Genomic DNA, 257507 nt, shown 5'->3' on the forward strand with positions numbered 1-257507 from the left:
AATTTATTCGACCACAGAACTCTTCTCTTTTTGGAACCCCTACTTTTTACAACATAATTTGGTAAGAGGGGATATATTTGTATTTTTGTCTTCATTTTTATAGATGAGATGTTGTGTAGTGCCACATGTTTTATTTCGTAACAATGTGCAGAGTGAGTGTACAATAGGATGCAAGGTATTTCTTTATGTTTAATATACTGTAAAACGTTAAAGATTTAAAATTTTCTAAATACCCTTTAAGTCGATGGAAAAACAATATATTCTCATCATAGAAGATTTGTAAAGTACAGGTAATTATCAAGATACTGAAAATCATATTATGATGAGAGTGAAATTCCATAATATTGTTATCATTCAGAGACAATCCTCTTAGCAACGCTGCAGAGCTTTCCCCTGTACGTGTGCATGAGCATGTGAATGTGTACACAGAGCTTTGCAGGAAAATTAGGGTCAACCTTGTATGAAACTCTGCATCTTACTTTCCTATTTATAATGTTTTGACTATGCTATTAAAATTTTTCAAAACTTTACTTTCAATGGCTATTCCTTCAGTTGTATGACTGGACCAAATTTTTTTAACTATTTCCACGTCACTGAACATCCAGGTTATTTCTAATTTTTCACTATTATAAATAACACCATGATGAGCATCTTGTATACAAACCTTTGTTTTCATCTCTGCTTATTTTCTTAGGGTAGATACCAAGAAGTGTAATTGCTCTATTAAGAATAAAAACTACTTAAAGATTTTGATTACATATTACCAAAGTGCTTTTGGTAAGGACTATTCCAACTCTGTGTCATCAATAGCATATACAACAGCCTGTCTCCCAACACATCAGTAAGTGCTTTTATGGCATTAAAGTTATTTATTTAATAAGAAATACTGTTCAAATGCAAAGCTAAAAAATTTTTAAACAGTGAAATTTCCCTCCCACCTCTATCCTCCAGACATCCTCCTTACCAGAGGCGACTGATACTTCTTGTGAACAGGACTTTGGTAGCAAATAAATGTTAACACATTCTCTTTTCTCTCTCAAAATCTTGCTTATTTCAGTTAACATTGCATGGATCTCATTCCATGTTAGGACATAAAGGATTTTCTCATCTATTTTAATAGCTGCATTGTATAAAATGCACTACATTTTAAAAAACCAATCCTCTATTGACAGACATATGTGCTAATACAAAACCAAAAAACAACATACAATTTCACATGTGCAAAAATAACTAGGCCACGTAGTTGGAAGTAGGACTGTCACTTTAAAAGGTATGTGCAATTAATAACTTTGCTGGACCTTAATAAAATGCTGTGCAGAGATTGTGCAATTTATATGCAAAACAACAGTCGTATGAGAGAGCCTGTTTCCCTACACTCTTACCTGGTGGTGTGTTGGCAAATGATTACCAACTGACTTTCAGGGAAGAAAAAAACCTGATTTGTAGATTAGGCCAATTTCCATGATATAAATAATACTTTTGTCAAGGCTGATTTTAAGCTATCAACGTGAAATCACTATATGAGGAGCTGGGCAGAGATGACCCTTATCAGGGCTTATCCTGCCCTCACCCACACGCATGTCAGCAAATACTTCAAGCTTCATCAGCTGACAGTGACGATTAATATTGTGCATGAGACTGAGTACACGTTCATACATTTAAGAACATTTCTGTTTCTAGGAGCTAGTTATGTCTTTTGTTTGTTTTTCTATTGGGTTAGGGTCCTTTTCTTATTTGTAGAAGCACTTTATATATAATGGTTATCAGTTTCTTGTATGGTTGGAGTAGCAAATATTTTCCTTGGTTTATATACAGTTTGAATTTACTTATGATGTTTTCACCATGAAGAAATTTTTACTTTCCTATAGTTATAATTATCATTCCTTTGTCTTAAGCTCCACGAGTTGCATGTTGTACTTAGGCTTTCTCTATCCTAAAATTAAAAACAGTAAAACTCATATGATTTCTTCTCACATTTTTATAATTTCATTTTTTACACATAAAATCATTGAAACTTTTTCTTTCCTCTCTGCTTCATTTTGGGTGGCACGTCATCTGCATGTCCATTAGGTCAAGTTGGCTGATAGTACTATTCAAGTCTCCTATACATTTACCGAATTTTTTTTTTCTCTGCTAGCTCTATTAATTGAAATCTTCAATTTCATCTGCGGATTTGTCTTTTTCTCTTTTTGGTTCTATCAATTTTTGCTTCTTTTTTTTTAAAGGTCTGTGATTAGGTACATATACATACAAGACTGTTACTTCTTGATGATATTTTGAAACCTTGATCATAATGTCCTGAAGCTCACTTTATCTTATATTAATATATCCACTCTAGCTTTCTCTTCACTCGTGTTTCTATGGGATATCTTTTCTTTTACTTTTAACCTATCTCTGTCTTTATATTGAAAGTGTGTTTCTTGTAAACTGTTACCAAGTTGGTTCTTATTTACTTTATAATCTGTTTTTTTAATTTCAATGCTTAGACCACTTATATTTAATGCAATTATCAGTACATCTGGGTTTATATCTACAATATTCCTGTTTATTTTCTATTTGTCACATTTGTTCTCTGTTTCTCTGTCCTTTTTTCCCCTGGCTTCTTTTGGATTAAGTATTTTTTAGTATTTGCTCTAAGGTTTACCATATATATCTCCAATTTATCACAGTCTATCTTCACATATTATACAAATGTGCATATGATTAAAGAATCTTACAACAGAATCTTCCATTCCTCTCGTCCTATCCTCTGTTCCCATATATTTTACTCCTACATATATTATAAGCCCCACAGCCCACTGCTGCTGTTTTTGTTTTAAACAATTATAAGACAGTAAAAATTAGAAAAAGTATTTTTTTTACATTTACTCACATATTTACCATTTTCAGTGCTCTTTGTTTGTGTGTGTGTGTGTGTGTGTGTGTGTGTGTGTGTGTGTGTGGTTTTCAAATTTCCATCAGAAACCATTTCACTTCCGTCTGAAAAGCTTTAACAGTGCTTTCTAGAGCAGATCGGGTAGCAATGAAGTGTCTTAGCTTTCACTTGTCTGAAATTCTTTATTTTACCTTCATCTTTTAATGATGTTTTCATTAGGTTTAGAATTCTAGGTTGACAGCTCTCTCCCTTACTTTAAAGATATCATTTGAACGTGTTTTCAAGAAGTCTGCTGTCATATTTTATTTCTATACATGTAAGCTGTATTTTTACTCTGGCTGCTTTTTACCTTCATTTATTTATTTATTCCTTTTCTAATGGAATTCCTTCTCTAATTATTTATTGCTTCTCTAATTCCTTCATTTATTTACCCTTCTCTAATGTTCTTCCTTTTTTATGTAAATTCAAGTTTCTGACCTATAAGTTCTTTTCTGAAGAACTTATTTTAATATTTCCTGTAAGGCAGGTCCACTGGCAGCAAATCCCGTCAATTTTTGTCCCTCTGAGACTTTACTTCTCCTTTTTGCAGATATTTTCATAGGACACAGAAATCTAGGTTGGTGCTTTACTTCTCTTAACACTTTAAATATTTCCCTCCACTTTCTTCTTGCTCTTATGTTTTCTGAGGAAAGTTGGATATAATTCTTATCTTTGCATCTCTATAAGTAAGGTGTTTCTTTTCCCTCTGCTTTCTTCCAAGATTTTTTCTTTATCTTTTAAATTCTGCCGTTTGAAGATGATTTGCCTAAGTATAGCCTTTTTGTTTGTTTTTTTTGAATATGTGGATTTTGGGGCACTGGTAGTTGTTTTGTTTTGCATTTCTCCTGCTTGGTGTTCTGTGAACTTTGGATCTGTGGCTTGGTGACTGACATTAATTCGGGAGAAATTCTCAATCATTATTACTTCAAATATTGCTTTTGCTCCTTTCTCTCTTTCTTTTCCTTTCGTAGTCATCCCATAGTTCTTGGATATTGTTTTATTTTTTCAGTCATTTTTATCTTTGCTTTTTAGTTTCACAAGTTTCTATTCATACATTCTTAAGCTCAGAGATTTCTTCTTCAGCTCTGCCAGGCTACTAATGAGCCCATGAAAGGGACTGTTCATTCTGTTACAGTGTCTTTGAATTCTATCATTTATTTCTGATTCTTACTGAGAATGTCTATATCTCTGCTTATATTACCCACCTGCTGTTGCATGTTGCCTCCTTTTTCCATGAGAGTCCTTAGCGTATTAATCACAGTCATTTTAAATTTCCAGTCTACTAATTCCAACATCCCTTCCATATCTGAATCTGGTTCTAACGTTGCTTTGTCTCTTCAAACTGTGTCTTTTGCCTTTCATATGTCTTGTAATTTTTTGTTGAAAGCCAGACATGCTGTACTGGGTAAAAAAAAAAAAAAAAAAAAAACTCTGGTAAACAGGCCTTTAATTATGCCATGGTAAGATACGAGGAAAGGGGAGGCATTCTATAGTTCTATGATTAGGTCTCAGTCTTTTCGTGAGCCTGTAACTGTGAACTTCACAAGGGCTTCTCAGTTGTTTTCCCCTCCTAGGTGGGACATGATGGCTAGAGGTGGCTGGAGTTGGGTATTTTTTCTTCCCAGGTTGGTTAAACTCTAATAAAACCCCAATAAGTTAGGTTCTGGTAAAATATTTATCTTAAGGGCACACTTTGCTAAGAAGAGAATGTTCTGGCATATCTCAAAATGGTTGCTTTTCTACCCCTCTTACCAGAAGCATGAGGGATTTTTCTCCAACATTCACCATGAGAACCTGGTAGGGCTCCTGGAGGTAAAACTCAACCAGTGCATGTTTCTTCTGCTCGAGGTTCATTGAGCTTCTTGGATCTGTGGATTCAACACTTTTGTCAAATTTGAAAAAAATTTGGCCATTTCTTCAAATATTTTTTCCTGGCAGGTAATTAAGTTACTCTTACATTAATTTGACCCTTTTGAAATTCTTTTTAAAAGTTTTTTTAAAGAAGGCTTAGAGGAGCCCTTGTTTAGAGCTCTTCTGCCCCACTTCTAAGACTTGGCCCTTCTGAGGTCTCTGCTAAAAGTCCTTTAATTCAACCATGTCTCTTTACTCTTGCTGGACATTAGTCAACACTCTTTAATCCCATGTGAGCTCTGGGAATTGCTTATTTTAATTTCCTTGTAATTATTTTACCTTGAACTTGTTCTTGTCCAATTTTGTGGGATGTTTTCCATTTCCCTCTTCTTACATTCATGTTTCCCTTTAATTCTCTGAACAGAGCATGCACAGATTGTTAATCAACCAAAGACTCAAGAAACCCCTACGTGTACTTGCAGAGCAGTTAATCCTTCAAGGACAGAAGCAGAAGCAGCTCTATGTTTAATGGGGACAGAAGGAGATGCAGAAATGTTGTACCATGTTCTTGCCCTCAACTTCACATTTCTCTAAGATTCAAGGGACCAAAGGTTATTTTTAATAATACTTATGTCTTGAAGATTTAGACCTTATTCCTAAAAATAAGCCATTCAGGGCCATATCTAAGTTGCTTTATATCCAACATCAGTTCTCTGGCTCTTGCTCTATATAAAGCAAGGATGACATGAAGGGGGTTAGTACTTGAGCACAATAAATGGCCCCGCTTTTTAAAGTTATGTAAAACCTATTGTGTACTCTATGCCTTTGTGAATAAGGCTTAGATTTTAACATCTCTAACACAGTTGGGTCAATTCCCAGCACTGCATGACCATCAAAATATTTAGGGATAACAAAGCCACAATGCCCATCCCCTCCCCTTGCCTCCTAACACTCAGAACAGAAACGCTCACAGGAATATATTATTACAAAGACCTCTGGGGACTTCCCTGGTGGCACAGTGGTTAAGAATCCACCTCCCAATGCAGGGGACATGGGTTTGAGCCCTGGTCCGGGAAGATCCCACATGCCTCGGAGCAATGAAGCCCATGTGCCACAACCACTGTGCCTGTGTGCCACAACAACTGAAGCCTGCCCGCCTAGAGCCTGTGCTTCACAACAAGAGAAACCACCACAGTGAGAAGCCTGTGCACCACAAAGAGTAGCCCCGACTCCCCGAAACTAGAGAAAGCCTGCACACAGCAACGAAGATCCAACACAGCCAATTAAAAAACAACAAAGAACTCTGACCATATCTCCAAATGTCTCTTGGTTATCCAGACACTCTTATGTCAACAACCTGGCAGCCTACTCTTCTCTGACCTGTGAACGGCTCTGCCAGGGCGTATCGGGATTTTGGAAAGAAAATCCACTGCCAGACAGACCTCAGCAGCAATTCTCAGAGCTATTTTGTCTAACAAATGGCACAGAGCCAAACCCCCATAGCATAGTCGGTCCTGATCTCCTTTCTGCTGAAGATAGAGAAATTGGGAAAATAGTATTTTATGAAATGAGATAGTGGGAAGGAAATAGATTATATATAATCACTTTAAATGTTGGTATCAGCAGAGCTGGAAAAATCCCCTGGCTAAATCCCATAGTGAAAATCTGCTAATTTTGAGGGGATTAAATCAACTGAATAATTTTGGATGGGCAGATAATGGAAGTATCCATTCTCACAGTTAAACTACTCCAGGGAAGGAAACTTAATTTTTAAGTCTCTGGCAATGAATTCAAGTAGAATTTGGTATTTTTTAAGCTACATGATTGGGACTGTGTCTTATGATATAGTTTACATTTCTGTAACCTCTGAATGCCAGTTGTGTTAACATTCTATTCAGATGCCAATTCATAATTTAACTATTACTATCTGGAAACCATTAGATAATAATCTCCCATTTACCTTATCAGAAAAGGACCCAGGCGTGACTGTATCTGGTTGATATAATAATCCCTATAAAAGATTTCCTTTCCCATTTTCAACACAGTGGCAAAACTCTGAGGATGATATTAATATTTAGCTGAGGATAGTGGCCTGTGGGGTCAGTTTCAGGCTATGAGAAGCACAAAACTTTCTCATTTATCTTGCTTACAACTTTATGCCTGTCTGGCTAGAGAGATAGAAAGTTGGCAGAAGACACCGGCAGGAAAGAGAAACAAAGGATATCTCACTGAGCATATTTACTAAACCTCCTCCCTTAGCAACTGCTAGCAAGGTCCTCAAAAATGCAGAAAAAGCTGTAATGAGGAGTTGGGGGCTCCTTTTGGGACAGAGAATTACGTTTCATTTTACTCTTATATCCTCAGTGCCTAGTGTACTGCTGGGCAGAGCAGAAGCACAACACGTGATACCTGATCAGTGGTAGAACCCTGGGGAGCCCCCTCTCTCTGAGAAAGAATATGCCTCTCCCTCTTTCCTTGCTGAAGTGCTGGACAAGAGAAGAAAATGGACCCAGATGGGGCTCACTCTTTCTCTTCCCAAAGACACGTTCTCCCTCATAGACTCACCCTTTACCTTTTATGGTCATAATGTGAAGTCTTAATTGTTTTTAACCCGTCCTCATGTCTTGTGTGAGAATTGGGATATTTCCTGAAGAGGGAACAGCATGGGAGACATGAGATTATGTAGACTGTTTGTGACACTATTGTGTCTCCCTGTCTTTCTCTTTTCTTTCCTGTTCCAGCTGTCTAGAGTGAGTGCAGAGGTTAGAATGACTCACAGCCTGTCTTCATGCCATATTATGATAATTAGTCTGTTCAGGTTTCTCTCTGGTTTCGTTTATACATCTATTACTTTTTCCCATAGACTGGCTTTTAGCATGTGACATACTAAGGCTCCCATTGATAACAGTTAACCCCTGTAACAAATGGCCACATAATTAAAAAAAAAAAAAAGACCCATTTGTATAAAGACATCTGAGGGGATTACAGGGGTTAAGATTCTGGAGAAAGACCGAAGAGAAATGAACTGACCTTCTGTAGCTTATTTTTCTCTGGAGGCACTTGTTGATTTTGGCTTAAGGGCAGCACCTGATTCAGGCTTTACCTGAGCACAGTGAGAGAAACCAGAAGAATTTTTTGGCGGTCTCACAGGGCTGAAAACCTGAGTGGCCTCAACTCCCCTCCAGTTTTTCCCAAAGACATTTGCCAGATTCTGAAGTTACACTGATTGAGAGTCAAAAAGGCTACACAGAAAGGTTTTGAAAAGCAGAATGGACTTTGGGGGTGACCTCACAGAGATGAAGAAACAAAGAATAGAGCCCAAGACTTACCAAGATGGAGGGATCAATGACTATACCAGAAAAGATTTAGAGGACCTAGGAGCAGGGATGAACCAGAGGTAGACTGAGACTGACAAAAATGGTGAGTAAGCACTTTCTTAGCTCCATCACTGATTGGATTAACACATCAATCCCCACTCTGTAAGCCTCACAAAGGAAAAGGTAAATTAATTCTGGTGAAAGATAACATCATTTGAAGCCTCCAAAACGTTTAAAATCTACAATGTCCAGTGTACAATAAAATAAAACTACAGTTGAGAAACAGGAAAGTGACTGATAACCAAGGGATATAATAGTCATTAGAAGCAGACTGAAAAATGAATCAGACATTGAAGTTTGTAAACAAGAATTTAAAAATAAACAAGATTAATATAAAGATAAAATGGGAAGAAGGATGGAAGTACTGAATGGAAAAAATGAAGCATTATAACATTGAATTTGAACCTCCATTTAAAAAGGGTCAAATTGGCATTCTAGAACTGCAAAAAAGTATCTTAGGCTCTGTTTTAGTTTAGAAGAACTGAGCTCCTAATAAACCCATCCTTCTTCAAATAATAGCTATAAGCCCTGAAAAAACAAACAAACAAAAAAACAAAACAAAGGGGAAAAAAAACTATCTGAAGTCTCTGAAGATTGAAAAACATAGGTCTGTTTTAAGGGAGTTGAAACTTAGAAAAGTGATTGTCTCAGAATGAATTCCATTTGTGTCATTTTACCCTGAGAGCAGACCACAGATGTGGTGGCAACAGTGCCAGGCCACTAAAACTCCAATAGGAAAAGCCAGCAACTTATTGTCAAGAGAAAGCAGGGCAAGGTGCATGGGACAACCACAGCCACTGAAGAATGAAGAGGGAACCTGAGAAAGGAGAAAGCCAGAGAGAATTACACCCTAATTCTGTGAGTTAACTTAGTCCCAGTCTATGACTGATCAACGTATCACGCGTGCCAGGGAGAACTGGTAGGAGCTTGCAGGTAAAACTTAGAGAACTAAACTGAGAACCAAGCCACCACCCACCACAGGCAAGGCAGTATGCAGTGAGTATGATCCCCTTTGTTCCAGCTCTTGAGGTCAGAATGAGTTCAAAATCATGCCTCAAGTGGGGCTGTCAGGGTCATCACAGGATCTGACCACTAAGAGGAGTCTGTTGGAACTCTCATGGCTTTAGCTACCACCAGATGTGGAAAGAGGGTTCAGAAAGACAGTTAGTAATTAACTCATCTGTCACTTCCCAAACCCCTACTGCTTTTCACAGAGATCTGGCTCTCTGTACTCACCAACATGCCCATTTCTTACCTTAGCAGGATACAAATACACAATAGAGGCCTGGCCTGGGCTCCTAGAAAACACTATTTCAGTTCCTGGCCTGTGGGAGGGAGATATCCTACAGAGTTTTGAGACAGGCACCAGGCTTTGTGTGCTGTCAGATCCCCAGTAGCTAGCCGAATGCCTAACCCAGGGTTTGCTTAATAAGTGACTGCTGAATTGAATTTATTTGAGGCCTTTGGAGTAAAGTTCAGTGACTTCACCCCAGTTCTCCAAGGACATATTTTTCCTGCTCTCTCTCACCTATAATTCCTGACTGTGAATCCCTCAGGCTGATGTATGTAGGTGAACAGTGGCTATATGGCTACCAGGGCCTTCAAATACTTCTTACATATGAAGTAGGAGTTCCAATTATCTTCAGTCCTTGTGCAAGATGCAAAATTCTTGCTGGAATCCACATAAATTGTGTTCCTGGGCTCAAGCCATATCTACTTTCCACCAAGTGGACAACAATTTGTATTAATCAAAGTTATGCCTACTGGGAGGATTTTCCTGCCATTTGTCTTTCAAGGTACCTTGAGTGGGACCATTATACTGTAGCTGACCTATCCAGTATTTGCAGCTGCCAACGTATCAAGCAAAACCATCTGCAATGGGGCCCGAATCTTAATTTTCCCTCTCAGGCAGCTGGTCACAGGGAACCTTCCATAAGGCTTCATGGATGTGGTGGGCTCTGGCCTCATAAGCATCACTTCCATCCGATACGGGAATGCTTCTCGGCCTGCTCACCATTACAGATACGGCAGATAGCATTCATGGAAGGGGATGATGTGGATCATACCGTCACTTAGTGCCCTATGTCCAAAACCCACCAAAGCCCAGTGAAGAGCCAGGAGTAATGTTTCAAAGGAGAACAGTTACATGTTAAAGCCTTTGCTCCAAAATCTTAATGGCCTCACCACAGACTCAAAACGATACTCCAAGTTGCGGCAGATATTGCACCACAAGCCCTTTTGGAATCCTCTGTGTCACGAGCACCCAGTGCCTGGACACACTGGAGAGCCCCTTTTTCCTTAAGATCTATTCAAACCTCACAACTCTTTTGCCATATGGGAAATGAAGGCTATATTATCCACTAAGTAGAATAAGAATGTGCTTAGGGGGAGAAAGAAAGAGACAGAGGAAGAGATTCACCTTTGATTCACCTCCAAATAATTTATCTTGATATTTTGAAATATGAAAATTTAGACGAAATTCTTAATTTTAACAAACATACTAATTGTGCCTTTTTATACACTGGAATTCTTTTTTTGGATTACTTAGTAGGGAAGCAAAATCTTCTCAGTATTTAGGTCATCTAAAGATCTTAATCAGGTAGCTACTGAATGGGCCAGAGCAGCCACCCTAATGAGAAATGTTTACTTACAGAATCCAAACAAGTCCATCAAGCATTAAGCCCCATCTTTGATGGATTGAGACACAAGATTCAGCAACTTATTTGGTAGATACCCGACAACTAATCAGATCCCACGTATTTAACTGTGTTGAAAACTCCCTATACTTTCATGGATGTAGCTCTTTCCTGCTGACATGTGCATCATTTCAATTTTTCAAGCAGTAAACAGCTTAGTTGAGGGTTCACAAATCCTCTACAGTTTATTCGAATGGACAAGTATTTTCTGTGTGTAGCATGATGTGAAAAAAAGTTTGGGAAGCACTGAGGTTAAGTCATGTATTATAACAGCAACGTTTGGTGAAAAGAGTTAACATTTTGTTAGGGGCAGGGAAAATTATGTATTTCTAAAAACACATTCTGATTAAATAGTTACACGTTTGTAGAGAATACTTTAATAATAGCTAATCTAGGGACTTCCCTGGTGCTCCAGTGGGTAAGACTCTGTGCTCCCAATGCAGGGGGTCTGGGTTCAATCCCTGGTTGGGGAACTAGATCCCACATGCATGCTACAACTAAGACTTTGCATGCCACAATTAAGAAGCCCACATGCCACAACTAAGATCTGCAGCAGCCTAAATACATAAATATTAAAAAAGAAAAAGCTAATCTAATTCCTAAGGCAAGCCTGAGCCCTGTGCCTATGTGGCCACCACAGTCATCACCATTAGGTGGGGACAGTCACCAATTCTAAAGCAAGGAACAGTTAATCAGGCTCTAGAAAGTTTGTCCCTGTAATTTAAAGCTTTTAATGTTGGAGAATGTCACTTACAGAGGAAGGGAATCTTAATTACACTCCTTAAGTCCTCGAGTCATGGAGCCTGGTATTTTGAGCCCAAAGTGTCTTGCCACTTGACTGAGAGGCCCGAGGGTGGGGAGAGTCATTTTACCTCTGAACTCCTAGAACAGTGTCTAGAACCAAGATGTTTACAGAATCTTTGATCAAACCATAAGCAGACATTTGGCCTTTTTGTCCTGGGATTCGCTTCCTGGATCTTTAAGACTCAGTTTTCACTTTCATCTTTTCAGTTATCTCACCGGCACTGACACATAAAAGGTGTTTTTTTTTTCTTTTTTCTTTTTGAGTGTTTTCTAACGCAAAGAATTATAGGGGGGTAAGATCACAGTGAGATTTACAGTGCTAAAGCAAAAGAGCCAAATAACAAGTGACTGCACACACTCTTGTTAGAAACGTGACCTCCAGGAGTCTGGAAGAAGACAGTTACACAGGCCCTTCCCATCCCTCTGTGAGATTCCTACCATGCAGGCAGAGTCTGGCGACATCATGATGGTCGGAGAAAGGAGTCACCACAGTGCTACCTTCAGTCTCATTTCTTCCTCCTGGTTCCCCTCACCAGAAGGAGCTGGGAAGGTATTATCCTGAGCACTTTCTTTCAAAGTGGTACCCTTTTAAGCCTCAGACACTGTCAAGTGGTCACAGAGTAGTGGCTTCTTTATGTGCTTATACTCTCAACTGTAGGACCTGGTCAGCCCTGGGTACCTTTTCATATGGGGAACAGGCCCCAGAATCCTTTTGACTATATTCAAATGAGAGCTAAAAGATAACCTTTAAAAACAATACACCGTACCTAACTTAGCCTTCATGAACAAATACTGGGAGACAGTGGAATAAACCTTGGGCCTTCTGTGAGAAGTCAGTGGGGCACACATTTCCTTGATCTAAGAGCTCGGTGGAGTGTGTGCTTTACTGCTTTTTGTCTAAAACAGAAATTTTCAGAATGTTTTTCACCCTAAAATCCCTCTGCATTGATATTAGGGTTACTTATTTCAATGTAAATTACTAAAATTTCAATATTTTCAGCTTCAAGATGTAGAGAGCAGAAGTCCTTGGACTGGGGTAGCTGAGTAAAGCACTTTCCTCAGGCACAAAATTTAAGGGGACTCTGCAATCAAATAATATTATAATGCATTATTTAAAAAAATCAAAATTAATGCTAAAACTTCACAATGAATAAAATATTAAAATTTAAAATAAAGACAAGATCAATAACAGTGCCATTCCGAGCTATACTGGAACCCGAAGCAAATGAAAAACTTAGCACTATTTTGTTCATCATGGAAATATGACGTCTCTTTACAGTGTACAAAGAGATAAAAGTAATGATCAGAACCAGACTCAAGTATGATACAGATGCTGGAACCATCAGACAAGAAATTTAAAACATCTATGACAAATACTGTTAAATGCTATAATAAAAAAGGTAGACAGTATAAAAGATCAGATAGATAACGTCAACAGAGAAATGGAAACTATAAGAAAGAATAAATGGAACTGTAAGAAACAAAAAACACAGTAAAAGAGATGAAGAATGCTTCCAATAAACTTATCAGTAGACTTTACACAACTGAGGGGGGAAAAAATATCAGTGAACTTAAAGATAAGTAAATAGAACTTATCCAAACTGAAACACAAAGACAAAAGAGAATGGAAGAGGAAGAAAAAACCAAAACTAAAAATCTAGAACAGACATCAAAGAGCTGTGGCACACTATTAAATGGTGCAAAATTAGAATCCCTCAAGAAGAAGAGAATAAAGTCAAATTAAATACATGAAGAATTTTCCAAAATTAATGACAGACATCAAACCCAGATCCAAGAAGCTTAGAGAACACTAAGCAGGATTAAAATAAAAACTAAAGTCCCAAACTCAGGCATATCATAGTCAAACTGCTGAAAACCAAAGACCAAAGAGAAAATCTTGAAGGCAGCCAGAGAGAAAGAGACATGTTGTCAATAAGGGAACAAGGATAAGAGTTAGGGTCAATGTCTCATCAGTAACCAGGCAAACAAGAAGACAATGGAATAAGATCTTAAATGGGCTGAAAGAGAAAATTGTCAACCTAAAATGTTCTATGAATTGAGCACTATATACTAATCCTATACAATATACAGTGACAAAGTTGGGGTTGTCCCAAAAATGCACATTAGGCTCAACATTAAAAAAATCAGTCAATGGAATTCATAATATCAATAGAATAAGGGAGAAATAAAAACATATTCTCAATGCAGTCTCAATCGAAATTCCACTGGCTTTTTTTTTTGTTTTTAGCAATTGACAAATTTTTTCCTAAACGGAGACAGAAATACAAAGGACCTAGAATATTCTAAGCAATCTTGAAAAATTATAATGAAGTTTATTTCACGACATTATATAGCTACAGTTATCAGGCAGTGTGGATTTGGTGTAAAGATAAACACATACATGGGACCAAAGTCTAGAATAGACCCTCATAATCAATGGTCAAATTTTGACAAAGGTGCCAATTCAATGAGGAAGAGATACGTATTCTTTTCAACAAATGAAGCTGGCAAAACTAGATATCTATTTAGAGAAGAAATGAACTTTGGCCCTTACCTAGCATCACTTATCAAAATTACCTTAAAATGAATTATAGATTTAAACACAAAAGCTAAAACTATAAAACTTTTAAAAGAAAGTACAGGAGAAAACGTTTGTGAATTTGAAGAAGGCAAAGATTTCTAAGGACACAGAAAGAACAAACCATAATAGAAAAAAAATTGGTAAAGGTAGACTTTTTCAAAATTAAGCCTTCTGCTTTTGGAAGGCAAGCCACTGACAGGGAGAAAATATTTGCAGTAAATATATCTGACAAAGGAACTGTTTCCAGAAAATACAAAGAACTCTTATCAAGAAGAGAACCTAACAAAAAAAAAATGAGCAAAATATTGGAAAGGATAATTCTCAAAAAAAGATACATGAATGGCTAACAAGCACACGAAAAATTGCTTCATATATTTAGTCATCATGGGAATGCGAATTAAAAGCACTACATACCTAGAAAAGTTAAAATGAGAAAGACTGACAACACCAAGTGTTGATGAGGATGTGAATCAATGACAATCCTCATAGATGGATGGTGGGAATGTAACGTGGTACAACTATGTTGGAAAATGACTTGGCGATTTCTTATAAGCAAACACTTTTCTCACAATTCATTAGTTTCCAGGCATTTCCATAAGAAAAATGAAAACATGTGCTCTCCCAAAGACAGACACAAATGTTCATAGCAGCTTTACTCATAATAGCCCCAAACGGGAATTAATCTAAATCTCATCAACAGATAAACATAAACATTTTGTGGCATATCCATACAATGGAATACTCTTCAGCAATAAAAAGGAATGATCTCTGGATACATACAAGAACATGGATAAATCTAAAAAATATGCTGAACAAAAGAAGCCAGCCACAAACAAGCACATACTGTAAGCTTTCCATTTACATGAAATTCTAGGATAGGCAAAACTAATCTATAATGACAGAAAAGGAATAGTGGTTGCCTGGGGCCTGGGGTGGAAAAGATTGACTGCAAAGGAGCACCTGGGATCTTTGGGGATGACAGAAATGTTCTATATCTTGACTGTCACAGTAGCTACATTTGTGTCTATATTTGTCAAAACATATTGAATTATACAATTAAAATGAGTATATTTTATTGTACATAAATCGAATTTCAACAACTTTGACTAAAAATAAAACCAAAAAGCTAGTTACTTTTATATTTAGTTTTCAGACAGACAGCTGGATCTCAACATCCAGACTGATGCATTGCAATGGAACAAGCTATGCCATTCTAAGGCCTGAGCTAGAGCTGGACCAGAGTCAGCGGCTGGACCAGAGGCCTGGGACTGCCTTCTCTCAAACACATTAACATCCCAGGTCTAGAAGTCCACTATCCTGAATGTCTCTGTTTATAGAATTGTGTCCTAGCTGTTAGGAGAGGGTGATGAGGTCTTGGCTAAAAAAGAAGCCCCATGAAGAGCTACTGTATTCCTAGAGCTCAGCACAGTGCCTCTTGATTGAATAGATAAGACAAAAGTAAAAGAAGAGTACAGACATGCCTCATTTTTTTGTGCTTTGCTTTATTATACTCCACAGATACCGTTTTTTGTTTGTTTTCTTACAAATAGAAGGTTTGTACCAACCCTGTGTTGAGCAAGTCTACTGGCACCATTTTAGCAACAGCATTATTGTAAAATTAAGGTATGTACATTGCTTTTTTAGACATAATGCTATTGCACACAATATACTACAACAGAATAGTGTGAACATAACTTTTATATGCACTGGGAAACGAAAAAAATGTGTGTGCTTCGCTTTATTGTGGTATCTACCTTACCGTGGTGATCTGGAGTGAACCCGCAAAACCTCTGAGGGATGCCCGTATTCCCAGAGGAAACCTTAGATCTCTACAGCAGTATAGAAGCAAGGACTGAGAGAGTCGGGGGTGGAGAGGAGGAGGCAAAAAAGTGGCCTTGAAGAAAAGCCATCAAGCCAGGAAGTGCCTCAATATTGGCTCCTGGAGCAAGCCCAGGTCATGAAGTGCACAACCAAGCATTTGTAAATCCTGGCAGTGTCCTTCCTCACTGATTTCACTGGGCCGGGTAAGTAGAGCCATCCTCACTGTATCAGAGTCCCTAGTGAGGAAAATTTTATTTCCTGTGTACCTGCAACTCCCAACAAGATGCATCTCCAGCCAGGGTCAACCTGCAAAGTGCAACTCGCATTTCACTGTTACTGCTTGCAGAGAATCTGGCCTCTCCCAGGATGCTCACAGGCAAGCCTATTTTCTTTGGACCCATGTATCTCTTGCTTCCCACCACAGAAGTGTACGCACATCTGAAATCAATTACTCAGCATGGCTCCTTCCCAATGACAGCCAACAAAGTCTAAATATGGCTTAACTCGCACACTCTTGTTATAGCCACATCCCCCCTTGGCTTATATGTGATCCATCTGTTGACTAAAAATTAATGACACAAGTGTGTCACATATGCCCACACATTCATTGTAGGATTCAAGCTAGAAGTCATGCTTTGGGGGAAGCTCCAGAGTAGTATGTCCAACAGGCTCTAATGGGACTCCCCCACTCAATGAAAGATTTCATACCTTGGCTCCCTGGACAAACATCTGATCAGAAATAACAAAATGTCCTGCTAAGTGAACCAACATGATAAAGGAAAACCATTAGGACAATTAAGCAGCAGATGCTGGAAAGGAGTGATGGAAAGGCTTTATGTGGGGATGTAGGACCACCTCAGAGAAACCAGTGATGCTTTGAGGGTAGAGCAAGGAACATTTTGCTTTGCCCCCAAGGCCTGGGATGCTCTGGATTAATGGGTGGGCAGTTACCTCGAGGGGAGTCAAACCCCAAATTCAACATATTTGACAGACTGCTAGTTGCTTTCTCAAAGGTAACAGCATTAGCAAGGAAATTTCTTGGATCCCCCAAATAGACTCTTTTGAACTACTAGGTAAGGGACAACAATTTTGGGGGTACTCACCCCCATTTCCTGAGATGGCAGTTTGTATCAGCACCCCTTCCCATCCCACTTGAAGAAGCAATGCAGTGTAATGGTAAGGGTTTGGACTCAGGACCATGAGATCTGCTTTCTGCTCCTGGCTCTACTAAGAAGGGGCCCATGACCTTAGGTAAGTCACCTACCTTCTCTGAGCCTCACAATTGGTTAGACCACTTGGTATTTCCCTAGTTCCTTCTCGGTCTTTTCATGTTGTTTTTGTTTATTCTTCTAGAATGTTCTTTAGCTTGTCCATTTACTCGGCCTCCCCGTTAAGGGTCTATGCTGCTGTCTGACCTGCCCTTGGAGCCAATGCTGCTGTTCCCAAATGACATTTGACCAACTTCATTGACCAAATGAGCGAATAACCACATGCATAATAAATCCAGGCTCCTTCTTGTATGCTAGCTCTCTCTGTGGGCTGCTATTACTTCTATCAAACAGGGGAATTAAAATTAACTTAAACTGTGCTCAGCTAATCAGTCCTTATTCAGGACCTTCTTTGTGTCAGGCATCAAAGTAGGCAGGTGCTTGCAGTGATAAAAGACAGATGACAAGATCCGGCCCATAAGACACTTCAGAAACTTTAACTATTTCCTGTACCTTGTCTGTGACCCCACACCAACAGCTGGTGAGTGTATCAGTCAGGGTATAATCAGGAGACAGAAACCACATAGTGATTTAAACAGGGGAAGTTTAAGATAAAGAATTATAAAGTTATGACACAACAATAATTCTAGGATATAAGAGAACTTTACAAGGTACCATAGGTTTGAGGGAGAGCCCAAGGAAGAATGAACTTGGAAGGGGATGCCCCCTCACCTCAAGGCTGGGGTTCATACCTGGTTGGCGAAGGTAGATGAAGTCCACTGGATGGAAAAGAAATCTGTTGGTTTTCCCAGCTCAGAGCTGATCTACAGTCACTGGGAGAGCTGGAAGCAACACTCTGGAAGTAAGTAAACTGCAGCCGGTGACCAGATGTGTACCGCCGCAGAGGGAATGCCACTGTTTGTAGAAGGCTTGGGACACCCAGTGTCAGAAGGGCAACCTTGAGGGGCACGGGTGAGTCATTGCCAGTGGGCAGGTGAGTGGGCACACAGAGGAGCTGGAGGTGATGCTCTGGGCAAGAGGTCTAGGGTATGCAGTGTTTATGCTGGGAGAGCCATGGGAGAGTGTTCAGCAGGCTAGGCCAGGGCTGCAAGGCCACCGAAGGACTGGGTGCTCTGGTGCCCTGGCTGGGGCAGACCAGCACCAGAGGCCCTCACACTCACGCCGCTGACCAGTGGGGCAGCTGGTGGAACCTGTAGAAGCCTCTTCCTCCTGCACTGTCCCCCAGTGCCCTCCACTGAGAAAGCTTAACATGAAGGGGACATTCAAAATTGAGAGGCAAAAACAGGTATCAAAAGAGCCCTAAACCCAGTGTCAGAGCTCTGCGCACAACTTGTGTCATCTTGGGCAAGTGACGCAGGTGTCTGTTTCAGTTTATTCATCTATACAATGGAAATAATATTTGTCCAATTTACTAAAGAAGAACACTGTAAGGATCAAGTAAGATGAGGAGCATGAATGGCTTTGTAAACTGTAAAGCACTGCACGTTTCCAATGGGCATGGCTGTTAGCTGTATTCAGTATTCCATGTGCTGCCCCTCCGAGCTGGGTGATGTTCACCTGGGATTAAGGCCAAAGACCTTGTCTCATTTCTTCTGAATGACTGGCACACAGCACACAAACCGGCACAAAGCAGGCTGTTAATTAGTCTTTGTTACCAGAACTATACTCCTTTACTTGCTTACAGTCACATCAAGCGAGGAGCTGAAGCTGAAGGTAACGACCGAGTGCAGACTGACCACAGCTCCTCAGAAGTGGCTCCCGCTGATACTCCCCCATGTTCCTTCCTCCTGCCAGAAAGCTGCGGGAGCAGTTAGTAGGGAGAGCCTCTTTCCCAGCTGATCCGCCCCTTCCTGAGGCCCCGGGGCAATGCCTTTATGGTCGTATCGACTCAAGGAGCTTCCAGGAGGACCTCACTTGCTGGCCTACTGAATAGTTGGTGAATAAATAAATGTATAGATGAACGAATGAATCAGGAGAGCTGCCCAGCTAAGGTCTTTCCCATATGAATATGATAACCATTGGGCTACCACAATCCATTTTTTGTTAAATATAATACCTTAAAACACACACATGCACACAAACCTTTGTCCATTCTTTCCTCCATTATTCCCTTTAAAAAAAAATTAATGAAGCAATTGGGTATATGTGCAAAGCAACTGCTAATTTACTCATCTACTGATTGTATTTTTGCAGCATAAACCGCACAACAGAATAGACGAGAGCTGTCTGGATACCGTGGGCACTGCTATCTGAGGTCTGAACCTGTCTGAGATCTTAGGAGTCTCTCTCTGTGTAAAGGGTGAGCTCCTGGTGGTCTGCAACTCACACTCTGCCTGCCCTGGGACTGCTAAAGATTCATGTGGGGAGAAGGCTGGGAACAGCTGGAAGGGATGAAAACTGAGGACATGGTGATCGGTCTGGGAGAGAAACTTCCTGCCATCTGCCTCTCCTCCCTCACAAAGGCAGTCCTGAAGAAGCAGGAAGAAGTGAGCAAGTTTAATTACTCTGAACATATCCTGGGACATTTCAGAGCACCCTGCAGGGGACTGAAATGTTGCACGCTCTTTAACGCTAAATGTCACTAATATAATTAGAAAATTTTTCAGTCCCGCCTATAACACATTTTGTGGATGAAGTTCTGCCAATAAGCACTTTCATAGATTTGAGTATGGTAGTGGTTAATTGTCTGAGGCAGAAACAACTTGGCACTACAAAATCAGTTTGCTCTGCTTTTGATATACACCGGTATATACCGGTTAAATATTTCAGGGTGAAACTAACATATGGAAGAAGTCTTTAGTTCAATCATTTCCCTGCCTGAAGCAAATCCTGTGGGTTTCATATGATGGGAATCAGCCTCACTTGCAGATAACTAAACACATTTAGAAAAGGAGGCACAAAGGTAGCCCTGAAGTGGCTTGGACATCTGTTACTGGAGCATGTAAGGGTAACTTGATCAGTCCATTAATATCGCATCCTTTATTCTTCTCAGTTTCCTATTTAGCTGTGCTGCTTTGTCAACGCTTAGTCTAGAAAGAGAGGAGTCTAGTTTTCATTGCTCTTTTCCTTCCACAAATTCAGCAAATGGTCAAATCATGCCAGTCTATCAAAGTACAATCCATACCTCTTTAACTTTCTAGGGAGCTGGAAAGAGAAGCTGAAGTTCAGGTTCTCAGAAACATAGAGGATGTCATGAGTGTGGGGTCAATTTCCATCCTCCGGGGAACTTGTCTCATTGGTCTGTTGTGGCCTTTGAAATTGACTTAGCAATATCTCTCCTTTGTTTTCACAGAAGTGGGTATTTTGTTTATTAAGAATGTCAAGCTGGTCTTCTTCATCACTGATTTTAAGGCCTTCTTCTGTTACTCAGTGCCTATTTGAGAGCTGAGGTATGAACGATGCCTTTGATATTTTGTCCACAGCTCTCTACACGTTTGCCACTGAAAAATAAGACAGATTTGCTGAGAAGAGTTATAAGGGATAGAGGAGAAATTGTGATTGCATTTAATGGCACTTGACTAGAGAATCTCCAAACACCCAAATCTTGTCCTGCCAATCACTCCTCAAGACTTGACATTCCCAAGGGAGCTGCATACAGGAAGACTAATAGCAAATGAGAAACAAAGTCACACTTTATTATTGCCTTTCAGAGCTGTGATCAAGCTGGGTTAGAGTGTAGGGTTCACTCTTAAAGCCTGAGAAGGATCCTCCTACCCCACACACCTCAGCTTCAGCTCAAATCCTGGACCATCACTAGTCCCTGCCAGACACATGACACAAAACTAAAGCAATGATACTTCCCTGAGGCAGAGAGAAATGGCTAGGCCCTCTTTCCCCTGGTGCTTTTGGCAAGTCCAACCCACGAAGTGAAAGCAGGAAGTGCAAGAGAGGATCACCACTGCACAAACGTGCTTTTTATAGCACTCTGCCCATCAGTAAACATCAACAAATATTTTATAATTAACCAAACAGAATGGCAAATCATTCTCCCTTAAAAGATGTGGGGGAGCTAGAAAGGGAGACAATAGGGAACTATGTAGAGGACCAGAAACATTCCTTTCTCTGTAAAACATTCACCCTCTCCCTATAAACATGTTCTATTTGAAATCCTATACAGAGCAGCTTATGAAATAGAGGCGGCTTCTTTCGGAAAGCCTAAAATACATGTACTTCAGTCTTAGAAAGCTGATGAAATAAAGAGTATTTAATTACAGGAGGATTTTTTACTTCTCAAAAAATATGAGTCTATAGAAAGAAAATCTGACTTTTTGAGGTCCCCCTTCTTCAAGTAGACATTTTTGCAACCCTGGATCCCGCAGCACAGACTACAAAGCTAAATATATAAGAAATAATAAAAACATTTGTGAGACTATACTGATTACAAATTTAACTGAGTGTGAAACCTAGAGTAAAGGGATCCAAAAGTAAAATGTACTCATGGGAATGGCATTAACCCAAGGAAAATAATCCAGGAAAAAGGGAAATGGGAGGAGGGGTCCCCAGAAGCCAGTAGAGAAGAACCATGGCACTGTAAAATCAGAACACGTGAGCAGATTCTCATTGAGTGCCGGAAGGAATACCCCTACAGATGGTGGTCACACTCTGCTGACCCACCAGCTCAGGGCACTTATCAACACATCTGAGTCTGCTCAGCAGAACTTTATAAGACTGCTGACCCAAACGTACAAGGGAGTTAATAGCACACCTAGCAGAGGAGGGCACTCCTAGAGTCTCCCAAGCCTGCGGAGTGGGGAATGCCTGTGTTGGATAATTTTCCCAAGTCCACAAAGCAGATGCACCCAAACCGGCCGACGATTTATTACTATTCTAGTTACTTTAGATCATACAGGTAAAGTGCGGAACATACTTTGCAGTAAGAAACACCGAAACTCTGACAGAGAGGGTCTTTTCTGCCATGAGGGAGAAAAGCTAGATGTCATAAATCATCACTCTATCAAGAAGAAACTGATCCTTCACATTGGGCTCTGTATCTAAATGCAGTGTCTTAGTAACAAAGGGAACATTTTAACTGAAGGGTTATTGAACAACTTTCTGCATGCATGGTTCTGCATCTTGCTTGCATTTTGTGTTATCCATGCGAATTTTTCAGATTTTTGTCTCGCCTGTATATGCATGATAACTTGGAACAATCTGTATCATCTAAGGGAAAACTTCTTTCTAAAACTTTGTCACTGAATTACCCACATCAGCGAGGAAAGCCTCTTTGTAGGCAGTGTGTATATGTGTTCTTTAGTTAAGACAACTTTTTCAATAGGAAATTAAAACCTGGGTAATGAGCTCACAAAATCTATCCATACTTAACAGGCATCTCACTATCAGAATGTTGCTGATGTCTTTCTAGAGCACTCCATTTGACCTTGTCACATAAATCTCCTCTGAATTTGGTAGGAATGTAATTGTTTTTCAGACTTTGCAGCATCAGTACCAGAAGCATGTCTAGGTCAACATGACCGCCATAAATCTCCTCACAGCAGTGGGAGAACTTGCTCTAGCATTCTGGATAGGAGAAATCTGGGTCTCTGGCAGGTTATCAGGCTTCTATTCTACTCACATATATCTTCTTTCATAGGTGAACTGAAAGGCTGAGTGACTTTAGGTGATCCTTCCCAGAAGAGAGGTGGCTATTTGCTAGAGGGATTACCAACACATTTAGCCAAAGCCATTTGAAAGTCAGGTTTATGATGGTTTGGTTTTTAAGAATTCACACGGCAGTGTGCAGATAATAGAAGTGGAGGGAGAAAAACTATTAATGTACTCCAGTAATTCATTTAGCCAATATTTCTTAATACCCTGATGCTCACAGGACTACTTACATGAGCATGTAATAGAGAGGCTGGCCTGCAAAGTAGAACACGTGGTCTGGGATGTATGAGTCACTACTTTCTCTGATCATTTGGAAAATTACTGTGCTCTGCTGCCAAAGCAAAACCGCATTCCTGGATGGAGAGAGACACTCAAGCTTCCAATGCTGAAGTGTGAGAGCAGCCTGTTTCTGGGGACAGCTTTTTGCTTTGTCCATAGGTAGCCTGGTTGACCCTGTAGGAAGAATCCGAACTGTGGACTAGAAACAGAGCACAAAGAAAATCTGGTTATCTCAGAAGCAAGGAGACATGGGAAAAGACCTTCAGACGTCACTGAGCTCCATGCTTCACAGCAACTCTACATTTACTAAAGATGAAAAAAACCTTAATGACTTTTCCTTAAACAATTCAGGAAGGATGAACTGTGTTCTTTAAAACTCAGTTTCAGAAATAAATGCAACTTAAATTTACTGTTAACTGCTTTCCCCTTCTTTCCCTTACCTAGATTGCTTTGAAGAAAAAAAAAATTTAAAAACCCAAGTCATTTATAGAATGAGAGTCTCATACTCTCATTAAAAGATGCTAAAAATGACTGAACTCTAGTTTTACTAAGGGAACGTTATTATATATTCATTATTTTTCATGCTTTGGAGACTAAAACAGTTTCTCTAGTTCTGTAGCATCCTTTTCCTTACAGATATATAGCCTGGACCTGCTTCAACTCTGTCTTTTGAAATAAAAACTAATAGCTTTCTATTTCAAATAAAACAAATAAAGTGAGCTATGAGAACTGCCATCACTTGGATTTGGATCACAGGTCTTCAATCAGCTAGTACAACCTTACACTTCAGACAAAAGCTAAAGACCTTTAATAAGATTCAAGAGTATGTATGACGGGGAAGGGGGGAGGGGGGGAAGGAAGCAATGATAAAATCCTTGAAATTCTCCAAAATTATACATGCCATTAAGCTTTACTATAAAATCCCTCAAATTAATGTGGTTCTAATTTTAGCATTAAATGAGGCTGGTGTATTGAGTAGAACTATTTGCATAATGATGACAAAAATCAGAGTTTTAGGGAAGCAAAATTGACTCATTTGAAACTTAAGTTCTAATTCCTGAGCAGCTTCTGACTAATGAGCCTGAACAAGTCAGAATTGTCCTGGCCCTCTTCTTCAGCAGTGGAAAGAGATTATGTAAAGACAGCGGGGGAAATTTACAACATACACCTATGGTTTCTTAAAGTTTCCCTTCCAAGTAGCCGCAATGGGGGAAGGGGTTCATATATCCTCTTAGTAGCTCTGACACTTTAGCCTGAAGGTCACAGGCTGCACACACAAAGTTTTTTTTTTTTTTTTGAAGTTTCCCATTTTCTCTTTAACATTAATATGTATTTCCCACTATATGCTGTAAAATATTAATCTCTCTTTAAAAAATACATGCTCTAAATTACTGGCTAATTAAAATCAAGTTACCCCCCATATTAGTTAGGCTATAGGCAACGCTGCTGTATTAAAAAGATACCAAATATAGTTGTTAAACAAGATGTTTTATCTCTCAAGTAAGGGTCTGGAGGCCGCAGCTTGTCAAGGGTGTATCAGCAGTACTGCTCCATGAGGATATTCTGGGATCCAGCTTCCTTCCATCTTGTTGCGCTCTACCCCTTAGGGCATTATCCTTATTTGCTCAAACCTGACTTAGCTTCAAGTCTATGTTTCGGTCGTAGAAAGGGCAAAGAAAAGTGAAGGTGAATATAATTTTCACTCGCATTTCATGGGTGAGACCTAGTAATGTGGCTAGAGTAGCTACAGAGCATGGAAAAATATAATTTGCAATTGGATGGCCATGTGCCTGGCAAAAATTAAAATAAAGGTGATGCTACAGAAATATATACCACACCTGTCTTATGGATGTGTGTATCCACCAACTGCTATATTCCTCTAGGGGTGCCCCAGAGGAGCACAGTAAAAGGAATGGCTCTGCAAACGTTTCCTGTAAAGAGCCAGGTAATAAGTATTTTAGGCTTCCTGGGTGTATGCGCTCTGTTGCAGCTACTTAACTCTGCTGCTGTGGTGCAAAAGCAGCCGTAGACCGAATGACTATATGTAAGCAAAAGAACGTGGCTGTTGTTTTACAACATAACAAATTATTATAACAGAAGTTTAAATCAACACACATTTAGTACCTCACAATTACCGTGGATCAGGGGTCTGGGTTCTTCACGTAGGACCTCACAAGGCTGCAATCACAGTCAGCTGGAGTATGTTCTCATCTGGAGGCTTGCCTGGGAAAGAATCCACTTTCAAACTTACACAGGCTGTCTGTAGATTTATTTCCTTGTGGCTGTAGGGCAGAGGGCTTCGAGCCTCAGCTTCCTGGTGGCTACTGGTTGCCCTCAGCAACTAGAGGTCACTTGCAGTTCCTAGTCTTGTGGTTCTGTCCACAGCCTCTCTTACAACATGGTAAGCTTGCTTCTTCAAATCCAAGAGGGGAGAAAGCCTCCAGAGTGAGTGTGGTAGTGTGACAGAACTGCACATAATGTAACAGTCACGGGAGTGACTTCCCATTACCTTTAATGGGTGATTGGGAGTCTGTCCACCGGAGCTGTGTTCCAATAAAACTTTATAGAAACAAGCAGTAGGCTGGATTAGGCCCACAGGCCATAGTTTACAGACCCCTGGCATAATAAATAAGGTGTAGAAGCCATTGTTTAAGGTAAGAAAAGATAAAAATTCATTTGAGTAGAGTTAGAGAAGAAAAATCCTCAGAGCCAGAGGAGCTATGCAGAAACACAGTCAGAAAAAAATGCACTTCTGATTCTCGTCCTATCCCATAATACACCTATTACCTTGTTAATGAAAAATTAAGAATGGGATAGACGAGCATTACGCGCAAATCTAGTTATCATAAGATAGAGTTGTTATTGGGACTCTAAATTAAAAGTGAAGGGAGAAAACTGGAGAAAGCTTCATAGTGAGCTTTCTCCAATTTTAGTTTAATTCAAATCTTAACTTGAATAATTTCAACACAAAGCCTGGTCATTTTCTTAGTGATTATGAAAATGACAGCTAACACTTATGTGATTATTGCAAATTAGGAGTTATGTTAAATGTTTAACATGAATTATCTCATTTAATCTTCATAACACTCCCAGGTAATTTAGATTATTATTATTCCCATCATGGAGATGAGGAAACTGAGCTTTAGCAAATTAAGTAACACAAAAAGCAGCAGAACTAGTATACGACTCTTAGTCTGTCCTGAGGGTCCAGACACTTAAATTTCACTTGAAGTGCAATGGGAAGTCTTTGAAGGGTTTAAAGCAGGGAGATAGTGTAATTAATATGATTAATGTTTTAAAAATATTAGCTCTGTGTGGAGATTGGACTGAAAGGGGCCTAGAGGAAGCAAGGTAGTGCAGGGCAAAGATGATGGGAGCTTGGAAAAGGCAGTATCCTAGAGATGTACAGTATTTGCAAGATATTTAGATGGTAGAAGTGACAGGCTACCTCTCTAATTGAAAAGCACTCCACTATTCCCTTGTTCACTACACTCTAGCCACACTGATCTTCTTTGGTTCCTGAAATGCGTTAAGACTTTTCCAATCTCTGGGATGCTGCATGGGCCATTCTCTCTATCTAGAATGCTTTTCACTCTATTCTGCTATTGCCTCATTCTAACTCATCCTACAGGACTCAGCCCAAATCTCACTTCCTCAGAGAGTCTTTCCCTGATGCCCCATCTAAGTTTGGCCCTATCTTTTATATTCTCCTAAGAAAATCCAATTATTTTTAATCCCATACTTGTTCACAATTTATTACATTTTGCTGGTATTTTTTTCTTTTGACTTTTCATTTTATATTGGAGTATAGGTGATTAACAATGTTGTATTAGTTTCAAGTATACAACATATACATGCAACTATTCTTTTTCAAATTCTTTTCTGAATTAGATTGTTACATTTTGCTTGTTTTTTAACTGAGTAACACATTATACTTCAAGAAGCCAGGAACTATGTTAGTTTTGCTCCTTACTGTTAACTTAATGTCTAGGGTACACACAATTTACACACAGTTCCTGGCACCACAGGCAGTCACTGAATATTTGTTGAGGAAGTATATGCCTGACTTCAGTGCTCTTACACAAAAATACTGTGCAACTATTTTTTTCACATTTGCTGATTCTGGAAGGAATTCTCCTCTTCTATCCCTCTGGAATTATCAACATAACATAGCCCAAGTAATCAGTGATGCTTCAATCTCCAACCCACTCTCAGCCCACACTCTTTAAAACCCCTCTAGACTAAAAAGAATGTTGAGAATAAAATGTACAGAAGTGGCTGATGAACTTCGCTTGAGGCACGTTAATTCTCACTTATTGTTGGTAAGAGCATAAACAGATATGAACTTTTGGGAAAACAATTTATCAATGTGCAAAAATGGCCTTAAAATAAATGTAAATAAATAAAAACATACACAAAGGGGGTGCGTGTGTTTGCATTTACATGAGATATATGAAAATATATAAACCACATGTTTCTAACTAGTTAGGTACATATTTCTAGGCAGTGAGAGCACAAAATAGAAAGACTTTAAAAAAACACTTTTTTAAAAAAAAGGCAATTTTATAATTATAGTAAAATCCCATTAAAAGTAAAAACAGAAACTAAATCTTCATACTTTTGGCATAATAATTCCACTTCTATGAATCTGTATTAATAAAATAATGAGAAATGTGGTCTAGGGTTTATTTATAATGATCTTTACCTGTGAGTTCTTTAGTATTTAAAAAAATTGGAAATAATCTAAATGTCCAACAATAGATTGAATAACTAAATAAACTGTAACTCATTCAAATGAAGGACTACTTAAAGATAATAGAGAAAGATATGCGAATAGAAAAAAAGAAAAACCTTCAATAAAATCTACCAAAATGTCATTAATGGCTGACTTCTGGATGATGAGATTTTACCATTTTAGGCTACTCCTTTATGATTTTTTGGTGCTTCCTAATTAAAAATAATCATATTTTATAACTGGAGAATTGCAAATATTATTTGTAGTACTCCTTTCTAACAAGTAATTTATATTTTTATTCAAACCTCATGACAAACACTCACACAAAACTTGGTTATTTGCTAAGATAGTAGGTTCAGTTCCCACTTATGGCTCCACCCACCTTATTTCTATGAAAAAGTAACACACACTTAATAATCTTTGGGAATGATATCTTCTTTTACTTGGGTACCGTAACAATGGTGGTGGCTTAAGAAATAAAATTATCTGCAATTAAATATATTTCAGGAATAATTATGTTCTTGGTTAGAATCAGACCTACTATTTACTTGTCCTTCTTTCAATGGCTTTGGTCAGACTTTCCTGAACTAGACTAACGGAGAGAAAACTATTTACCACTATTTTAAGCTACAAATAGGAGATTTCATTATGAAGTGTCACATTTAATTTAGATACCTACACTGCGAGTTGAGCTGGCATCAAACCAATGAAAACTTCTACCTAGTCATATGGTCACTGTCAGGAAGGCCTAACACATTCAACTAGAAATGATGTATGTTTATTTGCACATAGGAAGAAGTCTGAAAGAATATTTACCAAAATGTTTAAAGTAGTCAGGTACTTTCCTCTGGGGACCAGCATAACAGAGTATAAAAACATAAGACAGATCCCACAAACTAAATATAGAAACAAATCCCATTATATTATGAACATGTCTTCTAGATATCGTGTCAATGGAAGTTTGAGTTTAAAAACTTTTCAAATCAACCAACTATGGACAGCCACTATAATATTTACATTCTGAAATAATCCAAATGCCTAATCCTTCTAAGCAACAACATACAAGCACACACATAAATGAGTAAGGGCATAAATTCCATATACTGAACATTTACTTGGGAGACATTTAACATTCATATTACTCAGATACCTCATATAAGGAATGTGATTTAAATCCAATGGTTCTGTTTAACTATAGGATATTTCTGAAATCAAACTCTTTCATGTGAAGTCATATTTGAATCTCTCTCTGTCTCTCTCTCTTGTTTTCTCTCTCATTTTCTCCCTCCCTCCCCTCTCCCTTTCTCTCCTTTCCTCCCTCCCTTTCTGTCTGTCTTTCTCACTGGAAACAATAAACTACAGAGATTTCATTCATAAAAAATTTAACTGATATTATTTTCTGCATGCAACCATACTCACATTTATATATATCCACAGCACAAAATACTGTGCACTTTAGTCCAACTAATTCTATGACATAAAAATCTTATTGAGAAATTAACATATTTACAGAAAGAGAATGTAAAATTTGTTTTACATTCTGTTTTAAAATTTTAAGGATATTCATTTAGCACTCATTACAATTATTTTTATTCATGATCCGAATCTGTCTCCCACACTATGAAATGAATCATTAATCTGCAGTACAAAGAAAAGTACACAAAAACCTGAACTGTTATTAAATCATTAAACTCAGAGAAAAATTAAAGTGCACAGAGATGCTCATACTGGAATTGGCTGATATACTAGTACTAGCTCTATTTAAAATTTCTTTCCTGTATTATTTCCCAAGCAAAATATACTCATTATATTTTTTAAAAATGCCACATATTTAATTGAGTGTGGCTACTTTATTTTTATTAATGTAATTAATGAAGTCCTGTGTTCTAAGGTACACTCTGCATTTTGCATCCACAAATCCTTCTTGATACGTAAAAATGTCATCAACTATGTAAAAAATAAACAGGTCAGGCAATAAAGCAAAAATAGGACAGTAAAAACAATATGCTGTTCACTTTTGTTTACTTTAAAGCAAAAGTGTTCGTAATGATCTATTGGCTCATAGAACTAGATAATGTATATTAGAACATCAGTACTCAGAACAATGATCTTCCTTGGCTGTTATTTGTCTATGAAGCAATAAGCCGTATAATTTACAAGAAGAAAGCTACTGAATCCTTCAGAAAACACAACCTGGCAGTTTATCTTCAATGCAAAACAATGAGGTGGCAGGAGTGTGATAGAGAAACCAGTCTTCAAGAACATCATGTAAGGGAATCCAGCTGTGCTTGTATAGTCTCTAGCTGTTTACAAAGACACACACACAAGAAAAAAAAAAAAAAAGAGAGAGAAAGTTGGTGAAGGGAAAGAAATTCATATGAAGTGTTGTTTAGAAACATGCAAATAAAGGAAAAGAATGTAACTGGTAACTATGCACTTTAAATGCACTCACATAGCAATAAATATACAACAGAAAGTTTTTCTTTTTATGTGAAGATAATAGAATTCAAGCTTGCTAAGTTTTCAAATTTGTAAAAAAGGATTTCTAAACACTGCTGTTTAAAATGCACCCAGCTGTTTCATTTTAGGTTTTTAAGAGGGAGAGGGGCGGTAGAGGGGGACATTTTCCTGGATTACAAAATTACCATTTAAAAAGAAACATGAAATATCCTCAAATATAAATCTTTAAAGGTCTGGTATCTTCCTTTTCCCGTGGACCCAGAAATTAAAACATTTAACATTACCTATCTCTAAACTGCCAGTGTGGCTGGATACCACACAGTTTATTATTTAATGCTTTCCATTAAAACAGCAATCCTATTGCTTTAATTAAAACCATATCCATTTTCTTCCTGATTTAGTTTGTCAGATTTTCTTCATGTTGGCAAAGCTTCCTACTGTGAAACATAAGATGTTTAAAGAACTCAGCTCTGTAATGGGCATTTAAAAATAAAAATTCATAAAACGGAGGAAATATTGTGAAAAACCCCACCCATCAGAAATTATTTAAAAAATACAGACCTTGTTATAGAAGTCAAACAATTCCTTGTGACTGAATTCCACAAGAACTTTCTTCAGGCTCTATAAAGAAAAGAAAGAAAGAAAGAAAGAAATTTAGTTGTGTACAATTTACAATGCATTTTCCCCCTTCAGCTAGCCTCAGAATATGCCATATTATTCTCTGCGTGGTTTAAACACAAACAAAAAAAACCTACCTGCTCTACTCAACCCCACTGTTCCAAGAACTCAAAAATACATTTAATAACACTCCACTTTAGCAATAGGTTTCAGCTCTACAGGGGTATCTGTTCTTTACGTTGATCCCACAAAGGTTAATAAAATCTATGCCAACAAGAGAACAGTTTCATTACCTATTTTTTTCAAGACAGAGATAATACATGAGATTATATTTCATCTTTCTCAGCAGTCCATTGGAAATCTAGTAAATGCCATTACACAAAGCCACTGGAGGCAGCATATCTGACTGAACTCATCCAGCCATTAACGCCTCCCATCAGCACAGCTGCTGCCTCCAAGCATTAATCTAACAGTTACGATCTTAACATGCTGAGCCTGTTACCTTTTTTAATGTACACACTCAGCAAAAGTTAACAATTAATGCAACAGCTTCAAAGCTGGGACTTAAACCTGCTCCTTCCTTCCACCTCACATGCAACAGAGAAATCTTTATGGACGCTGCAGATGTGAAGTAATACTGTGTATGTACGCATGATGCTGTCGTAAAGTGCGACATTAACCCGACCCACCCCAACCCGCTTTTGGTTGATTTTGTAAACTGAGGAAACAAACCAGTTACTGAAAATTGTTCAAACATCTTTATTTTACTCCATGTACCTTTGGGAAGTGAAAGTTAATGAGGAGAGAATACCAAGAATGTGTTACCTGCTCTGACCATACTGCTGTGCTCACGTGACATACAACAGGCACCATGAATTAAAGAAGCGGAAAAGTGTTGCAAACAGACATTGATTCATGCACTTCATTGTCTATGGTCATTTCCAACAATGTATTAATTCCATTTCTCAGTTTCTATGCTCACTTTTTTTCTTTGTTTTAATGATTTCCACTTCTATTTACAAAGCCAACATTTTCAAAACAAGTTTTCTCCAGTTAACGTTAGGAGAGTCAATGGGGCTCTGCTCAGAAATGGCACCTCCCTTTTCATGAAGCCTAAGTACACAGGCTCAAATTCCTTTCTTCATTTGCTCTTATACACCCAGGTAAGTATTTACATTTTAAAATGAACAAAGAAGCTCACTGGTTTTAAAGCCTTATCCTTCACAAATGAGAAAAAACTATGACCTTTTCAAACCATATTAGAAAAATCAGTTAGTTAATTGGCCCGTATCATGAAACCTTCAAAGACTGAATCAGCATTATCTAGCAGTGCTATATTTCCTCCAGCAGTTAAAGGGAGATGATAAGCTTAGGTTTACCCTGGGGAAAAGCAAAGAAAGTTCATTTCTTTATGGCACCCCCCCCTCCCCAGCCAAAAGTTAGGAGAGATTGAAGACTGAATCAGTATGTGAACAACTGATCTGCTGTGCCCCGAGAGTAGCAGCCAAGCTACTAGGCTCTTGTTTCCTGTATTTCGCTTTGCTTTCTTTCAGAGTAGTGTTTTCTAAAACGTTACACTGAGGAAAGGGAAGGAAGGTAACTTTAAAAAAAATACTTCTTAAAATAACAGTAGCTAAAATAATGTGTGTGTGTGCATAAGTGTGTGTGTATATATACAGGTATGTTTATTTTATACGCACACACACACATCCATTCATAACAGTAATCTCTCGGTATCTGCGGGAGACTGGTTCCAGGACCTGATGTAGGTACTGAATTTTGTGGATGAAGTCCCATAACTGTCCCTCCAGATCTGTGGTTCCAAATCTGTAGATTCAAACAACTATGGATGATGTAGTGCCACAGTGTTTATTGAGAAAAATCCATGTGTAAGTGGACCTGCACAGTTCAAACCCATGTTGTTCAAAGGTCAACTAAATGTAGTGTCTTGCTTTTTACTGAAATACTTAGCCCCAAGAAGGAAAAAAACTGATACCAGATATAAAATTTCCTATGTTTTGCATAATAACGGGTAGCAATTATCATTATCATTTCCCATTCAACTCACAATGACTTAGAGAAGACCATGAGAATATGGAAGAGTATGGGAGTGGTTTTAAGTGTTTCGTGTCTACGTGTAGAGAGATTATTCTGGATTTTGAGAATCTATGTTTACCTAACAGGTGACCAGAGGCAGTTGCTTTTTAGCTTTAGAGAAGTAAGGATGGAGCTTAGATGTGTAGGATAAAAAGGAAACGGGGGGCTGGCCAGGAGCCACCTTTCCACATTGTCATATTCCGACATGGAACCCCACAGAGTCCAAAAGTTTTAAATTCAAATCTGTCCTTCCAGGACATTATAAAAGTACCTTATCAACAAAAAAGTATAGACCACATTTCACATGACGGTTTGGTAGCTTTATTTATGACTTTAAATTAAGAATGGACAATGGCCTCCATCTTTACTCTTCCTTCAGGTCCCACAAATATTAGGACTAGACCTGATCAAAATCTTTCCTGGGACTATACCATTTTTAGGAGGATAATATACTCTTAGCTTTCCTTGAGAATATAACCAGAAAGTCACAAATTTGCTTATCAAATGAGAATCAACTCTTTCACTTCATTGCTTATTCTTCAGAAAATGTATGGAAGGTTCAAATCACTATGTTGTACACCTAAAACTTAATACCACGTTATGTCAATTATATCTCAATTAAACAAAGACAAAAAAAGCCACCTGGGTATTTGGCTGAGGAAAAGGAGGAAACCATCAGGAGACTCTGAGATGCAAGATTCAGTTTTTAAAAGGGACTCCAGCCAGTGTGAATGATCTGGAAGCCTGGCTGGTGGTGGAATGCAAGGGCTGGGGGTGGGGGACAAATAAGTAGGAACAGCTCTTTTCTTGATAGGTTTCCTGGCAGTTCCCCCAGCTGAAGGGGGTGCAACCAGATTGCCCATGAGTACCCTGGACTGACAGGCGTGATCTGATTTTTAAAAGAAGAAAAAAAAAGACAAGAGACTTGAACAGGTACTTGCCAGAAGAGGATGTCCAAACAGACAAAAACATATGATAATAGATGCTGGAAGGGGTGAACTTTTGTATAACTATCCTGGACACTTGTCTGGCATTATTTACTAATGCTGAATATATACACACACCTAAGTATTAATATTGAACTCAAAAGAAATGTACACATTTGGGCACCACAAGATAGGTATAAGAATATTGATAGCATCATGAGTCAAAAGAACCAAAAGTGAAAGTAACCAAAATTTCTTTCAACAGAATAATATATAAGTAAATTATAGTACAGTAATACAATGAAATGTTATATAAACACAACAATAAACTACAGTCAAATACAGTATCATGCATGACTAACAAAAGAATGTTGAACATCAGGGGTGGACACAGAAGAACATGTATGATTAATTTCATGCATATGAAGATTTAAAAAAACAACAGAAAAGGTTTTAGAGACAAATGCTTAGGTGGTAAAACTATAAAGTAAAGCAACAAAAATATTACCAGAAACATCAGAATACTAATCACCTCTGGGTGACTGGAGAGAGGAGTCAATAATTGGCAGGAGGCATAAGAGAGACTTCTGATTTCTTCTTCTTCTTATTATTATAAATTAGGCAATAATTTATTTCTTGATCTTGGTGATGGATAAAAGGGTGTTTTTTTTTTTTTTGACAAATTACTGTGCTATTTTTCTATATGTGTGCTGTATTTCCCCAATTAAAAAAAATGGCAGTTATGTGTTATATTCACTTATTTTTATTCAATAAATTTTTATTAAAGGTCTACACGGTCTGTTCTAGGTGCCACGTAAATAAAAAAGAGCAACAGAAATCAAAATCCCCCACGTTCTAGTTGAAGAAAACAGACAAAATACAAGAAACGTAATAAAAACAATAATAATAAAATCATCATAATAATGCACAACATACATATGGAAATGTCTGTTGGTGGTAAGTGCCTGGAAGAAAAATAAAGCAGGGAGAGGGAATGTGTGTTTAGGTGTAGTTAGCTGGAGATTCAAGGTTAGGTGTTCAAAAAGGGTCTCAATGAAATGATAACATTTGAGTTAAGATTTAAAAGAAGTGAAGGAATAAAAAAAAAAAAAACCCACAGAATAGGAGAAAATATATGTGAATCATTATCTAATAAGACTATAGTACCCAGAAAATATAAAAAACTCCTATAATTCAACCACAAAAAGACAAACCCATGTGGGTGGGCCCTAATCCAGTATGACTACTGTCCTTATAAGAAGAGATTAGGACACAGACACACACAAAGGAATGACCATATGAGGACACTGGAGGAAGATGGCCATCTATAAACCAAGGAGAGAGGCCTTAGAAGAAACCAGTCCTGATAATATCTTGATCTCAAACTTCTAGCCTCCAGAACTGTCAGGAAATGAATTTCTGTTATTTAAGCCACCCAGTCTGTCGTACTGTGGTACTGGCAGTCCTAGCAAACTAATATAGGCGCCATCATCTCTTGAGATGGACAGAAGAGAAGATCTTCAAGAGCAATGGAAAGCCATTGGGGAATTTTAAGAATGATGTAACTGTATTTACATATTAGCAACTCACTTTGGCTTTTATTTGTAAATGGATTAGAGCTGGACAAACTAGGTGTGGAGAAACTAGTTAGAGGAGGCTATACTGCATTTGTCTAGGCAAAAGACAGCGACCTGATCTAACGTGATGGAAACACACATCACATGAGATGTGTGCTGTGATAGAGAAAAGTGAAAAAACTTGAAAAATGGTTTACAGGTGGAAGAGAGTGCATTTAGTGACAGATTCGAATTGGGGGAGGAGGTGAAGGAATAGGAGGAGTCAAGAATGACTCTCGGGTTTCCAGCAAGAGAAACAGATGGATGCAACTGAGACAGGAAACTCTAGATTTGAAGAATCAAAAGTGCAGTTTCAGACACAATTAGCTTGATATATCTATGATATTTCCCTGAAAATATGTGAAATAAGCCTGGAGAGCCAGAAAAGGAAATTCGATAAGAGATATACATTTGAGAGTTACTGATATACTGCTATTTAAAACTGAATGGGACTGCCCAGGAGAAGAACGCAGTATGAAAAGAAAGGGCAGCCTGGGACTGAACCCTTCGGAACTCCAATATTTAGGGTAAGTAGGTGTTCCATAAATGATGTGTATCACCAGATTCACAAATGTTTTCTGCATGGTATGTGGAAATGTATGGCATTTTATTACATGAGACAAAATATTTTAGTAAGTTGGCACACAGGCAATAACATTGGGTGGCTTGCCTTCAGTGTTCCATTTTCTAGTAAGACCCATTAAAGTCACTAATATTGTTAACTAAATATACACAGACTAGAAGATTTACTCTCTTTCTTCTGCCTTATAGCAACCAAGAACCCATTTAGGATAATTCATTACTTATGTTGTCGAAGCTGGTCTCATGCATTAATACAACACAGACTTTCTGTACCCTATCTGAAAACATTGCAAAGTGAAAATGAAAGTGCAAAGATTAACATTCTGCCAATCTCTTAAAAGAGAAGAAAGATGTATTTGTTCACCCATTTCTTTTGTTTTTAATTCGTAATCCTGTCTACGAGTACCTGGATAACGTTGCACATACCCATTAGCAAAATTCCCATGGAAATAGAATTTAGTAAGGTCTTCACAGGGGTCTAACTTGATGAAAGCTGACAGTAAAAATATCATTTGCTTTCCCATTGCTTAGAAACTAGGAACACATATACATTTTCCAAGAGAGAAATGCATTAGCCTTATCACAAATTATCTAAGCAGAAATAACCTCTAAATAACATAGTTACAAACTAGATAAGAATTAAACCAAATTTAATTGCTTAGCTTTTAAAATTAAGTAGGATATCAGAATTAGAAACCATACAATTATCTTTTCATCTAGAAAATCAGGAGTAGAGGATTCCAGTAAAAGAAAAACTACTAATCTCTTGTCCCAGTTAAATCCAAAAATAATTTGCTAAGGACTTAAAGAGGAAGTTTTCTCCTTTTCAGTCACAGAAATGAAGGATAGATATAAAATTTAAATAACATTTGAAGTTCTACTGAATGGGTTTATAAAACAAAAATCAAGCACCACTTATTAAATAAATACATCTCTGAATTATATTCTCTACAACTACAACTATATACATAGTTATAGATCGTTGTAAAAATATTCCAGTATTTCTATTATTATTTGTTGACTATCTTCACTATTATTGAATAGTCAGTGAAACTCTACTCATATATATGAGCATTAACCATTTCTGCCATCCTTAATATTCAGTTATTCAACAAACACTGAAACAGTACTGAAACAGAGATGAATAAGCCACAGGAAGGAGTATACCCTTGACGAAAGAAAGATCCTTTTCTAGTTAGGCAGGTTGCCTTTTACTGCTAAGCTTCCAACTATAAGAAGAATGTGCATGGAACAGTGAGAAAGGATTCTCTTGCCATTGTCAGATGAATGGAATTAATCCTAGCACTAAAAGGGGTAACAGATGTTACTACCAGCTCTGATTCGGAGGATGCCAGCTTAAGAAGGTGCAAGCAAAACATTCTAGGTAGAGGAAAAGAGCAACTTTCCATTTTTTTGCGAGGTGGTTGAACTGACTACACAATCTCCCAAGGTTCTTTTCAATTCTGTGACTCAAGGATGTTGAAAGGCGCATCTCTATAAGCAAAGTAAACTGGGGAACGGAAGTAGTTAAAGGACCACAAAATGCCAGTAAGAAAGAGCTTTAGCAATAATCTAGTTCAATTGTCTTATTTAATAGGTGAGAAAAATAGTCTCAAAGATGAACTAAATCATATAAAGTATACAGCAATGGAACTAGTCATTGTTCTTTCCAATGCATTATTATGGTAACTCAAAACAGCACTTTCACCTGAGTATCAAGCTAATTTATACAGAAAAGTTTCTCCCCATGAATTTGCACAATTACTTCCCTTCTCTAACTCATTATACACAGAAATACATAAAAGCTTTGCTGAGGGTAAATAGTTTGATAAATATGGCTGTTGAGGTGCCAAGTAAGAGACGTAAAATGTGAGGTTAAAGCATTAACTTTCTCAAAAATTTTCAGAAAAAAATATAAGTGACTCTCTTTGTCTCAGTTAATTTTTTTTAAAAAAAGCTACTGTGAAAATTTCACAAAAGTTAACATAATACAATTGCCATGCTTAAAATTCTAATTTCAAACATACAAACAAAACTATGTTAGCCCAATGAATATACTACATCACACAGAGAAACAGAGCAAGGAAATTACTACTTTCACCTGAATATGGAGCTGATTTCTGTTGCTCCCTCAAGCCCTGTGATTTCAAAAACTCTTCATGAAAATATTGTCCATCCTAGCAGGCTCCAAAACCTCACAGGCATTGCCCCTGCTATTTGGGGAGGACAGTGGGCAAACTGAGCTCATACAAAAGTTTGATAGACATTATAAAAGGACAACTGCAACAAACACATGGAATACAAGCCACAAAAGGCATTTCCCCAGGGTCAAATCAACCAAATTATAACTTGTCTTTTTTTCAATTTTTGAAAAGTACAGTTTGACAAAATGCTTATCTGTTTAAGAATACAGGCAGTATATAAACAGCAAAAGCAAATTTCAAGCTCATCAGCATGGCATTCAAGACTTCCAAAACCTGACCCATGACTCCACCTATGCCTTCATCTCCTAATGCCCTCCTAACGACTGCACGCATCAGCAGTACCAGTAGCATCCTGCAAACTTCAGGTCTTTGTTCCTGCTGTTCCCTGTCTTCTCCCAGTAATGCTTCCAACGGCTCCTGTGTGTGCATGGACACGCACACATGCACACATATCAGCTACTTCATTTGGCCGGAGCCTTCAATACGCAGCACCCTATGTATGTCTCTGTCCTTGCCTTTCCCTATTACACTGTATGGAATTACTTACATTTGTATCACTGATGGTAGGCTCTTCAAGGGAGGGGCTAGCCTTTGTTTTCTTTACTGTAATCTAATACCCTAGTACGGTACTTGATCATAGTACTTAATAACAATATATGGTCATTGAGCTTAATTTTAAGAATTTAAATATGTTCCCTCTCACCCCACCGGGGGGAAAATATTATATATGGAGAGCAACAGAATAAATGGATTATGTCTAACTGACGACAAGGTTTTCAAAGTATTCTATAGCATTCGTTCCAATGCTGACAGTAGCGTTACATGTCTTATAACTCTCGCTTACTCCGTAAATATGTGGGCTAAGTAGTACAATTAAACTCTAAGTATTGATTCTCTAGTTAGCTTGAAAAATGACTTCTCATACTTGAAGGTCCCTGCCTCAAACTGGTGAAAGCTGAAGATTTGAGGTTTTGTACATACTTAGCTTAAAACACAGTAGTTGTGGCTGTCAACATAACAATAAACTATTTTTGGCCAGAAACCTTTATTCAATATAAAAATTGTGTAAAAGTGTGTCTGCAATATTGTCACTAAATGTTTAATCAGGGATATATACTTCAGCTATTCAAACACTTACTCTGTATATGCTCTTCTCATTCTGGCTAAAACATTATTCTTTTGTAGACAAAACAATATGCTTGGCAGTCATATCATCACCATATTTTCTGTCCTTTTAAAAATTAACAGTGTGCTATGCATGAGCAGATCACAAACTTGGAGCCAATCAAAATGCACCTCCTATAGTATTCATTAACTATAATTTACTATGTGTATGCTGATATGTCATTATGATTTTCAGCTTTGGTACTGAAATATTTAGCTATGGTTGCTGAATATAATCAGCAAGATAAGAGGTTCTGAATATGATTACATGAAGCTCCTTAAATACAGTGAAAAATTATGTTAAGAAGAGCACTGACAGCAAAAAATGGAGCTTTTTTCCTGTAATAAATATTATAGGTGATGCTATCTTTTCCTGAAAATTATACTTTATTCTAATTATAAGTACTTATCTGATTACTGAAGCATTATCATTACAGATTTAGGAATAGCTGCATTACTTAACTTCTCAAAACATGTGTTAGTATCCTAGCTGAGGGATTCCGGGTAAACTACAGATACCAAATTGAAGTCATACTATGTTTTCAGTGTGTAGTTTCAAAGACTATGAGCTCAGAGTTCAAGTTTGGGTTTCTTCTTTGTTCATAAAATCAGTTTACTGTACTCATAGTAAACTCATAGAAATTTGGACAGTGTGTGTGTACTTTCAAGAGCTATTTTGCATCCTAAATTAAACTACCTAATGTAATTCGCAGTGTTAAGGAAAAAGCAATTAAAGACATGTTGGTTTAATTTTTTTCCATATTGTGCTGTCAGGTCAGTCTTCAAGGATAAGAGAACCAATATGTGCACTAAATGAGTATCAATTTCACAATTTAGTTACAATTTACACTTCTTATCAGCTAACTGGAAGCTCTGTTCCTATAAAAAAAAAAAAAAAAAGAGTAAGTTCAACATTTGCTCCACCTTATGGAGGGCACTGAACTTACCATGTAAAAAAATCCACCATTAACCTGTAGCATAATAATAGGAAACCCCCTATTTTACTCTCAACACATGTGGACCCAAAGTCCTAAAGACAGGCAGGTACAATTACTAATTTGATTATGGGCTGACTTAAGGCAGTAACCATCTAGAAGAAATTGTTAACTTGTAATCATGTTGTTCCATTACAAATTTTTAAATTGTAATGGTGACAGATGAAGCCTGCGCTCATTTCTCCCATCCACATTAGTTCCCTGCTAACCTAATTACCTGATTATAATTTGCAAATTCCTCTTGGAATCATCAAATGTACTAAAAATGCATATTCTAAAAAAGAAATGGTTCTAACAAGTTGATATTCTTCTATAATTCTGAATATAACTGGAGCTCATAAATAAGATTTTCATTTTACATTTAAAATGTAGTGTCTGGGGCATGCTACTATGAATTCAAAACAGATAGCACTGGGTGACAGTTCAGTCTGTACTATGGTACTTGAGTAAAAGGGTGGCATGTGGGTTTAATTTTTAATTTAGGAAAAATAATAACATTGGAGAATTTAACTTACAGTATTTTAACTGCCTTATGAGGATCATACACCCAACTCACCCATTTAAAGTGTATAATTCAATGGTTTTTAGTATATTCACAGAACTGTACAACTATCACCACAAATACTTTTAGAGCATTTTCATCACCCCAAAAAGAAACCATATGCCCTTTAGCTATCATCCACCAACCCTCCTAACTAACTCCTTGTCCCAACCAGCAATCTACTCTCCATGCCTATAAATTTGCCTATTCTGGACATAATATAAAATTTAAATAGATCCCTAATGCACACTAATACTTAAAGAATAGGTTATAAAAAATGTGGAGCTTTGCAAAAACAGAACCTAAAGAATGCTCTGAGAGGTCCAATTAAAAACTAGAAAACTGCTATCATGGACCCTAAAGAAAGACAAGAGTTTTAAGAAGGAAGGAGTGATTCAAGTGTCAAAGGCTCCCCAAAACCAACTGAGAAAAGGACGGTTAAGTTTTTATTTTAGATTCAATGACAAGGAGAATGCTACTGACATTGACAGAAGTATTTTTGGTGGATTGACGGAGAAGCCAACACTGGTGGGTTAAAGAGATGAGTGTAAATTGAGGAATTCAAATGAATGTAGACCAGGGTTGGTAAACTATAGACAACAGCCTAAATCTGGCTTGCCGTCAGTGTTTATAAAGGTTTATTGGAACACAGTTACACTCATTTGTTTAAGTATTATCTGTGGTTGCTTTTGTGTTACAATAGTGAGGTTGTACAGCCTGTATGCTTTTAAAAAATATTTACTACTTGGCCCTTCGCAAAAGAAAAGTTTGCCAACCCCTATTGTACACAGACGTTTCAAAATATTAGTTCTACTTAACGAAAGTGACCTAATCAGCATTCACATTCCACATTTATGTTCACTACTACCAGTTTAAAAGGACCTGTTGTTTATACGTAAGTGCAAGTAAGTAAAATCAGCTGTATTGATACGGCATAATTACTCATCTCAAGGTTGAAATTTCAGGCCCTTTTCACTATTGTTGGATGCACTGCTGTCTTATAGGAAAGTCTAGAGACAGCTGCAGAGGCTGTGAGATCATATCTTTGGAATAAAAAGAATAAATACATCACTCAGCAGCTCATATTTATATAAATTTTCAAATGACAGTAAGGTATTATATCATGAAAACTTCCTTAAAATAAGAAAAATGTGATTTTAAAATTGGTATTTTTTAAAAAGTAAATTGTGCCTCAAGCTTTATCTTTTTTCTAAAGTTTATTAATAAAAAATGCTTTTCTGAATTAGTTCCAAGCATTTTATTTTAATGAATTATATATTCATGTGAAGTCCATAAAAGATTTGTTTGCATGTCAATTTTAAAACTCTAGTTCATCTACAAAAAGAAATAAAAAGCCAAAGGTTTGAATCAGAAACATTAAAACTGGGCTGTTCAGCTCTTGCTGATTATATGTGGTCTTTGCCTGGAATGACTCATAATATAATAAAGCTACACAATTTGGTTTAACATTTTGTATCTGTTGATGATTAGAGAGGCTACATGCCTCTCTAGGCTAGTCATTAATATTAATAAGTTTTGTGACCTAGGCCAAGTTAATAAAACAAACCTTTAAATAACCTATTAAAAAGTTCTCAATAATAATTTTGAACTTGAGGTTGCTTTATATAATTTCTAGAATTTTATAGTGCTAGAAAATAAACAAGGGTTTCAAAGACATTTCCTAACCTGGATGGGAAAAAAAATGACGGAATGGTAAAAGTATCCATCAAACATCACTTTTTGATTACAGGTCACATAGGGCTGCTTCAAAATCACAGATTAATGGAAAAGGGAATTAAGACATATATTATTCCATAGATGACTGGAATGCAACTTAATTTAAGAACAGGTTAAATTTGTGTAACCCCAACGTGTTACAAGTAATTTTTATTTTCAAGTCAGATCTGCGTTAACAAATATAAAATTGATAAGGTCGGTGGGATTTACCCAAATAGTTGTGAAAAAAGTACTCAGTTATGTCACAGAGTTGGGAAAAGTCAATGATTTTGTAAAAATACAGACTGTTTGCATGGAGCAGTGTTATTTAAAGTGGACTGAAATAATGATTTAAGGGTTTTTCTTTTAGATGTTTATGAAGATACTGGCTTAAATAAACGTTTGCAGAAACTTGTAGAAGCAGCCAAGGACTATGTTGCATATCAAAACTCTTCCAAATAGACAAAGGCTCCTTCTAGATGGGCCAGACTAATTGGAAAACAGTATTATTGGAAACAGAGCTAACTGATGCCCCTCTTAAAAGACAATCTTCCACGTGGGTGGCTTAGGAGTAAGAACCATATTATTGGTCATGCTCTCAGTTTGGCCTTGGTTTGAAATGTTAGCCTAGTTCATGGAAAGCACTTGTATTTATTCAGCAGTAACTACATCTGAGATAGATTCTAAAGTATATGAAATGCATTAAGCGGTATTAGTAATACACCTACACTTTCATTTGGGGATGCTTACCAAAATTATTAAAGACAGTAACGTCCCTTCCCTTTCCTTCTCACTCCCCATGCCACTACCTAGTCTAAGCACTAATTTCTCAAAAATTAGAATGCTGAATCTGCTTAAATTCCTTTTCTTCAGTCTCATCATACTCTAGATCATTCTAAATACAGATGCCAAATTCAGTTTTTTAAAGTACCACTTTCATCACGTTGCTCTTCTACTAAAAATTGTCAATATCTCCCCCATTACCAACAGTTAAAGTTCTACCTCTTTTGGCTAGAAGTCAAAGCTTTCCATAAACTTCTCCCAGTCTACCTTTCCTTTTTAATTATGAAATATATTTAAAATATTAAAATTTTACAGGGACTAATGGAGCCGATATTCAAATAACCCAACACCAGATATAATTCAGGTTAACATTTTGCCCTTAAAAAGAATAAATGAAGAATACAGTTAAGTGTGCCAACACTCATCTCATTTCCTTCCCTTTAGTAGAAGGATAAAGACTTGCTAGAAATAAAAATACAAAGAAGGAAATGAGACACAACAAACAAAAGACTTAAAAATGTAAAAATATAATTCTTAACTACATCAAGATTAGAAGAATGATTTTTTAAATGCCCTCCATTTATTAACCTTAGATTAGGAAGTTGAAAATAAAGGGAAAAAAATGGCAACTGATATCTCTTTTACCTTCATTTCAAATTTGTAATAGAGGTAAAATTAGACTAAATGTTTGGAGATGGGATTTGAATATGCAGAAATAGGATAAAGAGTATTCACTATTTCTCCCATGTCCATCCTTATTCCTCTGACAAGAGGTAAAGAACTAAGACTGGCAAGGCACAGATCAGAAGGGGTGGAAGCCCACTATCTTCTATAATAACCTATATGTATGTACGTGAAGATGGCTTACAATCTAAGGAACCAAAATAATGGTTAAAAATCATTTTTCAGTACATAGCACATTCATGGAAAGTTGGGAGGGAGGTGCTTATTAGGAAGAGGCTAAAATAGCCAAAAAGAATCAATATCTTTAGAGGTGCTTTTAGAAAAAGATAAGGGACAAATCTAAAATTAAAAACATATCACTTAATTATATAAAAATCATAAATGTAACACAAAAATGCCTGAAAAAAAGATAGCGAACAAAAATATGGTTCAGAATAACTCAATTTTTTCTAACTTAAACTGAGTAAGATTTGTAATTTTATTTACTGCCTGAAATCCAAAGGTCAACATAACTTATGAAGTAAAATGTGAAAATTATTAAGGAGAAATCAGTCTGCATAATGACCTCAGTTTAACTTGGTTGACAAATTGGGCTAGGAAATCACAGGTTTGGTGGGTGGCCCAAAATTTCTCCAAGTGTATCAGCTTTTCCTTGACAGGCATGATAGGAAATCTTTCCTCTAGAATACTATGTTCAGAGAATACTATTTTAGTGCTTTGAAGTAAGGTATTCATGTGTAAACATTCTCATGACAAAAATGAAATTTTGTTTTGAGTGCAACTCTCTTTAATGTTGTACTTTATTGTCAGGTTATGGAAAGAGACCTAAATGAAAGAGAATAATAGGAGTAGTGCTTTAGAAAGCATCAATAGATTTATTTCTGTTGCATCAACTCACACCTATTACTTCAGCTTAAGAGAATATCTTCTAAGATTAGATATAAAACATTAAAATCTATAAAATATTTTACAACATCATTATAAGAAAGAGATGTTAAACCTTGTTCAGATTCCATTTTGGATAATCTGCTTCCATTGAAATAGTCTCCTATAGTTAAAAAAAGAAAATATAACAATTCCATTTTTAAATAATCTATAACTTGAATCTATAATTTAATAATACCAGAAAATTGAGTTCTCAAGTTTAAATGAAAACCTATGCATTATATTTAAAGGTCTGTGTAAACACAAAGATTTTTCTTTTCCATGTATTCAAATTAACTTTGGCCATCCTAGTTTTCATTTAGTTATAGAGTAAAATATACTTTAAATATTTGTTGCAATTACTAAATATGCTCTCTGCCCAAGTTTTAAAAAGTCTCATGGCCATTCTTCTCTTCCCCCTTCAATCCATCCAATTCTGATCATGAACTTCTTTTTCTAGAGTTGAGACTCTCCAAAGATTCCTCATTACTGGCAGAAATTCAAATTCCCCAGGTTGCCACTTTAACCCATCCACAATGCAAGCTGAATTATCTTCTCCCTGTTACCTCTACAAGGATGCTATACAATTTGCTAATTACTACACTTGAACATTTCTGTAGTTTCTCAAAACAATGCCTTTATTCCCACTTCTCCCTTCAATGAGCATGTACTCCTCTAACTTACACATGGCAAAACACTGCCATTCTTCAAGGCTCAGCTAAAGCACCTCTTCCATGAGGCCTTCCCCCATCTCCCAAAAGAAATGCATGTCTCCTTCTGAGCTCCAATATCTTCCACATTTCAGCTAGTAGCGTAGCATCTAACACATTCTACCTTGTACTGTATTTTCCCTGTGAATATACCATCACTTTTCTAGTAGGACAAAAGCTTCTTCAAGGTAGGCTCTTGAGTATCAAACCACCTGTGTTTTAAACCCATCTTCACAAGTCACTGTCTTGAACAAATTATGAAATGTTCTATGCCCCAGTTTCCTCATTTGTAACATGGGAATAATAATAGCACCTACCTGATAGGGATATGAGGATTAAACAGGCATTATCTGTAGAAGCACTAATCAATGATTCCAAGTGTTTACCATCCTTGTCACTGTTGACATCACCATCATTTTTTATGCTCCACATGCACCTAGCCCAGGGCCTTGAGTATAACAAATGTTTAATAAATGCTTACTAAATCGAATAGAATCTTTTCTGGCTTTTCAAATCTAGTGGAAGATAAAGCCACATGGAAAAGACTGAGCAGAGAAAACCAAAACCAAAAGCTCTATTAAATGTAACACTTAAATGAGTAAGTGTAGATTAATAATTAAATACACAGTTATATAAATGTTGTCCAAACAAATTACTTTTCAGAAAAGATGTAACATCCTTTAGATCTAACCTAAATGTGGGTTATAGTTCTGAAAGCTAAATACTTTCATACTTATGGGTTGTCAGAGAGGCCCTTTCTATATACATTTACGTTTATTAATACATTAGCTGAGCCTTTGACAACTACGGTTTGAACTGAGGGGTCCACTTACACACTGATTTTTTTCAATAAATATACAGCCAGCCCTCTGCATCAGAGGGTTTCATATCCACAGGTTCCCCATGTGCGGGTTCAAATGCAGATGCGGAAGCCGCAGATACTGAGGGAAGACTGGGATATGAGCACCCGTGGATTTTGTGGGCTGCAGGGAATCCTGGAACCAATCCTCTGCTGATACCAAGAGACAACTGTGCTATAATGAAGGTTAATTTCAACAGTACTATTAGAACTGCATGAAAAATCCTCACTTTCCAAGAGAGTGAAAAAAAACCAGTAAGTAGAGAATTATGTTTTAGGCAGAAAGCATGTGTGGAGGGTTGGTTTCCTTTCCCACATGACATTGCTTCACACTAAAACTATCTACCAGCTATTTTTGGATGCAATGTCTTTTGTGTGCAGACTACCAAATAATGCAAAAGTATGTTACTGTTTTGTGAAGTAGATAACATGTCTTTAATAGAATGAGTCTACTAGGTGCACTTTCACTGGTGACCTAATCCAGAGATTAAAACATAATATTAGTATCAGAAATATTTTCTCTACTCTTTTGCATGAATATTGGAAAACAAAATGAAATGCCAATTACTCTGAACATAGTATCTTAGATTTTCAGGACATGAACTCATGTATGATAAGCGCTACATGTCATTTACATAGTATAGACTTGCTTTAAAGAAGTTTTCAATGGCAAGGCAAAGAGTTCAACCAAGTCTCAGACCAAAAGGACTGACCATGTTTTGCATTTAGATGACACATCTTTCAAGGAGCTGAAGACATTTTGCAAAATGTAACAGAAACATTCTCTCTCTCCACCAAGCTCCTAACTAGGGGAAAAAAACATGCTAAGAAAGGCAAGTGAGAAATTAGCAATATGATGCAAGGCCCAGATCCAAAAGTCATAAAAGAGATCACAATGCTGTCTGCTATGTCAACAGGTGGACCTCAGAACTGCAGGCTTCTATTTTCAAATCAAACCTTGATTTGTCTTTTACATGGTACTGTAGCTAATGCCCTCGTATCTCCTGATAAGAGAGGAGAGTGAGAGCTGTAGAAAATCAAATCGTTGCATGCTAAGTGCTATGGTGGCGGTAACAGTGATGTGAGGTGCTGTGGAATGAACTGTAAAATGACAGAGCTAGATTTTAGTGAAGGAATATTCTGACTAGCTGAACTTTCAATAAGCAATAATTTTTTAAACTACTGAAGGGAATGAACTAGAACATTAAACAATATTACGGCTTCAAACATACCTTCAAAATTTGACCTGAATTACTGCTGAATACATTTGCAAAATAAAACCCTTCTTTCCCCCAGCACCACGTCCTGCATTGTAATCACTGGGACTCATCTAAGGAGAATGCACACCTGAGAAAGCAGAGCCAGATGGATCCTGAACAGCAGGAGGTGGCTGGGACCTGAAACAGTTTAACTTGATTCAGGGGCCACACTATTAGTTAAAGGCTGCGAAGCTGGCATTTTAAACACCAGGGTACAGGTTCACACTCTGGATAAAGTCCAGCTATCTCTAACTCTGAATCATCTCAGGAACTATGGTTTGCTGCAAGTCAAATACACCTTCGTGTTTAACACACGTTTTTAAGAAAAGTCCTCAAAGAGCAAAATAGGAACTACTGACTTTCTAAAATGTGTGCATATAAATAAAAACGCTTATATGTTACTAAACTTCTATAAAACCACAGAAATTTTTAGTCATGACAACCAAATATGAAACCTTATTTTAAGATTTTCTCCTTTGCTAGATTGACTGTTGCTATTACAGTCACTAAAGAAATAATTTCCAAAGCACTGTTTATTAATTTTATACTTATATTTAAAAAGGAAACAATGGTTCCTGATAATACACGGGACATTTTAAATGCAAGGTTGTAAAATATGTGACATAGAAATACTGCCAAATATTGTACAAATGGGCCTAACTTGTACCTCCAATTATTTTAGAAATGAGTAATGAAGTTATAAAAAATCAGTTTCATTCTGTTGGTACAAAATGTAAAGAACAAAATTTATAGGCATTTTATCTTTAGCTCAGTTAAAGACATGCGAATGCACACACTAAGACCTGACAACCAGTACTAGACAATAATCCACTTTATGAGTAAAGTTATACATTTTGAAATAATTAACATTGAAAAAACTGGCCCTAAATTCAGTCTTCAACTCTTAAGAAAATTGTATTGTAATTGCTAATGATGAAATCCAAGCATAATAGTGTCTTGTTACAGTATTGGCAATCAGGAAACTGAAGAATTTATGGATAAGATAAAAACTTATGTAGCTCACTTCTACATCCTTTTAGGTCTAACTTTGAACCTTGTAATGATTATTCTCCTTAAATTTAATTTCAAAGGGCAACAAAAAGAAATTTGTCCATAACATGTATTAAACTCCTAGTGGTTGAAAAATAGTTTAACTGATACTTGGACAGTTTTGAGGAATACAGAAATGTTTAACATAACAGGGAAGAGTGGGCCAAACGAAAGCATAACAACCTAGACTCAAGGAGAAAAAGATGAGAGGAAACACTGATTAGAAAAGCAATGTAGTACTACAAAAAGTACCAGCTGTTGAGTCAGATTGCCTGTGTTTCAATCCTGGTTCCAACACTCAGTAGTTGTGTGGCTTCTCACAAAGTAACTAATCTCTCAGTTCCTCACTTGCCTTGTCTGCGAAGGGGAATAATAATAGTACCTAACCTCAGGATTGTAGTAAAGATCATATGACATGAAAAGTGCTTGGCTTAGTGAATGATACAAATTCTGTGCTTGATAAATATTACCTAAAATTATTATAACACTAAGGAAAAAAGAATATTTCTGAAGTCAAAACACTAAGAATGGCTGGCCAGTAATACCAGAGGTTGATGAGATTGAGAAGATGCAGAACAGGAGCACTGAGTCTGCTGGTAAGCCAAAAACAGGAACAATTTAAGTTGATAAGTGAAGATAAAAGTCAGGCACCAAAAAAATTAGTGCTAGTTGACAGGAATGAAGAAGCCAGAGATATGGACATATACAAAAGGCTGCAAAATAAAAATGAGAAAAGGAAGAAGAGGCAAGAGTCAGGTGTTTTGGTCAATAATAACCAGAAAGATGTCAAATAAATGCAATGCAATGAAAACTTCTAGTCATGATAATGTATTTTTGGAAATACCCAGATACTGGCTGTACTGATCAATTGATAAAAGAGTTTCACTAACATATAATAAGAATATACTGTAACATCACTCTAACCTTACTAAAAAAAAAGAAATATAAAACAAAAGCATCACCATCTCCCCACCCCAACAAGAATATCCTCTTGATACTCGTGGAAGAACTACTTAGTATTACCCTAGAAAGATCAGTAAAAGCTTAAAAGGAAATAACAATTGTCGTATCAAGATTTTCAGAGTCAGTATCTCCATAGGTACACCTATGATTTCTGATTGCATCCAGGTTTTCTGTTCAATAAACAGTTTTGAACATTATAATCAACTTCTTTTTAATCAAAACTAGTCATACTGGCAAATTAGGTAGTACTGAGAAATATAATTCATTATGGCAGTTTTCTCTTTAAGTATGTTTTTAATCAGTTTTGGATGCAGATGCGCTTTTAAAAGAAAAGCAACAAACTTCTATGGGCTATTGATGTCTCTAAAGTAGGAATTGGTTTTGCTAGAAGAAAGCAAAAGACCAAAAAAAAAATCAAATTTTGTAAGTCTCCATGAAGCAGTTCATGTACAAAAGCAATCTTACTGATTTGTTAATAACTTCTAACTTTCACAGAGAACATGTTGTTCCATGTCTTCCTATTTTTGAAGTTTAATGAAAAAACATATAGTACTTATACCATAAATAAACCAGAACTATGTAAATGACAATATTTTCTTATTCTCTTCCAAACACTTATCAGCAAACTTTGTTTCAAAATACAATTATGAAAAATACAACATTAAAGCCTGGGGTCTAATTTAAAATTGCATTCATTTTCCAAAAATGTAATTAATTAAAATGAGGTTATAAAAAATCAATGTGTCCACTTTAGCAGACAGGTAATTTACTTGTACAGATTGGTCATTGCTTTGTATGACTATTAACATAATACCTAATTTTTGCTTTTTACTGAATCTTGCCTGGAACAAGACAGTGAAGTTCTTTTATAATCCCTGTTAAAGTACCTAAGGTTTACTTTTTCTAATATTGCTAAGTTAAAATTTACCAATCAAAATGCTGACATGCCATGCTACTTTTGAAAATAACATGCCTACTTGATAAAATGAGTCAATACTGGGTACTGACTATATCAAAATAATCCACTTTTCACCTTGAAATAAAATACCACTTAAGCAAGTTCTTCTTAAATAGGATGACTAACAATAAACATTGCCCAAGAACTTGCTCCTAAGTCAGTAGCTTCAATTTGTTTTCTTGGGGGGAAAAAAAAAGAACTCATGAAGGAGGTTAATGATAAATAAATGGCTTTTATAAACTCATTAACTACTATAAACATTCAGCACATTTTCCTTCTTTTAAAATGTTGATAAGTCTCCATTAGATAGTTTCATCATCTTTTCAGCTTCTCTTAATTTTGAATTTTGAACTTTTAAGAGAAAATGAATTATGATGGCAAATGAGGACATATTTACCTCTTTTTCTTCCCCTCAAATTCCACAAAAAATATATTTTTTAAAAGAAGAAAATAAGGAAGGAAAATAGTGCAGGAAAATAGGGAAGAATACCACTGAAGGCTAGAAAATCTGAGGAAGTTCTATAAACTAAAAATCAGAGGAGATTTGATTAAAAGAAAAAAAAATCAAAAAAGAGAAAAGTGAATCTAAAACAAGCAAAGAAGAAGCTACCGTAGAGGTCCAGATATACATAAAGCTCATAGTCAACAAAAGCACATGTATATTTTCTCAAATGTGATTTCTATCTATGGAGAGTCCCAGAGAGGACAGTGGGATGAGAGAAACAGAGCAAAATGGCAGGCAACTTATGGGAATGGACTCCCAAAACCAGAGGACAAACTCCTGCAACAAGGAACACCCTGCCCAGTGGTACTCTCTCCTTTTGCCATACAGTCATTGGATGAAGGCATAATAAGAATCTTATTACCCCTCAAGAGGAATGGAGTCTCATCTGAGCTGAGGAATAAATATTCTCCAGCCACAAAAACTCCTCCATCTGTGCTTTCAATCATATATACTGATAAGCAAGAATCACCAATCATTCGAAGAAAAATTAACAACAAAGCCACTGAATTTAAACTGAAGAAATACCATTCAGGCAGGGTAAAAGGAACAGAAGAAAACTTTAAATATAATCGACACTCTCAGTGAAATGAAAAGATAGTACATCAACAACAACAACAAAATAGGCTATTTTGAAAAACAGTTCTAAAAAATTAAAAACATGCCTGATAAAATAATGATAAAACAAAGCCTAAGAAATGGACTGATAATTTAAAGGGACCAGCTAAAGGAAAAATTATTGAACTAGATGAGGACAAGAGACTCTCCATAACCCAATGTAAAATGAGGAAAACATAAAGAAAGAGAAATGGAAGGTAGATTTAGAAGCTCTAATTGCTACCTAATAGAATGACAAAACAGAAAGAACTGGTGAAAAAGTAATCAGAGAAATGAAGAAAATTTCCTTCTTAGCTAAAGATAGATTCAGGGGCAGAGGTACCAGAAGAACACTAATAATTAAAAACAGACAATCACATCTTAGTGTAATATCAGAACTCTATGGATATACATTTCAAAATCTTCGGTTGGGGGGGCAGATGGAGGGAGGGAGAATATAGTTATTCACAAAGGTATGAAAATCATACTGATACCAGAATTCTTTTTAGCAAAATCAGATAACAGAAGTCAATAACGCACAGGGACTTCCCTGGTGGTCCAGTGATTAAGACTCTGCACTCCCAACGCAGGGGGCCTGGGTTTAATCCCTGGTCAGGGAACTAGATCCCGCATGCCGAAACTAAAAAGATCCCACATGCTGCAACTAAAGATCCCGCACACAGCAACAAAGATCCTGTGTGCCGCAACTAAGACCTGGTGCAGCCAAATAAATAAATAAATATTAAAAAAAAAAACAACACAGTCTTCAAAATTCCCAGGTGAAATTATTTATATGTAGAATTCTGTCAAGCCCAATTAGCAATCAAGTGAGAGATTAAATACACATTTTCAGTCATGTGAAGAGAGACTAGCTCAACATTTTCAGGTATAAGCTAAAAGAACTACTAAATGATCAATTGTAGTAAAACAAACAAAAACAATGAGGAAGATGTAAAATACAAGAAATTGTGATGTCCAAAAGCAGTAAAACTAAATTTACTAAATTACTAAATTAAATTCAGTAAAACTAAATTTGTATCATCATTGATGCATAATGTTTAAAATAATCTAAAAATTTTTAAAGAATTTTATTGAGATATAATTGACATACAATAAACTGCATATATTTAAAGTGTACAATTTAATTTTTTCTTATTAGTAATGTATATATGCAATCCCAATCTCCTAGTTCATCCCACCCCAACCCCCCTCCCACTTTCTCCCCTTGGTGTCCATATGTTTGTTCTCTACATCTGTGTCTCTATTTCTGCCTTGCAAACTGGTTGATCTGTACCATTTTTCTAGATTCTGCATATATGTGTTAATATACAATCTAAAATTAAAGTACAAAAGTATTTTAGAACAACTCTCAGGGAGGAAGAAATACATATATACTAAAAAACTTGACATTTTTAGAAAAGAATAAAAACATTCAGTAAGAGAAAAGGTTTTGAATGTCCTCAAAATATTCCTTTTATTCATTTACACAAAGAAATGCCTGAAAACAGAAAAAGGATCTAATTTCTGTGCCTTTAGATTTAATATGAATTTGCTTTTCTCCACATATACCCACACTTGTACATCAATAAACCCTTACCGGTGTGTAAACATTACCACTGTACTATTCCTAGAAGTTCTGAACCCTCCTTAAAACTAATTAGACAAAAATGGTTATATGTGGTTTTGAATGTCTTATATGGAATGGAACTAAATAATGAAATCAGGTATATGAATCTGTTACTCAGAAAGTTTCAGTACTAATTCTTGGAAAATTACTTCCCCCGAAGTTCAGATGACCACAGAAACTTTAAATTGGAGTTACATTATGTAAAAACAGTTCATATATGAGAATATTCAAACTATCTCTTACAATGTTCCGATTAGAATTGACCTGAATCCACCACAATAGTTTTCATTTTGTTCAATAAATAAGTCTGATGTCTTATTTTTCTTCGTGAGAAATTTACCTAATTTTGAAAAGAACTGGTATTTACAAAAAAGAACATGAAGTCCTAAACTAGCACCATGATTTCAGGCAGAGGGCCCGCTGCTAAGAATGCTCATGAAAGTTAATTTTGAAGGAAGGTCTAAGTGAGCCTTCAATTTACAATGTACTCATTACAGACAGACCAAATGTCAAGAGTTGTTTTGTTTTCGTTTTGCTAAAATACCCTCTTGTGCACTTTCCTTTCATAAATTCAGATAAAAATAAATGTTTCTATAGCACAAGGCATCTGGAAATGGGTTAATACAGAAGTTTAAAATATTAAATAGAAGAAAAAAGAAGTTGATCTTTCTACTCAGTAGATAATAACAAGCTATATATTTAAAATTTCTATAAAGGGTTTTTATAAGATCTAAAAAACTTGTTTGTATCTTGTCTATAATGCCAAAGTGAGACATAGCGGGGGGGGGGGGGGATGCCCATCCTTTGACTTCTTGAAACATAAAACCAAGTACCATTAATCATGACTTTTCAGATCTCAACCGTCATAAGGATGCATGGGAATGGTAGTTTCTACAGAACCCAAAGTACAAAATACAGAAGCCTATTATAGATTAACACCAATATCCAAAATATACTTCAGCATAATCATGTCCATGCTTACTGATCTTCAGGAACAGGTATAATATATTCTTCATACACTCAATAATTCCAAATTGAATAGAAGTTGGAAACTACCACTTGAAGTTTCCACTAGTCTCCAAGATCAGTCTCATTCAGTGATACAAGATCATTTTGGACTTTACAACAGTATTGTTAACTTTCATTACATTTTAGATTCTTTCTTCTGATCACATATCCATCCAGAAGCTAGGTACGGCATTTAAATCAAGTAAAATATTATAGACTTGCCACCCTTGGGATATTCTTCAAATGCTTTTGGAAATTTTTATGGAAGGTAATTTCAGTCATGCATATTTGGACTAATTTATTTATCTGAGAACGAATACAAAAATAGCTCTGTATGCATACCCATGAAAATTTAAGGAAATGAGAAAAATTAAGATTGGGTCTAACCGCAATGATTCTGAACACTGCAACTCAATTCACATTACTAAATGTTTTAAAGACAAGAAATATGTTCTTCTCTTCCACTTAATGAGATCAACATTTATCTTTGCTTTAATAAAGCATTTTGTGTCTCTTACAGGCAAAAAAGATACAACCCAAGAGGCTAAATAAATCTGAATGTGCAGTTAGCATATATGTACATTATTAAATATCAGTGTGAGCTCATGCTATCATTAAATTCAAACTAAGATTATGAAATACAAAGACTAATTGTTTCTAAATCATAGCCCACTAATATATTAGCAAGTGAAAACATCCTGGGAGGAAAAGGCAGTTTCTGGTAGATTCCTAAGATTGGGCTACCAAAAGTGAATTACTTTTGAAAACAGAATTTGCTTCCATTTGTAAAAAATCTGTCAAATAGGGGACAAATACTCAATGGACAATCAAAATGATGATAAGAACATAACAGAAATTTAAGCATTTGTAATAATATGAGAGCTTCAGAAAGAAGAGATAAGCACAATAATGAAAACAGGTTTCATCTGTCTTCTTGCCTACTTGGTAGCATTAACTAGAGCTCTGTGTACACCGGCATGTTTTGACATAAGCAAGCTTCATTTTAGGCAAGAGCTGTAGTGAGCATGCAGGAAGCCAGCTGTCAGGCTGCAACCCTTCAAAGGCCAGAATAATGTAGACTTATTTGTAGAGTGCCAAGATGCACAACAGAAACCTTACTCCTTCCCATATGGTTCATTCCCTATCTTCTGAGATGAGGCTCCGGTTTCTGGTCTGGGGATGGAGAAGTGGGGTAGGGGAGCCAACTGTTCTGGACAGACCTTTAATTAATTCTCCTGTTTCAGCTCTACATCGTCTTCCTACCCAACTTCATACTTGGCAGATTCTCAGTCCAGAGGCTCTTTTGGGTTCAGACAGGCTGATCAGTTTCCTCTCACCTCCCCTGTACCCTCCTTATAGCTTGATTCATCAGTCTTTTCACTCCCATCTTTTCTTCTCCCAGTAACTTCTTGAAAAGTTACAAGTACTAATGAGTCTCTGATTTTCTTTGCTGCATCAATCTATTCCTTTATGTGCTTCTATGCTTCTATTTTAGTGACGTCTCAGGAGGGACAAGAAATCAGCACGTATGCTCAGGCCTCTATCTTACACCAGGTGGAAATATTTTTAAACTTTCTAATCAGACTACTTCCATCTAGTGCATATAACTGTACACAAAAATCTTATCTGCTAATTTGTAGAACAGCTAACTTTTCTGAGATCTACACAAAATTTAAAACTCCACAGCACTTCAATTTAATATAAATTGTTTATGGATGGGAAATCAGTTATTTTCATACCTGAAGGATAACAAATTACTATTATATCCAATGCTTAAAAAAATCTATTTCATCTAGTGAATCTCAAAAAGACTCAGTTTCTGTTTCACGTTCAAAGGATATCTTACAGACTAAAAGATAAAATGTATTTTTTTCCAATTATCTCAGCAACTGAATAATTATCAATTAGCTAATAATTATCATTAGCAAGGTAATGAAAACTAGATGTCTGAAAGTAAGAATTTGTTTTCCCCCCACCCAAAGAAAGCATGAGTAAAAAGAATCACCTATAACAGTATATGGAAGTTTGGGGGAATATAAATGATCATTATTCATAAAATCAAATTTGAAAAAACAGCAACAATATAATCCTTAAAAACTGTGGAAACAGGTATTAATTTTATGACAAACATACCACTGAAAAACAAATATGACTGTTAAGTGACTTATATGAAGCACAATTAATTGAATCATTATGTTGATTTATTACTTTAGTGCCATTGTCTCATTGCTGGTTCATAAAATCAGATGTGGAACTGGTCTCAAGCCAAGAATCCGCAAAGAAACAGAAATACAATAGAAGCACAAGTCATCTAAAGGCGGCTTAAAATCTGTATTGTATTATACACTTTAAGATTTTAATTAACTATAGAAAGAGAGAACCATTTTAAAAATCACAGAATAGTACAGTTTACTTGATGTAAACCCACAGAACGTCGCAGCCATGCTGGTATTATTTTTTAATCTTTTAGAACTCAAACTGTATATAGCAGAGGAGGAGGGCCACGGTGGAGGCGGGGAGAGGGGATAAACTGACCTCAACTATCTTTTCTCATTTCAAAATTCTCTAGTCAGTTTCACATTCTCAGTTCTTTATTTACTAATACTTTATTACCATTACAAATAAAAGTTATTTTTTATTTATATCACAGTAACTTCAGAATTCTACATTAGACAAATGTGTTTAGAATTAAAACCCTACATGAAGACAAATGAACACTAGAATATCAGACTCAGTAGTTTGCCATGGCCAGTTCCTCGGATTTACCCAGATGTCTGACAGAGGAAAGATACCAATGCTGGTGCACAATAATCACTGAAATAGCGTTTAGAACCTACCTGTCGTCATGAAACAAAAAGTAAAGAATTTTTCAATAAAAAGTAAATACTTACTTGTAATCATTCGTGTATTTGAAATTGATATAGCACCTCATCAGAATTTTTCTGATAACCATGTAACCACCTTTAAAATCTAATGGCTACATAGTGGAGGTTATTGGGGAACCGGATGCTTAAATAATTCCAGGAAAACTATCTCATTCTTGATTGTTTTGAAAGTTAATTAATAGTAAGATATTTTTTAAATTGTTTTTCTTTAGACCTTACCCTCACATACAGATTAAAGAAAAAGTTACAAGATTTTATTTTTGACACAGAGGAAAACTCTAACATTAAAAGTATAATAATTTAAGAGCCAGAAATAACCCTTTATTTTCTTTTTTTTTTTTTTGGTAAATATTCCAAATTAAGTTGTTCAAGATACAAATAGATTAGAAGGTCAAATAAATAGGCAAATCTAACTTTGTTTTGAACTGAGAGAAGATTTATTTTAAAATATGTCAATTCTTACAGAAAATGGGTAATATGTGATCTTATTCCAAAACACCATTAAAATGGTCTAATTTGGGGACTGCTGATTCCATACATAAGAAGCTTTCTGAGAGGAAGAGAAAGAGTTGGAGGATATTTATTGGGCTTAGTGACTGAGGCCATCTTAAATCACAAACTTAACGTACTGAAAAACAGAACAATTCTTTAAAAAAAAAAAGTCTTTGTTTAGCTATTAAATAAAAAAGAAAGGAAAACTGTGCAATTTGCTTTCTTTAACTTTTCATGATTAGGTCAAGCCTTTTCTCTATCTGAGCAAATCTTATAAAAATAAGAAAATCTTTAGACAAATATATAATGCAAGGAGATGTTTGTTAAATTTGAGAATTTAAAGTAGGGAAATAAAACGATTAAATCTGCATTTTGGAAAAAAATCAAGTATTTGCTGAGTATTTGTCACATGCCTAACTAATTTAAGACTACAGTATTTCCTAAATTACAGTATGTGAAAATTGGGGGAATAACTTCTGGCTTATAGAAAACGTATTTTCTCAAATTGATATCAAGAGAAAATTTTCAAATAAAAGCTTTCTGACTGGCCTATCAATGAGTTAAGTTTCCTACTTGCCAAAGGCAGTCAAGATGGCAGAGTAGGAGGACATGCACTCACTCCCCTCTTGCAAGAGCACTGGAATTACAACTAACTGCTGAACAATCATCAACAGAAAGACACTGGAACTCACCAAAAAAGACACCCCACATCCAGAGACAAAGGAGAAGCTGCAGTGAGACAGTAGGAGGGGCGCAATCACGTTAAAATCAAATCCCATAAATGCTGGGTGGGTGACTCACAAACTGGAGAACAGTTATACTGCAGAAGTCCACCCACTAAAGTGAGGGTTCTGAGTCCCACGTCAGGCTTCCCAACCTGGGAGTCCAGCAACGGGAGGAGGAATCCCCAGAGAATCAGACTTTGAAAGCCAGCGGGATTTGATTGCAGGACCTCCACAGGACTGGGGGAAACAGAGACTCCACTCTTGGAAGGCACACAAAAAAGTGTGCTCACCAGGACCCAGGGGGAAGGAGCAGGGACCCCATAGGAGACTGAACCAGACCTACCTGCTGGTGTTGGAGGGTTGCCTGCAGAGGTGGGGGGCAGCTGTGGCTCACCATGGGGACAGGGACACTGGTGGCAGGGGTTCTGGGAAGTGCTCATTGGCGTGAGCCCTCCCAGAGTCCACCATCAGCCCCACCAAAGAGCCTGTAAGCTTCAGTGCGGGGTCGCCTCAGGCCAAACAGCCAACAAGGTGTGAACACAGCCCCATCCACTGGCAGACAAGCAGATTAAAGTTTTACTGAGCTCCACCCACCAAATCGGATTAAAGTCTTACTGAGCTCTGCCCACCCAGCCCTACCCACCATCAGTCCTTCCCATCAGGAAGCACACACAAGCCTCCTAGATAGCTTCCCCCACAGGAGGGCAGACAGCAGTATCAAGCAGTATCAGCAGTATTTTGTCTTGTGGAACTGAAAACCACAGCCACAGAAAGATAGAGAAAATGAAAAGCAGAGGACTTTGTACCAAATGAAGGGACAGGATAAAACCTCAGAAAAAAACAACTAAATGAAGAGGAGATAGGCACCCTTAAAGAGAAAGAATTCAGAATAATGATGGTGAAGATGATCCAGGACTTTGAAAAAAGACTGGATGCAAAGATTGAAAAGTTTACCAAAGACCTAGAAGAATTAAAGAGCAAACAGTGATATACAACACAAGAACTGAAATGAAAAATACACTAGAAGGAACCAATAGCAGATTAACTGAGGCAGAAGGACGAATAAGTGACCTGGAAGACAGAATGGTGATAATCTCTGATGTGGAAAAGAATAAAGAAAAAAGAATGAAAAGAACTGAAGACAGCCTAAGAGACCTCTGGGACAATGTTAAACGGACCAACATTAGCATTATAGGGGTCCCAGAAGGAGAAGAGAGAGAGAAAGGACCCGAGAAAATTTTGGAAGAGATTATAGTTGAAAATGTCCCTAACATGGGAAAGGAAATAGCTACCCAAGTGCAGGAAGCACAGAGAGTCCCAGGCAGGATAAACCCAAGGAGAAACACGCCAAGACATATAGTAGTCAAACTGACAAAAATTAAAGACAGAGAAAAGTTATTAAAAGCAACAAGGGAAAAACGACAAATAACATACAAGGGAACTCCCATAAGGGTAACAGCTGACTTCTCAGCAGAAACTCTGCAAGCCAGGAGTGGCACAATATATTTCAAGTGATGAAAGGGAAGAACCTACAACCAAGAATACTCTACCCAGCAAGGATCTCATTCAGATTCAATAGAGAAATCAAAAGCTTTACAGACAAGCAACAGCTAAGAGAATTCAGCACCACCAAAACAGCCCTACAACAAATACTAAAGGAACTTCTCTAAGCGGGAAACATAAGAGAAGAAAAGGACCTACAAAAACAAAAACAAAACAATTAAGAACATAGTAATAGGAACATACATATCGATAATTACCTTGAATGTAAATGGACTAAATGCCCCAACCAAAAGACACAGACTGGCTGAATGGATACAAAAACAAGACCCATATATATACTGTCTACAAGAGACCCACTTCAGACCTAGGGACACATACAGACTGAAAGTGAGGGGATGGAAAAAGATATTCCATGCACATGGAAGTCAAAAGAAAGCTGGAGTAGCAATACTCATATCAGATAAAATAGACTTTAAAATAAAAAATGTTACAAGAGACAAGAAAGGACACTACATAAAGATCAAGGGATCAATCCAAGAAGAGGAGATAACAACTATAAATATATATGCACCCAATACTGGAGCACCTCAATACATAAGGCAAATGCTAACAACTATGAAAGAGGAAATGCAAGGCAGAAATAGAGACCCAGATGTAGAGAACAAACACACGGACACCAAGTGGGGAAAGCAGGGAGGGTTGGGGGGGGAATGAATTGGGAGATTGGGATACCAAATTGTACACTCTAAATATATGCAGTTTATTGTCTGTTAACTGTATCTCAATTAAAGTTCTTAAAAAAAAAGAGTTTCCTACTTGCCAGTTTAATTCACTTGACAATATTATTTGATTCTAAAAAGGTTGACATAAAATATAGTGTATATAAATCAGAAAATGCATAATATTGCGTGTATCATAATACTGGGTTGTGGAAAAAGGACAACTTTACTTATGTACTTATCTAATTATTTTCTACTTTTTTTTGTTTTATGTAAAAATGAGTATAGTGTACACATATGATATAAATAAATTATATGTATATAGAAGGATGCATACGCCTAAATTTTTATTGATAGGGTATATAATCAAGGAAGATTGGAGTAAAACAATAAAATTTTCCAACAATAACACTGGAAAATATTTCATGACATAAGAATGTAATTACTTCTTAAATACGGCACAGAAAGTAGGAACCATGAAGGAAAAAACTGAGAAATAAATCAGAGAAATAAGATCATGTTAAAATTAAAAATTTCTTTTCCTCAAAAAATGCCTTAAGACAGAAAGCAAGCCACAGAGTAGGAAACAATAATTTCAACATATTCAATCAACAAAGGGCTGGTATCTAGAACCTCTACAAATAAATATGAAAAACAGACAACTTGATGATAAATGGACAAGAGACTTGAAGAGGCACTCTGTGTAAGTGGGTATCTAAATAGTCAATACACATGTTAAAAAGTGCTTGACTCACTAATAATCAGGGAAATGCAAACTAAAAGCTCAACATGATGCCTCTCTACAAACTCACCACAATGGCTGAAATTAAAAACACTGACAATACCAAGTTTTTGGATAAGGTGTGTAGCAGCCACAACTTTCATACACAGCTGGTGGTAAGCAAACTGGTATAGCGACTTTGGGAAACTTGATTATTTACTAAAATTGAACCTGTGATCTAACAATTCATATCTAAGTATATGCTCAACAGAAATGCATGCACATGTACATCAATCATAGTAGAAATTCAAATTTCCATCAATATGAAAAATGGTTAAACACATCTTGGTATGGTCATACAATGGAATACCATGCAGCCAGGAGCAAAGTATTGGTACACAAAACATGGAGGAATCGCAAACATGTTATGTTGAGCAAAAAAACTCCTGAGACAAAACAGTCAAAATATATATGATTTCATGATATTAGAATAGTTGAGAGGGTGGTTAACTTTGGGGAGCAGGAAAGGGCCAGTGGTTAGGAATCAGTAAGGGGGCTACTGGGGATGCAGACAACATTTTCCTTCTTCAGTGGTTGGTGGTTACACAGGAATGTTCATTTTGTGATAACTCATTTAACTGTATGCATGTTATACTTCTTTAAAACATACGGAGACCAAAGGCTAACTTTAGCAGCTTTAGTCTGAAGATAAATTTATTATTTTCTTAAACATGGGCAAATTTTTCTTCTAACTTTTCACAGAATCCTACCGACTAAGAGGAAAGGCAAAAACTATTCTAGTATAATAACTAAAATGTCCTCATTCTTTTAAAATCATCATTAGCAAGTATATTATTTATTTTGATTTCTATATAACTGTCACTGAAAACTTAAAAGTCTTCAAGAAACCAAATGGGAAATAACAGATGAACATGAATACTGGAGTAATTACTTCAATACAATCCCAAAACTAACAGATAAAGAAGATAAAAATGAAATGTTTCTAACATAAAAGAAAAGTCAAATTATATGTAAAGAGCTGTTTGAGACATGTAGAAAAAAGACTACTTCTGAACCAAGAACACTACTTCATACTCCCTTCCAAGGTAGAGAGGTTATCTTAATCAGTGATGTACAACTCTGTAAAGCTAAATAGCCACTTCATACTGAGCTGAATTGTCTATGAGAGGTGGAGAGCCACAGACTTCACTGCCACACTGTGAAGGGCAGTAACCCTGTTTCTGACACTACATAGCATGTCAGGATTGTATACTATATTTCAGAAATACAAGTTATAGTTGCATGTTTGTTTTTTTACCAGCAGCAAGTAAGCTTAAGCTGCCCTTTTTGATTTATCCATTATTATACTGGTTTGAAGCAAACTGGGTTAAACCAAGACAGCTCTGATTAGAAATGGAGGGTTTTGAGATGTTATGAGTGGGGGCCCAGGACTGGGTATATATAACAGTATATAGGTACAAGTTAAATATCTCTGTTCTAAAGAAAGTTTTTTATATTAAAGTATCAAAATCATGATTAAAAAAAGACAAACAAGTGAGTTGGAAAAAATTCAATCCATGATGTTGGGGCTTGTATTTTCCACCTCAAAAGAACCTTAGCACAAATATTCAGAAATAGCAATGCTCAGTAAGCTGCAAGAAATGACAAAAGCATATCTGATGATGTTGAACATTTCCTTAGACATCAAATGATAGAGTATTATGTGTGCCACATACTATTAAAATTACTTTACATATATTAATTCATTTAATCCCCAAGTGCAAGGTAACAAAAATGGCATTTGAATCCAGGCAGTCTGATCATAATTCCATGCGTATAACAAAAGAGACTGGTCAACTCTAGCTAAAACATATACTCGTATAAAATACTGAACACAGTGGAATTTATAATATTCATTCAACAAATACTTATTGAGTGCTTTTGACAGGCCAGGCACTATTCTAGGTGCTCAGAATTCAACAGTTTATAAAACTAAAGTTCCCTGGTCTTGTGGAAGTTTGCATTTTGGTGGAGGCTGACAATTAATAAATAAGCAAATTACATAATTTGTCTAATAAAACATATAGCTTGTCTCATTGATAAGGTGAAATGTGAGTAAAGATCTGGAAGAAGTGAAAGGATAAAGCATGAGACTATCCAGACAAAAAAATCAGCAAGTACAATGTTCCTAAGGAGAAAGTGCGCATAGTGTCTTCAAGAACCCACAAGGAGACAGTATGGCTGGAACACAGAACGTAAGAGAGAAACTAGTAATATGATTAGGTAAGAGAGGCAGCAGTGGGACAAATTATATAAAGCCACTGTTAGATTTTGGCTATTGTCTTCAGACGGGGAGCCATTTGAGGGATTTTCACAGACAACCAAAACTTCAAAGAATTTTGGGCTTTAAGGGTTCTGGAAGAACCTGTGGTAACTGGAGAAGTGTTTTGCATTAACATAAGAGGTGAAAATTAATAAACAAAAAGAGGAGGATGGTAATCAGCAAGGTTAACATTTCCGAAGGGTAAGGGTCTCTACTGGCAGAAAGAAAGGAAGTGACGAGGCTAAAATTTTCTCCAGCGTGGTGGTTGGGAAGAATGGGATCTGAACTAACCTCTGTTATGGAAGCCAAAGTGACAGTGGAGGCATACAAAACAAAGAAAGGTAGGGAGATTCTCAGCAGCATTAGAGTAATATAATGAACTCCTCACAGAAACACTCTCAGGGAAAGACAGAGAATGTCCCTGGACAGCAACGCCAATCAACTCGGCAGCTTTGGTAGCTAACCAACACTTGCAAGTCAGGCATTTAACAGACTTGCCTACTTTAAAAGCAAACAAAAAAGTACTAGATAGCACTGAAAGGAAAACAATTTCAACTGTGTAATAATCATTAAAAGAAGGTCACATAAAGAGGAAAAAAATACCCATAGTTCACATATAAATTCTCATGGTAGTAATAATCTAATGCATATGGTTTTGAAGATGGGTAAAATTATTACTTTAATACTGTAAAATGGATGAGTAAGGAATGATATAAACTGCTTATGCAAATATATTTGAAATGAAGTAAAATTCAGTGTTCAAATGGAGAAGCTACTGAAGTGTCCGGTAATGATACATTTAAATAAGGCAATCTGACTGGAACTGCATTCATCTGTAAATAATTTACACACAGATGGAGTTATGAACTAGCTAAAAAACAGTATGAGTTCTAAAAACATACCCAATAGGATAATTCTGGCTCTAAGCTTAAAGAGTGCATATTTTAAAAGGGACTCAGAGTCCTTTTCGTGAAGAGATCCTTTAAAGCATAAGTGGTTGGCAGAGCACCGGAAGCAGCTGATGTGGAGCCTCAGGAGTGCTGGTGAAGAAAGGCAACAGCTCTACTAACCAGTCACTCAGAAAAGAGTCTGAGCAGCATCTGTTTCCATTTTGCTGGAAAACCCTCACCTAGTCTATCCAACTGTCGACATCCTACCCATGGACTTCTCCCTTGAAGGTACTATTTGTAAGAGGACAGAGAAGTCAGTCATTTCTATGGTATAATTTCAGATCTGTGCTTTCTGTACATATTTTTCATTTTTTTCCATTTGTGAAACGTGCCAGAATCTACTTTTTTTTTTTAAACAAATAACACTGATACAATTAAGAGAGAGTGTGGGCTAATGATAAGAAGCTCCTCAGTTAAAAACAGATTAAATGGAGAACAGGTTGATAATGGATACTTTTTAATTCTTTTGAGGAGTCTTTTCAGTTCTTCAGGATTCAGAATTATAAAAGCTATTATTCCCTTTGACTGCTAATTGTAGGACTGTGGCTTGTTTCTCAGATTTTTGAGTTCCAATTTGAATCAGCAGCCTTCTTGCATAACTGCTAAGCTGTCACTTATATTTTGGGGGTATTTCACAACACTATTACACTCTGGGGTTAGAGTCACTGTTTCTTAACTTTCACCTCTTCATCTATTATTTTATTGGAGATGCACTTTTAGAGTCCTTGCAAGTCTGAATTATCTTCGCTTTCACATTTCATGGACAGTATAGCTTGGTATACAAACTTCTAGTTTCAAAATCATTCTGCTATAGAACCCTAACAACATTTTCTCCACTATGCCCTAGAATTCAGGGTTGCCAATGAGAAGTATAATACCAGTTTGATTCATGTTTTTTTTGTTGGTAACTTATTATTTTTTCCTCTTTGGAATCTCAGGACTTTCTTCTTTGTTGTCAGTCAACTGAAATGCCAAAAGTATGCATTTACATGGGAGTACTTTATATTCATTCATTCTGATTGATACTTGCTCAGCCCTTCTATCAGAAGATTAATATCTTTCTCTAGGCCTTGTGATTTTGTAATTATTACATCCTTAACTTCCTCCCTGTATTACACATGCATTATATACGCCCGTTCATTATCTTTGAACACCCTTCTGCGTTTTGTTTTTTTCACAACTATCTTTAAAAATAAGTGTTTTATAGTTTGTTAGAAAGTGAGAGATGCTATTGAAAATGAAAAAGTAGAGCAGAGTAAGTAAGTTCAGGTGCTGGGGATGGGTGGGAAGTAAAGACCGTGATTTTTGAATAGGATGATCAAGGTAGGCCTGTCTAAGAAGCTGACATGTGAGCACTGAGAAAAGGCTATGTGGCTATCTGAAGGAAACACATTCCAGGTAGAGATAAAACCAGTACAAAGACTCTAAAGCAGAAAGTCCCTGGAATGTTTGAGGGACACTAAGATGATTCAGTGTGACTTAAGTGAACTGAGTGAGGGAGAGAGACTGGTAGAAAATAAGATTCAAGAGAAAACCTCAAGGGGACCATACTATGTAGGATTTTGTAGGCTAATGTAGAGACTTCCTGGTCTGCGTAAGATGGGAAGCCTTTGCATGGTAGCATAGTAATGGTTAAATTTGAGCATTTCCCCTTTGATTGGTAGTATTATTAAAAACAGATTTGATGTTCCAGTTATAAAAATTACATGGTTTATTTTTACTTTACTTCTATCATAATCTCAGAAATTTTGAAAAAACCAATACCACACCATGCTTTTATTCTAAAGTGTAGACATTATAAGAAAAAAAAGTGTATGCAATATTTGAAGCTGAAGTACTCAGAAAATATTCCCATCATATAAATAGTTATCTCTAATCTGTTTTTTATTATATGGTCAAATTATTACTTAGCAAAGTTCATTTGGTCATATTTATTTAAGAAAAAAATGGATTAAATACATTTTGCATTTCTTTTAAGTCAACAGTGATGTTAAATCTTACATCTCTTGATTTGTACCAATACCCTCATCTCCTACTGAGAAGAGTTAGGATAACAGTAGAAACCTTGAGAAATTAAATGACAGCAGAGCTAATAAGGGGTCAGAATATAATGTCTTAGTTGTTTCAAAGCAATTTTCTTGGTTGTAATCAAAGTAAATTTGATAAAACTAAAAACAATCTGCTCCTCGAATGTTACAATCTCCTGTTTTGAATAAATTCATATTATCTGGAAATCAATATGGCTCATGTTGCACACAAACAAGATCTGAAAATAGCAACACCCCAGAGCTCCAAAAGGATGCCATATCCTTGAACTTTTTAGACCAAAGTGAAAGGCTATTTCCTGGAAGAAATGATACTTCTGAGCAAGACATTTCTTAAAATATTATTTCCAGAATTACTTGCAACCACCATAATAAAACATTATCAGGAAATCGTCAGCCTGATTGTTCACAGCATTGGTGACAGAAAAACTGCTCATATTTACTGGACCACACAATGATTAAGAACAGAACATTTTTATGATTAACAGGTTAAAAGGCAGGCGTTTTCAATGAACCTAACTTGAGCAACTTTCAAATTTTTGATGATTGTCCTGACCACTTCTAACTAGTTTAAAGTAATTTGAAAATGTTTCTCTAAAAGTTACATCTGTTAAGAGTTACAAACCAGCTTAAATTCCCATTAAGTTTTATTCAACAAACCTCAAGATTCTGTTCTAAGAATCTCATAAATAAGTACCCACTATACTTTAACAGGATTAGTAGTGTATTTCAAAAGTAATATAACAGTTGGTTTTGAAAAAATTTTTAATGTACAGGCTCCCTAGGAGTTCATATTCAACTGAACTATATCTACTTAAGCCATAAAAACCCATTTCTACTGGCAACAATATGAAAACCAAAACTTATTACATGGGGCAAACTCCCAGGGAAGGAGCCCAGTGAAGCACAGAACCAGGAATGTGAGGGAGACTCAGCTTTGATAAAGTACCACTGAATAATACTTAAACCAGAAATCATTTCTGTCATTTACAAATATGGATCTGTTTAATGTCTTCAAATGTTTAGACTAACCATTTGGATGATCCTAAACTGCTCTGAAGCCTTTGCACTTAGCTTTCCAAGTTTTTGGTTTTGGTTTTGCTTCAAACTTAAAAGCAATTCTAGTATCCTGTAGCAACATATTGCATCAAGTTGATATTTAATAAATACATCTTCTATTGAAGAGATTAATGTTCTTAACTGTTTTCTCTTTAATTAAAGAGAAGGGAACAGCAAAGTTTGTTTTTAAATGTCAATCACAAACGTATACTCAATTTGAATCATGGCTTTCAACCAAGAATGCCATTTTAACATAACTCTTTTCATACAAGGATCATAGTATATTTTATACACTCGTAGTTACCCAACAATCCTCACAAGATTTGTTGGAGTTAATAACAAATATTTTTAAAAATGAACCTCTCTTTCGTCCAAATTCTTTTTTTCCTTCAACTTTGTTTCAAAAAAAAAAAAAAAAAAGGGAGCACAAGGAAGGACAGGCTGACAACAGGAGATCACTATATGAGCCAGGATGTGTCCTTTCTTAGACTGTATAAAGGAAAGACAAAACAGCAAGCGAATAAAGCAATAAATATGAGAAAAGAACTCAATACAGGTGAATGCAGAAAAATAGGGCAGGAAATGGAGGAGGTAACATGGGCAAAGGAAGATAGATAAGTGGAGAAAGACATGGGAAGAGAAAGGAGAAGTGAGGAGGGCAGAAAGAAAAAAATGAAGAAGAGAGAAAAGAATGGAAAGCCTTCAAAAAATATTTGAAGGTCCATTTGAGGTGGACCTTAACAAGCTGATAAAATTCTGATTAAATTTAAGGAACTTATCAGAAGCCACATTTAGTGAAACTGCTTGAATTTTCAAATGCTAATTAAAATGCTTGTTTTAAAAATGTTTCCTTTAATCCTCTCAATTTATGTTTATAAAACAATACTATGGACAGGAATTGAGGACCCTGCCCGAAATGACTGTGATGTCTAAGAAGTAATACTCACAGGAAAAAAAGAAAAAAAAAACTTGTCATATTTTAAAATTATGATAAATACTGACCACACTATGTATGAATTTAGAAAAGTGCAGTTGTTTCTGGAACATATAAAATCCTAGATACAATTTCAGTACTTTTAAGACTACTACACTATAGTTAGAAGAAAGCCAGAAACCAGGCATGCAGGGAAAGCCTAGTTAACAAAAACACAAATTTCAAATTTTACTCTTTTAAATTGAACTGGAGAATTTCTTGTATTCACTGACAAGAAATAACACAAAGTGAAAATGTAGATATTTTCACTGCTGAAATACTGACTTTGAAGAAAATAGTTCAAAACAATAAAATATAAGATTTCCCATTTTGCCAGAGTTGTATGATTCTCCAAATATTCTGGTGTTTAAGGACTTAAATAAAACATAGTTTGGCTAACAATAAACTAGCTGACATCAAAAAAACTCTACTATGAAAAACTGCAACACCAAAAATTCCAAGTGAACAAGCAATAAGTTTATTAACTGTATTAATTATTGTATTTCATGTCAATTACATTTAGCCAAAATTAAAGCACTAATATCTACCGTCAAAAGGCTGTAGAATCAGCTTGACCTTATTTTAAAGTATCTAAGAGGCTCTAAGAGCTGGCAAAACCATTTTAAGAGTATGGAGTGATGGGAAGTAAACTGTATTTATTCTGGATCTGAAGTACTCCAAGCCAGCCTTAGAAATAACCTTAAAAGAGAGGAACCAGAGACTAAATACTTAAAAAAAATATTTAGTGCAATTTAAAACTGTATCTAAAAATCATTAAGTCAAGTGGAAAACCGGGAGAAAGGCAATGTCAGTTAACATTGGAAAAGCTAATGAGGATGAGTGTGCGTGTATACACACATTATATCCATATACCATATCTATATTTGGACTGATGCAAGCAACTTTAAGAACAGTTGAGGGTGTGGAGAAATGAATATCAGCTTTTCATATCAGTTTTCTCGGAGAAAATTATATGGTAGAGGTGAGGCTGTAAAAGAGGTGGACTTTTTTTTTTTTTTACTTATATACATCACTGGATCTTAAAGACCTATACCCACTGGACACTTAATGGTAGGATGTACCCCCTGTTTATTGTAAGAACTAAATGCATACCTCAATAATGAAGTTCTTAAAGAAAAAAAGAACTAAATGCAATAACCAGTTTTCACTAGCACTGTGATATACAACAAATTCATATATTTTACTCATTCAATAAGTGTTTATTAAAAATCTAAGATGTACCAAGAACTATGTGAAGTCCTGGTGATATGGTAAAAATGCCAATCTAGTGGATCAGACAAATGAATTTATTAAAATAAATTAAAATACAATGGCATATGTCATGATAGATGTGCAACAGGTCTGGAGGTACACTGGAGAAATACCTAAGGAGAGGCATAGAAGAGAGAAAGCTTCTCAGCCAAAGATGAATCTTAAAAGTATTTTAAGAGTCTACTAAAGGAAGAAGTAAAATTATCTCTGTTTCCAGATGCCATAATCTCAAATACACTAAACTCTAGAGATTCCACAAAAAAACTGGATAGAACTAATAAAGAAATCCAGTAAAGTTGCAAGATTAGAAAAAAAAATCAACATGCAAAAATCAGCTGCATCTCTAGATACGAAAAATGAACTATCCAAAAAAAAAAAAAATTAAGAAAACAATCCCATTTACAATACCATCAAAAAGAATAAGATAGGAATAAATTTAACCAACGAGGTGAAAGACTTGTATACTGAAAAGTAATAAAACATGCTGAAAACATTAAAGAAGACACAAATAAATGGAAAGATATCCATGTTCATGGCTTGGAACACTTAATATTGTTAAAATGTCTGTAGTACCCAAAGTGAGCTACAGATTCAATGGCATTTCAAAATACCAATGGCAGTTTTTACAGAAATAGAACAAAAAATCCTATAATTCTTATAGCAACACAAAAAACCCTGACTGCCCAAAACAATCTTGAGAAAGAACATGGCTGAAGGCATCACATGTCCTGATCTCAAAATATATGACAAATATACAGTAATTAAAACAGCATGGTACTAACATAAGGACACATATATAAACCAATGGGACAGAACAGTGAGCCCAGAAATAAACCCATGTATATATAGCTAACCAGTCTTCAACAAGGGTACCGAGAATACATAACGGAGAAAGGATAGTCTTGTCAGTAAACGGTGTTAGGAAAACTGGATAGCCAAATGCCAAAGAATAAAATTGAACCCTTATCTTAGTCAACCCAAAATGGAGTAATGGTTTAATTGTTAAGACCTGAAAATGTAAAACTACTAAAAGAAAACATAGGGGAAAAACTTTGTGACATTGGTCTTGGCAATGATTTCTTGACAGGACACACAAAACACAGGTAACAAAAGCAAAAATAGACAAGTGGGGCTACATTATACTATAAAGTTTCTGTATAGTAAAGGGAAGAATTAAAAGAGTGAAAATAGTAACTTGAAGAACAGGAGAAAATATTTGCAAACCATATATCTGATAAAGGGTTAATATCCAAAACATAAAAGGAACTCTTCCAACTCAATAGCAAAAACAAACAATCAAACAAAAAATAACAACAAAACCCAAACACCTGAAATAACTAATTAAAAAACAGGCAAAGGACCTGAAGAGACATTTTTCTAAAGAATACCTACAAATGTCATGGATAGACCTAGAGATTGTCATACTGAGTGAAGTCAGAGAAAGACAAATATCATGTGATATCACTTATATGTGGAATCTCAAAAAAAAAAAAAGGTACAAATGAACCTATTTAAAAAACAGAAATAGAGTCACAGCGTAGAAAACAAACTTCCGGTTACCAAGGGGGAAAGGGGTGGGGGAGGGATAAATTAGGAGATTGGGACTGACATATACACACTACTATACATAAAACAGATAATAAGAAGCTACTGTACAGCACAGGGAACTCTACTCAATACTCTGTAATGACCTATATGGAAATAGAATCTAAAAAAGAGTGGATATATGTATAACTGATTCACTTTTCTGTACAGCAGACACTAACACAACAATGTAAATCAACTAAACTGCAATAAAAATTAATTTTTTAAAAAAGAATACCTACAAATAGAACTACCATATGATCCAGTGATCCCACTCCTGGGCATATACCCAAAGAAAACCATAATCCCAAAAGAAACTTGTACCATCATGTTTATTGCAGCACTATTTACAATAGCCAGGACATGGAAGCAACCGAAATGCCCATCAACAAATGAATGGATACAGAAGATGTGGCATATATATACAATGGAATATTACTCAGCTATAAAAAGGGATGAGATGGAGCTGTATGTAATGAGGTGGATAGAACTACAATCTGTCATACAGAGTGAAGTAAGTCAGAAAGAGAAGGACAAATATTGTATGCTAACTCACATATACGGAATCTAAAAATGGTACTGATGAACTCAGTGACAAGAACAAGGACGCAGATACAGAGAACGGACTGGAGAACTCGAGGTATGGGAGGGGGCAGGGGGTGAAGGGGAAACTGAGACGAAGCGAGAGAGTAGCACAGACATATATATACTACCAACTGTAAAATAGTCAGTGGGAAGTTGTTGTATAGCAGGCGGAGTCCAGCTCGAGGATGGAGGATGCCTTGGAGGACTGGGGCGGGGAGGGTAGGGGGGACTCGAGGGGGGGGGGACTCAGGGAAGGGAGGGAGTGTGGGGATATGTGTATGAAAACAGATGATTGAACCTGGTGTACCCCCAAAAAAATAATTAAAAAAAAAAAAAAGAATACCTACAAATGGACAAAAGGTATATAAAAAGATGTTAAACATCACTAGTTACCAAGGAAATGCAAATCAAAACCACAATGAGATACTACCTCACACCTGTTAAAATGGCAATTTTTTTTATTATCAAAAAACAAAAGGTAACAAGTGTTGGTGAGGATGTGGAAAAACTGGAATGCTTGTACATTGTTGGTGGGAATGTAAAATGGTGCAACCACTATAGAAAACAGTATGGCGGTTCCTCAAAAAATTAGATATAGAAATACCATATGATCCAGCAACAGACCTTCTGAGTATCTATCCAAAAGAACTGAAATCAGGACCTTGAGGAGACATTTGCTCTAACGTTCACTGCTTTATTCACAATAGTCAAGATGTAGAGACAACCTAAAATGTCCATCAATAGATGAATGGATAAAGAAAATGTGCTATACACATAAATGGAATAATACTCAGCTTTAAAAAAAGAAGGAAATTCTGCCACATGCAACATGGAAAAACTTTGAAGACATCATGCTAAGTGAAATGAGCCAATCACAGACATACTGCATGATTCCACTTATATTAAGTCTTTGAAATAGGCAAACAAACAGAAGTAAAGAACAGAATGGTGGTTGCCAGAGGCTGGGTGGGGAGGGAGACTTAGGAAATGGTGAGTTACTATAAAATAAGCAAAAAGTTTTAGTTATGCTAGATGATTAAGTTCTAGAGATCTGCTATTCAACACTGTACCTTTTAGTTATGCTAGATGATTAAGTTCTAGAGATCTGCTATTCAACACTGTACCTGTAGTTAACAATACTGTATTATACACTTAAAATTTGTTAACAGAGTAGATCTCATGTTAACTGTTCTTACCACAATTAACAACAACAAAAAAAGAATCTTCTAGACCATTACCACTGAGCAAGCAATGGAGGAAAAAAATAACATCAACAGAATGTAGTGAGGCTGCTTTGCTGCACAGCCTCCTTACACAAAGCTAAGCAGATGACCGTGCTCTTTGAGACCTACTTTCTAAAAAACACAATTCAGGATACCTGGACATTGGAAAACTAAATTGTATTTAGAATATACAGAAGACTCACTGCAAAACAGAGTGAATGAATTTTTTGGATATTAGAGACAAAGAAAGAACACTGGATTAAACCTAATAAAGTTTATACTCAATGAATTGAGCCATTAAAAGGAAGCAAAGTATTCTTGAATTCATTTAGTGTCTCATGTATGACGTGATCATGTACGTAACTGGTGTTTTGACTAGGCTAAAGGATAGTTTAAATAAACATCTTTTAAATTACATTTTTGTTTCATTTTAAATAACCCAAAATCTCAAATACCACAGGCTATGTTACTTTATGTCACCACACAGAATTTCACATCATACAGATATGTCTCTTCACTGGTTGGACAAATAACTGTGCTTGTATTCTGTTGCACAAACAAACCCACACTTGATTATATACTGCCATATTTTGTTCTCCAGCTGTTTCATATATGACTCATTTTTCTCCCAAATTACATGATAAACTTCTTTAGGGCAAATCATACTGTCCTCTCCTTTTGTATCTATTAGCAGCTTACACTGTGTTGGGCTAGAGAACTGCTCAACAAACGCTTGTTGAATTGAACAGTACCCTTAATCATTGCTATTTCTTTTCTCTGAAGTACAGTTAAACAGATTTAATGCTGTGGTGCTGTCAGCTTTTATACTTCATCCTGCTTCTGTGACCACCTTGCTAGGAAGAGGCAAATTCAATCTTCACATTTGTTCAATCAATGCGGCTCCTGCCAGGATTATCAACAGCAATGACAATCAATGCCAATTCAAGTGGCGAGTTTTATTACACATGAATACCTATCACCTAGAGATTGAACCCAAAATATTATATTAAACTGAGTCATTATAAGTCTGTACCTGATTCAAAACAAATGATCAATCTTAAACATAAGTTCACTACCTGTATAAGCAGTGAATAAAAAAGTGTGAATAGCAGTAAAAAAGGGAAATAATAAACATATTTTAGTTGTATAATGTGGTTTTTTTTTTTTTTTTTTCTTATTATTATTTTATTTTATTTTTTTGGGGGGTACACCAGGTTCAATCAACTGTTTTTATACACATATCCCCATATTCCCTCCCTTCCTTGACGCCCCCCCCTCGATTCCCCCCCACCCTCCCTGTCCCAGTCCTCTAAGGCATCTTCCATCCTCGAGTTGGACTCCCTTTGTTATACAACAACTTCCCACTGACTATTTTACAGTTGGTAGTATATATATGTCTGTACTACTCTCCCGCTTCTTCTCAGTTTCCCCTTCACCCCCCGCCCCCTCCCATACCTCGAGTTCTCCAGTCCATTCCCTGTATCTGCTTCCCTGTTCTTGTCACTGAGTTCATCAGTACCATTTTTAGATTCCGTATATGTGAGTTAGCATACAATATTTGTCTTTCTCTTTCTGACTTACTTCACTCTGTATGACAGATTGTAGTTCTATCCACCTCATTACATATAGCTCCATCTCATCCCTTTTTATAGCTGAGTAATATTCCATTGTATATATATGCCACATCTTCTGTATCCATTCATTTGTTGATGGGCATTTCGGTTGCTTCCATGTCCTGGCTATTGTAAAGAGTGCTGCAATAAACATGATGGTACAAGTTTCTTTTGGGATTATGGTTTTCTTTGGGTATATGCCCAGGAGTGGGATTACTGGATCATATGGTAGTTCTATTTGTAGTTTTTTAAGGAACCTCCAAATTGTTTTCCATAGTGGCTGTACCAACTTACAGTCCCACCAACAGTGCAGGAGAGTTCCCTTTTCTCCACACCCTCTCCAACATTTGTTGTTTCCAGACTTTGTGATGATGGCCATTCTGATTGGTGTGAGGTGATACCTCATTGTGGCTTTGACTTGCATTTCTCTGATGATGAGTGATGTTGAGCATCTTTTCATGTGTTTGTTGGCCATCTGTATGTCTTCTTTGGAGAAATGTCTATTTAGGTCTTCTGCCCATTTGTGGATTGGGTTATTTGCTTTTTTGGTATGAAGCTGCATGAGCTGCTTGTATATTTTGGAGGTTAATCCTTTGTCCGTTGTTTCATAGGCAATTATTTTTTCCCATTCTGAGGGTTGCCTTTTAGTCTTGTTTATGGTTTCTTTTGCTGTGCAAAAGCTTTTAAGTTTCATGAGGTCCCATTCGTTTATTCTTGATTTTATTTCCATGATTCTAGGAGGTGGGTCAAAAAGGATGTTGCTTTGATGTATGTCAAAGAGTGTTCTGCCTATGTTTTCCTCTAGGAGTTTGATAGTGTCTGGCCTTATATGTAGGTCTTTAATCCATTTGGAGTTTATTTTTGTGTATGGTGTTAGGAAGTGTTCTAATTTCATTCTTTTACATGTTGCTGTCCAATTTTCCCAGCACCACTTATTGAAGAGGCTGTCTTTTTTCCATTGTATACTCGTGCCTCCTTTGTCAAAGATAAGGTGCCCATATGTGTTTGGGCTTACTTCTGAGTTCTCTATTCTGTTCCATTGATCTTCCTTTCTATTTTTGTGCCAGTACCATACTGTCTTGATCACTATGGCCTTGTAGTATAGTTTGAAGTCAGGAAGCCTGATTCCACCAACTCCATTTTTCCTTCTCAAGATTGCTTTGGCTATTCGGGGTCTTTTGCGTTTCCATACAAATCGTAAGATTTCTTGCTCTAGTTCTGTGAAAAATGCCATTGGTAATCTGATCGGGATTGCATTAAATCTGTAAATTGCTTTGGGTAGTACAGTCATTTTCACGATGTTGATTCTTCCAATCCAGGAACATGGTATATCCCTCCATCTGTTTATGTCATCTTTGATTTCTTTCATCAATGTCTTAAAGTTTTCTGCATACAGATCTTTTGCCTCCTTAGGCAGGTTTATTCCTAGGTATTTTATTCTTTTGGTTGCAATGGTGAATGGGAGAGTTTCCTTAATTTCTCTTTCTGCTCTTCCGTTGTTAGTGTATAGGAATGCAAGAGATTTCTGTGCATTAATTTTGTATCCTGCTACTTTACTAAACTCATCAATGAGTGCTAGCAGTTTTCTGGTAGAGTCTTTAGGGTTTTCTATATATAGTATCATGTCATCTGCAAAGAGTGATAATTTTACTTCTTCTTTTCCAATTTGGATTCCTTTAATTTCTTTTTCTTCTCTGATTGCTGTGGCTAACACTTCCAAAACTATGTTGAATAACAGTGGTGAGAGTGGACACCCTTGTCTTGTTCCTGTTCTTAGAGGGAATTCTTCCAGTTTTTCTCCATTGAGAACAATGTTGGCTTTTGGTTTGTCATATATGGCTTTTATGATGTTGAGGTAATTTCCTTCTATGCCCATTTTCTGGAGAGCTTTTATCATAAATGGATGTTGAACTTTGTCAAAAGCTTTTTCTGCATCTATTGAAATGATCATATGGTTTTTATCCTTCAATTTGTTGATATGATGTATCACGTTGATTGATTTGCGTATATTGAAGAATCCTTGCATCCCAGGGATAAACCCCACTTGATCGTGGTGTATGATTTTTTTAATGTGCTGTTGCAGTCTGTTAGCTAGTATTTTGTTGAGGATTTTTGCATCTATATTCATCAGTGATATTGGTCTGTAGTTTTCTTTTTTTGTGACATCTTTGCCTGGTTTTGGTATCAGGGTGATGGTAGCCTCGTAGAATGAGTTTGGGAGTGCTCCGCCTTCTGCAATATTTTGGAAGAGTTTGAGAAGGATAGGTGTTAACTCTTCTCGAAATGTTTGATAGAATTCACCTGTGAATCCATCTGGTCCTGGGCTTTTGTGTGTTGGGAGATTTTTAATCACTGCCTCAATTTCTGTACTTGTGATTGGTCTGTTCATGGTTTCTATTTCTTCCTGGTTCAGTCTTGGAAGATTGTATTTTTCTAAGAATGTATCCATTTCTTCCAGGTTATCCAATTGATTGGCATATAGTTGCTTGTAGTAGTCTCTCATGATGTTTTGTATTTCTGAGGTGTCCGTTGTGACTTCTCCTTTTTCATTTCTAATTCTGTTGATTTGCATCTTCTCCCTTTTTTTCTTGATGAGTCTGGCTAATGGTTTATCAATTTTGTTAATCTTCTCAAAGAACCAGCTTTTAGTTTTATTTATTTTTCTTATGGTTTCTTTCCTTTCTTTTTCATTTATTTCTGCTCTGATCTTTACGATTTCTTTCCTTCTGCTCACTTTGGGGTTTCTTTGTTCTTCTTTCTCTAGTTGTTTGAGGTGTAAGGTTAGGTTGTTTATTCGATCATTTTCTTGTTTCTTAAGGTAGGACTGTATTGCTATAAACTTCCCTCTTAGAACTGCTTTTGCTGCGTCCCATAGGTTTTGGGTTGTTGTGTTTTCGTTGTCATTTGTTTCTAGATACTTTTTGATTTCCTCTTTGATTTCTGTAGTGATTCCTTGGTTGTTTAATAGTGAATTGTTTAGCCTCCATGTGTTTGTCTTTTTTGCAGTTTTTTTCCTGTAATTGATATCTAGTCTCATGGCATTGTGGTCTGAGAAGATGCTTGATATGATTTCAATTTTCTTGAATTTGCTGAGGTTTGATTTGTGACCCAAGATGTGATCTATCCTGGAAAATGTTCCGTGTGCACTTGAGAAGAAAGTGTAGTCTGTCGTTTTTGGATGGAATGTCCTATAAATTAAGTCGAGATGGTCTAATGTGGCATTTAAAGCTTGTGTGTCTTTATTTATTTTCTGTTTGGATGATCTGTCCATTGATGTAAGTGGGGTGTTCAAGTCTCCCACTATAATTGTGTTACTGTCGATGTCCCCTTTTATAGCTGTTAGCATTTGCCTTATGTATTGAGGTGCTCCTATATTGGGGGCATAGATATTTACCATTGTGATATGTTCTTCTTGGATGGATCCCTTGATCATTATGTAGTGCCCTTCCTTGTCTCTTTTAATAGTCTTTACTTTCAAGTCTAATTTGTCTGATATGAGTATTGCTACTCCAGCTTTCTTTTGACTTCCATTTGCATGGAATATCTTTTTCCATCCCTTCACTTTCAGTCTATATGTATCCCTTGGTCTGAAGTGGGTTTCTTGTAGGCAGCATATAGAAGGGTCTTGTTTTTGTATCCATTCAGCCAGTCTGTGTCTTTTGGTTGGAGCATTTAATCCATTTACATTTAAAGTGATTATTGACATGTGTGTTCCAATGACCATTTTCTTAATTGTTTTGGGTTTGTATTTGTAGGTGTTTTCCTTTTCTTGTGTTTCCTACTTAGAGAAGTTCCTTTAGCACTTGTTGTAAGGCTGGTTTGGTGGTGCTGAATTCTCTTAACTTTTGCTTGTCTGGAAAGCTTTTGATTTCTCCCTCAAATCTGAATGAGATTCTTGCTGGGTAAAGTATTCTTGGCTGTAGGTTTCTCTCTTTCAGGACTTTCAGTATATCCTGCCATTCCCTTCTGGCCTGCAGAGTTTCTGTAGAAAGGTCAGCTGTTATCCTGATGGGTTTTCCCTTATATGTTGTTTGTTGCTTTTCTCTTGCTGCTTTTAATATTTTTTCTTTGTGTTGAATTGTCGTTAGTTTGATTAATATGTGTCTTGGTGTATTTCTCCTTGGGTTTATTCTGTATGGGACTCTCTGTGCTTCTTGGACTTGGTTCATTATTTCCTTTCCCATGTTGGGGAAGTTTTCCACTAGAACCTCTTCAAATATTTTCACAGACCCTTTCTTGTTTTCTTCTTCTTCTGGGATGCCTATAATTCGAATGTTGGTACGTTTAAGGTTATCACTGAGGTCTCTGAGGCTGTCTTCTAGTCTTTTTATTTTTTTATCTTTTTCCTGCTCTGTGGCGTTTATTTCTTCCATTCTATCTTCCAACTCACTTATTCGTTCTTCTGCCTCAGTCATTCTGCTGGTTATAGCATCTAGAGTATTTTTAATTTCAGTTATTTTGTTATCCATTGCTGTTTGTTTTTCTGAGTTCTTATGAACTGTTTCTTGTACTTTCTCTAATTTGTTATCGAGATTTTGTATCATTTTTACTATCATTACTCTAAATTCTTTTTCAGGCATTTTTCCTATTTCCTCCTCATTTATTTGGTCTTGTGGGTTTTTTTCCTGCTCCTTTGCCTGCATGGTGTTTCTTTGTTTCCTCATGGTTGTCCAAGCTTTTGGGGTTGCTTGTCCTGGTGATAGAGGTGTTTATAGAAGACTGTCCAAGCCTCAGACTAATGTCCAAGTATTGGATTAGACGAATATTCAGTCTTTTTTTTTTTTTTTTTCCTCTTTTCCTTTGTGCTTCGTCTAGTTTCATTTGCTCACAGGGTGCCCTATGCAGAGGTCTTTTGCCCAGCACTTCCGACCAGAGTTCCTGGGGCAAAACGACTGCGCCCAACACCTCAGCTCACAGGGCCGTGTGCAGACTGGCCGCGTGCAGGAGCCCAGCGCACGACACTCAATAAACATATTTTAAAAGCAGATAAATTAGAAATGTCCTCTACATACTGGCATTTTTATGCCAAATGTGAAAGCAAATTAGTTTCTTATAAAGTGAAATTCTTCTACTTTAAACTGTAAGTCTATAAGCACGTATTTATTTCATATTATTTTATAAGAAGATAAAATAATCTACCTTAATCCTATCAAGCTGGGGGTCAAAATCAAAAGTATGATCCTCAAGGTAAGTTAATCTTTGAAATGTAAGACTATGTCTTAATGCTTATTTACTGCAGTGAAGAATTTTTTCTTTGGAAATGCAGAAAGATTAAACTGAATTAAGAAGTAGTTAAAGCTTGTTTATAATCAAGGCTAAACTATAATATGAAACTAACAAGGAGATAGTCACAGTGATCCTAAAAGGTCCCATTTTAACAAGCACGGATCAGAAAAGGAAAAGGATCAGAATCCAGATATAACTGTCATTCACAAGCCTACAATTTATGAAAAATCACAATGTATGCAACCATGAAAAGATTCATTTAAAACCACAGCAAGTCTACATTATCTCTTCAGGTTTATTTGAAACTTTGAAGAAAAAAAAAACCAGCCACCTATTAAAGGTTCTTTGACGAATCTATTTTATTACAACTTTTATATCTATAATTCTTTCTCTTGAAGGGAAAAAATTACTATATGTGAACATGAGAAATGTGATCATTCTTCAATTACTTTGCCTAAATTAATTTAAATTAAAATTAACATCTAGTTTGCATTGTACAAAATCAACAACAATGAATAATTTTTATTTTTTAAAAATTTTAAATCTCTGGCCTAGAATATGAATAATGTTAATATCAAATGGTGGTTTTGTGGCTTATATTACATTATATCTCATTCCTCTTAATCCAGTTTTTAAAGGTGAATTGGAAGTATATTTTTAAATCAAGCTGCTACAATGACTGTTATCTACTTAGCTGAAAAACTCTTATCTGTACTAACCTCCAATAGCAAAATTGAGATTTTCTTTCTAATTTAAGGAAACCAGGGATGAGGCCACATTGAACACTTAAGAAACAGTCATAGTGACAGTAACTCTATTCACATTTCTCGCTACAATGAAAAAAAAAACCCTCTAATCCTGATTCCTATCAAAGATTTTAAGTTCCACTGAAACGTAAGCACATGTGTATTATTCTAATGACAGTTTATTCCCTCTCTTGCCTTGTTGACATTTATAATATGACCCTGTTGAGCTAAAATTACCATAGTAAAAAAGTAGCTGGATTGTGATAAGTGATTTTACCTAGACACGTTGTCTGGTTCCCACTGGTGTACACACACTGACATCCTTGGGTGAGAAAGACTAATTCCTTCTACTTGTCTTTTCCATGACAAAAGGCACTGATAGTGAGTTTTAAAATTTCTTGCTTATATATTGAAAAACTGAAAAACTATGAATGTTCAGCATCACCAATCAAGTCAGAAAACTAAACCCTGTAACAACATAAGGTAAAAAAAAAAAAAAAAAAAAAAAAAAAAAAAAATTCCTGAAGCCAATACCTTGGGAAATGAAGATAACAGAAAGGAAATCACATAAGTGGGTGGTCTTAGTATTTCAGGTCCCATTCCCTACTCCCCACAAGCAATAGTGGACTGGAGGCTGGGAGGCATACGAGACAAAACATAAATGTGGAACTTCAAGGACAGTACTACTCTATGTCAAATTATCAGGGAGTATTAATTGAACAATTCATTGCAGATACCGGATTAAAAATATAAAATAAAGGGGTCTTTCAAAGATACTGTGAAAGACAGAAAAAGGGGACTAGAAGAATATCTATAATGCACTGTTGGAGAATAAAGAGGATGGGTAATCACAATTTACCAGCAAGTTATTAAAATTATTAGTAGGAATAATAATGTCTGCTCAAAGGAATCAACCTATGTTGATTAAAAATGCAAAGCTCCATTAAGGTGAAAATTAGGTAAGAGCTCAGTGCCCTGAAATAAAGAGAAAAAAATTTCTGTCAGTGAGCTGAATCCAGTACTTAAGTAGTGATAAGGATAAGTGAAACTACAGATAGAAATGCATCCTGCTTACCACTGCTGTGAACCAGAAAGGCAAAAGAGAGTGAGAGAGCGTCAGCTAGAGCATGCATTAGAGCAGTAAATTTACCTATAACTTGACCTGAGGCACAAAAATAATGTAAACCTGTGCGAAATGGAAGTCAGATTAGAGAAAATCTGAAAATCTGAAAATGGTTAATGTTTTAAACTATCAAGCTCAGCAACCTGCCTATATGTAAAACCCCTAATATCATATTAGGTGTTATAATCAATTGTATAACTACTATTTTTATGAATAAACAGAATTTAAGTGCTAAAGTTATTCTAGAATTCAAAGGTAACTGGATGTCTATAGCAGGATATAGCAGCTGGTAACATATATAAGCTGTGTGTTTGACCTGACTTGCACAGGGGCTGGAAACCTAAGGGAAGCTGACTTCAGAGGGAGGTTGCGGAGGAGGGCAGAGAAAAGATTAGGCTGGACCTATGGAAATGTCCATGTCTATGGACATATGTTTATGTCTATGAACCTACAGCAAAAATTGTTTTTAGAAAGGACTCTGTGAGACATGGAGTCCAAGCACAGCTGTGATGACTATGGTAAATGCAATGTCATTTTACATGCTCCGGAATTTGCATCTGTGAGAATATCAAGAGACATCTCTAATAAAAAAGCAGCTACACATGGCATACATTACAGAGGTGATGGTGAGGGTCTGCCCTCATGTGACTGCATGAGAAGACAAGAGTAAAGGAACATGTGGAGCCTGTGTGCACTAGTGAGATAGCCCCGGGGACTACCAGAATAAACTGGGGGATACTTCACAGGAAGGTGGAGGCCTTGCATCATTCAGGTAGGACATGAGCCAATATAACTGAGTTATTACCATTAATGTGACTGCATGTGGATCTGCAGAATGGTGAGGCATGAAGAAACTGAGGTTGGGCATAATATATGTCTTGAGTCTCTGAGAATGTTCAATTCGGCTAGACGTGACAAAGTTAAGAGAATGATTTAGAAAAGGGTAGAGGTGAGGGGAAAAGTACGTATCCTAGAATAGAGTTATTATTCCATAATGCTTAGAAAAGTTGTCCTCTCGCCTATGACCCTCTTTATAGCATCCTTAATGGTACTGAGGGAGGGAGGAGGCTGGTTTTCTCAGTGCTGATGACAACAATAACAAGTGATATTTGCCTAGTGCCAGCTTCTGGGAAAAATATTTTATTATTCATTAACTCAATGAATTCTCACAATATTACAGAGTAGGTGCTGCTATTGTTAAACTTGCTTAATAATGAAACTGAGCTTAGAAATTACCGTACATAAAAGGTAAGTGGTGGTGGCAGCAGCTTAGGGGCGTTCTGGCAGGACCTCTGCCCCAGAAGCATTCCGCAGCTTCTCTGAGAGTGCATAGAGCGGAAATCTGACAGGATCATTGGCCAAGGCTAGAAGCAGCAACAGGGCTGAGACAACGCACCACGTCCTCAGTCCCCTTGCGGCTAACCAGGAGAGATGTAGAATTCAAGTCCTTGCGTAGGGCTGCGTAGTACTTAAAAGTGTTTCTGCAATATGCTGGAATTCTCCAACTGTTCTACCCATACCAAGAAGCGTCACTGCTTTTCAGAATAAGGGCAGAAGATGAATTTCCTTAAATTCAAGCGGCTTGGAGTAAGGAATGAACATCACTTAAGTCTCATCAGGCTTACCTCTTGATTGCCCTCAAACCTTAGGAACTCAACATTTCACATCATAAATGAATGAATGAGAGTGTGGATCCCACAACTTCAAGATCCTCCTCACAACCAAAACACATTCATATGCCCAACTGTCTGTACTCCACTTCAAACCCAACCACTACTCAATGTCTAAAAAAGTGAAAGTCAGAAAACTGTTTACCACCTGAATTATAAAAACTCTCTTTTGTAGTCCATAGGAAATAGACTACATGATAGCCTCACAATAAGCAATAAATGATAAGCATACATGACCCAAAATGTCACAAATGAGAAGACCAAATATAAATGGTCAAGGTAATTTATGCATAATCATTTAAAAATGATAAATCTTTCATCTTTAAGCAACACAAAATATTTTCAGTTGATAAGTAGTCTGGAACACTTAGCACTTAAGTTTTTAAGACACATTTACAGTCTAATGTTACATTCTGAATGCCATATTTAATAGTGGCAAACGAAATTTATGGCTACATCCAAAATATGACTAGATGCTTACATTTTACAAGTTCTTTCAATGAATTAATTACATTTTACAAGTTCCTCCCCCCACCCCCACCAAGATTCACTAGCTTATGCTGAACTACTTGTCCAAAAAACTTTAACTTTTACTCAAGCAGTTGGTAAAAACCAAATGCTTATTATGAGCCAGACAGTGTGTTTAGGATCTTTTACTTTCATGAAATTTAAATTTTAGAAAGACAGACAATAATGCAAGAAAAAAGGCAAAATAACTGCAAGCTGTAAAAAACAGTAAAAAGCAAACGAACAATGAACTGGGATGGGCATGGTGCTCACGGTATGCCTCTCCAAGGATATAATTTTTGAGTTGAGAAAGAGAGAGAAGTCAGCTATGTGCAAAGCCGCAAGAAGGGTTCCAGGCAGATGAAAAAGGATATGAAATAAACCGCAGCAGAAAAATACTAGCATCTGAGGAACTACAAGGATATCAATGTGATTGTGGTCAATGAACAAGATCAGGCTGGAGAGCTAGAGAACTGGGCTCTATCAGACAAGGTATCATAAGCCACAGAAAAGAATCTGGATATTATACTAAGCACAATACAGAGTTAGTGAAAAGTGTTTTAAGCAGGGAGTAATGTGATTCAAATAACATTTTAAGAAGATCAACTTTAAACTGTGTATAAACTGTATATAAACGGATTACAGGGGACTTCCTAGGTAGCGCAGTGGGTAAGAATCCGCCTGCCAATGCAGGGGACATGGGTTCGATCCCTGCCCCCAGGAAGATCCCACATGCCACGGAGCAACTAAGCCCGTGCGCCACAACTATTGAGCCTGTGCTCTAGAGCCTGTGAGCCACAACTATTGAGCCCATGTGCTGCAACTACTGAAGCCCACGCACCTGGAGCCCGTGCTCTGCAAAAAGAGAGGCCACCACAATGAGAAGCCTGCGCACCACAAGGAAGAGTAGTCCCCGCTTGCCACAACTAGAGAAAGCTCGTGTGCAGCAACAAAGACCCAACACAGCCAATAAAATAAAAAAATAAAAAAAACACAACGGATTACAGGGGCTCCAGCGGGAGTTAGGAATGTTAAAGGATGATGGTACTTTGAAATAGGTGGCAGGAGATACAAAGAGATGAGAGTAGATTCAAAACAAAGTTTGAAGACAGAAGTAATAAAGCTAAGACGTGAATGGGGGAATACAAAAAAGGACGTAAGGAATAAATTCTAGGTTTTTGCCTTGAGTAATTTTAAGGTAATATTATACCAAAAGTTCTTCAAGACAAATACCCAAGTCCTAGCACATGCAAAGGGTCATTTAGAAAAAGAGCTAAGATTTAGAACAAGCATTTAAAATAACCCACTAATTAAAGAAAGAAGGATGAAAAGGAGGAAGAAGGAAGGAAGAAAGGTGACAAAAGGAGGAAGGAAAGGAGAAAGGAAGGTAGAGAGGGAGAGAAAGAGGGAGGGAGCAAGCGGGAATCCCCGCCACAGTTTGGGGCATTCCAATACTCTAACTGTACCTCACAACACTAGATAAGGAGTTATACAACATGCCTAAGCTGATTCTTGTTATTTACCTGCCCATCTCCGTATTTATTTTCCATTTACAGATAATTTGCATAAGCATGCTGCAAAATGAAAACTTGTGTTGGAATAAATTTCTTCAAACAGTTGTTAGAAAAACCATACCTACAAACTTATTGATGTTTCATCCTGGTAAAAGTTTAAAATATGAATTTGCAGCTTATAAATACTCTGAGACCTGAGGGAGGAAAAAAAAGAAGCTGTATGTGCTAATCAAATCTGAGTAAGAAAATTTTATAATTGTGGGTGGGATGGTTTCTTGAAAGGGACATGAAAGTTTCTTAAAAGTGACATTATTCTAAGTTTTTTGAGGTGGGAGTAGAATCAGATGTAGTAGAACAGCTAATGAAGCAAGGTTTAGGACACTTGGGTTTAAGAAGTAGTTTTGATACTATATATTAATATTCAATCAACTAAAGCATTTCTTTACCTGTTTGTACTTCTGTTTTACACCAACAGGGTAAGCAGGTTGTAGTACTAATCATTTGTTTCTCTTCCAGTTTTATGAAACTATATTTAGAATAGCTAATAATAGAGGTAATATGTTAGAAAAGTTGGAGAGACAAAAGTTTCATTTCTTCAGAGAAAGCACATTCTCACATGTAAATATGGGTATTAATCCACATCAAATACAAAGGGGGGTAACACATTGTTTATTGACTTAAACTGGGAATAATTCAATAAACTGATTGCATATTAGTAGGTACAATGATATCCATTAGAGAAAATGTAAAAATGGGTTAGATTACAATAGAAGAAAGTGTCCAACGCAGTGTGACATAAAATGTTCCTTTGAGAATAAAAATATTTGCACTAAGTTCCCCAATAACATTACCAAGTCCAATGCCAAACTATTTTTCAACCAAATGCCTAGAAATCTGACAGAAATGAAGAATGAACAGTGACTTTAATTGTACCGTTAAACACACAAACGTGCACATACCTACACGTGCACATACCTACACATGCGCGCGCGCGCATAGGCGCACACACACACACCCCTTACAGAAACTGGAGAGCCTATCAGCTAAAATATAAATTTGCTGTCCCTTTAAAAAAGTATAAACTGTCAACATGAACCTGGGAGAACTGAGGTGTAAGTTAAAATCCCAAAACTTCACTTAAATTTTTCTGAATGTTTAAGACACTTTTTTTTTTAAAGTATCATTAAAATCAATAGAAATGAACAAGTTCAACTTCTGGTCATGGTGGATGACTGGAGTGGTGACACAAAACGCCAGAGATAACAGTGAAAAAATACGAGATTAATACAAACAAACAAGCTAATTAAGACACTGGAAAGTATTCAAAAGCATATATCAGGCTGAAGAGAGTTTAATTTTAATTTTGAAAAATGACAGTGGAATGGGTAAGAGTTCATGGGTTACTGGTCCCAATGCACTGACGAAGCTCCACAGCTACAGCTACAGCTGCAGAAAATGGAGGGAAAAAAAATGTAGCCACACTGGCTAAAGATGTTAGAAATTAGAGTTTAGAGCTGGAAAAGCAGCTGAAAATTTAAAGAGGAAATGTTGGTAGCAAGTCAACCTCAGAAAGTATGAGACCTAAATTCAGAGCATAAGCTACACAAATTCCTGACTGATAGCAAAATTACACATGAACACAGAAGACCTATGAAGCCTGATGAAAAAGTAGGAAGAGGGAAAAAAATCAGATTTTTATTTGTAATACTATTATTAACTGATAATTATTTGTAACTTGAGTGGGAGAAAGATGACTCTGGACAGACTTCAGTTTCAGAGACGAGAGCCCAAAGTCACCACAGCCACTATCATTTAGGAGGGAATCCTTAGAAACAAAAAAATAATACAAAGGGTGAGCACCATCTTAGCCTAAATCCTTGGACTGATGGTCAAATTTTGCAGGCACAAGGGAGACCTACAAGGGTTCAGGCAAATAAAAAACAGCAGTGAGAAGCTATAAACTGTATAATGCATAGGAGATAACATTTGCAGTTTCAATTCAAGCAAGCTTACTGGATCAAAAAACCAAGGTCCTCTAAAGAATATGACTGATGGGGCTTCCCTGTGGTCCAGTGGTTGGGACTCCACGCTCCCAATGCAAGGGGCCAGGGTTCAATCTCTGGTCAAGGAACAACATTCCATGCCCCACAACTAAAGAACCCATATGCTGCAACTAAAGATCCTGTGTGCTGAAACTAAGACCCAGCACAGCCAAATAAATAAATGAATATTTAAAAAAAATAAAGAATATGACAGAACTCAGTTACTTCCACATATAATAATATACAATGTCCAGTTTACAACCAAAAATTTCTAGACATGCAAAGACACAGGAAATGCTGCTTACACTCAGGGGAAAAAGTACACTCTGGTCTCAGATGCTGAGTTTAGCAGATAAATCAAAGAAGCTACATATATTATAATTCAAAGAAGCTATGATAAAAAAATTTAAGGAAAACATAATATTAGTGAGTGAATATAGAGGAAATCTCAATGGAAAAATGGAAGCTAAAAAAAAAAAAGAGAGACTTCAGACCTGAAAACTACAGTAACTGAAATAAAACATTCGCAAATGAGCACAACAAAGTGGAGACGGTAGGGGAAGAATCAGTAAAATTGAAATTGGATTAATAAAAATTACCCAAGCCAAAGAAAAGAAGAAAAACAAGTAAAATGATCAGAACATCAGAGATGTTCTTATGAGATAATATGAAATGATCCAACACATGTAATTGGAATCTTAGCAGAACAGGTGATAAAAGAGAAGAAAAAAATATCCATAGATATAATGGCTGAAAAATTCCCAAATGTGATGAGAAAGAGTAGGTTGAGACCCACGAAATTAAGTAAAATCTAAGCTGGATAAACACAAGGAAAATTCATACTAAAAATAACACAGTCAAACTGCTGAAACTCAAAGATAAAAAACAAATCTTGAAAGGAGCCAGAGAAATTCCATAAAGGGAAAAATGATAAGACTGAATTCTCTTCAGAAACTATGGAGCCAAAGGAATTGAAACAATACAAAGTACAGAAACCAAGAATTCTATTTCCAGGAAGTCCAATCCTTCAATAATAAAAGTAAAAAAAAGACATGTTCAGATAAACAAAAGCAGAGAATATATTGTCAGTGGGCCTGAATAACAAGAAATACTAACAGAAATTCTTCAGTCTGAATGGTTGAAGGCGACTCAGGTCTACAGAAAAGAAAGGTATGAGTAAATATATAAGTAAAAATAAAGAGTAGTAAAATTTTTCCTTTCTCCACTTAAAGAAAACATATAATGATTTAAAGCAAAAGTTATAACACTGTATGCACTTTATGTTAATAATAATGTATTAATATTGGTTTATTAATTGTAACAAAGGTACTGCACTAAAGCAAAATGTTAATAATAGGAGAAACTATGCAGGGAGAGATGGGATAGATGGAGACTCTGTACTTTCTGTTCAGTTTTTCTGTAAACCTAAAATTGCTCTAAAAATAAAATCTATAAAAAATTTAACTACTAACATAAGGTAATATAAGTGATTATATCATGACTCCAATTTTTGAAGAACTGGTGTAACAGCAATCCTAGCATTAAACAAAATCATTTTTAAAACAACAACAACAATAAAATGTTTGTATCTCAGACATATGTAGAGAATCCAAAGAAATTTCCAAAAACAAACAACTAGAACTAGTAAATGCATTTAGCAAAGTCACAGTTTACAAAGCCAATATTAAAAGTATAAATTGGGAGATTGGGATTGACATATACACACTACTATGCGTAAAATAGACAACTAATAAGAACCTACTGTACAGCACAGGGAACTCTACTCAATACTCTGTAATGACCTATATGGGAAGAGAATCTAAAAAGAGTGGATATATGTATATGTATAACTGATTCACTTTGCTGTACAGCAGAACCTAACACAACACTGTAAATCAACTATACTCCAATAAAAATTAATTTTAAAAAAGTAAATTATATTTCTATATACTACCAACCATTCAAAAGTGATATTAAGAAAATAATTCCACTCATAGGAGCTTAAAAAAAAATACTTTGCAATAAATTTAGCCACAAAAGCACAAGATCTATTGACTGAGGACTGCCAAACATCATTAAGAGAATTTAAAGAAAATGTAAACAAATATATAGCTAAATTTCATGTTTATACATTGAAAAACTCAATGTTGCTAAAGTGGAATTTTCCCCACTTCATCTGATAAAATGCAGTCTCTAACAAAATCCCAATAAGTATTTTTGTAGAAATTGACAAGCTGGTCCTAATTTATATGTGGAAATGCTAAGAATGTAAAGTAGGCAAAATAATTTTGAGAAAAAAGAACAAGGTCAAAGGAATTCTACAACCCAATTTCAAAAACTTGCTATTAAGTTACAATAATCAAAACAGTATAGTATTGGGCTAAAGATGAACATATACATCAATGCAAAAGAGAAAGTCTCGAAACAAACCCTTTCATTTATGACAAATTGATTGATTTTAGACAAAGCTGCCACCAGGAAATTATCTGTAGGAAAGGACAACCCACATAGCCATCTAACTGTCTCAACACTCCTTGTTGAAAGACTACCTTGTCCTCTATAAAATGCCTAGAAGAAAGTATACATAGGAGAAAATCGTTTTAATCTTGAGCTAGGCAAAATTTTCCTAGATACGACACTAAAAATTTAATCTGCAAAAGAAAATAAACAATAAAAAGTAACCAATCACTGATATACTGCACAACATCAAGGAACCTCAAAAACATTACTCTAAATGAAAGAATTCAGACAAGACCATATACGATTCCAACTACATGAAATTTCCAGAAAAGACAAATCTATATACACAGAAAGTAGATCAGTAGTTGCGTAGGGCTGTGTGCAAGGACTGACTGCAAATGTTCCAAAGGGAACTTTTAAGGATGATGCAAATATTCTAGGACTGGACTGTGGTGATGGTTGCACAACTCCATAACTTAAAAAATTATTAAACTTTACACTCACAATGGGCAAGTTTTATGGCATATAAATAAAGTATTTTTTAATAAGAGTTTGACATGACTAGAAAAATTTATAGTCTCCCTACAAATGAAAATGTGATAGTTTCACGCATATAATTGCTTTGTCTGATGCCCAATACAACTAAAATATAAAACTTCATGAACAATCCAATTCTTGTTTTTTAACCTATATGTCCTCTTTTTTTTTAAGCTCTTTATTGAAATATAATTGCTTTACACTCTTGTACCAGCTTTTGAGGTACACCAAAGTAAATCAGCTGTATTTATACATATATCCCCATATCCCTCCCTCCCACCCTTCCCATCTTGGCCCTCTAAGGCATCACCCATCATTGAATTGATCTCCCTTTGTTATATAGCAACTTCCCACTAGCTATCTATTTTACAGTTTGTAGTGTAAATATGTCTATGCTACTCTCTCACTTTGTCCCAGCTTCCCCTTCGCCCCCCGCCCCCCCCAACCCTGTGTCCTCCAGTCCATTCTCTGCATCTGCATCCTTATTCTTGCCCTGTCACTGGGTTCATCAGTACCATTTTTTTTTTAGATTCCATATATGTCCTCTTAATAGCAAACACACACTGATTTCAAAAGGCACCTCATAAACTGAAGATTCCAATATAGATTCTTAAGTGATATATAAAATGTTAAAATAACAGTCTCGTCCATCTTATATTTAAATTTAAAAAATTACTCAGATCATACTATAATACTTCATTCACCCAGGCCTAGATTTTAATCACAAAACCATGGAACTATCAAATAGCAGGTCTTAACAATAAAATTTAGTATTAATCCAATTAACAAGTATTTATAGAGCATCAATAAGATACCAGGCAACTGGGGGCACTGGAGATACAGTGATGACTAAAACCACAGATGATTCCTTGGTACATGTAGTTTTCTAATTCTAGTGAACAAGCATATAAAAACAATTTCCTTACCAAAGTCCTTATATATATTAATGACTTATTTGAGCAGCAAGAATTAATGGACTATTTCTCAATAAAAAAATATTGGTTCAATGTGAAAAAGGGTTGAGTTAAATTCCAAACTTGTTTCCTTATAGGACGTGGACTGAATGACAGAAAAGATCATAATTAAGGGAACAGACCTGGAGACGAAGTTTAAAATGCTTTTTTAAAATGCTTTGTTCTTTAAAAAGTACAACAAAATAGGAGATTAATAGTAAAATCATTTCCATAGACGTATAATGATTTCTAATAAATGATTTCCTTTAAAAAAATATGTAAAATGAATTCAGCACTAAGAAACATAAAAATGCTTTTAAGCAATTAGGCAAGCAGCACCAATTAAAATACCTTCATTCTTAAGGCTAAGCTGAGTACCTTATTTTAATCAGATGATTTCAAGTGTTGCCTTTTGAATCGTTCCAGTCTGCTCGGCTTCACCTCAACTTACTGCCTCCATTCCAGTGATCATGAATATCTTTTAGAGTTTCCTACAATACCTTACTCTCTCTTCAGGGTTTTTGAACATGCAGTTCCCACTGCCTACAGCTCTCTCCAAATCCCTTCCCTCTCTGGCTCTGACTCAGCCTTACAGTTTCCACTCATGTCTCAGCTCGGATCTTTCCTGAAGTTCCCTGGACTAGGTTAAGGCTCCCTAAACGGTGCTTTGCGTGCACCATGACCTTTCCCTTCTTAAAACTCCTGAAATTTCTAATTGTAAGTGTAATGTCTGATTCACTAACATGTTTGCAATTAATCCTCGGAGCCTAGGAAAGACTCTAACACCTGGTTTGAAACTTAATTGTCATCTGTTGAATAAATTACTTTCAGGCAAAATATGGATAAGCATACTCATTTCTTGCTTCACATTTTACTTTGCAGTGAAAACTTTTTTCCTCTGGTATATAAATTCAACTTATTTTACATTTCTTATTACTAAACAAGTAGAAATCCATCGATGTTCCTAAGGTAGTTCCTAGATTTCATTTCTTCATATTTTATCCTGTCTTTTCTTTTTAAGAAAAATATTTAATATAGAATATATGATTCCTTTAAAGACTGGCAATGTATAATTTATATATGGACAGTAAAAATACAGTAAAATATGTCAACTTAAAAGAAATAAGAAACACAAATAAAACTAAAACACAAAACACTACTAAATATTTTATATAGTCTAATCAAAAGCAATCTACAGATACCAATCAACTAAAATAATCATAATGTTAAAAAAAAGTCTAAATGTTGTTTTCTTTTGAATTCTGGTTTCTTCTGTGAACAAAAAGTCAAAATGAATAACTGAGATAATTTCCTATAAGATTCTCTTTCTGTCCAATCTCATGTTCCTGAATACAAGGTTAAATTCACTCATTAAACACTGTGTCAACTTTATGATTACAAGTAGACTCTTGTACTTCCATTCTACTATTCTACTTCTAAGAACATAGTACTCCCATTTAACTAGATGAGTCAATGAGTCAATTTAATATCATTTGGAATATAAGAGTTTGATAGCCTGATGGATACAGAAAAGATAACTGTTAACCAAAATAATTCTAACCAATGTTAGAATTGTTTTTACCAAGAAAGAAAGATTTCAGAATGAACAGATTTGCAAATTAAACTATTAAAATTTAATTCCAACACTCTTCTTAAGATCCACATAAACTATCTTACTATTTATTCTTTACAACTTTGGGACTATTTTCATGAGAACAAAGAGATTTCAACTGGACCTAACTATCACCAGAGAGCAAGTCGTCATACTTTCTTCTTAATTGTGCTCTGTGCCCTCCCCCAACTCCTTAGTACCCCTTAATACCCAAGGGAGCAATAACATTTTCTTTCCTCCTTTCACCACATCTCTGTTTGGAATTATCACACACTTATCATTGCTGGCTGATTCTCTGAGGCTTACCCACATTCACCTGTTCATTAAGGGCATGCACAGATCAATGGACTCAGTACATCTTCTCACAAACCTGCTACACAGTTTTTATTATTATTATTATTTTTTCTGGTTGAACTGTCTTCCTATCTATCTAGTTATTTTTCCTCTGGTAAGAAAAATAAATGAAGGACTCCAAAAATTCACCCTTATTTTCTTCTTGACTTATTACCCATTTAAAACAAAGAATGGTAGCTAGAACTAAAACATAAACATCCAAAACGATCAGTGGGACCACCTCAAAAACAGTTTACTAAGTTGAAAATAAAAAAAAAATTTAAATTTAAGAAAAATTTTATAAAAAAGGGAGCTCTCTTGTTAACTTTCAAAATACAACAACAGCCCAGAGTCAAAAGATGCAGGTATCTATACTTTTTCAAAGTTAAACACCAGTAATCAGTACTATAAATCTAGGAACGCGTCTTCATAAAATTTCTAAGGAATCTTGAAAACCTAGGCTCTGACCAGGAGTCTGTGACTAACTAGCTATCTAAATACAGGTAACAATATAACCATGAGTATCCTCAGCAGTGACATAAAGTGATTCGTGCACAAACAAAAACCTTACAGACTACTTTGGAATAGTAGGTAGGTTAATGCTGCTTGAAAACATTAACAACCAAACAAAAGTACCACAAATTCAACAGTATAACTGTTCAGTTGATGATATAGACTTTTAGAAAATAACTGAGTATATTTGAAACACTGGAGTAACAGATGAATGTTATAATTTTTTTAGTGTTTGGATGATGCTTGGGTTGCATGTGGATCCATGGATCCTCAGTAATAATAGCTCTACCCTTCTTTTTCTCACAGAATCCAAAGCCACAGTTCAGAAACTCTGACATACACAGATATTTTTCCTCTCATCCCCTAACACTCCAAAGTTTATGATTCAATGATGCCTACAATTCCTATGATTCTCTTCCAAACAAGAACACAGTGGAATAAAAGAATCAAAAGGCAAAGATAAATACAGTCACCTTTCAGTCACTCACTCTTCAGTCGCCTTGTGGCCACTCCCAGAAACAGCAAGTTGAAACTCTAGTTTTAGATTTCCTGTGCTTCCCAACTGAATGTCCCATAACCCACATAAGTCTTCACTCCTGCAGAACAGGAATGAAATGGAACATGTTCGAGACACTCAGTACCCGGATTTGTTATCTGAGACTGTAATACCTGATTATGCTTTATAGGTAACTACAGATGACTATTAAATGCACTGCTGTGTCTTATTATCTAAACCACCCCTTCCATGAGGTTTCTAATGCTTAAGAACCAACAATAGCTCCCAATTGCCTATATAGGAAGCTTCAGCTTTGATATCTGGCTTTCAAAGTTAGTATAATCTGGGCTCCAGCCACACATTCAAACAATCTGACATAACCATAAGGCCAAAACTCAACGAAGACCGTATAATAAAAGGAAAACTAGAGACTAATATCATTCCTTAATACAAAAAAACCCCCAAAAAAACAAACAAAAAAAATTTAAAAAACCACTCTAAGTAAACCATCATTGAAATATTATCAAATCCACTGGTGTATTAAAAAAAAATACCAGAACTGAGTCTACCCAAGAATAAGATGATGGCTCAACAACAGAAAGAGAGTCAACATAAGTCATTATTTCATATAATAAGAAGCAAATATCATATGACACAAAATCCTAAGATTGCTTCAAAGATGCTGAAGATTATTTGGTATTTTCAGAAGCTATTTGTTTTAGTTTCCTATGGCTGCTGTAACAAATTACCACAAAACTTCACAGCTTAAAACAACAGGAATTTATTCACTCACAAAACCTGAAAACAGTTACACGGGGCCAACATCAAGGTGTCAGCGGGGCTGTGCTTCCTCTAGGAATCTACTTCTTGCCTACTGCAGCTTCTAGTGACAGCCAGAATTCCTTGACTTGTGGCCATATCACACTAGTCTCTACCTTAGGGACACCATCAACTTCTCTTATGTATGTCTGTGTCAAATCTCTTTCTGCCTCTCTCTCTTATAAGCACATTTTAAACTGTGTTTAGGACCTATCCAGACAATCCAGAATAATCTATCTCAAGATATTTAATTTAATCAAAACTGCAAAGATCCTTTTTCCTTATAGGGTAACATTTACAGGGTCCACAGATTCGCACCTGATACCCTTGGGGACCCATTATTCTTTAAAAAAAGAAAAAAAAGATTTACTCTCTATTAGTTTGCTAGGGCCGCCATAACAAATTACTAGACTGGGTGGCTTAAACAACAGCAACTTACTTTCTCATAGTTTTAGAAGAAGTCCAAGATGAAGGTGCCAGCATGGCTGGTTTCTATGAAGGCCTCTCTCTCCTTGGCTTGCAGACAGCTACCTTCTCACTTTGCCCTCACATGGTCTTTTCTCTGTGTGCATGCAATCCTGGTATCTTTCTCTTCTTATAAGCATATGCCTCATACTGGTTTAGGGACCCACCCTTATAACCTCATTTAATCCTAATTAACCCTTTAAAGGCACTATCTCCAAATACAATCACATTGGGGGCTACAGCTTCAGCATACAAATTTGGGGAAAACAGAATTCAGTCCATAACACTCTCTAAGAAGGTGCACATCAGGAAGGAGTCAAGGCCCTATACAAGGCCAGTTGAAATTTTCTAATGACAAAGGACTGAATGTAAGTTCTGTTTGATTTTTTATTACTTTATTACCCAAGACTGGGCTTAAAGGGTTCTTACAATATCTGTTCTTTCTTCTATTCTCTCTCACCAAGAGACTGCTTCCTGGAAAACATGGTTCCACTTCCCCTGCTTTCTGAAAATGTATGCCAAACCTTGATCAGAGAAACTCCCTCCTACAGCTAGCCCATGTACTGCTCCTGAACTTTTGAATAAAGAACTGTTGGTTTTAGATGAATGGATACAGAAGATGTGGTACATATATACAATGGAATATTACTCAGCTGTAAAAAGGAACGAAATTGGGACATTTGCAGAGACATGGATGGACCTAGAGACTGTCATACAGGGTGAGGTAAGTCAGAAAGAGAAAAACAAATACTGTATATTAACACATACATGCAGAATATAGAAAAATGGTACAGATCAACCAGTTTGCAAGGCAGAAACAGAGACACAGACAGAAAACAAACATATAGACTCTAAGAGGGGAAAAGTGTGAGGGGGGGAGCAGGGGTTGGGGTGGGATGAATTGGGAGATTGGGATTGCCATATATACATTACTAATAAGAAAAAAAATACCAAATTGTACACTTTAAATATATGCAGTTTATTGTATGTCAATTATATCTCAATAAAAATTCTTCAAAAAAACTGTTGGTTTTGTTTACTAAGTTGGGTCAATTTATTTAGAAAACTGTGATGTGCTGTCATTAGCACAGTATCCTTATAAACTGTGCAAGACAAAGCTACTTTTGTGAAAATTTATAAACAACCTAAATCTATATAATAGTCAATATCTGTAAAGAGTTCACTGTTAAGCAGTTGATTTAGGGTGGCAGAATCAGGGTGATATTTTTTGTCTGTATTTTCCAAGTCATCTATAATGGTCTCTCTTACCTTCAGAATTTAAAAATCCTTTCATAAAAACATATAAATCTTTGGGTTTTTTAGACAGCTATTTAATGACTCTGCTTACTCAAAAGGATCTTCAAAAATATATATTAAAATCTACCCTCTGCCCCCCCATACTTCTGAATCCTACAATCTTAATTTAAAAGTTTTCATTTTTTTCTACTAAAGATATAGTACAGAAATTACAGGATATAATAAAAACGAATAAAATAATAATTCAGAACTATATTTAATTTATATCCACTTTAGAAAGTTCTACATAGACATGTATAAAATTTACTGGTGATTAACTATGAAATTTGTAATAATTTTGGTGAAAATACAGGTCTTAGATAAAAACACAACCTAATATTTTGGAAACTGCTTCTATGAGAACATCAGATTTGTCTTATATTTCTACTGAAAGCACAGGAACAAAACTTTCTGGTTCACATAAATATTACATACATGTTACGTGTATTTTATGTGATCAGTTTTCCTGTCTTGTAATGTATATCACTGAGAAGTAAAATAATCTTCTGAATCAACAAAAACACAACAGAAAATATTACTAATAAAAACTATGTAAAAATTCAAATTTTCTCCTCAATGTGTTAAAATCTTTTATCAGTTTGCTATATATTTCTTTTCCAATAATAAAGACTTCTATAAAATGGTTAAAAATATAAATCTAAGGAAAAAGAATTTCCTTAATGTTAAAAATGCTTCTTCTGTATGAAAAAACAGTGTATCAAAAAATACTGGATGCTATGTTCTTTTATGATTAAACCTCTAATCTAACTGGAGAAGATTATCAGTGCTGTAATAGTCTGGGATGTCTTACTTCAAAACAACTGTCCCCTTGATATCAAGTTCTGTAAATGATAAGGCTTTTCCTTTCCCACAGGAGCAACTTCAGGAGCAGCTTTTCTAGTCTGACCTCTATATTAAGAAGGAAAAATACTGTTTTTCTACTACATACTCAGTCTATCTTCTAACATTCATTCCAAATGTTTTTTCACAGAGCAAAGAAAAAAAACATACTTTGGCTTGATCTAAATAATTAGGCAATATTAAAATAGTTGTTATAAAAAAAAGGGAATAAGGAAAAAAGCCAGTTATTTTTAAATATAGTACTACACCTGTGTAAACAAAATATTTGATATAATCTCCACAAACTTTTAAAAATTGCTCCCTTTTATGAAAGTTAGATGTAGTAGGACATCACAATATTATTTTCTATCACATTCCCTTCAACTAAATGAACCTGACCATAACGCACCAATACTAGCTACAACACTTCAAATACACTGAGGTATTATCTTTAATGTAAATAAACTTTCTTCATACACTTAGATCTTTATAAAATACTGACTATACAATATGAATTTTCATTTCTTTTCCTCATATTCCACAACACACAAATTTGATATTCACAGAATTAGCCATTATTTTAAAATGAGGCTGATAGCAAAATGAGAGCAAGCAAAAGCAGGATTATGATATATCCATAAAATATATTCTCTCTCAAGAAACCAAACCAAAGTAAGCAAAAACTATATTGTAGACTGCTTAACTACCCAAATTATTAATAAAAATAAGCATCCATCACTAGTGGCAAAGAAAGCAGTACAGAAAAGACCTTCAGTATTTCAAACAATCTCCAGTCCAGTAACTGGTGATCAATAAGGAGCGGAGTATAAGAAAATCTACTTCACTTACCTTTTAAATAGGATTATATAAAACAGGTCATATTTCTCCTAAACAATATAAAAGCTTACTGACAGGGTAGCACATATTTGACTGAGGACAGTTCCACATTATATGTATCAAGGCCTAGGGTCCTGAGGCCACAATTTAACGACAGATAAATGGGAAAGTGGAAACACTGAAAAAGGAAAGGATCAGAGATACACAGATATTAATGAAATTCAATTTAACAAATATTGAGCACCTATTATTGCCTGGTTTTAAAGGTCCCAAAGAGCACCTTGAACAAGCTGCTCTGTTTCAGCTTCCTCATCAAAATGGCAGTATTATTTATGTCATACAGTTGTGAAGATCAAATGAGGTGATATGCAAAAGTGCGGTCAAGTAAACACCCAAAAATGGCTATTAATTCCAGTATTTTTATTAATTAACATAACCATTGTGCTTCCTTTCTTCGGTAACAGAATAAAAATTTCTTGTTTTCAAAAATTTAATTCCTAAGTCAGCAAAATAGCTCCACATTTGCTATTAATGTAGGTGATAAATTTTACAACCTTGGGTATTGGAATTGTGAAATAAATTACTCATTGTCTAGTTCAAAAATATTAATTAAGGTTAGATTATCCTCTTATTCATTTTCAACTCTCTCTATAGTTCCACTTTCTAGGAAATTTGCTTCCCTTAGGCAACACAAAGGTCCAGGAAGCAATAGCTAAAGCTTTAAAGAAGAATTCTGACTCTATCGTCAAGTCCAGTTCAAACAGAACAAAATGTTCACGTATACTCATAATAATCAGCTATGGTTTAGTCTACATATAACACTACCATTTTCTGCATAAGATCCTATTTCTACAGAATGCATTAGGGTTTAATACTTCCATGAAAGCAGGTATTTTCTTTAAAAAAAAAAAAAAGGTATCTTCTGAATATGAACATTTTAAACTTAATCCAGAATTTATTTTAAATTATTCTACTCCATGAAAAAAACTACATATAAAATATGAAAAATTCCTTCTTTCCCTCTTTAATAAATGGACTCAGGTACATAAATAATAAAACTGTGTAAAGCATCATTCACATTTTATCAATCACATTCACTCAGTGACACTGCATTTGCATTAAAATATGAATTCACATAGAAAAGAAACACCATTGCATTATGAAAAGGCCACAAATTTTCTGGACTGTAAAATTAAAATAAGATTGATAAATAAACACACGTTGTATATTCATTCCTCTAGAGGTACACGCTGTATATCAAGGAAATGAGATGGCAAACATATACTCTTTGTAAAAGATTTCTGAAGAGGTTTCGAAGGTCCTTAACCTTCCTTGGGTTACAGACTTGATAGTACTTACAAATGCTACAGACATCTTCTCAGAAAAAAATGTGTGTGCACATATACACAAAATGTAGCAACTCAGGACCTTCATAGACCTTCTGAAGACAGAACCCATAGAGGTTAAGAATCCTTACACAGACCCTTGATATTCAGTGACTATTTTCACAGTGACCCAAGCGTTCAGGGTCTATGGTAATTTGTCATTCTGCAGAGGCACACGTTTGAATCATGCTAAAATAAAGCTGAAAAATGGATGTGAAATAGCAAGTCACCCAGCTAGTGAGGGAGCCTGGCATTCACCTCTCAGTTTGACTCTGGCATCTTTACAACTATTAGTAGAATAAATATCAAGAAGTGCTTTGGTGGTAATCATTAAGCTATTCAGAAGGTCTCTGAACTTCTCATAATAAAAAGGGTGTACTGTGCTTTCATATCCAAAGTCTCCTCGGCAAGTTATATCATGATGATTCTCTACAACAGAGCAGGCTTACAAAAGATAACAAGCCAACAAAAGAAATAAAGTATATTATCTCCATAGACAGCTATTCATTAACATGTTTACTAAATTCCCATTTTGCAGAAGGAATGCTAGTCATAGTGTAGTTTAGAGATTAAAGATAGAAATCCAATCTTCTGAGAGCACTCAATACTAGGCACGAAGTTTATTCCTGAAAATACTGACCACAAAGAACTACATGACTGATGTTTTATTACAGACACCCTAAAACAAGTAATTTTAAGTGTCAGATATATTTACAAAACTATTTCTTATAATCATTAAAGTTCTAACATGGGTTTGCTGATAGCCTTCAATGTCTGTACTAACTTATATAACAATCACATTAAAACAATTAGAAATGCAGTTAATTTTCTTAAAATAAAGAAGACTGGGATGATAAAATGTGATACACTCATCTAATTTCAATAAAATGCCAAGAGTATTTCTTGAAATAGTGTACAGTTGGCATGGTTATTTTTAAAAAATTCATAACTTCTCTTACACCTATAAACCGTGGCCTACTATTTTATATCTTCCATTACCCACCTCCCCACCCCAGCATCCTTTCCTCCAGCACAACTTGGCATTTCAGAGCCTCCTGTCATTAGAAACTCATTTCTACTCTTCACTCCCCTTGTAAGCCCATTCTACAAAAAGATCTAGCCCCAGGCAACCAGAGCCACCACCAGACGCTTAGATATGTGGGTATATTCACTCCTACTTCTCACAAGATAGAAGGGTGCCTGGGAAGAGGATTATCACTTCTATTCCTAGAACTTCAAGAGGGGAAAGTACAGTGGACCCTCCATATCAGCAGGCAATGCATCTGTGGGTTCAACCAACACCAGATCAAAAATATTTGGGAAAAAAAATCCAGAAAGTTCCAAAAAGCAAAACTTGAATTTGCCACATACCAGCAACTATTCACATAGCATTTACATTGTATTTATAACTATTTACACAGCATTTACACTGTATTAAGTATTATAAGTAATCTAGAGATGATTTAAAGTACATAGGAGGGCATTTCCATAATCAAGATATTACTCTTTCCCTATATCTTATAAAATTCTGGACTTATTAATAAAATAGTATTCTTGCCAATTTGGAAAAAAATAAAATAAAGTAAAATAAAATAAAAGTATATGGGAGGATGTGTATTTGTTGCATGCAAATACCATACCTTTTTATACAAGAGATGTGAGCATCCACAGATTTTGGTATCCAAAGTAAGTCCTAGAACCATTCCCTTGCAGATATCAAAAGATGACGGTATAGCTTCCAGCTTATCAAACTGGAACTGTCTGGCTATGTTTTTCCATCAAACCACTGCTACAGATGGCTGTTTCATTTTAGGTACTATTTATATTACTCTGAGTTACACTATGAATCAAACTTTTGAGAGCTGAATCATAAACTTCAAATGATACCTATCGAATTGTTTTTCAGTAGAAAGAAGTTAGAATTAAAATATTGATGGTTTCCTGAGTATGCTGTTGTACGAGGTACTGTTCTAAGTAGTTTACACAGATTCTCATTTAATCTATGAAATGAAGTAGCAATTATCATTATTTAATAAGATCTAAAAAAACCAAGGCTTAAAAGGGTAAGTTAAGCTGGCAGGGCTGGAATTCAAATGCAGTTCTATCTGATCCAAGTCTGTGCTCTTAGCCACTACACTTAATGATCTTGTATGTGTATTTCAAGTTTTAAATACCACTGTATAATATTATTTTATTTCATGAATTGTTGAATATGTGTGTGTGTGTGTGTGTGTGTGTGTGTGCAAAATGAAGTTACAAACAGATATGTATTAAGTTTTTCTGATCTTTAAAGTCCATGTATCTAAAATTCTCCATATATTTGAAAAGCAATTGAAAAACTTCATCTATATATGTGATTTGAGCCTCACTAGAAATTCCTTTACACAAATTGATATTACTACACTAATGAGTAAAAGTAGCAAGCTAAATAATAACCATTACCAAACTCTTTTATTTAACACGATCTCCTGGTAATACATCAGACAGCAAAACTGAAATTTTGCTTAATGTTAATGGCAAATAACTTTTATACTTCACCTTTCTTTCCCCAAACCTCTAGTTAAACCCTTGCAGAAGAAACTGTACTATAGTATTTTCTTTGTAGAGATACTTTGTATGCTATGAGAATATTTCAGCCTTTCTACTTTCATTACATTAAAAATGCATACTATTGTTTTCTTTTATAATTTTATGCAATTCTTATTACTGTACACTTCATCTTGCAACTTTTTTTTTTAATCTGCACTGATTTTCTGAAATTTATCTATCTTGGCAAAAGGGAACTCTGTTTCCATTTTGACTGCTATGTGATGTCTCACTTTACAAAGAAATATGCTTAACTATCCAGCTAGAATAGGCCATGATACTGTTTCACTTTGTCACTACTGCAAATATAACAATCACCCTATTGTTTCCAAACTCAGGTTCAGCTGCTCATTGCTCCAAAGCTGATAGTCGAGAGCCAATTGTTGGCAGAAAGGTCAGAAAGCCTGCAGTCTGGGGAGAAGGTGGACTTATGTCCCCCAAAACCAACTCCCAAGATTCTGCTCAACCATGACGATTTTTAAAGGGAAAACGGGGGAATGATCTCAGTTAATCACTGAGACTGAAGATTAGGTTCTGCATCATTTTCCATTTGTGTGCAAGCTGGCTGACTCCTAATGATCTTTCCTCAGATGTTATCTTGCCCATGTGGTCTGCCTGCGAGATTGCTAAACAGGCTGCTGGAGTTAGAGAGCTAGTCACTCTTTACTTAATTCTTCATTCCTACTTCTTTTGGTCCTGAGAAAGAATCAATGTTAGGCAAGGTACTGTGTGCATTCAGTAGAACATAAGCCAGGAGTTAGGTTAAATGTTACCTAGTGATCTCATTTTTATAATTAAGGCTTATTAATTAAGGGGAACAGAAACGGACAGACAGGAAAGCGGCAAAAGAGCTGCTTACAAATCCCCACTTGTCAGACATCATTCCATTTCTACAGGATTAGGGACAAGGTCCGTCTTCCATAACTTCTTCACACTGACACAGGGCACTGTATAATGAGAGTGCAAGATGGGTCTGTAGCACCTCTTGGCTGACAATTTTAGTTGCCTGCTTAAATATACAGGCAGAACAAGCTACAATTACTTTGATGCTCACAAAAATATTGATTATTATGAGCAACAGTGTTAATCTCATTCTCTTAAGGCCAGTTCTTCAAATAGTGCTAGCTATAGATTCAGTACTGCTCAAGTTGGAGCAGCTTATGTCACAGCTACAGTCTGATCATTATGCAGTTAGCATTTTCCCTCTGATGGCAATTATAGTATTTGTAAAACAGCTCAAGAATGTGCACCGGACATTGAGCCTCTGACTCTATTATTCTAATCATTAACTGCTTGAGCCTGCTCTTTTGTGACTCGGGGATGACTGGGAGACTTCAGTTTTTCTACAAACAAGAGGCAGGGGACAAACAGGAGCCTTTGTATTTTGGGCGGGGGGGGGGGGGGGGGTCCTGCAGGGTTCTGCTTGGTTCCACTATACATGTACAATGTTGGCTCATGTTGACATCTGGAGAGATGAACTGCAGGGCCATAGGGTTTGTGCATCTCCAAAATTACTAGGTGTTGTGCAACTGCTTTTCTAAGTGGCTGTACCAATTTACTTTGCCACCGGAAATGTATAAAAGAGTTCTCATTTCCCTAAATAAATATCTGGCAAATATTTTTTGACCGTCACATTTTTGTCAATTTGATGGTTGTGCCAATTGCTATCTCATCCATGTTTGTCAGCTGATATTCCATCGGTTCATCAGTGAAATTTATTATTGGTATAAAATTTTATTTTCCTTAGTGCTGACACTTTATTGTGAGAGTGTTTACATATTTTATTAACCATATTCAATTGGCTGTGACTCAAAACATTTAAAAACTCAATTTTTAAGTCTGGAAATAAAATTTCTCTCTCTTAAGGAATGTTCTAGTTTGCCATAAGTTAAGACAATGTCTGTTAAAAAAGTGCTTGGCCTCTTCATCAAGGAACTCCCTGGTTTTGAGGATTCTATTAACTAAAAAGAAAAGAACTTCTAAGTTTTATGCTATAAAAACATTTGGCACATAAGACAAAGGTTATTAAAACTATTAAAGGTATTAAAACTACTTATAGTTCTGTCTTTTCACTCACACCTCAACAGAATTAATGATTTCATCCTCATTCAAAGCACTTTATACCTCAGTTATTTTACTCAGCCTAATGTTAGTTTGTTGCTCCTTCATTAAGTTAGTTTTTTTAAGGTTAGGATTGTCATGTTGCACTATCTTTAAGATATGAAACACTATAGCACCCTAAAAGTCCCTCCTCATTCCCCTCTTCTAGCGCCATCCCTTCAAGGATAAATACCATCGTGACATCTGAAAACATAGATCTGAACTTTATATTAGTAAAATTACACAATATGCATTCTTTTGCCTCTAGCTTCTTTTGCTCAGCATTACATTTATATGATTCATCCATGGTTTAATACAGCCATATTTCATATATTCTTGATGATGTATAGTGTTTTGTTGTATGAGCTACTACAATCTACTTATCCATCCTACTGTTCATGGGCACGTGGACAGTTTCTACACTGGAGCGCTCATGAACAGTACTGCTACATACACTGCTGTCCACGTCTTTGGTGAACATACATCCCCGTTTCAGTTGGGTACATGGCTAGAAGTGGAATGTCTGAGTTACATGGTATAAGGATGTTCAATTTCAGTAGATAATGATGAGTATTTTTCCAAAGTGGACTACCAAAGCCTAACTTTGCATTCATTCATTAACTCATTCCCTACTTTAAAAAACATGTTAAGCAAAAATGTGTTACATGGCTTGCACCAAGTTCCTATATTTCCACAGCACTCATTCCCACCTACACTCATTTTCCTGAATACCAAAGGTGTGCCAGGCATTGTTCTACATTTAGTGATCACTGGATTAATAAGAAAGACAAAATCCTCACCCTCATGGTGCTTACATTCTAATGGGGAAACAAACAATAAACCATAGGAGAGAAGTAAGTTTTAAAAAAGATATCAAAAAGTGGAAAGTTCTATGAAAAGATAAATAAAGTGGAACAGGGGGAAAGAATGTGGAGCTGGGAAATAGGGTCCCAATTTAGACCCTAAACTGGGGCAGGTGTCTCTAAAAGGTGAAATCTAATTCTGAAGTAGGCGGTGGTGAGAGTAATTACATTTAGCATATATTCTGAAAGTAGAGATAACAGAATTTGTTGATGGATTTGATACGGGGTGTGAATACACTGATTATAGTAGTTACTCATAAATGTTTGGATGAATAACATTATCTAATAACAAGTTTGCTGCATGATTTATTACCTGCCAACAAATGCACATTCATTTATTAAGTAGTTTTTCAGCAGTTTTTAAAGTACTGAGTACATCCTCTATAATAATATTTAGATTATATTTCAAATCTTCCTCTGTTGTCATCCCAACAGTGTCAATAATAACTCTGTAAATAAATAATTCTTCCTAGAGAAAAAGGTTTATAAATAACGCAAATAAATGTACGTCTGTATGTGTGTGTTTATATATACACATATATATAATCTCAATAAACATCAAATGCTTAAGTTTAACAAAGCAAGTCACTATATGAAAAGTTATTTTTAAATTAATATGTCACTATTTCAGTGAATGGTAGCTAACAATATCTTAAAGAAGACTGACAAATCTGTCAATAAAATTTTTTTTAAGTACATAAAACCAAATCCTTTAAAAGATGCCTTGAGGAAGTTAATTTAAAATGTTTTAATGAGCATTCCATGACGAGGTAATATTTCATTCCTTGTGCTAAATTAAATTACCAACTGCTACTGTATTTTTAATGTTGACTTTTTTCTTAGCATCTTCATTTGAATTTATAACAATTCAACAGGAGACAGGTAACTTGAGTTCAAATTCAGTAATACCAACACATACTAGCCAATACTAACCATATGAATGGAGAAATAACACTTAAGTCTCTTTGATTCTCCTAGTCTATTTCTTGCTCTCCAAAATGAGAATAGTAATCCTTGCATGCTACATCCTTAGAACTAAAAACTACACAGAGTAATCTACAGCTTTGATTCTGTGCTGCCAAGAAATCGTATTTGGAAAATCAGTCTTAATGGACAGATTTGTCACATCAAACTGGCATCTTATGTGGTTAGTAGTCAGCTGACAACCTTTTCTCTTGTAAAACAATGAAAATATTAAAGGCTAAGTATGTACTTATCCAGAAAGTTTTACACTTGATCTCTAGTTTTTATAAAAGAAAAAAGAAAATAAAATGAAAATAAAAATGAAAATTTCCATACAGAATTATAAGAAGAAAAGAGTAATTATTTATTAAATGAGTCAAAGTACAGCATATTATATGCAAACTGCAAATAAAAAGGAAAAAAAGAAGACACGGCTTAATCATAGGGTGGTCAATAAACATCATCTAATGGTAGACCTTTGGAAGAACGTGAATGGCTATGGGAAAGCAGTCAAAGAATCAAAGAGCAAAACGAAAGTAAAAACTTACAAAACTACTATTCACAATAAAAGACATTCCCAAAGTTTAAGCTAACAAATGAGCTACAATGGAGAAACAGTACCCAATTGAAACTGTAAAATACACAATTAAAACTGTAAAAGCTAAGAATGAAAGAGGTAATTCATTTTACAAAAGGTTCAGTAGAACCTGATACATCTCTGCATATGAAGGATAAGATAATAGGACAGTTCTGACAGTCCTGTTTGTTCTCAACCACATAAATAGCCTGGTGAAAGAAAGCTATACTCTCCTCTACCGAGAATGGAAACTGTTTTCACTTATTTCAATTATTAAATGCCTACTGTGCAGATTGCTATGGTTTCTTGTCTTCTAGGTGTTTACAATAAGAGATAGATAATAAATAACTGAAAAGATACACAGTAGTCACACCTCAAATAATTAAATAATCCACATTAGCAACATGTACATGCAAGGAGTAACTGCACATTACTGCACAGTGTGTAATGGGAGTCATGAGTATCACATGGATAGGAATGTCTAGCCAAGAGATGTTAAATGAGGAAGCTTCTAAGAAATGATAGAATACCAGAAGCTTTTTGAAACAGAAAAGGAAAGGTGACCAGAGTGTATTCGAGAGGTTATATTAGGACTGGGAAAAGGCTTCAAAAGCTAAATAAAAATACTTTAACTAAATAAAGCTGGTCAAATCACTTTTTTAACAGTGTTAGAGATAGCAGCCTGAAAGTTTCCTCTCCTAACATGAGTGCTAAATGTTTTACATGCATTATCTCATTTAATCCACACATTTTCTCATTTCATGTAAAGTTATTATATTCATTTTAGCAAGAAGGAAATTGAAATAAATGATGAAGTGGCTTATCCACCTTCACCAGGAAGTGATGCAACCAAGTCACACATTCCAGGCAGTGTGACTCAGGAATCCATGTTCTTACCTGCCTTCTCTACTAAACTGTAACTCCATAATGGTCGGTATGATTAAGGTCACTTATTGCCAGAGTTTTGTACGGTGTCTGGTTCACAGGAGGTCCTCAGTAAATAATGGCCATAAGAGAAAAATGGAAAGCAATGCTGAAGACAGAGAGTGTGATACAGAAACAATACTGATTTTCCCCTCTCTCTCTGATGAGATAATGTTCTGAAATCAATGGAGAAATCCTGGTGAATAAGACAAAACACCTATATTATCTTTATGCAAATCTCTTGAAGGACTAACAAGAAAGATCAAGAAAGTCAAGAAATCGCTAATCCTACTGATGTCCTTCCCTAATACAGAGGATTACTCATTTCGGTGGGACAAAACTTGGATACATAGATTCATCTAAACTATTAATAAAAAAAATACAATTCACATTTATTAAAAACATAGGTACTGGGCATCTGTAATGCCTAAAAGTTAAATGTTTATTTCAAGATTATAAGAGTAAAAAGACATAGTATTCTAGACTGTAAATAATAAAATGGACATAGTAATGCAATAATTATATTAATAGATCTAATTCAAGTAACTCAACTAAAGATCAGAAGCATTTGAAAAAGTACTTTTAGATTTTCTCTTAAGTTTGCTAACCTTAATTCGTAAAAAATAAAAAGGTTTATTAAAATACGAAAAGAAAAAAGCCGGATTGTATCTTTGCAGTTATTTGGTCACAATGTTTCTATTTATAATTTGGGGGGAAGGAAGGGAGAGGAGAAGGGTGATTGCTTCCTCATGCCTGCCAGCCTAGCACCATGGGTTGTCCTTGTTTCTCAAAGGTAAATCAACCCAAATACTCTACTGTGGTTGGATTATATCCCTGATTCAAACATCTTCCAAAGAGGTTTGCTTCTGGTAGTTTATCCCCATTAGGGTGAATATAAATTTTATTTTTATTTCACCAATCCTATTTTCAGGAAAACTCCCCCCAAATATCCTCCCGCCTTTGAATATAGAGCAAACTCATCCACTTTCCACATTTTTCCAGTGCTAGAAATCAATGATAAATGTGTGCATGGGTTCACCTACTGATAAGGGAAATGGAAACTGCTGTTTTAACTCTAAGGCTACTCAGTGAAACACATGGATTAGGAATTTTAAACGGTTCCATTGGCCATAAATTCACGATAAATCTGCAGAAAACGCCTTCATGAATTCTGCACAATACACAACCATAAGCCCACATAACTAAACATGAAGTGTCTGATAACTGATATCCTGGATGCTTGATGTGAAGATAACTCAGCAAGGAGATAATAATCTCAGTAAACTCTCCAGAATTAGGAACAATGAAATTCTATTCAACTTTGTTTCTAAATTGCTTTTTTACTTTCAGATACTTTCACGTAAGTGATGCATGTAAACAAACAAAGGTGGGAAAAGAATCAGTGGAGGGGGAATTCAAAGTATTTTAGAGAAATAAGAAACACTCAGAATGAAAGCAAGCAAAAATACAGGGCTAGCCAAAGAGTTTGTTCGGGTTTTTTTTTTTGTTTTTTTGTTTTTTTAATTTATTATTTTTTGGGGGGTACACCAAGTTCAATCATCTGTTTTTATACACATATCCCCGTATTCCCTCCCTCCCTCAACTCCCCCCCCACCCTCCCTCGAGTTGTTTGGTTTTAAGTAAAAATAAAAAACAGACTTTTCATTTTCACCAAGAATTTTATTGAACAACGTATTTACTAACCGAATGAACTTTTTGGCTAACCCAATATAATTTTTACTTTGTTCTCTTGAGCGGGTCAAGAGAACAAAGTAAAAACCAAACAGATGCTAAAAAATGTCTAAGGTAAATTAAAAGTCAACTTTTCTTAATATCTCTGATGTGAAGGCAAAACAAAAAAGTGAAATAACAACTTAGTTTCTTAAAAGAAGCCATCCTGACCTTATATTTTTTGTTTTTACATTTTCTGAGGTATGAAATAGAATACTATTAAGAAAGGAACATAAAGATATACATACAAACACAACACACACATGCATGTTTGTGTGTATACACACATATACATATGTACACATGCATATATGTGTATTTTTATATGCACATATATGTATGTGTATATTTTCTCAACAAATCATGTTAACTGAATACGCAATTTTTTTCCCAACAAATCATGTAACTGAAGGAAAGACTAGAAAAAATACCTAATGAAACAAAATGCTGGAATCTTTTCCTCCAGGTAAGGAATGATTACTACACTGCTTTTAGATGCCTGCAAAAATTCAGTAACACCAGATGCTACTATAGGTAGTATGGCTAATTAAGATTTAATGTACTTTTCTGCTTCAACAAGTAAATGGGAGGAACTGCAGGGAATTGCTTTGTGTTGCTAGGAAAATCATATAATGGTCAGAAAAGTGAAAATAAATTTCCACAAAAATTTCTGTTTTCTTTCATACGTTTGAGGAATGTTTTCACTTATGAAGAATCCCCCTCCTCCTTTTAATCTGAAAGTTAAAACCTATGTTGTAGATTTTAGTGCTTTCAGAGTAAGAAGGTGTTGAACACACCAGATGTATGACCATCTAGGAAACTGATGTTTAAAGGAATAAAAAGAAAAGCTGCTGGAGCTTGGCAGCCATTTTATTACCATCTGATTTAGCAGCATCTAACAGAGACGGCAAGTTTTATCACACACCTTTAACTACTAAATTCACAAAACAAACAGAAGGTTTACCAGGGGAGGTAGAGAGTGATCAGACTATACCCTCTAGTTACTCTTCCAGTAAAACAGCATGTGTTGTCTAAAATTGCTACGGGAACCTGGGAGCTCATAAGAAAAATCAAGTTCTAGTTGAATGTCTTCTTTAATATCCTATATTACAACCTCTATAGTAAATAAAAAGTTTACATGCAGACATCCATTATAAGTAAGATCAAATACTAACATTAAAATGGAATACGATGGTGTTAAACCTTGCAATTTAATTATGGTGCTGAATTCTTATTAAGTATATAAGTAGTTTCACTGCATGATGTTTTTGTTTGCATATTACAACTGATTTTTAACATATTCTGTTATTCAAATGAGTAAGAGGAAGACAGATTTGTGCTCCAGTTTTTCTTCTGCCTCTAACATAAAGTAGAGAATGTAGGTAACATTATTAGATATTTTCTCCTCAAAAATGGCAGGTATTTCTCTAAGTATTCAACACAATCAGGAACCAGATCCAAAACAAAAATTAATGCAGAAGGTACAGAAAAGAAGGAGTGAAAACACCTAAGTGAACATGAGATAACTTGCACCTCACTGTAACATTTCCCTATACGAACCATTCATATCACTTTTCAGAAAAGTGTAATTTAATGAAGTAGAAAGAGAATTTGATTGAGAATGCAAATATTTAGGTTCCCATCTCTGTCATTTATAGGCTGTGTAACTTGGGGTAAACCAAAAACCTTCCCAGCATTTGCTTTACAGACTTAAAACCAAACAGCAACTTCTGATTCTCTTCATTTAATGCTGCAGTGTAGTCAGGGTATCAGTTTATAACATTAAAATGATTTCCACAGCAACCAACTGGTGTCGATACAGTATTTATAATTCTTTATATTTAGTCAAAGGCAAGAGACTGGCTTCTAAAGGTGAACATCTACTAAAAGCATGCGTCTCTAATACGGAGCAAGGAAAAACACCAAAATGGACTTGAAAATTAAACTGCTCCTTCTAGGTTTCCTCTTCTCTCCCCAGCTGTGACTAACGTTAATGTCCTTTTCTTTAAAGGTAACAATGGACATTTCTGAGGATAACTTGACTTAAGGCTATGAAATTAAGTTGTTTTTTAAATAAATAAATAAATTTATTTATTTATTTATTGGCTGCGTTGGGTCTTTGTGGCTGAGCACGGATTTTCTCTAGTTGCAGTGAGCGGGGGCTACTCTTCACTGCGGTGCGGGGGCTACTCTTGTTGCGGAGCACGGGCTCTAGGCATGGGGGCTTCAGTAGTTGCAGCACACAGGTTCAATAGTTGTGGCTCGCGGGCTCTAGAGTGCAGGCTCAGTAGTTGTGGCACATGGGCTTAGTTGCTCCACAGCATGTGGGATCTTCCTGGACCAGGGCTCAAACCCGTGTCCCCTGCATTGGCAGGCGGTTTCTTAACCACTGCGCCACCAGGGAGATCCCTGAAATTGTTTTAATAAAACTAATCAAAACTGTAGTAGGGAAAGTTTGTATATGTGGTTTTAGATAGATAGACAGATAGATAGAGATGTGTGTGTGTATATATATATACGTGTGTGTATATATATATATATATATATATATATATATATAAAGCTAAGACTATGCTTGTTAGAGAGAGAAGAGAGGAGGGGAGGGGAAGGGAGGGGAGAGGGGAGAGGTGATCTGAGGCAATTGTCTTTACATCTTTGGTTGTTGAGCCTTCCATATAATAACCATAAAGAAAGCATCCATGGCTCTGGCTCTGGGCTGAAATGAACTGAGAATAAGGGCCTAATATAACCGAGCAGGACTTCATGGTGCCTTCCCAGGACAGATCCCCTCCCCCATATCCTCTGCTCTAGCTCCTCTCTGAAGTACCTAGATAATAGTATCTGATGCATATTTTCTGCGTTGTTCTACAGATGCTAAAACCACCACCAAATGTAAGAAATTAACTACTTGATGATCATAAGCACACAGCCCCCAGACCTACTGGTGCCTAAGGACTGATAATGTTAACCCCTGTAATACCACCCTTGTTACCTCACCATCAACCAATCAGAGAATTGTGCACGAGCTGATCACATACCCTGGGATGTCCCTCCTTCACCTCACCTTTAAAAATGCTTCACTGAAACCCAAGAGGAGTTTGGGTGCTTTGAGCACTAGCTGTCCTGAACTCCTTGCCTGGAGCCCTGCAATAAACGTTGCACTTCCCTTTACCACAACCTGCTGTCAGTACAATGGCTTTACTGCAAGCAGACCCAAGTTTAGTTCTGTAACACTAGTACTTCAATTCTACCTCTAGTACTAATTCAATATATAACAGAGACAAGTCATGTAACCTCCCTGTGTTGCAGTATCTGAACTAGATTCTACTCAAAGGGTAACAGGCTCCTTCCATGGGGGTCTATGGTAATTTACACTTTATAGCACTTTCAAAAAGACAGAAAAAATAGCAGAGGTCTTCCACAGATTTTCTATTTCTACAAAAATAAAACTATCCTCAACTCTACTTATGATTCTTATTGGCAAGAAAGATATAAAACCAACTGTCTACATGAAATACAATGACATTTTAAAAAATAAAAAATGTTGCCTAAAGTGTTAATTTCATATTAAATCTGCAAAGCACATTACCATCAAATGGACAGGGGATAAATGGAATGACCTTTTTATGCTCTTTTCCAAAACTGAAGACTATGACTGTGAACCAGACTCTGCAAAATGTGGCAAACAACTCCACATATTAAAAATGCCACAAGTGTCCACTGCAGAAAACATAAAAAAAGGATAGATATTTATTTGGCAGAAACAATGATCCTTTCTTGATTACATACTTCTGATACAAATTACTAACAATCTGTAAAAAGAAAATCTTTATTATCAAGGCAGTATTTTTGCACATACTGAAAGAACAGGAATACAGGTATAGCAGTGCTTCTAAGCTTTATTTGGAAAATCATATGTCACACTAAAACAATATCTATTACTTCTTAGGTTTTGCTTAGTGTCTCCTTTTCCTGATAAATCTGAAAATCTGTGCTATCCTTTATATACGAAGATAAAAATTCATCATTTAGAGTATACTGTATTATTTTTCTAATCGTTATATTAAATTTTGACAAGCCATCCATACACACAGATTTAGTATTTCTGTGACTAAGAAGTACATGAGGGATGTTTGAAAATAAGTATGCCATGCACTGTCTATAGCCATAAAAATTTTTTCTTTCTTAAAAGTAAGCCAGTAAAACATCAACTCTGTAACTCTGATTTCTCAATATCATATGGTAATCACATACATTAACCAAAGCAGGAATGGGAATGTTAATAGAGTTGGCTATTAAGTTTTTTTATACTAGAAAGTTACCATTTTAGCTATGTATGTCTAAGATTATTCATCCATGAATTTACTCTCATTAATAACAAAACAGTTGAATTCTGTGCCTGCTTACATAACCACATTTCTTCATACTGAGTCAATCAGCCTACCACTGTAAAGGGCCACAAGTTATGACCGGACTTTTAAAGTGAAATGTTAAACATCTGAGTACAAAAACAAAACGAAAACACTTGAAATTTCATCTGTGGCTTAATTAGGCTCCTAGTTAAGCATGTCCCCCTGCCCCCCAACAAGTCACATGTCTATGACACAACTTCTTATAGCCATCAGCAGCCTCTCTGCAAATATATTTTATTCTCCTAGGATACAGTTTAATTCTAGCATTTTATTAAATAGATTCTGACCCTCACTTACTTGATTGCCTGGGCTTCATAAAAGGAAAAACTAAGTGTAATTTAAAAAAACAACAAAGCAAAGAGAGGCGAATTCCACTGAAGAATGACATGTTACAAAAATACATTTTCTTCAAGAAAATTTTCCCCATAGAACCAACGTTATGAACAGCAGTTAGACTTCCAGACTCATTTGTAAAATCTGATGTGAACCTTTATGTAGCTGAACTACAGAACCTTTTCAAACTCTTAATCCTAGGCAGTTGGGAACCATTTGAGAACAAGACAGTGTTTACTGTTATTGTTATTGCTAGTGAGAATCATAATATCCAGTAAGCTATCACTTACCAAGTACCTACTACGTGCTAGGTATTATGATGAATGCTTTACATACTTTGCCTCATTTAGTTTTCATAGCCACTCTATGATACAGGTATTATTTTCATCCTACAGGTTAAAAAAATGAAGATTTGAAAAAGTAAGTGACTTGGTTAAGATCATATAGTTGGGAAGTGGCAAAGTCATACCCAGGTCAACATGGCTTCCAAAGTCCATGCTGTCTACTACTCTGCTATACTGCCAAGCTTCAAAACACCTACTTTTCTTTCCAGAGCCGAAATTTCCAGTCCTTCAGCACAGGTTATCCCAGCTACACACTAGAAGAAATCTTTCTGATATAATTTGCACTGGATATATAATAACTAAATCCTACCAGAAGTAGCATTTGCATTTTTTCAAAAGGAGGCAATTTAATTCAATTCAATTCCAGAATGGTATATTAGATAGTGAAAGAAAAGCAAGCAGAACAGCCTGCATCGGGAAATAGATCAGCCCTACTGGAAGTGGACATCTATACTTGTCTCACTGGCATCTCTTGTTTTTTGGAAATATCTCAACTCCATTCAGTGTGATACTGATAGAGCCATCAATCACGTGTCCTTCCACCCCCAAACCCTGGTGACAATGAGGTTTTTGGGTTACCCCTACCCCTCGGAGATTTTTTTTAATTGTCACTGGGAAAAACGACAGTCATTCACACTTATCTGAAGTCTCGAACTATATGAATGATAGACATTTGGACGCATGCAGTCCATGGAGAGTACTTGCTGGAGAATAAAGCCATCACAAAGGAAAGTAAAAGTGAACAAGGCAGACAAAGCCTTGGTGAAACTGCTTGAACCTTTGCATCCCACCATGACTGAGGTTAGAGATTCACCTCTGGTTTCACAGTAGCTACCTGAGCCAGTAAATTTTGACTAAATTAATCTGTGTTAGATCTCTCACACTCACACCCAAAAGAACCCTGACTAACATAGGTTTCTGAGTGTTTGCTCTTGAGGTCTTCTTCCTCTGGAGTGCTTTCACTAGTTCTTTTCTTTATTCATTCCAAGGAAGAGGAAAATACAATCAATTTCAATTTCAGACCAAGGATGATTAGTAAAGGGAAAATACAGGGATACTGAATAAGTCTGGGGCAGTTAAATGCATTCTTAATAAACATACTTTCGTACTTAAAATATCTATGTACAAAAATCTGGAAATGGCATGATTCTCATCCATAAGTCATATTTTAGTCATGATGTTTGATAGAAAATCACGTTACAACACCACAACTTCATAAAGTTATAATAATAAGGCAGTAGCAGAGTATAAAATGTAGGGAAGTGTTTATTACAAAGCAAATACAATTCAGCAAATGTTTGTAATGCATTTAACTTGACTTTTTAAAATACACATTTTACATGACTTAAATATTCTTTTTAAGTTTTTGTTTCTCAATTTCTGTCTTACAGATAAGTCATATAGAAAGTAACAATACAGCTATCTCAAAGTTTTAAAGAATTTAAGGTTTGAATTCTCATCTTTTTCTCCTTTCTTTCTGGATTAATTCTTCACCTTCAAGTATTAGTTGCTTTTCCTTGTTAATATTTTGTGTACAAAAAGGTATATATAACTAAGATATAAATAAAAAGCTAACCTTAAAAATGTGGTGGCAATAATCCATGATGCCAATTCAAAACGATTTAGCATTTACATTTCAAAGAAACTAGGACTTTTGGTTGCCAACGATAGAAACCTACCCCCTGAACTAGCATAAACAAAAAGGTAATATATTGGCTCAAAGGATTAAAAGTGTATAAGTAGGAATGGCTTCAGTCATAGCTGGATTTAGGCTTCAAAATATATCACCGGGGCTCAATTTCTCTCCCTCCATCCTCTCAGTTCTACTTTCTGATATGTTGGCTTTCTTCTCAGGCTCCATTAGATGTGTAAGGCTGTAGTGCTTGATGCAGCTACAGCCATTTTTCAACATATACTGATATATACTCATCTAATCTGAACCAATCAATGTGTGTAAGGAGATACAACGTGCTGATTGTTTAGGTGTAGGTCACACACATCATCTCTGATTTGGCTGGCAGGTGTGGCCTTACCCTATGAGCAAGGAAGGGGTGGATTCTTCGAAAGAAAATCAAAGGGATAACTACTAGACCTCATCAATGAAATTGGAAAAGTTGCAGGATACGAAATTAATGCTCAGAAATCTCTTGCATTCCTACACACTAACAACAAAAGATCAGAAAGAGAAATTAAGGAAACAATCCCATTTACTATCTCAACAAAAAGAATAAAATACCTAGGCATAAACCTACCTAAGGAGACAAAAGACTTGTACTCAGAAAACTATAAAACACTGATGAAAAAAATCAAAGATGACATGAATAGATGAAGAAATATACCATATTCTTGGATTGGAAGAATCAACATTGTGAAACAGACTATACTACCCAAAGTAATCTACAGATTCAATGCAATCCCTATCAAATTACCAATGGCATTCCTCACAGAATTAGAACACAAAATTTTACAATTTGTATGGAAACACAAAAGACCCCAAATAGCCAAAACAATCTTGAGGAAGAAAAAAGGAGCCAGAGGAAATCAGGCTCCCTGACTTCAGACTATACTACAAAGCTACAGTGATCAAGACAGTATGGTACTGGCACAAAAACAGAAATATAAATCAATGGTATAGGATAGAAAGCCCAGAGATAAACTCACACATATGTGGTCACCTGATTTATGACAAAGGAGGCAAGAATATACAATGGAGAAAAGACAGCTTCTTCAATAAGTGGTGCTGGGAAAATTGGACAGCAACATGTAAAAGAATGAAATTAGAACACTTCCTAACATCATACACAAAAATAAACTCAAAATGGATTAAAGAGCTAACGGTAAGGCCAGACACTATAAAACTCTTAGAGGAAAACATAGGCAGAATACTCTATGACATAAACTATAGCAAGATCCTCTCTGACCCATCTCCCAGAATAATGGAAATAAAAATGAACAAAAAAGAATGGGACCTAATGAAACTTAAAAGCTTTTGCACAGCAAAGGAACCCATAAACAAGACAAAAAGACAGCCCTCAGAATGGGAGACAATATTTGTAAATGAAGCAACTGACAAAGGATTAATCTCCAAAATACACAAGCAGCTCATGCAGCTCAATATTAAAAAAACAAACAACCCAATCCGAAAATGGGCAGAAGACTTAAACAGGCATTTCTCCAAAGAAGACATGCAGATGGCTAACAAATACATAAAAAGATGCTCAACATCGCTAATCATTAGAGAAATGCAAGTCAAAGCCACAATGAGGTATCACTTCACACCAGTCAGAATGGCCATCATCAAAGGAGGGTTCCCTTTTCTAGAAACAATAAATGCTGGAGAGGGTGCAGAGAAAAGGGAACCCTCCTGCACTGTTGGTGGGAATGTAAATTGGTACAGCCACTATGGAAAACAGTATGGCGGTTCCTTAAAAAACTAAAAACAGAACTACCATGTGACCCAGCAATCTCACTACTGGGCATATACATGGAGAAAACCATAATCCAAAATGATAGATGTACCACAGTGTTCACTGCAGCACTATTTACAACAGCCAGGACATGAAAGCAAGCTAAGTGTCCATGAACAGATGAATGGATAAAGAAGATGTGGCACATATATACAATGGAATACTACTCAGCTATAAAAAGGAATGGAATTGAGTTATTCATAGTGAGGTGGATGGACCTAGAGTCTGTCATACAGTATGAAGCAAGTCAGAAAGGGAACAACAAATATCGTATGCTAACGCATGTACATGGAATCTAAAAAAATGGAACTGATGAACCCAGTGACAGGGCAAGAATAAAGATGCAGATGCAGAGAACAGACTTGAGGACACGAGGCAGGGGGTGGCAGTTGAAGGGGAAGCTGGGACAAAGTGAGAGAGTAGCATTGACATATATACATCACCAAGTGTAAAACAGATAGCTAGTGGGAAGCTGCTACGTAACACAGGGAGATCCACTCGATGACTGGTGATGACTTAGAGGGGTGAGATACGGAGGGTGGGAAGGAATTGCAGGAGGGATGGGATATGGGGATATATGTATAAATACAGTTGATTCACTTTGTTGTACAGCAGAAACTGGCACAACAGCGTAAAGCAATTATACTCCAATAAAGAGCTTAAAAACAAACAAACAAAAAGAATGGCCATCATCAAAAAAAATCTAAAAACAATAAATGCTGGAGAGGGTGTGGATAAAAGGTGCACTCCTCCCACACTGTTGGTGGGAATGTACACTGATATAGCCACTGTGGAGAACAATATGGAGGTTCCTTAAAAAACTAAAAATAGAACTACCATATGCCCCAGCAACCCCACAACTGGGCATATACCCAGAGAAAACCATAATTCAAAAAGATACACGTACCGCTAGAGAACTAGCAGCATGGTGTCCGGCTGCAAGACTGGCCCATCCGTCCTCAACCACAACTTGGCCAGTTTAGGGGCCAAGTGCCTCCAGATGCTGGACTCTGGGGCCAATTATCTGCAATTGAATGTAATGGATAGGCATTTGGTTCCCAACATCACCTTTGGGCACCCTGTGGTAGATAGTCTCAGAAAGCAGCTAGGCCAGGACCCTTTCTTTGACATGCACATGATGGTGTCCAGGCCGCAACAGTGGGTAAAGCCAACGGCTACAGCAGGAGCCAATCAATATACCTTTCATCTCGAGGCTACTGAGAACCCAGGGGCTTTGATCAAAGACATTCGAGAGAACAGAATGAAGGCTGGCCTTGCCAGGAACTACAGCTGAGTATTTGGCACCATGGGATAATCAGACAGACATGGCCTTGGTTATGAAAGTGGAACCTGGGTTTGGAGGTCAGAAATTCATGGAAGATATGATGCCAAAGGTTCACTGGTTGAGGACTCAGTTCCCATCTTTGGACACTGAGGTTGATGTGGAGTAGGCCCTTACACCACCCATAAATGTGCAGAGGCAGGAGCTAACATGATTATGTCTGCCAGTGCCATTATGAGGAGTGAAGACCCCAGATCTGGGATCAACCTGCTAAGAAACGTTTGCTCAGAAGCTGCTCAGAAACATTCTCTCGATCGATGAAACCACAAGGAGTCCAGTGTTTCTGTTTATGAGATCTCCTTTTTACTGGAACAAGAATATTGACTACCAAATCGTACCACAGTTGAGGCAGTGCTGCTTTTATGAGCAATTATTCATTCCTGTGACTAAATGTTCCAAGAGGTCAGAAATTCGTGTGTATAACTACATTTTTAGTGATGAAATTTAAAGATTACTGTGGTAAAATACTGTTTTTACTGGGAGACTTGATTTTTATAAAAAGTAAAAATATGGCTATATTAAGGTTATGAACAGAAATGTGTCTTAATGCCCAAGGAAGACATATTAGCTACTATGAAAAAAAATTTTTCTGAATTTATAAAAAGAATTTTCTTTTGTTTCTTGGCTGCTTTCTGAAAGCAAAGGAAGTCCTTCTGTTCTTCCTGTTTCATGTTATTTCTGATTTGTGTATATGAATGATAACTAAGTTTGGAATCTGGATGGGATGGCTCTTCTAGCTTCGAAAAGATCTGTTTTTTACTTTGTACCTTATATTTGATACAATAAAAAAGCAATTTATTATGAAGTCCAGGGATTTTCAGGTGGTCCGTTCTAAAATACAAGCTCAAGCTTAAAAAAAAAAAAAAAGACACATCTACCACAATGTTCATTGCAGCATTATTTACAATAGCCAGGACATGGAAGCAACCTAAATGTCCATTGACAGATGAATGGATAAAGAAGATGGGGCACATATATACAACAGAATGTTACTCAGCCATAAAAAGGAACGAAATTAGTTGTAGTGAGGTGGATGGACCCAGAGTCTGTCATACAGAGTGAAGTAAATCAGAAAGAGAAAAACAAATACTGTATGCTAACGCATATATACGCAACCTAGAAAAATGGAACTGAAAAACCTAGTGGCAGGGCAGGAATAGAGACGCAGACTTGAGGACACAGGGAGGGAAGGGGAAGCTGGGATGTAGTGAAAGAGTAGCGTTGACATATGTACACTACCAAATGTAAAATAGGTAGCTAGTGGGAAGCTACTGCAGAGCACAGGGAGATCAGCTTGATGTTTTGTAAAGACCTAAAGGGGTGGGATGGGGAGGGTTGGAGAGTGACACAGGAGGGAGCGGACATGGGGATATAAGTATACATATAGCTGATTCACTTTGTTGTACAGCAGAAACTAACAACACTGTAAATCAATTACTCTCCAATAAAGATGAAACCCCCCCCCAAAAAAAAACTATACTCAAAAAAAAAAAGAAAAGAAAAGAAAGAAAATTAAAGGGATGTTTTTCAGAATATGAGGAATACAGGCCAAATACAAATAACTTTTCATAATAAAAAGTATGTGAACAAAAAATAACATCTACGAAAAATGCTTTGTTTTTCAGTGCTGAAATATATGAAAAATTTCTTGAAAATAGTATTCTTTTTTTTTAAAGATTTACTTTTTTATTATGTATTTATTTATTTTATTTTTGGCTACATTGGGTCTTTGTTGCTGTGCACGGGCTCTCTCTAGCTGTGGTGAGTGGAGGCTACTCTCCGTTGCGGCATGCGAGCTTTTCATTGTGGTGGCTTCTCTTGTTGCAGAGCACGGGCTCTAGGCATGTGGACTTCAGCAGTTGTGGCACATGGGCTCAATAATTGTGGCTCATGGGCTCCAGAGCGCAGGCTCAGTAGTTGTGGCACATGGGCTTAGCTGCTCCACAGCATGTGGGATCTTCCTGGCCCAGAGATCGAACCCATGTCCCCTGCACTGGCAGGTGGATTCTTAACCACTGTGCTACCAGGGAAGCCCCCAAAATAGTATTCTTAATTAGATGTTCACTGTTTCCTTCTGATACCAGTACTGAAATAATTAAAGCTTATATTTTTCCCCTTTCAAATTCCCTTTTGCAATGTTAACTGAAATTCACGGTTTTGACAGCTGTGGCTACCAAAAAAAAAAGAAAAGAAAAAAAATAGGATATATTTCCAAATAGTTAGAGATTAAGCCCAATTATTGCCACTAATAATTGCACCAGTCAGAGTTCTTGGTTGCAAGAGCAGGCGTAATCTCTGTTAAGCAGAAAATGACACATAAATGATGAAGCTGAAGAAACAGACCTGGGAAACAAGCTGGAACTAAAGAGTGCTAGGAGGCCAAAACTGCCACCAAAATCATGCTGAATGAAAAAAAGAGTTGGGTTAGGAAGCCTTTGCTGAGAATGCTGGCGTTACTACCACTGCTAGTAACAGTGCCTCATTTGTAACTGTCCCCTATTTCTTTGCATTGCTTTTTCAGATGTGAATTTTCATGCAGAGATTTCTAACCAGATAAGCATAAGTCATGTGCCTAAACTCAAGCTGTATCAAGAGCCATGAGAGGGATGATTGCAGCATTTTGGCTTCCACTGTAGAAGTAGGACTTCAAGCACTTAGAATAAACCCTAACATATAATAAGCCCTTAATAAATGTAATTTATTATTCTCATAAAAGCATGGTTTAAGTAATTATGTGGCAAATAATGCTTTTACCATGATACCATATGACTGACAGATCAACTTCATTAAAAACAAAAAACAAACAGAACAAAGATATTTCCCAAATTACACAACTATTGGTAGAAAATAGGCAAAAACTGATATTCTGAATCAACTCTTGGCTCCAATTCCTACAGAAAGAATTCCTTAAAAATAAATTCCATCTCTTTCCCCCCAAATATATTCTGCCTCTACAACATAATTTAAGTCAAATGGGCTTATTAAGGCAATCAATAAACAAGAGGCATCAAAACTTGACCTTCTGGGGTAGATTATGGCAGGTCGTAAACAAGTTACTTCTTTCTCCACCATGCGTATAATAGGTTAATTAGTCAGTCACTTACTGCAAAGTACCTACCAATGTTCATCTACATTAGTTTCCGTTACAGCTACCGGAAACCAAGAGAGTCAATATTCTGTTGTAAACTGACAGAAAGATGTGTTATCTCACTCCTAAAGATTCCTGTCCTAGACTATGGATCTACATACTTAGAGGGAAAAAGCTGTCACCTGGCTCCTATATTACCACACTGCTTTTTTGATTGCAGGGTACAGTTCATTATTATCCTCTTAGAATTCTACCCAAGACACAGAGCTATAATTTAAAGAAAATAAAGCATACGATATAAAGGAAGTATTTAAGAGGAAAATCTGGTTTACAACATACAGTTGTTTAAAGTACAAGTACTTGGAAGCCAGCAATTTTATTTATAAAAAAGCTTTGTTTAAACAAAAAAAGACAGAATTTAATTACTACAATATGTTTTCTCAACTCAGTTAAATATAAACTACATTCATTTTCAAATTTGTGCTGTGAGTTTGAAGTAGCATATGCTGAGAATATAGTTACATGTAAATGTTAATACATGAAGTAATTAAGAGATCATTTAACCTGCTTCGTAGTGGTAGCCCAAACTCTGTCATTCTTTGTCATATTCATATGTAGATAGGTTGATGGGGATTCTTTTACAGCAATAAAGTAGCTGTGTAAATGACACAAAGGTTTACTTTTAAACACTAAAATATCTTCAGAATCCACTTAACAGTATTTACTACTCCATAAAACATGGTAGCAATCTCTGTACATATGTGCAATATTCGATTGTACTTTAATGAACATACTATTATTATTTTGTGCAGAAATGAGAAATCTACAAAATGAGTACAATTTCACTGTTCTCTGCTCCTCTATACATTCATTAATTTATCTTATACTTTTAGGTGTACTTTCAGCTGTCAAATAGGTCCTTATTATAAAAATTTTGTAACATTACTTACTAGAGTATTAGGAGCTGAGAAAAGTCTAATATATTTAGGTAGAAAACAGAATTTCTGGTGTCTCTTTTGGATATATGTATTTCTTAACTGTTTTTAAACTGTATTTTATTTTTAGAAAAATAGATAAAAATCTTTTATCTATAGTTGTTCATTTAGGGGCATACACTAAATAGTAGTCAATAAATATGTGATTTAATTTAAAATGCCATAAGAAACAAAATACTCAACTCCCTAATAAAAAAGTTTGAAATTATTGCATAAAAAGCAAAAAGCAGAGGATGACAAAGAAAAGTGTATATGCTATACAGCTATTATGCCCTATTGAACATACTGCTTAATAACTCTGGTAGAGGAACTAATTGTTGTACCTCCACTTAAAACTTATTATTATACACTGCCAATGAAAGGAAGTTTTATAAGGTCAAAGAAATACCAATCTACAGAGCTATGGAGAAATAAAATTGTTCACTTATTCAGTCATTTCTTCAACAAATATTTCTTGAGCTCCTTACAAGTATCAGGCCCTATGACCAATGAAATCCCTACTCTTTAGAAGCTAACACTAAAAGACATGGGAAGAAAGACATTAAACAAATTACAAATGTGACAAGCGCTATGAAGAGAAGGTATAAAGTAGGAGGACTAAGCCAGGTCAGGTCAGATCAGGGAAAACCTCTTGGGAAATGACATTTGATAACTGAACAGCATGCTCAAGGAGTTAGGGAAGTCAAGGAGAGTGTAGAAGAAAGAGAACCTGTAAAAACCCAGAAAGGCAAGAAAAAATCAGGCGTATCTGATGAAATGAAGGAAGTGCATATGACAGAAAAAGAGGAAATAATAATATGAATATAAGGCTGGGATATGAGACTCTCATAAAGTAATGAGAAAGCTGTTAAGCATTACTAAGCAGGAAGGTAAAATAAATTTACAAAAGCAGAGAGTACTGGAATGGTCTAAAGATAATGAAAATAAACAACTTGTTTAAAAAGTCTGTGAGGAGATGAGAAAGAGGGTGCTATCTCAAACAGCAGACTTTTGTTACTTTTATTTGACGCTGGATTCATTTGAGCATGCTTAAATGTTGATAGTAAGAGGCCAACGGAGAGGATGATGGAGGAGAGAGAAGTCACTCAGACACATGCAAGAGAAGGAACTCAGAGCTCAATAAATTATTAAGCAACTCATCAGCCAGTGTGTTATTTTCTCAAACAATGCTTAACGCTTGAGGGCAGAGTAAAGTCAGATTTACACAGAAGCAGAGTTCTTGCTGGTGGGTTCAGGGAAGACTAGGCCGCTGAGAAGAGAGTAAGTGACGGATCAGAGTCTTAGACGGATAAAGAAGAAAACGGAAAGAGTAAAGGTCAGTTAAAGAGTTCTCAACAAGGGCATGTGGGAGAAACAAATCAGAGGCAAGATGTCTGTTTTGTTCTTTCAAAGTTGGAAAATTTCTGATCATGGCCCAAAATGAGCCTCTGCACGGGCAGAGATCAATCCTAGAGCTAAGCAGATCAAGGAATTTTCCACCTGAGTGAACTCTGCATAAGACCCTTCTTCTGTGATGCTTTGTTGGCTGAGAACTCTACCAAGAAGACAGCCTGGAAAACTCTTTCCTCCTCCCTGCCCCACCAAGGCTGAGGAGAAAGCACAGTGGGACCTGAGAGAAAGGGAAGCAAGGAATAGTGTGCTTGAGGCTTCTCTTGATTTTCCAAACTTTTTTGAAAGACACTGATCCTTTTGTTCAAATAGTATCTTCCATAGAAATACAAAAGCGAAAACAAAAATATAGATGGGAGTACGACCAGGGGCCTGTTAAACTCCCCTTGCTCATCCTCCATCTTCCCAAATCCTTGTATCTAGCAGCCACCTAGGACTTCAGAGCACAAACTGCAAAAAAGTAAAAATTCCATGCCTTCTTAAAACACACATTCTTGCTGGGATCATTATGGATCACTTAGGTTAAGACAATATAGAGATCTATGGGCACAAAGCTGTAGCAAATCCCGAAGAAACTTTCTTTATACCTCCCTTTCTATACTTAGCAATAGGATCTATTTGTCTTTGGAGAAAAACTTGTAATGTGCCAAAAGTTTTATTAGGCATTTTGTGTATGCATTTGCATTCAATTCTCTCCAAATTCTGGTAAATAAATCATATTTCCATTTTGCAAAACAAGAAGTTGAGGCCCAAAGAGGTCAAGTAACCAGGCCACAGTCACAAGCAAAAGGGGTCAGGATTCAAGGGATCTGATCCCAAAGCTCGAAAGTCCATTACATCACATTGCCTCCAAGTTCATAAATGTCACACTGTTCCTCCATTACCATTTATATATAAAACTCTCTCACTAAAAGCCCACAGAATGTTTTCTCATAAAAAAAAACAAACATTAAAAGCAGCTCAACCCTTGAGAATTATCATATAACTTCCAAAAAATAATAATAGGACATAACATAGTCATTCTAACAGATCTCTGCTCAATCTGTTTCCTTTTAGTAAATAATGATTCTCTCCACTGCTGCTAGAATAAAAGCTGACGTTACTTTCATAGTGTCCTTTACGTCTTATTCTATACCTACATGATTGATAAGGTTTCATCCTAGAAGTTAGGATAAACCAGTATTATTCACCCAGAAAAGTTGGCTGGAGATAAATCTCCAACCACTAAAATATGTTACATAAAACTAACAAAGGTCATGGAAACAAATATTTGAGAAAATAATCACTGAATAATAGGATCATGAGAAAAAGGAGCCCAAGTTAATCATTCTAGAGGAAAGCTGATTTTAATCAGGAAAGAAAAAAAAAGTTAGATACATAACTAAGCAAAATAAAGGAAAAATGGATACATAACTAGGAAGTAAATACAAAAGAATTAACATGCTAGATTTTTTTTAAAAATAGAGAACTATGGACCAGACAGGAATATTTGTCATTTTTCTACATGTGACTAGAGTAATAAGTGCATCTACTAAACTTCCAAAAATAATCCAAGTAAAATGAGGTCCTGGGATATCTCATTACGTATAACTGTTTCCAATAGTCATTTATAGTATTTCTTCTCAAAAGCATCATGAATTCAATCCTCTCATATTTGTAACTTAGGAACAACACAGTCAACCGTAGATTATTAGCCATAAACAGGAGACAGACCAAAATGATTAAAATTTACACAAATTCTAAAGGGAATTTATGTTTGGCTTAAAATAACATCAGTCTCTTCTGTAATCATGGAAACACAATCTCAAAAAAGTTCTACACCATTTCTGATCAACACTAATACTATTTAGGTAGCCCTACTACTGTACAGTACTTGAATGCACTAATGGGAGAGAGATCTCCTCATGTGCTGCAAAGGAACTGCTTTGTAGATTATCAGCTTTCCAGAAAACCCAAAACTGAATGTAAAATGCATATCCATTCATTCACGCGTTCATTCAACAACTACGGACTAAATGTTGACTATGTGTCTGGCACTGGCGCTGTGGTAAGTTTGAGGAACACGTACAGTGGTGAACACAACATCAATGTCTATTTCTTTCAAATGTAAACAAACAGCATTCTCTCAGAACAGAGCTTTCTTTGGAGAGAAAGTCACAAATTTAAACCGAACACTACTTGGAAAGTCTTCACCTTTATTAAATTCAAGGAGGCCTAAAATTCACTTTCATAAGGATACAGATTATTTAAATCCTTCCAATGGTCCCTTGGAGACTTGGGAAATATCACATTGAAAATAAAAACAAGATTGACTTTCATTTTAATGAGTTCATATTCTATGTAGTCACTGAAATTCTAGGACATTGAACTAGCTAAACCCAGATTTTAAGAACTATTTACACATTAGAATTTTATTCTCAAGGAGTTTGCTAAGATTTTTAGGTTTTAGGTCCTAGAAACCCTTTTACCTCTCAATTCTGACGGTCCCTTTAGCATCACCTATGAATACTAACATTTCATATTTCAACTATAATGTCAGATATTCTATGTTCGTGATAATTATTTTCTATATTCTCTGAAGAGCCAATGGCCTCTCTCACCAACAATCTATCTTTATGATTACATATTAATTTATTATTTTCACTTACCTTCTGGACAATCTTTTTTTCCATTTGACGAAGAATTTTAATCTTTTACTTGACTTTCTAACTTTTTAATCTTTGTGGGTACCAATATTACTTTAAACACCCCCAAAATCAGGGGATCTCCTAATCGTCTTAGCAATAATGAAAGTTTCCTCTCTGTGTAATCTTAATCTTACTGTGTAACCTTACTTTAATGTACTAATGATTTTAATCACCTTAATTGACAGCTTCTTTGACCAAACACACACACACACTCTTCCCATTTCCATAAACAATACTACCATCCATCTATTTACATAAACCAGAAAGCCAATGATGCCCTTAATTTATCTTCTCTTTCTCCCTCACCTCACCCCCACCTACCTCCCTTCCCCAAACTTACAAGCAAGCTAGTCTACTTTCAGCTCCTAAAATAAAGATTTTTCATCTTGCCTTAGGGCATATAAATATTTAACCATGTCTACTAAAATAATACTCCCCCCTCCTCCTCTCAATGGACCTAGTTCCTTCTCTTTTTTGGGTTTCAACTTCAATGTCATCTCTTCAGAGACTACCACACCTAACAAGAGTCTGGTCCGTGATAATTCAATCTTTTCCCCCTTGTTTGTGCCCTTCACATGACATACTTCAACTGACAACTACATAATTTGCCTGTTTACCTATTTGTCTATATATGGCCCCCAGGAGAATGTAAGCTCCACGAGAGCAGGAACTATGTCTGTCTTACTCTTTATCTCCAGTTCTAAATATGCCTAGTACATATTAGAGGTTTAGTAAATATTTATTGAATGAATGAATAAATAATGTAAAGTTTAATTGAAAAAATGCTGAGATGAAAGATACAAAGCATTACCTTGGTCGGTAAAAAGGACATATTTCCAAAGATCTCAAAAAATTATCCAAATTATCCAACAGAGAAGTAAAACTGAGAAATAGATTTGTGATTAAAATGAATGAATGGCAAGAATAAAAAAATTTTTAAATAAACGTTTCTCCATTTTCTCCTCAAAATGACAACAAAAAGTTCCCTTTAATATGACAATAAAAACATAGTCAGTAGCTGATAGGATACTACAATAAACATAATCCCCCTCAAATGTCCCAAATCAAAAGGACTGATTTTATGAAAACAGTTTTTAAAAACTCATTTTTTTTTAAGTCAGGAAAATTTTTCTCCTTTTTACTTTAGTTTAACTACATTTGTTTTTGAAACAAACTGTAAGATTAGAGGCCACAAAAATATAAAAGCTCATGATTTCTGAAACATTTACGAATGAATTACTAATAGAAAATGTCACAAGTTGTACTTTGATTTAGGTAAATATTATTAAAAATGTGAGGGACCACTAGAGTCTTGTGTGAAAAAGTGAATCCATTATTCCAGAAAAATACAGGACAAAAATGGAACTGGGAAAAAATGTCCACTTCTTTTATTTTACTCTATTTTAGGGACCTCTATTTCAGTGGAATTTGGTGTTAAAAATTCATTCTAAGCAATAGCGCACTGACAATTACAGATTCAGTTATATTATTGCTATTAGATTTAAATCATATCCATACTGTTTTTTATAAACTTGAATATAAGTAGCCTTGCACTCAAAAATGTTTATTCATACAACTAAAAAATGTACACAGATAACCTATCAGTTTCTAAGTGTACAAAACAAGTACAAATGACTATTAACCCTGAATTAAGACACAAAACTTCATTACTGACTGTCCAAAGATATAGAAAACTCTCAAATGAAAACCTAAAATCCTATTTTAGATTAAATGTTAATACATTTATAGTAAGCCTTCATTAGCTCTCAGTAGTAATCCTTGTAATACCAAAAAACAAAACAAAAAAAAAGAGAGAGAAAAGCTTCCTTGGTCCTTATTCTTTGAATTGGAATATACTTAATTCTACTTCAAAGCTGATTCACCACCGTACAACCTACATATAAACGTGTTAAATTTAACTGCACTATGACTTTATTATACTGCTTTACCCAAAATTCACCTTTCAGGTATTATCTGTGAGTTTCTTTTTTATTTTTCAGAGCCAAGTGGCATTCCTTTAGTCTTTGCAGATTCCATAAGGTAGATTCTACCTTAAGGTTTATTGAATATACCTGGTGTCAAGCACTGAGCTAATAAGCTCTTTACTGGCTTTATTTAATGCTTGCTGTAACTCTTACCTAAAATATAGGTACAATTACTATCCCATTTTACATATGAAAAAAAATAGAGTCTGCAAAAAAGATGGCTTATTCAATGTAACAAAGCTAACTGGTGGTAGAGGATGACCTTCAACCTAGGTCTATGTGGGACTGATGTCCATGGTGCTCTTAACTATTTTCTTACCACACTTATGTTTTAATTCATTCTTTTCTGTCTCCTTTACTTCTCCCTCTCCCCTTCAACTGTAGGTAACATCTTTGAGACTCTTCTGGTTTTCTACCTCTATTTCTTTAGTAAGCTCATATATCCTAACAATTTCAACATGATCATATAGATAAAATCCTAAAATCTATATTTTGGTCCTTTCACTTTAGTGCTATATTTCTAAATCCCCAAGGGATATATTCAATTAGATAACCTAATATTATCTCCAAAATCAGCACAGATGATTTCCAAAGTCCTTTACAACTTCATCTTCACAACAAAAAATTCAATTCATCTTAGTCCTCATCCAAGTGATTCTATTTCTGTCCATGGAAATAGTATTCGTCTACACTCTCCTTCCCTTCAGTCTCAGTATTAAACTAAAATCTAGTCCTATTGCTTTTCCCCCAGATGTGCCTTGTGGGTTTGAATTTTCTACTTCATTCCTACTACGACCACCTGATAACTCAATCTACCCTGCCTTTCCGCCCCCAGTATTACCTTACTTCAATCCTTCATGCTCACCATCACAGAATGATCTTCCCCAAACACAATTTTTATCAAGTCATTCCGTTTGAGAAATCTATAAAAGCACTCCAGTGCCTACACATAAAAACTACATGGTCTTCAAGGATCTCCTTAATCCAACCTCAGGTTACTAACAATTCCTACCATGTGCCTTCCACTCTCATTAGGCTGCTCCCTTTATTCTTCCCCAAGGCTTCTAAGCTCTCTGCTGCATGGAATAACAGCTCTTCTCCCCACCACCTACTCATACCCTTCAGCATGTCACTTCCTCCACAAGTCTTGAATAAAGCTCACTCCACATAGGCTCAAAGATGCTTACAGATAGAAAATACCTGGCTACTGTCAGGAAACGTGGGTTCTAACTCTGGTTCTGACATTACACAGTAGTGTGACTCTGGGCAGATTTTTGAGGTAACAACTAGTCCAGACTGCTGTTTCTTCATCAGTAAAATGAGATGCTGAATTAGATTATGTCTAAAATATTTTTTGGTTTAAAAATTTTTTAACTTCAACAATATTTACTCACTACTTTAATGCTTAATCGTGCATTAAAGGTTTGTATCTATATTTAATCTTCTTTACTAGATTATAAACTTCCTGAGAATAAAAGTTATGTATCATATGTTTTTGCAAACTCAACAAGACATAGCATAGTGTTTGAGAAGTAGATCCTTAATAAATACCGGTGACTGATTAACTCTGACAACTCCTCTGTCTATTATCAAGCAAGATAAATACAATAATAGCCTTTTAAGTAATAAAACCTTAAAATAACTTCATAATTTTCAAAATCAAGAAATCAGGGTAAGAGGGAAAGTTTGTTTTTTTTTCTTTCCTTTTCTTTCATTTTCTTCAATTAATTTAAGCAGCAAAAGATAAAACAGGGGCTGAGAATTTCTTTCTAGGAAGCCCATAAGAATATATTCGCTAATGTTTAGTCATAATCAGTACTGCAGAAAATTACTCTGTGGAAAGAGTGGCAAACTCTAGCTCAGCTCTTTTAGGAACTTCTATAGCAAAATACTGTTCATTTTTATATTGGTTCCCTTTCAGTTATTTTATTTTGTCTGGGATTATAAAATTACATAGATAAACATGGAGCCAGAATTACATTTAAAAACATGCTTACTTTGTATCCCTTTAACACAGAATATCTGAAATCCATATGTCTCTGGTCCAGGTGCATTACAGAATAACATGTATCTAATGCAACTGAATGAGTAAGACATACAATGTTATGTTTTCAAACTCTTAGGAATGAAAGATGTTTCTCTGAATACATTCTTAGTGGCTGTCCTCATCAACCGTATCTGACCCCTCCTGAGAATAAGTCAGGGCTTCAAGCTTTGTGTTAAAATCTTATTATCAAACAAATTCTCCTTAAGGTTACTAGAAAAAGCAGAACCAACTACAAAAGGCCTTATCTAGGCTAAAAAAGAAACTTTGCCAGAGAGGCTGTATTTCCTGGTACTATAATTTTAAGTACCTGTTAGGAATCAGAATGGTACAGTTTTCTCATAGACAGGAACTCAAAGAATGGGTTCTATCACCCATATTATATTTATGTGCCAATTTAAGAAATTATAAATATGTACACATAGATGGGAGTAAACATGCGTATGCAAACATAAAAACATACATTTTAGGATATCTTCAGGTAGCGCAGCATACAGCCCATTGTATATTACATGACTTTCTTGTATTTTATTTAATGTGATAATTTCATAATAATTTTATAATTATTTCAAATATTTGACACAACCACCTACTTTAGCAAAATATTTAAATAAGTTTTCTTTAGGGTTCCAATCTTACTAAGTTAATGACAGAATCTTACATGTGGAAAAGAACCTAGAGTCACAGATCTAACACAACTCAGAGTAAGAGCTCAATAAATAAATATTTATCTACTTGATTTTTAACACTAGAAAGATTAAAGGAAGATAATCCAAACAGAGGTGGTTTCTAATTTCAACTCCATCATTCATTTAAGCAGTTGGCTCCTTTACATCTCATTTTCTTGCTCTCTAATTTGCTCTACCTACCACATAGCAATATACATTTAAGCATTAGGGAAATGGAAGAACTACAGAAATTAAGATATTATTTCTTTTATAGATATAAACATCCAGAACCCAAATAATTCTCAATTGTAGCATGTATCCTTCTGAATTCTATTTTTTTTAAAAGTTATGGCAGGTGATTGTTATTTGAATAAAAAACTATTTAAAGCCAAGCATGCATGGATACAGTTTATTTATTCATCTAACAAACATCTGACACTTACTATGTGCTGTGTGGTACATTAAATACCAAGGGTAAAAAGATGGATAGGGTGCTATGGCTTGAATGTTTGTGCCCCCTCAAAGTTATATGTTGAAATCCTAACCACCAAAGGTGATAGCATTAGTAGATACACTTTGGAAGGTGCTTAAGTCATGTGGACAGAACCCTCAGGACTGGGATTAACATTCACAAAAAGAGGCTCCAGAGAGATCCTTAGCAGCTTTTGCCATATGACGACACCATGAGTCTGATACTCAGAAGAGGGCTCTCACCCGATCATGCTGGCACGCTGATCTGGGAATTCCACTCTCCAGAACTGTGAGCAAGAAATTTCTGTGTTTATAAGCCACCCAGCCTGCAGTATTTTGTTATAGGAGCCCAAATGCACTAAGACTTAACATAAAAAAAAAAAACAAACAACTCAGTTCCCTTGTGAGATGAGACATACATAAACAGATGCATGTTTAAAGCAAAATGGTCACCTAGCACTGAGGAAGGCTTGAGCAAACAAGGAAAGAATAGATGGCATTCAAGTCTTAAAGGATGAGCAGATATTTTCCAGATGGTAAGGGGAGTAAGGGACAGCAGAAGGAACAAAATATGCAAAGGAGAAGAAAATGATATTTGGAGACCTTTGAATTTCTCACATATCATAGCTTAATAATTCTTTATATTAAACTTCCTGTTTGAATTGCTTTGTGGTTTCTGTCTCCTGATTTGACCCAAAGAAATAAAGACAACAGTAGTCAAAAATAAATAACTTATTACTTGAGAATGAGTAACATGAGAACTAATAACCAGGAATTTTTTTTTTTTTTTTTTTACAAATACTAAAAGGAATAAATTAAAGTAAAGCATTTCTTAACAGTACAACTTTATAGGCCCTAAACATCAGGAAACAAAGAACTTAACACTTTAGAATAAGAATTTGAGGTATATGATAAAGTTTTAAGAATACTGGAAAATAACGACAAATAAAATTGAGTTCAAGTACCTAGACATGAGGAAATATAAAATTAAAGGCCTCAGAATAACATGGACATATTGCTAACTCAATGAATATTATGTTAACTACTTCAGGTTCTATTTGTTAAAGCCTAGAGTAGAACCATGAAAAGGCCCAGAACACCAAGAAGGTCAAGTTGAGATTCAAACACAGAACAGCCTGCTTTCAAGTCAACTTTTCCTTCTGCTGTCATTTTTTTAAAAATTGTAGTAAAATATACACAATAAAGAATTTACCATTTTAACCATTTTTAGGTGTACAGTTCCGCGGCATTAAGTACATTCACATTATTGTGCAATCACCACCACCATCACCTCCAGAACTTTCTCATCTTCCCCAACTGAAACTCTACACCCATTAAACACTAACTCCCCATTTCCCTCCTCCCCTGCCCCTGGCAACCACCATTCTATCTACTTTCTGTCTATGAATTTGACTACTCCCGGTACCTCATATAAGTGGAATCATACGAGATGTGTCCCTTTGTAATGGGTTTATTTTACTTAGCACGTCTTCAAGGTTCATTTGTGTTATAGCATGTGTCAGAATTTCATTTTTTTTTAAGGCTTAATAATATCCCACTGCAGGTACAGACTATATTTTTTATCCATTCAACTATCAACAAATACTCGGGCAGCCTCCACCTCTTGGCTACTGTGAACAATGCCACCATGAACATGGGTGCACAAACACCTGAGCCCCTGCTTTCACCTCCTCTGGGCACACACACAGAAGTGTAACTGCTGGACCATATGGTAATTGTATGTTTAATTTTTTGAGGAATCACCATGCCATTTTCCACACTGGCTGCACTATTTTGCCATTTAATAAACCCCTACTTCTGTGCCACGTACTGTGCTGTGTTTTCATATAAGGACATCTACTTATTCATTCAATTCATGTGTGGTTATTTACTGAGTAACTACTACATGTTGAGTACTGTTCTAGCCCCCGTTGACTTCCACAGTGAAAAAAAAAAGCCACTGCCTTAATGGACTTTATATTTCAGTGGGGTGACAGACACAAAAATAAGAAACAAATACATATCAGATAATGATAAATTCAAGGAGGACAAATAAAACAAGGTAAGGAGACAGAAAGTAATGGGCAAGTGTTTGATATAGAGTGGTAAGATATTCCTCCCCAAATGATGACATTTAAGAAGAGGCCTGAGGGAAGTGAAGGAAATACAATAGCCATGAGAGACTGAAAAGAGCAAAACAGACTTACTCCCCAGCAAACTAGTCCTCCATATCTGCTAATTAGCCATAAAATACAAGTGTTTAAAAACAAAACAGTTAATCTACCATTTTAAATGGTTTAAATCAATTTCAAACTTTGAGTAAACATTTAGAATTCAACCACCTCTTTATAGAGAAGTTAAAAAAGGACACATCAATAGACAAATGAAGGCTGCTAGCTCTGATAAACACTGAGTCAGAGTGGCCTACTATTCCGGAGGTAAGCAGGAGGGTTAGGAAAGGGTTTCTGTAAACACAGCAACAGACAAGTGAGAGAGACATAAATTATCCAGGTAAACTCTGATGTCATCCTTAATAACTCACTTTCTCTCACGCTTCACCCAACAAATCCTACCATCTTTACCTCCAAAGTATCTCCAAATCCCACTTTAACCATCTCTACCACTGTCATTCTGGTCCAAACCACTTTCACCTCTTGATTGAATTATTATAAAAATCTAGTAATTGGTTATTCTGCTTCTACCACTGCTTTTCTACAACCTCTTCTCTGTACGGTACCCGTACTTAAATCTCTGCAGACTGTAATCAGATTACCCATCTCTTCTGTTCAAAATCCTCCACTCCAGTTTTTACCAAGGCCTATAGGCACTACCAGATTCCACGTCCTCCCACCTGCCTTATTACTCTCACCTTATCATCGGAAACTCTTCCCACACACACCCTACCCCACCCCAGCAGTTTCCTTGCTATTCTGGGACTACTACATACACACTTCCATCTCAGGGCCTTGGCACTTGTTGTTCCTGCTACTAGATTGTTCTTCCCTCAAGATGTGCACACCTCTTTCAGGTCTCCAGTTAGATACTGCCTTATTAGAGAGAAAGGCCTTCCCTATCTAAAATAGTACCCCCTTATTACTCTCTGTCTCCATACTCCACTTAGTTTTTCTTCGTAGAATCTCTCACTATCTGATAGAATATACACTTGTTTAATGTGTTTATGTTCTTTCTCTACGTACCAGAAAGAAATATCTAAGAGGACAGGGACTTTGCCTACTACTCTATCCCCAATACCTAGAAGTGCCTGGCACACAGTATTCATTCTGTTGGATGACAGAATGAATGAACGAATTCTTATTACTAGTATTCTCATTGTGCTTATTCCAGGGGAGGCAGTAGAAACAATTAAAATGTATTAACAAGGAAATTAATACCTAATACTTTGGCTTCCTCTGTTAGCACATACAATTGTATTTGCATTTGTACAAATATATTTACAGAAAGTGGATGACTTATGAAACTATAACTCCTCTACGGAAAACAAAGAACACGCTAGAATTTTGGAAAGATTTCTGATCATGGCTAGAAAGGTTAAAATTGAAAGCTACCAAAACTGAAGGGCAAACACCAAGTATCAATACTTCATTGTCTAGGATGCAAACTAGGGTTTTTTTTAAGCTATTCACAGTGTGATGGCTGAAAATAACCAATTCTCTTTGAATATAAATATATCTATACTAACTATATAAATTAAACTGCATGATCCAGCCCATCAAAGCAAAGTAAAAAGTTTAAATGCCGAAAATCAGGAAACTCCAAAGTTTATACTCCACTCTAATACTAACTTGCTTAACTTGGCTTATATACCATTTAAAAGGAAGGTATAACAGGAAAATTGAAAATTACTACAGTCAAAGAAATAATGCTGAAATATGACTGCTACAGGAAGTATACCTTAGGAATTTCCTGATTTCTAAGAAACAGTTTCATATCAAAGCTTTTTCATTTGTAAACTACCTTAAAAAGGGCATAAATGGGAACAAAAGGCAGCTGTTAGATGAATTAAGACTATGACTTTGTCTTGACCTTAACTTTTTATCTAAATATTTTCATTATATATTAAAACATGAATACAAAAGAGATTATATATATTTCATTTATATTATCATCAACCTCAATGAAGAAAAAAATACTATCATAATTTTAGATAGTTTAAATTTTATAAGCTTTACAAGAGCAAAAGACTAAGATTTGACTATATTACATAAAATTATTAAAGATGTCCTCTCATACTATTTCAAACTATGTATTACTCTATTACTCAAAGTTTTACAAGCATAACAGCACTAAAATATCATTAAACAATTTTTCAAAAAGCTAAAAAAGCACAGAGAGTTCAAGCTTCAAAGCCTATTTCAAATGAGTGATGTAAATTATTATTTTTAATTTTAACCTACATATAGGCACAGCCAGGACTCAGGAGCACAGGTCCCTGTGCACCTCTTCTTCATGGCTCCTGGCCTGGTCCAGGGCTGTGGCTACAGAAGAAGACATCCCAGAGTCATGGCTTCACAACACAGAACACTATAAGTAAAGCTTTTCTCCGAACAGGAACTGAGCTCTGCTTTCTAAAGTATCAGTCTAAAACTCTGTAGCACTGAAGAAAAAGCACTTAAATATTTCCTACCTAAGATAGATACCATAAAGCAATTAGTCAGTCTGAGCAAATGCTTCAAGTTTGAGGGAAGTCCTATGCTTTTGTAGAACCAGAAAGCTAAAAAGGCCTTATAATTCAAGGTAGCAAATATAGAGGAGGAAAAAGAGGCCGCATCAACATTCCTACAAATGTAATTAGCATCAGAATAGAATTTTTCTTCATATAATCTCTCTCACTCTTCCTCTCCCTACCTCTCTACCTCTTACCCTCCTGCTATCACTGAGGTAGTATAAATAATATCCTTTCTACTCCTGTAATAATCAAAAGCTTTTCTCTACTTTCCTCCCTACCTCCATTCAGCCTTAGATATTAACTTAAATCCGATTTCTCTTTATAAAAGTGCCAGCTGGTAAGCCAGTATGGGATATTTCCTTAACATTTTACAGACTTCTCAAAAAGTAACATACAAAGTGGTTTGGCTAAGAGATGTATTTTTCCAGTCTTAGATTATTCTTCTGTAAGTTCTAGACATATCACTAATAAAAATCTTTTATTTTGGGCACCAACCACTAGCAGCTGAATTTAGATAACAATCACAAAACAAAGCACAGCAATTTAGTTTATTTGCACGAGATCATGCAAATAAAACTTTACGGGACTTTCCCCAAAGGACATGGCCATAGAGAATTACAGTTATTTCTGCGAAAATGGGCATGTTTGGCCACTTATTGAGTCCTAATCTTGGAATCAGGAGGTCTGAGTTCAAGTCCTTAAGTTTGCAATTATAAAAAAACCTCACCTTTACATCTCATTATAGTTTTTAACATATTTTCCTCTTAAAGAATCATGACCAATAATAACCCGGTGGAGCAATTACTACTGCCATTTTACAGAGAAACAGTCTCAGGTCCACAGAGCTAGATATACCAGAGTCAAGCCTGAAACACAGAAATCTTTTAATGTGCTGGCTTTCCCACCCATACAATGTTGAAGTATGACACAAAGGATGCAGAATAGCTCCCAAAAAGCAAAAAATGATATGCTTAGCAAGTGTGCCACCAAAGTTTGCCACTCTTAGCAGTGCAAGTCCCCAAATCCTAATTTGATTTAAAAAAAAAAAAAAAAAGTATGGGGGGAGGGTGTCATCTCTCTGGGACAGATACACGGTAACCTAGCGTTATGGACTAAACGTTTATTCCACCCGCCCCCCCCCCCCCACACACATATTGAAGCCCTACCCCAGTGTGGCTATATTTGGATGGGGCCCCTACAGAAGTAATTAAGGTTAAGAGGAGCCATAAGGGTGGGGCCCTAATCTGAAAGAATTAAGTGTCTTTATAAGAAGAGACACCAGAGAGCTAACTTGCTCTCTCTGAGCATACACATTGAGGAAAGGCCATATAAGAACCTAGTGAGAAAGTTTACAAGCCAAGAATCCTTAACAAAAACCTTGATCTTGAACTTCCCAGCCTCCAGAACTGCTAGAAATAAACGTCTGTTGTTTAAGCCACCCAGTCTGGGGTATTTTGTTATTGCAGCCCTATAATACACTATTGCACGTAAGACCTATAAGAATAGCTAATTATTGATTGGCGATACTTACCAAAAATATTATGTAGTCAACCGTATTCTTTGTTAGAACTGTGCTTGGAGCCAAGAAATAAAACCAGGGGAGCTTGATGAACAGGATATTTTAATCGTCTGAAATATCCTTCTCACCACAGGCACTCCCCTCAACAATGGAACCAGATTATTCAGCTTTTTCTGAGTTAAATTTCCTTTTTTCATGAATTGCCAATTCTAGTCGTTGTCTCAGAGATCACATAGGGCTTCAACAGCACAAAGCCACTTCAGCAGCTTCAGAGGAGCACATACTTCTTTAGATATGTTGATAAACTGAAAAAGCTATAACTACAGACTAAGATAAATATTAACTTTATCAGTGACTTCTCATATTTTAGCCATGATTTATTTTGTGTACATACAAGATACTCTCAGAGGGTAAAGCATTTTCTTCATTTCCAAGTCTTTAGGGGGTGCTTTGCTCTAGCCTCCAAGGATTTGAAACAGATTCCAGGGTTCAGACTGTAACTCCTGTTCCTTTTATTTTACCAAGAGCACATTACAGCTTATTAAGTGGCTGTATGTAAAATATCATATTTGATCTGTACAACACAGCCCCTTCTAAGAAAGGTATACACTTCCCCCCCTAAAACTATAAAATTGAGTCTTAGTAAGTGGCAAAGCGCAGAACCACACTCTTTTTTTCTTCTTTTTTTTTTAATACTTCATATATTATGAATAAATAAATGAAGTATCTCAAAATTTTCTTGAATTAAAGATACCTGTGGTTATTTGTAAACCATGACAATTAGCTTTTATAAATAAAGTTTAAAAAGCTAGACAGGTACTATTTTAGCTTAACGTTTTTATTTCATCGGCAGTTATGGCATGAAGATGTGACAGCGTGGGCATGCTCATTAGGACTTATTCTAAACTGATGAAATTTCATCATAGGGATCTATCCAAAGCTTTGTACAATTATCTATCACCCACATGTACTTGGAGGTAGAGGAAAAGTTAACCAGTAATTCAAAATACAGACTAATCCAGAGTTTGTTTCTATTGATGAGGGAAAATAGTTATACAAAGTAATCTCCATCATTCCTGTGTAGCTATAAACACATAACTTCAGTGGGGAAAGGGGATGAACCTAGGCTTATTTACTCACATACAAGACATAACCAAAAACTTACACATAAATTTCACTCAAATGGAAAATAAACATATCATTTAATCTATTTTAGAAAACATATAAAGTGTTCTGTACCAAAAAAAAAAGTTTTAAAAGTAAATAGCACTATTTGATGAAAGTAATCTCTGACTAATTCAAAAATGTAATGCCACAAAATAGATGCAACCATAAGCTATAAATTATTCACAAAATAATCAAGAACCTCTCCTCACACTTGTCTGAGGGTTTTGTTTTGTTTTTAACTATAAGATGCTTTTAGGAAGAAAAAAAACAACATCTAAAAAATAAACTTTAGGAAGATATTTTTAAAAGATCTAAGCAGACCTAGATAAGAGGTACTAACAGATATGTTTTATCTTTTGACATTAAAAGCATCTAATGCTTTTTTATTTTAAAATTTTATTTTAAAATTTCTGCTGTTTTATTTTAAAATTTCTCACTAAGGTAAACAATTATTTCCCTTTAGCTTATTCTTTACAACAAAAGATTCTTCTTTTTTTATTTGAATCTCTGAAGAAGTAGTAAGGAACCCTAAGGGTGGTAGAGAGATTTCTAGGAATTAAGGGGGTAGTATGAGCAGGCCAAATTACTAACTATGCCTGGCTCCCTCACGACAACAAGAGTTGCTCAATTTTTGTCAAATATTTACACACACACACACACACACACACACACACACACACCCCGGGGAGGGGCGGGGAAGCTGAATGACTATTGGGAGAAAAGGCACTGCATCTAAAATAGTTCCAAAATTACTGCTCCAAATTAGATCCTATAAAGTGTAGTCTACGTGATAATTAAATATTGACTGGGACATGTACCAGTATCTCTTTCAAAAGACTTAATGCTTTTTAACTTAATCTCACAGATTTGACAAGAGAGTATACAAACTGTCCTTTCGGACATCAAGGTGCACATTTTTGCTGCTCATTATAATGCTGTGTTAACCATCCTTTAAAGCTTCTAACCAAAATTAGTTCTAAATTAACCAAGTTCAATTATGGAGAGTGATGAATACACATAATCTATCCAGCTGGGCTGGGACACAGTCACCCTCCACCTCCAACAAATACATTCTTTCTTACAGCAAAGACATTTACCAAAAGCTACTGGGTTAGATCACAGCCTATATGGGTATCTAATTTTAGAGACAACAGCTACCAAAGATTACAGGGCACACACTCAAAATTTTAAACATACTTACATTGCATGTATATAAGATACACATATATCTTATATATAAGATACAGTTGACACAATATATTTATGTCACTAAATGAGAGCTGGTTTGCATATGTTTGGTTCAGGTAAATTATTTTACACAGAAATCTCCAGGTGTTTAAAGCAAATTGAAAAGGTTCTCTAAAATATTTAAATCCAAAAAGCATAGATGCTCATAAACCTGGAAAAGGTATCTAGGTCATCTATGTCTACACCAAGAAAGATTTCCTTTGGCCGATTTTATCCAACTGCCATGGCATCGACTGCTGTCACTGTAATTCAGCGCAAGCAAGGGAGTTCAGTGATTAGATATATTCTGCTTCAGAGTTACAAGGTTATTAATGTGACCCTGGGGGAAATCATCCTCCTTTTTATTAAACTCTGGATTTATAAGAATAAGGATTAAAATGTTTCACAGAAGGCAAAAGAGAAATAAAATACTTAAAATGCACTGGGTCCTCATAAAATTGTCTTTGCCATAATAATAGCAACAAAAATAAAACAAAACTATACTAGCTATCTGAAGATCTGGTTCTAATTATCACTTACTAACCATGCCTAACTATGCTAGTCACTTAACCATCTTACCTTCAGTTTTCTCTCATCTATCAATCTTAATAAAATATTAATATGCATAGTACATTCATAATTAGAAACACTGATGGCACAATGTGTGTGCAGTGCTAAAGAATCCGCCTGCCAATGCAGGGGACACGGGTTCGAGCCCTAGGCTGGGATGATCCCACATGCTGAGGAACAACTAAGTCAGTGTGCCACAACCACAGAGCCTGCGCTCTAGAGCCCGAGCCACAACTATTGAGCCCACGTCCACAACTACTGAAGCCTGAGCACCTAGAACCTGTGCTCCACAACAAGAGAAGCCACTGCAGTGAGAAGCTTGCACACTACAACGAAGAGTAGCCCCCACTCATGCAACTAGAGAAAGCCCACGTGCAGCAACAAAGATCCAATGCAGCCAATAAATAAATAAATTTATATTTAAAAAGAACACATTTGGGACTTCCTAGGTGGCGCAGTGGGTAAGAATCTGCCTGCCAAGGCAGGGGACACGGGTTCGATCCCTGTCCCAGGAAGATACCACATGCCGCGGAGCAACTAAGCCCATGCACCACAACTATTGAGCCTCTGCTTTAGAGCCCGTGAGCCACAACTATTGAGCCCATGTGCCGCAACTACTGAAGCCCACGCGCCTGGAGCCTGTGCTCTGCAACAAGAGAGGCCACGGCAATGAGGAGCCTGCGCACCACAAGGAAGAGTAGCCCCTGCTCGCCGCAACTAGAGAAAGCCCGTGTGCAGCAACAAAGACCCAACACAGCCAATAAAATAAATTAATTAATTTTAAAAAAGAACACATTTGAATTATTATAAATTATTGTTATAAGTATAATAATGAGATTGGAAACAATTTAATACTTTTAATACTTTACTAAAATGTGTTATGTAAAAATGGTGAATTCTTCACCACAGTATTTTGTTCATTGCCTGATTCACTTCACTACAACAATAAAATTTCAAATCTTGCAAGTTTTCTCTAAATTTGATTTATTTTGTTTTATGACATTTTATTAACTCCCTTATCCAACATTTTCAAATAATTTAAAATCAATACATATTTATTAAATTCCAAATATGTGCAAGGCACTATGTCATATCCCTTTACTAAGAGGCTCATCAAACTGTGGATTGCCAAGGCCCTTTCCTTTCTTTATTTCTTCCTCTTGGATTTACATTCAATTTAAATGGTAACTTTACCTGAGATTCCCTCTACCCCCAACCACTTAAGAAAGAAAAGAAGAAACTGAATCTATTCTGCTCCTATTATGCACTTGGCACTACTAGTTACACTTAAATCCTCACAACACTCAATCCTCACAGCAACCATAGGAAATAGGTATTCACATCCCATTCTAGAGATAAAAAAGATAACAGCCACAGCAGACAAAAAATTTAAACCAGGTTTGCTGAATCCAAAGCCTATGACCTTTTGGACTTCCCTAGTGGCACAGTGGTTAAGAATCCGTCTGCCAATGCAGGGGATATGGGTTTGACACCTGGTCAAGGAAGATCTCACATGCTGCGGAGCAACTAAGCCCGTGCGCCACAACTACTGAGCCTGTGCTCTAGAGCCTGTGAGCCACAACTACCGTAGCCCGCGTGCCTAGAGCCTGTGCTCCGCAACCAGACAAGCCACTGCAATGAGAAGCTGGCGAACTACGAGGAACAGTAGCCGTCGCTTGCCACAACTAGAGAAAGCCCACGCGCAGCAACAAAGACCCAATCAATCAATCAATAAATCAATCTTTAAAAACCAAACCAAACAAAAAAAGCCTATGATCTTTCCTGTACTTTCCAGACTTTTAGATTTCACAAACCAGAACAATATGCATGCACACACCCACACACAATTGGTGGTCCTCATGTGGCTAGCAACATTTTACTTTCTAAGAAATTATCTATTTTTTAAGCCCTACTATCTACCAGCAGCATTATTTTATAAAACAAAAGGATGTTAACGTAAAAAAAGGAAAAGAAAGAGAATCTCAAAATAAGAAACAAGCCTTTCGAAGAAAGAACATTTGAAAACCTTACAGATATTTTCACCACAGCACAGGTCCTCCAATTGGCAAATGAGAACAAATGCACTAAAGCACACTGTTTCCCACCGGAGAGAAGTAGAACACAGAACCTAAAACACTGTCCTAATTACTCTTCCTAAATTCAGTACAAAGGTGAAAAGAGTGCATGTTTCCTTGACTAAAGCCATGGGCTTTCTCAAGGTTTTATGTATACACCAAGGCTCTGAGGACAAAGACAATTTCAGAGGCTTAAAAATAAGTTAAAGTTTCTGGTATCAACAGATTAACATTTTCAGTATTCTTATGTATTTTCACAGATAGCAGTCCTTCTTTAGGCTTTTCCTTCGAAGAAAATCTTTATATCTGATGCAATCGAAAGAGTGGTTAAAGAATACAGATCTATTACCTCACACCTAAGAGACTCATCCATCTTCAGCTACTTTCCTGTCTTTCTAGCCTTATCCATCACAATTAAAAAGAGCAAGGACCTTGTCTTTCTCATGTTTTGATGCAGGATCTGATATTAGGATGCTAAGTTACCAGATTAGGGTCAGTATACAATAAATTTATTAGCTCAGTGCCAGAAAAAGTGTAAAATATTAATAAGTGAATTTGAGCTAAATTTTCATAACACATTTACATTTAACAAAATTCAGTTTGTCTTCCAATAGTGCCCAACAGGAAGAGTCATAACAATTCTGAGACACATATAACCTAAATACTATAGTCTCTTCCATATCTCTATTTCTAATTTCATTTACTTACAAGGCAGAGGATGGGATCAAGAGTCTAGGGTGGGAAGCAGACAGGCAGAAAACAACTTGCTATCTGCTGTCCAATGGCACTTTGAACTGAGCTCTATAATTCATTACCATTTATGAGCACCTAATGTATCAGGCATCACATTAGGTACTTTACAGCCTCCAATCTCTGCTCCATCCTATTCCATCCTGAATTGTCCTAAATGGAACATACTCACTAGACACCTGAAGCTTCTAAACGATCACCTGGCAATAAAGTTCAAAGTGTTATGAAATAACTCTTTTAAGCCAACAAATTTGGCAATCCTCTCTTTTAAGGATTAAATAGTATCCTGATTGATCTACTACACTTTATATAGTATAGTTAGGTTATGTATCTACGTTGCTCAAAGATTAAAAGAAAAAAATTTCTGATTTTGTCAGTGGCTCCCTTTAAAGTCATTATCAGAACAATCTACTCATACAGTAAATGAAATGAGTTCTAACTGATTTTTGTTTTTCGTTTGTTTTTCAGCTACAAGGGAGGTAATGAAATATCTTTGTGGGCAACAGATTTAGGTTTTAATCTTACTGAACTTAGTCATTGTGTATACTCTTCCCTTTACTCAGACTATCCATTCCTTTTTTCTCTTACTTTTTAAGGTCTAATTCAAATATGTACTCCACTGTGGACACTTCCCTATGAATATATATAAAATCAACACCATACATTGTATGCTCACACTGCACTGTGAATAAACATCCATAATTCATCACTATTTGTAAGCTTCTAGTATGTCAGGCACCATTTTAGGTTTAACATATTTCCCAATTAAGTGCATTGTTTCCAAGCCTTTATCTATCATATCACTGTGAGTCTGTCCAGAAGAGGAATCTTAATACCCATTTTTATCCACTCAGCACCTATCACAGAACTTGGTACATAACAGGTTTTGAATAAATGTTCATATTTTATTAAGAATACACATTTTAGGAATATTACTCCGTTATAAAAAAGAATGAAATGCTGCCATTTGCAGCAACCTGGATAGACCTAGAGAATACTATGCTCAGTGAAATAAGTCAGACAGAGAAAAACAAATACTGTATGATATCACTCATATGTGGAATCTAAAAAATAACACAAATGAACGTATATGTGAAAAAGAAACAGACTCACAGATACAGAAAACAAATTTGTGGTTACCAAACAGGAGAGGGGAGTAAGGAGGGACAAATTAGCGGCTTGGGATTAACTGATACAAATTTCAATATATATAATAGATAAGCAACAAGAATACACTGTGTAGCACAGGGAATTATACCCATTATCTTGTAATAATCTATCATGGAGAATAATCGGCAAAAATACTAAGTCACTATGGTGTATACGTGAAACTAACGTAGTGCTGTAAATCAACTATACTTCAGTAAAAAAAAAAAAAAAAAAAAAGACATTTTGTTAACAGAAATATACAATTGTATTTGCCCCAAATATAAGGACTACAATTTGATCAGAATCTTCAAGTTTTATTATTCTAATGCAAAATCTGATTCTAGATTTTCTTCAACAAATGAAATTGATATAAATATTTGCTCAGCATCAATATGTTTTCCACATGTCATATCCTCATTTCTGGCTTTTTTTTTCTATTTTACATAGAAAACCAATTGCTGAAATAATTTTGTTTCTAATCAGGAGAGTTATTCATTGAATGCTCTATTTGGAGTCAGACCTGTGTTCAAATCTCAGCTCATTCACTTACTTGCTCAGTTTTTTCATTTATAGAATGGAGATAATAAATGGTATCTATTTAACAGAGTTATTGTCAAGAGTACATTAGATACTATATTTTAAGCAATGGCACATACTAAACAGTCAGTAAATAGGCAGCTGGTGTCCCTATGATACAGATTTGCCCCTAACCCAGCAATGATTACAGTCTTACTTTAAACCAGTGGTACTCAAAAAGAGATGTGTCTAAAAAGGACACAAAAAATACCAGTGTAACTTAAAAATATAACTTACATCCCACACCTCATTCTGAGATTTTCTTTGGTGGAAGGACAAAGGAAGTAAGGTATAGGCACACAGAGTTAGAAAACTACCCTGCAATAACTTTGCAATCATAGTTGAAATCGCTATTTTAAATATTAAATTTATTAAACCTTTTATGTGAATCCATTCCCAAATCCATTCACCAACAGTTAAAATGCTGGATTTGTTAAAATGCCAAATTCGAATTTTCTATTTCCTATTAGACATATTTTATTCAATAAAATATGCAACAAGCTCTCTTAAGCAATAAATGTTTAATTAAAATAAATGTACTGTTTTTAAATCCTTGTAAAGATTTAAGATGTAGAAAAAATATTTTCCCTCTATAATCTATTCCTAATTTGGGGTTTACTGGTTTATAAAATCAGAAGGACAATGCCTTATCATCACTGCCACTGCCTGAAGAAAGATTTTTAATATTATCACCATGGCCAGATGTGCTCAGGGCTCAAAGCTGCTCTTCTACAACATCAACAAAGGTCTCAGTCCTATCCGCTGGTGTAAGTTTCTATGTTTTACTGATGTTCAACTTAGTTATTTACCTCATCAATTTAGAACATTCTGTAAGTGTGAAATAAAAATACTACAGTAGCCACATATTTATTCATTAAAAATATAATAGAAGGTCTACCATGTGCCAGGCACTGTTTTAGGCATATTCTTGCTCTCATGGAGTTTACTTTCTAGGACAGGGAAACAGAAAATAAACAAACATTAATAAATAATATGTTAGGAGATGACGGTTATATGAAGAAAAACAAGAGTAGGTTAAGGGGGGTAAAGAGTGACAGGAAAGATGCTGCAGTTATTTGTATTGTGTTCAGGGAAGGCTTCTCTCTGAAAAGATACCTGAGCAGAGACCTAACAGCGGGGAAATACCAATCCATGTGGCTATGGAGAGAAGAAGCATTCTAGAAGAGGAAATAGAAAGTACAAAGGCCATGAAGTGATTCAGGAAAAATAAGGCAACTTCTATGGACACGGCAGAGGGAACAGAGGGGAAAAGGTATCAGATAAAGTTAATTAAACAGGCAGCATGGGGTTATATCCAGTAGGACCTTACAGGCTACGCTAAGGCCTTTGGGTCTTACTTTGAGTTATAAGGGAAGCTCTTAGAGTATACTGAGCAGAGAAATAGCATAATCTGAATTATGTTTAAAAATTATGACTGCTGTGTGAAAAATAAGCTACACAGAACAAAGGTAGAAGCAGGAAAACTAGAGGCACAAATGACACACATGTCAAATGTAAATGATTAGCCACAGGGGAAATAAAATTTCCTGGACTTAATTAATGAACATGCTGACCTAGAGCCTCTATTCCCTGCGACAAGACTGCAAAAGATGTCAGCACCTGTTACATGTCAAACACAACAAAACTGTTTGCCAACAAATCAGGCCTCAGGGAAAAAAAATCATTGTTTTAGCAAGGCAAATGATACCTCATTTACAAAGGTCTTTCCCCATTAACCTTTAAATCTTTAGATGTGCATACCCAAATCCCTCAGATTCATGAAAGTCAAAACTACAAAGAAATAGCAATGAATTATTCTACTTCCAGGAATGGGAGACGAAGACCACCTCTCCCAGTAAGGACTAACTAGAAAAACTTACCAAGAAATAATTAAAAGCAAAAACTTAAAAACATTTGCTTGAAGGCACTGGACAGCTAACAACAAACTAATGATTTACAGTTGAGGATCAGGGGCAGCCCAGAAGTAAATTCAGGTTTTGGAGGTACTTCTCCCCTTCTCCTTAACAAAAGTAGATATTCAAATGGCCGATAAAAGGGGAAAAAAGGAAATGAACTTATTAGAAATTTAATAAACATTAAAACCACAAAAAAATACCACTGGACACTCACCAAAATGGCTAAAACCAAAAAGATTCATTACTAAGTTCTGATAATAATGTAGAACAAATACAAGTTTTATACACTGTTGGTGTGAGTGTAAACTGTACAACTACCTTAAAATTAAACATATATATACTTTAGAAGACTGTATAAATGACTCCAATTCTCCACCCTTTACTATAGACATACCTCTGAAATGTGACTCTGTAGCGTCTCCCATCAATAACTAGAATCTATTTCCCTACTCCTTGGATTTGGCCTGTATGTGTGACTTACTTTGGCCAAGAGAATGTGTTGAAAACAACAGTGTGCCAGTTCGGCACCTAGGCCTCAAGAAGCCTTGCGTCGTTTCATGCTCTCTCTGAACCGAGTGAACAGCCCAGGCTAACCTGCCAAATGATGGAAGACATGAAGCCCAGTCACCCGAGTCACCACAGGGAGTAAAGCCATCCTAAACTAGCCTGTCCCCAGCAAACCACTGACACATGGGCAAGTCCAGTTGAGACAGCCAAGACCAGCCCGCAAACTACCTTGCCCGCACACAAACTCATGAGCAAGAATAAATGCCTACTGTTTTAAACCACTGAGTTTTGGAGAGGTTCACTCTACAGCAACACCTAACTGACAGTACCAGAAGTGACGTACTACCACAATTTAAAAAATATGTAATATTGGTCTTCGAATCAAACAGTGGCCTAAGGCTTGAAAAATGGTGAGCAATCTCTTAACAAAAGCTGGAAAAGGGTAAGAAAATTTTCACTGGAGGCTGAAAAAAAAAAGGGAATTTGTGCTATGTAGTAACAAAATAAGTGACAAAATTGTGTTGCCTATAGTACTCAGAAGATGAAAAAGTTACTTAATAAACATTTAGATAGTCTGAGATCTCCAGGCAAATGTTAAAAATCAGCTAGTTGCTCCCAGCTGTGTATGCTAAGGTAACAGGGCAAAAAAGAGGTGAGCTAAAGAAAAAAGTGATCAGTTCACAAGCAAAATTTAGATGCAATAAAGAGGGACCAGGACTTGTTGTGTGGGAAAATACAACTGTTTCTCATGTCCAGTATCTCGGCTGGCAAAACATTCTCCAAATGTATAGTCTGGGATTGTAGACGAAATCAAGATGTACAAACCCCTCATTAATGTCTCTAAAAGAATATGAAGGGGCCTATGAGACTCTCTCAGCTAAATAAAAGGCCTTCTGTGGTCTTAAAGGAGTTGTCTCACAGAAGTCAGACACACCCAAAATAAGTCTAGAGAAAGAAGCGTGACTCAAAAACAGTTATGAGTGTGACCTTTGGCATATCGTAACACCCAGAAATTCCACTCCCAGGCAGATACCTAACAGAAATGGGTGCTCACATGTAACAAGAGGCATGGACCAGAATGTCCACAGCAGCAGCACTCACGATAGCTGACAACTGGAAACAACCCAAATGCCTATCAACATTGTAATCAATACGAATATGAATTTTTTTTACATTGTAATGAATAAATAAAATGTGATCTATTCATATAATATGCTATACCTCAATGAAAATGAACAAACTATATCCATACATAGCAAAAATGAATATCAAAACATAATTCTGAAGCAAGCAACACAAAAAAATAATTACCTTTAAATAAGGTCAAAAATAAAACAGTTTAAACTGTGGTGTTTAGAGATGTATGATTAAGGGGTAAAAATATAAAAACAAAAACATATATTATCATAGAAGGTAGACTACATGAGAGGGAAAAGAAGGGGAAACTATTTAGATGTGGCCAAGGAGACTTCTGGCAAACCGGCAATATTTTATATCTTGATCTGGGTGGTAGTTACATAGATGTCAGCTTTGTGATTAGCTGCACATTTGTGTTTTATGCACTTTTCTGTACATACATAATTTAGCAATGTATAAAAGATGTGCATCAGTGAAGCCACAGGACAGACTGTGGCAGCCAAAGAACTAGTTTCGAAAGCACTTTAGACAGAACCATTTAGTTTAAATGACATGCTCTGCTGAGATTTTATTCAATTCATGTAATCAAAGCAACACTGATTTATTCTGTCAGCCTGTTTAAAACTAAAGGAGAAAAGAGGATTCCCTGTGTTTGCTTAATGATTCAATAAAATCTAGCAGGTACTATATCACGAGATGAACTGTCACCCTGTCACCGTCTCTCATCAGGAGCACCATTCTCTTTCAATAATAGTTTTTTAAGATGTGTGTTCAATAGTGATTCAGAAAGTCCTGATAAAATATTATTCCTCCATCATTTATCTAATTATTCAGGAGTTCCTTGTGAAATTTTACTGTGATGAGAAATGTCTGAGTAGAATTGCCTCCTAGCCTCACTACAGCTGAAAGCAAAAGTCCTAGACTTTTTCTGCCAGGGAAAGACCAGAGATGAGAGAAGCCACAAGAGATGAGAGAACCTTCCTTCAAGGCTTCAGTATGTATCACAGCTGAGGATCAGCTTAACTTAGGTGAGAAGAGACATGTATAACACAAAATAATAATATGCTATACTTAGAACCTTCTCTTAAAGGAAAAGGAACCACTGTAAAAAAAAAATGCTGAAAAATCATACATCATAAGTTGCATTTGTCCAGTTCATATTCTACGGCTACACCATTTTTGAAATCTATAATACAGAGTATAAAAAGAGGGTTACAGATTGATTCAGCTAAGAGAATTCTTTAAAAAGAATTAAACAAGAAAAAAGAAAAAAAATCAGCTTGAATTACCAGATAATAATTTTAATTACCTTTAATTTTTAATTTTTTAATTAAATAATGTACCAGTTGGCTGATGTCAGTATTGGATATACTACAAGACTATTATAAATAAAACCTTAGATTTTCCCATAAATCTATAATTGTGAAATGGGCTACAGGGCTGATAGCATTACATTTTGAAAGAACATTACAAATCAGACAAAATGCAGTTTTAAAATACAAGCTAAAACGTTGAGATTTGTGGGCCAGATTTAATTCTCCAAATATAGACAAAATATCTTCTATCCCACAGGCCCCTCTTTCAATATGACCTTAATACCTCTCCCATAGAGAAGTGTGGTCAATATCCCTCCCCCTTGAAGCTGGCAGACCTTTGTGATTGCTTCAACCAACAGAGGACAACAGAAATTATACTATGTGACTTCTGAGCCTAGGTCACAAAAATGCCACGCACTTCTGCCTCGGGATGCTCTTTCTAGAATTTAGCTGCCATTGGCACTGGAATCAGGTTAAAGCCTAAAGAGCACTGAGGATAGTGTGAGTGGAAGCCTAAAAGGCCCCAGAAGGGGTTGATGGTAAGAGTTTAAAAGTACTGAAATGTGATTGGAAGCTGCAAGAAAAGGGTTCCTTGTTTTACTTTTGGAAGGAAGTTTAGAAATAGTATTGTTGGCAGAAAAACTGAAAACAGGAAATGTTCCTAATGAACTCAATGTGAGAAAGTACCACTGGGTTTCTTCTCGTTACATACAGGAAAGAGACAAGCTCAAGAATGAACTATTAGCTCCAAAAGAGCAAGGCCCCGCTGGGTTAAACAATGAAACTATGTGACGTTAAAGCATCTCCAAATGACAAAATGATTCACAAAAAATGAAATGGCTTTCAGGTAAAGATCAAATCCAGAGTAGGGCTGTAAGATGCTAAGTTAAGGCTTCAGAAAGAGCTAAGACAAAGCCTCACAGAAATGTTCAGATTGACAAAAAAGTCTTATAAGGTATATTAGCTTTTTTATTGCTATATAATGAATTACCACAGGCTGAGTGGCTTAAAACAACATCCAATTATTAGTTCACAGTTCTGTAGGTCAGCAGTTCAGACAGGCTTGGCTGGCCTCTCACAAGGGTAATCAGGTGTCAGTCAGGCAGGGCTCTTATCTGGAGGCTCTGGGGAAGAATCTGCTTCCATGCTCATTCAGGTTGGTGGTAGAATCTGGTTCTTGCAGTGAATGGTCTGTGCTCCCTGCTACCTCGCTGTCAACCAGAAAACACTCTCTTCTCCTAGGGGTTCCCCTCATTCTTTCTCACCAATGTCTCCATCTTCAAACCAGCAACACGCAGAGTCCTTTTTTACACTTCAGATTTTTGCTACCAGCCAGAGAAAACTTTCTGCTTTTAAAGTGAACAGCTGATCATACCAGGCACATCCAGAAAAATCTCCTTATCTTAAACCAACCGACGTGGGACTTTAATTAAATCTCTTTAAAAGAAAATTATCCTTTTAAACAAAAATATTAGTATAGCGTAAGGTTTATAACATATTTAAGAAAAATACGTGATAATAAAAGCAAAAGACTAGGGGTTGCGGGGAATGGGCGTATACCATTGTAAAGTTTTTATCAATGCCTGGAACTTGAGGCTAAAGGAAAAATGTGTGCCCCTATTCATGTTTTAATGCATACTTTAAAGGTTAATACTTTTCCAGAACATTACTGAGAAATTGAAATTCATAACATTTTAAGTTTATTTCATTTATATCAACAACAGAATGTTATAATTTTACTTTCCTGGTTTTATGGAAGCAAACTCATCAATAATATTTTAAAATCTACTTCTTTGCTTATGTTATTTTCAATTGAAGGAAATGCCATGTTAAACAATTTCTCTTGACCAAGTGACAATCATAGATAATTTAAATTAACTTCAGTTTACTGAAACTTCTTTCACAGGACACTACTGTAACGGTTATTGTTTTAAAAAAAATTCTCAAGGTCACTAACATATTTGAGTAAAACTGCACTAAGCAAATTTCATACCAGTTTTAGAATATCCAAACATCATGCTGACTTCATATTATAATTACTGACACTTCATGCTACTAAAACTATTTCAGATGAAATTCTTAAAGGACTTAAATAATCTAAGTTTTTTAGAACCAAGTCAATGGCTGTTTTTTGTAAATAGAAGTATTCATAGAAAGTAACTTTTCTCTGGTTAAAAATACAAAATATGAAGATACTTCATTTCATTTTTCATATCTTCACTATAAACGTGAGATTAGGATGCCCACAATCTCTCTAATTTCTATTTTATATACACTTTCCAATAATAATTTATACTCCCATCTAGTGATTGTACATTTCAAACTACTTTTTGTTTTTATTTTAAAATTGAGCAGGTATATTCAAAACTCTTATTAAAGTTCTGCATTCATCAAACATGCAAAGTTACAGTCTCCCACTTGTTGTGAGCAAAGGGACAGGCATTCTGTTAAGTATGCAGTTTTATTTTTAGTCAGATTGTTTTACTGTAGAACTTTATTAACCTTTTTCACTTGGTTCAAACAGCTAGGAAAAGAAGGTCACTAGCACCAAAGAACAAAATTCAGTAAGGTCTTTTAACAGACCTAATCTTCCCTTAAACATTTTCTTCCTAAATTTATCCTAAATATATTAGAGAGACTATTAAAAAAAGAGGAAGGAATTTTCTTTATGCCTTCTACTATCACAACTAGCTCCACTTTTGGCAAAACTTAATAATGGTCTTATAAAGAACTAAGCATTTCAATTTTCCTGCCCTAGACTGGAAAGACCTCTTTCAGAAATGAAGATATCAATGTGCTGTACTGTAACAGACACTTATACACTTGCTACCATATTTAATTCTCAGGAAAACCTGATTGTCCAAACTCTCAGATCAGAATTTGAGCCTCAATCAGGTAAGTAACCTGCTTGAGATTCTTCAACTATTTCCGAAGTAAACAATGTGATTCCAAAGGCTGAATTGTATTTACTACATACCAATACCACCTTCAAAATCCTTCACCCTATTCTCTATTATCTATCAAATGTAATACTGAGTTATTTTTTAACTGGATAGTAGAAATCACTAGGACCCAGAGAAATGCTTTGTTCCAGGACATACACCTATTTAATAAGGTATGTATTTAGAACAAAGTCTAAACCTGCTCTACAACAAAATTAAAATGGCGTGGAGGGAGAAGAAACCATGCATAAAAATCTTCAGCCAGGCCTCTTAAAATATAGGAAATTAAATACCACAGTCGTTCTCAATGTTTTTGGTCCTTAATTTATTAGGATAATTGATTTTTATAATTCTTATACTAATGAATGTGATATATTTTAACGACCTAAATGAAAAATTAACAGGTGATTAATGCTGCGAATATAAGTAAAGGCAACCCCCTACTGTACAAAGCAGTGTAAGTAGAGCCTACAAGAATGGAAGCCATGGGAGACAGTCATGCCTGAATCTAAATCCAATTAAAATAACATGGCTGGTAGCAACAGAACCCAACTCAATACAATTTGAAGGGAAACAGAGAATCATATTAGAATTCTTCAAATTAGCACTGTCAATATACTCACGTTCCACCCTATCAATTTACAAGTTAGCAACTATCATTTATACTACCTTATCCCCTCTTTTCACTAGGACACACAGAATGTCTGTTTACTTACAAGATTTTGACAAGAATATACGTACCTGACAAATACCAGTGAGTTTATATTTAAGAACCTTTTCTCTCTCCTAACAGGCTCTAATCCTACAAATCAGTAAGAGGTTGGTAACAGGCAGGAGACTTTCTAAGTGAACACAGTAGTGCTTTTAAATTCTAAGACAAAACAGCCTGAAGATTCTGAAGGCATCAATTAGTAAAACATAAGAAGGATAAAGCAGAAATGAGTCATCGGCTAACACAACAGTGACACAGTTAATGTGAATCTAACTGTGACTCACTTATATGACTTCAACTACACACTTTGCAGAGACAGAATACTAATTAAATAATGCAAGCAATTAGGCCCACCATTCCCTGAACGAGCGTAAGTGAGTGTGAGATGGAAAAGGTGAATCTTCTGTTTCCTCAGTCAATGCGTGCTGAGGTCTCGTGTGCTGAGGTGATTCTAGGGCTAAAAGACATACATGCACTCTGAACCTAAATGTTCAACTAAAGAAACAGCAAACTGTTCCAACAAACTCTGAAGAAAAATAATACAGCTGAAATTGGCTTATTAAGAAATGCTATGTTGGGATCCAATAGCTATGTTTGTACTTTCCTAAGGGGATTTCCTTTCCCCCCAAGAATAGCCTTGTCTCTATGAGATCATTATCTTCTGCACTAACATAAGAGGCCCTAAAACCCACCTCTCCATGAGTCCTCATATGTAAAAGACAAAAAAAGAGAAGAGGCCATCACTCTTTTTAACTTTAATGTGCAAAAAAGAAAAATAAGTTTTACGGGAGAGGCTGGTAGAACTGAGGATTAGGGAAAACTACGTGCGCTAATAAAAGCAGTCTTTGAATGCAGATTCAGGCCAACTTGCTAAATGAATCATTAATGTAAGTTAATTAATTATAAACTTAATTATAAACTATCTGATAGAATTTTTTACATCAGAGTTTCAAAAATTACCTAAAACTATTTGTAAACCAAACTTTCCCCAAAAGAATACTGGAGGCGAAAAGCACCCTCAAGCAAACAGGTCAAGTTTGCCCTCTGTCAATATATACAATTGACTAGTAGACACATTCTGGTCAGGAAATGCTTATACTTTTATGCAAGCAGCTATGGTTAAGCTGCTAAGCACAAATTTCAACCCCAAATTCAACATCCCACCAGCAATTAAACAACAGAAGAGACAGAATTAGGTATTTAAAAAAGATAAAATATTTTACAATTTCTACTTCTTCCCATTTCTGAGGGAAATCATGTTTCCTAAGCCTACCTCACAACCTGGTGCTGACAAAAAAAATGGTCATATCTGTACTTTACAATGTGGTTAACCAACAAGGAAGCTTGAGGTTAGGTGACTGGCTGGGCCCTCCAGTTCCCCCAGGCACTATCTGGCTGCCCCAAGGGCAGAACAGGTCAATCAATATACCAGCTAACCTGTTGCCTACTTGTGCTTCAGTTGAGCAGCAATCACCTAGAAAATCCTGTACAGACTCTATTTTACTACCAGAAAGTCCCTGATTCTCTAGTACTGAGCTCTTCATCACACAGACAGCCCTGCCAGAAAAGAACAGGAACAACTCTCAACGCAATCCTCTATCAAGGTCATTCTCTCACTCCTCACACTTGGCAAATGGAAATAAATCACCTACCCTCAAGAGAGTTTCATGACTATCAAAACAAAATGTTTAAGAGCAAGATAAAACCATAAAGACTGTGAGAACAGGCACTAGCCATGGACCTCACTAAAGACAGATGGCAAAGTAATCACTGTGGAAACAGAGTGGCTACTTTATTAAATTGTACATTATTTTCAATCCTTCCAGACAAATTTTAAAAAGTGACTTATTGTTTATTAATTTCAAGGGTCCAATGAGACAAAGTATAAAAGCACATAGGATACCTGGCATATATTAAATGGTCAATAAATGTTATGTATTATCATGAACTTCTTAATTGTTTAAATGTGACAGTATCAGGCATAGTGGTTACTCTCTGTGTGCTGCCGCTATCCAGACACTCTGCTTTGATGAGCTCCATCCACCTAGGCTACCTAGAATTCTGAAAAATACAAAGTGGCAGCACTTACAAAAGAGACAATGAGGTATCTGAGCCACCTGCAAATTTCATATAATATTATGAACAAATTAGATGTTTCCTCAGCCTCCAAACAGGTCCTAATCCGTATGAACTGACCCAAGGCAACTTATGGGTTTAGTTCTTAAATAAATTTCCTTATAAGAAATGTGTATCATTTTCTAGGGATTACCATTAACTAGATCCCATTTTAAATTGTATTTTTAAATGTTTTTATTTTTAAACTTGTTTTTATTTTTAAACTTGTTCTTGTCCTATATAACATCCCCTCATCTCCAAAGATCACTACTCTTTAGAAGCAGACAGGTGAACTACATAGAATTAGGTAGTACTTAATTCATGAAGGACATGTATACCATCAAAGAGAAGCATAAATATACTTACATCGCAGCAGTCTTATTATTAGTTATTACCATGCCAACCTAAAATACCTGCAGAGATGATTATAATTTAACTTATAAGTGAATACACAATACCCACTCTAAAGCTAAGAAATCTATAAACTATATCTAAATATAAACTTATCTATAAATCAATAACTTACCTGTCTACAGCAAAATATTTTATAAATTTAAATCATTCAAACTACTTTAGGTACATGCTTACAACATTCATATTTTCTCGTACTTCAGAGTCAAAAGAAGTCAATATACATTACAATCGGGAAATGTAGAGAAAATACCCAAATTAAAATGGAGATGGAAATCTGAGCACCATTTACACGAGGCAGAAGAACTTTTGATTTCTCATTTTAAAATAAAACTATCCTATAGTAACAGATTTTTAGTAGATTATTTCTTTTGTTATTATAGCATCAACAAATAATATCATCCTCCTCCTCTCAACTATAAAAAGGATGATTACAGTATGCTTGCTTCATTGGAGTGTTCTGAGACTCAATATTTGCAGAGTTTTGAGCCTTGTAGCTAAAAGCTACCAAGTAAACACAAAGTATTATAATTGAGAATTGTGATATAAAAGCAAAGACAGTTTCATATAATAGAAAGTTACATTTATAATTGGCACAAAGCCATACTACCCCTATGGACTTGTTCTTTCAGAGAACATACTCTATGAAAGGTCACTGTGGGTGAAAAAAATCCCAGAGGGAGTTCACACAGCCTACAATGCAATATTAGTAATTAAGGAAGTGGTATTCTTCCTCTATATTCATTTGGGAATCATTTCTAACTAATTAAGAGAAAAGGAACAGTGATTTGTTAAAGATGATAGCTACAGACAATTCAATCTCAATTCCAATAGCCTGGTTACAAAGGAGAATATTGTAACACTGAACAATTTTTTTAATAAGGGCAAACTACTATACAAGTCATCAAGCCAGTAGTCAACTATCTTTCAAAATAATATATTCCTAAAAATATTTTCCAGAATAACTTATGTTCCTAACACAATGTTAAACTATATATATATATATATATATATATATATATATATATATATATAGCATTGCAAATTCAAATTCAATTAACATTAAGTTCCTACTATGAGAGCGTCATCCTAATAGGTACTTCACAGACACCTTGTTTAATTCTATCAATAATCCTAGGAGGCAGGTATTACTAGCCACAATTTCAAATTGGGGAATCTGCTACAGAAAGATTCAGATTCTTACCCACCATCTAAGAATTTTAACTCAGTCATCTCACTTTAAATCCAATGTCCCCTCCATTCTGTCAGACTAGGGTCTCATCCGCCTATGCCAATAATCAACTGACAAATCATTTAACCTCACTGGGCCTGAATTTTCTCATCAGTAAACTTAGAGGGTTGAAATATTCCTAAAGTTGGTCTCCTTCATCCTCCCTCCCTCTCTCTCCATCTCTAAAATGTACTATTTTAATCCTTTTAAAGTATACAATTCAGTGGCTTCCAATACATTCACAACGTTGTGCAACCATCACACTACGTTCAGAGCATTTTCATCATCCCAGAAAGAAACCAATAACCTTTAAGCTGTCAGTCCCCATTCTTTCCTTTCCCCAGGTCTTGACAACTGCTAATCTGTTGTTTCTATGGATTTGCCTAACCTGGATATTTTATATAAATGAAATAATACAATATGTGACATTTTGTGTCTGGTTCCTTTTACTAAGAAAAATATTTCTGAGGTTCATATACATTGCAGCACGTATCAGGGCTTCATTTCTTTTTATGAGTCAATAATATTCCATTGTGAGCATATACTACTATTTGTTTATCTATGCATCCACTGATGGGCATTTGAGTTGTTTCCACCTTTTGGCTACCATTATGTACTGCTATAAGCATACATACAGATATACTTACTTGAGTCCTTGTTTTCACTTCTTTCGGATATATATCTAGGAATGAAATTGCTGAGTCATTTGATAATTCTATGTTTAAATTTCTGAGGAACTGACAAACTATTTCCCATAGTGGCTGAACGACTTTACAATTCCACCAGTGAGATATGAGGGTCCTAATTTCTCCAAGTCCTCATACATACTTGTTATCTTACTTTTTAAAAAAAAATTATAGCCATCCTAATGGGTGTGAAGTGGTATCTCATCGTTTTGATTTGCATTTCCTAGTGACTAATAATGTTGAGTATCTTTCCATGTGCATGTTGGCCATTAGTACATCTTCTTTGGAGAAATGTCTATGCAAGTCCTTTACCCATTTTTTTATTTGAGTTGTTTGTGTTTTTGTTGTTGAGTTACAGGAGTTCTTTACATATTCTAGATAGAAATTCCCTTGTCAGATATATAATTTGCAAATATTTGCTCTCATTCTTTACATTACCTTTTCTTTTTCTTCATAATGTCCTCTGATGCACAAGTTTTTAATTCTGATGAAGTCCAGTTATCTCTTTTGTCATTCGTGCTTTTGATATTGTATCTAAGAATCCATTGCCAAATCCACCTAAGGTCTCTTTTTCCTGGAAAATTCCATCAGACTTTGCTCATTCCATAAATAAAGTTGTATATGAATAATTCTATTTGTTTTACTTCTGATAATTATAAAAGGGTTATTTTTGGAGTTTTTATTATATTGCCCTTACCAAGAAAGTGGCAATATTTTAAGTTTGGATAAAATTGCCCTTTAAAGATGAATAGGTTGGAACTCCCTGAGACAAAATGGAATAACTCTGAAAGAAACTGCATTTTTGCTCGATTATAAAAAGGAAGGGAAGAAGGGGAAAGAGGGATGAACAGAGGAAAGGAGGCAGCAAATTCTCTTCATTTGAGAATGTCATCAGTTAATAACCACACACAGGTAATTTTAAAAGATACTCCAAACTATACGTTGAAACATGATTATCTGGAAAAGACAGTTCACCCTACAATAAAAAGTGAATACTCCAGCAGCTATTAGAATTTTCTCTTTGGGGGGGCGGGGGGTGAAGGGGAAGCTGAGATGAAGTGAGAGAGTAGCATAGACATATATATACTACCACAGATAGCCAGTGGGAAGTTGCTGTATAACAAAGGGAGTTCAACTTGAGGATGGATAATGCCTTAGAGGACTGGGACGGGGAGGGTGGGGAGGAGTCGAGGGAGGGAGGGAATACGAGGATATGTGTATAAATACAGATGATTGAACTTGGTGTACCTCAAAAAAATAAAATAAAATGAAAAAAATAAAAAATAAAAATTAAAAAATTAAAAAAAAAAAAAGAATTTTCTCTAACACATGGAGAGCATTTCTAAGATCTATTTCCCTGACTTTAGCCAGTATGTTAGTATCTATCAAGTGGTTTAAATATGGCTTTAAAAGCAAATATGCTGCTAAAGGATTACTAGAAAAAAAAACCATATTTACCAAAAAACAGAATACTCTGCAGCCATTTAAAAGTTCATCTACTGACAATGAAAGATATTTACAATGTAATACTTTATGGGGGAAAAACCAGTTTACAATGGATAGATTTGGAAAGCTATATACCAATTAAGTATGTCATTCAAAATTGTTATCTTTAGGTAGGATTGTAGGTGAATTTTATTTTCTTATGTTTTCTGATTTTTCTACAATGTAAATTACTTGTGCAAATTTAGAAAAGTGCAAAGGAATAAAAAAGAGATAAAACTAAAATTTCCTAAAAATGAAATTTATAAATAAGAATTTCTTTCTGCACATTGACTTGTCATTACATTTCATCTTCACCCATTATATGTAATTTGTCAGCTATATGTTTTGGTTGACTAACCACAACAATAACAACAACAAATTGAGTTTCACTGATGTTTTAACAGCACAGTTACTGAGTATAAGCAAATTTTACATAAACTCCAGATATACCAACAAAAGAATTCTTAAAAGCTTAAAATATGGTGTTTTAGAAACTGTGTTACTTCATTAATTAGACATGAGGATCAAAACTTTCCTAAAACAAGCAAATTATCAGGGCTGGTAAAAATCAGGGTATATTAATACTATCCATTTCTTGTTTTTGCTCGTAGCAAGAGGTGGGGTAAGTGGTAAGACAAGTGCTCTGCCAACCCTATTTCTACCTCTTTGCTCATCTGTGGCCCTAGTTATGATATGTTCCCACTGCCTACGGTTTTCACTCTCCATTATATGATATGCTGACTGAAACCGGCTATTCTCTGTGCATTAACTGAACAGCTACCTTCTGGCTCTCAAACATACCATCCAGCTCCAGAATGAAAACACAGAACTGATGATGCTGGGTTTATGCCAAAAGCTAAAAAGAAAATAGACAAACCAGACTCACAATCATTAGGCATCTCAGAATGGCCACATTTCCAAGTAAATGGTCAGGTGATGCAAAATTTGAGGATTTGATTAAATCCTTAAAGCACGTTAGATACAGACATGAGATTTATTCAAAAGCTTACTAATTTTATATAAGTATTAAAGACAGTTGAAGGCTCAAAAAGAAACAACATAAAAAGATTTTATATGTGAACTTATTAGAAAAACCTTCACTTTCTCCAACACCATAAAAACAGCCAATAGTCGCAATAATTTGTTCTGAGAAGAGAAATACATTATACAGTAAAATTGATTCCTCCTCTTCATAAATGTTTAATTTCCCCTAAATAATTCTCATATAAAGAAAAGAAAGAAATCTGAAAGAAACATAATTTGCATAACACATTCAAGACATATAAATGTAAGCATTCATATGGTACCAAACACCAAACCTGCTTAAAATCTCATTTAAACTAGGCCAAGAAAGAAAAGTGTTTGCCAACTCCTTTTTTGTCAAAATTATTAGGACTGAATTCAATATTCCAAAATGCAATTTATAAGAATTCATAAGAAATTCATAAGGAAACAATCTAGTCATCTTTACTTTGTCTTGAGTCTAAAATTTATATATCATGCCAAAATCAGAATACCAGATTTAGAAGAGCAATTCAGAAAACCACCAATGATGTGGTTAATTCATTCACCTGAGATATAACACATTCAAATTTTAGATGATTTCCAGCTATAGTATCATGGTATAGAGGGCTCACTATGAACTGTTCCAGTATTTTCCAGCATATGCTGGGTATGTTATCAATCAAGGAAGTAACAGATCAAGCAGTAGCCAGTGGCCACACATTAAGAACTCCTAGGATGGAATAAATCTTCATATATTTAGACCACTTCAGTTTCCAAGTTGACACAGGGATCAAAGTTCAGACAAGACCAGATATCAGGCTTCACTTTTATGTTGTCTATTTTAAAGAAAAAGCTATACACCTGACCAAGCCAAGAGATCTGATCATTCAAATAAAAAATCTCTGAGTGACCCTGGAACTAATGTGTCTGAGGTTCCTCTGTACCACAAACGACTCTAGGGATGCTGTGGCTAGGGTTCCAGTTCTATCGCCAGTCAGTTTCTCACTCTCCATCGTGCCACCCCCAACACACACCATATCTTCACTTTCCAACTGACCTGATTTAGAATCTATGGTCCATCACTAAAATCACTTCCTGGTACACAAAGCCAATCCTTTGTCCCTTTCTCCCTCTATCTGATACACCTGGCAAAGATGAAACCCTGATTAACCCATCTATCTACCTACTTTATATCTGCACCAGAGCAACTAAAAATGGATGAAGGAAAATGTACATCCTTTCAGCAGTTCTCATTTCAAATTCATGGTCACAAATCTCAAATGGGCAATAAGCACTGGTCAGCAACAGTGAAACAGCCTAAAATAACTAGTTTGTTCATTTTCCCAATATCCAAAATAGCTATTTCATACTTTCTCCCCTGTACTCAAACCTCCTAGACCTACCCACTCCCCCAACTAATGACTGCACTGAGAAAATGGAAGCAATCAGACACAGCTTCCTATCCTATCACCAAAACTACCTACCTAATCCATTCTCTTTCTTTTTTTGTTGTTACAACAAATAATATGTTCCCACTCTCATCAAAGTCCAACCCTTTCATTTGTGCGCTGGCCCTCTTATCGTCTCACTTTCTCAAGGAACTCACATCCCTCTCTGTCTTGCAGCATCAATTCCTCCCCCAATGGATGTGGCATTGGCATACAAACCTCCTCTAATATCTTCAGTCACTGAACCACATTGCCCTAATTCGACTATTCTATTTCTCTCTTTCTTGAAGGAGTTACCTATGTGGTTGCTTTCACTTTCCTACCTCATTTTCTTTCCTCCATTTACTCCAATCAGGATTCTTTTTCCACTCAATTGTAATTGAGATTACCATTGTCAAGGTTATCAGAGAAGTCCATCTAATCAAATTCAACAGTCATATACTGTATATGTCTGTTCTTCTCTTTCCTGACCTCTCAATAGTATTCAATATAGCCCTCCATCTTGAAACACCTCCTTCTCCTGTCCAACATAGTGATCACCAGCGACCTCTATAACACTAAATTCATTTTTTTTAAACTACAATATAGTGATTATAAGTTCAAGCTATTGCAGCAGGTAGACCTGGGTTCGAATCTTGCTTACATCACTCTCTAATATCCAATCTAGGGAAAGATATTTAACCACTGAGACTAGGCTTCTTAATCTACAAACTAGGGAAAATATTAGTACGTAATTCACAGCTGTGAGGATTAAATTAGTATCTTCTTTTTTCTCTCTTTTTACCTATTACAGCATGTAAAATAATTCACCCTCCAAGAAATGCTCTCTCCCTTTGGTCCCTGGGTGCTCCTTCCCCAATCACTATGATAAGCTTCTCCAGCTCTACTTGCCTTTTAAATTCGGGAGTTCATAAGGTTCTATACTCCCTCCCTAAATGGCTAATCTCTTCCATCTCATAACTCAAATTATAATCAAAACCTCACTGATTTCCAAGTCTCAATTTCTAGTCTATAACCCACCCCCACCTTGCCAATTGCCATCCAAACAATCTCCATCTGGATATCTCACCTACCTCATACTCAACATGCTCAAAAGATAAGCCTCTATCCTTTTCCATGTGTTCTTAGGTCCACCTGAAACTCCCCTTCCTGTTGCAGTCTCCAACTCCTTGCTGTCAGTTTCCACAGTTCCATGGATTTCCTCTTTTTAACAGTCACTAAACTTATATTCACTGGCTTAATATATGTATTCCCTTTTAGACCACAAGCTCCATGATGGATAATAAAATCCATCTATACCACAAATAACTTGCCTAGTACCTCATGCATAGTAAATGTTTAATAAATGTTTCTTGAATTGAATTTGAGCTATTTTAAAAGTTACTGCTTATTTAATTTATTGAACTTACTAGCATTTTATTTGTTCAGATGTCTAATTCATTGTTAACATTTTTATTTCGAAATACTTAAGCCATTCATTTATATTACTATCATTTCTAATCCATAAAAATACATTAAACAAAATTTAAAGGTACATATTCTACTATGCTTGAGGAATTCTACAATTATCAATTGCATCTGGATTTTAAAAAATAAAGAGGTTCAAAAGTTCGGAAAGACAAGGGAGGGTGATATTATTCATTTCCCGACTTGAGAATTTCACAAAATTTTTGAAAAGAATTTTAGTAAAAAGATGACTTTTTAAAATTATGAAACGCATGAATGGACCATTTTTTAAAAAGGATTTTCTCCTCCAAGTCGTTTTTATCATTTTCTCCACATGAATACTAACTTCCATCACACTCTGTGTATTAATATTCTGTTTTTACTCATCGAAGATACAGTGTCTAAAACAATATTTTTGCTAGCTTACAGACTTATTACGGATAAATGCAGGCTTTCCATGATGCAGCCTAAAATACAGAAAAAGGGTTACACACACAGACACCCTCCACACACATACAAGGGGGTTCATTTTGTGATATCAGATCTATACACATATGATTTGAACACTTAGATACTGAATACCTAAGATCTTTCAGAAAGTCATATTGATTACGAAACTAAAAAACAAAAACAAACACACTAAATTGGGAAAGACATTTTTGTACTGCTCTCATTTAGAAAGCATGACTCCTTAAAGGTTACTACAATTGAGAAACTGATCACAATGAAAAAGGATACAAAACAAAATTAAGAATCAGAAAACAAGACCCGCAAAGCTTTAAGAATATTTTAAAAAGTCAATTTGATTCCAAAGAACCAGGCTTTTTTTTTCCCCAAAGTATATGCGCAATTGTCTACCAAATAAGGGCTGTTTCTATTTTCTCTAATGGCTAGAATATTTTATAAGATTGCTTCTACAAGTTCTATAATAAAATAAAACACATATAACAAAAGCTTGTTTGACATGTACTCTAATGGAATAATGAAATTATAAATGAGAGGGCTCTATAATATCACAAAAATATCCGGGCTTTTCACTGGTCTCCTAAAATTATCCAAAGTAATTAACTAGTTATCAAAGAACCTATTTTTGAGATAGTAATGTTACACCTTTCTTCAGAAGTTCTTAAATCCTTCGAATGCAACCTTTGAGTGTGTGTTCCTAAAATGATTATGAAAAGACAATTATCAAACTAGGGTCAGACCTTTTTCTGATTTACACCCTTTCACCCAGTAATTATATTTCTGAAGAATAAACATAAATTCCAAGAATGTTTTATTTATTCATTCACTCATTTATTCATTCATCACACAATAAATGTTTATTGAACACCTATTATGTATTTATACACAAAGATGCTTATCACAATATAATAGGAAAATACTGAAAACAAACTCATTATTTGACAATAGAGGGACTAGTGGGAAATTGTAGTAAGTCATAGCCAAAATATCATGCAATCAGTCATTTAAAATATATTAGTACTTGAATATAGAAAAGATCTGTTACAGAGTTAAGTGAAAAAAGCAGAATATAAAGACAAAGAAGACTTTCAAAAGAAAGTGTATACTGAACAAGCACTGACATAAAAAAAGACTGCATAATGGTGGTAAATCTGTGAGTTTTTCTTTCCATATCTCGAAAGTTTTCATAATAAACATATACAATTTAGGTAATAAAAAAAGAACCAAAAAAAAATTAAAGACAAGCAATATTCATCAATCATTTCATTTCAAAAGTAAAACCACTGACCTGTCTTAAAATTTTTCTGAACCTTGAATAAAATCATCCCAAATGACACAAAGAAAAGTTACTATCTTGACATAGACCTACTCATTAGACAAAGCTCATTTTATAAGTTTCTGGTCAAAATTAGTGAGTAAAAAGCCCAAGACTTTACAGAATGTCTTTTCAGATCATGAGATAGATGTAGAAAAGGGAATAACTGCAATTTATCAGAAAAAAAAGTTCTGACTGATGAATGAGATCATCTTATCATACCACATCTAGTATTGAACAGTTAATTAAAAAAACTTCAATTCTTTTTCCTAAACCAAATGCAAACATCACTATTTTTTAAAAAATCCCTTAGAGGTATAGGAAAAAACAACTGGAAGGTCATGTAGCAAAACGTAACAATGCTGTGGGTACTAGAATTACACTTGATTTTAATTGGCTTTTTTCTATGTATTCCAAAATGTCCATTATAAATATACGTACAGCTACTGTAATGGAGAAAAGTAAATTTAAATTATAAAGAGAATATGTTGAAATATATTCACTATATAGATTAGATTAATAAAAACACAATGTTTGTAAAATTTAGACCTGTTCATTAAAGCAACTCATAAAAATTGGAAGGTCCTTCAGAATCAGTCAGTACAAACATTACCTTTAAGGAAATCATAATACTTTAAATTTCTAATAAAAAGAGTTCATGATTTGAACAGCATATGTGTTTTCCTCTTACTGAAAAATCTGTCATGTATACAGCTAAGGATGTGTTTTTAACGATATACCCTATTTCTTTGTTCACAACACATCAACATCAGTGATGTCATACAGCCCTTACAATAAGGTCTGTTAATAAATGCAGCCTCTATCGAACTGAGATAACATCAAAACATACAACTTTACTCACTACATAAAATTATATTAGTGTCTCTCATTGACTTAAGTGCAAAATTTTTTCAACTTAAATAAAAAGAAAAGGAAAAGGAAATTTAGAATCCACATCACTATAGTTTTATGAAGAACAACAATACTAAAACAATCATCACATTTTAGAAAAGCTTTCAACACCTTGAAACATATACACATATTACAGGATAACTGCTAAATTATTAAATAAGCAAAATGATACAGTATCTTAGCAATAAATATAGCATAGGACTCTGAAATAAAATTGCCTGACTTCAAATCCTAGCTCTGTTTATTAGTTAGGAATAACCTAGGAAAATAAATTAACCACTACATGCTTCCATTTCTCCATCTATCTATAAAATATGGATAATAATAAGAATTCATACCTGGAAGAGATGTTTTAAATATTAAAGGAGGTAATACCATATCCACACAGAGTAAGCACTAAAAAAAAAAGCTTTTTTCCCTTTTCTTCAATCTAAATAGAATTTGCTATATATTTTGAAAATAAGAATGAAGACCTCTAATTTTAAAAATTGGTATTAAAAGTCCTAAGTTCACTAGAGATCATAATTACCCTTCTGCAACCTGAGCACAACCCAACTGTACACTTAGATAAACATTTAGAAAGTTCTCTTGTCAAGGTGATTTTATCCCAGTTGTTTCAAAAGGAGAAAAAAAGAATGAAACACAAGGATTCTTCCTTAAAAGATGTACAAGAAGAATTCAGAAACTAAAAATGGAATTACCATATGATCCAGTAATCCCACTACTGGGCATATGCTCAGAGAAAACCATAATCAAAAAGAAACTTGTACCACAATGTTCACTGCAGCACTATTTACAATAGCCAGGACATGGAAGCAACCTAAATGCCCATCAACAGATGAATGGATAAAAAAGATATGGCACATGTATACAATGGAATATTACTCAGACATAAAAAGGAATGAAATGGAGCTATATGTAATGAGGTGGATAGACCTAGAGACTGTCATACAGAGCGAAGTAAGCCAGAAAAAGAAAAACAAATACAGTAATATGCTAACGCATACATATGGAACCTAAAAAAATGGTACTGATGAACCCAGTGACAGGATAAGAATAAAGATGCAGATGCAGAGAATGGACTGGAGGACACAGAGTTGGGGTGGGGGGGCGAAGGTGAAGCTGGGACGAAGTGAGAGAGTAGCATAGACATATATACACTACCAACTGTAAAACAGATAGCTAGTGGGAAGTTGCTGTATAACAAAGGGAGATCAACTCGATGATGGGTGATGCCTTAGAGGGCCAGGACAGGGAGGGTGGGAGGGAGTCGCAGGAGGGAGGGGATATAGGGATATATGTATAAATACAGCTGATCCACTTTGGTGTACTTCAAAAGCTGGTACAAGAGTATAAAGCAATTATATTCCAATAAAGAGCTTAAAAAAAACAAACAAAAAAACAAAGCAGAGGTTCAAAACAAAATAAAACAAATATGATTGTCTTGAACAGCAAATTTACAGAGGAAATGCAAGAGTAACAGTAAAATTCAGATATTTTAGTGTTTTTAGGATATTCAAAGTTAAAGTGTTGATGCCGTTCAAAATCACCAAAACAGTTACATATAAAATTGCTATTCTCTATAAATAAAGTATTTCAACTGTCTGTGACCAGTCTGGAACTAATTATGCTCTAACCTAATACAGCTATTCAACTATCTTTGGAATTACTGTATTCTCTTTTCTCATAAAGAGATTAATAAAAGTGACAGAATGGGGCTTCCTAGGTGGCGCAGTGGTTAAGAATCTGCCTGCCAATGCAGTGCACACAGGTAGGATCCCTGCTCCAGGAAGATCCCACAGGCCGCAGAGCAACTAAGCCCATGTGCCACAACTGTTGAGCCTGCGCTTTAGAGCCTGTGAGCCACAACTACTGAGCCCATGTGCCGCAAATACTGAAGCCCACACGCCTAGAGCCCGTGCTCCACAGCAAGAGAAGCCACAATGAGGAGCCCGTGCACCACAAAAAAAAAAAAAAAAAAGAGTAGCCCCCGTTCACTGCAACTAGAGAAAGCCCATGCGCAGCAACAAAGACCCAACACAGACAATAAATAAATAAATAAATAAATAAATAAATAAATAAATAGACAGACTGTAACAAAAAAATCAAGAGTGTAGAAGGCTTTTTAATAAATTTCATTTTGGCAAATGATCATATACAAATTAGCAAACATTGAAATCAGGATGATTTCATTTATTTGTTCTGTACATATCTGATTAATGGCCACTAATTTTGTTGATGGAAACAAGAGAACTCTATTGTTATATACAGATTAGAAATGTAAACACTTAGCATTTCCCACAACTACTGACTTCACAAGTTATTTTGAATGTTATTTCAAATAACACTGTGAGTGCCAGAGGTTAGGTAAGCAAAGAGCTCTACTGCCCCCTAATGAAATAAATCAAAAAAAAAAAAAAAAAAAAAAAAAAGAGCCAAAAAACTCAGAAAACCTCTTTTGAGGTATTGTGTGGAACAGGAAAATAATCTTACTTTGCTAAATGCAGTAGTCAAACACTAACAAAATTATTTGAAAACAGAGTATCTATCAAAATACTATAGGAAAAGCTAGAATCATCCAGTTTTCATGATAAAATTAGTAGCAAAACAGGAAAGCCTTGAGACAGAAATGTTGTAAGAGAAAGGAGGCCAGTACAACAATGTTATCTAAAGTGATAGCAATTGAAACTTCACTGCAGGCTATACTTTTCATGTGTATGCTGGAAGGGAATGAGAAGAAAGATGCTTAGAAACCACGCTTCTTTTCAGTGAATTACAGTAAGTTTTCAGTTCAGCAGCTCAAAAGTAAATACTATCAAAATATTCTCTTACAATTTGCACTGACTCTAATCCTCTCAGAATTATTTTAATACTTTCAGGATAACTACGCTGTAAAACATACACCTGAAAGAATTTCACCTAATGTTTCCTGTTTTAAACAAATGCCAAATTCTTAAGCATGACAATTTTGTACTTCATGATACTCTGCATCATAAACTAACCAGTGATAACTTTTAATCTTCCTTTTAATAAAAGTTCTCCCTTCCTTTAACAAATTTGGTTTTTAAAACAATGCTCCACACTCGTGTTCCTTTTACCAAATATTCTAACCTGTCCAGAATTCCTGAATTCTCATTTCAGAACAGAGCAACTGTTTGGGGGAAGAGTAGTGTGTGGACCTTAATGTGTGGACCTTAATAACAGGAGTTATGTAAAAATTAACATCAAGGAATCAGATATAACAGGAGTACAAAGAATAAAATACCAGATCATAAAAACATGAGGAAAAAGTAAAGCTTCGCAAGCAGCAGCTCCCTGAGGGGAACAGAGGTGTGACAGTTAACTGCTCCTTTACAGCCAGGGCACACATCACTTGGATAGGGCATGTTTCTGTCCAGGTTAACCATGGTTGTACATTCCATTACATGCCTATTACATGACATAAGAAATAGGGACCAAATCCACAAAAAATGCCATAGGAGAGACAGGCAATACAGAGAAAGAAGTTCACTTAAGTCTGCATACAAAATGAAAATATCCTTCATATTTGTGTGCTGCTGCCCTTCTTCCCGAGTGTCTCTTAATGAAAATGGTTCGCTAGCTCTGCAAGTCATAATGGTAACCAAATGTTCACTCAAAATTTTAAAATAGCAACAGACAGAAAAATACAAACGTACTCAAGCCTATATCTCAAATGAGTTGGACCTCACATCTGCATAGATTTCCTGAATAACAGGAATTAAAAACATGATTCTTTTACTTGAAGCATTACTCATTCACTCCTACTGCCCAAAAATATAACTGACACAGAGACACGTTTTGAAGACATAATAAAGAAGTTGGGAGGACTCAAGATTCCAAAGTCAAGCACTGCCAATGTCATGATGCTTCAAGTATATCCAATCTAGGGTCAAAATAGTATCCTTCCAACCTATAAACCCCATTTAGCTACCCACACTTCACATATGACAGTCATGAGAAACAAAGCAGTGAAGGCATACTTGGAGACCATATATGTATGTGTGTATATTGGTGTGTTTCCCCTCATGGAATAGTCCCAGTCCATACCAGTGAGTTCCAGATTATTATCCTGAACCTAAAGGAATGCCTTCCCTAGTTTTGGGGGAGAAAAAAAAAAAAAAAAGAAATTTCTAGGCTATGCTCTCCCTCCCCTAATCCTAGTAAGCATATATCTGAAAAATATGATCAAAAAATAAAAGGGAGAAAGAATGAAAGAAAAGGGAAAAGGTTAATTTCATCAAGAAATAAAGTTAGTGACAGCTTTGGTTTAAAACAAAGGTTTATTTATTCATTAGCCCAAAGAAACTTCTATTGATGATGATGGTGAAGATGGCAGCAGCCAGCATTTATAGACCATTGTGCACGTTACATACACTGAGTATCTGATCTGCATAAAAGCCCTGGGAGACAGATAGTATTATTCCTATTTTACAGATGAAGAAACTGACACTTATAAAGATAAGTCATTTGCCCAAGGTTAGACCACTATTAAATTGCAGAGCATATATTACCAGTTAATTCGACACTTAACCATTAAGTATATGTTATTTTCTGGTGAAAATGTGCGAAATGAAATGATTCTTTGGAAACACTGTAATAAATTAATAAATTATATATGTTGAGATCCAACTCAATTGTTTAAAATTCTATAGACATGTAACCTGAGCTAGGCACTGATGCCAGTTCTTAGGGAAGACAGAAATGTACTTGACATAATAAGTAGTGAAAGTGCTAACAAAGAAGTAATTATATACACATCCTTCAATGCCCATTATAAATAACATTTCTTCCATTATTCTCTGATCACATACAGCCACAGTAATCTCTTCTTCTTCAGATCTTCCTACCTCATTTTCACCTCTATTTCATTTGTCTTAAAATGAGAGTCTCATTTATTTAAGGAAAAAAGGTCACTCCCCCTTCTCTCTCTTAAAGATACTCAATTGTAGTAAAAAATATATACAGTAACTTTCATTGACATCTGAAATACAAATTTCTCTATATGCTACAGTAACAAAAACTATTCCATAGCAACTCTTTCACCCTTGATAACATGTTCAAGTTTTTGAAATTAATAGTAAAGAAGAAATCACCATGCAATATAAAACTAATCCAAAATTCTATTTTGTAAGAGCTGAGGTTTAAACACACACAGACATATTATACATACACAAATACAACTCAGATCACCTTCGTATTCCAGGTATTGGCTGGACAACAATATTCCCTCTGCCATATGTATGCAGCTTAAAACACAAAACACCCAGAAACAACCACAAATGTCTAAAACATTAAAATCATAAATGTATATGGCTACTACCAACTTCTTCCATTGCAGAACTGAAGACACTGTAATAGGTTCTTGCAAGAAAGGCACCTTGTAAGACAATCTGTTTTTTCAAGTAAATAACAGTGATATATAAATCTGACATCAAAACTTGTCACAAAGACCTGTCATTTTCTTAAGCTTTAATTTTAATTAAATAATGTTTAAATTTTCAATTCAGAGAGCAAAGACCTTGCTAACAATAAAGTACAAGACCTAGTAAACAAAATACATCCTTTCAATGGGATACCCTTTCTTACCTTCGAATCTTCATTGCTCACTCCTAGCTGTAACACAGCTTGAGGAGATTTTAGTTTTGCCTGGGCAGAGTGAGCCATCTGAAGGTTAAGCTGCCACCCGACTGTCTCCAGCTACAAAAGACAAGTGCAGATTGGAATCAGATGGTACAGAAGGCAGAAAACAGTCAACTTTAAGCAAATCTCCAATCAGCAGGAATGAACATGGATAGCCTGGACTTTGTAGAAAGTCAGTTTCAGGGTTCCTTTAACCTGCACACTCTGCACATTCTACCTTTGGGCTCATTAGATTGGCCTCATGCCATGCCTGTCAAATTCAACAGTAAAACTGGTCTCTAAATATACTCTGTTCTAAAAATAAAAGTTCTAAGACTAAGCAATGAACTGCACTAAAAGAGTCAATGAGTTTTAAATAGTAAATTACTATTTTAAAACAGTATAGGGAATTCCCTGGAAGTCCAGTGGTCACTGTTGAGCGCCGGGTTCGATCCCAGGTCGGGGAACTAGGATCCCACAAGCTGCGTGGTGCGGCCAAAAAAACCCCAGCATATTTTAAAGCCGATGGTTTTTAAATATAACTTTTAACTAGTAAACAGCATATAATGGTGATAAGTACTTTAATGACCTCCCATTATCTTTCAAAGCTCTTTGCAGTAAATAGAACAAGGTAAAACTTTTTCTTTTTTTTTTTAATTTAAAGGGAAATTGAAGTGCCCAGATGGTAAGAGGTTCACACATTTAGACACAGTTAGTGAGACTGGAATAGAGCCAGGCAAAGAACTGATATCTTCCAGTGAGCAGGTGTTACTGTGCCTTCCAAAGTATTCTAACTTATGTGGTTCCCAATTATGACAGAAACTAATTAGAACACTTCTTTTGAATTTATTAATTAACACACAGCAAAATGTAATCAGGAAGGCCAAAACAGTGAAGACAGACCAGAGCAGTCTAAGTTTAAAAATGTTAAGCGGCAAAAATGTGGCTTTATTGAACAAGACAGATTACTTATTTCTCCAACGTCAAAACTCTGAGTATGAAGTTTTAAATCTAATTTCCAGTAAATCTAAAGTATCAATATTTAGGGAAGTTTGTGACATGCATTGTCATATACCTCTGACAACATGACTCTAGTAATTGATTTAGTAAAACTACCTTAGCTACACTGGTAAGAATGGCAGCCTCACAACAATCTTTACTTAAGTGGAATACTAATTGCTAACTTGAAAGACTGTTCAACAGCTAGAATCACAGCAGTGACTCAAAGCCAAATTGGAAAGAGAGCAATGAAAGTATTATCTACTCAAGAGAGGATGTGATGAGAAAATAAAGACACAATTCTGCTCTTTCTGGCACTGAACCTTTTAGAGGTTATGGGTAAAAAGGGGGAAGATGTTGCAGAGACATAATCCATAATACCACAAGTAAAAAAATCAATTTAATGGTACATGTTAAGTAAGGGTCCATAATGTACTGCTCTTTAACACTGATTACAGCAGTAACATAGTCTCTAATACTAGCCCACTACTTTTTCAACTGTCACATGCAATACACCCTCCAATATAACAGGAAAAAAAAACATGTCGTAACTACTCTCATATATCCAAGCATTTTGATACACATCACTGTCTTAATTGAAAAGCACCCTCTAGGTATTCGTAGGGACCTATAAGACACTGCTTTGATCTCATTTAACTAATCCTATCCCTGTCCTTTAAGCACTTAAGATAAATGACAAAGATAAATATTAAGTGAACAAATTAAAACACAGTCCCACTATGGTCAGGCCTTTGCATAAATTAAAGTATGCTTAGTCACTGCTAGGTGACCCTGATAGTTAAGTCACAATCTTTCAAGATCTCAATTTCCTCATAAAAAATGGAAATAAATCTATCTGAACGATCTACTTTTCTGAGTTATTAGTAATATCCCATAAGAAAATGTATATTCAAATTGTTTTGAAAACTGCAAAGCATTATAAATATAAGGCATTTTGGTTGCCTAAATTTTCCTATAGGATCTTTTTTTAGTAGTATCTTGTAAATACAGTAGGCACTCTGTATCTATCTATTGTAACTGAATTGAAACAAATCAAAAAATACTCACAAGGAAAGGTAAATTTTTAAAAGTGTCATAACTAAAAAGAGTTTGCTGGCTGACTTTCTTAAATTCTAGAGGCTTTTCTATTGAATTTTGTAATTTAAAAATATCTGCCCCATGCCCACATGAAAGAGTAATTTAAAAAGTAAAAAAAAAAAAAAAATTTTTTTTTTGCACATAGGTATGGTATATGCACATACACACACCCACACATAAAATTTAATAGAAAAAGATCAGTATTTAGGAATCTTACATGAAGAGGGAATAAAGGATAACTAGAATTATTTTAAAAAATACTTCACAGTTACACAGAACAATAAGAAAAACAAAACTAACAAAATCTTTACAGTGAAACTAGGAGACAATACCAACTTATTATCCACATTCTACAAATTAAATAAGTAAAATGTAAACAACTGGTAAACAGCTGTAAAGAGTATATGAAGGGGGACCGAAAAAAGATGGCAGAGGAGTAAGATGTGGAGATCACTTCCTCCCCACAAATATATCAGGAATACATCTATGTGTGGAAAAGCTCCTAGGGGACACCTTCAGAATCCTGGCAGGGGACTTCGGACCTCCAGAAAAGCAAGAAAATCGGACACAACTGGGTAGCACAAAAGAAAAAAGGGAAAAAAAGAGATAAAGGAATCCCGAGGAGACGTGCCCCTCTGGGAGGGAGCTGTGAAGGGGGGAAAGCTTCCACACCCTGGGAAGCCCCCTCGCTGGCGGGGACAGGCAGGGGGAGCTTTGGAGCCCCCAGAGGAGAGAGCAACAACAGGTGAGCGGAGGGCAGAGCGCAAAGATTCCTGCACCGAGGACGCAGGCAGCACTCCCCAGCCAGAGACATGGGTCTGCTCACCCGCAGCGGCGGGTGGGGGCTGGGCGCCGAGGCTTGGGCTTTGGAGAACAGACACCAAGGAGAGAACCTGGGCTGCCTGCGAGAAAACAGCCTGGGGAAAAAGTGTGCCACAGCTAGCTGGGAGGGAGTTTGGGGGAAAGCCTGGGCCTGACGGAGAGGCAGGAGACCTTTGTTTGGGGGGTGCTGGAGAGGAGCTTGCTGCTCTGTGAACTCACAGGCTGCAGAGTGGTGCCTGTGTGAGCACCACCCATGACCCACGGCTGCTAAATCGAAACACAGAGCCTGTCGCCACCAGCGTGCCCACCACCACGCCTGCCTCTGTGGTTGCTGCCAAGGGTCCTGTGTATAGGGCGGGTCACTGGCTGTGTTTTCCTCGTGGCAGGTGCAGCCCGCCAGCACCAGGGGCCCTGCGTTCAGGACCAGCTTCCCTGGGTGAGCACACGGCACACCTGAGGCTCATGCCCATCTCTGCTGCTGCAAGCACTCCTGCAAATTTCAATTAGACTGCCATACCCCTCTCCCCGCCCCCCCCACCTGAACTTGCAAGTGAGCCCCAATCACCTTTTTTCGCCCCCTCTTGCCTGGGGAACCAACTCCTGAGATAAGCCCACATGCAAGGAAGGGACCAAAACCAAAATTGATCCCCAAGGACTGTAGGACCAAGGAAGAGAAAGGGAAACAGCCGCAGGAGGAGCAGATTTAATACCCACAATAGGCCTGATAGACTCTGCATCTGTGGATCACCTGAAGAGACGAGTGTTTCTAGAGATTAGACTTAGGGGGCAACTGTGGACTGTGGGGGCAAATACACACAGGACTAATATCAGATTACAGTCTGAGCTCTCCACAGTCCTCCCCACAGCAGGTGCAGAGACTACCTAGAAGTATTGGAGGACTTCCTGGTATGTTTGACTTGTTCCTGGTTTTATGTATTTGTTAGTTTAATCTTTACTGTATATACTTGGATGTGGGTTTGTATATGGGTTTAATTACTCCCTTCTTTGTTTTCTCCCTTTCTCTTTTTCTCCTCTCCTTCTCTTTTCTTCTCTTTTTGCAAGTGCAAGTGTGCAAATCTCCTTGTGTGATTTTCACTGTTTAGAGTTGCTTTTACCACGTGTCTTGGGGATTTGTCTGTCCTTTCCCTTTCTTCCTTTTTTTTTTTCTTTTTTTTCCCTTCTCTTTCTACCTCCTTTATCTCCGTGCTGTGCAGCTTCAAGGGACTTGGTGCCCCGGCTGGGGGTCAGACCTGGACCTCTGAGGCAGCAGAGCTGAGTCCACGACATTGGACCACCAGAGCACTCCCAACCCTATGGAATATTAATCAGCAAGTGCTCTCCCAGAGGTCTCAATCTCAACACTAAGATCCAAATCCAACCAAAGGCCAGCAAGCTGCAGTGCTGGATACCTCAAGCCAAACAGCTAGCAAGACAAGAACATAACCCCACCCATTCACAGACAGAGAGCCTATAGTCATACTGAGCCCACAGACACATGCAAACACACCAACAGACGTGGCCCTGCAAACCAGAAGCATAAGATCCAGCTCCATACACAAGAACACAGGCACCAGTCCCCCTACCAAGAAGCCTACACAACCCACTGGACCAACCTCCCCACTGGGATTAAAAAGAACTATAGAGTTAAAAAGAACTATGACCCTGCAGCCTAAGGAAAGAAGATGCCAAACACAGTAAGTTAAACAAAATGAGAAAAGAGAGAAAGATGCAGCTGATGAAGGAACAAGGCAAAACCCCATAAGACCAGGCAAATGAAGGTGAGACAGCCAGTCTACCTGAAAAAGAATTCAGAATAATGATAGTAAAGATGATCCAAGATTTCAGAAATAGTATTGACGCACAGATGGAGCAAATGAAAGAAATGTTTAACAAGGAGCTGGAAGAACTACAGAGCAAACAAACAGTGATGAACAATTACAATAACCAAACTTAAAAATACTCTAGAAGGAATGCAGAGCAGAATAACTGAGACAGAAGAACGGATAAGTTACCTGGAAGATAGAATGGTGAAAATAACTGATATGGACCAGAATAAAGAAAAAAGAATGAAAACAATTGAGGACATTCTCAGAGACCTCTGAGACAACATTAAACATACCAGCATTTGAATTATAGGGGTCCCAGAAGAAGAAGAAAAAAAGAAAGGGTCTGAGAAAATATTTCAAGAGGTTATAATGGAAAACTTCCCCAACATGGGAAAGGAAATAATTACTCAAGTCCAAGAAACACAGAGAGTCCAATACAGAATAAACCAAAGGAGAAACACATCGAGGCAGATATTAATCAAACTAATGAAAATTAAACACAAAGAAAAAATATTAAAAGCAGCAAGAGAAAAGCAACAAATAACATATAAGGGAAAACCCATAAGGATAACAGCTGATCTTTCTGCAGAAACTCTGCAGGCCAGAAGGGAATGGCAGGATATACTGAAAGTCCTGAGAGAGAAAAACCTACAGCCAAGAATACTCTACCCAGCAAGAATCTCATTCAGATTCGATGGAGAAATCAAAAGCTTTACAGACAAGCAAAAGTTAAGAGAATTCAGCACCACCAAACCAGCCTTACAACAAGTGCTAAAGGAACTTTTCTAAGTAGGAAACACAAGAGAAGGAAAAGACCTACAAAAACAAACGCAAAACAATAAAGAAAATGGTAATAGGAACACACATGTCAATAATCACCTTAAATGGAAATGGATTAAATGCTCCAACCAAAAGACACAGACTGGCTGAGTGGATACAAAAACAAGACCCTTCTATGTGCTGCCTACAAGAAACCCACTTCAGACCAAGGGACACATATAGTCTGAAAGTAAAGGGATGGAAAAAGGTATTCCATGCAAATGGAAGTCCAAAGAAAGCTGGAGTAGCAATACTCATATCAGACATATTAGACTTTAAAGTAAAGACTATTACAAGAGACAAGGAAGGACACTACATAATGATCAAGGGATCCATCCAAGAAGAACATAGAACAATTGTAAATATCTATGCACCCAACACAGGAGCACCTCAATACATAAGGCAAATGCTAACAGCCATAAAAGGGGAAATGGACAGTAACACAGTAATAGTAGGAGACTTTAACACCCCACTCACACGAATAGACAGATCATCCAAACAGAAAATAAAGACACACAAGCTTTTAATGACACATTAGACCAGCTCAACTTAATTGATATTTACAGGACATTCCATCCAAAAACTACAGAATACACTTTCTTCTCAAGTGCACATGGAACATTCTCCAGGATAGATCACTTCTTGGGTCACAAATGAAGCCTCAGTAAATTCAAGAAAACTGAAATTGTATCAAGCATCTTGTCTGACCACAATGCCATGAGACTAGATATCAATTACAGGAAAAAAACCGTAAAAAATACAAACACATGGAGGCTAAACACTATGCTATTATCACTGAAGAAATTAAAGAGGAAATCAAAAATACCTAGAAACAAATGACAATGAAAACAGGATGACCCAAAACCTATGGGACACAGCAAAGGCAGTTCTAAGAGGGAAGTTTATAGCCATACAGCCCCACCTCAAGAAACAAGAAAAATCTCAAATAAACAACCTAATCTTACACCTAAAACAATCAGAGGAAGAAGAACAAAAAAATCCCAAAGTGAGCAGAAGGAAAGAAATCATAAAGATCAGATCAGAAATAAATGAAAAAGAAATGAAGGAAACAACAGCAAAGATCAATAAAACTAAAAGCTGTTTCTTTGGGAGGTAAACAAAATTGATAAACCATTAGCCAGACTCATCAGGAAAAAAGGGGAGAAGATGCAAATCAACAGAATTAGAAATAAAGGAGAAGTAACCACTGACACCACAGAAACACAAAAGATCATGAGAGACTACTACAAAGCAACTATATGCCAATAAACTGGATAACCTGGAAGAAATGGATAAATTCTCAGAAAAGTACAATCTTCCAAGACTGAACCAGGAAGAAATACAAAATATGCACAGACCAATCATAAGCACTGACTTTGAGACTGTGATTAAAAATCTCCCAATAAACAAAAGCCCAGGGCCAGATGGATTCACAGGCAAATTCTATCAAACATTTAGAGAAGCGCTAACACCTATCCTTCTCAAACTCTTCCAAAATGTAGCAGAAGGCAAAACACTCCCAAACTCATTCTACGAGGCCACCATCACCCTGATACCAAAACCAGGCAAAGATATCACACATAAAAGAAAATTACAGGTCAACACCACTGATGAATATAGACACAAAAATCCTCAACAAAATACTAGCAAACAGAATCCTACAGCACATTAAAAAGATCACACACCATGATCAAGTGGGGTTTATCCCTGGAATGCAAGGATTCTTCAATATACGCAAATCAATGTGATGCATTATATTAACAAATTGAAGGATAAAAACCATATGATCATCTCAATAGATGCAGAAAAAGCTTTTGACAAAATTCAACACCCATTTATAAAAACTCTCCAGAAAGTGGCGAGTTTTATTAATAACATAATAAAAGCCATATATGACAAACCAACAGTCAACGTCATTCTAAATGGTGAAAAACTGAAAGAATTCCCTCTAAGAACAAAGGTGCCCACTCTCATCACTATTATTCAACATAGTTTTGGCAGTTTTAGCCACAGCAATCAGAGAAGAAAAAGAAATAAAAGGAATCCAAATTGGAAAAGAAGTAGTAAAATTGTCACTCTTTGCAGATGATGTGATATTATACATAGAAAACCCTAAACAAGCTACCAGAAAACCACTAGCACTAATTGATCAATTTAGTAAAGTAGCAGGATACAAAATTAATGCACAGAATTCTCTTGCATTCCTATTCACTAACAATGAAAGGTCAGAAAGAGAAATTAAGGAAACACTCCCATTTACCATTGCAACAAAAAGAATAAAATATCTAGGAATAAACCTGCCTAAGGAGGCAAAAGATCTGTATGCAGAAAACTATAAGACACTGATGAGAGAAATCAAAGACGATACAAACAGATGGAGGGACATACAATGTTCTTGGACTGGAAGAATGAATATTGTGAAAATGACTATACTACCCAAAGCAATTTACAGACTCAACATGATCCCTATCAAATCACCAATGGCATTTTTCACAGAAATAGGACAAGAAATTTTATGATTTGTATGGAAACGCAAAAGACCCTGAACAGCCAAAGCAATCTTGAGAAGGAAAGATGGAGCTGGAAGAATCAGGCTTCCTGATTTCAAAATATACTACAAGGCTACAGTGATCAAGACAGTATGGTATTGGCACAAAAACAGAAATATAGATCAATGGAACAGCGTAGAGAGCCCAGAGATAAACCCATGCACATACAGTCACCTTATATTTGACAAAGGAGGCAAGAATATGCAATGGAAAAAAAGACAGCCTCTTCAATAAGTGGTGCTGGGAAAATTAGACAGCTACATGTAAAAGAATGCAATTAGAACACTTCCTAACACCATACACAAAAACAAACTCAAAATGGACTAAAGAGCTAAAGGTAAGGCCAGACACTATAAAACTCTTAGAGGATAACATAGGCAGAACACTCTATGACATACATCAAAGCAAGATCCTTTTTGACCCACCTACTAGAATACTGGAAATAAAAACAAAAATAAACAAATGGGACCTAATGAAACTTAGAAGCTTTTGCACAGCAAAAGAAACCAAAAACAAGACAAAAAGACAGCCCTCAGAGTGCAAGAAAATATTTGCCAATGAAGCAACTGACAAAGGATTAATCTCCAAAATATACAAGCAGCTCATGCAGCTTAATACCAAAAAAGCAAATCTCCCAATCCAAAAATGGGCAGAAGACCTAAATAGACATTTCTCCAAAGAAAACATGCAGATAACAAACACATGAAAAAATGCTCAACATCACTAATCATTAGAGAAATGCAAGTCAAAGCCACAATGAGGTATCACCTCACAACGATCAGAATGGCCATCATCAGAAAATCTAGAAACAATAAATGTTGGAGAGGGTGCAGAAAAAAAGGGAACCTTCCTGCACTGTTGGTGGGAATGTAAATTGGTACAGCCACTATGGAAAACAGTACGGAGGTTCCCTAAAAAACTAAAAATAGAACTACCGTGTGACCCAGCAATCCCACTACTGGGCATATACCCTGAGAAAACCATAATCCAAAAATAAACAGGTACCACAATGTTCACCGCAGCACTATTTACAATAGCCAGCACATGGAAGCAACCTAAATGTCCATCAGCAAATGAATGGATAAAGAAGATGTGGCACATATATACAATGGAATATTACTCAGCCATAAAAAGGAATGAAATTGAGTTATTTGTAGTGAGGTGGATGGACCTAGAGTCTGTCATACAGAGTGAAGTAAATCAGAAAGAAAAACAAATACCATATGCTAACTCATATATATAAAATCTAAAAAAATGGTGCTGATGAACCCAGTGACAGGGCAAGAATAAAGATGCAGATGTAGAGTATGGACTTGAGGATGCGGGGTGGGGGATGAAGGGGAAGCTGGAACAAAGTAAGAGAGTAGCATTGACATATATATACTACCAACTGTAAAACAGATAGCTAGTGGGAAGCTGCTGCATAAAACAGGGAGATCAACTCAACGATGGGTGATGACTTAGAGAGGTGGGACAGGGAGGGTCGGAAGGAGTCACGGGAGGAAGGGGATATGGGGAGATATATACATACATACACACACACACAGACACACACACACACATATATATAGCTGATTCAGTTTGTTGTACATCAAAAACTGGCACAACAGTGTAAAGCAATTATATTCCAATAAAGAGGTTAAAAAAAAAAAAAGAGTACATGAAGGTTCCTTATGTTATTATTGCCACTTTTCTCTAAGTTTGAAATTATATCAAAATCAAAATTTATAGAAATTGATTCAAATAAAAATCATCAATGGATACTAAATTTAAATGGAGAAAGTTTTATCTGAAATGAACAATGGCATAGTTTTGGCCCACAATTGCTTTTTAGTTACAAAAGAATAAAATTATTATGCAGATCAAAATTAATGCCACCAAAAAGTGGCAGATGGACATCAAAGTGTCTCTAGGTATGATATCCTGAGAAGATCACAACATCATTTACTTAACTTTCTAGACAAAATATCATAACTAAATTTGACCATGAAGAAACAAATAAAATAAAAACTAAAGTTGGAGAAACATATAAAACAAGTGGAATGTACACCTGAAAAACATTAATGTCCTAAAAGAAAAAGAAAAGCTGAGGAAAGAAGGAATTCCTTAAACTGCTTAGAACATATTTTCTGGGTCTATAATAGGCACTGGTGACATAAATATGAATAAGACAAAAGCCCTCTGCCAAGGTGAAAATCTTATAGTATACTATTTAATTATTCCTCTGAGACGTCTAAGAAACAAATATGATAGTCAACAATATTTTAATTACACAGGAAACAAAATCTAGCATAGAATTTTTACTTAAAAGTTAACTAAACTACATTTGCTTTTATTTAAAAGAAAGTTCTGTTTTGTGTATATCAGGCATTTGTACATTAAAATACCAGGAATCATTGTAACATAATTTGTTTTGATATGTCATATTCAAATTTAAATCTGAGAATCTTTATACCTGAATCAACATCTTAGGTTTAAGTGTCACCAAAATAACATAAAACACAAGGAAAATGAGCCACTAATATTTTTAATGTTTTCCAACCCATGCCAAAACTGTTTAAATGATAGTTCTTAGCTATCTCACTTACATTACTTATTACCTGACAATGTCACTAAGATGTCAGTTCAAAATATAAGGACTTCACTTTCCCTCTAACTTCCATGTAACAACTTCAGCATAAGCTTAAATTCTCATAACTGCTTTGTAAACCACAATACCAAGCACATGCAAAATTAGCCAAAATTACAATATTAACTCTCTTAAAATGAAAAGAAAATGTAAATTTAATCACCATACTTTAACTACTCGCTCTCTAAAACAACAGCCTCTGCTTGGACTTATAAATATACACACAAAAGTGTCATAAAACCATTTTTATCCAGAGCAGTGATACATAATCTCTATGTTTCACTTTTAAAATATTAATTTAAAACCCTCCAAATTGATTTCATTACCCACTAAACCACTAATAGGTCAAGCTATCTATCTATGGTTAGAAAAATACTGCTCAGAAATACTGAATGAGTTCTAGGAATTATGTGTGTGGATATTCATGAAACAATTATTATTATAATAAATCATGAAAACACATAAAAGTAGAACTGCAACTGCTGAAAGAGAAAACACTACCTATATTTTGCTGCTATAATCCACCATTTATTTTATAACTGGCAAATACTATAAGCAGAAATTCCATATATACATGGTTTATTACAGAAACTATATATTACTATTTACTCTTATGAAATATAAAGATTAGGAAGTTGATTAAACATTTAATACAAGAAGAACATGAACCTATCTGTTTTTAAAGCTTAGCTAAATACTTGCCCCACAATTTCCTTGACCACTTCTCTTGACTTCAATGATTTTTTATTATACAATCTATTGACTAATTATAGAAAATTCCCAACTTAAAAAATTTTTAGTTGGCTTATTCTCTGTTTTCTAACATACATATAGAATGAAACATGAGATAAGAACTTTTTCTAAATCTTTCACACAGGGGAGAAGCGCATTTTTCAATTTAATGTAATCTGCTTAATAAGGTTAACTTTTAGAAGCATTTCTCATTATAAACCTGTATCACCAAGAAAGGAATACCTGCTGGGAAAATCAATTTACGAATATATGAGGTCATATTTACAATCCCTCAATAATGGCATGTGTATGTGTATATAATTAAATCTTTAAAATAATAGATTCAGAGTAATTACATTTGTCTAAAATAGAGAAGTTTCCACTATTTCCATTATAATTTATAGAGATTTATTTTCTTAAGCAATATATGTACCTACAGAGTTTGCCAAAAGGACACAAGATGACAGCACTGATGATTATACCTCAAATTTTCACCTTTCTCCTTTGAAAAGAAAATGCTGTAGAAGACATGAGGAAGGTATTTCTAATATGCTCAAATAGATTCATTAATCAAATCAGCAAAATTTTAAACAGCCTATCATTTGGAAGCCCTCCAGGAGATGCCAATTTTTATTTTCCATTTTTAAGCTGGCAGTGCCCAATTTACAAAGTCAGATTTTAAAAAATCTATTTGTTTGAAACTTAGAACAAATTTGCAAATATAATAGAATTATAAATGGTGATTAAATTACCAAGTAATTTAAAAGAAGGAATGCCAAGTGGTTCCCTACTTTTGTCTTAACTAGAGGAATACCTAAAACTCAAAAAATAATAAATCCCAATCCCAAATGGCTAAAAACAAATCATACCTTGGCCATTAAGAAAAATCTTCAATTTCCAGCACTTTATATATGTGGTTTTCTTAGCTATTATATACAATAGATATCATATAATTTGAGGAAAAGCCTGTTGCTTTCAGGATACTAATGATTCTCATCTTTATGTAAATTCCATAAGTTGTACGTTGATGAAACCTACACTTCTTATCAGTAGAATCAGACTTTCATCCTAGTTTTCTATCTATTTTTAAACAGCAGCAAAATGATATAAAGACTGGCCTGTGCAAATGAAAAAACAAAAACAAACAAACAAAAAAACAAGTTATTATCTGAGATGGGAAAACTACAGGAACAGTTTCAAGAGAAATGATCCAAAGATCGGTTTATTTTTTTAATGTTAAGTTTGAGATGCCTATTCTACATCCAATGAAATTATCAAGTAGACTAGTGAAAAAATGTTTTACTAGAAAATAGTTTTTAAACCCGGGAGCCTAGATGTGATTGCCAGGGAATTACAAAAGAAAAGAGAAGACAGTTAGGGGCTGAGACCTGGCATAATACAAATTTAGAGATTGTGGAGATGAGAAGAAAGTAGCAAATATGACTGACTAAAAGACACAGGCTGACAATGTCACTGCTGTCACAATGTCACAGCAGCAGAAAGGAGAAAAACCAGAAGAGCACGGACCTGAATTTTACACCGTCATAGATGCTGGGGACATGAAAATCAGTAAACTTACAGTCTCTGTCCCAAAAGCTCCAAGTCTAGTGATAAAGACAACCATATATAAAAACAATTTTGATATAACACGTAGGTAGAAAATCCTAAATAATCTGCAAAAAAAAGCTACTAAAAGTAATGGCTGATTTTAACAAAGTTATGACAAAAGATTAATATGAAACATCAATAGTTTTCAATATACTAGAAACAAACCAATGGAAAATATCAAAAATGCAATTCCATTTATAGTAGCAACCAAAATCATGCAAATACACAGTGTTTTACTTAGTCTGTTCAGGCCACTTAAACAAAATACCACAGACTGCATAGCTTAATAATAACATTTATTTCTCACAGTTGTGAGAGACTGGAAGTCTGAGATAAGGGTGCCAGCAAGGTTGGATGAGGGCCCTCTTTCAGACTTCAGACTTCTTGTTATATCCTCATGTGGCAGAAGGAGGCAAAGGAGTTCTTTAGGGCCTCTTTTATAAGGGCAATAATGTCATTCATTAGGGTCCTTTCCTTATTACTTAATCAACTCCTAAAGGCCCCACCTCCAATACCTTCACCTTGGGGGTAAGGTTTCAACATATGAATCTTGAAGAGATACAAACATTCAGTCAACAGCATAAGGATGACTTTAAAAACGTGTGCAAATCCTGGTCAATGAAAAACTACAAACATTATTGGAATAAATTAAAGAAGATATCAATAAAAATGTAGAGATATACCATGTTCATGAATTTAAAGATTCAATATTATTAAGATGTCAGTTCTTCCAAAAGTGATCTACAGATTTAATGCAATCTAATTAAATCCCTAGCAGGGACTTTTTTAAAAAAAAAATAGAAACTGACAAGCTGATTCTAAAATTTAAATGGAAATGCAAATGACCTACAAGTGTGAAACCAATTTTTTTAAAGAGTTGGAGGAGCTATATTACCTAACTTGAAGAATATAAAGCTACAGCAATAAAGACAATGTGGCATTGGCAAAGGATAGACATAAAGACCCATCAACTGACTTCTAACAAAGGTACCAAGGTAAATGATGCTGCAACAACTAGGTATCTACATGGAAACAAACTGCTACCTAACACCAAGCACAAAAAAGAACTCAAAATGGATCACAGAGTTAAATGTAAGTGCTATAACCATCAAACTTCTAGGAGAAAACATGAAAGAAAATCTCTGTGATCTTAGGATAGGCAAAGATTTCAGAGAGAGCCATAAAAGTATGAACCATAAAAGAAAAAAAATTATAAACTGGACTTCATCAAAATAAAAAATTCTGTTCTTCAAAAGTTATCATTAAAAGGCAAAAGGCAAGCCACAGACTAATAAAATATTCATAATACATACACTTGACAAAGGACTTGTATCCAAACTATTGATATATAAAGAATTCTTACCACAATAAGACAATGAAATCTATACAAAAATGGGCAAAGATTGGAACAGATAATTCACAAAAGAAGATAAATGGCTAATAAACACATAAAAAGATGTTCAACATCCTTATGTTCAATATCCTTATACCCATTAGAATGACTAAAACTATAAAGAATGGCAACACCAAGTGTTGACCAGGATGTGAAGAAATTGCTTGCTGGAATGTAAAATAGTATAACCACTTTAAAAAATTGTTTTGCAGTTTCTTATATCGTTAAATATACACTGATCCTACAACCCAGTCAATCCACCCCTAAGAAATTACTCATGAGAAATGAAAATATATATCCATAAAAAGATGTATACATGAATGTTAACAGATTTATTCAAAATAGCCCAAAGCTGGAAAAAAGCCCAAATATCCATCAACAGATGAATGGATAAACTGTGATACACCCATGTGATAGAACACCAGCCAATAATAAAAAAGATTTCCAACCCGCAATAAAAAAAAACAAACTATTAATACATTTAACAACATGGATGAACCTCAAAATCATACTCAGTGGAAGAAGCCAGAGAAAAGTCCATGTGTATAATTCCACTTATATAAAATTCTACAAAGCACAATCTATAGTGACAGAAAGCAGATCAGTGGTTTCCTGGGGCCAGGGTTAGGGGAGGAAAGAACTGCCAAGGGGCATGAGGAAGCTTTTGAGAGTGATGAAAATGCTCTGTCTTTTGATTATGACAATGATCTCACAGATATAACACTATGAAAATTCACCAAACAGTGCAATTAAGAGGATACAGATTATACTATGTAAATTATACTTTAATATGTAACATTATTTGTTAAAAGATACAATATATTAAAGGCTGTAACAGAGGACTGTTTAGGTGCAGTCAGGGAACATCTTCAACCTCCTTGCCATCCTCTCTTCATTGGCACAAACAGGAGGCAATAAGCCTCAAAGGAATAAGCCACACTACTACCTGCCTTCCAGAGAAAGAATTCTATACTGTGACATCAATAAGTATACAAAGACAAGGTCAGGATCTCAGAGATGACTATTATGTAATTCAGTATCAACATTACAAGAGGTATAAATGCTTTATTACAATATCACAACTTAGGGATACTCTCTAACCTATACCTTTAAGTTTAGATGCCACAAAAGTCACCCTAGTGGCATTGCTAGGGTGGCATGAAACTTAAAATGATACTCCTTGATCCACAGACTTGGCCAAAATACCTAATTGGTTTTCATATCCAAGTTATAAGGTGATGAGGGAAAACATCAATGAATCATCCTTTAGACCATTTGCCACCTCTGCATACCATGAATATATGAAGACCACAGCACAAGTTTGAGGACACCAAAATGTCATTCACTAATGCTCTCAGAGTTGGCAACACTCTGAAAAAGTACATCAATTCTATTTAGCAAGTGCACATTTTTGACTACTATGACATAAGAGTAATTTTGCTAACAGCACAGTTCTTTGGCATTAGTAAAATCTTTAATTTGTTAATGGTTCTGGTTTTAGTCAATTATTTATAAAGCAGAGTATACATTTCTGTTTCAAATTAGACTGATTAAGGGTCTCTTAGATCTAAAGTTCTTTAAATTGATTGCTGCATCAACAGCTAATGACATCACCTTTTTTCCCTGGGGAACTTCCATTTCAAGTTAAAGCAATTCTCATTATACATATTCTCACTTTTAAAGAAGAAAAATATAAATGATTGAATCTAGTATTCCAGCAAAACTCGAGTCATGAAATAAATGAACCACAAAAGACTTAAAGCACAACCAAAATTAAAACACAAAAGAACACTAGGAAATATAAAATATAATCCATACCCTCCTCTCTTTACTTTTCTTTCCTCCACCAATAAACACAAATATCCCTCTTTATAAGAAAACCCTATAAACTGAACTTCAAAACAGCAGTTTGTAAAGCAGGGATATTGTGCATTTATTCAATCAACAACTATTTTCTGAGAACCCACTATCTCCCAAGGGCCATTTTAAGTAGTGAAAATACAGTAGTGAACAAAACAGACAAAAATTCCTGCCCTTGTGAAGTTTATAGTTTAGGAGTAGAGGCAGACATAAAAAAAATGAACATGGAGAATATATAGTACGCCAGATAAGAATAAGTATTATAGAAGAAAACTAAATAAGAAAGTATCATAGAGGTGGAAGCACTTTTCACTATGATGATTACTGCAAGGCTCACTGATACTATGATATTTGAGCAAAGAGCTGAAAAAGATAAGGAAGCCAACCACATGAACACCTAAGAGCTTCTGAGGTAAAGAGAATAGAATTATCCAAAGTGAGCCAGGTGGAGGTCAACAAGACAGTGGACCAAGAGGTGTTACTGATCATGTAGGATCTTAAAGGTAATTGTAAGAACTTTGACTTCTATTACAAGCAACACAGAAAGACTGGTGGATCTGGACCAGAGGGGGGACAGAATAAGACTTACAATTTAAAAGAAGCACTTTTAGAGTTCCTAATCTGATAATAGTAGGAAGTAGTTTATATCATATCAACTTCCCTTGCAAATAAAAATTGTAACTTCTAAACAAAATATTTTAAAAACAATGATTTGAAGGCATTGGAGAAAGACTAAAAGCAGTCATAAGTTAAAGGGAAGGGAACTGCGCAAGGTGACAGATTCACAATTATACAACATTTTACATTTATATGACTTTTTCCCAATCTGTACAGCATGGGGTGGCTAAAACTCAAATAGAAAGCCTCGAATTTGGCTTAAGGGGTCAGCAATCCCATTCCTAGGCAATTACTCAAGGGAAATGAAAACATATGTCCACAAAAAGACTTGTACACAAATGTTAATATCAGTCTTATAATAGCCAGAAACTAGAAACAACCCAAAAGTCTATCAAGAGGAATACAGATAAACAAATTGTGTTATTTTCATACAAGGAAATATTACTCAGCAACAAAAGAATTGCTGATAAAAGTAACAACACGAATGAATCCAAAAAAACATTGTTGAGAGATAGTAGACAGACACATTTATTTGAGTTCATTTAGATTAAGTCTAAGAATAGAAAAACCAATCTATAGTGATGGGAAGGGAGTATGAAGGTAGAGGGAATTAAAACTGGGTACTTTCCAGGTGATCAAAACTTTCCCTGTTTTGTTAAGGATAATGATTAGATGTGTATCTATAATTTTTGAAATTCATCAAACTGAACACAAAATCTCTGCATTTTCTGTAGGTAAATTATATTTCAATAAAAAATAGTAAATGAATATAGTAGCACTGAAACCTCACAAACATTTACATTCAGTCAATTCCAGCACATGGAAAAACTATGGCTTTCACTTGATTCTTAACATGCCAACAACTAACGTAACAAATGAGCAGAAATTTGACTTGTATATGGATATAATTACAACAAAATACCTTTCCTATAAATGCAGATGATAATTTAAGAAATATTTAAATCTTGAAAAAGCACTCAGATATGTATTCATAGTTACATATTTAGATTTAGCTATATGAAGTATGCTTTCTCTGTGCTCTTTATAATAAAGACATTCATCCACCCTTAGAATTCCAAAAGAAACGAAACAAGAATATTAAAGAAAATAATAAAACAAAAAGAATACACAAAGTTTTTAAAATGTCAAATCTAAATTTCTAATTTCTAACAGTACATATAAAAGACATATTCAACAACGAGGCAAACAGTTGTTACACTTAACAATGAAGAAAATCTTATAACTGCTTAAAGAGGATTTTTTTAAAAGACTGTTTACAGACATTATCTTAAGAATATTAGCCATCCATTTTTATTTATTTTTTTTCAGATCTTTATTGCAGTATGATTGCTTTATATTGTTGCGCCAGTTTCTGCTGTATAACAAAGTGAATCAGCTTTGTTATTGTTATATGAATTTATACATATATACCCTCCCTCTCAGTCTCCCTCCCACCCACCCCCGCATCCCACCCCTCTAGGTCATCACCAATCACTGAGTTGATCTCTCTGTTTTGCAACAGCTTCCCACTAGGCATCTTTTTACATTTGGTAAATGCTACTCTCTCACTTTGTCCCAACTTTCCCTCCTCCCCTCCCCATGTCCTCAAATCCATTCTCTACATCTGCATCTTTATTCTTTCCCTGCCACTGCGTTCATCTGTACTATTTGTTTAGATTCCATATATATGTGTTAGCATACAATATTTGTTTTTCTCCTTTTGACTTACTTTACTCTGCATGACAGATTCTAGGTCCATGCACCTCACTACAAATAACTCAATTTCATTCCTTTTTATGGCTGAATAATATTCCACTGTATACATGTGCCACATCTTCTTTATCCATTCATTTGCTGATGGACATTTAGGTTGCTTCCATGTCCTGGCTATTGTAAATAGTGCTGCAATGAACATGTGTCTTTTTGAATTATGGTTTTCTCAGGGTATATGCCCAGTAGTGGGATTGCTGGGTCATATGGTAGTTCTATTTTTTAGTTTTTTAAGGAATCTCCATACTGTTTTCCATAGTGGCTGTATCAATTTACAGTCCCACCAACAGTACAGGAGGGTTCCCTTTTCTCACAGCCTCTCCAGCATTTTTTGTTTGTAGATTTTTCGATGATGGCCATTCTGACTGGTGTGAGGCGATACCTCACTGTAGTTTTGATGTGCATTTCTCTAATGATTAGTGATGTTGAGCATCTTTTCATGTCTTCGTTTAGCCACCCATTTTTAAATGCGTGTTTCTCAAGAACATATGAGAAGACATGATGAATTCACTATATAATGAAATAATAAATTTGTCATGTAATTGGTAAAGTTAAGAACACTCTTAACAGAAGAAAATCACATTATACACATTTTGAGCATTCAAAACAAATAAAACTGTTAAATTTATCTTTAAAAACTCCCTAAAAAACATATAAGTACATTTTAAGAAAACATATCAGTACATGTAGCCTTTAAAGAGTAGGCTGCTCAGAGTGTTAAAAATATGCCTTATGTATATTTCTCATAATCATATCTGTTACTGAGGAACAGGGTGAACTTCGAGTGTAAAAATATTTTAGAAAAAATATATTAAAAAAAACACAATTCTTTCTTTAGGCTCTCAGCAAAAAACAGATGTATCAATATGTCAATAATATCTGACATTAAGTTTTCACATTTTGTATAGCAGGAATACACACAAAGGAACTCTAACCAGAATTTTAGGAGTAAATTAAACATAGTATTCAAGTTCTGTCTGAAAGGGTATCCATAATTTAATAAATGTTGTAACCACACAGGCATAACAAAAATCACACAGAAAACCCTGTTAGAAGGACACTGCTAACATAGTCAACACTGATAAAAGAGGGAAGACTACAAATTCTAATAAGCAGTGGTAACATTTCAGTCTCCAAAGAGGTTAAGATAAAGTGTATTAAAAAAAAAAAAAGTGAAATGGGATAAAATTTAAAAATCCCTTCAATCATATCCTGTAAAAAGCTATCCAATTAACTTTCAATCTGCCTCTCACTTATTAGATTTAAATAACAGAAGATGAAAAGAGGTGTTTTTAAAAACTGAATTAAAAATAAACTCCTTTTGTTTTAACTTGTTATTTAATTGAATCTGACTCTCTCCGAATTTCAAATTACTTACACAGATGTTCCACTGCAAGCAACACACAGTTTATTATGTGAACCTCTAAATTACTGTAAAACAACAACACAGTTACTGCAAAATACAACTTTTGTTCATTATATAATAAATCATTGCCATGTATTTTTTGTTACAATTTAAATGACATGATCTATTTTCATCCATGGCTATTTTAGTCACCATACCCTAGACAGTCATTAGGGCAAAAAAGGAAGATAACATTATAGCTGCCAGAGCTTCCTTTTATAGCTTCTATGAAAGGAACAACGCTTAATTAAGAGATAGACCAATCTGATTCCCATCTCAGTTTCACCATGGACCACTTGGGTTAACAAGGTAAAGGTACACTTTTTAAAGTATTATTTCTTTTTCAAAGATATAAAACACACATACACACCCACACCCACACACACACACAATGTAAACCACTCTGTATAATGCCTGACACAGAAAAATTTTGTTGCAAACATCTAGGCGGTAGTATAGCACAGTGGCTTAAGAACATAACTACTTTTGTCAAATCCCAACTCTACCACTTATTTAGCTGCATAACCATAGATCAATTATTTAATCTCTCTAAGCTTCAGTTTGATTTTAAATATAAACTAGAACTATTAATGGGTTTTACAAGATGTAATGCACTTAGTAGAGAACTTGGCCCACAATAAACACAAGAAATGTTTGCTATTATTATATGATCTTAATTAAGCATTTAAAGCATTAAAAAAAGTATTAGCTGGGACTTCTTAGGTGGCGCAGCGGTTAAGAATCTGCCTGCCAATGCAGGGTACACGGGTTTGATCCCCGCTCCAGGAAGATCTCACATGCTGTGGAGCAACTAAGCCTGTGTGCCACAACTACGAGCCTGCACTTTAGAGCCCGTGAACCACAACTACTGAGCCTGTGTGCTGCAATTACTGAAGCCCACATGCCTAGAGCCTGTGTTCTGCAACAAGAGAAGCCACGGCAATGAGGAGCCCATGCACCACAACGAAGAGTAGCCCCCACTCGCCGCAACTAGACAAAGCCTGTGTGCAGCAACGAAGACTCAACACAGCAATAAATTAAATAAATAAATAAATAAAATTAGAAAAAAAAGTATTAGCTATCCTCTCATATACTCTGTATTGGCAAAAAATAACTTTCTACATTCTCAAGCGGCCAGTGTCATAGAGACCAATTAATCAAATCCTTCCAACTACTTTTTTGCATATTTTATATGACAACTGATCAAACCACTTCTTAAACAGAAGTTAATGTAATACAACATAACATAAGGAAGAAATACTACTTTTAAAAAAGTAACAAACTATCATCCAGAAGACACTAAAAAATGACTTACTATTAGAAGTGAAAGAAATATTTTTAACTATACAAGTATACTGTACTTATATAAATGCAAGAAAAAAACAGAAAATTATATAAATATTAAAAAGCCAAACATTCAAAGGCAAGTGGAGGGTTTTTTTTTTAATGACGATGGTTAAAAAAATTTTAGAGACAAAAAAATGGAAACAAAATCTGTATAGGATATAGGAAAAAGCAGAAACTAAAATGATGAAAAATGAAGCAGTGATGTGGAGGACACTTGAGAGCTCCTAGAATGTAGAGTTCAAAAAATAAAAAAAGAGAAAAAGAAGGAGAGAAATGAAAACAATACAGGGGCATTTTTTAAAAACCCACAGCTAGCATCTTTTTTTTATACATTAGATCCCCAGAATTTATTCATCTTATAACTGGAAATTTGTATTCTTTGACCAACATTGCCTCTACTTCCCTACCCCAGCCCCAGTGCCTGGTAACCACCATCCTACTCTCTCTTTTTTATTTTTTGGGGCCACACCACACAGCATGCAGGATCTTAGTTCCCCAACCAGGGACTGAACCCATGCCCCCTGCAGTGGAAGCGAGGAGTCTTAACCACTGGACCACCAGGAAAGTTCCTAGCATCTTACTTAATGATGAGAGACTGAATACTTCCTCTCTAAAACTGGGAACAAAGCACGATGTTCAAACTTACCAATCCTATTCAACATCATATTAGAAGTCCTAGTCAGTGCAATGAGGCAGGAAAAACAAAAACTGAACAAACTAGAAAGGAAGAAATAAAACTATCTCTATTCATGAACAATCTGTCTTTCTACAAAGAAAATCACAAGGAAAACAACCAAAAAAACTGCTAAAACTAATTAGCGAGTTTACCAAGGTCTTCAATATAATATCAATATACAAAAATCAATTGTGTTTCTATACTAGCAACAAACAACTAGAAACCAAAATTCTAAAGTCAGTACCATTTACAACTCCAAAAATAAAAAACCACCAAAAAACAACTTCAGTTAGGAGTGTTCAAATCTAACAAAATATGCTAAAAATGAAAAACACTGATACAAGAAATCAAAAAAAAACCTAAATAAATGGAGATATACTCGATACTATTAAGAAGTCATTTCTCTACAAAGTGATCTATAAATTAAACATAATCTCAATCCAAATTCCAGAGGATTTTTTGCAGATATTAAAAAATCTGGTTTTCAAACTTATATGAAAAAGTAAAGAAACTAGAATGGCCAAAACAGTTATTAAAAAGAACAAAGTCAGCAGATTAACAATATTTGATTTTAAGACTTACTACAAAGCTACAGTAATTAAGGCAGCATGATATTGGCATAAAGACAGACAGATCAATGAAACCAAAAAGAGAGTCCAGAAAGAGATACACAAATATGTCAAATGATTTTTGATAAAGGGGCTAAGGCAATTCAGTAAGAAAAAGGATATTATCAATAATTATGCTGAAACAAATGAATAACCACATCAGAAAAAAATACAACTTGGACCTGTACCCCATGCCTTTACATAAAATTAACTCAAGCTGGATTTTAGACTTAAATGTAAAACACAAACCTATAAAACACTTAGAAGAAAACAAGTTTGTGACATTGCATTAGGCTACAAATTCTTAGGTACAAAACCAAGAGCAGTATCAACAAAAGAAAAAAAATGATAAATCAAACAATCACATTTTAAAGCTTTTACTTTGCAAAAGACATTGTTAAAAACTAAAAGGGAAAGCTACAGACTAGGAGAAAATATCTGCAAATCACATATCTGACAAAGGACTCAAAGATTAACAAAATTTAACAGAAAGAAAACAAATACCCTCTACAAATTCTAACAACCCAAAAAACAAGAACAAAAACAAAACCCATGAATTTCTATTTGCTGGGATTTACATTTGTAATTGTCCTTTATATTTATATTACTATAATTCTTTATCTGTCATAATGTGGAAATACAGTTAGGCAAAAGATTCGAACGGACACTTCACCGAAGATATATGGATGGCAAGTAAGCACATAAAAACAATCATCATCATAATTTGTTATTAGGGAAATGTATAAAAACACAAGATATCATTACAAACCTAACAGGATAGCTTTAATAGAAAGAACTAACAATATGAAGTGCTGACAAGGATTTGGAACTACTGGAACGTTCGTATAATGCTGGCGGAAAATGCAAAATACCACCAATCCTTCACAAATATTTCCAGAAAATAGGAGAGCAGAATTTTTCAGATATAATAATTTATGCCATATATTATTGAAAAATATCTTTTGAGTAGTATATCCTATACCTTGTGGGGTGCAAGAATCCTCTGCCTGAATTTTTCAATTGTTTCTTGACCCATAGAAGACCAAGCATTGACAAATGCTTCTGCTTTGTCTTGTTTAAGATGAATGTTCTCTAACTGTTGCTGCAAAGCTGCTGGCTTCACGTTGTGATATACTGCCTATTAAAGAGAAAAAAAACATTACACATATTCCAAATGTTCCTACAGAGACCTTGAACTATAATCAAATACATTATTTTAAATGATTTAAATTTAAAAACTTTATATTTCTATCACAGAATTTTTTTTTTACTATTTTACAAATAATATATTCAGCCAAGAGCTGGAAGATTCAGAATTAAATGACCTAAATTATTCAGACTAAACCTCTTCATTTTTGCCTATGGTTTAAGTAATACTAAATCTACTTAAGAGAAAAACTTCTCTGCTTTGGCTATGTAAATGGTATCCTAATTAAAATTTCATTTACTTATTTCACTTAATTATTTCTCAGAAGTAAAAGGTGGTTTTGTTTCCCAACTAAAAATATTTTTCCAAGGAACACTTTCTCAAAACCACCTTCATCTACCAACTTCCTAGGTAATATATAACAAAAAATTGAAAACTTTTTTCAGTAATACCTGTTCTGTTCTTTACATTATTCTGAAACAACATTTTCCTAAACCACATGCTGCTCTGTCCTATTCAATTATCCTTTCTTCTACTGAAGGTCCACCAAGGATAAGAACCATAGTCATCTTTATGATCTGCAATCTGCATGAGGCTACATGAAGTAGATGCCTAGCAGCCTGTCCTCCTAACAGTATCTATTTACTAGAATGCCCAGAAAGCTACAGTACTGTTTACACTTTTATTTCACAAGTGTTCTCCTTAATCAAACAACAGGAATTTAAGAATCTATTTTTAGTCCAGCAATGTGCTAGATTTATGTAAGATGAACAAAAAATGTGATCCTGGCCCCCCACAAATTCAAAACCTAGTGAAGGAGACATAACTGACATACATGAAATAATGAAAAGACTAACAACGTGCTCTACCATCAAGAGGCAAGCATAAAAGGAATCCAAATAAGGAGAGGACTGCAAGTATAAGCGGTCAAGGCTGCAGTGGGAGGAAATGTGATTTGAACAGAACTTAAAACAATGACCTGAATTTAGATGTAAAGAAGGGATGCAGAAGGGCAGCTCAGCAGGAAGAAACAGTATGACAAAAGGTCCTTCGAGAACTATTTTTCTAAATGTTTTATTTATCATCCTTGTCAAATTCTCCAAAATCATTTATTAAATTTCTTAAATGTGTTCATTTTTCCAAATTAGTATACCAAGTAACAATAAATTTAAATCTTTTTTAACTGTCTGAAGTCAATGAAGTCTTGATTCATATTGTCAAATACTTTACTCATGCTACTCAACACTGACTGTTTTGTAGAAGGCAATACCATGGAAAAAAATCATACATTCAAAATTTTTTTACTACATCGAAATTTTTGATAAAACATATTCACAGCTTCCATCGGCACACTTTAGAAAAATAAGATACAATGTTACAGATATCACAGCAATGCAAACATTTCGTAGACAAACCATGGTTAGGATGTCTGGGGCAATAAAAATACCTGTTCTAAAATGAATGATATTGTTTCAAGAACTAGGTGAAGATCTTGTTTCTCCAGAGAAAATGCAGCTTGAAGTTTTTCTTCCTCTTCTTCACTGAAACTATTCTCAGCCTACAACACAGAAAGCAATTTATCAGCATACATTCGGGTACTCAAAACTCAGATACTCAACAGAAGATTCACTTACTCATATGACAATGAGAACTTGAAAGAAAAAATTAAATCCATTTTTGAAAGAAACTGATGTGTTTGTAAATTTCAATATCTTAAAATCATAGTACAGTTCATTATCTGGCTCTTGCCAAATAAATTTCATTTAAAAAACTCTCAATATTTTAAGTTCTATGATTTATAGGCAGTGGAAACTGGTAAGTAACATAAAAAATCAACATTTAGAGAAAACAATTCTGTAAGGTAAAACCCCAAAATGTTAACTTCCATCTTTACTAACTCACATTATAACCAACTATACTCCAGTAAAAAATAAAGCTAAAAATAAAAAAATTAAAAAAAAAAAAACATTGGGGGGAAAAAAAAGTACCTTCTCTGTAATAATACTATCCAATTATAATGTGCCCCAGCAACTCTTCTTAAGAGCCCAAAGCAAAATTACCATTTAAGAGAATAGCATTTAAGATAGAAAATACCTGGAGGCTCCTTTCCTTTAGTAACTCTTTCCTCCCAACATGTCCCAAAACCTCTCCCAGTATATGACCTTACCCAGCCCTAAGCCCCTGTAGGCATTTAATAAGAGGCAGCCCACCATGGAAGGATTAAATATATAAATATATAAAAACCTGAGAACCTTTATCTACACCCTCCATTACCTAGCACCAGGATTCCCATCAGATAGAGAGGTGGCAACTAGTTTAACCCTTAGTATTATTTTGTTAAAAGTCAGTGGGTTATGGGATGCAGCAAAAGTAGTTCTTAGAGGGAAATTCACAGTGACACAGGCCTTCTTTAAGAAACAAGAAAAATCTCAGACAATCTAACCCACCACTAAAAGATTTAGAAAAAGAAGAGCAAACAAAACCTAAAGTCAGCGAAGAAAGGAGATAATAAAGGTCAGAGAGGAAATAAATAAAACAGATATTTTTAAAAAATTAGAAAAAAAAGTCAATAAAACCAAGAGCTGGTTCTTTGACAGGGTAAACAAAATTGACAAACCTCTGGCCAGGCTCACCAAGAAGAAAAGAGAGAAGACCCAAATAAAATAAGAAATGAAAGAGGAGAAAACACAACTGATACTGCAGAAGTACATAAAAATACATACATACATACACACACACATATATTTATTGACAATTTATTATGTGCTACATAGACAGTTCATGTCCTCAGGTGTACTATACTCTAGTTAGGTAGACACATTAAAAACAAATAATTGTTCAAATAATTTCCCTTTTCAATGAGTTCTGCAAAACTATGGGTTATTATAAGAGCATATGTAAAGCAAGAAATTAAGTCTTTTTGATAATTTTAATATTTTCCAAAACTTACACATTACTTTTTTTAATTTTATTTATTTATTATTTTTTGGGGGGTACACCAAGTTCAATCATCTTTTTATACACATATCCCCGTTACACATTACTTTTATAAGCAACATGTGAAAGAAAGAAGTTAGCCATCTGAGCATAACCTCTGGCTAGTCTCCTTTCTTCCATTTCGAAAATAATCTCCTTGATTTAAAGATTGGTTTTTCAAGTATGAAAAATATACACTATTAGAACTGCGTTCAAATAAAAATACTTTATCCACAAATACCAAAAACAACTTCCCCTGTTGCTGCCTCTCTGCAAAAGCTACAAGGAGAAGTTTCAGAAGTCCCCTGCTTTAACAGCTTAGGATGAGGTACAACTTAACAACTGCTCAAGTGAAGCAGCATTAGAACTCTAAGCTGACATATTTTTGGTATGGGGAGGCTAGTCACCAGAACTCTCAGTCTCTACTACCTGTTTTATGACTGAGAAAAGCATAAACCCAATTTGGCCAAAATGCCAATCACTTACCTCAAAAGCAATGTTTTGATTTTAAAGTTCCAGAATTTGTGTGACTACCATACATCTTCTTGAAATAACAACCTACAGTACCGGACTTTGTCAATATGAGGACTAGAATAACAGTATTACTTATGTATAATCACTGAACCACATGTTACATTAAATTCAATGGATATGTACAATTTAACTTCCAAGTCTGTCAATCTAATTCCTTTTAATATACACCGAACAAGATGTTTTGACAAAATAAAAACAGTGATTGAGCACAAAGAAAATAAACTTCAGTGTCCTCAATATGTACATGAAAGGGATATTTTTTTTAAAAAGAGAGAGCAAAAAAAGGGATATTCTCAAGATCTTCAGGGGCATTATATTAATAAAGTGGTTTGGAGTGAAGGAGGACAAGGGAACATTTATCTACCCCCATTCACTGGTACATGAGACATGCACTCTTAACATAAAGTAGAGCTTAAAATATGTGAGCAGAACAACAAATGGAGAATATAGCTATAAAACAAAGTTCCAAACACATATTAAACATCTTGCTCCAACAACAACCCTGGGTAGATAAAGATTAAATACAAGTCACTTTATTTGCTTCCAAACAGCAGCAGGTTAACTTCTTCCTATGTACCAAAAGTAACCCACATATATCTGGGCATTAAAGAGAAAGTAAAGGAGATATATTCGATTTCATCCTTTCAATGGGAAAAATTTAAGGCCCATGTTTTATAAAATTCGAGAGCAAGTGTCCAAGAAACTTAAATTTTAAATGGAAAATGGACATTAATTTTTCTATATATTTGAAAAGCATATGCCATAAACATATATAACAGAGGCAGAAAGGAAAAACAATATTTAAAAAGAATAAGTGCTATATGGCTTGACATGGAAAGATGTCTGATACAAGTGATAAGTGAAAAAGGTAAACAGTATAATGCCACTCAGGAAAACATTTATATAAAACCCCAAAGTTTCTATGTGTACTTGCGTGCACATATATGTGCTCATCTGTATTTATTAATACTTGAAAAAAGACCTGGAAAGATAAAAGCCAAATCGACAACAAAGACTACTTCTAGGGAGGTGTGGTGGTTTTATCACATCTGCAAATTCTTCAACACTCCTCCATTCAAAAGATGGAACCTAATTTCCTCTTCCCTGAATATAAATGACACTTACTGACTTACTTCTAACAAGCAGAATATAGTGGAAGTGAAGCTATGTGATATACAAGGCTAGGTCATAAAAAGGACAGCACCTCCCTCTCTTGGACCACTCATTCTGGAAAAAGCCCATCTCCATGTCAGGAACAAAGGCCCATGTGACAAGGAACCAACTGGTGTCACCAGCTAGCCATATTATAAGGAAATCCTCCAACCTCAATCAAAACTTCAGGTAACAGCTGCCCCAATCAGTATCTGATAGCAATTTCACGAGAACCCCAAGCTGGAGTCCACCCAGCCAAGCCACTGCTAAATTCTTGACTTACAGGAAGTGTGACAGATAATAAATGTTTATTGTTGTTTTGAGCTGCTAAATTTTGGGGAAATTTACAATTCAGCAATAGATAACTAACACAGGAGAGAATTAAGATGGAGGAAGGGGCAAGAGTTAACCAAGGGGTCATTTTAGTTCGTCCATACTGTTTAAATGTCTTAAAACAAAAACTTATTCATGAACTACTTGTGAAATTTAAAATGTTATTAAAACAATTTAAGCACTCCATTATGAACTTTAAGGGTACAAAAAATAGCAAATCAAAAAATCCATTCTTCCAACTTTTCTTTTTCTTCTTTTTCTTTTTTTCTTTTGAAGAATTCATTTTCTTAACATGCATGATGCGTGAACTAATCTTAATTCCACATATAGTTGAAATCAGGTCACATTCCTCAAAAAGTTATAGAGGTCTTCTATTCTATGAAGACAGTATATTATCTAAATAATTATGGAGGCAATTAGGTTTTAAAAACTCAGAGCATGTCTTTAAAGACCAGAAAGGCCTGTGGTCCAGAATCCAAGCTCTGACTCACATACACAGGCATACACACACACCAACACCACAATGGAAGAACACATGGTACTGAGTCTGCATACGCCGTAATTTACAGTGTATATATATCATTTTAAGCTAACAAACTAAGTTGTAAGAAGCCCTCCAGCTTTTATCAAGTACAAAACAAATGCATTTTCAGAGAGAAGCTACCCCTTCTTTTTTTGTCCACATAGGTGGAGCCGATTCCTCTTTGAACAGGACTGTGCTGCACATCATTAAGACATTTAAAGTCGCAGGGCATTAAATGCCAGCAGCACCCTCCACACACTGTAACAACAACAACAAAAATCTTCAGGCATTTCTATATGCTGGGGTTTACACCTGTGATGTCCGTTATATATATTAATATAATGAGACTTCTCTATCTGTCACAATGAGGAAATATGGTGGTACCCACAAGGCAATCTAGCAAATAAAAGAACTTTTATTTTAAACTTTTAAAAGCAATCTTTCTGAAATGTACAGCATCCATTCTAGACTTCTGTAAACAAAGTATATTGGATTACACTGGCTTCTTGTGAAAAAATCAGGTCATAATTACGAGCATCCAAGTTCGATGCTGCCATTTCCTAAAGAATTGCTAAGATACACTGATGATTTCTCACTTCAGAAAAAGCCCTCCGATTTTTTTATTTTTGTATTTCTTGTGTCTGATTTTCATAATTCTTCCATTTCAACCGATACTCAGCAGTCAATTCTTGAAACTGCCCACATGCCCCATCACAGCAGCACCTTTACCCCCCCAGTTTGCTGTTGCTAGTTTGCCATGGCCGGGAATCCAGACACCTCACCTCTCAGAACCAGACATAAAGCATAGTTACACCAATAGGCTGGTGTCAGGGCCTAAAAGTCTCTCCAATGGAGCAAGGTATATGAGGGGTTTTTTTAATTGCATGAGTTGTGACAGCTATTTTAGAAACTTAGAGGTCACAAATGTTTGTTTTTAAGTTCCCAGCTAGGGAAGTTAGTCTGACTTCCTTCAGCGTTTCCCAATGCAGACTCCATTAGCATGCTGGATGAGACAATTCTTTGTACAGGGCTGTCCTACTCGCTGCAAGACATTCAAAAGCACATACATACAATGGAATATCACTCAGCCATTAAAAAGAATGAAATAATGCCACTTGCAGCAACATGGATGGATGCAGAGATTGTCAAACTAAGACAAAGACAAATATATGATATCGCTTATATGCAGAATCTAAAAAAAATGATATAAATGAACTTATTTACAAAACAGAAACAGACTCTCAGACTTAGAGAATGAACTTACAGTTACCGGGGGGAAGGAGGGAGGGACAGTTAGGGAGTTTGGGACTGACACACTGCTATACTTAAAGTGTATAACCCACAAGGACATACTGTATAGCACAGGGAATGCTGCTCAATATTACATAACAACCTAAATGGGAAAAGAATTGAAAAAAGAATACATACATGTATATGCATAACTGAATCACTTTGCTGTACACCTGAAACTAACAAAACATTGTAAATCAACTATAATATAAAAAGTGTAAAATAAATAAAGTTCCTGGGCATTAGATGCCAGCAGCACCCTCCACACACTGTTAACAGCCCCCCCAAATTCCCAAGCATTCCTATATGCTAGGATTGGCCAGGAATATGGTCAGTTCAAAGAAGACTCCCAGACCCATGCCTAGGTGTGCCTGTATTCTATACCTAAGCTTATTTTCCCCATGTTTATTTCTACTAGGGATTCCAAGGAATCAGTCTGGACAAAAACAGATACTCTCTGCCCACAATCCCATTTTACCAAGACCAAACTTGGTAAAATCAAAGTGTCAGGTTGATAACATTACGAACAGCAACCAAATCCCTAAACCTCTTCACCAACCTACCTGCATGAGGTTTCACTGCTCTCAGGACTCTGCTTGTCCCAAAGGACAACTTGACAGACCAGGAGTACATAAAAGAAAGCTGGCAGATGTGAGATGTCGCTACAAACTCTTTGATAAGAGCCTTTATCACAATTGGAGTCCCTCTGAAAGAACATTCCCTAAAACTGTCTAGGGGAGGATGGCGGGGAGGGAGAAATGGCACCTTTCCTGACTTTCTGCAGGCAAGTAATCACATACAGATGTTTCTGTCCTCAGTTGCTTCAGCTCTCAACAACCACACCTTCTCACCTCCACTCCCCACCTCTGCAGGCACAGCAGTCAAGCACCTCTGTGGGACGCTTTGGCCGTTCAGTTACTTTTAGATATTAACCTATTCTCAACTCCAGAGGGTCAAAGACAAACTCCACAGGGTTATGAGTTTCCTGCAGATGTTCCATCCTCCCTCAGTATGAAGAATAAAAGATGTATATAGGTGTTTTTTGTCCCATATCATTTTGTATGTGTTTAAGAAGGCAGATACCCACAACACTGTAAATCAACTATTCTTCAATTAAAAAATAAAATAAAATAAAATAAATAAAATAGAAGGCAGCCACCAACTCCGGGAATCAAAGAAATTCTGTATCAACTGCCTGCATCATTCACTTCTGGACTGATTTACACACCATTTCACACTCTTTCCTGAGGTTTACTTAATGGCCAGAGGGATGGATTCCAGAGCTAGACTACCTTATTAGCTAGCTGTGTGACCTTGGGCAAATTACTTAACTGGTCTCTCAGTTTCTTCATGGATAAAACAAGGATGACAACAGTACTCACTTCCTAAGGGTGCTGTGAGGATCACGTGAGTTAATACCACAAAACCATTAGAACAGCACCGGTCACAGGTGGCGCAATGAACTGTGAGTAGCAAACACCACAGAGTGTAGCTGTTATTGTTATTGTGGCTGTTCCTCCTGTTTCTCCTTCTACATCACAAATTCCTTTCAGGCAGGAATTCAGAGAACCTATATTAATTTTGTGTTTCCCATGGCAAGGAAAAGAATGAACTCCAAGAATAGCTACTGAGTGCCAACTGTATAAGTATCAATGTATTAGGTGTGGGAAATATAGAGATGAGTAAGACATGATAGTGTATTCAAGGTCAGAGATAGACCCTGTAATCATGAAACAAATACTTACGATGCAGTACTAAAGTAAGGTGAGAATGAACCAAGTGTTTTAGAAACAAAGAAGAGAGGACGAACTTCTGACGGTAGGAATATCAAATTCTTGAAAGATGAATAGTTTATTCACTAAAGAAGCGAAGATATTACAGGTAAGGGAAAGAGTATATATACAGACACAGAGTCCAAAAAGTTCATGGTACATTCCAGTAAAAGAGCACAGTCCAGGGTGACTGAAACACTCGCCAAGTGGGGAGGACACAGGTTGTACCTATATTATAATGTTATTATAATACAATGTTAAGGCTTTGACACTGTAGAGATATGATCTGATCCCCTTTTTTTTAGAAAAAAAATATTTGGAAAGATAAGTGCAATAGCACCACAAAGAAGTGATAAGAAGGGAGAAGACTAGAGGCAGTGGTAATTGTTGTAGTCCAAGGGAGAGAGAATCTGTAGTAGGCTTACGAAGAGAACTTGGATTTGAAAGGTACTTCAGAGGGAGAAAGGGCAGCGCTTTGGGACTGGCCTCTGGCCAGGAACAAGAGGAGGTAAGAGTCTGGGTTCTCACTTAACAGCAATGCTTCACACCAGGCAGAGCAGCTAGTGGGCACTCACACACATGCTGAATAGAATTAAAACCTGATAAAGAAGTTAACTAAGATTGGTGACCAAACAGTGAATTACTAAACATCAATCTGTCCAAGAGAACCACACTCTTGAAATAAAAGTGGAAGAGAAAGATTAAATGAAAGATTACATACTGGTTGATAGCAAAACCACACAATTATTTTTAAGATGAAGAATTAAATCATATCAGAATTTTCCCAAAGTGTGTTCCACAGATGAATACCGTGAAAAAACAGTTCCATGGTCAAATACATTTGGAAAATTTTGCACACAATATTCACCCTTAAATATTTACTGTTAACACCACCATAAAATGTACTCTGAAAACTTCCATGATTTAAAAAAAATTAATTTGAAAGAAGACAGAATTTCCCAAACTTTTGACCACGGGATATTATCAGATTTTCTAGAGACCCAGTACTCCTGAGGACATGCTGGAGAAAAATACCTTGCAAAAAGTTCTTCCAGTAGAAACCTAGAGTTGCAGTGGAATCACGAGAACATAATATAAGCTATAGAAATGCAAACATACAAACCTTCAGGTGAAGTTTCTGAAGAATTCTGGTGAGCAATCGTGGAAATCTTCCTATATCTATTTCATTTATCAGCGACACTGCTTTTTTCATGCTAAATAAATTCATAAAACAAAGTTTTAAAACGCGTTTCCCCCAAGTGGTACTGCAGTTGCTGTAAATACAGTTGTCCGTAAGTTTTCATTTCAACAGCTCTGACTGCTATAAGGTAAGTCTGAGTTTCATAAAGAAAAAAAGATAATGGCTAGCAAAAAAGGCAGGACATTTCCAAAAGGTACCCCCAAAAGTACTTCTGTTGAAAAAGTCTATTTGGCAAATTTTCTCTTTCTTCTGGGCAAGGCAAACTGCTATGGGAAGCTTGCACTCTGTGGGGAATGGTATTAATTTAGGAGTGGGTGTTTATGGATCCACTTAAATCAAAATAGACCTCTGAAAAGAGTGGGAGGAGGGAAGTGGCAATTACACCAAAAAGAGAAAGAAAAGACTGCTGCATGGCAGGTAAAGGAATAAAAAAATAAATACTACATACAATATCATTTGGGGTCACTAAGTACACAGTTGTTTTAAAACCCTGCTTCAACTGTAATAATCAACTTAAACTATGGGATAGGAACAATTCTACCGCACAAGGCTGGACATGGTTTACTGATGTGTGTAACCCAGGACACTGCTGTGAGAAAGAGGAACTGGCTGTCAAGAATTCAAGTAATCAAAAAAGGAAAAACTTCAAAATGACAGCTCTCTTCTTCAAAAAGACTCCTGTCCAATCCAGGCACAAAGAAGTTATTCTGCAGCCTCAATTATTTGCCTGTAAACTTCCGCACTTCTCCGCATCTACACAACATCTGCACTATTATTTATTTTTCATTAAATGAAGTCATTTTTACTTAAATAATTTTATTTTAAAACATAACTTTATATCACCACCATGGACAGTCGACCTCACCTACCATAAACAGAAATAAGCTAAATAAATAAATGAACTGAAAAGAAATAAAATGAAAACAAAGGCAATGTTACCAAATTCTGGCTAGGTACTGTTACCAGACAAAAAACTCCCGGCCTGAGGCCCACTCTACCTTGACGGAAAAGGTAAACCAACACGTGTGAGGGCTTAAGGACCACCCAGGACCAATGGGAGGCTTTCTCACAGTCAGGTCTGAAAACGGAAACGGAACACCTTTCCACGTGATGTCAATGTCACTCCCGGGTGGCTTGGGTACCCGTGGTCCCGCCTCGGGGAGCAGTGCCACAGCCCACACCCTGCCGTCCTGGCCTCCGCCGCCCAGGCCCACCGTCTGCCCCCGCGGGGGAACCACCGGGCAGGGGGAGGCGCCCCCAGGCTCGTGCCCATCCCTCTGCCCCGGCCCCGCGCCCGCGCCCCGGCGACACAAAGCTGGAGCATCCTTGCGCCTGTCCCGCCCGCACCACCCCGGGAGCGGCTGCCCCCCGTGCCCAGCCGGAGCTACCTGGGGCTCTCCCGCAGGATCAGCGCCGCAGACGCCGCCATCCTCGAAGCTCGCCGGCCCCTACGCCGCCGCCGCCAGGGTCAGCTGTCTGGAGCCCAACCAATGGCGGCGGCGGCGGACGGCAAGCCGGAAGGCCCAAGCCGCGCCGCGGCCGCGCCACTCGGGTCCTGCGGTCCAGGAGGAGCGGAGGGGCGTCCTCCCGAGCACACTCGCCGTTCGGAGTTAAGGCTGTACACATATTAATTTATGTATAAGTACATATTTACCTATTTTATATATACACATACCTGGATATGCAGTGTGGGTTTTTTATGTATTATGTAGGTAGTGTGTGTGTATATAAACATACACATTTAGGCGTGCGTACATATACACATAGTTTTTTTTGGGGGGGAAGAAAAACTTGAAGCCCTGCCCGGGGTGTCTGGCCTGCGCAGCAGATGGGCGGGCGGTGGAACGCGCTTCTCAAAGGCGCCCAGGGCCAGGGCCAGCTCCAGCCTGTGCCGTGCGCCACCAGCGCTTCCTATATCTGCATCCCTGGAGCTCTGCAGAGCCCCACGCGGAGCCTGTGCTCGTTGTACTTTTATTCGTTCAGTAGTGTTCTTTGAGCGCCTACTGTGTGCCAGGCACTGTGCTAGACTGTCGGGATACAAAAGACCAAAATTCCTGCGCTTGGGGTTTGCCAGCAGTTAAATGGGCAAGTGTTCATGGCGCCCCTCTTTGGGGTCGGGCAGTGAGCTAGGTACTGCATAGCAGGGAAGATGCAGCAGAGACTGTGATTAAGGACCTCACAGGAGAGTAGACACAACACGAGTTCAGGAATACCTTAGTCTCCCTTAGAGAAAAACATGTAGTGCATTAAGGGGACTCAGAGATGGGAACAGTGATAAGGCATCCAAGGTAGGATCAGGAAGACTTCCTGGGGTGGGTGTCATGAAGGAGCCTTGAATGATAGGTTGTGGCATGTTATGTTGAATCTGGTGAGAAACGGGGAGCCAGTAAATGTTTTCAAGCAAAGAAGTTTTTGTGAGAGCTGTGTTTGTTTGTTTCCTTACTTGTAGAAGATTACTGTCAGCAGAATGATTATAGGATGGGAGAGAGGTAAGCAGGAAAGCCAGATAGGGAACTATTGCAATAATCTATGGAAAGCAATAAAATCCTTGGTAGTAAAATAGCTGTTGAAGAATGAAAAGATAGTGGATGAATTAGAGTTACATTTCAGCTGTAGAATCTTCAGGAGCTGAGAAAAGATTGGGTTTAATTTTCGTACCTAATTATGTTTTACTTAAATTATTATTTAAATTAGTTGGCATTCCTAGAGCAGCCCTGAAACATCCTAACTGAAAGGAGAAGCCAGATTGCAAATTAAAAGTGAATAATCCCCACATGGATAATTGAGTCGATTATACAGTGTGTTGAACACATACAAATACGTTTGGTTCCACAACACTCCACACATTTCCCAATTTATGCAGCATCTGAAAAAAGTGTATGTGAATCTACATAAATTATAGGTCTCTGATACAAACAAAGATTACCTTACCCGGCACAATTTTATTAGAGTCCCAGTTCCCTCAACTTTTGAATCATTTCCCTTTTGTCTTGATTCATTGCCTGAAGTAGAGCCACTAACCAGGTAAAACTATCTTGAATCTCTAGGAGGAGGTAAACCTCCTCCTCAGTTCCCTTCAAAACTATAGCTGGAATTTTGAGCCAAGAGCATCAGTGTGGTGTGAGCCCTGAATCTGTGTAACCTGGAACGAAGCACTTTACCTCACTAAGTTTTCTCTTCCTGATCTGCAAAATGGAGGTGAGAAGAATGTCTGCTCCCCTGGGCTGTGGTGAGAATTAAACAGCCTGGCGTGTATGAGCAAGAATCACCCTGCCTTCCCTTAGGAAACAAAGCACAGACTTCCGAGATTTTAGCAAAAGAGTGTCCAGTGGACGCAGAGGCCTCTCGCTCTGTTTCTCTTCATTTTCACTGATGGGGTGATCACTTCTTATTACTACTTTTTCCTGTAAAGGCTTGATGCAGTGAATAATTTTACCCCCTAAATGAGACTGTCACCCAAAATGTCTCTGTAGTCGCTGGGGTATGGGCACACATATCCAAAACTACCAGGAACAGTCCTTGTAGTTCTCTTCCTGTTGCCACCTGCTGGAGATCAGGAAATGTCCCTCCTGGACGCATGATCCCATAACCACACGTTACTGCCAACTTGTCAACCCATCTTTATGATGGATCCAGAGCCTAGATCTGCTGCCGCTGATCTGTTATGGCTACCAAACATGCTCAGTGCCCTGAAGTTTGTCCATATCCTTGTCTTTATTGCAGACTTCTGCCAGATTCACCCTGTTTTTTATATTCCTGGTAGCCTGGGTTCTCTGGGAAACAACTTGAGTTTCGTGCTGGTGTTTCACTGGCGGCTGTAATTGTAGGGAAGTAGGAGTGAGGGCAAAGGAAAGGAAAGAAGGAAGGGAGGAGGAAACTAAATAAAAGGTGGTGTTATCCAACTTGTTACACCTTCAAAACCTAGCTTATTTCTCAGAGAGACTGTTTCAAGTTACTGTATCTTGCAACAGCCAAGAACAGCAGTGGGGGGGGAGGGGGGATTTTTGCAAACTCTTTCCAATCTGCTATCTTTTTTTAGTCCAAATTTGTCCTATGGTTCACACCTCCTCTGAACTCCTGGGGTATGTCACCTGGCGCCTCTAGGTAGCCACTGGGAGATCCAGAGTTTCCATGAGTCAGGTAGAGTAGGAACTGTGTCCTGGAGCTGTAAAAAATAGCCCTTGGCTCAACCCCTGCTCACACCCACCTGGATGTCTCCTCCCCAATCCCTGCCTGCCAAGGGTGACAGCAAATGACAGGGGCTTTAAGACCATGGGAATAACTCAGCATTCCCAGGGGTCACTTTATTGAGAAAGTCAAGCCACAGGCTGAAGCCTGGGACACAGTGGGGTGAGCATATCTGGGGACGTACATAGCTTGAAGGCAGTTTTATTCTCGAGTGGAATCTCAACACAAGAGTTGCTTGGGCCCTGAGTACTTCAGCTTTTAATTGATGCAGATTTTTCAATTCACACGTGCCTAGTTGTCTTACCAAAGTCCGTGAGAGCACAGGTTGGAGTGAGGTTGGTGACAGCCCTCCCCTGTGTCCGGAGAATTAGGTGTGACCTTGTGACCTTTATCCCATTTGGAGCCCCTCCTTTTTTTTTTTTTTAAGTTTTTCGTTTTGTTTTGTTGGGTTTTTTTTTTCTTTTTTTGATGTGGACCATTTCTAAAGTCTTTATTGAGTTGTTACAATATTGCTTCTGTTTTATGTTTTGTTTTTTTGGCCATGAGGCATGTAGGACCTTAGCTCCCCGACCAGGGATTGAACCTGCATCCCTTGGATTGGAAGGTGAAGTCTTAACCACTGGACTGCCAGGGAAGTCCCTGGAGCCCCTCCTTTTTGATGGGTTCCTTCTCCGGAGTCCCATGGCCATATCCTGCAGTGTAGCCTCAGTTTGCACCTGCCTTCTCCCCACTAGGCATGATTTATATCTTCAATGCTCAATGAAGTAGAACCTAAATCTGGGCCTATTTTTTCCAGAAGCCTCCTCTAACATTTAAGTAAACCGTGGGTACATCAAGGAACCCAACCCAAATCCATTCCTCAACATTCCAGCCACAAATGTAAACAATTGTCTTTGGAGGAAGGGTAACACCTACACAGCCATCAGAACAGTGTCTGAGATCCAGGAACCCAGTCCAGCTGAAATGACCTTATACGTAAGCTATTGATAGATACTGTCAAATTGAGGGAAGAGAGGGTGAAGGATTTTATTACATAACCAGATTATTCTGGCAATGGGTCAGCTAAGTGTCTGGCCCAGGACCTTAACACTATGAAAGTCTGTAGTCCTACAACTCACCTTGAGTTTCTCAGGTGAACTATCACAGGTAGTTTAGAGTCACATCCAGGGCAGAGGACTAGAACTGCCTGCCACTCACGGCCTATCCCCAGATGACTAACAATTACAAAAGTCACATTCAGCTGCTTTGTCACATTTGCTTGCAGAAGCCATTGGCCCAGTTTTCCTCCTTCCTGCCACCTCCCCGTCTCCACACCAGTATCAGTCACACTTTCTAGCCTTGTTTTTAGCTCTGTTGTCAGCACTTTCCTCATAAGTGTGAGTGAATCAGCTGGGTGTAACTGAAGAACAGACTTCTAGATGGTAAACATGTAATTGTTCCACATTGTCTCCCCAGATTCTCAGGGGAATGAAGTTTTAAAATCGCATATTTTAATTTATGAGATGGTTATGTGAGTGTTCCTGTTTAATGTGAGATACGTTAGGAATCAAGAAAGCATAAACATAAACTAGTCTCTGAGTATTTGCATACCAGGCTGTGATGTGGAAAGGAAACAAGGAGCTTAGAAAAAAAAGAAAAGAAGGAATAGTATCAAGGGTGCAGGCCACATTTATCCATACAAACAGTATTTATGTTCACCCACCCTTAACTGAATGGAGGGTGGGGAGGGGAACGGGAGGGAAATTTTTATTAAAATGTAACAAAAATATACTTTGTGATATATGAACCGATCCTGGTTTTAACCTATTCTCAAACTTAAAGTTGAAAACCACCTCAAATTATCACCCCTCCATTTTAATTTGCACCTAATTTCCTTCACTCAACCTCTCAGAGGCCTATGCCATTAACAGGACTGATATTTACACATAGGATGTGTGAAATATTGAGTGGTTTCTTCAGTAATTTTCACCAGTGAACACAGTTTGGAAAGAATTAGATAATGCTTCCCATATAGACATGTCCGTGGAGGCACAATTGCAGACTCCCCTTTACCCAATGACTAGGAAAAGAAATAAAAACAGTAAACACCACAAATAGGTAACAGGGGGAAAAAACCTACCCATTGACAGCAAACAAAGGAAGAAGCATAGCTTAACAGAACACTTGAAAATGCAACTGCCAAGAAAAAAAAAGAATGTCTGTTTTGGCTAAGCTGTATCCTGAAGGTGATTCCCCACACTGGTGGAACAGTGCTAGGAAAAGCAGGCATCCACAAAGCCAGGAGAATTCTTTCTACCCCCCACCTTAAAGAGGAGCAAAAGTGGGGGTGGGTAAGTCGTCAGCCCCAGGGGAGTCATGGGACATCCTTGGAAAAGATACGTCTTGAAAGCAGATGCAGGACTCCATGGAGGGTGGAGGAACCTCCAGGAGTCAGTCTTTTGGTGCCCCTGGGGGAGGGGAAAAGTAGAACAATGCAGAAAAAAACAAAACTATACCTAATTTCCCAAATGAGGACTGCAAAGCTGGAAATCTGAAGAGAAAATAAGAAAAAAAGATATCCTAAGGCAAAAAGCCAGTGGAAAAGTTTCCATCAGAGCCACAGAGAAAATAGCCCTTCTTCCACCCCCACCCCCACCTCAGTGTTAACACTGGCTGAAACCCAGGGGCACCCCGATCCGTCGCCCATACTAGGTGGAAATGAAAGACTGAAATAGGGATGTGAATAACCAGGGCTGACAGAAGGAATCAGAGCCTCTGGGGCGCCACCGTTAGTGAAGGTTTGTTGCCCCTCGGCGACTGGGTGTACCCTGCCAAGTGGAGTGAATCCTAATCAGGATGGTTAAGTACACCTCAGAGCTGAGACAGGGAAAAGTAAACCCACCATGAAGTGCTGAGTCCCAGCTGCCCCCGCTGAAGCCTTTGTAAGAAGAAGAAGAAAAAGGAGAAGGAGGAGGAGGAGGAAGAGAAGGAGGAGGAGGAGGAGGAAGAGAAGAAGAAGGGGAAGAAGAAGAAGAGGAAGAAGGGGAAGAAGAAGAGGAGGAGGAGGAGGAAAACAAAGATGAAGACACAGAAGAGGAAGAAGAAGAGACAGAATGCAATTCTAAGACAACTGGATGGAAAACAGCTGTCGTGCAAGCAGGCAGAGGAAGTAAGGAGACTGGGCACTACATCAGAGACAACAGAGGTGTGGGCAGAACGGTCTGTGCTAAACATAAATAGGATGAGAAGAGAGGGCAGGACCACTCTGCACTCCTGCTACAGAAAAACACAGGAAGGAGAGGTACACGGCATACAAGAAACAGATGAAAATTTCAACCTAGAATGAAATATAACCTGAGACAGAAGAAGATGCCATGCATGATTGCTCAATATAAAATTTAATACGAAAATAAATTCAGTTGGCACAGGAGGTAAAAGACAACTTGATGAAACAACAAAATTAGATGTAAAAGGCATTGCAAAACCAAAGAAAGAAACTGAAGACTAAAAGCACACCACTTCCTAATACTTACTTAAGAAACAGAAAAGAAAGAGACTAGACACAATTGCAAATTGAATTATTGACAGAAAGAAAGGGCTATTCCTAGCAAATGCAAATGAAAGAGAGACAAACACAAAGTAGATACTGAGAACAAAGAAAAGCCAACCTGAGCATAACTGTGTCCCCAAGACAAGAACACAACAAAAAGACACAAAAATACATTCAACTGCTGGAATAAAGAGTCTGACTTTATTTTTGATGTGACAACTGATGGCTTTCAAGCCCCCATCACTCCCTCTTCCCTTCTGCCCCACATCTGGGCAAACTGATGAGGAAGCCCCGTTGCTCCCTGCTTTGGCACTGGCAGGACCTTCCAACCATGCAAGCCCCCGACTGTGTGGGAGAACCCTCATCCTGGCCCCACTCCCTAAACATCATAAAACCCCACACCAGTCACCCTTCCTCGCTCTCTCTAGCTGTTTTTGGACCTGCTGGGAGCTTGTCCTGCTCACCCTAGAAAGCCTCATGATGTGAGTAATCAACCTCTTCATACCTTCTTGGAGTGTGTGTGTGGTGCCATCAGGCTCAGCAGCAAACCAAATTTGGGGTGGGGGATCCATCTCCCTTCTATGAGATAATCACAACAAACACATACTAGAGGGCATTTTGCCTACAATGTTGGAAAAACTGAATCCGTGCTGTGACGAAAGAGTAAATTGTTTTCTGGAAGCACCTGATATAGAATGATGATGCTGGGACAAATTCTGGTAAAACCATCAAACTCCAAGGATAAAGAAGAAATTCTTCAGGCATCCAGGTGAGAAAAGTAAGTCACTCACAAGAAGAAAGAAATGAACAATTCTCAGACCCCTGCATAGCAATGTCTACAAAGTTTTGAGAAAAGTGCATTATGTCCAGCCATGATGCTGTTCAGTTATCAGAGCATAATCGTCTCGATTATGTTTGTAGTTATAGTTTTCACAGGTTCTTTTTGGGAAAACTGATAGTTAAAAACAAGCCAACCAAGAGATTAATAAAAACAAAGAACACAGGACTGGAGGTGCTATGGCGTGTAGTGATCGTTAAATCCATTTAGAACCAAGATTCAGTTAAAGTGTAAACTATGCTTATGAGATTAGATATAAATATTTGAGTGTTTGAAAATGTAAAATTAATATATAACTAAGAGAACTAAGTTAAGATGCACAAAATAAGTGGAATAAAGTTTTATGAGTACTGGTTTCTTTTTTTTTTTTTTTTTTCTTTTGGAGTACTGGTTTCTTAATCTTCCATGGCACAGCACCAATAAATGCTATCTTAAAGGAAACATCACTTAAAAATAAATTGACTGTAACTTCTTAACCTTTTTTTATTTATTTTTTTTGATCTTTTCAAGGGTAACAATCTAGAGAGCTGTGGTCTGAATATGGAATTATTTTGCTTCTTCATTTTCTTTGACCTACTCAGTGATAACGTAGGCAATGTAATCAGAGAGATTTTTATTTTGAAAACAATACCAGCAACTTGAAGTCTATAGCTTGCTTCATGAATCATATTGTCACTGCTCATAAAGGCGTTTGAGTTTGTGAGTCCAGTCTTAGAGGAATATTTTAGGAACACATATAACTTTGGTAAAGAAAAACTTTTTTTTTTAAAAAGCAATTTCTTCGGTTTCTTTTTTTCTCTTCTCCACTTTGATAAAACTATTTCTATATAGCCATATATAGATTTCATAGACTGCATATAGATTGAGATCTAGAAAAATATCCATATAGAGATTCCTGGAATTTGGCTTGGTTAATGTTTATGGTGTTATTTCTGGTTGGTAAGATTTTCTATAATTTTTTACCTTCTGCTTTTCCTTCTCTGGACTGTTTGGATTTCCAATAATGAGAATGTGTTATTTTTATAAAAACAATAAAGTCATTATTCAAAATATAATGAAAACAAAGTGAATTAGTTACGCATTCAAGTTAGTTTCTTATATGTATTAAGTAATAAAAGAGGTTACATATCAACAAAAATACTTTGGGTGACCCAAATATTAACATCATTCTCAAGGTAATTTGTAAATAATATTAATTTATTAACCACTATCAAAATTTACTTAAGGTTCTTTTGTGTTCAGGGAAAGCCCAAAATAAATAATTAATACAACTGTATTTGAAAAGAATGCAATCATATATCTCTCCATTGTAACTGCCCATCTTTTATTTACACGGGATTTTTAAAAGGTTTTTCTGTTTACTGTTTGCTTAGAGTAGCAAACTGATGAGATGGCATAATTACTATCCCCCAGGAACAGTCAGCATAGCATTACTAAAGACAAAGCAGTGCTTCCAACAAGCCAAACAGCCAGAGAGGCCCCAATCTGCCTCATTAGAGCCACAAGTAACAACATAGGGTTTGTTTGACTCTTCACCCCGTTTGCTCATTGGTCCAACCACATGCCTGCCCATTCTCAGTTCTAAATCTGGAGTCAAGGAGGTTCTCCTTTTCGATCTGAATAAAGTATGGTTTTTAGTTAATAATAATTTGTTGGTATTGGTTCATTAATTGTAACAAATATGCTATATTCATCTAAGATATTAATAATAGGGGAAATTGCATGTGGGGTACATGGGAACCCTTTATACTGTCTTTGCAATTTTTCTGTTTTCTAAAACTGTTCTAAAAGAGGAAGTTTTTTTTTTTAAAAACCTATTAACTGTTCGCAACTCGTTGAATTATAAAGGAAATACTGCTGTCAAAATGACGCATGTAAAACTTAGAAGTATCATCATCTCCATGTTTCTTATAGCAGCACCACTAGATCACAGGGACTGTTGGGGATGCTGTGCTGTGCTGTTCAGCCCAACCCCCCCAGGAAGGAAGGATATATTCCCCCATCTGCTGGGAAGGTTGCTGGCTGACAGCTCTAAGCTGCAATCCTCTTCAGGGATTTCCTCACCTGAAGAAGCCCACCCAGCTCAAGGTCATATCCACTCCTCAGAGCAGCCTGTCTCCAATTTCTATAATGTAAACGCTCCTACCATGGCCTGTTTCAAGCTACCAATGTTTTGCCAATGAATGGACATTTGGAAAGAGATGCTTGCAACCCTTCTCCTGAGCTGGGAGGAGCCAGCTCCAGTACACCACTGTGGCTCCCTGAGTTCAGACTGGGACAACCTCAAAGAACCATTTCAACTCCAGAGCTTTCTGGGGCCATCTAAGTCCTTGGTCTGACGGCATCGCAGCCCACCGTCTCCCTCTATCTAATCTTGCTTCCTTCCCACCCCTTGCCAGGTGTTGAACTCAAGAGCCCTCCTAAACCAACTTTCTGCCTGCTAATGTCAGCTCCGATCCTACTTCCTGGGGAACCTAAGTTGCAACAGGGATTCTTATTGGACGAACTGATCAAGACTATTATCAATAACAGCATCAGGTACTTGAAGACAATTATGATGGTGATGATGATGGTAGAGGTGGTCACGATGATGGGAAGACAAAGGAGAGAAAAACTTTTTGTCTGTTAGACTCTAGAATTTCATTTGAACAAGAGTTCAGGATATTTGTCAGGTGGGATTGAAAAAATTAAAATGATAGCCAAATATTTTAATGAAAAGCATTTATGTTACCATCTAGGAAACCCAGAGGGCCTTTCATAACCATGCCCACTTTACTTTCATATTCCCATCAACATGTAATACATGATGTAGCTCACCTTCACCCAATGTGCATTTATCGAACATCTTTGTGCCAAGCTCTGTGCCAGGGATCTGGTATCCAAAAAAACACAGTCCTCCTCAAAAGGAATTTACAAACTAATGTGAGATCTAAAAAAAGACAATACAAAGCAAAAAAGGTGCCATGATTGATGTGAGCATGGGGCAGGGTAGATGCTCTGAATATACAACGATAGCCACCATTCATCAAGCTATGCTTACTGTGTGCCCAGCAACGTTTTAAATGCTTTGCAAGCATTGTTTCACTAAATCGCACAGCAATCCTGTTGGCACTCTCACAGGTAAGGAAACTCACAATGAGACTCTGAGTGGTTTTCCCACAGTGACTCAGGGAGTGGTGGGTAGAGCCAGGATGTAGACTCCGTGTGCTAACTCAAGACCTAGCACTCCTAACCACGGTCCTGCTGAGAGATGGAGAATGACTGACTAACAAGGAGTGTGTGCGAGAAGAAGAAGACAGAAACTGTGATGCAAGAATATCAAAAAGACCACAAAAGAGACTGGGAAAAAATAGTCAAAGAAGAAGGAGGGGAAAGAAACAAGAGTAGAGATGATTTCAAAAAGCAGAGCATGGCCAGCAGAGTCAAACACCAAGAGGAGGTAAACCAAAATAAAGATGTAAAGGTCCTTGGGCTTTAACCACAGTGCAGTCCTTGGGGATCTTGACAAGGGAAGTTCTGGTTTGTTGGGGGGTGAGCAGAGCTGATAGCAGATCACAGTGAGTTGAGAAATAAGTAAATAAGTGACAGAGAAATGGACACGGGTGTTGAATAATATTTTGTTGAATATTATTCTGAAGCTTGACTGTTTGGAAAAGGAGAGGCATCAATAGACACAGGTTCAAAGAGAGACCTTTCTATGGTAGATTTTGCATTGGTTTTTCTAAGGGAGAAACTTGAGAATGGGTAGTTCATGCGTGTTGAGCTGACCTGTCTCTTTCACCTATTTTTTTTTTTTTGGTGAAAAAAAGCCCCTGATTTTATTTGGGCTAATTGTCTTCTCCCACTCTATACTGTCTTGGTGAGACTGCTAATCTGGGAGGGTTCTGACATACCGTAGGACCGTTCAACACTTTCCCAGGGACTGATTAACACCAGGACAAAGAATGGTTCGAGTTGATTCACCCCTACAATGATGAGGAGTCCAGCTTCTGGTTAAAAAACCTACGTGAGACTTTTCAGGCCTGAGCATAGGCGATTACAAGAGCTCTCCCTGGACGCCTCATGGGAAGGTTGTCCTTCCCCTCATTGGTGCACATCCAGTGCACTGCAATCTCTGAGGGGTGCTGCAGTCAAGGACTCAGGCCTCTCAGACCTTGTGCTTTGCACACTTGCATTCCTAGCCCCAGGGCCTTCAATCCTAGGTCTCTTTATCTGAGGCCTTGGGCAGACCTCTGCTGAGGCCTCCTTATTGGGAAGAGGAAGGAATCCTGAAGACATCTTTCCCCACTCTGACTCAATACCCAGGACTCACCCACTCCTAACCCTTGCCTCCTGACCCCCCCATCCCAGGGTCCATAAAACCGCAGGAGCATTTTGTTCAGGGCTTGTCGACAGTAAGATGCCCCCTATGACTGCACTGATCCACCTGACCGTCCACCATGGGGAAAAGGGGATGCTGGTGCTTTGTTTGGTTTTCGCCTCTTGCTTTTACCATCGCAGTAAGTGGTTAAAGACTTAACTCTTTCCTTTTTGGCCCTTTAATCAGCTGCTGTGACACCTGACAGCTCTGCTGTCTCTCCCAGCTCAGCTAAGCTCCTGACAATTGGTCCTGAGGATGCTGTCCACCGTGCATCGCTCCCAGCTCCACAGAGCTGCCCTGGCACCTGCTCTTCCCAGGTGGGATCTGGCACATTTCCTTACATGTGGTAAGCCCTTTTCTGGCTTAAATTAGCCAGAACTGTTTGCAGTTGAAAAACCTCAGCTGACATAAGCATGTCTGTATGCTGATCATGAAAAGCCAACAAAGACTAAGTATGCAGAGATATAGAAAAGAAAGAGGACAAATAACAACGATTAATACAGCGGGGCTCCTGAAGATGCAGGGGAAATGGGATTCAGAGGTCATTCCAATTGACTGGTCTTTGACAGGAGGGAAACTTGTTTCACTGAACCTAGAGAAACAGAGGCAAGAAAAGGATAGAGATTTGTATGAAGATTTGGGGCGGGGAGATAATCAGCACATCAAAGTTATCTGTGGTGGGTGACCTCTCTCATTTCTAAGAGGAAACATTGCTGAGAGGTGGTAAGTTTAAAAGGCTTAATGTTAAATGGTTGCCGTGGTGAACAACTAAGGAGCTCATTGGACCAAAGGAGGCATTGCCATGGGAACAGGTAACAGCATCAGTCTGCTTAACTACTACCTTCATCACAGACAGCTTGAGAAAGAGACGTGGAGGGAATTACACATTTTATCTGAAATGTTTTCTAAACTTGATGTTTTTGCTAAAAGTAGCCTTTGCTTTCAGTTATAACTTTAAAGAAAAAAAAACACCAGAATTAAAATGTATTTACCAAACTTGAAAGACTGTCATAAATTTGGAAACATTAAATTGAAAAATTGCAATAAACTTTGGGAGAAAAACCCAAATCTATTTCAATTGTGGTGTCTAGGTTTTGTTTTCTAAAATTTAAAGTACATATAAGTGGCCAGCAGAGGGAGCCAAAACCACGCATATAACTTTCCACAAAGCTTTTGGCAAAGAGGTTTCTTAAACACTGCAAAATGCAAATGAACCTCATCTTCCAAGAATATACACAAAAATCACTGAAATCATATAATTTAATGCTACTCTGATGCCAAGTACACTAGAGAAAATTTCAAAGCTACAAGAGGATTCTGAATCTCAAGTAGCTCAAAAAAGAAGCGTTCCTCACTCCCTCCCTCCCTCTCTTCCCTCTCTCCCTCTCTCCCTCCTCCCCCCTTTTTCTCTCTCCTCTTTCTGGGGCTGATTTGTAGTAACTCCCCAAAGCTAGGTCATTTGTATTCTGTTTCAGTGGAAACATTCTGTGGGTTGTATCAACACTTTTTCAGCTCCTGCTACAGGGAGCATGCTTGTTACAGGTGTGTTGTTAAGAAACAGGACAAGAAGCTCTGGCTCAGACCTCTTAAGTCAGGCTTCAGGTATAACTTAGGGAAAAGAAGGGACACATTTCTCGTGGAAGTTTGTGGAAAAAAATTGCTGCCACTAAATACAAGTGTCTTTCCATTTTCTGCATGATACCTGTGTTAGTTAGGGTATTTTGTTTATAAGCAAAAAATCCAATTTTGTCTTTAGTGGGAAAGTAATTTAGTGAAGAGATACTGGTTTGTACTATCCTTTGAATAGTTTATAACTAAAATTTGGGGAAATATTTTGTAATATAAAATGATAATGAGTTTACTTTGTGAACAAACTTATGTGCACAAATTTGAAAATTTAGATTAAATGGATAATTCCTAGAAAAACATAACTCTCCAAAATTGACATTAGACTAGAATAGAGTAGAATGTAACTGTTTTTACAATTGCATGTATTATTAAACACTTTCTTATAAAAACCAACCAACCAGCCAACCTGAGACCCAAATGGCTTCACTGGCAAGTTCCAGCAAATATTTAAGGAATGTTTGGAAACCGAAGTCATCTGAAACAAAGCCTTCTACCGAAGAAAAAAAGGCATGGTAATCCACAACTCCTTTTGTGAGACAAGCATTACCTCAATACCAAAGACCACAAGGGAGTTCCACTTCTAGAAAGATGGGGTAGATGTGATAGGGACAGAGTAAAGGCACAAATTAGGTAATTAAATAGTTAATCCCCTTAGGGGATTGTAGGTAAAGAAAAAGGTATGGGAACCCCCTGTAAGTTAATGATCACTCAAGAAAGCAGGTTTGCTTAACCACAAAACCAAGCAGACTGCTGAGCAACAAAACCATGCAACAGAAGCATGAGACATGTCCCAAAACAATAAAACAATGGTGGCATGAGACTCACATCCTGCCCAGTGAGCTCAGTAAATTAATGACCCCAGGACATGCTCTCTGCACATATAAAAAACAATAATTAATGGAAAGGTGACATTCAAAGTGAAAGATCCTTGTACTAAAGCATAAAATAATTTTTCCATAGTGCCATGACAGTCCTGGCTCGCCCATGTAGGGACAAGAAAACTCCCCTGCCCAACCTGGAGGAGGAGCTGATGATGGAAGCGTGATGTCTACTCAACAATGAGGAAGAAAGCGATCTTCCCCCCCACCCCGCCCTTTCCTTTGATTATAAAACTGTAGCTCACTAAGTTCTTGGGGCAAGGCACATTTTCGCCCACCTGCTTGTAAGCCTCACACATGTCCTATTCTAAGTCACTTCTTATCTATCACTTTGCCTCTCACTGAATTCTTTCTGTGTTGAGACATAAAGGACTGGAGCTTCTTGGAGCTCTCCCCAGATGCCACCTAGCGGTTTCAGACATACTTTTTTCTATTTCTTTAGGTAAGTACAGGTTAAAAGGCTAGACATGATAAATAAAACATACACAAGATGACTCTGAAAAAAAGAGAGAGGAAGGCGGGCTAGATAGGGACCCTGGATACGAGGAATGACACAGTTTAAGTAGCCTGGGTTTTCTTTCTACTTCATATATCCCAGGTTTAAACATTTTTTTTTTCTTACCCTTTGTATCTCAGCACCTAGTAAAGCAGCTGGCAGGTAGGAGATGCTTGATGAATGAATGGTCACTAAGTAGTGCATCTATTAAGCATTCAGGGCTATTGGATTCACTATCAAAGGGAAAACAACTAAAGTCAGTTCCTGATCTCTTTGAATTTATTCTATCTGACCTAAGCATCATCCAATTTTAAAAGAAGCATAGAAAGAGAGGAGGGAAATTCTGCTGAAACTGCACTATAAACACAAAATAAACACAAAATAAACACAAGATAAACTACTTGTTAGGCATGGATATTCCTTCCACAGAGTGAAAAAAAATTATGGAAAAAGCAGAATTTTAGGAAATCTATGAATATGAAAAAGAATATTCCAAACCTAGGATTAAAATATAGATTATGAAAAACGAACAAGTATGAAAACTGCTTTGGCTAGATAATATATTTGGAGACTGTTCAAACTAACCTGAAAACTGTAGTCTGCCATTACAGACACCACAGAGAATGAAGGAAAAAGAAACAGTAGAAGGGGAAAAAACAAGATGTAGGGATATTCTTTTAATTATTTTATACAAGATATAAGCTAATGTAAAGCACTCAATGCCTAGCACATACTAAGTGTCCATAAATACTCGACAGTCAAGAAATCCACACATCAATGGCACCTGCTAGCAGAGCCACTTTGCTGTGTTCCCAGGGGCATTGGTGGCAGTGTAGCCCAAGAGAAAGGCACTCCTGGACATGGGCGGCCAATAGCCTGAGTGGCCAAACACTGCAGTCCTGCTCACATAAGTGTTTACATTTCTGAAGCATTACAGAACTACAATCCATGATAGCCACAAAATATCATAGCTGGCGTTGTTCACTTTGCAGGAAAGCCAATAAGTGTATAAAGGAGAGCTTAAGTGATTTCTCTATGCATGAGCATCCCAAGGTCCCCGCCTGTAAAGGATCCAGGATATCCTGTATTGGGGGGAGGGGGGAGGTGCAGAAGGATGGTGTCAGATGCCGTATGGAGCCCTTCTCTTACAAATTAGACTCAGATAAAGTATTCTACAAATTGACAAGATATGGCATTCCACCTGTAAATCCTTGTGTGAAGGAGAACTGAGTGACTCGTTTAAATCCTTCAGTAAATAGCAGTTTATATTTAAACAACCTTCTGCGAAATAGCTTTCCTTACAATTTCTATACAGATTCATGAAGACACACCATCAGCATTGAAAGATAGCCAAGTAGAAAGAGAAAAAAATCCGATTACACTGACAAGACAATTTCCTTAATGTAATCAGATAGTACGGCTATATTCCTTGTTAAACTGAATTTAGTTCAAAAAACAAAAGAGCTTTGTGATAGAACTAGATACTCACAAAATAAGTTTTTGACAATTCACATAAATTTATTTTTGCAATAATCATTCAGTGCAAGAGGCTTTTAAAAAAAAGCATTGAATTGGCATTAGCTCAAGATGAAATAAACCAATTTATTAAAAAAAAGGACTTCATCAAAGGTTTTACTAGACTTCCATAAAAGCAGTATGAGGTATCTGCTTAATAAATATGTGAATTTATTTTATTTTTTTGCTTTACTTGGAAAACTTACCAACATAATTTGCCAACACATGTTTTAAACCAGATCACTTTAGACCAGATCCTCTCAACTCATGTTTAAGACTGTAGGACAAGAGGAGACAACAGAGAAAGACACTTTAATGTTACCTTGCCTGATGATTTTTTAATATGAAAGTAAGACAACTATGAAAAGGCAGTGTTTCTCAAACTTACCTGATCATGAGACCTACTTGAGGGTGCTTGTTTCAAAGTATGGATTCCCAGGCCTCATCGCTAGAGGTTCTGATTCCTGAAGTTTGGGATGGGGCTCAGGAATGCATACTATTAAAAAGCACCTGGATGAGCTTTACAATCAGGCCAATTAGGGACACCCTTGGTATCATGGCAAGAACACTGACCTAGATTTAGGGTTCAAAACAGCAAGGTTGCCAGGGCTTCTGTTTGTCCTTAACTGAGTCATTTTAATCTCACTGGGTCTAAATTTGCTTAGTTGCAAAAAGCAAAACAAAACAACAGCAAGACTGTTTTTAGTCTATAAACCCTATGAAGACAGGAACCAGCTGAGTTTTACTCAGAGCTCCAGCCCCGTGCCTGCCATAGAACTGCCTCTTGGTTATTATTTTTCGACACATCACTAGTTAGACAACCTGTAAGATTCCTTTTCAACTTTAAAATTGTATGATTCCAGGGCTTCCCTGGTGGCACAGTGATTAAGAATCCGCCTGCCAATGCAGGGGATGTGAGTTCAAGCCCTGGTCCGGGAAGATCCCACATGCAGCGGAGCAACTAAGCCCGTGCGCCACAACTACTAAGCTTGTGCTCTAGAGCCTGCAAGCCACAACAGTTGAGCCCACATGCTGCAACTACTGAAGCCCGAGCACCTAGAGTCCATGCTCCCTGAAACTACAGAAAGCCTGTGTGCAGCAACGAAGACCCAATGCAGCCAATAAATAAAAAATAAATTAAAACAAAATTATGATTCTAAAATAAATAATAAAAAATTCACTTGGTTAGTCATTTACAAAACAACGATTATTCTCAAAACAAAACATAATGTAAACCAAAAAAGGCCCCTACTCCTTTGGTCTGGTCCCAGACCTGCACATTCCTGGTGAGCATTTCCCCTTGAAATGCTGACTTGGGTGATTTGATTTCTTCCTCCCAGGGCTGTGATGGTTAAAGGTAGTCAACTGGAAGCATGTGGCACAAAGTTGTGCCTGGAAAATCCAGTAAATTCTGTGAGAAACAGAGTCTGTTCTCTTGCTGCACATACAGGATTACTGCCATCACAGCATGACTTGCAGGATTTTGTTACTTTAGTCCCAAAACATACTGTCAAATAGCAAGTCTAGAATTATCAGGAACCTTCCCTGGCATGTGAATTTTGCAGTAATAAATGCTTTTAAAACTGATTATCCCAGAAAAAAACCCCTGAAAACTCTGTAACATTTCAAGTCCCCACACCATCAGCATCAACATCACCTGGGAAATGCAAATGCTCGAGCCGCGCCCCAGACCTAATCAGAAACTCTGTGGCTAGGGCAGAAAAATCCACCATATAACCAGTCTTCCAGGTGATTCTGATGCACACTGAATGATGAGAACCACTGAGTTAGGGTAAACAGGACTCATGAAAACAAATTTAAAGAAGGCTGAGTGGAAGTTTCTATAAACCTCCTACAATGTATCAGAATTGAAAGAAACTACAGCATGTATCTAGTCAACCAGGCATCAATACACTCAATTAGCCAACACATAGCAACATGCTTTCATATAATAACTTATTTCCTCCTGTTGAAAAAAATTCTGAAATACTGATCCTGAAATAAAAAATAATATAAACCACTGGCTTTTAGAATATTCAAGTCCTAATGTTTCCATTTTACAAATAAAATACAAATTTTTACTAAAAATATTGCCAAGTATTACCACATTTCATTTTAATATTATTAAAATATTAACAATAAAAAAATGAGGCTATGGGTATGCAGCGCCAAGTCACAAGGTTTTGTTTTCTCAGTCCAAATAGCAATTCTGATTGAGAACTAGTGACGTGTAAGATTCTAAGGGTAATTAGCTATAATAAATGTATGATTCTATGTTCTACATCAAGTCAAGCTCCCAGCTACAGAATTCTGAATATCCTCAAACTCCATTTCTTAAGGTACCTGCAAACAGGAAAGGGATTTTTAATCTGAGAGCAAAGTAGTGATGGAGGTGTCAGTGCTGATATCCATCCACGGGCACTCTCTTGGGTCACAAGGAGAGGAATTTGAGAGGTCACAGCAGGAAGGTTAGAGAAGGATGGCCCATCCCACGCTGTCCTATGGCTTCAGGCAACATGAGTCTTAAGTATGTTTTTTTTAAAGATTTTCCCCCAGCCCTAAAATTCACCCAAGAAGAAAAGGCTGGCTTAAATGTAAAGAAGAAACGGGTCAGCCCACGAGGGCGGCTCCTAGTCGGGAACGTTGAACGGCAGCGCGCTGATGACCTCCCCAGACTCGGTGACGATGGCGTCGTAGACCCAGCGGCGGTTGCACCGGCACTCGGGGCCACACTTGTTGGAGTTACACTTGGGGCAGGGGTAGAAGCAGCCCAGGCAGTTCTTCTCCAGGCAATCGCACAGGTCAGCGTCGTTGCAGATGAGCCTGCCACTTTTGTCATACTTCTTCATAACTCTGCAAAGAAAAGAGAATGACACTCACAGGATGGTGCAATTTCCCGCAACACTGAGAATAAATTCTTGTGTGGCAATCTTCCTAAGTAGGCTCCCTGTACTCTGAGGAAGCGGCACCCTAAAGATGACCCAGCAACACTCCAGAATGCTATAAGGCAACATGTCCTGGGAAATTCAGTCAATATGCCACCAATGACCAGTGCAGCCAGGCTTGTCACCTAGAGTAAGGCTCCACTCTTCCAGCATGTTGGGCAATGTAATATCCCACCTAAGCAAATTTTGAGGAATTACTGATTAAAAGCTATTGAAAGCTTCCTTCTACAAATCTTTACTTAAAAATATTCTTGATGGAATTTTCTGTTATTAATTACATTTTTTTTCTTTCTTAAAAAAATGGTGCATACAACTGAAACTAAAACAACGTTGTAAATCAACTATACTTCAATTTAAAAAAAAAGGAAAGGAAAAAGCACTATGGTGAACACAGTCACATTTTGAATGAATCCAGATAAGCATTAGAACTGTCAGTTACTATACCAACATCATTAAAAACAAAAACAAGAATAAGCAAACTGAAAATTCCTCTGCTAACAATCTCCTGATGTCACTGCTTCTGTCCCTTTCTGATTGTTTTTCACCCAGTGTCAGGGGAGGAAGCTGTCATAAACTCTGAGTGACAGCAGGAAGCCCTGTACCAGTGGAGAGCAGGAGTCTACACTGTGCTGTGTGTCCCCACACTGCCTCTGTCAGCCTCTACAACAAGTCCAGGAAGCAAAAGGCTTTCACCAGGATACTGCCACCGTCTCAAAATCAAACCATCTTGAAATAAATCCTTCAATACTGAGCTGCTTGAAATCCTGAGAACGACAAAAGTACCTATGTAGAGCCTGTTCTATTATGACCAGTTGAAGTCAGAAACGTCTGTGAAATTATGACCTTCTGCACCCTTGGTCCCAAGCCGATGTAACACCTCCTTCCCTTCCTGCTAGGTAATGCTGGTCCATCCTCTTCCCCCTCCCAATAAAGCAGGAAAGGTTAAGGATCATTACGCAGACTTGCCTGATTATCTCACTTTAGCAGGAGTGCCTTCCAATGAGGATTTACATTGGAAGCATCTCACCTGAGGAATGAGAGCTCCTACACCCATCAGGAGATGCAGGTGTCCGCAGACAGGGAGATGTGAAATCTATTATGGGAATGACCGGCGTGGGGAGTCACGCAGCCGACAGAGAGCCCAGGTCAGACTCTATCCTTCTCCCCGTGCGTTCACGCAAATACTCCCTGCCTTGACTCAGACATTAAGACACAGATCCTACAGTTTCCTGCCCATCTGCTGCCTAGTCTATATAATTCTGGGCTAGCATATGCACATGAAGTGTATAAGACATACATACAGAGATAGAGAATAAAACACTTCCACCTGCCCATTGCCCAGCTTAATAAAGGGGTGTTGCACCTTTGACATCCTCTTCAGGCTCCATCCATTGCATCCCTGCACTCAGCCCAAAGGAACCACACCTTGATGTTATAAAAATCATCTCTTTGTTTTACTTTTCATTATGCCATATGTGTGTGTTATCTCCAAGCACACGGCATTTTGCCCTCTGTAATTTATTTTTTTAATTCTACAACATGATTTAAAATTTTCCATGGTGGTGCATGTAGCTGTATTCAAATATTTTCACATCTATATGTATTCCACTGTACAAATATACCAGCTACTTATCTTTTCCATTATGGATGGTCATCTGGGTTTGCTGTTGCAGGGATGCTATGAATTTCTTCAGGAATATGTCTCCTGTTGTACACGTATGAGTTTTTCCAGGATATAAACCCAGGAATGAAGATGTTAGGTTATTAGGTACAGAGGTAATGCCAAGCTGTTTTAAAAGAGTGGCTGTGCTATTTTACACTTAATTCATGTCCTATAGCTTCATCAACAGTGATACTGATCTTTTAGATCATAAATAACTTCGCCTACCTAGTAATTTGTCTCTCATTATTTTTAGGGTGTCTTTTAAAGGGCATAGAGTCTTAATTTTAATGTAGTCAAATACATCAACCTTTTCCTTTATGGTCTGCTTAATTTATGCCTCTGATGCGCTAGCAGTAATTGAATTTATGATACTTCTGTGCCCATCTGATACTTGAATTCATTCCCATGGTTATATTACTTCTCCTTCTAATGATACATCTTTCTTATTTTTAATCACCTTTCCTACTAACAGCTATTATTCTAGTGCAAGGATTTCTGAAGCCTGTTTTTAAAAAATTGATGCCTAGTTGGAGATCATAGTCTATTGTACTTTAGAAAATACATTTTTAAATCATAAAAGAGGCAACCTTTAATAGCTTTGTCAAGGAGAACTCACGCATTTTATAATCTCACAGATCAAATATAATAAACCATGATCTTACTTGTATTTTACAGAAAAATACTCATTCATCTTTGACATCCGCGCTTTCTTTTTCTGCTGCCTTGTTTCAGGATTAAAATCTGCTACCTGTGGTCCAGGGTTTTGAAAAGCCAAGCATTTTAACTGCCGCTCTATCTGTTGCTATGAAACAAATAAAATGTATTAATAGTAAGAACCAGATAGTTGTGTCTGTTTTACATTGCATCAAAATGAAGTTTCTGTGACTTTTACCATGCAGCATGACAGTTTAGCTATTATCCCTAGAGAAACAAACAGTTTAATCTGATTAAGTTTCAAAAGATGATGTGAATTTCTTCAAATTAGGTCATTCTTTCTGAATAAGCAAATATACAGTGTAAAACTGATATAATAAAAACATAAAAAACAATCGAGGAGGAACAGAAGAATTCCCTTTATACCTGCAAAACACCCCTTGGCTTCTCAAATCTGCTGGGGATGAAAGCCAGAATTAGCATTTTATGGTGAATAAGGACGAGGGAGTAAAAACGCTTCTGCCCAGGTAAAGTGTCTCACAACACAGTGAGAACACACGGTACACACAGCCCTTCCCTTCCTTCCGCGCTCTAGGGTGTGTTTCAGAACTCACTGCGCTGGGAGTGTGGACCCCATCAGGGCTCCACCAGAAGGCTCCCCTCTCAGTCAAAGCCAGCTTGCAAGAAGAAAATCTTGCGTGAATGACTTTCTAGCATGTGAGTGGAAATTTTCAAAAGTCTCTGTTTCAGGATACTTATAATTCGAAATTAAATGGGGCCTAATCAGAAGGACAAATAATAAAGATGCTTCAATCAATCCTCATAACTAATTTTGAACACGCAGCACATACGTCCAGAAGAAAGGGAATGCTCTTTTGAAGGGTTTTAGAAGAAAATAATCTGAATGGCCCACAAACCCTTAGACTAACCATATACATGAAATATTACATTTGGAAACCAAAGGGAAACTTTTGATGTAAGAATTTCAATGTAGCAAATTAGTAACAGAATCTTGGGCTTTTCTGCAATTTCTTTAGTTTCATAGTAGTCTAGTCAGTCTAAAATAATATGTGTGTTCCTTTACAATTTCATTTGGTTTGTGTGTATAGGTTTGTTTTACAGACTTCACCTTACCAAACAATCCTGTATTTAGGGATAGCTGTGCAATAAACACAACTTAGCACGATCTACTATTATTCGCAGTAGCAAAACAGGAGTTCAGATGCCTCTGTTCAAATCTCGGCTCTGCCACGCGTTACCTGTGTGCTTTGAACAAGTTCCTACTTCTTCTAAGCCTCAGTTTCTCCTTTTGCAAAATGGGTTAACAACAGTATCTTGTGGTAAGGGTTAGGTGAATTAACATACGTCAAGCTTTAGAAGCAGGACTGACATATTATGGGGAAAAAACACAAGGATTTGTTAAATAAAAATACATATTCTCCAGTCACCGAGCCGCCGTCGAGGACTCAGCAGCCTCCCCCTCGAGCCCCCTCGCTTCCCGACGCCCCGTCCCCCCCGCCCGCCTTCTCCAGCCGCCGCCTTCCGCAGGCCGTGTCCACCAAGGAAAAGGAATCGTATGGTATGTCCGCTATCCAGAACCTCCACTCTTTCGACCCCTTTGCTGATGCAAGTAAGGGTGATGATCTGCTTCCTGCTGGCACTGAGGATTATATCCATGTAAGAATTCAACAGAGAAACGGTAGGAAGACCCTTACTACTGTCCAAGGGATCACTGATGATTACGATAGAAACAAACTAGTGAAGGCGTTTAAGAAGAAATTTGCCTGCAATGGTACTGTAATTGAGCATCCAGAATATGGAGAAGTAATTCAGCTACAGGGTGACCAGCGCAAGAACATATGCCAGTTCCTCGTGGAGATTGGACTGGCTAAGGACGACCAGCTGAAGGTTCATGGGTTTTAAGTGCTTTTGGCTCACTGAAGCTTAAGTGAGGATTTCCTTGCAATGAGTAGAATTTCCCTTCTTTCCCTTGTCACAAGTTTAAAAACCTCACAGCTTGTATCATGTAACCATTTGGGGTCTGCTTTTAACTTGGACTAGTGTAACTCCTTCATGCAATAAACTGAAAAGAGCCATGCTGTCTAGTCTTGAAGTCCCTCATTTAAACAGAGGTCAAGCAGTAGGCACCTGGCAGTGTCCAGCCTGATACAAAGCAGTAACAGTGATGTTTCAGCCAAGTCCAGAGCCCCAAGATCACAGACAGGCTATGTCTGGCCAGAAGTTCCTCAGCAATCCCTCTACAGTGTTCCCTGCTCTAAGAGAATGTCACCACCTGAACAGCCCTCGGTGAAGCTGAGAGTGGAGGATGGGGTAAGGCAGCAACGGCAGCTGTACTGCTACAGGGAGTCTGATCATCGGGGAAAGATCCCCTGATGTCTCCAATGTGACCAGGTGGGCAGAGCTTAGAGCCTCCCCTTCCCTCTACTGAGGTGATGGGACATCTGGCTTGCCACCAAGGTCTTTTTGACCAGACATATCCTAGCTGATCAATGTCCAAACTAGAATGTGAGGCCAACCTTCCATCAGGTAAACTTTTGACAAGGGAACAAATTTCAAACGAATGTATCTGTCATGTAGCTGTAGAGCTTGCAACTTACTAGCAACAGCTGCCCAATGCCATGTGAAGTAACAAACTGGTTTTGGGTTTTTTTTTTTCCCCTTCAGTTTTAATGTTATGTAATGTATTTAAACCCTTATTTAAATAAAACTTGTTTTCAGAAACAAACAAAAAATACATATTCTCTACAAATATTCCACTCCAAGGGCAGGATTTTTATTGCACAGGACACTGCGGACTGAGAGGCACCGAGGGGATAGGTGAGGTGAGACCAGCCTGGCTGTGAGCGGGGTGAAGACGAGGAGAAGCCCCATCGGCACAAAGGGGCAGAGATCCTTCCTGTGGAATCCTGATGGGGCCCACCTTCCCACCCAAATCTGGGGCATCTCAGAGACTCCCAAGTTGGGAACTCCCCAAATACCATGGAATCATTGTATCCATGAGCCATACCAGTTGCTTCTGTCCGATTTGACAGTTTTTCTCAGGAGGACTTTGACCTGCATGTCTCTCTTGCGTGGAATTGTTTTTTTCTGCTTGCTCACTCATTTCCGATCACTAAAAAAAAGTAATTGGAAAAAAGTAAAACATTAATATCACACATCCTGAGTAACTTAATCCTGTGACTATTTACTCCCCTGGCTTTTTTTTTTTTTTTTTTTTAAACACTCACTCAAATCCTGCATCTGACTCCTCCAGAACACTTTACTGATGCTTTTCTCAGCCTGGTGTTCCATGAGCAAATCAACTGTACCCTTTACAGTCCTTAGCATCACAGACCTCACTGGAGCCAGTAACCCTGGGACCATCCACTCCTGCATAAGAGGACTGGGAATCCTTAGACCTCCATTCTTCCCCTTCACACATAATCCCTTGAAAAAGAGTAAGACACGTTAATATCTTACACACAGCCCCAGTAACTTTGTGCAAATCTTATGGGTTCCTACGGTTTCATTACCACCTTTTCAGAAATCATTGCCCAGTCTGCCTCTAAAAACCCTGACCTCCTCACTCAAGCTTTCTGACAAACTTCTAACACAACTTGAGCTAAATGGAAGTCATCAGTTTCCCATGAAACTCAGCTGCTTAAATGCCTATAATGTACACAAGATGTGAGTGTGGGGGAGGGGCGGGGGGCGTTAGGTGACGCTCACACAAGGTGCCAACCACAAGTGCACAGTCCAGGCTGCTCTGCAGTGTTCTGTCAGAAAGGATCACGCGCCAGAGGAGGCTTCCGCAGCCCTGCTGCCTCCCCCGTCTCTCATCAGCTACCTGCACTGAGTGCAGGGTGCTGTCTCCACCAAAGGACCTGAGCCTTGGGCTTGACCAGTTCATTTGGCACCACCACTCTGCCAACTGGAAATTCCAGCTCCACCAACGCTTCTCCATCCCCTCTGTGTCTAGGGCCACTAGACACGGATGGTTCACTCTTCTAACCCCACTCTCCAGTTCCCAGCATTAGGTTAGGCAGTCATGTTCATTTTTCTTTCCTAACATTCCTAAGGTTGATTCTTCCTTTCCCTTCTGTTATCAGGTAGAAGCCACCCTAAAGATAGCAGCAGTATTAGTGATAGTAGTAATAGTACCTTACCCTTGACCAGGATGGGCTTATGGTTCCCCTCAGTTTTACTAAACTTCAAGTCTTCTCCTGACTCTATGCCTTGACCTCCCTTTTCTTAGATCCTTTACTTCAGAAAACTTGTCATTGTAAATTCTTTCTCTGCTCCATTGAGATGTAAATCTTCTCCCTGCCTCTGGCCAGTTTTACAGCCCCAGAAGGTCTTTCTCAAGGACTAGCAGCCAGAAAGACTGGGCTCCTATTTGTCAGTCTCTGTGGGAAGGTAGAAGCCTAAGTTGCTAACTGGTGGATTGGTGAGTGCCAATTAGTAAACACAGGTGACCCAATCACAGAGAAAAACATTTGCAAGCTCGGGAATTACTCAATGTGCTCAACACCTCCCATGGGTCAATCTCTCCTCTAAAGTCCTCTAATATTTTACTCCCACCTTTTATTTCAGTGGAGTTGAGTTCAGACTGAATTCTGGCTTTCCTTCCCTGTGATAGCCTTGAATAAAATCTACTTGGCCTGTTTCACTTGACCTGGTGCTTTGACACTGTCACATGTAATTTCACATCTGATCAGCCAAACATTCCCGGGGAGCATTTTCCAAGTTGTCTGGAGATAAAATCATATGGAGCTATTTTAAAAATGATAAATTCCCTGTCAAAGGCCAGCCCTGCTGGGGTTATCACCTGCAAGGGAAAATTGTGATGATCTGTATAATTAAGTGCTCCAGGTGAATCCTATCCTTAGGCAATTACAGGAGATATTAGGATAGGTAAAATTTTCTTCATCCAGTTTTGCCACCTGATCCTAAAACTATTGCCCATAATTTCTTCCTACCCCAAATTTATCCAAAACATTGTGGTCCTGTTGATATTCCTAAATCAGAAATGTCTTTGTCTTATTCCTATGGAAAGACTTCAATGACTCCCCTCCGTCAATAACATCCCACATCCCTGGCGACGGTCCAACACAACCGACTCCAGTGACCTGTCTAGGCTCACCTCCCCGTATTTCTTCCCTTGAGCCGAAGCTACTGACCTGCCCACTCCCCTGACCACCCCTCCTGTCTCTTCCCTAACTCACTCTTTCCCCTTTGAACTCTGGTCTATCTCTCTGCTCCAAGAAGCCTCCCCATCGCGCTGATCCTCGAAGATTCCTCTCTCTCTTGGGCTCTGTTTGAAGTTTCCTCAAGAAAATTGCCCCTAGAGGGGCCCTAAAACTTTTAGCGTCTTCATATAACAAATTTTCTTTCACATAGGAATAGATATGACTTTATGATGATCTTTGCAAGCAAGAACTTCTGAAAGAGCATCAATTTAACTATTAGGAGAAATGAATGTTTTATGTAAATCCCTCAACCAAGATGCCTTTAAGTCCTTTGTGAAATGTAGGTCTCCACAAATAGATTGGGGGAAAACTTACTCCTTTATTTTTTGAATAAAGCAAATGGAAATTATAATAAAATTTCACCAGGGCCTGAAATTGTAATTGGGTTTTATTAGGAGCTCAAATTATCTGTCCCAGGAAAAGTAATAACATGGCTCAGAACTCCCTTTTTACCCCTGCTTGGCATTCCCCAGGCAGGGGTTCTTAACCAGAGAAGGAAAGCAGGGGGTGCTTGAACTTGGATGAGTAAAGCATGCATGTTTATTTTCACTAAACTCTAACTGAAATTCTAGCATTTCCTTTTATTATAAGGCAACCAACAAACCACAATAGTGTTAGTGGTACTTTTGACAGATGTTTTCATAACCCGTTATGGTTGTTGTAGATATGTCAAAATGGTATTGACACGCATCACCTCTTCAAAATGATGGTAGTTCTTAGACCTGCTGCTAGATCGTATTTGATGCATGAATAGTGAAACATATATCACCATCATAAATTGTTTCCAACATTTTGATAAATGTATTTCAATATAATTGGTTTCCTTTGTAACCTTACAGATTTTATTTTTATGAAATTTAAAACATCATTCTGAAAAAACAAATCATTCTGAGAAATGGTACATAGATATAACAGCTGGCCAAAGGAGTCCATAACACAAAAAATAAGATTAAGGACCCTTGCAGAGAAGCAGGGAGAACCTACTGCTGCCACCTCATGGATTATGGTGATAAGAAACAACAGCTCCTGGCTATAGAAGATGCTCATTTTCAAGGAAAGGGCTGGAAGCAACAATATGGTATATCCTGGGGAATTGCATTTAATGGAACACACAGTGTATGACATCAAATTAACCAACTCTCTATTTTGTCCTAACGTATGTCAGGTTGCCTGTAAAAGATCCACAATATAGTCTAGCCCAAAGAGAGTCTAGCTCCCCAAGTGGCAGACATATCACAGACTCCAAGAGCAGTGATCCTCAACGTGTGGCCCAAGGATGGGGCAACTGTTTAGCACCAGGCTTGGGCCGGAATGGGTATCAACCACGTCACGGAGTACATTGGGTAGTTCAGCCGACATTTTTCTTCATAGCAAGACTGTCTTCCTGGAGGAGGCAGTTCATGGATTTCCATTCTGGCCGAAGCTCCTTAATTCACCTTGAACAGGAACTTTGAGTAGCACTGGAGTGCATGTTGGCTGCGACATTCATCTTCCTTCTGTATTCAGTTTAATTTTCACATGCAAGTTCCTATCTCTATTAGGTCTTCAGCTCTGGAAGCCGTCTTACATTTTCTTTACCCCCTCAGCAAGCCTAGAACTAGTAAATAGTACTCAATAAATATTTCATAAATCTTATGCTAATAACACTAATTATTAGGCATCTATTATGTGCCAAACGCTTTGCTAACCATTCTACACATATTACTTCATTTAATTCCACTACAACGCTCTGAACTAGATACTGTTATTTCTATTTTACAGGTGAGGAAACTGAGGCCCAGAAAGATCATTTAGGCCACGTGGGTCTAAAATCCAAATTTGTCTGACTCCCCAAACTAAGCCCTTTTCAGGATGTTACACTGCCTCAAGATGTGTTTTAATGATGACCGCCATCTCTACACAGGATACTGCTGAGGGATGGGATGTAACCAACCCAAGCCACACAGAGACTTTTCAAAATGAAACCTGGACTGGGAATAGGGGAAGGTACATTTAGATCACGTCAAGTCGGCCTCCTCCAGCTCCACTGGGACACATCTCTAAGGTGTGGCGGGAAAAGGCTCCCACCTCAGGTACATGGGCCACATCTGACCTCAGGATTAGATTCCGGCAGAAGTCAACTTAAAAAAAGAAAGTCACCTCTAGACAAAATTACTCTTGAAAATCCCTTCAGAAAATGCTGCCCGGGAAGAGCCCTATACAGCCAGGCCTTTCTCTGGTTTCTCAGGTTAGGAAGCAGACAAAGTAGTTGACGTGTGCCTACGTAGGAGCCCACACGGTTCAGTGATGTTTACCTTTAAACCCCGGGTCCATTCACCTTGGCACGTTGCTCGCTCTATGGAGGCCTTGGGAACCAGGTCACCCTAGAAACAGCCCTGGGTCCAGAGCCCCACCTTCCTGCTCACTCTGAGGCGCAGCTTATCCAGGGAAATGCAGTCAAGTGACTCACAGCGTAAGCACTCACCCTTATCTTCAGGATGCCTGCAGCACCGTAAGGCTGAATTTATGTGAGCTGATTGTGTCTTGCACAAGGTAGAGTATTTTTTCTTTTACTTTTATCCCTAAGGACACTAGCAAAATATCAAAGGAGGAAAAGTGTTCCGTTTAAACTCTAGCTCAAAAGTTGATCTCCACTTTTACTCAGTAGCAGATAAAGGGGTTTATTCAGAGATACTACCTGTCAGACACCCCTCCGAAAATATTCAGAAATAAAACACACACACATTTTCATTCAATGCCCTTGCAGTAGACAATCAAGCTCTTTCAATCTCATTCCGTCTCTGGCCTCAGTTCCCATCTTGGTAAAAATGACAGATCCCTGAGACAATTGACAGGTGAGTCAAATCCCACCGGGGGCATACCTGGGAAGGAGAAACAACTGCTGTGCTGGCGATCAACTAAGTTGTTCCCCTGCTGCTCCCTCCCAGCTGATTCGGCTGTTTTCAAAGCCACAAAACTGCTCTGTAACCTCCAACAAAATCTCCATTGCCATTTGTCCATAAGAATTAAAAGTAATTTTGATCCAAGCCTTTGACAGTGTTTTTGGATAAACAAGGTTAATACTTCAGAAACAACTTTATTTACAATGTATAAAGATTTCTAGGAACACTTATATTGCTGGATTTGCCAAAACACACACACACAGACACACACACACACCCTTCCGTGGCTCAATGTAAAATAATGTGAAAACAGCTATTATAGATTTAAAATAATTTGAAATGCACTCAGCACAGAATCTAATAAGCTATGCGACCATATTGTTGCTTTTTTCTTTCTTTCTTTCTTTCTTTTTTTTTGCTAACGCTGAGAAGGCTGCAGTCTGGGGTGGCTCTGAAACCAAAGCCCTTGAAGGGCTTGTCTGGGTCAGTTACAGATCAGCATCCCCGAGGGCCTCTCTACTCACACCTCACTTATAATCGGGATCTCTTGAATTATACATTTAAATTCTTCCCTGCAATTTTAAGGATTATAAAAAAACAGAAACGTGTCTGTTTACCCTGCCTCATCAATGGAAAGCAGAGAAGGAAGAAAACTCTTTTATGAGACCAGCAGCCTGGGCCCTTTCAGCCTTATGCTGATAAATATACATTCAGCATCGTCCTGATAGATATACTTCAAAACCACTCATCCCAAATTTCAAGTGTGGAGGTGCTTTTTTCTAGATCCCTAAGGTCTTTTTAAGCTCATGTCTTAGTTTTCATTTTTGTTTCACGCCTGCAACAAAATAACCTCAGCTTTCTTCTGCTCTTAACTACAACACATTAATATGGCAATATCATTCAGAGTCAACATTCTGTGACTTGTTTTGCCTCTTCTGTCTCTACCAGCTTCAGAGGGATTCAAGTTTAAGTGCATCATTTGAAAAGGAGCATCTTTCCAATGATGATTTTCACAGTTTTGTTAGTGCCTACTTCTTAATGAGAGTTGCCTTGCCAAGCTGAAGCGGTGGGTGGTAAAGAGAAAGTACACATACCTTTAAGCTGGATGACAAAGAAGGGAAGGATACTGGAGGAAAAGAGAAACTGTACTGCCTTGTTTCCTTTGTTTTGCTGAGAAACCATAGAACCCTCTGGGGAAAAGTCAGAAGGCCCCTAAGGTGCTCCTACAATTCAACACTTTGTAATAGTGGCTAAGAGGAGGAGAGATGGAAAAACAGAGGGGGTAGGAGGTGGGTGTAATTGTTAACTCTCTCTTCCGCCACGAGCCTATCTAAAATTGTATGGATTCAGGGAATGATCTTTCAACTTTCACCCATCTTCCATCTGCAATAAGCAATGAATCTAGAGTTTCCGATTTGACTGTACTGCTCAGTGTCATATCTCGACTTCAGATATTCAACTAATGTTAACAGCAAATTGCTGCCTGGTGATTTTTATACTTCAGTGTAAAGAGTTTAGTATACACACACACACACATTATAGGTACATATATGTAGTGTCCTTGCAAAGAACAAGGAAAGGAAACAAAATCATCCATTACAAGAGGTTCCAACCCATTGGGCAATGATACAAAACCTGAAGGTGGGGCTGGAATTAAATATATTTGACCTGAACTTTATATCCATTAAGTAACTGCTATATTTTTGAGATTACACAGTAAGTATTACATATAAAAATATATATGATATTGCATATGTATGCAATATCATGTATGTATATATTTAAGCTAAAAACCGCTTAGGAAAAAACTGTGTTGTCCCAGGAGAAAACTAAACCACGTTTATAAGCTGTGTCTAGGACATATATTAATCTCAAAATTACAGTCCTCTAATCACTTTCCTCTGCCACCAGGACTCAGATATTGTGCTGTGAGTCATTAAAATCACTTCCGAGGCAGGTTAATACCCACCTCATTCGTTTGTGAATTATAGAGTAAAAACCACCATTTCATTCCTAATTACTTTTGCTGCAAAAACAAGGATAGAAAACAAAACCTTCAGTTATAACAGCTTGCAATCTATTTGGCAGTGATGCAAAACATTAAGGTGGTACCAGAATTAAGCATGTTTGACCCAAACTTTATAACCATTAGGCAAGGCTATATTTTTGAGATTACACAGTAAATTTGGCCCATCAAAAATTTGTCATTTTGCCATTTAAGAATTGCAAATTCCATCTTGCCAATTAAGGATTGATAAACCTCAAACCAGGTAAAAATCCTACCAGCCTTTTCCACAGTAAATCACACCTTACAAAAATACATTCTTTGACCAATGTTTGGCTTTGTTCTTACACACTTAACAGGAGAAGGTACTCTTCACTGATCTTACCACACAAGATGCTACAGAAAGAATAAACATATCAAGGGCCAAATACGAGGCAGTAATCCTCTTAAAAAGGAGGAAAATCTTCTAAAGGTTAAGGATTGTGACCAAGAAAAGTCTCAACTGAGAACCTTTTTTAAAAATTTAAGTGCTAAGAAATGTGTGCCACAAGTTCTAAAGTTATTGCTTCCTCTTATTTCTTCAATTTAAAAAAGAATATAAATTATACAAAATATTTTCTTGTATTATTTCCAAGTTTCTCAAGCAAACAAAGGTTTATTGACTTAATTAAACTATATTGTAATCCTTTGTTATGTCTTTCCAAATAGCCTTTAAGCCTTTTGATTCAGGGAGAGTTTCTTTTTAGTATTTATAGCCCTAGAAACCACAGTAGCTGGCATATAGGATCAATAAGTACATATACATATATGTGTATATATATCTCTATACCTGAATCACTTCGCTGTACATTTGAAACTAACACAACATTGTTAATTAACTATACCTCAATTAAAAAAATAAAGGAGAGAAATGGCTAAAAAAATCTAATAGCTTTTCAAACAATGATTTAAATAGCAAATATTCAGAGGAAATTTACATCATTTTTTAAAAAGATAATATAATTTTAAAAGATAGAAGAGTATTTTTTTTTAATTTTTAAGAACTTTTATTGAGATACAGTTAACAGACAATAAACTGCATATATTTAGAGTGTACAATTTGGTATCCCAATCTCCCAATTCATTTCCCCCCCAGCCCTCCCCGCTTTCCCCACTTGGTGTCCATAAGTTTGTCCTCTTCATCTGTGTCTCTATTTCTGCCTTGCAAACCGGTTGATCTGTACCATTTTTCTATAGTCCACATATATGTGTTAATATACGATATTTGTTTTTCTCTTTCTGAGTCACTTCACTCTGCATGACAGTGTCTAGGTCCATCCATGTCTCTACAAATGTCCCAGTTTCATTGCTTTTTACAGCTGAGCAATATTCCATTGTATATATGTACCACATCTTTTTTATCCATTCATTTGTTGATGGACATTTAGGTTGCTTCCATGTCCTGGCTATTGTAAATAGTGCCGCAATGAACACTGGAGTGTATGTGTCTTTTTGAATTATGGTGTTCTCTGGGTATATGCCCAGCAGTGGCATTGCCGGGTCATATGGTAGTTCTGTTTTTAGTTGTGCAAGGAATTTCCATACTGTTCTCCATAGTGGCTGTATCAATTTACATTCCCATCAACAGTGCAAGAGCGTTCCCGTTTCTCCACATCCTCTCCAGCATTTACTGTTTCCAGGCCTTCTGATGATTCCCATTCTAACCGGTGTGAGGTGATGCCTCATTGTACTTTTGATGTGCATTTCTCTAATAATTAGTGATGTTGAGCAGCTTTTCATGTGCCTCTTGGCCATCCGTATGTCTCCTTTGGAGAAATGCCTATTTAGGTCTTCTGCCCATTTTTTGATTGGGTTGCTTGTTTTATTGATATTGAGCTGCATGAACTGTTTATATATTTTGGAGATTAATCCTTTGTCTGTTGATTCGTTTGCAAATATTTTCTCCCATTCTGAGGGTTGTCTTTTCGTCTTGCTTACAGTTTCCTTTGCTGTGCAGAAGCTTTGAAGTTTCATTAGGTCCCACTTATTTATTTTTGTTTTTATTTCCATTACCCTAGGGGGTGGATCAAAAAAGATCTTGCTGTGATTTATGTCGAAGAGTGTTCTTCCTATGTTTTCCTCTAGGAGTTTTATAGTGACTGGCCTTACATTTAGGTCTTTAATCCATTTGGAGTTTATTTTTGTGTATGGTGTTAGGAAGTGTTCTAATCTCATTCTTTTACATGTAGCTGCACAGTTTTCCCAGCACCACTTATTGAGGAGGCTGCCTTTTCCCCAATGTATATCCTTGGCTCCTTTGTCATAAATTAGTTGACCATAGTTTATCTCTGGGCTTTCTATCCTGTTCCATTGATCTATATTTCTGTTTTTGTGCCAGTATCATACTGTCTTGATCGCTATAACCTTGTAGTATAGCATGAAGTCAGGAAGCCTGATTCCACCAACTCCGTCTTTCCTTCTCAAGATTGCTTTGGCTATTTGGGGTCTTTTGCATTTCCATACAAATCGTAAAATTTCTTATTCTAGTTCTATGAAAAATGCCATTGGTAATTTGATTGGGATTGCATTGAATCTGTAAATTGCTTTGGGTAGGATAGTCATTTTCACAATGTTGATTCTTCCAATCCAAGAACATGGTATGTCCCTCCATCTGTTTGTGTCATCTTTGATTTCTTTCATTAGTGTCTTATAGTTTTCTGAGTATAGGTCTTTTACCTCCTTGGTTAGGTTTATTCCTAGGTATTTGATTCTTTTTGTTGCAATGGTGAATGGGATTGTTTCCTTAATTTCTCTTTCTGATCTTTCATTGTTAGTGTATAGACATGCAAGAGATTTCTGTGTGTTAATTTCGTATCCTGCAACTTTACCAAATTCATTGATTAGCTCAAGTAGTTTTCTGGCGGCATCTTTAGGATTTTCTATGTATAGTATTAGGTGATCTGCGAACAGTGACAGTTTTACTTCTTCTTTTCCAATTTGGATTCCTTTTATTTCTTTTTCTTCTCTGATTGCTGTGGCAAGGACTTCCAAAACTATGTTGAATAGTAGTGGCGAGAGTGGACATCCTTGTCTTGTTCCTGATCTTAGAGGGAATGCTTTCAGTTTTTCACCATTGAGAATGATGTTTGCTGTGGGTTTGTCATATACGGCCTTTATAATATTGAGGTAGGTTCCCTCTATGCCCACCTTCTGGAGAGTTTTTATCATAAAAAAGATGGAAGAGTATTTTTTAAAGTCAACAGTACGTTGCTAAATTTGCTAGTCCCTAATTTATTGCACTTTGACATGACTTTGACTAAGAAAAAAAATTTTTTTTCTCTTCAGATGTTCTTAGTTTTTCTAGAGTTTAAACTGATGTAATTTAAAGTTGGTTACTTTTTAAAATTAAGGATTCACATACTAAAACATTCTTCAGTTACCTGTTAATTCCCAGAGAGTAAAATTCTTTATATTCATGAGTTGTATTAATTTAATTTGTCAGTTTGTAGCTATCTGTATATGAATTTGTAACACACACTACCGTATGGTTGACCCTTGAACAACATGGGTTTGAATTGCACAGGTCCTCGTATACAGGGATTTTTTTTTCAAAATTAAATACTGTGGTACTACGCAATCCATGGATGGTTGAATCTGCTGAGAGTTGAATCTGTGGATTCTGGGAAACGTCAGACACAGAGAAACTCTGGATACTGAGGGCTGACTACACTCATACTTGGATTTTTGCCGTCATACAGGGTCAGCAACCCAACCCCCAGATTGTTCAAGGGTCAACAGTTCCTTTAAAAATAACACCACTCATAAGCTTATTTATTGTAGTATTTTTTAAACCGTGAAATATTAGAATGCCCATACATAGGGGATTCGTTGAATAAAGTATGATACATCCACGTGTACCATAGAGTACTATGCAGCTGTGAAAAAAGAGTAAGGAAGATCTCTATGAAGTGATACAGTGATTTCTAGAATATAGAATATATTAACTGAAAATAACATAATACAAAAGAGTATTTACCCTTCATGTAAGAAAGTCTACTGCCCTCATGTAAAAAAGAAAGGATATAAGAAAGTTTGTTACTTGTAGCCAAATAATTTTAATAAACTCAATGTGATGTAGGGCGTGGCTTATAAAATAATTAGAAAGTCACTGACTTTTGAAGTCATGAGCATCTAGGAAGGGGCTGCAGTAGGAAACTCTCTAGCTGTACCTTCCTAAATGTGTTAGGATCCTTCTCAGCAGCTACTGAACAGGCTCTCACTGGACTTATCCAGCCCTCTACTGGGAAGGTCCCAATGAGACTAGTCCTTATCATCTGGGTACTATTACTACAAGTTCGCTATGGTTATTGTTTGATTAAGGTACTGTTACTGAAACTGTAAAAAGTTGTACTTTTGAAAAGACAGACTTACTAGTGGGAATCACCCTGAAGGTTCAGAAGTAAATGAAGCTGGTAACCTGAGCCAGGACCAGTGGCTTTATCACCGGAGGTTCTCGCTGGGATCTGTTACGACTATTCGAATCATTCACTTAGCAAGCATTGATTAAATGCCTTTTATTAGCCAGGCACTTTGTGAAAGATAAAAAGACAAATAAAACATGGTTCATATCCTTAAAGAGCTCTCAAGTCTAGTAGAAGGAGATATGTAAGCAAAGAAATAAAAGATGTGCATCACATGTACTCAGGACACTGCCAGGGCCAGTGGAGGAACAGCTGGTTTTCCCTGGGAAGACCAGTATGAAGAAAGGCTCCCAAGGAGAGGTGACAATTGAGTTAATCTTTAAAAATGGACAGGGAAAACCCAGGGAGAGAGGGACTGGGGTGTGTATTCTAGGAGGATGGAACTGCTCCAAGCAAGAGCTTCATGCAGGGGGAGGTCTACATGTTTCAGAAAGGTCTGGCGGGAGGTGGGAAGAGTTGTCCTGGCTATGGTAAGGCTGAACTCCAAGTGCACTGCAGTAGCATCTGTGTATTTATACAGACTCTAATGAATGTCATTCCCAACAACAGAACAGGGTGGCTGGTGGGCAGATGAAATAAGGCAAGGGAGAGGAGAATCAGCAGTTATGCAACTTGAGGACCCCCCAACAGCTCCATTCTGGAAAACCATTAAGATGATTTTACACAATTTCTTACCTGAACAGAGATCAGCAAAAGTGTACATGTACACGTGAACAATTTTCTTTTTAAAAAGATTGAATTGTTTTACCTCACTACTATCATATTTACTACTATTACTTACAATTAGCATTTTATTTGTTATTACTAGAACATAATTAATATGCTAATATCGCTCTACTAATCTGCTTTACTAATGTCATAGGACACTTACATTATGAACTCTTTCATTCTCAGAACCCGTTTTGTATTTGCTGTACCTAAATTTGTCCTGTTACTATTTCTTCCAGGAATGCCTTCCCATCACACCTTAAAAAAATTATAGACATTTGTTGTGTAATAAAAGCTTTAAAACAGGCATCTTGGACCCAGCAATTCCTCTTTGGGGAATTTCCTGTAAGGAAACACAAAGCTTTTTGCAAAAGTTTAGCATCCTGTATAACTGCTAGGTTATACAGTTGCTAGGTTGGGAGAGCAAAAATTTAATGACAATTATCAAACAAAATTACGTAACACAATGTAGCCATTAAAGTGATATTATGGAACTGTTTTTGTTAATAGGACAAAAAATACACATACTTTACTGTTAAAGCAGATTCCAAATGAGAATCTAGAGGGATTTTAATCCCCTTCTTGAGACAGTTTTAGTAAATCACATTTTTCTAGACCTTAACCATTTCTCCAAAGTTTTCAAACTTGTTGACATAAATTTTTTCATAATAGCATCAAGTTTTCTCTTATGTCTGCAGCATCTGTAGTTATGTCTCCCTTTTTATTCCTAATACTAGTTTATTATTTCTCAAGCATTTCTTATCTTGTCCAAGAAAAACTCTTCCTTCCTTCCTTCCTCTCTCTCTTTCTTCCTCTCTTCCTCTCTTTCTTTCTTTCTTTCTTTCTTTCTTTCTTTCTTTCTTTCTTTCTTTCTTTCTTTCTTTCTTGTGTTTTTATTCTCTATTTCATGTTCTTCTATTTTGGGTATATTTTAAGTTTATTTTTCCATTGCCTTAAGATGTATGCTTAGCTAATTTATTTTCATTCCTTTTTTTCTAATATAAGCATTTTTGGACATAAATTTCAGTTGGTTTGTCTCAGCCAGCTCAGTTTACTTTTTCTCTTCTCTCCTTTTATCACGTCTCGAGTTCTATCTCTAATTTGATCTCTTATTTCAAAGAGGAAATGTTTCCTAATTTTTTTTCTTCCATGGAGAAGTTTGTTCATATTTTCTTCTGCTTTGTGGTGTCTTTGTTCTGCTGTGTATTCTTTACCAGTTATTTAGGTTTTTTCCAGTGCCTTTACAGAGGTCCCATTCCAACTCTTTCTGATAATCTCTGGTCTTTGCATGGAGGCCATTCTTTCTGGCTTCACATGTGCTCCTGGCTTACAATTCAGCCTGGAATGTCCCTGGTGCTTTTACTGATCAAGACTGGTAATTGCAGGGCTGACTGTCACCCACCCTGTCTGCCCGTCCTGCCACTCCAACAGCAAGCGTGCTGGTCTGTGCATTTCCACACTCCGCCCCATTGTCCCATTTTCTCTGTCACTGAGGCCCCAGGGATGTGCTGGAACCCTATCAAAAGCTTTCAATTCCCAGGACAGGGTTTCCAGTTTCCCTCAGGGTCTGCTGCTTCCTTTTGGAAGGCTCTGCTTATTGTTAACAATCCACAGAACCATATATTTGCTCTCAGATTTCTTTTACAATTGGGTCCAAATTTTACTTTATTTAGCAGTAATTATTCGTGTAATGTGGTTTTCTAATTGTGCTCTGTTTCCTTAGTGCATTGAATAAGGAATTTGCATCTCTGTTTCATACCCCCCACAGTTACCAGGCCAGCTTGGGACCCTAACCTGAGTTATCTGCCTTCGGTCCCTCCGCATTATCTTCACACGACACTACCATGGTTAATCTCCTAAAATCCGCTTACACTGTGGCACTTTCCTCTTCCATCACCTTGGTGGTGCTTTATGATCCTCAGCCTTTGACACTTGACCTAAGTCTACTTTCCCAGCCTCATTGTCACTGCATCCTTCATTAACCTGCCAGTAAATGCCACTTGTGCTTTCCTCACAGTCCCATTGCCCAATGAGGGTAAGCACCCTGCTTCTATGTTTTCTTGTGTCATAGTTAGTTATTTACACACGGGACTTCTCTCACTTCAAAGCAGCATCTATATGACTTCTTTATTCCACAGCATATGTCACAGCAACTTGCGCATTGGTGCTCAATACATGGTGACTACCACGAAGGTTCAATGCCGCATTTGCCACTGGAAATAGTAACTTGGGGATATGTTTCCTGGGAATCTGCGCAATATAAGGCACTTTTCCCAGGGTCTAACCCACTCCTGCAACCCCAGCTCTATCCCACCCTGCCCAGTTAAGTTGGAGGGTAAGATCCCTGCTTTGCATAACTGGCAAAGCAAACCTTAAGGTCCACATACAACAGGGCCTGAGAGCACTCCCTCCCCATGAATCTCATATCTGCAGTGTGTCCTCTCCTTTTACTACTGCTATAACCTAAAGCAGAATAGTCTTGATCTCAAATTTGTGTTGTTCTTATTTAAAAAGTAGGAACAGACTCACAGACATAGAAAACAAACTTATGGTTACCAAAGGGGAAAGTTGGGGGGCAGGGATAAGCTGGGAGTTTGAATTAACAGATACACACTACTGTATATAAAATAAACAACAAGAACATACTGTATAATACAGGGAACTGTATTCAATATCTGTAATAACCTATAATGGGAAAGAATCTGGAAAAGAATATGTGTGTGTGTGTATATATATATATATGACACATGTATAACTGAATCACTTTGCTGTACACCTAAAACTAACACAACTTGGTAAACTAACTATACTTCAATTAAAAAAAAACCCAAAAAACTAAAAACAGAAAGCAAACCTAATGATAACATTTTCTTGTGTGTATAAAGAAAAAATGCTAGATATTAATAGTAGGTATCTCCAGATTTTTGTCTTATGCTTTATTATTTCCTACACTTATCTATTTCCTGTAATAAATGTGTATTTTGCATTTTTAAAAGTATTAATAAATATTTTTATAGACACTTCTGAGAATAAATGTACAGCTCTCTCATAGGAATGCAAAAAATACATCCAGCAAATGGAGCAAAACCTTAGTCCAGAATTAAAATAGATTTTAAAAATACTAATGCTTACTACTGCAAGAATGCCATGTAGAGGGGATGTTTCTTAGTGACCAGGCATCAGTCAAAATGCACACTGGGTCTAGAATTTTCATGTTTATCAAACGTAATTTGTTTGACCTCTTCTACAGCCAAAGATGAGTCGTCTCAGAGGTAAGTGAGGGGGCTCTGAAGAGGGGACGTGCGGAACCTACAGAGGCTGCAGCCCAAGATGTCAACGTAGTGTCAACGTAATGTCGCACCTGCAAAGGACTTTGCAGGTCACATAGCTCATCAGTTTTCACACATCATTTTTTAGATTTTTCTCTGAATAAATCCCAATATATGAAGCCAACCAAACTAAAGCTATCCTAATTGAAGTGGGGAATGGGGACAAGAGCCATCCCAAGTCTTCTCTTTGTCCAAGCTTCCCCACCCTCTCACCCACCCCTGCCCCCGTGGTTGACATAATCAAGAACTGGCTATATGTAATCAACAGCTACGCATCCATAAAATACTTCTAAGAAGCCCTAGAGAAAACCACTAATGCAGTGCAATACTTTCGCTTTACCACTGAGAAAAAGGATGCTCAGAGAATTTCCAATTTGAAATTGAAACATATATAAAAACAAAAAAGTCATTAATTGCTTTCAAAAGAAAAATAATCAATAAGGACATTCAAAATGCACCAATAAATTCAACTCTAATAGATTCCACACATTTGACATCTGCAATTAGAATTTATGTTGAATTAAATTTCTGATATATTTAACTTTGGATTCACTTAAATCCTTCTTATGATTTATGATTTACAGTCCTTTTCATGGTTTAGGCAAACAATAGGAACTCAGCATTTCAGCTAAAGCTAGCTTTTGTGAATAATATAAGCATATTCTTGGGTAATATAAGCATATTCATTTGTATCAATAAAGTTTACTTATATCAATAAGATATCCTTAAGTTTTACTTCCTGTATAGTCTATATTTCAAAATGTAATTATAAACTATAACAAATAGTGATTTGATAGCATGAAGCTAGTCTTTCTTAGAACTTTTGCAATTCCATAAAAATCTGTCTAAACGATGTTTGCAAAGTAGAAGCAACAACCTATTTAAATGCATTCACCTAATGTTTCTTTTCAATACAAATCCAAATTTAACTTTCTTTAAAAAATCATTTTTAGAAAGTTTTCCTTTGTTTTGAACAACCATATCTACACGGAGCACTGCTTGTTTATTTCTAAGAGCTGCCTGCTCTCTGGTTTACAGCAGATATGTAGGTAGATTAAAAACTTTCACCTGTGGCTTTTCAGCATATTAACCATGTCCTAAGCTGGCAATTAAAAGAAAAACCCAAAGTAAATGCGATTTGGCAGAAAACGAGTTGGTCTTAAATTCTGACTTCTGCCTCTCCCAGCCCTGTGACCTTAAGCCTCTGTTTCCCCATGTGTTAAAACCAGAATAATTATACGGACTTGAGTAGGTTTTTAAACCATTATCTCTCAGTTCCAAATCCATCTTTTTATTCTTTGCTGTGTGATGTTAGGACTGGGACTCTGCAAACCATATTTTCATTTTGGAAGCTCTGCCAACAGGGGGTGCTGAGGGACAAAAGAAGGCTGGAGGAGCAAAGGGGCTTGCTCCTTCCTGTTTACTTCATGTTTCTGCCCGCAACACCTCAGCAATGATTCTTCTTGAGAGTGGCTTTTGGATTTCCGTTCTCGGGATCCCACCCCCAGCCCTACCCTCAGTCCCCTAGACCCTGCCTAATACGTCCCCTCAGAGATACCAGCACCAGCTGCCTGGGTCCCCACCCCCACAGGTGACCCACAAACCAGAGGATAATCACAGTTGCAGAGGTGCCCCCCAGGCAGTGAGGAGTCCAAGCCCCACACTGGACTTCCCAGCCCAGGGGTCCTGTACTGGGAAGACGAGCCTCCAGGACATTTGGCTTTGAAGGCCCGTGGGGCTTCCCTTTGGAAGAGCCAGAAGGCTGTGGGAAATGGACTCCACTCTTAAAGGCGCACACAAAATCTCACATTCTCCGGGACCCGGGCCAGAAGCAGTCATTTGAAAGGAGTCTGGGTCAGACCCACTTGCTGATCTTGGAGGGCCTCCTGGAGAGGTGGAGGCAATTGGGACTCACCCTGGGGACACAGACACTGGCGGCAGCCATTTGTGGGAGCTCATCCAGCCATGAGGACACTGGTGGTGGTAAACACCATTTCAGAATCCTCCCTCTAGCTTATTAGTGCCGGGACCAGGCCCCACCCACCAGCCAGTCTGCACTAGATCTGGAACGCCCCAGGCCAAGCAGCTAGCTGGGAAGGGACACAGTAGCGTCCATTAGCAGGCAGGCTGCTGAAGGATCCCCTGAACTCCAGTCATGTCGGGATGCAGCCCCACACACCAGAGGGCTGGCACTAGCCCCCAGGACTCCTGGGGCCCCACAGCCAGAGACCCCAGGGCCCAAGAACACCCATCAGTGGGCTGGCACTAGCCCTGGCCCCTCCCACCTGTGGGCGAACACCAACTTTGGGACCCCTGAGGCCCCAGAGCTAGAGACCTCAGGACTTGGATCTGCCCACCAGTAGGCTGGCATTAGCCCTGGGACCTGACCTGAACCACCAATGGGTGCAAAACAGCCCAAGAACCCTCTGGGCCCATGGCCCCACACACAAACAGGTGTACATAAGCCCTGGGATCACTGAGGCCCCACGGCCAGCTGTGTCAAGACACTCCTAGAGATTCATACAGTGTGAAGTGAGTCAGAAAGAGAAACAAATATCGTATACTAATACATATATGCAGAATCTAGAAAAAATGGTACAAATCAACTGGTTTGCAAAGCAGAAATAGAGACACACATGTAAAGAACAAACATATGGACACCAAGTGGGGAAAGTGGAGGAGGTTGGGGTGGGATGAACTGGGAGATTGTGATTGCCCTATATACATTACTAATAAGAAAAACATATCAAGTTGTACACTTTAAATATATGCAATTTATTATATGTCTTTATCTCAATAAAAGTTCTTAAAAACAAACAAACAAACCTGGTCTACTAACTAGCAGGCTGGTACTGAAACAGGAGGGAAGGGGGCAGGGCACAACCTTTGAAAGAATGGCATAGACTGAGGACATGACATGAACTGATTAGAACCAAATGGGTCCAAGATGGTAGACAAGTCAACTTCCAGGTGCCATGACAGTTCCAAGACTGACCATAAGGATCAAAGAGTGGGCAGTGGCCCAATTTCTGGGAATCCCTGCCCCTTCCTGAAGTAGCTGGAATACTCTGCCCACTCACTAGCCTATGAAATTACCCACCCTTACAAAAACTGACAACCCCCATACCATGGTGCCTTTCTTACCTTCTGAGATGGCCCACACTCTGTCTGTGGAGTGTGTTTCTCTCTAAATAAATCTCTAAATAAACTTCTTACCTATTTTTTTGTCTCTCACTGAATTCTGTCTGTGATGAGACATCAAGAACCTGAGCTTCATTAAGTCCTAAAACCAGCTGTGTGATCTCAGTTGGAAGATCTTGGGTTCTGGCCAGGTCTGAGTTCCAACTGTGTGGGTTTGAGTCCCAATCTGGGCTTAGGCTGGGTTCGAGTCCCAGCATTTGGGTTCAAGTCCCAATCTGAGGTACACGGTTTCAGTACCACTCCATAATAATCTTGGGCCCCAGCCCTGCCCAACAGCAGAATGCCCCAAGTTCTGGAACACCCCAGACCCTTCAACCACAGCCCCATCCCCCAGCATGCTGAACTGCCTCCAGGAACCCTGGCCCAGCAGCCAGCCACTGTGGGACCTAGATCCATCCACCAGTGGGCCAGCACTAGCCCTGGGATCCCCCTGGGCTTTGCAGCCAGCAGCCTCATGGCCTAGCCTTGCCCACCACTGAGCTGGCAACAGCACTGGGACTTCCCTAGCCATGCAGCTAGCCATGTCAGGATCCAGCCCCACCCACCATTGGCTGGCAGCCTTCACAGAAGGTAGGGCCTGGCAACAAATTAGACTAAGGGCCAGCCACACCTACCATTGCACCCACAGTAGTCAGCCCACCAAAAGAGAAGGATCCATGCAGCCCACATAGAGGGCACATCTAGAGCATACAGCACTGGTGACAAGAGGTCAGTGAACTGCTGGGCTCCAGAAGACATTTCCTATATAAGGGCACTTCTCCAAGATCAAGAAACATAATCAGCCTTCCAAATATATAAAAATAAAACCAGCAAATTAGACAAAATGAGGCAACAGTGGAATGTGTTCCAAATGAAGGAATGAGATAAAACCCCAGAAGAACTAAGTGAAGTGGAGATAAGCAATGTAACCAATAAAGAGTTGAAGGTAATAATCATAACAGTGCTCAAAGAACTCAGGAGAAGAATGGATGAACACAATGAGAAGTTTAACAAAGAGAAAAGATAAAGAACCAAACAGAGCTGAAGAATACAATTACTGGAATAAAAAAATACACTAGAAAGAATCAACAGTAGATTAGATGATATAGAGGAATGGTTCAGTCAACTCACAGACCGAGTAGTAGAAATTACTCAAGCTGAACAGAAAAAAGAAAAAAAAATTTAAAAATGAGGACAGTTTAAGAGACCTCTGGGATAACATCAAATGTCCTAACATTCACATAATATGAGTCCAGAAGGAGAGAGAGAGAGATAGAGAAAGGGGCAAAGAACATATTTGAAGACATAATAGCTGAAAATTTCCTGAACTTGAAGAAGGAAACAGACACCCAAGTCCAGGAAGAACAAGGAGTCCCAAACAGGATCAACCCAAAAAGGACCAAACCAAGACACACTGTAATTAGAATGGCAAAAATTAAAGATAAAAAAAGAAAATTAAAGCAAGAGAAAAGCCACAAGTTACATACAAGGAAACTCCCATAAGGCTACCAGCTGACTTTTCAGCACAAACTCTGCAGACCAGAAGGGTGTCCCAATGTATTTAAAGTGATGAAAGGAAAAAAATCTATAACCAAAAATATTCTACCCAGCAAGGCTATCATTCAGAATTGAAGGAGACCTCAAAAGTTTACCAGACAAGCAAAAGCTAAGAGACAGCACCATGAAACCAGCTTTACAAGATATGTTAAAGGGACTTCTCTAAGCAGAAAAGGCCACAACTAGAAATATGAAAAGTACAAAAGGAAAAATCTCATTGGTAAAGGCAAATATACAGAAAAGGTAGTAGGAAGGGTAAGACAAAAGTTGTAAATCATCTATATCCACAATAAATAGTTAAGGGATACACAAAACAAAAAGATGTAAAATATGATGTCAAAAACAGTAAATGTGAGGGGAAGGGGGAACGCAGGGTTGTTAAAATGGGTTCCAACTTAAGAAATCAGCAACTTAAAATAATCATATAAGTATATGGATCACCATATGCAAAATTCATGCATAAAACCACAAACCAAAAATCCATAATAGTTTAACACACAGAAAAGAGAAAGGAATCTAAGCATAACATTAAAGACACTCATCAAATCACAAAGGAATAGAGCAAAAGAAGAAGAAAGAAACAAAACAGAACTGCAAAAGCAACACCAGAACAATGAACAAAATGGCATTAAGTATGTACCTATCAATAATTACTTTAAATTTAAATGGACTAAATGCTCCAATCAAAAGACAGAGAGTGGCTGAATGGATACAGAACTGAGACCCATCTATATGCTGCCTACAAGAGACTCACTTTAGATCTAAAGACACACAGACTGAAAGTGAGGGGGTGGGAAAGTTACTTCATGCAAATGCAAATGAAAAGTAAGCCAGGTTGCAATACTTATATTAGAGAAAATAGAATTCAGAACAAAGATTGTAACAAAAGACAAAGAAGGACATTACATAATGATAAAGGGATCAATGCAAGAAAAAGATATAGCAATTATAAATATGTATGTACCCAACATAGGAGCACCTAAATACATAAAGCAAACATTAACATACATAAAAGGAGAAACTGACAGTAACACAACAGTAGTAAAGAACTGTAAAAAACCATCTACGTCAATGGACACATTGTCCAGACAGAAAATCAATAAGGAAACACTGGCCTTAAATGACACATTAGACCAGATAGACTTAATATATGGATTTAGAAAATTTCATCCAAAAGGCTCAGAATACATATTATTTTCAAGTGCACATAGAACATTCTCCAGGATAGCTCATGTGCTAGGCCACAAAACAATCTCAGTAAATTTTTAAAAACTGAAATAACATCAAGCATATTTTCTAACCACAAAGCTATGAGACTAGAAATCAACCACAAGAGAAAACTTCAAAAACACAAACACATGGAGGCTAAACAATATGCTACTAAACAACCAATGGGTCACTGAAGAAATCAAAGAGGAAATAAAAAATATCTGGATACAAATAAAAACAAAGCATAATAATCCAAAATCTATGGGATAGAGCAAAAGCAGTTCTAAAGGAAAGCTCACAGTGATACAAGCTTACCTCAGAAAACAAAACAAACAAACAAAAATCTCAAATTAACAATTTAACTTTATAATTAAAGGAACTAGAAAAAAACAGTTAGAAGAAAAGAAGTAATAAAGATCAGAGCAGAAATACATGAAATAGAGACTAAAAAAAGAAAAGAAAAGAAAAGATCAGTGAAACTAAAGCTGGTTCAGTGAAAGGATAAACAAAATTGATAAACATACTTTAGTCAGACTCGACAAGAAAAAAAGGGAGAGGACCCAAATCTATAAAATCAGAAATAAAAATGGAAAAGTAACAACTGACACCACAGAAACACAAAGGATCATAAGAGTTTACTACAAACAATTGTACTTCAATAAAATGGAGAACCTAGAAGAAATGACCAAATTCTTAGACATGTACAATCTCCCAAGACTGAATCAGGAAGAAATACAAAATATGAATAGACAAATTACTAGTAATGAAATTGAATCAGTAATTTAAAAACTCCCAATGAACAAAAGTCCAGGACCAGATGGCTTCACAGGTGAATTCTGCCAAACATTTAAAGAAAGTTAACAGCCATCCATTTCAAACTATTCCAAAAAATTGCAGCGATAAGAATGCTTCCAAACTCATTCTACAAGGCCACCATCATCTTAATACCAAAATCAAAGATATCACAAAAAAAGAAAATTATAGGCCAATACCACTGATGAACACAGATGAAAAAAACCCTCAACAAAATATTAGCAAACCAAATCCAATAATACATTAAAAGGATTATACACTGTGATCAGGCAGAATTTATCCCAGTGATGCAAGAAAGTTTCAATATCTGCACATCAGTAAATGCAAATCAATCAATACACTACATTGACAAATTGAAGAATAAAAATCACACAATCATCTCAATAAATGCAGAATATTTTTGACAAAATTAACATCCATTTATGATAAAAACAATTTAACAAAGTGGGTACAGAGGAAACTTCCCTAAACATAATAAAGGCCATATACGATAAGTTCACAGATAACACATTACTCAATGGTGAAAAGCTAAAAGCATTTCCTCTAAGATCAGGAATAAGATTCTTGCCATTTATATTTAACATAGCATTGGAAGTCCTAACAACAGCAATTAGGGAAGCAAAAGAAATAAAAGGAATCCATATTGGAAAGAAAGAAGTAAAACTGTCACTGTTTGCAGATGCTACGATACTACATATAGAAAATCCTAAAGACATGACCAAAAAAACTATTAGAACTCAAACATGAATTCAGTAAATTTGCAGGATACAAAATTAATATATGGAAATCTGTTGCATTTTTATACACCAACAATGAACTACCAGAAAGAGAAATGAAAAAAAAAAAAATCCCATTTACAATTGCACCAAAGTTAATAAAGTATCTAGGAAGAAATCTAACTAAGGAGGTTAAAGATCTGTACTTGGAAAATTATAAGACATTGATGAAAGAAATTGAAGATGACACAAACAAATGGAAAGACACACCATGCTCACGGGTTGGAAAAATTAGCATTGTTAAAATGACCAAACAACCAAGGAAATCTACAAATTCAATGCAATTCCTATCAAGATATCAATGACATTTTTTCACAGAACTAGAACAAATAATTCTAAAATTTGTATGGAAACAACAAAGACCCTGAAGAACCAAAACAATCTTGAGAAAGAAGAACAATGCTGGAGGTATCATGCGCCCTGACTTCAGACTACACTACAAAGCTATAGTAATCAAACCAGTGTGGTATTGGCACAAAAACAGACACACAGATCAATGGAACAGAATAGAGAGCCCAGAAATAAACCCACACTTATATGGGCAATTAATATATCACAAAGGGGGGAACCCTACAATGGGGAAAAGACAGATTCTTAAATAAATGCTGTTGGTAAAACTGGACAGCTACATGCAAAAGAACCCAACTGGACTACTTTATCACAGCACATACAAAAATTAACTCAGAATGGATTAAAAACTTAAATGTTAAGATCTGAAACCATAAAACTCCTGAGAGAAAACATCAGCAGTACACTCTTGACATAGGTCTTAGCAAAAATTTTTTTTGATTTGTCTCCT

General features: G+C 36.7%; 4 protein-coding genes and 1 pseudogene across 6 annotated transcripts; 2 read left to right on the forward strand and 3 right to left on the reverse strand.

The window, feature by feature from the left end:
* Window positions 1-994: 994 nt before the first annotated feature.
* On the reverse strand, window positions 995-19049 carry LOC130844009 (uncharacterized). The gene is made up of 7 exons (XM_057719976.1): window positions 19010-19049; window positions 18428-18516; window positions 18005-18294; window positions 7338-7412; window positions 5105-5181; window positions 4667-4782; window positions 995-4315 (listed from the first exon to the last, which is right to left on the reverse strand). Exons 1-7 carry the CDS (start codon window positions 19047-19049, stop codon window positions 4181-4183), a joined length of 822 nt encoding a protein of 273 aa, XP_057575959.1. The 3' UTR covers window positions 995-4180.
* A 9936-nt stretch (window positions 19050-28985) lies between these two features.
* COMMD10 (COMM domain containing 10) lies at window positions 28986-209368 on the reverse strand. Of its 3 annotated transcripts, none has more exons than XM_057736987.1 (7): window positions 209234-209367; window positions 207768-207858; window positions 199512-199622; window positions 197900-198055; window positions 174126-174236; window positions 30913-30972; window positions 28986-30194 (listed from the first exon to the last, which is right to left on the reverse strand). In XM_057736987.1, exons 1-7 carry the CDS (start codon window positions 209272-209274, stop codon window positions 30156-30158), a joined length of 609 nt encoding a protein of 202 aa, XP_057592970.1. In that variant the 5' UTR covers window positions 209275-209367; the 3' UTR covers window positions 28986-30155. The 3 variants fall into 3 exon arrangements, with proteins under 3 accessions (XP_057592970.1, XP_057592973.1, XP_057592976.1); XM_057736990.1 differs by lacking the exon at window positions 209234-209367 and adding an exon at window positions 208785-208859; XM_057736993.1 differs by lacking the exon at window positions 174126-174236 and having other exon boundaries at window positions 209234-209368.
* LOC130854259 (ribulose-phosphate 3-epimerase-like) lies at window positions 120006-120683 on the forward strand (annotated as a pseudogene).
* An 18540-nt stretch (window positions 209369-227908) lies between the features above and the next one.
* On the reverse strand, window positions 227909-233664 carry ARL14EPL (ADP ribosylation factor like GTPase 14 effector protein like). Its single transcript, XM_057749765.1, has 3 exons — window positions 233569-233664; window positions 230549-230688; window positions 227909-228131 (listed from the first exon to the last, which is right to left on the reverse strand). Exons 1-3 carry the CDS (start codon window positions 233662-233664, stop codon window positions 227909-227911), a joined length of 459 nt encoding a protein of 152 aa, XP_057605748.1.
* LOC130861166 (eukaryotic translation initiation factor 1-like) lies at window positions 232122-232726 on the forward strand. Its single transcript, XM_057749772.1, has one exon. The coding sequence runs from the start codon at window positions 232122-232124 to the stop codon at window positions 232461-232463; it is 342 nt and encodes a 113-aa protein (XP_057605755.1). The 3' UTR covers window positions 232464-232726.
* Window positions 233665-257507: the final 23843 nt, after the last annotated feature.

This window comes from Hippopotamus amphibius, chromosome 1 (genome assembly GCF_030028045.1).
Source record: "Hippopotamus amphibius kiboko isolate mHipAmp2 chromosome 1, mHipAmp2.hap2, whole genome shotgun sequence".
NCBI lineage: Eukaryota > Metazoa > Chordata > Mammalia > Artiodactyla > Hippopotamidae > Hippopotamus > Hippopotamus amphibius.

Bases quoted from the DNA above. Each gene is read 5' to 3' on its own strand.
- LOC130844009 (XM_057719976.1), bottom strand. From the start codon at position 19,049: ATGGGGGAGTATCAGCGGGAGCCACTTCTGAGGAGCTGTG. The intron at 18,517-19,009 runs GTCAGTCTGCAC...CTTCATGTTAAG, and splicing joins GCCACTTCTGAGGAGCTGTG to CTTTCTCAGTGGAGGGCACT. The intron at 4,316-4,666 runs GTAAGAGGGGTA...TTTTTTACCCAG, and splicing joins AAAAATCCCTCATGCTTCTG to TACAGCATGTCTGGCTTTCA.
- COMMD10 (XM_057736987.1), bottom strand. From the start codon at position 209,274: ATGGCGGCGTCTGCGGCGCTGATCCTGCGGGAGAGCCCCAG. The intron at 198,056-199,511 runs GTATTTTTATTG...TCTCTTTAATAG, and splicing joins TATCATTCATTTTAGAACAG to GCAGTATATCACAACGTGAA. The intron at 30,973-174,125 runs GTAAGAAAGGGT...TTTTCTTTATAG, and splicing joins TGAGCAATGAAGATTCGAAG to AGCCTGAAGAAAGTTCTTGT.
- LOC130861166 (XM_057749772.1), top strand. From the start codon at position 232,122: ATGTCCGCTATCCAGAACCTCCACTCTTTCGACCCCTTTGCTGATGCA.
- ARL14EPL (XM_057749765.1), bottom strand. From the start codon at position 233,664: ATGAGTGAGCAAGCAGAAAAAAACAATTCCACGCAAGAGAGACATGCA. The intron at 230,689-233,568 runs GTATGGCTCATG...TTTGTTTCATAG, and splicing joins AAATCGGACAGAAGCAACTG to CAACAGATAGAGCGGCAGTT. The intron at 228,132-230,548 runs GTAAGATCATGG...TTTTCTTTGCAG, and splicing joins TATTTTTCTGTAAAATACAA to AGTTATGAAGAAGTATGACA.